This window comes from Notolepis coatsorum, assembly GCF_963971535.1.
Source record: "Notolepis coatsorum genome assembly, chromosome: 11".
Classification (NCBI taxonomy): Eukaryota; Metazoa; Chordata; class Actinopteri; order Aulopiformes; family Paralepididae; genus Notolepis; species Notolepis coatsorum.
In genome coordinates, this window is record NC_140175.1 from 98499786 (window position 1) to 98788143 (window position 288358).

Below are 288358 nucleotides of genomic sequence, written 5' to 3' on the forward strand. Positions count from 1 at the left end.
ACACAAGACTGATGCCCCCCCAGTGTAAACAGTGTGGGAGGGTCTTCAGTCAGGTAGGTCACCTGAAGGTCCACATGCTGACACACACAGGAGAGAAGTCCCACCAGTGTGAGGAGTGTGGGAGGAGCTTCAGTAAGTTATCTAACCTGAAGAAACACAGCCGGACCCATTTTCATATTAGGATCTAAGTATAAGTCTAAGTATAAGTATTATCATCTGAAATGATAAAAAAAAAAAAAAAAAAAATCTAACCCCGACTAACCTTAATGTCATGCACTTGTCCTAATAAACTAACCTACACTGTAACACGCAACACTTTGATGAACATTGTTACTCAGCTGATAGAGTTATACCCTTCTTGCTGTCTTGTCGCACAGAACTTGTAAGTCGCTTTGGATAAAAGAGTCAGCTAAATGACTAAATGTAAATGTATAAGGACCAGAGTATAGTCGGGTTTTCATCGTTGTTTCTTTTATTCGATATTTCCATTCATAAAGACATGCCGGCAGCCTGTGTTATCACTGGGGATGGGTCAGAGAAGAAACCTAGTGCCACCTAGTGCCCTTGAATTGAATTTTTTAACCCTTCTGCCTTGTTAGGTAACTGACAGATTTGGCACACCTCCGCCCCCCCCCCCCCCCCCCCCCCTTTTCTGTGATAATTCGTTTTCGACCCTCAAGAACATCGCCTTAGTATGCTTCATCGACGCAAGGCCAATTTAATTTAGTTGGCATTTGAGAAGGACTTAACAAAAAAGTTCAGGAATGAGTGGAGGGGCAGTGTTTTAAGAAGATTTCACTCTGTCCCCAAACGCCGCTTGCCGCTCTACTAATGATGGTGAGTAGCCTGTGGAGGAATTTTGTTTGCTTTTTTTATGCACCTTATTTTTGTTCAGTTTGTCAGTGAATTCAGAAGTGTTGAATAAATGGAGACTTTTCAAAGATATAGAATAGAATAGAATAGAAATGTATTATCCTGAGGGAAATTTGACACTGCAAATCACTCAACATTAAACATTTAGACAGAACAAGTCACGAATAAGAATAACAAAACAAATAGAGAATAGAATAAAATGAAATAGAATAAAAGATACAGTAAAAATATACTGAAGTCTACAGTAGGTGTAATATTGCACAGTGCTGTTTAAAAAGTAAGAGTCCAGGAAGATGGTAACTGTCACTCTGTGCTCAGTGATGCAGTGAGGCACAGTGATGCATTGTATAGTCTGATGGCTGTCGGAATGAAGGACTTCCTGTGCTGTTCAGTGCTGCATTTAGGTAGTGTGAGCCTATAACATGCTCCTCCTGTCAGCCAAGTCTGTATATAGGGTGGGAGGGGTTTTCCCTGATGGCCTGGAGCTTAGCAAGGCTCCTCCTCTCCGCCACCCTCGCTAGAGTCCAGCTCCACCCCAACCACGCTACTGGCCTTCTTGACCATCTTATCCAGCCTGTTTGTGTCCCCTGCTCTCAGTCCGCTGCCCCAGCAGGTCTGTTATATATATCTGTTCAGTCTGTTTTTGTATAAGTGAATGTTCTTAAGATAGAGAGAAATTAGATTTTTCAATTGCCTCTCTGCTGTTTAGTTCAGCACCGTGGGCAGCGCCAAGCAAGCCACAGCGCCGCTGTCCCAGCTGAAACGTATAAAAGGGAACCTGTGTTGAAAAACCATTGTGCCCCCCCGAGAACATTGTATGCCCCCCCACTAATTTGTTTCTGCAGCCTGGTCTGCTGTAGTGTCTGCTGTCTTCATAACCACACTGTGTGTCTAACTGTGTACTAGTGCTTGTTGTCTTCACTGTAGTGTCTGCTGTCTTCATAACCACACTGTGTGTCTGACTGTGTACTAGTGCTTGTTGTCTTCACTGTAGTGTCTGCGGTCTTCATAACCACACTGTGTGTCTGACTGTACTAGTGCTTGTTGTCTCCACTGTAGTGTCTGCTGTCTTCATAACCACTTCCCTACTCCCACTGCTTTGCAAGAGCTCTGTATAGTGGGTGGGAGGGGTTTTCCCTGATGGCCTGGAGCTTAGCAAGGCTCCTCCTCTCCGCCACCCTCGCTAGAGTCCAGCTCCACCCCAACCACGCTACTGGCCTTCCTGACCATCTTATCCAGCCTGTTTGTGTCCCCTGCTCTCAGTCCGCTGCCCCAGCAGGTCTGTTATATATATCTGTTCAGTCTGTTTTTGTATAAGTGAATGTTTTTAAGATAGAGAGAAATTAGATTTTTCAATTGCCCCTAGTCTTCATAACCACACTGTGTGTCCGACTGTGTACTAGTGCTAGTTGTCTTCACTGTAGTGTCTGCTGTCTTCATAACCACACTGTGTCTGACTGTGTACTAGTGCTTGTTGTCTTCACTGTAGTGTCTGCTGTCTTCATAACCACACTGTGTGTCTGACTGTGTACTAGTGCTTGTTGTCTTCACTGTAGTGTCTGCTGTCTTCATAACCACACTGTCTGACTGTGTACTAGTGCTTGTTGTCTTCACTGTAGTGTCTGCTGTCTTCATAACCACTTCCCTACTCCCACTGCTTTGCAAGAGCTCATAACCAAATGTCTTTGCATGTTTAGTTTTCATTTCAGGTATTGAAAATAAATCTATAGCCTTTTTCTCCCTTGTATTTAATTTCCCCTTGTAGCCATGGAAGTACAGGCCCACCCCCTGCTCCATCGGCCTCCACCCCCTGCCCCAGTGAGCTGAATAAAAGGACCCTATCACAGTGGTAAGATATATTATTGTATATACAGTATGCTGTGGTGTAACATTTTCACATGGTCAAATGTACATAATGTGATTGTCTGCATTATGAGGAGATGAATGCTAACACATGTTTGTGTTTGTGTGACAGGTTCTCTGCATGGCAGAAGCAGGGACTGGGGGTCATGCCTGCTCCGAGCGCCTCCGCCCAGCCTCTGCCTCCACCGATGGCACTGTCCCTCCAGCAGCAGGTGGGACAAGGACAGCCCTTCACCTTCTCCGTGCCGGAGGACCAACAGGCAGGCCCCTCCACCACCTCTTCCTCATGTCCCCCAGACCACGGCCTCAGGACCAACAGGCAGGCCCCTCCACCACCTCTTCCTCATGTCCCCCAGACCACGGCCTCAGGACCAACAGGCAGGCCCCTCCACCACCTCTTCCTCATGTCCCCCAGACCACGGCCTCAGGACCAACAGGCAGGCCCCTCCACCACCTCTTCCTCATGTCCCCCAGACCACGGCCTCAGGACCAACAGGCAGGCCCCTCCACCACCTCTTCCTCATGTCCCCCAGACCACGGCCTCAGGACCAACAGGCAGGCCCCTCCACCACCTCTTCCTCATGTCCCCCAGACCACGGCCTCAGGACCAACAGGCAGGCCCCTCCACCACCTCTTCCTCATGTCCCCCAGACCACGGCCTCAGGACCAACAGGCAGGCCCCTCCACCACCTCTTCCTCATGTCCCCCAGACTGCGCAGTACGTGCATCAAGTGTGGTCAGCCTAAGAGACTGGATACTGGCCACACTCACATCGCAGGCGTGGCCTACTGCGCTCTTGTTGGTTGGAGGATTGACGATGAGTGGCGGGCAATGATGATGAAGGAGGCTCGGCCTGAGGACACGTGAGCCCCTAGCTGGGTGATGAAGGAGGCTCGGCCTGAGGACACGTGAGCCCCTAGCTGGGTGATGAAGGAGGCTCGGCCTGAGGACACGTGAGCCCCTAGCTGGGTGATGAAGGAGGCTCGGCCTGAGGACACGTGAGCCCCTAGCTGGGTGATGAAGGAGGCTCGGCCTGAGGACACGTGAGCCCCTAGCTGGGTGATGAAGGAGGCTCGGCCTGAGGACATGTGAGCCCCTAGCTGGGTGGCCTTGGACGTTTTTGTACATAATCATGAATTCCACTCCAGATGCTTAAATGCCACATGTATTTTTCTCAACATGCATGAAAATTGATTGATTGTGCCATGTATTACACATCTACTTACTAAATAAATATACAGTATTTTCCAAACTGAAGTTATGCCATCTGCCTCGTTTATTTAAAAAAATATTTTCAATGTACATATTGTTATTACACATATATTACTATTCTCCCACATTCCTGGTCAAGAATACTTTCAGCCTTATAGTACAATAAATCAAGTTTTTGCATACCTTGATCAGGCAGGCAGTTCTCATAAAATAACAGTGTGGGATGAGTTTTTCTTTGGAACTGTACATAGCCATTTTGTTATTAAATTTCATAGTAAAATATCTACATCCTGTTCTGCAATGCACACTTTTTCGAACTGTATATAGTAATCTTTATTTTAGTCATCTTATTTTATTATATGCTAAATGTATTGTATTGTACTGCACACTTTTTCGAACTGTATATAGTAATCTTTATTTTAGTCATCTTATTTTATTCTATGCTAAATGTATTGTATTGCACTGGATGGAATCCTACCTGGAGGGGAGAGAACAGATGGTGGAGGTAAATGGTGCCCTATTCCCCCCCCCCTCACAGTGAGCTGTGGTGTTTCACAAGGAAGCATACTAGGACCGCTACTGTTCCTAATTTATGCAAATGACATGTCGTCAGCTTGTGACTGCAACTTGTTCCTGCCCTGCTGGTCTCTGACAAGAACAAGTTACAGGTTGAAAAAACCCTCAGCTCGGAACTAGGCAAAATCTGCACCTGGCTCGCTGACAACAAACTATCATTACACATGGGTAAACAGAGTCCATTCTCTTCGGTTAAAATAACAAACTCAGCAAGGCCGACGGCTTCTCAGTTACAGTGGGTGACAATATTGTCACAAAGAAAGATGAAATTACATACCTAGGTTCCATCCTAGAGGCAAATCTTTCCTGTGACAAAATGGCATCCAATGTAATAAAAAAAATGCAACAGTGACGGACAGACCGATTCTCTCAAACGCTGATAGCATTGATTGATTGATTGAACATTTTATTAACAGATTGCAGAATGGGTACAGTACAGCTCAATACATACAATTGTTAAGGGGATGCAGACCAGAGAAAGACTTTAGTCTTGTTTACATCAGGGTCCCCCATTTTCAATTCATCATAACATATATGACATACATGACATACAGATAGACAGTACTGCTACATCTATACATTTATGACAGCAGACAACTCTAGCATTAACCTGGGATGCCACATTCATTGAACTCGTGGGATTTAGTGATGGGAATAACTGCGTTATAAATAAATAACGGCGTTACTTTTTTCAGTAACGAGTAATCACTCTTCCAATCATAACGCCGTTTCCTGTGACAAAATGGCATCCAATGTAATAAAAAAAAGTCAACCAACAAACTCGATTCTTGTACCGGATCTCCTTTCTGGTAAACAAGAATACCCTGAAGACTCTGGCAGGAGCACTCATTCAAGGGTACTACGACTATGCTTGCAAGTTGCACCTCATGGTACCAAAGCACCTCAAAGGCGCTAAAAACAAGATTACAAACATCTCGAAACAAACTGGTCAGACTACTGCTAGAACCCACCTCACCCCTGCCCACTTTGACAACCTAGGATGGCTTAGAGTAGACGACAGAGTACAGCAACTTGCAATGGGCCTGGTCTACAAGATACACTACACGACTAAGGTACCCATGTACATGTCAAAATACTTCCCAAAGGTCAGTGAATACCACGACCACAACACCAGAGGGAGTTCCACAAATCATGTTAAACCCAGATTCGGCTCAAACAAGGGACTAAACACGTTTCGCAATTATGCCACATCAATGTGGAACGCGCTACCTACAGCTGTAAAGGAATGTGAATCACTACCCACTTTTAAAACCACTCTCAATGAGCACCTACGGGAGACTGCAATTCGAAACTGGCCCTTGTAAATGTCCTAACCCAACCCCCTCCAATGTACAGTAAATGTCCTAACCCAATAATACACAAGACCCTCTTCTTGGGACCAAGTAAGGTTTTGTCGATAATCCAATGTACCCACCCCGCCTACCCACCACCCCCCCCCCCACCCACCCAACCACCTCCTATGTACAGTTACCCACCACCCCACCCACCCAACCACCTCCTATGTACAGTCCCCCCCCCACCCCACCTACCCAACCCCACCTGATCCAATGTACAGTTTCTTCGTCAAATGTATATACTCTCTTTTTTAAACTCTTTTTGTATCACAAACAGTACTGTATTTGTAAATCTGGTATGTCATAAATGTATAGATGTAGCAGTATACTGTCTATCTGTATGTCATGTATGTCATGTTATGATTAATTGAAAATGGGGGACCCTGATGTAAACAAGACGAAAGTCTTTCTCTGGTCTGCATCCCCTTAGCAATTGTGTGTATTGAGCTGTACTGTATTGTACCCATTCTGCAATCTGTTAATAAAGTTTTCAATCAATCAATCAATCACATTTATTTATTTTATTGTATTATTTATTATTTTAGATAGATTTGAGTTCTACTTTTCATTATGAAGTAGCTAACGTTAGTAGTTTGGTAAAAGATTCCCCAACACTGTAGAGTATCCTATCCTAGTGGTACAAACATTAACCGTTTGGTAGTGCGGCACTGAAAGGGTTAACCTCGTTCCCACTTGTATCTCCTCGGTGAGATAAACAACAGCTTATCACCTCTCCTCTGACTCTATTGTCTGACTGGCTCACCCTGCACTACACCTCTCCTCGGTGAGATAAACAACTGCCTCGTCTCCATCTGACTGGTTCATCTGCACACTCCTCGGTTAGATAAACAACTGCCTCCTCTCCTCTGACTGGTTCATCTGCTCACTACAATCTGCATAGTTAATTGATGGCGCCTCCTCACTTCACCTGGACTCGAGTCGAACCCACTGCACAGTTCAGCGGCATCATCATGTGTTTTCAAGTCGCACGCTGCTTTCCCTTTGCTGTAATCATTGGAATGATGGAATATCATAACTTTTACGATGAACAACCCGAAGAAGAAACGTTTTGGTTATCTAGTTAACACGAAGACACCGTGTTGGTAAGTTAAATTCCATTAAAATTCCCTCATACTTGTACTGCGTTTCGCGGAGGACCAGTCCAGAGTTAATTATGGGATTTGTTTTAACCTTAAAGGAACACTCCAACATTTTGGGAAATTAGCTTATTTGCCATCTACCCTGGAGTTAGACAAGAAGATGCATACATTTTCTTCTCTGTGCATGCAGTAGGAGTAGGAAGACGTTGGGAACAAGGCTAATGGAGGAACCTACTTCCAGTGACTGACGCTAAGCTAGGCTAACGGTGCGCGTCTTCCTACAGTGGGTAGTGATTCACATTCCTTTACAGCTTTGGGTAGGGCGTTCCACATTGATGTGGCATAATTGCGAAGCGTGTTTAGTCCCTTGTTTGAGCCGAATCTGGGTTTAACATGATTTGTGGAGCTCCCTCTGGTGTTGTGATCGTGGTATTCACTGACCTTTGGGAAGTATTTTGACATGTACATGGGTACCTTGGTCGTGTAGTGTATCTTGTAGACCAGGTCCATTGCAAGTTGCTGTACTCTGTCGTCTACTCTAAGCCTCTACTCTAAGCGATCATAACATATATCTGACATACAGATAGACAGTACTGCTACATCTATACATTTATGACATCCAGATTTGCAAATACAGTACTGTTTGTGATACAAAAAGAGTCCAGAAAAGAGAGTATATACATTTGACGTAGAAACTGTACATTGGAGGAGGTTGGGTAGGTGGGGTGGGGGGGGGGACTGTACATTGGAGGTGGTTGGGTGGGGGGGGGGGGGACACTGTACAACTGTACAAGCAAAACTGTACATTGGAATATTGACAACCATACTTGGTCATTTACTGTACATTGGAGCGGGTTGGGTTAGGATTTTTTTTTTTTTTTTTTATCCACTTTTTCTCCCATTTTTCTATATTTTCTCCCATCCCAATTTCGTATCATCCAATTCAACCCTCCCCTGTCACGAACGCTGTTTCTTGCCTCCCACAAGCCGGCTGCAATGTGGACTAAGTCATACATAGCACAAGTCCCCTCCGGTACTTGAGGTAACAGCAGTCGCATCCTTTCACCTGCGCAGCTCGATCTCTCAGTGTCGAGGAGTAACGCGTGCGTCTCTACAATTCGTAGCCGCATTTCTGCAGACCCCTCTCTGATTGGTTGAGCGAAGCCCCTCTCTGATTGGCCCCCCGCATGAGCCGAGACAAGCTCCTCTAGCCAGGAGGCGTGTACCTGTTCCGCAACAGTAAGTGACTTCCGGGGTAGGCCTGATTGGCCCCGACAGGCACGTGACGCGGCAAACTCAGGACGCGCAACGAGGCTGCTGAGAGCTGTCGCGCGGAAATAGGCTGTCTATTGCCATTCTCTAACACAAACTCTAACCTTAACCAGCTCCTTAACAGCGCCTAAACTTAACCGTTCTAACCTTAACCAACTCCGAAACAATGCCTAACCTTAACCTTAACCTTAACCATGCCTAACCTTAACCATAGAAAGAATATTGCCATTCTCTAAGACAAACTCTAACCTTAACCAGCTCCTTAACAGCGCCTAAACTTAACCGTTCTAACCTTAACCAACTCCGAAACAATGCCTAACCTTAACCTTAACCTTAACCATGCCTAACCTTAACCGGCGAAAGAATACACGTTAAAAAAAAAATCACGTTAAAAAAAAAAGATTTGATAGGATTCGAACTCACCAACAACGGACCGCAGGATCGCAGGACCGCTGCTCTGCCAGGTGAGCTATAGCGCCGAATGAGAGTCATGGCGTATTTGGACGGTTACGTAATTCCGTAAGCTCTGCCGCTCGGCTCCGCGGAGCGTGCCGCGCGGCAGAGAAAGTTGCGCGTCACGTGCCTGTCGGGGCCAATCAGGCCTACCCCGGAAGTCACTTACTGTTGCGGAACAGTTACACGCAGCCAGGAGTCGAAACTCCGTTAACTCCAGAGAGAGAGGCTGAACGCAATTTATACGCATGGAAGTATTGATTACGCCATAACGAATCATTAAAAAAATATACCGTTAACTGGAATATGTTGTGTGTGCCTTTACACATGTTGGATAGGATTATGTAATTGGTTTGTATATCGTCGCGTATAACGTTATTTCGCGTGACTTCACGGTTTATTCACATTTCACAACACAGCCAGCGGTCAACTTGTTTACACTCCCCACTTACTGTACAATGTAACATTTAGATTAACCCAGTTGTCTATCTGTATGTCATATGTTACGATGAATTGAAAATGGGGGACCCTGATGTAAACAAGACGAAAGTCTTTCTCTGGGGTCTGCATTCCCTTAACAATTGTATGTATTGAGCTGTACTGTGTACTGTATACCCATTCTGCAATCTGTTAATAAAGTTTTCAATCAATTCAATCAATCAATAACTAGACAGTTACAATATAACATTTAGATTAATTAACCCAGTTAATGCCTTAAGAGAGAGAGAGGCTGGTGGTCAAGTCAAGTCAAGAGTTATTTGTCACAAGTTGTTTATTAGCCTAGACATTTTCAATTCATCATCTTGTTTACATCAGGGTCCCCCATGTTCAATTCATGATAACATATATGACATACAGGTAGACAGATGGACAGTACTGCTACATTTAGACATTTATGACATACCAGATTTTGAACTTGTGGTAGGCCTAGACATTTTCAATTCATCGTCTTGTTTACATCAGGGTCCCCCATGTTCAATTCATGATAACATATATGACATACAGGTAGACAGATGGACAGTACTGCTACATCTAGACATTTATGACATACCAGATTTTGAACTTGTGGTAGGCCTAGACATTTTCAATTCATCGTCTTGTTTACATCAGGGTCCCCCATGTTCAATTCATGATAACATATATGACATACAGGTAGACAGATGGACAGTACTGCTACATCTAGACATTTATGACATACCAGATTTTGAACTTGTGGTAGGCCTAGACATTTTCAATTCATCGTCTTGTTTACATCAGGGTCCCCCATGTTCAATTCATGATAACATATATGACATATATGTATGGGCCACTCTCCAGGTGACCTGCATCGACCTTGCCCACACCAGGATCTCCTCCTCAGACTGGTGAGTCATTCGCACAGTGGCCTCAAAAGAGGTATGGTCAACGCAGGTCCAGGATGGGTTCACCGCACGTCTGTACGTGCAGACATGATATGTGTAACCCTTCGGTAAAAGTCCTTCAACACACAAGCAACAAGATGTTATTTTTTTGAAAGCCAGTAAATACTGACAAAAAAAAGCATAGACACTTAGAAGAAGCAATGTATAGTCCCCCCCACCCACCCAACCTCCTCCAATGTACAGTTTCTACGTCAAATGTATAGCCTTTCTTTTCTGGACTCTTTTTGTATCCCAAACAGTACTGTATTTGTAAATCTGGTATGTCATAAATGTCTAGATGTAGCAGTACTGTCTATCTGTCTACCTGTATGTCATATATGTTATCATGAATTGAACATGGGGGACCCTGATGTAAACAAGACGATGAATTGTGAAATGTGAATAAACCGTGAAGTCACGCGAAATAACGTTATACGCGACGCTATACAAACCAATTACATAATCCTATCCAACATGTGTAAAGGCACACACAACATATTCCAGTTAACGGTATATATCTTTTAATGATTCGTTATGGCGTAATCAATACTTCCATGCGTATAAATTGCGTTCAGCCTCTCTCTCTGGAGTTAACGGAGTTTCGACTCCTGGCTAGAGGAGCTTGTCTCGGCTCATGCGGGGGGCCAATCAGAGAGGGGCTTCGCTCAACCAATCAGAGAGGGGTCTGCAGAAATGGGAGGGGTCTGCAAAAATGGAGTTCAACCAATCAGAGAGGGGTCTGCAGAAATGCGGCTACGAATTGTAGAGACGCGTAACGCGTGGGAGGCTCACGCTGCCCCCGACACTTCCTGATTCTACTGCGCAGGCGCACCAACCGACTTGTAGGAGTCGCTTGTTCACAACGTTCGATCCCCACCCTTCAGTTTTCCCTCCCCGTAATACGGCCAATGTGTATTACTGCGGACGACCAGCTAAACTGAAAACAATGTGGAGAGCTGGATTCGAACACGCGAATCCTAGCGTCTCCACACTGGTGGCGAGTGCCTTGCCCACTACACCACCTAGCCGCCCTTGGGTTAGGACATTTGTAGGGGCCAGTTTCGAATTGCAGTCTCCCGTACTGTTCTTTGAGTGTTTTTGAAAGTGGGTAGTGTTCACATTCCTTTACAGCTTTGGGTAGGGCGTTCCACATTGATGTGGCATAATTGCTAAACGTGTTTAGTCCCTTGTTTGAGCCGAATCTGGGTTTAACATGATTTGTGGAGCTCCCTCTGGTGTTGTGGTCGTGGTATTCACTGACCTTTGGGAAGTATTTTGACATGTACATGGGTACCTTAGTGGTGTAGTGTATCTTGTAGACCAGGCCCATTGCAAGTTGCTGTACTCTGTCGTCTACTCTAAGCCATCCTAGGTTGTCAAAGTGGGCAGGGGTGAGGTGGGTTCTAGTAGTTATCAGTTTAATATCTGACATATATTAAATAGATGTTTGGAGCAGGGAGATGGAGAAGGGGCTCCGTCCACTCCACACATCGACCTGGTCTTCAGGACCTCCAGGGACGGTGCCCCCCCCCCCCTAACTCTGTCACAATAAATGTCACCATAATAACAAATCACGGTATGTGTGTGTGATTCCTTTAAGCCCGACGGCCCGGTACATGATGGCCGAGATTCATAATCACGCCATAAATGTATATATAGTACTACCGCCCTGTAGCTCTCACCTCCATAGCCATGAAGTGCTTTGAGAAGCTAGTAAAGGGCTACATCTGCTCCTCCCTCCCCATCAACATGGACCCCCTGCAATTTGCATACCGCCCCAACAGGTCCACGGAGGACGCCATAGCCCATGTGCTGCACACAGCAGCATCACACCTGGACAAGAGGCAGGGGTAGAGCTGCCGCGATTACCGCATTACCGCGGTATCGCTGTTACATCACGGCCACCGCAGAGTAGGCTGAATACCGCATCACCGCTGTTTTTTATAATAATAATAATGAAGTACCCTCCTCTCGTTGGGCTTTCGGCTCTGCAGATATACCCTACTTCTCTATCGAGGTTCCAAGCGACCCTATTGGGTACCAGAAAAGTCACGTGAAACATTGCAGACCACTGATTGGTCAGAAGAGAGACGCGTCACATAGGGGTGGACGGTATAAACGGTATACGGTATAAACGGTATTAATTTGCTCTACGGTATGGATTTTGACTATACCGTTTAACCGGTAGAGCAGCTCTAAAATAGCAATGACGTCATGTAACCACAGCGCGACTATTTCAATCGCATTTGCCCCTAAAAATAGATAGAATTAGTCATAGATAATAGATATGTGCAAACTGGAAAAAGTTATTTAGAAGGCTTCGCGCAGTGGGCGTGTCAACATGCAATTGTCATTTCATAATAAACACATATCACCGCGGCGCACAGCAAGTTTCAATTTCAGTTCCTGGCATTTTTAACCAGTGGAGAAAGGTAAGATATTTCCCTATCGTTTTTCTTATATGAATTATTCTACGTTAATAAAACATACCTGGTGATCAACTACAGTTTGCTGTAAACATTACGATATGTGTGTAGTGTTATGATAACGACGGCAGCAGCGGGAGCCGGGAGGAAGGCGTGCAGCAGTGGATTTGCGAATAGCATGCAGCTGCAGAGCCGCAGAGCCAGTGGCTCTTTCAGGTCTGGTCACAGGCCCGTCAAACAGCGCCCCCCCACCCTTGCGCCGTTCTGACCCCCATCGTCTCTAAGCATTTTGTGTGTCAATTTGTTGACACATGTGTCAATTTGTTGACACATGTGTCAATTTGTTGACACATGTGTCAATTTGTTGACACAATTGTCAATTCTTAAAGCTGAGGATGAGTGGCACCTTTGTCTCAATTCTTATTCAATTCAATTCGCTCTGCGGCTCTGCAGCTACATATGCTTCTAGCGAAATCCAGCCCAGCTGTTTGCAATGGGAGCAGGAGTCTCGACTCGGGACTTATTTTATTTGGAATATAATGACTTTATACGCAAAAGTAGCCTAGTTTTAAGTTAAAATATTATAAATCTACATGCCTTGAGGATGTCATTCTTTATATAGCCTGCCTATCAGGCAAAAAAAATTATTCTAACAGAAACACTGATACCGTGATATATACCGTTACCGTCTATGCTTCAAATTATACCGTGATATAAATTTTAGACCATACCGTCCACCCCTAGTCACACGTTGGGAGCATCCTGCAGTTTTTTACATCCTGAATGCCAGCCATTGATCAGAGCTCATCACAATACGGCTAATAACGTTAGCTTTAGCTCCCCGCCGGAGTGGACTACCATCGCTCATCAGGAGTACTAAACGAGACATAATGATTTTACTGTCTGCAACGAATGTTATAATAAAAGCCCTTCGTTCTATACACTTGTCTGATTGAAAACTTTATTAACAGACCGCAGAATGGGACAACTCAGCACGCTCTGAGCAAAGAAAGGAACTGAGATGGTCCGGTAAATACGCTGATATTGAACGTATAACTATATAATGGTAATGCCACAAAACGAATGCCTTTATTATAAAGTAGTAACTTTATAGTAATAATAATAAGGAAGGGTCGGGGGGGTAACCACCCCTGCCCGCGACACCGAGTGAACGGCGCACGACCAGAGGGGAACTTCGAATCCGTGTTTCACTTTCAATAACTAATGCGTGCTTGCCGAATCCCAAACAATATTCATGCTCAGGGTGTCCGCGGATCCTTAAAAAGTCTTAAAAAGTCTTAAATTTGTTTATCAATAATTAAGGCCTTAGTTTGTCTTAAAATGTCTTAAATCCATTTTCAGAGGTCTTAAAAATGCCATAGACAAAGACATAGATTTAATAATAAATCGCTATCTGACTGAATAGTTTGGTTTGTTTAGACAAAGAAATAAAATAAGTCGGAGCGATTCGATTGAGCCTATTTTGCAATCGCCTTTCACGCAAAATGAAATGTGGCTCGGCTCTACCCGTAGTGTTTTTAGCTGTGCTATCTGAGAACAGCGCGCGTGTGTGTGGTCAAAATGCCGGGAGGCTGCCGTTATAATGAGCTCTGGCTCGAAAATATCAAATATAAGTCATGGTTGAAAAGAGGAGAACATCCTCGAGTAGCCGTCTGCAAAATATGCAGAAAGGACTTGAAGATTTTTACGATGGGGGAGAGTGCACTTTCGAGCCACATGCAAGGTGAGCTAATGGATCATATTATTAACGTGTCTCAGCCTGGCTCGACACTACAAGTGCTCCACACCGGTCTCCGTAAATGTTAGTTTTAAAAATACCACTTCAATAATCGAAATAGTCAAGTAACAGGCAGAATACACTATTGGAATTACAAACTTGTGTTTACCGGACTCTGTTTTCACCGCAGTGTTTTGAAATACGCAGCATGTAGCAAAGCCTTAACGTTAGGCGAATCAACGTTAGCTAATTTCCTTTCATGTATTTCAAAACACGAAAACTTGTTGTGTATTGAAATGGTATTTTATTTTTATAACGGAACATTTACGGAGACTGGCGTGGAACTGGTGTGGAACAGTTGTAGGTTGGAACGCAGTAACGTACTGTATATGTGTATGTCATAAATGTTATGATGAATTTAAAATGGGGGACCCTGATGTAAACAAGACGAAAGTCTTTCTCTGGTCTGCATCCCCTTATTATTGTGTGTATTGAGCTGTACTGTATTGTACCCATTCTGAAATCTGTTAAATAAAGTATTCATTCAACCAAACCACAAAAACAAAACAACTGGATGAATGAAAACTTTATTTAACAGATTGCAGAATGTGTACAGTACATACACACAATAATAAGGGGATGCAGACCAGAGAAAGACGTTTGTCTTGTTTACATCAGGGTCCCCCATTTTCAATTCATATAGACATTCCTGATGAATTGAAAATGGGGGACCCTGATGTAAACAAGACGAAAGTCTTTCTCTGGTCTGCATCCCCTTAACAATTGTGTGTATTGAGCTGTACTGTATTGTACCCATTCTGCAATCTGTTAATAAAGTTTTCAATCAATCAATCAAAAACATACACAACATAGAATAGATAGAATAGAAATACTTTCATTATCCCGTGGGAAATTTGACACTGCAAATCGCTCAACATTTAGACAGGACAGGTCACTAATTAGAATAATAACACAAATCAATCAAGTTGCCTGGGATAAGAGTAGAGTAAAATAGAATAAAAATGAAATAAAATATACAGAAATAAATACAGTAAAAACATACATGACATCATGACATTTATGGCATAGGGACATGCATGACATACAGGTATATACTGTAGTACTGTTACATTTGTGACATATACGATATGCAAATAATATACAGTACTGTTACCCAGAGATCCTAACAGAAAATATTATATATATATGATGGGGATGAGACTGTACATTAGGGGGGGGGGGGTTGGACATTTACGGTGGCCAGTTTCGAATTGCAGCCTCCCGTAGGTGCTCTTAAAGAGCGGTTTTGAATGTGGGCAGGGGTAAAGTGGGTTTTAGGAGTGAGGTTAAGCAGTAGTCTGACCAGTTTGTTTTGTGATGTTTGTAATCTTGTTTTTAGTGCCTTTGAGGTGCTTTGGTACCATGAGGTGTAGCCAGGCATAGTCGTAGTACCCTTGAATGAGTGTACTGAGAGTACCCATGATTTTTGCCATTTTGTTATCGTGAAATTGGTATTAAATTTAATTCTGAGTGGCATTAAAAAGTCTTAAAAAGCCTTAAATCTGACTGGGCTAAACCTGCAGATACCCTGATGCTGCAAAGTCATCCTCTAAAGATCGACATTTAGACTAGAGGCAGGCTATATGCTATAAAAAGTAGACTACTACAAAAAAAAAATGCATTCAAACTTTTTTTTTTTTTTTTTTTGTGTGCGTGCGGTAATACCGCGGCGGTAGGAAATATTTTGCAAATCCGTGCGGTAAGGAAAACATCAGTACCGCGGCAGCTCTAGGCAGGGGAACTATGTGAGAATGCTATTCATCGACTACAGCTCGGCATTCAATACCATAGTCCCCTCCATACTCATAGCCAAGCTCAGGGACCTGGGCTTGAACTATGACCTCTGCCAGTGGGTCTTGGACTTCCTGACTGGCAGACCCCAGGTGGTGAGAGCAGGCAACTGCACCTCCTCATCCATCACCCTCAACATAGGGGCCCCCCAGGGCTGTGTTCTGAGTAGGGGTGGGACAATACATCGATCCAGATCGATATATCGATCTATTATCAATAATCAAATAGGATCGACGCAACGTAAAAAGATCGATTCATATTGCGATACTCTTATTTTGAAAATCCCCGCGAGTCATATCCGCCGGCGCCCAGTATTGTGAAACTCCGTGTACACATTACAGCAGTGTTTGCGTCTGCTGTAAAGCACTACAGAGCGTCTATTTTGCGAGCAGATATAAGTCTGTGCAGTTTTTTCCCCGCAACGGGTCAAATGCATATAACAGGCGTTGCATCGTCGCCATTCCTTTATGCCAACGTCGCGTTAAATATCTAAATGAACGTCGCGTTGGCTGCTTAAAAGCTAAGCAGCTAACCGTGAGAGAGAACAGGAGTGAAGAGGGGACTTGGAAGGAGGAGGGGTGGGGGCTGTGGGGGACTGCGTGTGTGTGTGTGTGTGTGTCTGTGTGTGTCTGTGTGTGTTAAAGCTCAATATATAAAAACAAAAGTGAACAGGAGGTCTATTTGTATTAAAAACAATAGATTGTTTTTCATTTAAATGTCTGGAAGAGCTCAAAAATAAATACATCAATTGATATTTCCGTAGCCTTTTTTTAGTTGATCTAAATGTGACTGATTGTGTTAAATGGGCACATAATATCGCCTCATATCGATCGCAGGCACCTGAATTGAATCGTATCGTATCGTATCGTGGCAGACTTTGTGATATCGGCAAATATCGTATCGTTGTCCAAAGAATCGATATCGTATCGTATCGTGATGAAACTGATGATTCCCACCCCTAGTTCTGAGTCCCCTCCTCTACTCCCTGTACACACACGACTGTGTGGCTCAGCGGAGTAGCAATACAATCATCAAATTTGCTGACGACACAGTGGTGGTGGGCCTGATCTCTGCCAACGACGAGAGGGCCTACCTGGAAGAGGTCAAGGTCCTGGCGGGATGGTGCCAGGAAAACAGCCTCTCCCTGAACGTCAGCAAAACAAAGGAGATGATTGTGGACTTCAGGAGGTCGGGGGTCAAGGACTACAGCCCCCTCAGCATCGACGGGGGAACCGGTTGAGAGAGTCAACAGCTTTAAGTACCTCGGAGCCTACATATCCGAGGACTTGACATGGACCACACACATTGACAGTGTTGTGAAGAAGGCACGACAACGCCTCTACTTCCTCAGGCGCCTAAGGAAGTTCCAAGTCAGTCAGAAGATCCTTAAGAACTTCTACTCATGTACAATAGAGAGCATCTTGACTGGCAACATCACCTCCTGGTTTGGGAATAGCACTGCACAAGACCGAAGCAGACTACAAAGAGTGACACGTTCAGCCGAACGCACAATTGGAGGGGGGCTCCCCACCCTCCAGAACATTTACAACAAGCGTTGCAAGGGCAAGGTTAAGAGAATCATTAAAGACTCCAGTCACCCGAACAACTGCCTCTTTGAACTGCTGCGGTCAGGCAAGCGATACCGGAGTCTCAAGGCGAGCACAGAAAGACTCAGAAGAAGCTTCTATCCCCAGGCCATCAGACTGCTAAACGAACAATGAACACTACACAACAACAACCACCAAACGCACATAGCACACACATCCACACGCACACACTCACTTTAAACAGACACACTGTAGCACCCACTCCACACACTTTATAGCACACACCCACTTTAAACAAACACACTGTAGCACCCACTCCCCACACTTTATATTTATTGATGAAGGATTGCACTACAACTCGTACACCTTACTGTAAATTGTACCTAAACTGTACCTCATCCCATTTCTGCTTTGCACTATATAGTACTGTACATTAGTACACTGCATAGTATTGTATATTATATGGTAACTCAGAACATTGTACATATGTCTATACCGAACACTGTGACCTCATTTTCTTCTTCTAAATTACATGCTATACTATGTTATTTGATACTATCTTGTCTAGCACAGTCTCTGGAGCGTAACAGTAAGAAGCATTTTGTATGAAAGTATTCTGTACTTCTGTATGACAACTATTAAAGAAACTTGAAACTAGTACAGATGAATGAATGAATGAATGATCTTTATTGTCATTGTCACAAGAATGGTACAACGAAATGTAAAATGCAGCCCTAGATGTGTGTACTGTGTATGAAAGAAGACTACAAAAAACAGCAGTGACTGCTCTCAGCTGTTTAACACGTGAAGACCTAGACACCATCACCAGCTGTAGGTTGTCTGAAGTGCAGTGTTACTATGAACGTTCACTAGAATGCAGGATTTAAAAAAGATTTTTTTTTTTTTTTCAAATCCTGCATTCTAGTGAATTTTCACTAGTCCATTGATTGGTCAGTTTTTATTTGCGTTGATTTGACCTTATTCTCCTGCCTCTCTGTTGATGTGACTGTTGTGGATGCTGTGGGACAGGTTTGCACAGTGCAGTAACAATGGAACGACGAGGCTCCCATCTTAATGTATCCTGATTCAATGAAACAAGAACAACTAAAGAACGGCCTTCTGATGAAAATGTTATATGCAATGTTGCTTTGTCCCTCCGTTACCTTTTGACTCAAACACACATTCATCTGTAATCTGCTGTTCCTTTCAGTTGAGGAGGAGACTCCTGAAGAACCAGAACTACAACCAGAAGAACCCCGACTCCTTCCAGAACCCTACGTCTACAACCTGAAGAACCAGAACTACAACCAGAAGAACCCAGACTCCTTCCAGAACCCTACGTCTACAACCTGAAGAACCAGAACTACAACCATAAGAACCCTGACTCCTTCCAGAACCCTACGTCTACAACCAGAAGAACCCAGACTGACAGACTCCTTCCAGAACCCTATGTCTACAACCTGAAGAACCAGAACTACAACCAGAAGAACCCAGACTCCTTCCAGAACCCTACGTCTACAACCAGAAGAACCCAGACTCCTTCCAGAACCCTATGTCTACAACCTGAAGAACCAGAACTACAACCAGAAGAACCCAGACTCCTTCCAGAACCCTATGTCTACAACCTGAAGAACCAGAACTACAACCAGAAGAACCCCGACTCCTTCCAGAACCCTACGTCTACAACCTGAAGAACCCAGACTCCTTCCAGAACCCTACGTCTACAACCTGAAGAACCCAGACTCCTTCCAGAACCCTACGTCTACAACCAGAAGAACCCCGACTCCTTCCAGAACCCTACGTCTACAACCAGAAGCCTCAATCTGCTTCAGAATCATCCTTGGAACCAGTTCGAGAGCCGCCGCTGGTACCGATATCACCACCGGTATCTATATCGCCACCGGTATCTGTATCGCCACCGGTATCTATATCGCCACCGGCAGGGCCGCCTCAGGGGGTGTGCGAGCAGTGCGGTCGCACAGGGCCTCGCGGGAAGGGGGGCCTCGCAAAATAAAATAAAAAAAAAATATTTTTTATTTATTTTTTTTGCGAGGCCCCCCTTCCCGCGAGGCCCTTTTTCATCACAGACCTAAAATCTAGTTTTGCTTATATGCTTATATATTTCACATTAGACACGTTTGTAGAATGTGTCTGACTTGTTCCTGCCTCTGCGGCTCTGCAGACTGCAGTGTTCCGGTTTCTGCGGCTTTGCTGCTCTACAGATTTTAGGATAGTGTTTCCGGGCTCTTCTCGGACACACGAGGTACAGGGATGATCTAATTCAGCGCTATTCAGAGGAGCGAGGCGAGTGGATGTCTTTTCAAAAGCAGCATGGATCAGAAGAAATTACACCGTGGGCCAAGAAAGTCTCCTTCCAACTTTACCATTGGCGCCGCATTGATACTGCGTTATGGTGAGTCAACCTATGATTATATTCCCGCCGTGGACCTATCTCTCTTTCTCTCTCTCTGGAGCCAAACTGGTCGACTAGCTAATATAGTACTACTAGTAGCTAACGGTGTGTGCCTGGTGTCAGCGCCTGTATTGCTTTTCTCATGTTGTAGTTTCAGTGGTAGTGCGTTAGCTAATGGTTAGCGATAGCCGGGTTGAGCTAACTGGCTAACTGATAGCATCAAAGTAACGTGCGCAGCCAGCAGCTAACGTCGTAGCTAGCTGCCGGGTAGCTGCCGGCTGCGCACGTTACTTTGATGCCATCAGTTAGCCTAGGCTAGAGTTAGCCTTTAGCTTGTGCTACGAGTCGACCATTGACATTAGCCGTGAGAATAGCAGGGGGTTCTGGCTTATTTTGTCCCGCCAGCGAGAGGCCTTTCGTCAACGTGGAGACCTGTGTTGCGGCCTTTCGCCCTGCGTTCCTTTTGTGCAGGTAAGATTAATGAAAATGTCATGACATTACCCCACTCTTCCTTCCTTCCCCTCCCGAATGTTTTGTTAATAACGATGTTTTTTTCCAGGCAAAACATATGCTACTTCACAACCAGGGGAGGAAATTAGGCCACTTTACTGGCCAAATGCTAGTATTTTTTACGTTTGGCTGGTAAAAAAAATCAGATACCCGCCAGTTGGCTGGTAAGTCAAAAAGTTAGTTTCCTCCCCTGCTGGCGAGTATACAAAAAAATAAAACATTCTGCAATCACTGCACTGGCAAACGGTGCGCGTCTTCTGAGTGTTCGCTTTAGTTGACAGTGCCACAAGAGCACTGCACAAGACCACCCACGGACATATAATGTTTAATAAACGTTTGCGCAGTACTGGCCAACCAGCGGACATATAATAATAAAAGTCCCGCGGTACTAGGCTAGCCATCAGGAGCACTCGCAAACAGATAACGTTAAACACAGCAGAAGATGGAAAACAGACAGACTGACCAACGGGGAACTGCATCCAACCCTAGTACAACCCTCGAGTATAAGTTACTAAGGACACATTTAAATCACAGAGGTGTAATGTTAGTCTACTGGAACTGTATACAGTGGTTAGCTTCTAGTTAGCGTTTTAGCTATAGCTGCTTGCTAGCTAACGTTAGCCCCGTGTGCTCAAAGCAGCCAGCTAGGTGTATCTGTTATGACTATAATGTTTCCAAAAAAGCACCGGACTACGACGTAAGGTTAGACATTTTATTTCATGCTCAAAAGCCCCTGGCTTGCACATCGCAGTCACGAAAGGGGCTAGCTCAACCAGTGCACTGTGCACAACAGCACACCAACCCAACTGACGTTACCACAACACTTGACGGTACTTCACAGCACTGTCGTAAGACCACCGTGCTGTCTTAAAGGCACAGTGTGCCTACCCAGATGCATACACAACATTGACGCGGCTTGACATACAAAGAAGTAATTATCACAATTAGTGATTTTTTTTGTCTGGTAAAAAATCTGTTTGGCTGGTAAAAAAAATCAGATACTCGCCAGTTGGCTGGTAAGCCAAAAAGTTAGTTTCCTCCCCTGTTCACAACATTTGGTGATACGACATGTGCTGTGTGTGAATGTCTTGGTCGTTTGTGTAGCTTGGGTAGCGTTGGGCCGTTGGCCAAAGCTGTGTGTGGCCTGGTGTCACAGTACCTGGCTAGCCTATTTAGCTGATGTCGGCCATTGGCTCCTTGCTGCTTTGGTTTCTCTGGTATAGACCCTCTTCTTGTTGGATTTAAGTGTTGATCTTTGTCCTTTTGGATCTCTCATACATGCTCTAGTCTCTCTCTAACACACACACACATGACAAACACACATGTTCTCTCTCTCTCTCTCTCTCTTTCTAACACACACAGTCTGCCTATGGCGGCCTTTCTCGATGGCTAGGCTGTGCTCAAGGATCTTCAGTCACAGTGCTCAGGTATTCTGCCACTGTGTACTCTCTGTTTAGGGCCAAATAGCATTTCAATTTCTTTCCAATGTGTCTCTCTCTCTCTCTCTCTCTCTCTCTCTCTCTCTTGGATTTAAGTGTTGATCTTTGTCCTTTTGAATCTCTCATACATGCTCTAGTCTCTCTCTAACACACACACACATGACAAACACACATGTTCTCTCTCTCTCTCTCTCTCTTTCTAACACACACAGTCTGCCTATGGCGGCCTTTCTCGATGGCTAGGCTGTGCTCAAGGATCTTCAGTCACAGTGCTCAGGTATTCTGCCACTGTGTACTCTCTGTTTAGGGCCAAATAGCATTTCAATTTCTTTCCAATGTGTCTCTCTCTCTCTCTCTCTGTACACTGTATATTGACTGTAGAACGGGAGCTCTCTCTCGCTCTCTCTTTTGCTATATGTTGACTGTATCATGCCCCGCCTCGGGCAGCGCTATTATTTAAGAATATGTTGACTGTATTAAAAAAAAAAAAAAAAAAAAAATATATATATATATATACACACCCCCACCTCGCGTTAAATCTCGCACAGGGCCTCGCATTTCTCCCAGGCGGCCCTGGCCACCGGTATCTATATCGCCACCGATATCTATATCGCCACCGGTATCTATATCGCCACGACGCCACCGATATCTATATCACCACCGATATCACCACCGATATCTATATCACCACTGATATCGCCACCGGTATCTATATCACCACCGATATCTATATCACCACCGATATCTGTATCTCCACCGATATCGCCACCGGTATCTATATCTCCACCGATATCACCACCGATATCTATATCGCCACCGGTATCTGTATCTCCACCGGTACTAACACACGTTTGCTTATTAAATAGATTGTTGCATTAAATAATATAATACAAAAGTTTCATTACCTCTCTGTCTGAAGCCTGTCCACAACTCCACAGTCCACACGCATTTCCTTTTGTAAAACGTCAACACATTGACAATACTAACGATAAAAACTAATGGTGAACAGATTAACAATACAAACAAATATAATTTTTAAACTTAATAAAAAAAGAAAAGTGACTATAAAGTTGTTTAATTGACGGGAGGAAAGTTGCTAAAGTCTATGTATTGTGATGGGACCAGAACAAGTCTACACATGGTAGAAGTAACCGGATATGCCGCGCGCACGTTTGTGCAAGTGGAGAATAGTTTTAAATGAAACATGTCAGTCTATGTAAAGATTACATTCATAATTCACTGGTCCTACAGTTTTAAACGGAAACAAGTCAGTCTACCTAAAGATTACATTTTATAATTCACTGGTCCTACAGTTTTAAACAGAAACAAGTCAGTCTACCTAAAGATTACATTTCTAATTCACTGGTCCTACAGTTTTAAACAGAAACAAGTCAGTCTACCTAAAGATTACATTTATAATTCACTGGTCCTACAGTTTTAAACAGAAACAAGTCAGTCTGCCTAAAGATTACATTTATAATTCACTGGTCCTACAGTTTTAAACAGAAACAAGTCAGTCTGCCTAAAGATTACATTTATAATTCACTGGTCCTACAGTTTTAAACGGAAACAAGTCAGTCTGCCTAAAGATTACATTTATAATTCACTGGTCCTACAGTTTTAAACAGAAACAAGTCAGTCTACCTAAAGATTACATTTATAATTCACTGGTCCTACAGTTTTAAACAGAAACAAGTCAGTCTGCCTAAAGATTACATTTATAATTCACTGGTCCTACAGTTTTAAACAGAAACAAGTCGGTCTATGTAAAGATTACATTTATAATTCACTTGGGTCTAAAAAAAATTAAAATAAAAAGCAGTGTCGAATAGATATCCAACACTGAAGCCAGAGCATAGAGTCTGCAGTTACCACAGCTCGCCACTAGAGGGTAGTGTCGAATAGATATTCAACACTAAAGCCAGAACAGAGTCTGCAGTTACCACAGCTCGCCACTAGAGGGTAGTGTCGAATAGATATTCAACACTGAAGCCAGAGCAGTGACTCTGCAGTTACCACAGCTCGCCACTAGAGGGTAGTAAGTAGCATAAGGCCAAATAACATGGGAGTCAGTAAATGATTTCATACTAATATTTCATAAAATACAGTAACAATAAGGAACGCTTCATGAATTTGCGTGTCTATGCTAAATTTATTGTATTGCACTGCACATTTTTTCGAACTGTATAGTAATCTTGTTTTAGTAATCTTATTTTATTCTATGCTAAATTTATTGCATTTATTATTGGAAGCTGCTAGTCGAGGGACCACAATAAATAGATTTTCACTCTTCTTGCTGTAGGACTGGACTGGATTCTGAAACAGAATCCAGTCGTTTTTTTCCACAACTCAATCAGTGTACAGTATGTAAATGGGGATTCGTTTCCATGTCATGGAGAAAATAGTCTACAAACGGGTCGAAAAGTACCTGGTGGAAAAAAATCTAATCTACGAATTCCAATCTGGCTTCAGAACGTCCCACTCCACTGACACATGCCTCCTCTATTTGAACGACCACATCAAACAAGAGGTGGACGCGGGCAAATACTGCAGCATGGTCATGCTGGACCTACAAAAGGCCTTCGACACTGGCAATCACTCCATTCTAATGGACAAGCTAAAAGCAATTGGTTTTGATAGCTTATCAGTGAGCTGGATGCAATCCTACCTGGAGGGGAGAGAACAGATGGTAGAGGTAAACGGTACTCTATCCCCCCCCCTCACAGTGAGCTGTGGTGTTCCACAAGGAAGCATACTAGGACCGCTACTCTTCCTAATTTATGCAAATGACATGTCGTCAGCCTGTGACTGCAACTTGTTCCTGTTTGCGGACGACTCAGGCCTGCTGGTCTCTGACAAGAACAAGTTGCAGGTTGAAAAAAAACCTCAGCTCGGAACTAGGCAAAATCTGCATATGGCTTGCTGATAACAAACTATCATTACACATGGGCAAAACAGAGTCCATTCTCTTCGGTTCAAATAACAAACTCAGCAAGACCGACGGCTTCTCAGTTGCAGTGGGTGACAATATTGTCACAAGGAAAGACGAAATTACCTACCTGGGTTCCATCCTAGAGGCAAATCTTTCCTGTGACAAGATGGCATCCAATGTAATAAAAAAAGTCAACCAACGAACTAGATTCTTGTACCGGATCTCCTCTCTAGTAAACAAGAATACCCTGAAGACTCTGGCAGGAGCACTGATTCAAGGGTACTATGACTATGCATGCACCTCATGGTACCAAAGCACCTCAAAGGCGCTTAAAACAAAATTACAAACATCACAAAACAAACTGGTCAGACTACTACTTGACCTGAACCCCAGAACCCACCTCACCCCTGCCCACTTTGACAACCTAGGATGGCTTAGAGTAGACGACAGAGTACAGCAACTTGCAATGGGCCTGGTCTACAAGATACACTATACGACCGGGGTGCCCATGTACATGTCAAAATACTTCCCAAAGGTCAGTGAATACCACAACCACTACACCAGAGGAAGCTCAACAAATCATGTTAAACCCAGATTCGGCTCAAACAAGGGACTAAACACGTTTCGCAATTATGCCACAACAATGTGGAACGCCCTACCCAAAGCTGTAAAGGAATGTGAATCCCTGCCCACATTCAAAACCGCTCTTAAAGAGCACCTACGGGAGGCTGCAATTCGAAACTGGCCACCGTAAATGCCCAAAACCCCCACCACCTCCTAATAGACAGTCTCCTCTACTCCCAACCGCATGTATATATTCCCTCCCCACCGTATGTATATTTCTCTCCCACCCACCCACCCCCTCCTAATGTACAGTCCCCTCCCATCATATGTATATACTCTGTCAGGATTTAGGGGTAACAGTACTGTATATTTGAATACCGTTTATGTCACAAATGTATCAGTACTAAATACCTATATGTCCCTATGTCATAAATGTCTATATGAATTGAAAATGGGGGACCCTGATGGAAACAAGACAAACGTCTTTCTCAGGTCTGCATCCCCTTAACAATTGTATGTATTGAGCCGTACTGTATTGTACCCATTCTGCAATCTGTTAAATAAAGTTTTCATTCATTCATTCATTCACGTCTGAGGCGGGATTCGGAACAGGCGACTCTCTGTCTGAGGTGAGATTCAAGACGCCATCTTGGCCTCTTTGCCCCCCCGGGCAGCCCCTCCTCCTTGCACCGCCCAACAGAGAGGAGCTACTCTGTGTAAAAGTCTAAATGTCTTATTTCATGATTGACAGTCGGTGGCGGCGGTAGAAAAAAAATAGTAACTGAGTTACAATACAATATAAAGTACAATGCAGAAATGGGACGAGGTACAACCTAGGGTACGGTGCAATGAGGTCTGAGTTGTAGTGCAAATGGAGCCCGGAGCCGGCAGACGAGCGCACAGTGCCGCGGCGTCGGGCGTCCGATGCTTAAACTCTTTAGCCCATGTGGACCGCCGGCGGACCACAAATGACATCACGTCATAAATCAATCTCTCCAGACCATTTTTTTTAAAGATATATTTTAGCATTTTTACAGCTTCATTTTTCATGGTCAGACATGACCGACAGAGGAGTAGAGGGTGAACGGGAGAAGAGGCGGGGAAGACATGCAACAAATTATCCACCGGGAGCGGGAGTGGAACCCGGGACGGCCGCATAGCTGTGCAAAGCACTATGGTATGCGCCACGAGGGCACCCCCATCTCGCCGTTACTATGCTTGAGTAAATTGTAATGAAGCAACAGATAATATAATTTTTTTTTATTTGACTGTGAATAACACCATTGACCAGACGTGAAAGCTCATTCTGCACCTTCTTGAGATCAAGTGTACTAAAAATCTAAGCAAGTGAATAAAGGGCAGATGATTTAGTTTTTTTTTTTGTAGATACAGTACTGAATCTTTCCAGCCGGACACATGCAATTTGAAATATGAATATAGAATATCAGGCCTATAAATTACCTTATTATGGCCAAGTCATACATCTATGGGTTGGGCCAAATCTCCTCTAGGCTCTTTCCAATGGCAGAGTTAAATCTGGATTTAATACCACTAGGTGCCTGTTACAGGGCAGCAAAGACTGTGAATGAAGTCTACTGTAAGTACAGTTACTTTTGTATAATGTCCATATCTCTGCCATTTTTCACCAGATTTCGACATGGTTTTTTTGTAGACGTTGTGGGATATTTGTGGATATCCTGATGAAGAATGTCTCAGTCAACCGAGGCTTGGATAATAACAAGGTTTATTAACCAAACAGATAGAATACATAGAGAGAATGGCTGAGGCTCTCGCCCCAGGTGATCAGCTGAAATTACCCAGGTAAGAAGCCTTGATTGTGGTCGGGAAGAGCCCTTTATAGTTCAACAAAGGGGGTGTGTGGTCCCATTTGATAGGTCAGATGGGGGGGAGGGGGTACAGGTTTGGGGACACAGGGGAGGGGGGTGTCTTATTCCACAGAGAGGGGGGGGGGGCACAGGTAAAGGGAACACAGGGGAGGGGGATATATTTACATGAGGGCATATTATACCACAATACTCACTTTTCTTTCTTATAATGTGGGTGAGATTAATGTATAATATACCAGGATTGTTTGGAACAGGTAAAAGTGGGGATAATAGTTTAAAAATAGAATTATTTACATACATGATTAATAGGATTATTTACATACATGATTCATGACATGATCGACTGGACTGCGGTCTGTGTTATTTTGATATCAGAGATGTGGGAATAGATATCACCCTTTTCTTTTATTAATCGCTCAAAATACCTATATCAATGAGTGGTCCTCATCTCTGATATCAAACAACAATTAACATAATCATTAGAAGCTATCGCTGTGCAAATATCTTGGCATACCTTCAGTCGTTCATGTCGTGACTCTGGGGAGCTAATGTGATCGTTGTGCATACAGGCATCGTAATAACCCAATTAAATACATGCACTGTCTGTGTGGTCAGAGTGCACAGGGTGAAAAAACAAAATTGTGTTCATAATTATTAGGAATCGGATTTACACATAAGGCTAATGTGTACAAAAACATTTTAACAACCGTTAACCTGGTGGTTAATAAAACTAACATGATTGATTATGGGAAACTGTTCACAAATATATATATATATTTTTTGCACATTTTGTGATGATTCTTGATGAAATTACTTAGGATCCAGTTGTATTTAATCTGAGTTTGAGTGTCACTTTCATCTGTGATTGCCTCAGCTTTGTTGGTCTTTACTTAGAATCAGGCAATTTTCTCCATTTCTTCTCTATAAATGAGGAGATAAAACGTCTTATGCATCGCTTCTGTATGTAATTCTAGTGCATATACTATCAATGGTTCACCATACAGGTGCAAAACAACGTTACATGTCCTCTTCTATGAGAGAATAAAACAACTGATCCTTTCTTGTCTGACAATACAATTTTGTAACCTAAGTAATTCTAATGTGATGTAATGTGATCATGTGGTCACTTCTTCCTTCAGCAATACATTTTAGCTCATTATTACTAACCATTGTTAATGCTTTCTCATTGATTTCTTTTCATCACATCCCTAGTTCATCGTTTTGCAGATACATACAATTGTGTGAAAAGTTTCCTGCTTGTGAAGGTATTAATCTGAATGATGTTGCGTCGTTGTTGACAAGGTGTTCTCTGTCGGTCGTGTGGCAGGGCCAAACAGTAACACATAAAAATTAAATAAATACATACAATAGACATTACCTTAGTGGCTAATGTGTCAAAATAAAATTGAAAACCGTTAACCTAGTGGTTAATATAAAAGGTGATTATGATAATCGTTATGCATTGTTCTGTGGTCAAAACAAACTTGGTGTCTTGGAACAATCCAACTGGTTCTGCCCTGTTTAACAATACCATTTTGCAATGTGACTCTGTGATCATTTCTCATTGTCATTATAAAATTACAGTTCTTGTTTGTGAATCTGACAGTTGCTGTGAAGTGTTGATCATCTGTTCTCGGTCGGGGATGTGTCCTTCTGTGTGACCTGCTGTGTGTTGAATGTATCGTACATTCAGTTGATGTTTCTGTGAGCCTGTCGTGTGGCAGTAAGACAGTCTCATTTGCTATGTGTCTCTTCTTGACGATGCAGTCGGGAATATTCACTGGTCGCCGTCCATTCCCTGTCAAGGGTCACTTGTCTGCGCTGCTCTCCATCACCACCACATGTCTGCCACTGTGCTCACGCTTGGCCCCTATTAGGCCCAGAGACATGGTGGTCAGGGCGTTTTTGAATGTGTTGTGCTGGTTTCGCTGTCCTCTCCTCGTCATTGCGGTACCACTTGATGGAGGGCGAGGGCCCGCCGGTGTAGTGGCTAGTCAGTAGGACGCTCTTTCTCACACGGATGACAATCTTGTCATGGGAATCCACCTTGATGGTCGGGGACTTCAGTTCCCGTTTGCAGGTGATGGGTTTGCTTCTTCAGGTGGCGCTTGCGAACGAAACTCTTCCGGCACATGTTGCATTTGTACGGCTTCTCTCCCGAGTGGACCCCCCTCTGGTGCTCCTTCAAGTTAGCCGCGGTTGCAAAGCACTTCGCACACTGTGTGCATCGATGGGGCTTGTTCCCGGCCCCCGCGGCGTGGGTCTTCTGGTGCTGCTTCAGGTTGGAGGATGTGGTGAAGCCTTTACCGCACTGGCCACAGGTGTATGGCTTCTCGCGCGTGTGGAGCTCCTGGTGCTTCTTCAGATGCCTCCTGCGTACAAAGCTCTTCCTACACTGGGTGCACTTGTACGGCTTGTCATCCGAGTGCATCTTCATGTGTTCTCTGAGAGAGATGGCCGCCGCGAAGCTCTTGCTACACTCGGAGCACTGATGGGGCTTCTCCGGCATCTGGTGAGACTTGAGGTTGAAGGCGTCGATGACGCCCTTGCCGACCATCTCGACCCCGGTGGGGGCGTACGCCTTTTCTTTCGTGTGGATTTTCATGTGCTGCTTGAGGCTGGCCTCCACGGCGAAGCTCTCGCCACAGTGGACACAGATGTACGGGTTGATGTCCTTGTGGATCTCAAAGTGCTGGTGGAGGTCGGCGATGCTGCCAAAGATCTCGCCGCACTCGCTGCACTCCAGGCCGTGGGTCTCGTGGATCACCATCCCGCTGTCCGACTCCACGATCAGCTCCCCGCCGTGGTCCGACAGAGCCACGTTAGACTCCGTCTTGATCTCGGTCTGTCGTGGTCTGCAGTGCCGGGTTGGAGGCCGTCAAAAGGTTGATCTCCTCTTCGTCAGTGTCTCCTTGGTCAGTCTCCTTCGTGGTCCCCTGCTCTACTTTCTTGGGGATGTCTGTGGGCTGGGTTGGATGGTTCTCCCACGGTTTTTGTCGTCGCCTCTGGTTGTGTCCGCAGCTCCTTGGTTCAAGTCACGCGTCGTCTCATTCGTCCTGTCCTCTCACCAATTCGTGATCTGAGGGTGATAAACACTGCCTTAGAAAACTCCTCACATAAATGATTCAACGCCTTTCTGCTAAAGTGGAAAATCATTTTGGGATTAATTCAATTAATTGTAAATAAAATCACTTAATTGACAATAGGAAATGCAAACCAATTGCATTAGCAGTGATAAAATCACTTAATTGACAATAGGAAATGCAAGCCAATTGCATTAGCAGTGATTCCTTACGTCAAGAAGGTCACATTCACTACAATTTTATCAGATCTTGTGTCTAACTAGATCTTACAGCATTAGGCTTTAAATAAAATTTGTAAATGAATGGCCAAAGTTTTTGAATCAGATAAAATAGCTCCTTGTCTTCATATTCTGATGGTCTTAAATTGAAGTTGATCTTACCTCAGGCCGCGTACGATGGTGTGCTTCTTCAAGATACTTACCTCGCCATGACTTCTCGGTTGTTCTTCACATCTCAGTGTGGCTCATCATAGCATAGCATGGGGAAAAAACATAAAATCTAGGTAGCCAGTTAATTTTGCATGAAAAACAATCATTTCTTATCATCTAACCCTAACTAACCTTACTGTCATGCATTTGTCCTAATAAACTAATCTACACTGTAGCACTCAACACTTTGATGACCATTGTTACTCAGCTGATAGAGGTGTGCCTTGCCTGATGTCCTGTCGTACAGAACCTGTGAGTCGCTTTGGATAAAAGTGTCAGCTAAATGATCAATGTTGTTGATATCTTGTACATTTAGATAATTGTGCTGCAATTTTGGTGGTTGATAATTTTGCAGTCATGGAAAGTATTAGTTGTTAAAAGAATAGTCTAAGGAATAGTCATGCATGTTATTGGTTATAAACAGAGAATAGAAGGAGGGGATTGTAAGTAGTTGTTTTCATCATTAATCTTTCATCTCGGGCACTTCTCTAATTCATGTGCCTCTTGCAAAGAGATGATGAAAACGACTGGTTAGTTATTGTTAGTATGGGAGTTAGGTAGATTTTCATAACTGCAAATTCATCATCTGTAACTAATTCATGTTAATTAAGTGGTTCTCTGTTGCCATCCATCGCCAGGTGAGTCCACCAAGTCGGTGGTCACGAGTGCAGGCATTTGCATTGCTTTGTCTCCCAAGTGCCCACTCTGAAGAATTTACATGTGGGTATTTGGATGTAGATTTGTTCCAAATGGTCAATCGATTGTCTCTCAGCTCTGCACTGTCTCTCGGTTGACATGCAAATTGTTGGATTTTCTGTCTTTTGTGATACAATTTGGGTGTAGTCATTCACTGTTTTGCATCTCGCCTCAGAGCCAGATCTGTAAATACAAACACATGTTAATTTTCCACTCTTTTCTAAGACCTGGGTGAATCCTCTTTGACTGTCTGTGTGCTCAACAAACATTAGCTAGATCTCATCCATCCCGTTCTTGGATGTAATGATAGTGTTATCATTTATCAATCATATCGCATATGTACACAAGCATCATATGAATGTGGACCCACACATTTTGAATCATGTTTAAAAATGTCTTACAATGGAAAGGGCTAGTTATCTTTCATTGGTTCTTTAGATAAACACATTAACTCAAGTGAATATAACCTAAACATCTTACTTTTAAACATGATCTATGTTGTTTGTGCCCAAGTTTTTTAACATTAAAAGCTTATAAAGTCTAATCTAACGCTGTTTATGTGGACTACAATTCCTGTACTGTCATATACTGGGAACCGGAAGTGTTTGTTTAGCTCCCATGGTCAGTATGACCGGTACGCCCATAGATGTATTATAATTCTGAAACAGACATTGTAATTAGCTTTATGTGACTTATAATGTGTAAATTAAAGCAACATAAACACTCAAGTGATCTGAGATAGTTGTAATTTACTGTAACTGAGATGATAGTTGTGTACCACAAACAGTACTGAATTTGCAAATCTGGTATGTCATAAATGTACAGATGTAGCAGTACTGACTATCTATATGTCATGTATGTCATAATATGTCCTGATAAATAGAAAATGGGGGACCCTGATGTAAACAAGACAAGAGTCTTTCTCTGGTCTGCATCCCCTTAACAATTGTGTGTATTGAGCTGTACTGTATAAGATAAGATAAGATAAGATATTCCTTTATTGATCCCCTTGGGGAAATTCAGGCATCATAGCAGCATGGGGGGGAGGGGTACAGGTAGTAAAACAACACAGTATACAGGTAGTAAAAGACAACACAGGCAGTGTAAACAATTTGATCAATATGGTCAATATAATTTACTATCTGACTAGCTGAGGAATATTCACATTATTCACAGTGTCACATGAGGTGCAGTATGCAAGAGGTAGTGTTATAATAATTTACTATCTACTGAGTATACATTAATCAAAGTACCAGGGTAGTCTACTTTGTCCCCCTTGGGTTCCTATAAGTCCCAGGTCAATGTCTGGTAGCAGTCGCTGTCGCTGCCCCCTGTTGTGGGGCCTGGAGGCTGCTAGTCGCTGCCCACTGTTGTGGAGCCTGATGGCCGCTGGTATGAAGGACTGTCCGAGGCGGTTAGTTGAGTGTCGGGGGGGGATGAGTCTGTGGCTGAACGAGCTTCTCATCTTGACTAGCTCGTCGTAGAGGGGGTGGTAGGGGTTCTCCATGATGGCATCCAGCTTCCTTATCATCCCCCTCTCTACCATCACCTCAAGTCTAGGTAGCTCGACTCCCACCACGGAGCTAGCCTTCCTCACCAGCTTGTTGAGCTTGTTGGTGTCCCTTGAGTTGATGTAGCCTCCCCAGCATGCCACAGCATAGAAGAGGATGCTGGCCACAACAGACTGGTAAAAAGTATTGTACCCATTCTGCAATCTGTTAATAAAGTTTTCAATCAATCAATCAAAGCATCTATATTTATGATTTTCATACTCACCGGGGAAAGCTGCAATGTTCGGTTCGTTTCTCCGGTGGTCTGGGATGGTGCAACCTGCATCTCGCCACTGCAACTCAACATTTTCCAATGGCAGCGCGCACATACATATACAAATAAAACATATACTACACGTGGATTTCACGCACCCTTGGCCTTGGGTACATTACACTTTACGTTCGCTTATGGATAGTTTAATATAAAATAATAACTTCACAGCGCGCATAGCGTCACGTCATTGCTCCATGCGACGTTCGTGTGTTCTCATTCGCCTCGGAAATAACGCTTTGCAATTCATACAGTATTTTTCCCACGAGCTCTCAATAGCCTGGAATTCCTATACCAGCGTTTTGTTACCGAATGAACGCGCCTGTGCATATGTGAAATGTTCCCGAATGAACGCGCCTGTGCATTTGTGAAACGTAAACAAACTGAAACGATAAAACTATACTTCCCCAAATGGCCGTTCCCGTGGGCCGGTGTTCTGCGGAATCCGGAAATTACTATCCTAGTTTGTTCCCGTGAACTGCACTTCAATGTTATTCTTTGTATAACGGTAACTCGTCTCTCAATGCTCGTCGCGCTATCCGCAGCCGGTTCTTGACTCAATAAAGCAACGCGACGGGTCCTATAATACTTGTGCACATACGAACGAGACTTAAACAGACAAACAAACAATAATACATATAAGTTAACGTGTGTGTATATCTGATTGTATTGGATCGCTGTACGTTTAGTCGGCCAACATCTGTTGCGACAAGGCATTCATACCCTTGATATATAACTACACATCGTTATTAAAATCATAACGACCGAACCTGACTTCGAAATTTACCAGCGATATATTAGATTATATATACCTTTTAATCATACTCTCGGCCTCTTAACCCGCGACTAACGTCCTGTTTAATGTACTTTCCGCGACTGATGTCCCGTTTAATGTACATTTACGTACTCCCGGGACATCGCGTAATCATGTACTAACTAGGACATTGCGTGATCATCTTCCCGCTATCTGTATTGATCAATTGGTTAATTTAATCCAAAATACATCGTTTTCAGGAAATGGAAGAGATTGTGAGCTTAGTTTGAGGTTGAAACAATGAATATTATGACGCTACTCTGGTAATTTCTAATTATGATTCCATCAGCTTCTCGGTCCTACTTCCCGCCTCTTTGCAAAGGAATCACAGAACGTTTTTAACAGAGTAGCGTTTTCAAGGATATCACATCTAATAAGCCCACGTTTCTTGCCTTGTTGCCTATTTTTTAGTCTGAATTAGACTTGGGGTAGCAATCCAACAACCTGTATTGTGTGCCTTAGCTTTTTGGTCGGCTCCGACTCGACCAGGAATAGCACTTCAACCTTTGTGCCTAAACTTTTTGGGACTAGCACATATAACCCATCCTTTCAGAACCTCCTGATAAGGACCCAGGTGCACGCGCGCCCTGGTAACGATTCTCAATACAGATCAGATATATTAATGCACATTATTCTACTCAGCCATGATCTCAATATTGGACAACATTCTGTAATATTCACCTGGCACAGAGAAAAGCGGGAAGGTTTCAATTCCTTTCCATACATTTTTGGTCGACCATCCTATTATACTCACTTTTCTCTGTATAGTTGAATGATACAGCACGCCGGGAGGACGCAAAAAGTCCGTCACAAGTTCGTAGACGCCAATTGTGGGATATTTGTGGATATCCTGATGAAGAATGTCTCAGTCAACCGAGGCTTGGATAATAACAAGGTTTATTAACCAAACAGATAGAATACATAGAGAGAATGGCTGAGGCTCTCGCCCCAGGTGATCAGCTGAAATTACCCAGGTAAGAAGCCTTGATTGTGGTCGGGAAGAGCCCTTTATAGTTCAACAAAGGGGGTGTGTGGTCCCATTTGATAGGTCAGATGGGGGGGAGGGGGTACAGGTTTGGGGACACAGGGGAGGGGGGTGTCTTATTCCACAGAGAGGGGGGGGGGCACAGGTAAAGGGAACACAGGGGAGGGGGATATATTTACATGAGGGCATATTATACCACAACGTTCACAGAAGGGTAAAGAAACCATATACGTTGTATTTTATGGCAATAACATTCAGGTTTGTTCGACCCGTGAGATATAATCACAAAAATAACATCAGCATTTTTTGCATAGAATATTTTAGCAGCTTTGACAGGCTAGTGTGAGCGACGTCCATCGAAAGCCCTGGGTCTCTTTCTTAGGACTACAATGATTTCATGACGGCGTCATTTCCTCGTGTCTAATTCATCCTGTTTCCGATGCAATGCGCAGAGAAATGTATAAACTCATATTTCGCTAATAACACTTAAAATCATTGGTAAACAAACATAGTGCTGAAAATATACACGTTGACTGCTGTTTTGACAGGGTTAGGGTCTTTACTATGGCTACATTTGAAAAAGAAATGCAACATTAATTAATATGGATTAATTGATCTATTTATTACGTGAAATGAATATATATATAAGATAGGGGCTTAAGGGGTTAACAATTCAGGACCATTGGTACCTTCATGCAAAGCCTACTGATGTTGCAAACACATCTGTAGACTCCTGTGAGTGCCTATGCAGCACAGTTGTAATGTTTTCTACCTAGTACATTCAAGTCTAATAAATAGTTTATTTTGTGATTGATCTCTAATAATTTTTACAGTCTAGTGTTTAACAGCCTGTCTCCTCTTCTCTCTCCTCTGCTCTCCTCTTCTCTCTCCTCTCTTCTCTCTCCTCCTCTTCTCTCTTCTCTCTCCTCTCCTCTCCTCTCCTCTCCTCCTCTCTCCTCTCTTCTCTCTCCTCCTCTTCTCTCTTCTCTCTCCTCTCCTCTTCTCTCTCCTCTCCTCTCCTCTTCTCTCCTCTCTCTCTCTCCAGCTGAACTATGCAGACATGCTGAAGTGTGTGGAGCCTCTGCGTAACGAGCTGCAGAAGCTGGAGGACGACGCCACAGACGACCAGTCGAAGGCGGAGGAGGTGGAGCAGATGATCCGAGACCTGGAGTCCAGCATTGGCCGCTACAAGGAGGAGTACGCCATCATGTCGGAGGCCCAGGCCATCAAGTCTGACCTGACTGCGCTGCAGGCCAAGGTAGCCATCTGTTGGCCACATCTAGCTGCTAGTCGACATCACCCGCTCTCTTACGGTCATCCATGTGACTTGGCTTCCAAATCCCCTTAAATGTTTATTTCTTTTTGATCTACTTTTTCTCCTCCTTTTTTCTGTGATTTTTCTCCCCATCCCAATTTACCTCTCGTGCCAATTCTCCCTCCCCTGTTCTGATCGTTGCACGCATATGCCCCCGACTGGCTGGTTGTAGGGAGGATAGAAGCCTTGCATCACATGTCCCCTCCGGTACACAAGGAGGCAGCCTGTCACATCTTTTCACCTACCAGCGCGGACTCTCATTTGGCGAGGAGTAACGTGTAGGAGGCTCACACTGCCCCCGCCATTTTCCTGACTTTGCTGTGCAGGCACCCCAACCGACCTGTAGGAGTTGCTGTTCACAACGACCAGATTACCACCCATCGACTTCCCACCCATGACGGCCGGCCCAAGCCGGAGGCAACGCCGACAGCCAGATTAGAACCCGGTGTCTCTTGCGTTGGTGACGAGCGCAATGTCCGCTGCGCCACCCAGCCGCCCCCCTTAAATGTTTATGAAATGGAGGCGGCTACGTGGCGTAGTGGGCAAGGCGCTCGCCACGAATGCGGAGACGCTGGGCTCGCCTGTTCGAGCCCAGCGCTCCACATTGCTTTCAGTTTAGCTGGTCGTTCATACTAATACACATTGGCCGTATTAGGGGGTGGGAAACTGATGGGTGGGGATCGGGCGTTGTGGACAGCGACTCCTACAGGTCGGTTGGTGCGCCTGCGCAGTAGAATCAGGAAGTGTCGGGGGCAGCGTGAGCCTCCCACGCGTTACTCCTCGCCACAGAGATCGAGCTGCGCAGGTGAAAAGATGCGACTGCTGTTACCTCAAGTACCGGAGGGAACTTGTGCTATGTATGACTTAGTCCACATTGCAGCCGGCTTGTGGGAGGCAAGAAACAGCGTTCGTGACAGGGGAGGGTTGAATTGGATGATACGAAATTGGGGTGGGAGAAAATATAGAAAATGGGAGAAAAAGTGGATAAAAAAAAAAAGTTTATGAAATGGATCATAGCGGCAAGAAATATCCAAAGGTAGTGACTAGGGCTGTCCCCGACTAAGGATTTGGATGGTCGACTATGATTGGCCAAAATTTGCCGTTAGTCGAGTCGACTATTGGTCGACAAATCTTTTTAAAAATTCTTTTTAGGTATATTTTTTTTTATCATTCCATTTGGGCTGTGGGGGGTGCTTAATGTCTGAAGGAGTCTACTGAAGGCTTCTTGTCCTCTGCAAAAGCATGCAATTGTTCCACTGATGGATACATCTTGATATTTGTCTAGTCTAGTGTGTTCATTAGATGGGTGAAATCCTCTTTCAGTGCCTCTGTGCCTGTTTTTCGTAGGCAGTTAGCCTCTGGTATGCGTGCCATTAGCGTTAGCCACGCTTCTAGGCCTCTTTTCTTTTGGAAAGAATGATACCTTTTTTTTTTTTTTTTTTTTTTATATATATATTCGACTAAGAGGTTGGCCAGTCGACAACGGCTCCTTTCGACCGATTAGTCGACTAATCGACTAATAGGGGTCAGCCCTAGTAGTGACCATGTCATGCTAGCTCACTGGCAGAGGGGTAGATTCTGTAACACATTTAAGCTGTTTTAAGATAGTTTAAATTTGATGCTGTGGGCTAGCAAGGGTCCCTTGACTTCTCACCTTAAGATATCTGAATGAAGATGGGTTTGTTTAACCGTAAAATATCCTTCCTCCAGTAAATAATTTTGTTCACAACTCTTTTTTTTTATCCACTTTTTCTCCCATTTTTCTATATTTTCTCCCATCCCAATTTCGTATCATCCAATTCAACCCTCCCCTGTCACGAACGCTGTTTCTTGCCTCCCACAAGCCGGCTGCAATGTGGACTAAGTCATACATAGCACAAGTCCCCTCCGGTACTTGAGGTAACAGCAGTCGCATCTTTTCACCTGCGCAGCTCGATCCCTCAGTGGCGAGGAGTAACGCGTGGGAGGCTCACGCTGCCCCCGACACTTCCTGATTCTACTGCGCAGGCGCACCAACCGACCTGTAGGAGTCGCTGTCCACAACGCCCGATCCCCACCCATCAGTTTCCCACCCCCTAATACGGCCAATGTGTATTAGTATGAACGACCAGCTAAACTGAAAGCAATGTGGAGCGCTGGGCTCGAACAGGCGAGCCCAGCGTCTCTGCATTCGTGGCGAGCGCCTTGCCCACTACGCCACGTAGCCGCCCTATTTTGTTCACAACTCTTAACTCATTCAGAGCCACACCCATATGACCGAATTATGGCTTCTATGTCAGCACTTTGCGAACGCTTAAACTATATCTTAAATTATGGCTATGGGTCTAATGCACCCGTCACTTATCAATGACTTGCTTGCAGTCAACATGTATGAAACGGATAGTTTTTTCATTGGTACATTTCCGTTTGATACTGTTTTGTATACGAGTATAGTTTTGGAGATTTCTAGTAATTCCAGAGAAATCCGAGATAATCACCCTTTAGTGGAATACACAACACGTAATTTTTCGGCTGATTTATGAATCGTTTTCAAATAAACGCTAGATTATCGAGAGTATATGTGTCCTTATGCACGATACAAAAGCGGGCTGAAAATCGCTTATTCGTGACTTGCTCAGTGCTAACATCACACACACACACACGCTCCGATGGTGGTGTTAGGAACATCTGATTAACCCAAGATTCGTAACAAATTCCTTACCTCACATCAGATGTTCTGCAAAAAGATTAATCCAATTCCTGATCGCCATTCCAAATATCGCTCGCGTTTATTGATCCAACGTTATAGTCCAAAACACATAATCGACGCTGCTCTGAGTGTCCTAAGTCAGGGGTTCCCAAAGAGCTGCCGCGGGGTCAGGCCACTGAACTTAGAAGCATGCCAGGCCAGTGTTTCTAGTTGCACCAGCGCAATAGTTAGATAACCTAGGTGGGGAACAACCAGGAGATCACTGCAACTCACACAAGTTGGAGAAATCTCTCTCTCTCTCTCTCTCTCTTGCTCTCACACACACACAAAGGGAGCCGCATGTGATTGGTGGAGGCGGGACCAGTGGTGCAGTCGTAATATGGGAACTGGTAACACGCCACGCCACGTGCGCGCGCACAGAACGGATTTTTTTTTTTTTTTTTTTTAAATAGAGAAGCTGAAAAAGGTAGCAGGATGTAGCCTTCAATATATAAAGACATTATATTGTCAACAGATATGGTTGAAAAACAAACAATGTTTTAAATGTAATAGTAGTTACAATTTCTTTAATTGAATCAACTTAAACTAGAAAAGTAAATACAAACTAAATTAACAATATAAGTTACATTGTTAATTTAGTTTGTATTTACTTTTAGTTTAAGTTAATTCAATTAAAGAAATTGTTTTACACACAAACACAAAAGCAAACTTAAAATAATCAGACAACTTGTGTTTACTTGAAGTTTGTGTGTGCATGACTCCTAGTGCACAGCAAGGGAGGTTTGGTGATGAACCTTGTGGTGCGCTCACACCCACTCGCGCGCGCAGTTATACACACACACGCACGCACGCACACACACAAGCGCATATACGCAAGTGCAATCTTTCTATCATACACGCTCTTCTTGCTCTCTATTAATGTGCGCGCGCGAGAGCAATTGGAAAGCTGGCGCGCAGCACAGCAGACGCTTGATTCGATCATAAGCAGGTAGACCCCCATCACGAATTCCGAGCCACATTAGTATTCACCTCCACTGCCGTCACACAGAATGAAGGGGGAGATGCATTCAGATAGCCAACACCCAGACAATAGTCTACCTGCGCTTTTTGTTATGTAAAACGGTGGCCGTCGGGTACTTAGTCACAACGAATGGATACAGCGCATTTTGTGTGCGCGTACACGCGAGTACACATCCGTGCGCGATCGCGCGTACTTAGTTCTGCCTCAGTGATCTAATAACACGGCGTGTAACCGTGTGTGTGCACGACTGCACCCCTGGGCGGGACTGCTAATCATTGACACATGCTAGCCTGTAATAATCCCCTCCCAGAAAAATCTACTTTGCATTTGATATATTGCAAATATATGCCATTACACACACTGGCATTTAAAGGGTTAGAATTATAAAATGAATATGTGGTGTTATGATCAGGGCTGAAGTTGAATAAAATATTGTATTTATCAATTACAAAAAAACTGAAAATCCATAAAAATCTGTGTTGTTGCTAATCATACTATGCTAGCCTGTTTTTTAACAATAATTTGTGATGCCATCACAAACACTGGCATTTATAGGGTACAAATAAAAAAATTCCTGCACCAGAATGCAGGAAATGAAGTCTTTGTAACAAGAAATGTCCTGGTGGGGGACCCCCAGACCCCCTGCTTAAAAAGTGGCCTGGCTGGGGGCGTCTATGCCTTCTACAAAGCTGTTCGGTTTCCGGGTTCCTCTGATTGGCCACTAAGCCCACGTGACCACGCGCTAGCACGCCCCCCTTATCGCCCACTCTCGCGCTGTGAAGCGAAGAGCCAGCGGGGGCGAGGCGGTGGTTTCTCCCCGGCTCCGTGCGCCGCTGACTCGGTCCAGCTCCAGCAGCAGCGGCCGTCTTCTCTCCGAGGCGGCTCGTTCTTATTAATCCCCCATTGTTCAGGTCGACATGGTCGCACAAACACCCGTTGGAGGAGTAGTGGGGGAGAAGAAGAGGAATATTTTTAAATAGCAAGAATTATCGACTGGCAACTCTGTGCTCGTCAGACATGTTAATGTCATGTATGTTGTGTATGTCATAAATGTCTATGAATTGAAAATGGGGGACCCTGATGTAAACAAGACAAACGTCTTTCTCTGGTCTGCATCCCCTTAACACTTTGGTTGCCTTGGGTTAAATTAATGATATACCATAGATTGCCAGTGCTATTTGTCTATGGAGAAAGTCCCCTTCTTTGCAGGGCTATAACTTTTTAAATCCTATTGCTACATTGCCATTATTAGGCCCCATTCAAAGTCCTATATGTATTGTTCATTGTGTAGCAACGTTAAACTTTTTCATTCACATATTCATAGTAAAGTATGGTCTAATGTATAAGTATGTTTTCATCTCTTTCTGCAGCTTTCTCCAGAACGTGATATATAGCCCCAAATGCATTATATTGATGATGAAATACAGTTTGATGGCAATCAGCGCGATATAAAAAATTCCAACTAGACGTACTTCTAGAAGTTACTACACGTCATCTGATGTTGACCGGATGGGCGAGGGGGCGTTTATAATTCCGTGGGCAGCGTTATACCAATCATCTAATGTGGGTCAAATGTTGATAATAGCAGTTAGTATCTAAGACGGTAACGTTACACGCTGAAACTCACCCCAGTCTCCGCGCGCCGTTGGGCGATCATCGTCGAGTAGAAATTTTATCATTATGGGATATATTTTTACCCGGTCCATCTCCAGCTTGTATAATGGTATATACGTCCAAATCATGTTGTTTATCGAGTTATTGCCAATCGATCACCGTGTAGCGTGACGAGCCAGAGTCCCATGAACCATAGCGAGCGCCCGGAAGTACTACGGTCGTCATGACAACCTCTATTCAATATCCTGTGTGGCGATTGCGCCGATCGGCCACCAGATGGCGCTCCTGAACCGCCAGAGAGCTCAGTGGGTCCTGCTGGTGGATCTCAGGCCAGCGGAGGGGGAATATGAATCCGATCGCAGATTTTTGAAATATTGATATAAGGACGCTGTACAGCGTCCCCCGGCAACTTTAGCATGGCCAGCAAAGACGTGAAAAGACGTGTCCCGGCAGTCAAAGTGTTAACAATTATGTGTATTGCGCCGTACTGTATTGTACCCATTCTGCAATCTGTTAAATAAAGTTTTCATTAATTCATTCATTCATTTCTCCCCCACTACTCCTCCAACGGGTGTTTGTGCGACCATGTGGACCTGAACAATGGGGGATTAATAAGAACGAGCCGCCTCGGAGAGAAGGCGGCCGCTGCTGCTGGAGCTGGACCGAGTCAGCGGCACACGGAGCCGGGGAGAAACCACCGCCTCGCTAGGGATGGGTACCTTTCACATTTGAACCGATACCGGTACCTGTGAATCTATACCGGTACCCAACGGTACCTTTTTTCGGTACTTTAGTCTCAAGAAATGTTATTTACCTACCTCAGTCGTAAAAAAAAAATCCAAACTTCAAATAACTACAATTTCGACAGTTTTCGGCTTGTCATTGCTCCGACTGCTTTGTTGTTGAATCAAGTCAAATCCTAGGTAAGCATATATTGTGCGTGTGAACGTTGACATGAAAAGAAAAAAGTAAAAAAAAAAAAAAAAAAAAGTTAAAAAAATTATAATAAAATAATTTTTTTTTTCTTTTTTTTTTTCGGTTTCTCACTTGATTCGATACTCGGTAGTACTGACATGTTTCGGTTCGGTGCCTCAAAAGTACCGAATTCGGTACCCATCCCTACGCCTCGCCCCGCTTCGCTTCACAGCGCGAGTGGCCGATAAGGGGGGCGTGCTAGCGCGCGGTCACGTGGGCTTAGTGGCCAATCAGAGGAACCCGGAAACCGAACGGCGTTGTAGAAGGCATAGACGCTGACTGCGGCTATATTTTGCACTATATTTCCTGGCCTGAATGATTTCCCCAGTCCGGCCCTGGTTAAAAGCCTCTAATGCTTATTAGTGTGTGTGCGTTTCAACGTGTGCATGTTTCAACCATACATTTCCATTTATTAAAAAATTTATTAATTAATAAAAATGTTTATTTATTTATAAAAAAAATTATTACCGCCTATAATAGTGTGGGTCGCGGCTCTCTGACACTGTTATTTTTGGGTCGCGGCCTGAAAAGTTTGGGAACCCCTGCTCTAATACACATTCTCTCCCCCTCTGGACCCCCCCCCCCCCCCCCCCAGCCAGACTGCTGCTCTCTTGATACTCAGGTTGGCTGGTCCTCTTTATCTGACAGACGAGATAAGGATTGGTATTTGTTTATTTATAAAGCCCTACTTTGTAACGTGGCACTCATCTCATCTCTGCTGCTCTGGAACACTGGTCCACGCCCAACACGCTCCAGTGATCGTCTAGTTCTCCAGGTTCCCCGAGCTACAACTAATCTACAACTAATCTACAACTAATCTTGGCAAGACTGCTTTTCTGTTTTTCACTGCAGAGGAATCATGGAATCTATTACAACGTGACCTAGAACTAAGCACTCTTTCTTTTGGACGTTTTTAGATTTGTAATCAATAACCGCCCACCATCAACATGTAGTTGTTTCTGCTAATTGTTCTTGCTTATGAACTGTGTTGTTGTTATTATTATTAATTGTCTGACCTATGTATTTATGATTGATCTATTGTTTTAAATTGATTGTGTCCTGTTATGTTATGCTTTGTACTCTCTGCACCATTGAAAATGAGGGTCTCCCTCAATGACTCCAGAGTTTAAATAAAGAAAAAAAGAATCACTAATAATGATAAACTGTAAAAGATATATATAAACTTTCATCCCCTTCTCTCTTGTCCTAGGTGAACCGCAGCCATGCTCTGCTGAAGAGCCTGTCGGCTGAGGGGGAGCGCTGGGGGCAGACCAGCGAGACCTTCAAGAACCAGATGGCCACCATCGCCGGAGACTGTCTGCTGGCGGCAGCCTTCATCGCCTACTCCGGTTACTTTGACCAGCAGGTGAGACGGAACCTGTTCACCACCTGGTCCCATCACCTACAACAGGCCAACATTCAGGTCCGTCATTATGTCGATAAGACTCTTCACAATCAGTCTTGTATTCGTTTAAACCTGATTAGTTGGTGCTGATATTGGGTCAGTGTTCCATGTCATCGCATTGCATCCTTGCTGCGAAATCTCATAACTCAAAACTAACTTGCACAAATTATTTACGTGTACTTTTGCAGAATCATAACCTAAAGGTTCCCCTTTTAAAATGTGATGCTGGAGCTGGCATCTTACACCCTTCTGCCTGAATTTCTCCCGCAGTTCCGAAACAGATATTGCCAGGACCGAGTACCTCTCCAACGCGGATGAGAGGCTGCGCTGGCAGGACCTCTGTACTGAGAACGCCATCATGCTGAACAGATACAACAGGTCAGTATGGCTGCCATCTGATCATAAGGATACCCTTATAAATACACCTGCATATAACCCTCTATATACCTACTTATACACCTGCATATAACCCTCTATATACCTACTTATACACCTGCATATAACCCTCTATATACCTACTTATACACCTGCATATAACCCTCTATATACCTACTTATACACCTGCATATAACCCTCTATATACCTACTTATACACCTGCATATAACCCTCTATATACCTACTTATACACCTGCATATAACCCTCTATATACCTACTTATACACCTGCATATAACCCTCTATATACCTACTTATACACCTGTATATAACCCTCTATATACCTACTTATACACCTGTATCTAACCTCTATATACCTACTTATACACCTGTATATAACCCTCTATATACCTACTTATACACCTGCATATAACCCTCTATATACCTATTTATACACCTGCATATAACCCTTTATATACCTACTTATACACCTGCATATAACCCTCTATATACCTACTTATACACCTGCATATAACCCTCTATATACCTATTTATACACCTGCATATAACCCTTTATATACCTACTTATACACCTGCATATAACCCTCTATATACCTACTTATACACCTGTATCTAACCTCTATATACCTACTTATACACCTGCATATAACCCTCTATATACCTACTTATACACCTGTATATAACCCTCTATATACATACTTATACACCTGCATATAACCCTCTATATACCTACTTATACACCTGCATATAACCCTCTATATACCTACTTATACACCTGCATATAACCCTCTATATACCTACTTATACACCTGCATATAACCCCTCTATATACATACTTATACACCTGCATATAACCCTCTATATACCTACTTATACACCTGCATATAACCCTCTATATACCTACTTATACACCTGCATATAACCCTCTATATACCTACTTATACACCTGCATATAACCCTCTATATACCTACTTATACACCTGCATATAACCCTCTATATACCTACTTATACACCTGCATATAACCCTCTATATACCTACTTATACACCTGTATCTAACCTCTATATACCTACTTATACACCTGCATATAACCCTCTATATACCTACTTATACACCTGTATATAACCCTCTATATACCTACTTATACACCTGCATATAACCCTCTATATACCTACTTATACACCTGCATATAACCCTCTATATACCTACTTATACACCTGTATCTAACCTCTATATACCTACTTATACACCTGCATATAACCCTCTATATACCTACTTATACACCTGTATCTAACCTCTATATACCTACTTATACACCTGCATATAACCTTTATATACCTACTTATACACCTGCATATAACCCTCTATATACTTACTTATACACCTGCATATAACCCTCTATATACCTACTTATACACCTGCATATAACCCTCTATATACTTACTTATACACCTGCATATAACCCTCTATATACCTACTTATACACCTGCATATAATCTCTATATACCTACTTATACACCTGCATATAACCTTTATATACCTACTTATACACCTGCATATAACCCTCTATATACTTACTTATACACCTGCATATAACCTCTATATACCTACTTATACACCTGCATATAACCCTCTATATACCTACTTATACACCTGCATATAACCCTCTATATACCTACTTATACACCTGCATATAACCCTCTATATACCTACTTATACACCTGCATATAACCCTCTATATACCGACTTATACACCTGCATATAACCCTCTATATACCTACTTATACACCTGCATATAACTCTCTATATACCTACTTATACACCTGTATATAACACTCTATATACCTACTTATACACCTGCATATAACCCTCTATATACCTACTTATACACCTGCATATAACCCTCTATATACCTACTTATACACCTGCATATAACCCTCTATATACCTACTTATACACCTGCATATAACCCTCTATATACCTACTTATACACCTGCATATAACCCTCTATATACCTACTTATACACCTGTATATAACCCTCTATATACCTACTTATACACCTGCATATAACCCTCTATATACCTACTTATACACCTGCATATAACCCTCTATATACCTATTTATACACCTGCATATAACCCTTTATATACCTACTTATACACCTGCATATAACCCTCTATATACCTACTTATACACCTGTATCTAACCTCTATATACCTACTTATACACCTGCATATAACCCTCTATATACCTACTTATACACCTGTATATAACCCTCTATATACATACTTATACACCTGCATATAACCCTCTATATACCTACTTATACACCTGCATATAACCCTCTATATACCTACTTATACACCTGCATATAACCCTCTATATACCTACTTATACACCTGCATATAACCCCTCTATATACATACTTATACACCTGCATATAACCCTCTATATACCTACTTATACACCTGCATATAACCCTCTATATACCTACTTATACACCTGCATATAACCCTCTATATACCTACTTATACACCTGCATATAACCCTCTATATACCTACTTATACACCTGCATATAACCCTCTATATACCTACTTATACACCTGCATATAACCCTCTATATACCTACTTATACACCTGTATCTAACCTCTATATACCTACTTATACACCTGCATATAACCCTCTATATACCTACTTATACACCTGTATATAACCCTCTATATACCTACTTATACACCTGCATATAACCCTCTATATACCTACTTATACACCTGCATATAACCCTCTATATACCTACTTATACACCTGTATCTAACCTCTATATACCTACTTATACACCTGCATATAACCCTCTATATACCTACTTATACACCTGTATCTAACCTCTATATACCTACTTATACACCTGCATATAACCTTTATATACCTACTTATACACCTGCATATAACCCTCTATATACTTACTTATACACCTGCATATAACCCTCTATATACCTACTTATACACCTGCATATAACCCTCTATATACTTACTTATACACCTGCATATAACCCTCTATATACCTACTTATACACCTGCATATAATCTCTATATACCTACTTATACACCTGCATATAACCTTTATATACCTACTTATACACCTGCATATAACCCTCTATATACTTACTTATACACCTGCATATAACCTCTATATACCTACTTATACACCTGCATATAACCCTCTATATACCTACTTATACACCTGCATATAACCCTCTATATACCTACTTATACACCTGCATATAACCCTCTATATACCTACTTATACACCTGCATATAACCCTCTATATACCGACTTATACACCTGCATATAACCCTCTATATACCTACTTATACACCTGCATATAACTCTCTATATACCTACTTATACACCTGTATATAACACTCTATATACCTACTTATACACCTGTATATAACACTCTATATACCTACTTATACACCTGCATATAACCCTCTATATACCTACTTATACACCTGTATATAACCCTCTATATACCTACTTATACACCTGCATATAACCCTCTATATACCTACTTATACACCTGTATATAACCCTCTATATACCTACTTATACACCTGCATATAACCCTCTATATACCTACTTATACACCTGCATATAACCCTCTATATACTTACTTATACACCTGCATATAACCCTCTATATACCTACTTATACACCTGCATATAACCCTCTATATACCTACTTATACACCTGCATATAACCTTTATATACCTACTTATACACCTGCATATAACCCTCTATATACCTACTTATACACCTGCATATAACCCTCTATATACCTATTTATACACCTGCATATAACCCTCTATATACCTACTTATACACCTGCATATAACCCTCTATATACCGACTTATACACCTGCATATAACCCTCTATATACCTACTTATACACCTGCATATAACTCTCTATATACCTACTTATACACCTGTATATAACCCTCTATATACCTACTTATACACCTGCATATAACCCTCTATATACCTACTTATACACCTGCATATAACCCTCTATATACCTATTTATACACCTGTATATACACTCGTATATACCTACTTATACACCTGCATATAACCCTCTATATACCTACTTATACACCTGCATATAACCCTCTATATACCGCTACCTACTTATACACCTGTATATAACACTCTATATACCTACTTATACACCTGTATATAACACTCTATATACCTACTTATACACCTGCATATAACCTTTATATACCTACTTATACACCTGCATATAACCCTCTATATACCTACTTATACACCTGCATATAACCCTCTATATACCTACTTATACACCTGCATATAACCCTCTATATACCTACTTATACACCTGTATATAACCCTCTATATACCTACTTATACACCTGCATATAACCCTCTATATACCTACTTATACACCTGCATATAACCCTCTATATACCTACTTATACACCTGCATATAACCCCTCTATATACCTACTTATACACCTGCATATAACCCTCTATATACCTACTTATACACCTGCATATAACCCTCTATATACCGGTACCTACTTATACACCTGTATCTAACACTCTATATACCTACTTAATACTTATACACCTGTATATAACACTCTATATACCTACTTATACACCTGTATATAACACTCTATATACCTACTTATACACCTGCATATAACCCTCTATATACCTACTTATACACCTGCATATAACCCCTCTATATACCTACTTATACACCTGCATATAACTCTCTATATACCTACTTATACACCTGCATATAACCTTTATATACCTACTTATACACCTGCATATAACCCTCTATATACCGACTTATACACCTGCATATAACCTTTATATACCTACTTATACACCTGCATATAACCCTCTATATACTTACTTATACACCTGCATATAACCCTCTATATACCTACTTATACACCTGCATATAACCCTCTATATACCTACTTATACACCTGTATATAACACTCTATATACCTACTTATACACCTGCATATAACCCTCTATATACCTACTTATACACCTGCATATAACCCTCTATATACCTACTTATACACCTGCATATAACCCTCTATATACCGACTTATACACCTGCATATAACCTTTATATACCTACTTATACACCTGCATATAACCCTCTATATACTTACTTATACACCTGCATATAACCCTCTATATACCTACTTATACACCTGCATATAACCCTCTATATACCTACTTATACACCTGTATATAACACTCTATATACCTACTTATACACCTGCATATAACCCTCTATATACCTACTTATACACCTGCATATAACCCTCTATATACCTACTTATACACCTGCATATAACCCTCTATATACCTACTTATACACCTGCATATAACCCTCTATATACCTACTTATACACCTGCATATAACCCTCTATATACCTACTTATACACCTGCATATAACCCTCTATATACCTACTTATACACCTGCATATAACCCTCTATATACCTACTTATACACCTGCATATAACCCTCTATATACCTACTTATACACCTGCATATAACCCTCTATATACCTACTTATACACCTGCATATAACCCTCTATATACCTACTTATACACCTGCATATAACCCTCTATATACCTACTTATACACCTGCATATAACCCTCTATATACCTACTTATACACCTGCATATAACCCTCTATATACCTACTTATACACCTGTATATAACCCTCTATATACCTACTTATACACCTGTATCTAACCTCTATATACCTACTTATACACCTGTATATAACCCTCTATATACCTACTTATACACCTGCATATAACCCTCTATATACCTATTTATACACCTGCATATAACCCTTTATATACCTACTTATACACCTGCATATAACCCTCTATATACCTACTTATACACCTGCATATAACCCTCTATATACCTATTTATACACCTGCATATAACCCTTTATATACCTACTTATACACCTGCATATAACCCTCTATATACCTACTTATACACCTGTATCTAACCTCTATATACCTACTTATACACCTGCATATAACCCTCTATATACCTACTTATACACCTGTATATAACCCTCTATATACATACTTATACACCTGCATATAACCCTCTATATACCTACTTATACACCTGCATATAACCCTCTATATACCTACTTATACACCTGCATATAACCCTCTATATACCTACTTATACACCTGCATATAACCCCTCTATATACATACTTATACACCTGCATATAACCCTCTATATACCTACTTATACACCTGCATATAACCCTCTATATACCTACTTATACACCTGCATATAACCCTCTATATACCTACTTATACACCTGCATATAACCCTCTATATACCTACTTATACACCTGCATATAACCCTCTATATACCTACTTATACACCTGCATATAACCCTCTATATACCTACTTATACACCTGTATCTAACCTCTATATACCTACTTATACACCTGCATATAACCCTCTATATACCTACTTATACACCTGTATATAACCCTCTATATACCTACTTATACACCTGCATATAACCCTCTATATACCTACTTATACACCTGCATATAACCCTCTATATACCTACTTATACACCTGTATCTAACCTCTATATACCTACTTATACACCTGCATATAACCCTCTATATACCTACTTATACACCTGTATCTAACCTCTATATACCTACTTATACACCTGCATATAACCTTTATATACCTACTTATACACCTGCATATAACCCTCTATATACTTACTTATACACCTGCATATAACCCTCTATATACCTACTTATACACCTGCATATAACCCTCTATATACTTACTTATACACCTGCATATAACCCTCTATATACCTACTTATACACCTGCATATAATCTCTATATACCTACTTATACACCTGCATATAACCTTTATATACCTACTTATACACCTGCATATAACCCTCTATATACTTACTTATACACCTGCATATAACCTCTATATACCTACTTATACACCTGCATATAACCCTCTATATACCTACTTATACACCTGCATATAACCCTCTATATACCTACTTATACACCTGCATATAACCCTCTATATACCTACTTATACACCTGCATATAACCCTCTATATACCGACTTATACACCTGCATATAACCCTCTATATACCTACTTATACACCTGCATATAACTCTCTATATACCTACTTATACACCTGTATATAACACTCTATATACCTACTTATACACCTGCATATAACCCTCTATATACCTACTTATACACCTGCATATAACCCTCTATATACCTACTTATACACCTGCATATAACCCTCTATATACCTACTTATACACCTGCATATAACCCTCTATATACCTACTTATACACCTGCATATAACCCTCTATATACCTACTTATACACCTGTATATAACCCTCTATATACCTACTTATACACCTGCATATAACCCTCTATATACCTACTTATACACCTGCATATAACCCTCTATATACCTATTTATACACCTGCATATAACCCTTTATATACCTACTTATACACCTGCATATAACCCTCTATATACCTACTTATACACCTGTATCTAACCTCTATATACCTACTTATACACCTGCATATAACCCTCTATATACCTACTTATACACCTGTATATAACCCTCTATATACATACTTATACACCTGCATATAACCCTCTATATACCTACTTATACACCTGCATATAACCCTCTATATACCTACTTATACACCTGCATATAACCCTCTATATACCTACTTATACACCTGCATATAACCCCTCTATATACATACTTATACACCTGCATATAACCCTCTATATACCTACTTATACACCTGCATATAACCCTCTATATACCTACTTATACACCTGCATATAACCCTCTATATACCTACTTATACACCTGCATATAACCCTCTATATACCTACTTATACACCTGCATATAACCCTCTATATACCTACTTATACACCTGCATATAACCCTCTATATACCTACTTATACACCTGTATCTAACCTCTATATACCTACTTATACACCTGCATATAACCCTCTATATACCTACTTATACACCTGTATATAACCCTCTATATACCTACTTATACACCTGCATATAACCCTCTATATACCTACTTATACACCTGCATATAACCCTCTATATACCTACTTATACACCTGTATCTAACCTCTATATACCTACTTATACACCTGCATATAACCCTCTATATACCTACTTATACACCTGTATCTAACCTCTATATACCTACTTATACACCTGCATATAACCTTTATATACCTACTTATACACCTGCATATAACCCTCTATATACTTACTTATACACCTGCATATAACCCTCTATATACCTACTTATACACCTGCATATAACCCTCTATATACTTACTTATACACCTGCATATAACCCTCTATATACCTACTTATACACCTGCATATAATCTCTATATACCTACTTATACACCTGCATATAACCTTTATATACCTACTTATACACCTGCATATAACCCTCTATATACTTACTTATACACCTGCATATAACCTCTATATACCTACTTATACACCTGCATATAACCCTCTATATACCTACTTATACACCTGCATATAACCCTCTATATACCTACTTATACACCTGCATATAACCCTCTATATACCTACTTATACACCTGCATATAACCCTCTATATACCGACTTATACACCTGCATATAACCCTCTATATACCTACTTATACACCTGCATATAACTCTCTATATACCTACTTATACACCTGTATATAACACTCTATATACCTACTTATACACCTGTATATAACACTCTATATACCTACTTATACACCTGCATATAACCCTCTATATACCTACTTATACACCTGTATATAACCCTCTATATACCTACTTATACACCTGCATATAACCCTCTATATACCTACTTATACACCTGTATATAACCCTCTATATACCTACTTATACACCTGCATATAACCCTCTATATACCTACTTATACACCTGCATATAACCCTCTATATACTTACTTATACACCTGCATATAACCCTCTATATACCTACTTATACACCTGCATATAACCCTCTATATACCTACTTATACACCTGCATATAACCTTTATATACCTACTTATACACCTGCATATAACCCTCTATATACCTACTTATACACCTGCATATAACCCTCTATATACCTATTTATACACCTGCATATAACCCTCTATATACCTACTTATACACCTGCATATAACCCTCTATATACCGACTTATACACCTGCATATAACCCTCTATATACCTACTTATACACCTGCATATAACTCTCTATATACCTACTTATACACCTGTATATAACCCTCTATATACCTACTTATACACCTGCATATAACCCTCTATATACCTACTTATACACCTGCATATAACCCTCTATATACCTATTTATACACCTGTATATACACTCGTATATACCTACTTATACACCTGCATATAACCCTCTATATACCTACTTATACACCTGCATATAACCCTCTATATACCGGTACCTACTTATACACCTGTATATAACACTCTATATACCTACTTATACACCTGTATATAACACTCTATATACCTACTTATACACCTGCATATAACCTTTATATACCTACTTATACACCTGCATATAACCCTCTATATACCTACTTATACACCTGCATATAACCCTCTATATACCTACTTATACACCTGCATATAACCCTCTATATACCTACTTATACACCTGTATATAACCCTCTATATACCTACTTATACACCTGCATATAACCCTCTATATACCTACTTATACACCTGCATATAACCCTCTATATACCTACTTATACACCTGCATATAACCCCTCTATATACCTACTTATACACCTGCATATAACCCTCTATATACCTACTTATACACCTGCATATAACCCTCTATATACCGGTACCTACTTATACACCTGTATCTAACACTCTATATACCTACTTAATACTTATACACCTGTATATAACACTCTATATACCTACTTATACACCTGTATATAACACTCTATATACCTACTTATACACCTGCATATAACCCTCTATATACCTACTTATACACCTGCATATAACCCCTCTATATACCTACTTATACACCTGCATATAACTCTCTATATACCTACTTATACACCTGCATATAACCTTTATATACCTACTTATACACCTGCATATAACCCTCTATATACCGACTTATACACCTGCATATAACCTTTATATACCTACTTATACACCTGCATATAACCCTCTATATACTTACTTATACACCTGCATATAACCCTCTATATACCTACTTATACACCTGTATATAACACTCTATATACCTACTTATACACCTGCATATAACCCTCTATATACCGACTTATACACCTGCATATAACCTTTATATACCTACTTATACACCTGCATATAACCCTCTATATACCTACTTATACACCTGCATATAACCCTCTATATACCTACTTATACACCTGTATATAACACTCTATATACCTACTTATACACCTGCATATAACCCTCTATATACCTACTTATACACCTGCATATAACCCTCTATATACCTACTTATACACCTGCATATAACCCTCTATATACCGACTTATACACCTGCATATAACCTTTATATACCTACTTATACACCTGCATATAACCCTCTATATACTTACTTATACACCTGCATATAACCCTCTATATACCTACTTATACACCTGCATATAACCCTCTATATACCTACTTATACACCTGTATATAACACTCTATATACCTACTTATACACCTGCATATAACCCTCTATATACCTACTTATACACCTGCATATAACCCTCTATATACCTACTTATACACCTGCATATAACCCTCTATATACCTACTTATACACCTGCATATAACCCTCTATATACCTACTTATACACCTGCATATAACCCTCTATATACCTACTTATACACCTGCATATAACCCTCTATATACCTACTTATACACCTGCATATAACCCTCTATATACCTACTTATACACCTGCATATAACCCTCTATATACCGACTTATACACCTGCATATAACCCTCTATATACCTACTTATACACCTGCATATAACTCTATATACCTACTTATACACCTGCATATAACCCTTTATATACCTACTTAAACACCTGCATATAACCCTCTATATACCTATTTATACACCTGTATATACACTCTATATACCTACTTATACACCTGCATATAACCCTCTATATACCTACTTATACACCTGCATATAACCCTCTATATACCGGTACCTACTTATACACCCGTATATAACACTCTATATACCTACTTATACACCTACATATAACCTCTATATACCTACTTATACACCTGCATATAACCCCTCTATATACCTACTTATACACCTGTATATAACCCTCTATATACCTACTTATACACCTGCATCTAACCTCTATATACTTACTTATACACCTGCATATAACTCTATATACCTACTTATACACCTGCATATAACCCCTCTATATACCTACTTATACCCCTCTATATAACCCTCTATATACCTACTTATACACCTGCATATAACTCTCTATATACCTACTTATACACCTGCATATAACTCTCTATATACCTACTTATACACCTGCATATAACCTTTATATACATACTTATACACCTGCATATAACCCCTCTATATACCTACTTATACACCTGCATATAACCCTCTATATACCTACTTATACACCTGCATATAACCCTCTATATACCTACTTATACACCTGCATATACCCCTCTATATACCTACTTATACACCTGTATAAAACCCTCTATATACCTACTTATATGTGTTAAAAACAAGATGGACAAGTACACAGGGATAAAAATAGCTAAAATAGGACTAGAAGGAGCTAAAAAAGTGGTGAAAAAGAAACAAGTCCAATCATGAATGTGTTGTTAAATAATTAAATTAATTTGTTACAGTCCACAACCCAGCTCCTCCAGTCCACAGCAGTTGGCCCGTCCTGGCCCTGCCTGGTTGTGGAGCCACCGGCACAAAGGACTGCCCAAAGCGCTTTGTGGTATGTCGGGGGGGATGAGTCTGTGGCTAAACGTGGACCGCATTGCGGTCAGCTAATCATAGAGGGGGTGGCAGGGGTTCTCAAGGATAGCATGCAGCTTCCTCCTCTTCCTCCCCTCTGCCACCACCTCCAGACTGTCCAGGTCCGCTCCCACCACAGAGCTTGCTTTTTTTTTACCAGTTTGTTTATTTTGTCTGTGTTGGTGTTGCCCCCCCAGCATACCACAGCGAAAAAGAGGGCACCCGCCTCTACAGACTGGTAGAACATCTGAAAGACCTAAGCCCTCTCAGGAAGAACAGTCTGCTCTGTCCCTTCCTGTAGAGGGCCTTGTGTTGTCCGTCCAGTCCAGTTTGTTGTTCATGAGAACACCCAGGAATTTGTAGTTCTCCACCCTTTCCACCTCCACCCCCTGGATGATGATGGGAGTTGGGGGCTTCCTCTTGCTCCGCCGATGGTCCACCACCATCTCCTTCATCTTGCTGATGTTGAGCTGTAGGTGGTTTTCCTTGCTCCACTCTGTGAAGCTCTCCACCACAGCTCTGTACTCCTCCTCGTTGTCGTTGGTGATGTATCCAACGATTGAGGAGTCATCAGAAAACTTTTGGAGATGGCAGTTCCCGGAGCTGAAGCGGAAGTCTGAGGTGTACAGTAGAGGCTGACATGTGAGTGGATTTTGACTCCCGCTCCTTCTCACTCCCACAGAAATAATCCCATCCCATCCCAATCCCAAGTGAGAGTTTCGAAAAAATCGCACTCCCTCCCACTCCCACAGACAACTGATCCCAATCCCGTCCCAATCCCGAGTCAAACTTTTATAGAATCCCACTGCCGTTTACCAATCCTGCTCCGTTTTTCTTCCTCAGTATAAAATATGCAGTTCATGGGTCACATCATGTCTGTAGGGCTGTATGTTAACTTTTTTTGCACATAGCACTGGTGCTACAGAGGTTGATAGTTTTGTAGCACAGGCCAAAATCTTGTAGCACAAGTATAAAACGTGTTATATTTGTAACGGTCACAAATGTGCCTATTGTTTTGTGTTATTTAGTTGCAGTGCCATGTTTGGCTGTCATTTTCATGCTGACAAGTTGACGTCACACAGCCAGACACGTTACGTGTAAGGAATTATGGGATTTGGTGTTGGATGTATGGACTCTACTAGGGGTGGGAATCACCAGTTTCATCACGATACAATACGATATCGATTATTTGGACAACGATACGATATTTGCTAATATCACAAAGTCTGCCACGATACGATGCAGGTGCTTGCAATCGATATGAGACGATATCATAAGCCCATTCAACACGATCAGTAACATTTAGATCAACTCAAAAAAGGTAACGAAAATATAATTTGAAATAAATAAATTTAGCTCTTCCAGACATTTAAATGAAAAACAATCTATTGTTTTAATACAAATAGACCTGTTCACTGTAAAGTGCCACGTTTTGATATATTGAGCTTTAAACTTGAAATAACTTTTTGGAACTCACAACACACAACCTAAAACCCCTTCCTACCTCCCTCTCCCAAACAGTTCCTAATTTTTTTTTATGTTGCATGATCATGTATACATTTATTATGTATTGTATTTGTTATGTTTAAATATCAACATTATCTGGCCATCCTCAGTAAATACTATCCAACTCCTTTGACCTCACCTACTTAAAATCATTGACGTAGAGAGAGGGACAGAGAGAGGCTGAGGCTCCCCGCCCCCTCCCTTTCCTCACTGTCTTCTCTGCCTCTGACCCGGGTTAGCTTAGTTTAGTTACCGGTAGCAGCTAACTAGTTAGTTTTGGTGAGGATGCAAAGCATGTAAGATGCATTGGAAGCGTTGCAGGGAAAAACAGGGAGGGACTTATTTCCTGGTCGCAAAATGTGCACTCTAACATAACATAGCACGCTGTTGTTGTTGGGCTGGCGGAGCTGCGCTTGGGAGGAAATGCCACAGGATTTTCAAAATAAGAGTATCGATATGAACCGAACGTTGCTAGCTGCCAGAGCCATAGATATTATGGCTGGAGCTGCGCTTGGGCGGAAATGAGACTTGCCACAGGATTTTCAAAATAAGAGTATCGATATGAACCGAATGCCTATCGCACCGGTGCTAGTGCAGTAAATTCATTCATCGCACAGACCGATTTTTTTCATAGCACGCTGTACAGCCCTGATGTCTGCCTTAGTTAAATGTAAAACCACCAAACATTTACATTAGTGATGCACCGATGTATCACTCCCGTCCAAATCCTGTTGATTTTGTTTTCATAGTTCCCACTCCCTTCTGCTCCCGTTGACTTTTACTCCCGGTCCTGCCCAATCACGGGATTCAAAGTGAAATTGACTCCCATCCCGCGGGAATCCCGAAAAGATGTCATCCTCTAGTGTACAGGGTGAATAAAAAGGGTGCCAATCAATGTTCCCTCTAATTTTTTTTCTGTCCGAGCAAACACTCAAACCTCCTGAGCAGACATCAGCAACTACTGAGCAACATACATCACCTGCCGATTAACCGGTTAGTTGATAAGCGGCGGTTTGTAAAAAATCTGAGAATCTTAATTTCCCTCAATGTCTAACATAAAAATATATACATTTTGCTGATACACCGAGAAATAATACAAAAAGGCATATTATATTCCTTAATCAAATATTTATTTGACCATTGATTGACGATACAGAGCAAAGTCCTTACTTTGGCGGCGGCAGTGTGAGTCGTGTAACTAACTTTTGTCTTTTTAGGAGGCTGACTCGTCATTATTTTATTAAGTGAATTATAATGCGACTTCAAGGGTGACCATATTGTGATTTTTTTTTTAAAGAGGACACTGCCTTCAGCCTCAAGATACTTAATGATACTCAAAGTTTACTCAAAGATGCCTTATCATTATAATATATTTAAAGTATGCCTCCTCTGTATGGATATACAATTGTTTATATTATTTTATATAACAAAATAATATCTCTCTATAACCAAAGTTACTCAACATGCTGTATTATGCCTAAAGTAATCTATCTGACAAATCTCAAGAAAATAACTAAATCAACCTATGACAAAATAATATATATTTTCAAGTCTTACTGGACAAAATAAATAACAAGAAAAATATGAAGTAATGTTCTAAATAATACCTCTTCTGTATTAGAAAATCCAGCTTAAAAAAATATCTTTATCTTTTCAATGTAATGTAAATTATAAAACAGTAACCTCACTAAGATTCTAATTTAAAAGTGCACTATGCAGTTTCAGATTTGTTGCAATTAGTGTACTAAACTAATTTATTACACACATTGCCATCAAACTCTCGCCTCGCACTGCTTTGTTTGTAATGTCTTTCTGTGTCCATGTGAGCTTTGAGATCGCCACCACTTTTATTAGACACAGAAACATATGGTCAAGCTTTGCATGCGTTGCACTCCGCTTCCAATTAGTCTTGACCGGGACGATAAATTGGGAATTTTCTCTGCAGTTAATCTGTAATGTACATTTTCGCATTGGCATTGTGAGGAGCCAGCGATGCTGGTCAGATCTGTGCTTCCTGCTCTGTTGTGTGTGTCTGTGAGAGCGCGCAGTAGCGCCGCCCACAAAGCACTGAAAGCGAGGCTTCTCTTGGTAACGTCACACGCAACAGGTTACCGTAGTATTCGGTGCAACGCGCCAGTCAATTTAACTACATGCATATTTTACACAAACGTTTCTGTGCGCGACAGATTTCAGATGTGCGTGGGAGCGTTTTGCCATGTTTGTGTACGGGCGCACCTTAGGGGGAACATTGGTGCCAATACAGTTCCCTGGGGGGCTCCAGTGTTGCAGATCAGCACGTCGGAGTGGCACCCCTGCAGTTTGACAGACTGTGGTCTGCCAGTGAGGTAGTTGAAGATCCAGGCCACCAAGTCGTCCTCCACCCCCATCACTGACAGCTTCTCAGCTAGTAGTGGAGGCTGAATAGTGTTGACGGCACTAGAAAAGTCAAAGAATGTTACCCTCACTGAGCTGCCCGTCTTCTCCAGATGTAGATGGGCCTTGTGGACCATGTAGATTATGGCATCCTCCACACCGATGTTCTGCTGATATGCAAACTGCTGGGGGTCCGTAAAGTCTCTCACCTGTGGCTTTAGGTGCTCCAGAACCAGCCTCTCAAAGACCTTCATGACCTGTGCCGTCAGAGCAACCGGCCTGTAGTCATTGAGAGTGGTGGGGCGTCCCTTCTTGGGCACAGGGACGATGAGGGATGTTTTCCACAGCCGGGGGAACCTTCTTCAGTCTCAGCGAGAGGTTGAAGAGGTGTTGGAATGTGTCCGCCAGCTCCTCAGCTCCTGTGTTCTCTCCTCTCCAGGCCCCCACAGAGCGCGCTCGTCTCTACTTCCTGCTCGCCTGGCTTCACGCCGTGGTCCAGGAGCGCCTGCGCTACGCCCCGCCGGGCTGGTCCAAGAAGTACGAGTTTGGAGAGTCTGACCTGCGCTCGGCCTGCGACACCATCGACACCTGGCTGGACGACACGGCCAAGGTCAGAGGTTGCCTCGCAGTGAACCAGACATAGAAGAGGATAGACTGTATTTTCGTCATACTGGCATACGACAAGATTAGGGACTCAAACTAAAGCTGCTGGTGATGGAAGATAAGCATACAGTCACAATACTGTACAGTGTTTCCCCTGAAAGAAGATTCAACAGCTGTGCTGCGCGCACGTGCCGCCGGAATCCATATTAGCGCACGCTGCCGGAGAAATAACTTAAAAACTGCCTTAGAATTGTTTGAGATTGTTCATGTTCATGGAGTCGTGTGCGTGTGAATTAGCTAGGATGTTTTTGGTGTGTCCGCTGACACTAGAAGTGTTCTGGAGGCCCAGGTAGCTGCATGTTTGTACACTGCAAAAAAATGACATTTTATCAAGTGAAAATATCTTATATTTGGTACAATAAATATTGAGTAGAATTATCTTATTCCACTGGCGGATCATTTTGCTTATTTTTTTCTTGATTTTTGGTCAATTTAATCTTGTTTTAAGAAAAGGTTAATCTTGTTTTCTTAAAACAAGATTACATTGGGGGGGGGGGGGGGGGAATTATCAAAATGATCTGCCAGTGGGATAAGAGAATTCAAGATAATTCTACTCAATATTGTACCAAATACAAGATATTTTCACTTGATAAGATCACATGTTTTTGCAGTGTAGTTGTAATCAGGGTAGATGTCCAGATTAATGACATCATGCCTCACCACTTAAGAACATGTACACTACAGGGCGGCTGGGTGGCGCAGCGGACATTGTGCTCGTCACCAACACAAGAGACTCCGGTCTCGAATCCGGGTGTCAGCGTTGCCTCCGGCTTGGGCCGGCCGTCATACTAACTCGATTGGCAGAGTCAGCGGGGAGGGAAGTCGATGGGTGGTAATCTGGTGTTGTGGACAGCGACTCCTACATTTCGGTTGGGGACGCCTGCACAGCAAAAGACAGGAAATGGCGAGGGCAGTGTGAGCCTCCCGCACGTTACTCCTCGCCAATGAGAGTCCGAGCTGGCAGGTGAAAAGATGTAACAGGCTGCCTCCTTGTGTATCGGAGGGGACATGTGAGGGGCTTCTATCCTCCCTACAACCGAAGTGTGGTACTGACCCTACCTGCTAGGGCTGGGCGATAAAACGATAACGATAATTATCGCGATATATTTTAATAATCGACATCGTTTGATAATAAAAAAAAATATCAATACAATTTTTTTTTCTTTTTGTGTGACCTGCAACAGGACAGTTTTAAAACCAAGAGACGGTGGACAGACTTGTCTTGCTTGTCCAAAATGACAATACTGACCAAATTGAGATTTATTTTTCTCTTGTCCATTTATTTTGTTTGCTTTCTAATTTAAAATACAGTTTGAAACTGTCTGTACACAGTAGGCTATGTGAGCTAGCAGAGCTAGTCTCCAGTCGTGAGTCACGGTGCACATGTGCGGTGGTTTGTCCACCAAAAAAGTGCCAAAAGATAGAAAAGAAACGAGCAGAGCCAGAACTGTTCAACTCCCCTGGAGCCACAGTCCATCTACGGCGGCAGCTTCGACAACGAGTTCGACCACCGGCTGCTCGTCACCTTCCTGGAGCGCCTGTTCCCCCGCGGCAGCTTCCACAGCGAGTTCAAACTGGCCCTCGAGGTGGACGGACACGAGGACACCAAGCTGGCCCTCGAGGTGGACGGACACGAGGACACCAAGCTGGCCCTCGAGGTGGACGGACACGAGGACACCAAGCTGGCCCTCGAGGTGGACGGACACAAGGACACCAAGCTGGCCCTCGAGGTGGACGGACACAAGGACACCAAGCTGGCCCTCGAGGTGGACGGACACGAGGACACCAAGCTGGCCCTCAAGGTGGACGGACACAAGGACACCAAGCTGGCCCTCGAGGTGGACGGACACAAGGACACCAAGCTGGCCCTCGAGGTGGACGGACACAAGGACACCAAGCTGGCCCTCGAGGTGGACAGACACAAGGACACCAAGCTGGCCCTCGAGGTGGACGGACACAAGGACACCAAGCTGGCCCTCAAGGTGGACGGACACAAGGACACCAAGCTGGCCCTCGAGGTGGACGGACACAAGGACACCAAGCTGGCCCTCGAGGTGGACGGACACAAGGACACCAAGCTGCCTGATGGGATCCGGTCAGCGGCTGCTGACCTGCCTCAGAGTTATTACACACGGGGCAACTCCGTGGACATTGGGTGGTGATGGGGCAACATTTCCCCCTGAGTTGCTAATCAAAAGAATAGGGCTGTCAGTTTATCGCGTTAATTAGATTAATTAATTACACAGCAAATGATCGCGTTATGAAAAATTAACTCAACATTTATTTTAAAAGAAAAACATTTTATTTTTATTTTTTTTTTATTTTTTTATCTCATTCATTCCATAAGAACGTAGAATACACATTTACATTTTTTTTTTTTTATATATTGTCTATTTGCATGTTCCCAGTGTCAGAAATACTGTGTCTGTTACTAGGCTTGAGTAAATTGTAATGAACCAAATGAGAATATCAATATTTTTTTTTATCTTTGACTGTGAATAACACCATGCTCAAATTGACCAGACCTGAAAAATCTAAGCAAATTAATAAATGGAAGATGATTAAACGGAAGGTTTTGTAGGGGTTGGTGACGAACGCAATCTCCGTTACGCCACCTGACCGCCCTTATGGTTTCTTTTGTTAATAGAAATATGAGTTTAGAGTTTAGACTCCGCACTCCAAAACACAAGACATTTAATAATTTCCCCTGCTGGATTCATAGATCTGATTTATCATTTAAAATGTATTGAAGGAGGAGGCTACTCTGTATGATTCCATGTTTTTTTTTTTTTTTAATATATTGTATTTTCAGTTTTATATCCAAGACATGAAAACAATATAAGACAAATAGGTGGTGAAATAAATCTTCTGATTTATATTGTATTTTCAGTTTTATATCCAAGACATGAAAACAATATAAGACAAATAGGTGGTGAAATAAATCTTCTGATTTGTCTGGGACTCGAGTCCTCTTCCACCCCTGCTCTCGCAGACTCTAGGGGAATTGTTCCTGTATTTGTCGTAGCTCTTTTTGGGTGCAGCGAAAGTGTTTACCGTCTGCACGCTGTAATGAGGTGCTAACCCACCACTGTAATGGGGCGCTAACCATGCCATCCCCGATGGGGTCTATTCCCTCCTCTCAGCCGTCTTTCCAAGCAGACATTTGTCCTCTTTGGTTCTACAGGTCATGCCGACACTTACAGAACATTGTATTTGATGTCATGTTCTACACCAGACACAGAACACTGTATTTGATGTCATGTTCTACACCAGACACAGAACACTGTATTTGATGTCATGTTCTACACCAGACACAGAACACTGTATTTGATGTCATGTTCTACACCAGACACAGAACACTGTATTTGATGTCATGTTCTACACCAGACACGGAACACTGTATTTGATGTCATGTTCTACACCAGACACAGAACACTGTATTTGATGTCATGTTCTAATCTACACAGAACACTGTATTTGATGTCATGTTCTACACCAGACACAGAACACTGTATTTGATGTCATGTTCTACACCAGACACAGAACACTGTATTTGATGTCATGTTCTACACCAGACACAGAACACTGTATTTGATGTCATGTTCTACACCAGACACAGAACACTGTATTTGATGTCATGTTCTACACCAGACACAGAACACTGTATTTGATGTCATGTTCTACACCAGACACAGAACACTGTATTTGATGTCATGTTCTACACCAGACACAGAACACTGTATTTGATGTCATGTTCTACACCAGACACAGAACACTGTATTTGATGTCATGTTCTACACCAGACACAGAACACTGTATTTGATGTAGGGCTGTCCCCGACTAAGGATTTGGATGATCGACTATGATTGGCCAAAATTTGCCGTTAGTCGACCCAAAAAAAATGTATATATATATATATATATAATGTTGTTTTTTTTGTTGTTTTTTTAATCATTCCATTTGGGCTGTGGGGGGTGCTTAATGTCTGAAGGAGTCGACTGAAGGCTTCTTGTCCTCTGCAAAAGCATGCAATTGGTCCACTGATGGATACATCTTGATATTTGTCTAGTCTAGTGTGTTCATTACACTGGCTCCCCATTGCTGCACGAATCCGCTTCAAGGCCCTCGACCTGGCATACCGCAAAGGGAACCGTTCCCGCCTACCTCCGGTCAATGGTCTCTAACTACACACCCTCAAGACCCCTACGCTCTGCATCTTCTGGCCGCCTCAGACCTACTCCTATCCAAGCTCCGGGAGGGTCATCAAAGAGAAGTCGCCTATTCTCAGTCCTTGCCCCACAATGGTGGAATGAACTACCCACCCCAGTTAGGACAGCCGAATCACGTCCAATCTTTCGCCGTCGACTAAAGACTCACTTCTTCAACCATTATCTGAATTAAAAAAAAAATATCTAACCCTAACTAATCGTACTGTCGTGCACTTGTCCTAATAAACTAACCTACACTGTAGCACTCAACACTTTGATGAACATTGTTGCTCAGCTGATAGAGTTGTACCCTTCTTGCTGTCTTGTCGTACAGAACTTGTAAGTCGCTTTGGATAAAAGCGTCAGCTAAATGACTAAATGTAAATGTAGATGGGTGAAATCCGCTTTCAGTGCCTCTGTGAACGTTCTCTTAGGCAGTTAGCCTCTGGTATGCGTGCCATTAGTGTTAGCCACTTTTCAGGCCTCTTTTCTTTTGGAAAGAATGATTTAAAAAATATATATTATAATTTTTTTTTTTTTTTGTATTTGACTAAGAGGTTGGCAGTCGACTACGGCTCCTTTCGACCGATTAGTCGACTAATCGACTAATAGGGGTCAAACCCTAATTTGATGTCATGTTCTACGCCAGACACAGAACACTGTATTTGATGTCATGTTCTATGCCAGACACAGAACATTATAGTAAGGAGCTGCTGGTACATTTTATATATCTCTTCTCCAAAGCGCTTTACAATTTCTGTTCCTCACATTCACCCATTCAATCACACATTTACACACCGACGGCGGAGGCGACCACGCAAGGTGCCAACCTGCTCATCAGGAGCCGTTAGGGGTTAAGTGTCTTGCTCAGGGACACTTCGACATGCTGCCTGGGAGGAGCGGGAATCAAACCGGTAACCCTTCCGACTACCAGACGACTGCTCTACCTCCTGAGCCACTGTGGCTACTTGGACTAAAGAGCACAAGATCATCTGCTACATTCTATGGTTCACTAGACCCAGTATTACAGGCTTTCAAAGAACTGGGGGCAAAAGTCTCCCTCGTCTGACTTCACTGCTGACTGACACTTTTACTTCCCCAGTTTACCTGCATATTCTGATGGACATGCTAAGATATTCCTTTATTGATCCCCTTGGAGAAATGCAGGCGTCATAGCAGCATGGGGGAGGGGAGGTACAGGTATGGGCAGGGTAATAAAAGGAATAGAATAGAACTCTATATTTACTATATTATAGATGTTGCATTAAGTTTAAGTAGAATTAACTTAACCCCCCCCAAATCTATATTCTTTCTCTAAATATCTCTCAAGAGGCTCTATTGTTATGCCTTATTGCCCAACATTACAAAATGTATTATTCTTATTTATACTAACAATGACTCAATTCACACCATTCAAACGTGTCATTATCGCTGTTTTGTTTAGCTAGCATAATACCTGTACCACAATATAATTGATTAGCCCACTCACCCCCCACAGAGAGGTGTTAAGAGGCATTGAGTTTAAAAAATACAAATTATTCAAGAACATGCTTGTCATATAGGATGCTTTATTAATCCAGAATAGAAACGCGGCGATAACGAGCTTGTTTCTGGGGGGATTTTCATGAACGCCGTGTCGTGATTGGCTGTTCGGATGCCAATTTAAAATGCTTTACGTAAGGGATGACGTCGCGGATGAGATAAAGCTGTGAACGAGGCTAGGGGGATTTTCATGAACGCCGTGTCGTGATTGGCTGTTCGGATGCCAATTTAAAATGCTTTACGTAAGGGATGACGTCAATCATTTAAAATTCATAGGAGGGCATCCGAACAGCCAATGAACAGCCTGTGCGAGGTTACGTCAGGTACGCAGCCATCCTCACGTGATCGAATATGACGGAAATTTAGAGGCGTGGCTTTGCGAAGTGTGAGATATAAAAGTGTCAACGGTTAACTCATCGAGTATTCAGAACCTTCAACGGAACTGAATAACACCAGCTTCTGGCAACAGAACTGAACCACCTGACAACAGATTGGATTATTTCGCAAGCAAGATGTCCTTTATCTGTGGAAACGTGAGTTACATTTATTTTACATTTGGGAGCTAAATATAATATACGTTATAATTTAGGGCTGTCGCGGTATTTTAAACATGTTGGATAATGTTTAATGTTATAGATAGCTAATAACGAGCTAGCCTAAGAGCTAACGTCACTATGCTAACGGCCGTTAACGTTTGCAAACAAAGTTAACGTCATCAGTTCAGTTGACATCTTCTAACCGTTACCACGAGCAGCAAAGACGCCACACACCTGCAGTGTAGTCACGTGACACTGACTGAAGCCCACGCGTGAGCCAGCGATCATCCTTTATTAGCACCAGCTAAGAGATGAATCGTTCACGACAGTTTAATTAACACCCCCACTTGATCTTATTCTGACACAACCTTTGACTACAGCGCGCAGCTACACTGAACGAGAGCTGTAATTCAGCAGAGCATATTAGCTTTAGTATGGCGAGTCAATACTAACTGACAAGCCAGAGCCATGTCATTGTTCAACTTTATTGCGATCACGCATTTGAAACGGCATCACCCGAATGATTCCCTGTTGCATTCAAGAAGCATCTCGCTATTAATGCAGACCGGGCCAACGCAATAACAAACGCCATAGGTGTTTTTATAGCAGCAGATCTGCGACCATACTCCGTTGTCGAGAACACTGGGTTTAAGCACATGTTAAAAGTAATATAGCTTCGCTACCTAGTTCCCTGTCCGTATTTCAGCCAGCAAGTCATACCACCAGCTCTATAAACTAGCTCCTTTCATGACTGTGATGCAAGCCCTGCCCCTGTATTCAAGCATCACAGTCATGAAAGGGGTTATGTATAAACAAGCACACGCTACAGTTGTCCACGACTTATCCTCCAAGGCATCTGTCTGCTATATAATAATCTTCAGATTTACTTAAGTGTTATTAGTAGGTTACAGCAGTAAGCATTAGTTTGCTCAGTCAATTATGGCCAATTCGTTTTATATTGTTTAATACAGTTAAGCCAGGGGAGACACTACAGGTGAATAGGGTAAAAAGATTAACTAATAGATATCACAATGAAACTTCCCCAGTTGATTACTTATATTAAGACAAGACTTTTTTGTATTACAAGTTTTCTGAAATTGTATGTTTAAATATGCAAATGAGGCGTTATCTACTTAAATATGCACTCATTTGCATATAATTCCAGGACAGAAATCTGAACATTGGATAAAGCCATTTTCAAAATTATTGTTTCATTTAGTTGACATATTAGAGCCAAAGGTTATTACAGAGGGGATTTTGGATATCTCTTTTTATCACTCCATAAATCAGAGAATACTCCATTCAGTCAATTTTTATGGTAAAATTCCATATTTCGCCATGTTTTTAGGAATAAAATGTGATATAAATCAGGGTATGAATGCGATATCAACAAACCCTTCTGTAAATACCTTCAGAACATAGATATGAATAGAACTGGAAGGTTTGGTGTATGTGAGTGCTACTGAAGTGGAGATGTCTGGCTCAGAGTATGAGGAAAAACTCTTAAAACTCATTTTTGGGAAAACGCCTTCAAAGTTCTGTATTGTAAAATGCCATACTTTTTTTTGAAACAGCTATTTACAAACACAATACCTAATCAAACCATTAGTAATAGACAACCTAAACACATGCCTGATAACTGAATAATAATAATAATGATGTTATTGAACTGAACAGAACTACACACAGGCTACAAACAGTGTAGTACAGTGTAGTACCCCCTAATAGGCAAAACATATTTAAATAGATATCACTATGAAACTTTCCCAGTTTGTTATGTACATATAAACTAAGAAAAAATATATTGCAAGTTTTCTGAAATTTATGTTTATATATGCAAATGAGGCACTTCCCCATTAAATATGTGCACATTTATGGATGCAATAAGGCAAAAGGAAGTAAAATAAACAACTAAATGTGTGTTATTGACGTTTTATTGTCACTAGTTTCATAGAAGACATGTTTAGGAAGCAAAATATAACAAAATCTCAAAATCAACAAAAAAGGTATATTTGCCTATTCACCTGCAGTGTCTCGCCTTAAATAAATAGATAAGTCCTTGTGTTTGCTGCACATCCAACTTGTTCAGGTGACTTACTGCTGCTGACACACTAAACATCCATCATCTAAAGAGGCCCTCATCAATGCCTGATACACATTAAACAATGATGCTCTGTTTGCTCCCCAATCTCTCCCTGACAGACATTTTAACAGATTATTGACCTTTTTACATTTATTTTTTACTTGATCAATATGCTGTTTCCAGGTCAACTTTTCATCAAATAACACACCAAGGAATCTGACTACTCTAACCTGTTCTAATGTATGAATCTAACTACACTAACCTGTTCTAATGTATGAATCTAACTACACTAACCTGTTGTAATGTATGAATCTAACTATACTAACCTGTTCTAATGTATGTTCATATAGGAGGAGGAGCTGCAGTGGATCCTGGGGGAGAAGGAGGACGACCTGCAGTGGATCCTGGGGGAGAAGGAGGACGACCTGCAGTGGATCCTGGGGGAGGAGAAGGAGGTCGACCTGCAGTGGATCCTGGGGGAGAAGGAGGACGACCTGCAGTGGATCCTGGGGGAGAAGGAGGACGACCTGCAGTGGATCCTGGGGGAGAAGGAGGACGACCTGCAGTGGATCCTGGGGGAGGAGAAGGAGGTCGACCTGCAGTGGATCCTGGGGGAGAAGGAGGACGACCTGCAGTGGATCCTGGGGGAGAAGGAGGACGACCTGCAGTGGATCCTGGGGGAGAAGGAGGACGACCTGCAGTGGATCCTGGGGGAGGAGAAGGAGGATAAGGAGACCCTGCAGTGGCTCCTAGAGGAGGAGGCCATGCAGTGGCTCCTGGGGGAGAAGGAGGAGGAGGAGAAGGAAGGGGAGAAGGAGGAGAAGGGGGAGGAGAAGGAAGGGGAGAAGGAGGAGAAGGGGGAGGAGAAGGAGGAGAAGGGGGAGGAGAAGGAGACCCTGCAGTGGATCCTAGAGGAGGAGACCCTGCAGTGGATCCTGGGGGAGGAGGAGGAGGAGGAGAAGGAAGGGGAGAAGGAGGAGAAGGAAGGGGAGAAGGAGGAGAAGGGGGAGGAGAAGGAGACCCTGCAGTGGATCCTGGAGGAGGCCATGCAGTGGCTCCTGGAGGAGAAGCAGTCTGACCCCTCCTTGTTTTCTGCTCCTATTAATCTGACCCCTCCTTGTTTTCTGTTCCAGCTGACCCACAGTGGAGAGAAGCCCCACCAGTGTGAAGAGTGTGGGAGGGGCTTCAGTAAGTCAGGTGACCTGAAGAAACACCGGAGGACCCACACAGGAGAGAAGCCCCACCAGTGTAAACAGTGTGGGAGGGGCTTCAGTCAGGTAGGTCACCTGAAGGTCCACATGCTGACCCACACAGGAGCGAAGCCCCACCAGTGTGAGCAGTGTGGGAGGGGCTTCAGTCTGTTACCTGACCTGAAGAAACACCGCCGGACCCACACAGGAGAGAAGCCCCACCAGTGTGAGCAGTGTGGGAGGGGCTTCAGTGTGTTGTCTAACCTCAAGGCCCACCACCGGATCCACACAGGAGAGAAGCCCCACCAGTGTCTCCAGTGTGGGAAGAGCTTCAGCCGGTCTAACAATCTGAAGAAACACAAGTGTGAAGGTGAGCTCGCACACCTCTAGGTTCTGTATGTTTATATATATATCAGAATCATATTTAAGACTTTTTAAAATACTTTTTAAGGCCTAACATTCTGTTCAATTTAAGACTTTAAGACCCTGCAGAAACCCTGCATAAAAGCCGTTCCTAAAGGCTGTGTTCCAACCATTTGACTAGTGCCGTCTTGAATGGTGCTGTGGTCATGTGCCCCGGTCTTCCCAGCCAGCAGGCACGGTAGGCAGGGTTTGCACAAGGTCCTTGAAGTGCTTAAAGTGCTTGATACAAAAAAAGTCAAGGCCTGGAATTCCTTGAACAGCCCATTTTTAACGAGGTGCTTAAAAAGTCCTTGAAATTCAAATCAACCATTCGCATTGAACGTTTTGTTCATCCATGATAAAAATGTTCAAGACATTTTATTTACCGACCTGTAGGAGTCGCTGTCCACAACGTCCCATCCCCACCCACCAGCTTCCCACCCACCAGCTTCCCACCCCCTAATAGCGATATGGCCTCTAAATGATATTGCGATATGTTTTTGGCCATATCACGATACACAATATATATATCGCGATATTTTGACATTTCCTCTAAAGCACTTAAAAATGCTTGATTTAACCCTTTGATGCATACAGTCACGCCAATATGATGATTATAATAAGTCCCTGCGAAATATGTTTCCATTATTAAACCATGAAGATGCTTTAAAAAATAATTAAATGAAAATGTACTAAGAGTAGTCTACTGACACACTAATACAAAAAATTATTTACATCTAAGACAATTTATATAAAAACTATTGGGTGCCTAAGACTTTTGCACAGTACTGTGTTTTCTATCCACTTTAGCCAAACACACACACATATATATATATATATATATATATATATATATATATATATACATATACACACACATATATATACACACTACTGTGAGAAAATAATAATCACACACAAAGCCTTACAAAGGGATAATGGCTTATAGCAGACTTAATGATTTTAGAATATTTCAGATAATGAAATGAAATGTTTATATCATCAACTATCCAGTTAGTATCTATACTGTAACGTTTGGCCACTTTAAATCATTGAATAGAGAGAGAGAGACATTTGCGTTTTTGAGCGTATAAGCTGCCGTAGGCAGTGTCGTGGAGTCCGCTTTGAGCTAACGCTAGCAGCTAAGAGCTAATGCTAGTTAGCTTAGCCTATTATGTAGGGGTGGGAATCACCAGTTTCATCATGATACGATACGATATCGATTCTTTGGACAATGATACGATATTTGCCGATATCACAAAGTCTCTCACGATACAATACGATACGATTAGATTCAGGTGCCTGCGATCGATATGAGATGATATCATATGCCCATTTAACACAATCAGTAACATTTAGATCAACAAAAAAAAGGTAATGAAAATATCATTTGACATTTGTATTTTTGAGCTCTTCCAGACATTTAAAGGAAAATCAATCTATTGTTTTTAATACAAATAGACCTCCTGTTCACTGTAAAGTGCCACGTTTTTATATATTGAGCTTTAAACTTTAAGCTACATTTTTTGGAACTCAAAACTCACAACCTCCCTCTCCCAAACCGTTCCTACAACAATTTGTTGATGTTGCATGATCATGTATAGGCCTACATTTATTATGTATTATATTGTTTATGTTTAAATAACATTTAAACATCAAACTCCTCTGACCTCATCTGGTCTTTCCAAAGACGCGCGCACACACACACACACAGAAAGGGAGAATGCTATGCTGTAACGTCTACACACACGGAGCTACTGCTGTTGTTCTTGGGCGGATATGAGACTCGCCACAGGATTTTCAAAATAAGAGTATCGATATGAATCGATTTTATTACATCGCATCGATCCGATTCGATTGTTGATAATTACATCGATGTATCGATCTGGATCGATGTATCGTCCCACCCCTACTATTATGGTTTAACTTAGCAGCTAACGTTAGCCCATTGCATGTCATTGAAGGTCTGCGCTGGTCTGTGTAATGAAATTACAATTGCATGTCATTTAAGGTCCGCGCTGGTCTGTCTATAATGAGAGGAACGCTCTGCACTAAAGCAAGTCTCATATCAGCCGCGACGTGACAACATATACTCGATGTTCACGATATAGTAATTTACTACATCTCACGTAGAACAAGCCGCGATACATCGAGTATACTCGATATATCGCCCAGCCCTAGTATGAACGACCAGCCAAGCTGGTAGCAACGCCGAGAGCTGGGCTCGAACACAGCATCTCCGGCGTTGGTGGCGAGCGCCTTGCCCACTGCGCCACCTAGCCGCCCTTGAATTGATTTAACCCTTCTGCCTTGTTAGGTAACTGACAGAGTTGGCACATCAGTGCATGAAAAGATTGCATCACGTTCAAGGTCAAATGTCATTTGTAATATTTCGTTCCAATAATTTTTTTATGAATACCACTATGAACCTAACTCAACATATCTATCAAAAGATTCCAAAGATTTCAGAATTGTAACCCCTTATATTCCCGTTTGTGTTAGGGATAGGGTAACCCTAACCTTAACCCTAACCCCTAATGCATGAAATAAACCACTGGGGTCGTTTTGTCCTCTAATATTGGTAACTTTTTTTTGTAGACGTTTTCAAAATATAATCTTCTCAAATTCTGTAAATATATACAAAATAAGCAAACAGACCCAATTTCATGACATAATCATCAACACAGCCACCGTTGTACACACACACACACACAACAAAAAGGCTAAATACAGGAAATAGTTGCTAAGGAGGCACAAGGGTTAAAAGCTATCCGGCTGCAAGCTAGCCTAGCTTAGCACAAATGAATAGAAGCAGATACTGACCATTAGCCTAGCATAAAACTCAGTGAGAGGTGTTTTGGCCAACAGCTGGGCTAGTTTGTCCGTATCCGCTTCCATTAATTTGTGCTAAGCTAGGCTAGCTTGCAGCCGGATAGCTTTCTACCGAACGCACAGAGAGGAAATGTATATCTATCTTCTTGTCTGACTCTGGAGAAGACGGTAAGCGCATTTCCTATGATGTTGGCGTGTTCCTTTTAATATGCATGACATGTAGCCTATTAACCATTCAAAGGGCATTTCCTGTTTCATGTCTACTAAAATGGTAAATGGCTGCATTTATATAACAGCTTTTATCCAAAGCGCGTTACGATTTGTTCCTCACATTTTACCCACATTTTACCCATTCACTCACACATTCACACACCGATGGCGGTGTGCAAGGTGCAAGGTGCAAGATGCAAGATGCAAGGTGCCAACCTGCTCATCGGGTTAGGGGTTAAGTGTCTTGCTCAAGGACACTTCGACACACTGCCCGGGAGGTGCAGGAATCGAACCGTGAACCTCCGGATCTACCTCCTGACCCACTGTCGCTCACTCACCTGGCTTCTGTGTGTGTGTTTGTTTGTTTGTGTGCATCCAGGACGTGGACCTGAGGGAAGACGGTGGACCAAGACCACCTGACCACCAGGGGGCCTACAGCCACGACTTCCACCTGACCACCAGGGGGCCTACAGCCACGACTTCCAGGATCTCTTTTTTTTTCTCCCATCCCAATTTCGCTGTTTCCAATTCTCCCCTCCCCTGTCTTGAACGTTGCTCGCATATGCCCCCCACAGGTCGGTCGTAGGCAGGATAGAAGCCTTGCATCACGTGTCCCCTCCGGTACACGAGGAGGCAGCCTGTCACATCTTTTCACCTGCCAGCGCGGACTCATTGGCGAGGTGTAACGTGTGGGAGGCTCACACTACCCCCGCCATTTCCTGTCTCTGCTGTGCAGGCGTCCCCCAACCGACCTGTAGGAGTCGCTGTCCACAACGTCCAGATTACCACCCATCGACTTCCACCCGCTGACTCTGCCAATTGAGCCAGTCATTGAGGTATGATGTCAGCCATGTCAGCGCAGAGCCAGCCACTCCCATTCCTGCGAGGGCCGCAAGGAGGATCTGATGGTTGACTGTGTCGAAGGCTGCAGATAGGTCTAGGAGAATCAGGACAGAGGAGAGGCCTTTCACTCTCGCCACAAACAAAATGGCTATACAGTTGGAATTTATTATTATTCATATCACTCTGTGGTGTCTAGAATGTGTCCGCATTCGGTTAAAACAACATTATTTTCATCTCTCTAGTCGGTTAAGGTTAGGATTAGAGTTTGGTTTCTAAACAACTTGTCTTTTCCACCCCTCTGCCTCCTTTTCCACCTTTCCTCCCCCCCGCCCCTCCCCATCCTTCTCCGCCCCCCCCCCTTTTCTGCCCCTCCTTCTCCGCCCCCCCCCCTTTTCTGCCCCTCCCCCCCCCCCCCGCAGACCCTGATGACGGACGAGGTGCTCTTGCGGGAGATCCAGAGGCGGCTGCAGCTGCTGCAGGTGGTGAACGAGGAGCTGCTGATGGTGTACAGCAGCGTCGGAGGCCCCATCCAGGGGCTGCCCTGCCTGGCCGCGCGCCTCAAGAGGATGACCGGCGCGCTGCTGGAGGGGATGCACAGCCCGTCAGCTCAAACCCTTTATTTAACCCCTTCACTACCACACTACAGAAGGTTCACGGTGATGGTAAAGGGTTAACCTTTTAAACCGATTTCCATTTTTTTTTTTTTTTTTTTTTTTTTTTTTTAATATGTCCTAAATCATTCATTCGAATTAATCGATCAAATCAATTAATGGCCCAGCCCTAACACACTTCAACCCTCCAGACCCTCAGCCCCCGTAGTGTGAAACCTGTGGCTGTTTGAGAGTGGAGACCATGTTGTGAACAGACTGACCGACCGGCCCTATAGAGCTGCTGGTCACAGCTAAAATAATAAACCAGATGAAACGGAAGATAAAAAATAAAGCGAGAATAATTAGTTAAAACGATTAATGTGCTGAAATAGAACGGTTTGTGGTCACAGTTCTTAACTGTCCGACAGTTATCTTGGGTAGCATTTTTACGCACGTGAATAGAAGGCTACAGGTTGGTTGGCGGGTTAAGAACGGAAGACCTCCACCTCTCACACACCCTCTATCTCACCTGCAACTAAAAGATCTGGAAAACAGCTTCATCAGGTTATCTGGAACTGATGAAGGTCCTTGTACCCAACTGTGTTTGAGTACACGGATTACAATATCCATTCAAAGAGAGTGCAGTGCTGGTTTTTAAAGCTGTACTATGTTGTCGAGGGAAGGAAATCCTGAAGAGTGTAGAAGAAAAAAGTATAGTAGATTTTCACAACTGAATAAACTAGCTGCCCTGAGATGAAAATATTCATCTCAAGTTTGATTGTTTACATGTGCTGGGCCTACAACTTTAGTTTCTAATACATATATTTACTATACAAAGAGGTATCTTCTAGGCTTACATGTGTAGTTCACACTGTCTCAAAACGATGTATCTTTTGATTCCCAATGACCTAAGATGATGATTCTAATACTGAGAATGTCCAAATGATTGTTCTATGAATATTCTTTTTTTAATCTTTTAAATTACAGAGGAGCTTTGAGACACACTTAGGCTCATGCATACCCTGTTGTATATGTGCATGCTTCCTCATACGCTAAATGTACACATTCAACAATCGGAACACACCAACACACACAACCTCGTCTTGAAACCAAGAACTCTCCTCTCAATCTGCAGGGACTTTAACCTAGACGAGGCACTAGATGGCGCCAATACCCAGATCTGCTGTGAGCTCAACAAGTCTCTTACCGAGAGGAACTACCCAGCGCTGAGCCCAGCACTGCAGGCCACTCTGAAAGGCCTGGTCTGTGACATCACCAGGAAGGACAACCCCATCCGCACTCTCGTGGGTAAGACACTCGACCTGTCCCTGACACTCACACGCTCGGGCCCAATCCAGTTTGTTTTTGGAATAAGGCTACGGGTATTATGTCTTAACTCATTCTGCGCCAATGACGAAAAAAGTAGGGTTATCTCGCCGGTGGTTGAGCGCCAATCACAAGAAAAGTCGTTAGCAGATAGGGGCCGCGCCCCGGGGACCAATCCAAGTGCTCCTGTCCATCTTCGTCAGGGAAGCGATCTGTTGTTGTGCATGTTTTTCCATTGGGTTTATCTTATCGGGAGGGGAAACCCTTGCGAGCACAGAGGGGGAGAACATGCAAACTCCACACAGAAAGGCCTGGGAGATACCCCACCTGGGTACCTGGCAACCTGGTCCCCAAGCGGGAATCGAACCCTGGACCTTCTAGCTGTGAGGCGACAGTGTTAACCACTACACCACCGTGCCACCTGCCATTCAGCCACTACATGTGGCACTAGCATGTCATGTATCTAATCGGGTGTATTCTACATGGGAACTAGGGAGTGGATACATGCACGCAACATGTAAACAACAACATTTATTTTGGACCCATAAACATTTTTTAAATGCTAAATTCATGAATCAATCATTTTCGCGGGGGGGGGGGGGGGGCAATACTTTTACTTTTACTCCACACATTTCTAAAATCTCTGTGGATGTGTGTATATATATATATATATATATATATATATATATATATATATATATATAGCACCTTTAAGCCTACTTTACAAAAACACAAGAGCTGGAGAAATGTAAGCACTGGTGTGTTCGTGTTCGTGCGCTTTGAGTCCCAAACTACTAAACCTGTCTTCACACAAACAAACCGAGTTGGGAGAAAAACCAACACTGATTCAACTACGAAGGTGTTCTACCAGGACGGAACTGATTGATTGAACATTTTATTAACAGATTGCACAATGGGTACAATACAGTGGCTCAATACACATTGGAAACACAGTTTCGAATTGCGGCCTCCCGTAGGTGCTTTTTTTTTAGCGCGGTTTTGAAGGAGGGTAGGGATTCACACTATTTTTACGGCTGTGGGTAGGGCGTTCCACATCGTTGTGGCATAATTGCGAAACGTGTTTAGTCCCTTGTTTGAGCCGAATCTGGGTTGGGACATGATTTGTGGAACTATCCTGACCTCCTCTTCTGTCTGGTTTCTCCCCCCAGAGGAGCGCGTCCAGCAGTACTTCATGGCCCTCCTCTCCGCACAGAACCACCTGACCGTCCTTCCCCAGGTCCCCGCCGGCCTGAGCGCCATCAAGCCCGAGCTGACCGCTCTGGCCACCGTCTTCACCGGCCTGGTCAACCACAACAAGCAGGTCTACGGACCCTTCTACTCGGGGGTCCTTCACCGTCTTCACCGGCCTGGTCAACCACAACAAGCGGGTCTACGGACCCTTCTACTCGGGGGTCCTTCACCGGCCTGGTCAACCACAACAAGCGGGTCTACGGACCCTTCTACTCGGGGGTCCTCCACCGTCTTCACCGGCCTGGTCAACCACAACAAGCAGGTCTACGGACCCTTCTACTCGGGGGTCCTTCACCGTCTTCACCGGCCTGGTCAACCACAACAAGCGGGTCTACGGACCCTTCTACTCGGGGGTCCTTCACCGGCCTGGTCAACCACAACAAGCGGGTCTACGGACCCTTCTACTCGGGGGTCCTCCACCGTCTTCACCGGCCTGGTCAACCACAACAAGCGGGTCTACGGACCCTTCTACTCGGGGGTCCTCCACCGTCTTCACCGGCCTGGTCAACCACAACAAGCAGGTCTACGGACCCTTCTACTCGGGGGTCCTCCACCGTCTTCACCGGCCTGGTCAACCACAACAAGCGGGTCTACGGACCCTTCTACTCGGGGGTCCTCCACCGTCTTCACCGGCCTGGTCAACCACAACAAGCGGGTCTACGGACCCTTCTACTCGGGGGTCCTCCGGCGAGTCGTGTTCAGCGAGGAGGCGCCCCCCCCCCCCCCCCCCCCCCCACTGAGGACCCCGTGACCTCCACCTGAAAACCCAAATGTCAGCGCTCAGCCAGTTTCTGAAGCCTCGAAGTTTGAGGTGACGTTGTCACAACCGTTACATATATATAATTTCCTCAAAATGCCATCCATCCCACAACTGGTTTATAAAATCGTCAGAAAATGTGTCCAAAATGTCTTCTGGACCTGATGATGCCAGAAGGAACACATTTATATTGTTTGCTGAAAGTTTACTTGAATATGTGTGAAATTGTTCATTCTTCCGCTCCCTGTAATAAAATGTATTGTCAAAACAAGCAATATGTCTCACTTTTACTGAGTAGAATGTTTTCTTATCAAATCGTCATACATCTGTCTTATTGATTGGCTAATAAAGGTGCACTATGTAGTTTAGTGAGTCAGAGAAGGTATGTTTTCATAACTGAATAAACCAACTGTTCTCAGAGGAAAATTGGATCCTCAGTTTGAACTGAAAAGTTACTATTTCATTTACAAAGGCAGGGCCTGCTATTTTGTTAAATATATTCTAGGCTTAGATTTGGTTCACAATGCCTAAATAATATTTTGTTTTAATTTATATATGAATAAAATTAAAAGAACGATATAATAACTAAGGATCACAGTCAATGTCCTCCGAAACGGCATAGTACAAATTTAAAAAATATAATTTGAAGAATTCTAAAATAAAATGTATTTATTTTACATTATTAATGTCCCCCTGACCTTGGCTGGTTGGTAACTGAGCTTGTCCCAGATACTGTCGTGGCCAGATTCGACGCAGGGAGGAATGTGGTGGACCACTCTACACCGGCCGTCTTTCTTAGACCTTTTTAGAATTTTGTATTATTATTATAATTGTATTATTCTCACAAATTGAAATCCCCAAACCTAGGATTAGATTAAACTATATTTTATCAGATATTTAGATACTTGACCAACATGGTGAGTGTGCCCTCTGCTGGTTAAACGGAGAACTTGTAAAAAGTGAATTTTCAATTCATCATGAATTGCCTTGTTCCTTTTGGCCATTATGTTGTGTTAGACTTACTTAGAGCAAGGGTTCTCAAACCTTTTCAACACAAAATTAAAAGATAATAGTCTCACCCCTGAGACCTGAAGATATTTCTACTCGTGTAATTTGGGTAATTTGAGAAGTAGAATGACCCATTTATATAGTTTTTTTTTTGTTACGAAGAGTCCTTCACTCATCAGATCAACACATACCATTCAAGTCTTTAAATGTCTCGCCACTTGGCCTCTCAATCTCCTCTCAAAGGAGCTTACATTTCCTAGTTAAAGTTTAAACCCACCCTAAGTTAGAGCAAAATTCACATTATGTTATTCCTCTGGAACAGTTCAGTCAATATTTGTGAATGTGTAACGTGAACTCAAGTTAGTTAGACTCACAAAGCTCAAATCCAAACAGCCAGGCCCAAGACTCTAATCTGGCATGTCGTTAAAACATCTGATTTTGCCTAAGAGGCTCACTTTGGGGAACCATAAAATGTTTAGCTTTCAGATTGTATTTATAGTAGTAATACCAATATTGTATTTGTTATTATTATTGATTCGTCATGTTAGGGTGTATCTCTTTAACTGAAGAAAAATGCCTTATATTAAATAGGGGATATCAGTGCAGATGGAGCTCGATTTCAGGAGTTAGTTTACCAGAGACAACATGGTGAGTGTGCCCTCTGCTGGTCAAACGGAGAAATTGTAAAAAGTGCCAGTCATCTGATTTGTGATTTGCTACTACAGCAGAATAATGTGTGTCTGAATACGTTTTTCTGCCCCACGATATGTATTGTCACATTTCTGTATCACAATATATAATTTTTTTTTAATATATTGTCCCATCCCAGATTATATATTCGATTCAATACTTTATTTTTTTTTATTAAAATTTGTATTTGTCGTTTTTAAACATACAATACATTTACTGACAAAATTATGTATATAAAAAAAAATTATAATATCAAAAAACAAATAAATAAAAAAGAGACAAAAATAAATACAAAAAGAGTGACATGGGTTCATCGGTCCCTACATTGTTTATTTACATTTCAATTTCTTTTCTTGCTTCCTTTTCATTCTTCTGTGATGTCGTTTCCTTTCTTCCAATTTTTCCTCTTGTAGCCTCAGCATATGTGTGATTCTCTCCATTTCCTGTATCCCCTCTATTATCTCTATCCATTTTTCCTTTGTCTGTGTTTCTACCCTGTACCACAGTTTAGTCAATACTTTCTTGGCTGCTACTAGTATCTTAATCAGATATTTGTCTTCTCCCTGAATTTCTTTCTGTGTCAAGTTCCCTAGGTATAGTACTTGACCTGTCTGGGGTATTTCATATGTCATATCCTACTATTTCATTTATTATCCCTCCTGTGTGTGGTTCGCTACTTCTTGCCCACATTTTCTCCAACATGGCTTTTGTGCTGGCGTGTAATTACCCTGTATTTCTGGTGTTATAAAGATATATGTTTTTCCACCCAAACTCCCTCCATATCCTTGATCCTGTGGTTGATTGTTGTATCTTACATGTGTTATACCATTCCTCCTCTGTTATCTCTATTTCTAATTCTTTCTCCCACTTTTCTTTTATATACAATTTCCTTACTGTCCATTATTGCCTGATATAGTGCTGATATAACCCTCCCCTTCCTTCCTAATGATCCCATTCTGTTCTTTGTCTCAGTCTTGTTTTATTTCTTTTTTATAGTAATCTCTAATCTGTAAATATCTAAAGTGGTCTCTATTCTCTAGTCCAAATCTTTCTTAAAATTTTTGTAGAGTCTGCATCTCCCCTCCTTCTATCATTGTACATATTACTGTTATCCCCCCCCCCCCCTGTGTCATGGGTTATCCATCTCAGTATCTTTGATTATTTTTCTAGCTTGTATTTCTTTACTATTGTGTTCCATACGTTTATAGTGAATTTGGTAATTGGGTCTAGTAGTTGTTCCTGTCTTCTGAACAGCTCCGTCTGCCTCAGGGCAGCTCTGGCTGCAATTGTAGCTTACCACCACCGGTATGACTGTGTATGAACGAATAATGGACTCTGTAAGCGCTCTGGGGTCACTGGGGTGTCATGAAGAGCGCTATATAAATCCAATCCATTATTATTATTATTATTATTATCTCCTATTAGTGCCTGCACTTTGAATACCTCCCTTTTGTTTTCTATATCTTTCCATTTGGCTTCATAATTCACATTGCACCAGCATGCTACTGTCCTAAGCTGTGCTGCATAGTAATAGTCTTCTAAACTGGGTACTGCCATTCCTCCTTTGGTAGTTGTAGAGTCACATATCTGATCCTTGGTCTTTCCCCCCCCAAATTAATCTTGATATCCGTCTATCCCATTCCCTGAATTGTTTTTGTGGTATTAATATAGGTAAAGACTGAAATAGGTATAATAACCTTGGTAATATGTTAATCTTAATGATTTCGATCCTTGAGCTGAAATCTAGGGGCATTACTGTCCATCTTTCTAGGTCTCTCTTGATTTTCTGATTAATCTTTGTATAGTTTGCATTGTATAACCCCTCCACCCCTCTTGTAATGTTCACCCCTAGGTACTTGATCCTGTCCATGTCCCATTTAATTTTGTATTTTTCTTTGATCTCTATCGTTGGAGTGTAGTTCAGTGCTAAAGTCTGTGTCACGTTGAGTCTATACCCTGAGTAATATCCATATTCCGTCAGTAAATCCATCAGTATCGGGAAGCTTGTGTCTGGTTGTCTCATATATACCATCACGTTGTCTGCGAACAGTCCCAATTTATGTTCTGTTCCCCTTATCTCCACCCCTTTGATGTCTTTGGTCTGTCTAATTAGTTGAGCCAGTGGTTCGATGAATACATCGAAGAGCGTCGGCGAAAGACAACAACCCTGTCTGGTAGCTCTCTCTAGTTTAATCCGGTCCGTCAGACTACCATTTACCTTAATCCTAGCTGTCGGTTCTTGATATAATGCCCTAATTGTTTTCATAGCGTTTTTGTCTAATCCAAATTTCTCCAATACTTTATATAAAAATATCCAGCTCACACTGTCGAATGCTTTTTCTGCGTCTAGGGCTGCCGCGGTATAGATTTTTTCCTTAACGCACAAATTAGTGAAGCCATTGAAACCGCCGCGGTAACAGATTTTTTTTTTTTAATGTAATGTTAAAATATTATTTTCCTAAATAAACTTTTCAAATGCATTTATTTCTGTGGTAGTCTATTCTTTATAGCCTCTAGTGGGTTTATAATACTGTAGATACTTTCTTGATTAGTGTCATATCAATTCCATTCTGTCAATGTTTTATTAACACTTGCTAACTATCTCCCCCCTTCTAGTTCAGATTAATTGAGTTGAGATTTCTTGCAATATTCTCCTCAGCATCCCTGCCATCTTGTGTGTGAGACATTGATTCTCTGCCATGGTTGGCCCTATTTTAACAAAGTTGCATCATTCCCATTTAATGTCCCATGGTAGTCAGTAAAATATTGTGTAACTAGTTCAACTATATTCCATATTCATTTAATACCGTTTGCTATTCTAATAATTTGGTATAGTATTTCTTGCTTATCCTCATGTTAGTTTATTTTTGTTGACTGGCAAGGGGTTTGATTAAAATGTTTAAAACCAGTTTCACAATAGCCAAACATGGCACATTTTAATGTACATCTTCAGAGTACTCTGTAGTCCTCTGGATCTTAACTGATTGATGAATACAAATTAAATACTCCCAGGACAAGCAGCACCCTAGCTACCAACCTAAAACCCAGGCCAAGCAACACGCAAAGAGTTAATAAATCTGACATTACAAAAATAAAATCAAAACAGTGTTGTTGCTAATCATTGACATATACTAGCCTGTAATAATTAGAAATGATCCCTTAGAAATATCCACTTTGCATTTGATATTGAAAATTTTTACATTTGTTTTTTTAACAATAATTTGTGATGCCATCACAAACACCGGCATTAAAATTCTAATCATTAGTTATGATTAACTAATGATCAACATTATTTTTATGGCATTTTTGAAGAGGACCATTTAGTCCCCTAATGGTAAGAGTAGTTCAGACAAGGTGAAGGAAGGTGATTGCACAGTAAAATCAGAGCCAGGTGGCAGTACAGAAATTGGTACATTTCCCCTACAAGTTGAAGAGTCTGAAATGTTGGTCAAGACATTTGGCTACACAAAATCCTGTGGTCAAATCATTAAGTCAAAACCAAGAAGTTGGGTAAAAGTTCCATTTAATTTCCATTGACGCCACACAAGATTGAAATTCACCAAGGCTCATCATCTAGTTATAGCATCTGAAAAGAGAAATGCAATGTTTCAGTCAAAACAGCTCAATGGAATCTGCATGCAGAACATTTGAAGCAGTTAGTCAAGTGTCAATTCTGAGTAAAACACACCTTCTACCCTTAGTCCCTGCTGGTGGAGTCATATCCATGCCCTGGCTGGTGAGAATCATTGCCAACTCCTGTAGGCCTTCCATAGCTGTGGAATCAAAGAGGGAATGAGACATAACTCTAGCAACTAAGGCAGTCATTGTACCATTAGTCTTAGCAGTGACCCTAGACATTCCAGAGTGAAGGCCAAGATAAACTCACCCATCTGCATCCTTGTTAATTGCTGCATCTCCAGTCTGGGTAGATATGGGATTAGAACCATAGAAGCTGGAGGAACCTGGATGCTGGTAGCTAGACTGCGTCGGCTCCTTAGCCTGAGAGCTTTGTTGCCGTGTGCCCAGGTAGCTTGGCTGCCGCTTGGCCTGGGAGCTGGGTTGGTAGCTTGCCTGCTGCTCAGTCTGGGAGCTGGGCTGCTGCTCAGCCTGGGAGCCAGATTGAAAGCTTGGCTGGTTGCCCTGGTAGCTTGGCTGCTGCTTGGCTTGGGAGCTTGGTTGCTGCTCGGCCTGGGAGCTGGGCTGCCGCTTTGCCTGGGAGCTTGGTTGCTGCTTGGCCTCGGTTTCAGGCTGGTTGCCCTGTTGCTGCATGCCCTGGTAGCTTGCCTGCTGCTTGGCCTCGGTTTCAGGCTGGTAGCTTGGCTGGTTGCCCCGTTGCAGAGTGCCCTGGTAGCTTGGCTGCTGCTTGGTCTGGGAGCTTGGCTGCTGCTTGGCCTCGGTTTCAGGCTGGTAGCTTGGCTGGTTGCCCCGTTGCAGAGTGCCCTGGTAGCTTGGCTGCTGAGCCTCTGTTTCAGGCTGGTAGCTTGGCTGGTTGCCCCGTTGCAGAGTGCCCTGGTAGCTTGGTTGCTGCTCGGCCTGGGAGCCATGTTGCTGCGTGCCCTGGTAGCTTGGGTGTTGCTTGGCCTGGGATCTGGGCTGGGAGCTTGCCTGCTGCTTGGCCTGGGAGTTGGGCTGGTAGCTTGGGTGCTGCTCGGTCTGGGAGCCCTGTTGCTGCATGCCATGGTAGCTTGGCTGCTGCTTGGCCTGGGAGCTGGGCTGGTAGCTTGCCTGCTGCTTGGCCTGGGAGCTTGGGTGTTGCTTGGCCTGGTAGCTTAGCTGGTAGCCCTGTTGCTGGATGTCATGGTAGCTTGGGTGCTGCTTCGCCTGGGTTTCAGGCTGGTACCTTGGCTGCTGCTCGGCCTGGGAACCAGATTGGAAGCTTGGCTGGTTGCCCTGTTGCCGAGTGCCCTGGTAGCTTGGGTGTTGCTTGGCCTGGTAGCTTGCCTGCCGTTCGGCCTGGGGGCTGGGCTGGTAGCCCTGTTGCTGCTCAGCCTGGGAGCTGGGCTGGTAGCTTGGGTGTTGCTTGGCTTGGGAGCTGGGATGGTAGCTTGGCTGCTGCTTGGCCTGGGGGCTAGGCTGGTAGTCTGGGTGTTGCTTGGTCTGGGAGCTGGGCTGGTATCTTGCCTGCTGCTCGGTCTGGGAGCTTAGCTGCTGCTCGGCCTGGGAGCTGGGCTGGTAGCCCAGCTGCGTGCCCAGGTAGCCCAGCTGCGTGCCCAGGTAGCCCAGCTGCCTGCCATGGTAGCTTGGGTGCTGCTTGGCCTGGGTTTCAGGCTGGTAGCTTAGCTGCTGCTTGGCCTGGGAGCTGGGCTGGAAGCTTGGCTGCTTGCCCTGTTGCCGAATGCCCTGGTAGCTTGGCTGCCGCTTGGCCTGGGAGCCAGATTGGAAGTGTGGCTGGTTGCCCGGTTGCTGCATGCCCTGGTAGCTTGGGTGTTGCTTGGCCTGGTAGCTTGGGTGTTGCTTGGCTGGGGAGCTGGGCTGGTAGGTTGGGTGCTTCTCAGCCTGGGAGCCAGATTGAAAGCTTGGCTGGTTGCCCTGTTGCTGCGTGCCCTGGTAGCTTGGCTGGTAGCTTGGTTGCTGCTTGGCCTGGTAGCTTGGCTGGTAGCTTGCCTGCTGCTTGGCCTGGGAGCCAGATTGAAAGCTTGCCTGGTTGCCCTGTTGCTGTGTGCCCTGGTAGCTTGGCTGCTGCTTGGCCTGGGAGCTGGGCTGGTAGCTTGGTTGCTGCTTAGCCTGGGTTTCAGGCTGGTAGCTTCGGTGCCGCTTGGCCTGGGAGCTGGACTGGTAACCCTGTTGCTGCTTGGCCTGGGAGCCAGGCTGGTAGTAGCCTGGGTGCCGCTTGGCCTGGGGGCTGTGCTGGTAGCTTGGGTGTTGCTTGGCCTGGTAGCTTAGCTGCTGCTCTGTCCGGGAGCTGGGCTGGTAGCTTGGCTGCTGCTCGGTCTGGGAGCTGGGCTGGTAGCTTGCCTGCTGCTTGGCCTGGGAGCTGTGCTGGTAGCTTGGGTGTTGCTTGGCCTGGTAGCGCTGCTGCTCGGTCTGGGAGCCCAGCTGCCTGCCCTGGTAGCTTGGGTGCTGCTTGGCCTGGGAGCTGGGCTGGTAGCCCTGTTGCTGGATGCCATGGTAGCTTGGCTGCTGCTCAGCCTGGGAACCAGATTGGAAGCTTGGCTGGTTGCCCTGTTGCAGAGTGCCCCGGTAGCTTGGCTGCTGCTTGGCCTGGGAGTTGGGCTGGTAACTTGGCTGCTGCTCGGCCTGGGAACCAGATTGGAAGCTTGGCTGGTTGCCCTGTTGCAGAGTGCCCTGGTAGCTTGGCTGCTGCTTGGCATGGGGGCCAGATTGGAAGTGTGGCTGGTTGCCCGGTTGCTGCGTGCCCTGGTAGCTTGGGTGTTGCTTGGCCTGGTAGCTTGCCTGCCATTCGGCCTGCGAGCTGAGCTGGTAGCCCTGTTGCTGCTCAGCCTGGGAGCTGGGCTGGTAGCTTGGGTGTTGCTTGGCTTGGGAGCTGGGATGGTAGCTTGCCTGCTGCTTGGCCTGGGAGCTGGGCTGGTAGCTTGGCTGCTGCTTGGCCTGGGAGCTGGGCTGGTAGCTTGGGTTTTGCTTGGCCTGGGGGTTGGGCTGGTAGCCTGGGTGTTGCTTGGCCTGGTAGTGCTGGTATCCCTGTTGCCCCTTGGCCTGGGAGCTAGGCTGGTAGCTTGCCTGCTGCTCGGCCTGGGAGCTGGGCTGGTAGCCTGGGTGCTGCTCGGTCTGGGAGCTTAGCTGCTGCTCGGCCTGGGAGCTGGGCTGGTAGCCCAGCTGCGTGCCCTGGTAGCCCAGCTGCCTGCCATGGTAGCTTGGGTGCTGCTTGGCCTGGGTTTCAGGCTGGTAGCTTGGCTGCTGCTTGGCCTGGGAGCTGGGCTGGTAGGTTAGATGTTGCTTGGCCTGGTAGCCTGGCTGCTTCTTGGCCTGGGGGCTGGCCTGGTAGCTTGGCTGCTGGTTGGCCTGCGAGCCAGATTGGAAGCTTGTCTGGTTGCCCCGTTTCTGCATGCCCTGGTAGCTTGGGTGGTTCTTGGCCTGGGAGCCAGATTGGAAGCTTGGGTGTTGCTTGGCCTGGGAGCCGGGCTGGTAGCCTGGGTGCTGCTTGGCCTGGGAGCTTGGGGGCTTCTGCTTGGCTTGGGAGCTAGGCTGGTAGCCTATGGGTGCTGCTTGGCCTGGGAGCTGCTGCTTGGCCTGGGGGCTGGGCTGGTAGCCTGGGTGCTGGGCTCATTCGAAGAGTCGCTACGTTGTGGCACCCTCGTCTTCTGTCCCACAGGGTTGTCCCAGTAAATAGATTGCCGTTGTAAGCCAAACTGCCGCAATAGCTGCTGTGGTCGTTTCAGGCCATCAAAGAGGTCATTGCGTAGAGCAGTTCTGGACTTGTAGATTTTGCTTATGCCGGCGTCTAGAGACTTGAAGCTGCTTTGCAACTGGTTGCTGGGCTGGTTTTTACTGTAGCTACTAGACTGCTCAAACAGCTGCTGTGGTTGTATGATACCGGCAACAAAGTCATTGCTGAAGGCATCTAGGGATTTGTGGATATTGCCCAGGTTGGCCTCTACAGACTCAAAGTTGATGTGCAACTGCTTTTGGCTGTCGGCCTGGGCTTGGCCAACAGGGTCGGGCCCAGAGCTACTACTAACTGGTGTCTGGAGAGCGCTTGTCGATTCATCACGGACATTAGAGCTGCTGTCGTAAGGCTGATAGCTTGAAACTGGGCCTTTAGCATCTCCAGGATTTTCAGCCTCAGATGGAGATGTGTAATCTATTGAAGACAAGGTTAATATCAGATCAAAGCTAGACTTACGTTTTATAGAAACCTCATCTCCAGTTGTGCATTTTTTCCACCCCCACACTGAAGGTCTTATAGCATGATGACTAAGAATACACATAAAGCCAAAGACCATAAGACCCAATTAAAGTGCATAGGTTTCTATGGTGAATTAGCTTTCCTCCATTTTAAATGTACACCTCAAGACTTGCAGCTTCAACAAGACAATAAAATATAGTAAACAAACCTTTTGCCTGATGGGAGGGAGGGAGGGAGGGAGGGAGGGAGGGAGGGAGGGAAATACATGTTTTTCTTGCTGCAAAATGAGTGAAGCAATTCAAACGGTTGTGGTAACCGCCATAAATAAGACCCACATACTAGGGATGGGCGTGAGTAATCGATTACTCGCAGCTATGAGAAAAATCGATCTTATATCTTATAGAGAATTTGTTTCACATGTATGTGTAAGATTATAACTGTTTGTTCGTTTCATTAAACATATACATGAATGAACAAAATTAAGTTTAAAATAAAGAAATTCAAAAATATATATATATATTTTTTCTTCTTTACGAGTAATACACGATCACTCGAGTATAGCATGCGATCAATCGATCTGGATTTTTCTTAAAAATGCCCATCCCTACCACATACCTCTTTATCCCTGAAGCATAGCTCAGAATGAAGGCTGTTCACCTCCATTTACAGTAAAACACATGACTAAAACTGACTCCCCAACTCCAACTTGTATTGCAGCTACTGGAGACGTTTTAAATGCTCCACTACTGAGTAGGGGGTATCTGCAGAGCCGCAGAGCCAGGCTGGACGGGTTGGAGGCGGGGCTTCGTGGTCTGGACAAGTATTAGTGGTCTGGACAAGTATTGCGGATGAGGGGGGGGGGGGGCTCTCTCGCTATGTGTTGGAGTGTGCAATGTGTATGCGCATGCGTGTGGACTGGAGCAGTGAGAGTATAAAGAGTCAATTTTTTCCTAACTCTTTCTCACATCACAAGAAGAAGAAGAAGAAGAAGAAGAAGAAGAAGAAGAAGAAGAAGAAGAAGAAGAAGAAGAAGAAGAAGAAGAAGAAGAAGAAGAAGAAGAAGAAGAAGAAGAAGAAGAAGAAGAAGAAGAAGAAGAAGAACTCTTTCACAGTGTGGTGTGCGCGCACTGCGCCGGCAGAACAAGATGTCTTTCAATAAAAACCAGACCAGCTGTGCAATCGAATTTAATTAGCTAACTGGCTCTCTCTTTCTCTCTCTGGTGTAGTAGGACTGCTATCTTTACTAAATATAAACTTGCAAGTACATGGTGTAGTAGTAAGCCATCTCCAAGTGGGCAAGTGATGTGGTGATTAGAGGCACAACCTTTTATTCATATTTTGAAAGTAATTATATTCTCTTTTTTCCAGGACCACATAACGATACGAAGAGGCCAGCCAGAGGCCTCTCTCATTCTACTGTACTTGTCTAATAGATGAACCCTTCAAGAGCAACGGGTACAGGGTCGATATGACCCTGATGTAAACGAGACACTAATCTCTCGACCCCGCGCTCGGTTGCTAACTTGCTATTGTTTTTTGACAGTCTGCCGTGAACATGGGAAATAATTGCGACAGCTCTGCTGTAAACACTGGGAATAACCTTGGTTGCTATGCCCACCACACAAAACCGCAAAACTTCACCCTGGACTCCGGTTTTCAAAGACCAGGTTGCAGTGTAGCAAATCCCCGGTTGTGTGTGGCCGAACAGTGCAACTGCGCACATACAATCATGGTTATATTAAATCCAGCGCTCGTGTGGACTGGGCCTAACTTGCCTGCCATTACGTTGCGTTCTGAAAAGCGAAACTGACTCTGAAAACGAAACGAAAATGACCCTGTGTGTAACTGCAGCCGTCTCTGTGCTAACAGTCACGTTTTCAGTACGAGAAGACAAGACAAAACTTCTTTCTCTGGTCTGCATCCCCTTAACAATTGTGTGTATTGAGCCGTACTGTATTGTACCCATTCTGCAATCTTGTTGAAATAAAGTTTTCATTCACACTCAAAATCTGTGTTCATTTTTTATTTTGCATACTAATGTTCTGTGTCTTGAGTCGTACTTGTATTGAAAAACTGATTTTATGTCTGAGGAGAAGACCGGTACTCATCATCTTTGTCTCCACAAAAAGAAAAATGACATGTGAAGTATGTGTGCCAGGTTCAAACAGTGCTGTATATGTACAGTTTATTCCTACTCCTATCCAAGCTCCGGGAGGGTCATCAAAGAGAAGTCGGGTCATCAAAGAGAAGTCGCCTATTCTTAGTCCTTGCCCCACAATGGTGGAATGAACTACCCACCCCAGTTAGGACAGCCGAAACCCGTCCAATCTTTCGCCGTCGACTAAAGACTCACTACTTCAACCATTATCTAAATAAAACAAATCTAACCCTAACTAACCTTACTGTCATGCACTTGTCCTAATAAACTAACCTACACTGTAGCACTCAACACTTTATGAACATTGTTACTGAGACGAAAGTTAAGTTTACTCTATTATTACTAGATCTGGTATGTCATAAATGTCTAGATGTAACATTACTGTCTATGTACCTATGTAAACGAGACGAAAGTTAAGTTGAAAATGGGGGAAGGTAAGTTGAAAATGGGGGATCTATGTAAACGAGACGAAAGTGAAGTTGAAAATAGTGCGCAGTAGTGCAAATACTTGTCCAGACCACTAATACTTGTCCAGACCACGAAGCCCCGCCTCCAACCCGTCCAGCCTGGCTCTGCGGCTCTGCAGATACCCCCTATTGTGTCCACGCCACGAAGCCACGAAGCCCCGCCCACGCACAGTCAAACCTAGTCCACGCCACGAAGCCCCGCCTCAAACCTAGTCCAAGCCACGAAGCTCCGCCCAGACGTTGGGCTCTGTGGCTCTGCAGATAATGCTATTGAAGCGACGCTCCTCCGGGGACACGGTATCTGTGCAGCTCGTCGTCGGACCAGACGACCCTCTCTCATTGCTGGAAGAAGTAGGACATTGAAAGAGAGATGATGCTATTCATTTGATCCGTATCTCACCATCGCTCGCAGTCATGAAATCGGTCGTTTTCATTTTGATGTTTGAACTGATGATTCTATCTCACAAAATCCCGGTCAACGCAGCGAATGCCGAGCTGCTTTCGGGAGACGCGGATCCCGATCCCGTGGATGATATTGTGTACAGTCTCAATGTGGATGTGTCTCGGGTGCTCAGGAGGGTCAGTGAGCGCTACTTGTCCGTGGCCTTAGATGCTAGTCTTGTGTCGGAGGAGAAGTTCATGTATCTCCTGGGGTGAGTAGTATCTGTTCCAACACCACCACACAGCTTATTGAATATGTCATTTGATAATCTAGTACATTCATTCAAGTTCTGCTTTATTTGTCACATATCACATATAAGATACATGCACATTACAGTGAAATGCCCCCCTGAGATTGTGCTTCATACAGTAAACATTTTAAAAAGCGCTTGAAACCAGAACTCAAAGTGTAACAAGGAAATTAAAATCTCAGTCCAATGTACAGTTTCTACGTCAAATGTATACACACTCTTTTCTGGACACTTTTTGTATCACAAACAGTACTGTATTTGCAAATCTGGTATGTCATCATAAATGTATAGATGTCATGTAGCAGTACTGTCTACTATTATGATTAATTGAAAATGGGGGACCCTGATGTAAACAAGACGAAAGTCTTTCTCTGGTCTGCATCCCCTTAACAATTGTATGTATTGAGCTGTAGTGCTGTACTCTACCCATTCTGCAATCTGTTAATAAAGTTTTCAATCAGTCAAAGCTAAAACATTCTGATAAGCAACGTTCAGCTCCGATTGGAGCCTTCGAGTGACAGAACCTGAACATTGCTGATGATCAGAATGTTTAAACGTTGACATTGAACTGATATTTTGTTTCCTTGCCTTCGTTGAGCCTCCCAACCATATGGAACACACAATATGTGCCATATCCTTGTTCCTGTTTTTTTTTTTTTTTTTTAATCAAGAGTCGGCTCCTTTCATTGGATCGGCTCCAGGATTTGGCTCTCGATCATCAATTAAGTTAAACTTTCAAGTTCCGAGTTTTGTTTTATTTGTCACATATAAAGTACATTACAGTGACATGCTTGGTTCTGTATGAGCCCCCTGAGATTGTGTTTCATACAGTCAAACGAATAAAGACCAAACACTATACAAAATATACAAACTAAAGCACAAAGTGAAGTATAAAATGCAAGCTTTTTAATCAAATAAAAATCAAATCAAATGTATTTGTAAGGCCCGACAACACACGTTAATGTCCCCATGGGCCGTACACGTCTTCTTTAAACAAGTCAAGAAGAAACATAACAATAAGTCAAGAACAGAACAAGAACACCATAAGGTCCAACAAATTTAAAATAAATGCAAATAAATGAAAGAATGCAAGCACTCCCAGACACTCCCCACGCGAAGGTAAGGAAAAACTCACTAAAACCTAACCATAGGGAAAAATGCTCCACAGGCAGTGTGGAGGAGAGAAACCTTAGAAGGGCCATTCAAGGGGGGATCTCCCTTCTTAGATGTCGGTGATAGTAGTGTTGCAGACTAACAGTTGGTAAGCATGCACTCGTGTGTAGTGAAACACAGATGAGTGCATGCAATAGCAACTGAACATTTTGAAAGATTATAGATAGAGCTGATAGCGATAGCAACTGAACATTTTGAAAGATTAAAGATAGAGCTGATAGCGGATCTATTTGAGGCACAGGGGCGGCACGGGACATTCAACACTCCGGTCATTGCTCCGAGACAGCCGGAGACAGGGAGATAGGGGGCGGAGCAGAGAGGGTAGTGCAAAACTTTTTGTTTTGTATTTTATTTTTTTTATTTTTTAAACAAACACATAAACAAACATGACAACACACGATTAGATATACAAGCATTGTTAACAGTGCACATCAAATTAAATCACTGTTTAAATAAATGTCTTATACAAGATATGCCCCTAATACCTGCTATCTATTCCCCTACACACATAGCTCTTGCTCGCACCCCCCACCCTGGACCCCCCAATGGATAATCCACCCATTATCATTCGCTCCTAACCAGACACTACCATTATATGCTAGCTTTTATTCTCTCCACCACTTCTAACCACATTGTCAATTTGGATTCATTGAGACCCAAAATTCTTGCTGTAGATATTTCTAGATAAATCACATCGAGATATGTAAGAATCCAGACCTTTCGGCAATTTTTTTCCGGTTGAATCCATCGTGATGCTATCAGTTTTTTAGCTACTGTAATACCAGATAAAACCAATCTCTTTAGCTGTGGATGTACTGCATACCCAAAAACATCATTCAGCAGTAATACAGAGGGGTGTACAGGTATATTCAGAATTAAGAGATTTGATAATTGCTGGGTCACTTCTTTCCAGAATATCTTAATATAATATGGTAAAGTGTTGAAAGAGAGTCAGTGTTCATATTTGTATAACTCCTGGGAGTCAACGCCGCACTATACCTCAGATTATAGAATGACAGGTCTGTCCTTTGATCGTGTTTTTTTCCCCCACTCTTCATAATTATGAAACGTTCTCTCCTCACAACAAGGTCTCCAAAGCTGAGGACGTTGGCCAAAGCACTGGCACCGGCATTCCTGAGATTTGGAGGGACCCGGCAGGACTTCATGGTCTTCAACCCGGAGAAAGCGTTCATGCGCTCGCACGAGAACTATCAGCAGAACTCTGTTGTTGCAACCAATACAGGTCAGGTTACATGCATTGTCCCCTTTTGCATTGTTTACAGTACACCGTTCTGTACAGGACCGCACCTCTTTCAGCAGGCGTTGCTCCCATAAAGATTTCCCATAAAAGAAACGACTAACCTTTGTACCGTCTTTTACTAGTATGCACTCTGCTACTAAGGAATCTACCAGTCAGTGGTGATTTCATAAGGGGTTGCACTGTGTTTTAAATGGGCAAAGACACGGGCGTCACGCCATTGGGCGCACATGTCGCATGACCAGAAACGTCAGTGGCCAATCAGATCCCACCAGAAACGTCAGTGGCCAATCAGATCGCAGAACGCGGAACTGGAAATGGGTTGGTAAAAAAACTAGATGCCTCGCGGGCGCATACATGTTCCCTCGCGTGCGCACAGGATGTAGCCTTCAATTTCAATTGCCTTATACTTATTAGATTAGATTAAATACAAATGTTTTGTCCGTACAGTGAAAATAAGTTTGTCATCTAACCAGAGTGCAAATGTAACCGTCAAAGTGCAAACAATACAGTACTGAAAGCATGATTATTATTATGTGCATAAATAGTAGGAAACATGTTTTGTATAGGAAATGACTATAGTTTTAGTTTAGTTTTTGTAAATATTGCCTTGAAATAGAGAAGCTGAAAAAGGTAGCGGGGATGAAGCGGCGAGGATAAAGAGAAAGAAAAGAGACAGAGGGGGAAGAAGAGAGAGGAAGAACAAAAAAGATTAGAAGTGAGAGTAGACGAAACAAACGGTAGAAAGACCACAGATAAAGAGGAACAAGGCGTAGCCAGGTGGGTACTTAGCGCACGAGTCGAGGTGAACGCATTCTTGTGTGTGTGTGCGTGCTTCTGCTCAGAAAGGAGGTGGAACGGCGTGCTACCTCGTCCCATGAACACTGCACTACTGCTTGCCTATATTACTACTAGGGGTGTAACGGTATTATACACCGAAGTGACGGTTCGGTACATACCTCGGTTTTGGGGTCACGGTTAGGTACAACAGGGAATTTTTTTTTAATAATAATGATTATATATTTATAATTATTATTATAATGATTAAATATAATGATCTTTTATTAAATTATACTTAGTTCCACCTAGGCTTGCCGTGGTAGTCAGTGATACCGGTGTCATTCTGTGTTCAGGCATACACTGAGTAAATTAATTGCCTACCGCCCCCTACATTTCTTCATGTTGAGCTATAGATTGTGGAAGAATACACACCGAAAGGTACACCAGCAATGTTCATGCTTTATTTGTTTTAAACGAGACGATTTAGAAATGTGTCCATTGGAAATACATTGCGATTTCAAGGGGGGTGGGGAACCATAGATATCTATGTGGGGAACAGCAATGACGTAACCACTACAGACTTGCGGCCCTCTAGTGGTCAGAAACCAGTTATTGCAGCTTTAAATTACATTCCTATTATTGACCGTAAGTTGTATGTGGTTTCTACATGGTCCTCATTTTAAAAGCAGTTAAGAATACCATTACGTTTGATCTCCTTCTTATTAGCAGATGTCTGTGAGAAACTGGAGCTGCCTCCTTTACTGGAGGAGAGGTTGAAAAGCGAATGGATTCAACAGCAAGTAGAACTTTTGAAAGAGGAGCAGCCGAGGAAGTTCAATAGCGTCAAGTTCACAGGTATGATTAGAGGGAATGGACCTATCTCAAACCCGCCCTCTTTTATTGATCCTCCAATCACAACTGTTGCTTCCCTCTGACAAAGTTTGTCCCAAGGGAAGCAACCGTTGTGATTGGAGGATCAAGAGAAGAGGGCAGGGTTTGAGGTGGGCCAATTGCACTTGGTTATATGGACAAATAAATGAATTATCCACAAAATCATTGTATTTTACAATATCTGCATAGGAATGTAAAATAACATGCTTCGATGTAATCAATGTTAATGTTGGATTGCATGATGTGGGATACAGTATCAAACAGAAACAAATGTTCACTTGACATTCTCGGATAATAGAGAGATCTGACTTGATATTTGCCTTTTAACATATATATTTTTAGACGACAAAACAATTGTGTATTATGGTATTTAAAAATATATATATAATTCACACACACATCTAACCCAGCTAGATGACAAATGATAAGTATCGATATATTGCCCAGCCCTAATCAGTAATAATTCCTCATTATTATGAGGAATATTGTGCATAATGTATTGGCAATTTCATAGTGTTTATGCATAATTATAACCTTACTTCATGGCACCCAGAAATGATCGCCCGAAACCTCGTCTATGGCATTTGCTGCACATCTCGATCTATACTTGTGAAATATCTAACTCTATGATGTGTTTATTTAATTTATTTTTTCTCTCGGCAGAGTACGCCGTGGATCTGTTGTACTCGTTTGCAAACTGTTCGGGGATGCATCTCATCTTCGGCCTGAACGCTCTCCTCAGAACAGTTGGCAACGTGTGGAACAGCAGTAACGCCCGGAGCCTGCTGCAGTACTGCGAAGCCAAACAGTACAACATGTCCTGGGAGCTGGGCAACGGTAACTACTACAGGGTTCGCACAAGGTCCTTTAAGTGCTTAAAGTGCTTGATTTTTGACCCAAAAAAAGTCAAGGCCTTGAGTTCCTTGAAAACAGCAAAAATGTTAACAAGGTGCTTAAAATGTCACTGAAATTCAAATCAACCCATTCGCATAGAAAGTTTTGTTCATCCGTGATAAAATTGTTCTGAATCAAGAAATAATTTTCTTTTATTTAAACTAAGTGTAACTAATTGTCGGAAATTGGGTTTAAGCCGTAAATATTTGATCAGATTATTTTCTATGAAAAACAGCATTTTAATAGTCAATTGTATCCTTTTTAAAATAAAAAATAGTGCTTGGGAAAGTACTTGAATTAAATTGTGCTATGTCTGTGGGAACCCTGCTATTAACAAAAACATAAACATCAAATCCGCATCATCAAATTGATAGGTCTACTCTGAATTGATGTTTGCCACCAGAATCGCATTCGGTTTAGCTTACATTTGCAGATTGCGTGATTACTTTTGTCCCTGATAGGATATCGCTCTCACTTTTATCTTTTATCGTGTAGTTTCAGTCATTTGATACGGCAATCTGCTGCGTCTTCAGGAAGTCATAACTTCTCTCTGCGATCTTAATGTCCGGCCAACGATGCGTTGTGTTGTTTATTTGTATCCCCATTAGTTACCAAGGCAACAACTACTCCTGGGGTCCACATAAAAAACATACATATACAGACACACACATTCATATATATCAACATACTGTACATATACAGTATATATAGACACACACATTCATATATACCAACATACTGTACATATACAGTATATATAGACACACACATTCATATACCAACATACTGTACATATACAGTATATATAAACACACACATTCATATATACCAGCATACAGTACATATACAGTATATATAGACACACACATTCATATATACCAACATACTGTACATATACAGTATATATAGACACACACATTCATATATACCAACATACTGTACATATACAGTATATATAGACACACACATTCATATATACCAACATACTGTACATATACAGTATATATAGACACACACATTCATATATACCAACATACTGTACATATACAGACTTCTATCTTATACTTGCTATACTTATTTTATACTTAATCTATTTTTGTCTAGCACAGTCTCTGGAGCGTAACAGAAAGAAGCATTTTGTATACAAGTATTCTGTACTTCTGCATGACAACTAATAAAGAAACTTGAAACTTGAACTTGAAACAGTCACAAGCTGATGACATGTCATTTGCATAAATTAGGAACAGTAAAGGTCCTAGTATGCTTCCTTGTGGAACACCACAACTCACTGGGAGGGGGGGGGGGGGGGGACAGTGTACCGTTCACCTCCACCATCTGTTTTCTCCCCTCCAGGTAGGATTGCATCCAGCTCACTGATGAAGTATCAAAACTAATTGCTTTTAGCTTATCAATCAGAATGGAGTGATTGACAGTGTCGAAAGCCTTTTGGAGGTCCAGCATGACCATGGCGCAGTATTTGCCCACGTCCACCTCGTGTTTGATGTGGTCGTTCAAATAGAGAAGTTATGTGTCAGTGGAATGGGATGTTCTGAAGCCAGATTAGAATTCGTAGATTTCCTTTTTTTCCGCAAGGTACTTTTCGACCTGTTTGTAGAAAATCTTTTCCATAACTTTTGAGATGGAGGTAAGAATAGAAACGGGGTAAGAATAGAAACAGGAAGTTCAGAGCATTTTTTGTCTCTGGTTTTCATAGTGGTCAGTATGTCTGAATGCATCCATGGCTCAGCGCGATATACAGACACATGCATTCATATATACCTACATACATATCTCATTCCGAATCGCATTCCGTTAAGTTTACATTTGCAGATTGTGTGATTACATTTGTCCCTGAGAGGATATCGCTCTCACTTTATCTTTTATCGTGTGGTTTCAGTCATTTGATGCAGCAATCTGCGGTGTCTTCAGGAAGTCATAACTTCTCTCTGCCATCTTAACTCATTCAGCGCCATAAACTGTCCCCATCTCTGCCGCTTCAGGCCAGCTTAAAATGGTCATTTTTGCGGTGTTCCACGATGTTTGCAGAGCTGTGTGTGTGTTCTGTATTATAGCTGTGGAGACAATGGTGTGGCTCATTTGACAGACACTACTTGTAGTCCAACATGGAAAAAAAGAGTTTGTTTCTACACACTGTAGTTTGTAGTTTATTACACGCTAAACATCGCATTTCCAAGATAATCCAGTCTTTTCCCATCGATCGCGAGATAAAACGTGTTATATGCAATAAGCCCAAACCGTTCTGGTTGATCTCCCGAAACCCCAAATATTCCCAAATCAAAGGTATATACCATGTACACATGTACCTTTACAAAATCATCAATGGGTGGGGGTCGTTTTAACTCAACTGTGATCGTGTTTGACGAGCATGTTTTTTACGTCCGGTAAAACACAAATCTGTGATAGTTCGAAAAACATGTTTCAGGTTCGGTAAAATAGGCATAGAATATACCATACCGTAGAACTTCCGGTTTGACAGCAATATGTAGCAGGCGCGTTTGGTTACAGCTCCGCTCCCGTCAACGTTAATTTAGTTTAAAAACCTTATTTGAACAACACTAATGAAATTAAACCACATCGTATATATTAAATAAGACCTTCTACTAACTATATCAAAAGAAATAAAGATTCAACATGGAACCTAAGGACAAGAAAAAGAGTGGAAAGAAACTCGGAATAGACAGTACAACGGCGCAAGTCATGACACGCTCCTCGAAGGATACAGCAGCCGCCAGTACAACAGTACCGTTGTTGACTAGCCCCGTCGGGGAGACAGTAGCGGATAACATACCGGGACCGACGACGACTAGCCCCGAGAGGGTGACAGCAGACGACGATATAACGGTAACGGCGGGGACAAACACTGTGAGAGAGAAAGCAGTGGAATTTGAGAAGAAAATATCCGTTAAATCCACCGTGTCCCCCAATGCTCCTACAACCTCAACTGATACAAGCAGGGAAGTTACACAACCCGATTTCAAGTCTCTGACTAGCCTGATAAAGGATCAGATACAAGCAGGGAAGGATCAGATGGACGCTTTCAAATGACACATCGACGAATTCAAAGTACACATCGATGCTAAATTCGAAGAGGTTATAAAAGCGGCCGCGGAACAGGCCGGGCGAATCACTGCAGTGGAGAACACGGTGCTAGGAATTACACTGAAAGTACAAGAGAACAAGAAGACTCTTAACGATGGATTCACAGAGGTAGTGTAGGAGATAAAACAGGTGGAAGACATCGAAAAGGAAGCAATGGAGAGGCGGCTCAAGACCGAACGCCACTACCGTAGAAATAATATCCGTATTGTGGGATTGGATGAACCAGTCAATTGCACAGACGACTTATTTCCAACTGTGTTAGCAGGAATTCTAGGTACACATATCCTACCCACAGCGCCGTTAGTGGACCAATGTTACAGAGTCGGTACACGAGACCAAAAAGTCAACGGGACGAGGGTTATCATTGCTACTCTGCGCAAGACAGAAATAAGAGATGCGATCATCAGAGGGGCACGCAATCAATGGGGGAAACTGAAATATGGTGACAAACCAGTGTTTTTCTACAAGGATCTATGCAAGGAGGCCATTGCTCTACGTGTCCCCTACAAAGATGTGCTGCAGAGATTATACAAGAGAAATCTTAAGCCAAGCCTTCGGTACCCGGCCCTTCTATCCATCTTGGGGGAAGATGGTAATAGGCTCGGATTACGCTCGCCTAAAGATGCCGATGAATACATGAAGCAACATGAAACTGGTTCCCCGGGGCCGGTCGCAACATAGGCTCGAATCAGAAGATAAGCCTAATCATATCTCTCTTTTTCTCAATTTTTTTACTCTTTGTATTTTATTATTTTTATTAGAATGACTTTACCACGGCTCAACAAAAGCAACAGCTGATATGCATCTTGGCAACACTGAGGCACAAAGTGTTTAATACGGATCGATAGGCATTATATTTATAGACTTCTGGTCTCTGAGGAGGCAATAATCCAATATTGACATTGGGAACACTCTGGAATATTCTGGACTCTTCTCTCGACTACTTGGGACACAATGGAATATGCTGGAAAACACTAGTAGGTCATAACTCCTGGGCAGGAAGATCATTCTGGAACATAACAGCAGTGTTTACGAATTTACAAGGGTATTCTACAACCTTCTAGAATATACTGCACTCATACAATGAAGGCCTGTAACTTTAACATCCGGTATGCATATGATCCAGTGACGGAAGTTCAATAAGGTTTTAAAAACATCAGCCACATCTAAAGGTATAAGCATGACAAGGTTATTCTAATATTTTAAACAATTACTCCACTGCTTTAGGGATTTGCATAATTTAGCTCTAAAAATCTTTTTTTTTTCTTATTTTTTTTTCTCTGTTTAGTTTTATTTTAATTCTCACTTTTTTATGGTGTTAGTATTTTTCTCCACTCTTTTCTTTTTTTCTGATGGTTCCAACATAAGTTAGTAGAAGGTTCAAATGAATATATCAATGAAGGTATATTTTTCATTTTTCACACTATTGTTATTACATTAATGGGAAGGCGCAAGACCAAAAGTGACATTCTATTGAATTAGAATGAAAGTTTTAGATCCTATGGCAATTAGCATAGGAAGATTAGGGTTAGAAAGCTCATTTTGGGCAACCCGGTGGCTTAAGGGAGGGAGTCATACGCGTAGGATGTGTCTATGGAACACAGTCCTGTACGACTCTCGGAGGGAGGGGGAAATAGGGGATTATTATTTGTATATATGTATGTTCTTAAGCTCGGCTCTCAACGGGACCTCAATAGTTGGATGTATATCTATTGTAGCTTCGCACTCCAGAAGCATTACCAACACTGGAACACTGGGGGAATAAATAATCAACACAAACGCAAAAGCGTGCTCACACTGATGAAAAAATAACAGGTTGACATGGCTCTACTAAGCGAAATGCACATTTTAGAGAAAGACATAGATACGTTAGCGGACAACACATATCATAACATTAGTCACTCTTCCTATGGAACGAGAACTCGTGGAGTTGCCATAGTCGTTAAATGGAAGTTGAATATTGAATTGAAGAGAGTATGGTCTGATGCAGATGGTCAGATAACTATAGCTAAGATTGTACACAAGAACAGGAAAATAGCGTTGGTAGCGGTATACGCCCCAAATTTGTACGAAGTTAGTTTCTTCACTACACTTACCAGAGCAATGTTAGACCTTCCCGAATACTCATTTATAATTGGTGCGGATTTTAATGCCATTTGGAATCCAAGGATGGACAAATCTTACCCCTCCTTTTCCAACGAACAAAAAAATTCATCTAATGCATTAAAGGATTAGTCGAAGATTACAGGTGTAAATGACTTATGGCGATCACTCAACCCCACGACCCGGAAGTACTCTTGTCGATCTGCGAGACATAAAACACGATCACATAACCCCTATCCTCCACTCACTACACTGGCTCCCTGTCTCATCCCGGATCAACTACAAAATCCTTACGATCACCCATAACTGCATAAACGCACCCCTCTACCATCAGGAACTCATCACTCCACAATCCTTCACTCGCACCCTCAGATCCGCAGGGAGCCTGCTCCTTCAGGTCCCCAATACCCGGCTCTGCACCATGGGTGACCGAGCCTTCTGCACGGCTGCACCACGCCTGTGGAACAGCCTCCCCATCCAGCTGAGGGCACCACAGAGCCTGGACTCTTTTAAAGCAGGCCTGAAAACCTATCTGTTCAAAAAGGCCTTTGACTGTTAGCTTTTTATTTAAATTTTATTGCGCTTTGTTTTTAAATTGTCTGTTTATACTATGTTTTTAATTAACTATGTTCTATTTTTATTCTGTATTTTATTTTATTTGTTTTACTAATAACTTTTATTCTATTTTTTTAACTGTTTTAACCATGTAGTGTAGCACTTTGGGATCCCAGCGAACAAAAAGTGCATTACAAATCCAATCTATTATTATTATTATAACACATTATCCAGAATAGATTATGTTTTTGCATCCCCGAGACTATTTGATAACTATGATGTGGAAATGATACCCAATGCATTATCAGATCACTGTTATTTACTCCTAAAAGGAACATTTGGTATACTATCATCCCGAGCCCCAAGATGGCGATTTAACTCGATGCTGCTTAATAACAAGGAATTCATTACACAAATCAAAGAAGCTCTTACAGTATTCCTACGGATGAACGCGAACTCGGTGCAGGACCCCAGAATATTATGGATGTCGGTAAAAGGAATGATCAAGGATTTCACTGATAGCTTTTCCTCAAATACGCAAGAATCGATGCTCAAAACTGGCTGAACTGGAAACGCTTTATTCAACGTTATTTAATTCTTTACAATACAACAACTCGGTTCGACTGGAAACTCAAGTTAATGTACTAAAAAAAGAGATTAACGCCATATACAGACAACAATCTGAAATACAAATACGTAGCGCAAGACAACAGCAGTACTCTCAAGGTTCCAAATTAGCTATGCGATTAAGAGTTAACGCAACATTTGCAGATATAACTACCATTAAAGCACAACAAGGACTTGTTACAGACCCTAAAAAATAAACGCAACATTCAAATAATTCTACTCCAACTTGTATAAATCAGAAACGACCTTCGATCAAAACAAAATGGACACATATCTTAATCAAATTAACCTCCCTAAACTTTCAGAGGATGACGCTAAACAGTTAGAAACACCGATCACACTAGAGGAACTCAAGAAGGCCATATCCGAAATGCAAAGTGGTAAGGCTCCTGGAAGAGACGGTATCCCACCAGAAATGTACCTCTCTTGTTGGGACATAATTGGACCCTTATTACTAAATATGATTTTATACTCAGTCAAGGAGGGGAACTTCCATAAGAACGACAATATTGCACTCATAACAGTCCTCCTTAAAAAAGACAAAGACCCCACCGAGTGCGGTAGTTATAGACCCTTAAGCCTCCTCGGAACCGATATCAAACTGTACTCTAAGGTATTAGCCATCAGACTACAAAAGCATATGACGTCTTTAGTTCATCCGGACCAAACTGGCTTCATAAGAGGCCGCTTGATCACTGATAACATAAGACGATTACTGCACGTACTAGATGCTAACAAGGACGACACCACACCTAAGGCGATGCTGTCCCTGGATGCAATGAAAGCTTTTGACAGGTTGGAATGGTCGTATCTATGGGCAGTATTAGAAAGGATGGGGTTAGGAAAAGGTTTCATTGATATGATTAAAGTATTATACAAAGACCCATCGGCCATGATTACAACAGGTATAATCACCTCTGGAATCTTTCCGGTATCATGCTCATCTAGACAGGGTTGCCCTCTTAGTCCTGGACTATTCGATCTATCATTAGAGCCTTTAGCACAATATATAAGACAATCCCAATCCATAGAACCAATCGTAATCAAGGGCACACAACATAAAATTTGTTTATATGCGGACAACGTAATACTGTTCATGCAAAACCCCAACACCACATTGCCTCATCTGCTCAAGTTGATTGAGGACTTTGGAGATTTATCGGGATTTAAGATAAATTGGCCGAAGTCGGCTTTCCTTCCACTTAAACCTCTCTATAAGACAGGGGCACGTCCCCAAGGACTTCAAAATTGCGAGAGTGACCCCTCTACACAAAAAGGGCAGCAAATTAGACCCAGGCAACTACCGCCCTGTTTCTATTCTTACCTCCATCTCGAAAGTCATGGAGAAAATAGTCTACGAACAGGTCGAAAAGTACCTGGCGGAAAAAAACCTAATCTACGAATTCCAATCTGGCTTCAGAACGTCCCACTCCACTGACGCATGCCTCCTCTATTTGAACGACCACATCAAACAAGAGGTGGACGCTGGCAAATACTGCGGCATGGTCATGCTGGACCTACAAAAGGCCTTCGACACTGTCAATCACTCCATTCTAATGGACAAGCTAAAAGCAATTGGTTTTGATAGCCTATCAGTGAGCTGGATGCAATCCTACCTGGAGGGGAGAGAACAGATGGTAGAGGTAAACGGTACTCTATCCCCCCCCCTCACAGTGAGCTGTGGTGTTCCACAAGGAAGCATACTAGGACCGCTACTCTTCCTAATTTATGCAAATGACATGTCGTCAGCCTGTGACTGCAACTTGTTCCTGTTTGCGGACGACTCAGCCCTGCTGGTCTCTGACAAGAACAAATTGCAGGTTGAAAAAACCCTCAGCACGGAACTAGGCAAAATCTGCATATGGCTCGCTGATAACAAACTATCATTACACATGGGCAAAACAGAGTCCATTCTCTTCGGTTCAAATAACAAACTCAGCAAGACCGACGGATTCTCAGTTACAGTGGGTGACAATATTGTCACAAGGAAAGACGAAATTACCTACCTGGGTTCCATCCTAGAGGCAAATCTTTCCTGTGACAAAATGGCATCCAATGTAATAAAAAAAGTCAACCAACGAACTAGATTCTTGTACCGGATCTCCTCTCTGGTAAACAAGAATACCCTGAAGACTCTGGCAGGAGCACTCATTCAAGGGTACTATGACTATGCGTGCACCTCATGGTACCAAAGCACCTCAAAGGCGCTTAAAACAAAATTACAAACATCACAAAACAAACTGGTCAGACTACTACTTGACCTGAACCCCAGAACCCACCTCACCCCTGCCCACTTTGCCAACCTAGGATGGCTTAGAGTAGACGACAGAGTACAGCAACTTGCAATGGGCCTGGTCTACAAGATACACTATACGACCGGGGTGCCCATGTACATGTCAAAATACTTCCCAAAGGTCAGTGAATACCACAACCACTACACCAGAGGAAGCTCAACAAATCATGTTAAACCCAGATTCGGCTCAAACAAGGGACTAAACACGTTTCGCAATTATGCCACAACAATGTGGAACGCCCTACCCAAAGCTGTAAAGGAATGTGAATCCCTGCCCACATTCAAAACCGCCCTTAAAGAGCACCTACGGGAGGCTGCAATTCGAAACTGGCCACCGTAAATGCCCAAAACCCCCACCACCTCCTAATAGACAGTCTCCTCCCCACCGCATGTATATATTCCCTCCCCGCCGTATGTATATTTCCCTCCCACCCACCCACCCCCTCCTAATGTACAGTCCCCTCCCCATCATATGTATATACTCTGTCAGGATCTAGGGGTAACAGTACTGTATATTTGAATACCGCCTATGTCACAAATATATCAGTACTAAATACCTATATGTCCCCATGCCATAAATGTCATGTATGTTGTGTATGTCATAAATGTCTATATGAATTGAAAATGGGGGACCCTGATGGAAACAAGACAAACGTCTTTCTCAGGTCTGCATCCCCTTAACAATTGTATGTATTGAGCCGTACTGTATTGTACCCATTCTGCAATCTGTTAAATAAAGTTTTCATTCATTCATTCATTCAACGCCCCTGCAAAAAAAATATAACCCTCCCAGAAGAGATACCTATGGTAAAACACTTTAGATGTTTGGGAGCTGAAATATTCCCTACCATAAGCCAAACGGTGAAGCACAATTACATAAAAATCCAAAACTAAATCAAAGACGACCTTGACAGGTGGTCAAAACTTAAAAACTCTGTACAGGCACGGGTATCAATAGTTAAGATGGACGTCCTACCTAGAATCAACTTCTTCAGCTCAATGCTACCGTTACCCCCTCCAGAGGGTTACTGGAAAAATTACACTCCTCCGCATACAAATTTATTTGGAATAACAAACCACCACGTATAAAAAGATCCACCGCACAGAGAAACAAAGCAGACGGTGGTATGGCATTTCCAGATTTTTTCCACTATTTTAAGGCGTACACTTTAAGACCATTGACAACATGGTTCGATCCCCAAGCACTAGTATCCTGGAGAAATTTAGAAGAAAATATAGTAGCTCCACATAGACTGAAGGACATAGCATACACCAAATTATCAATTAAGCAATGCGAATGGAAATTTGGCCCCATAATTACTCATGCGATCCGGATATGGCGTGAAACACAAAAAAAATATTCTAACCCACATAAATGGCATAATCATACTCCCTTATTCAATAACAATGCACTCTTGATTGGAAAACGACCTATAAGATTCCATTATGGGAAAAGCAAGGCATACACTCATTAGGAGATGTTTTCAACAAACGGGGTTTTTGTAGTTATGATGAAATACGCAAAAAATGTAATCTCACCGATTCCACATATTATTTTTACGCACAGTTATTGTTATGTTTGAAGGCTCACAGTGTTCCATTAAGGATACCAATTGTACACCACAGATACCACAAATTCTTCTATGAAAGAGAGACATCGAGAGGTTTTGTTTCAGATTTTTATCATCAATTACTAAGGTCCTCGTATGAAACCCTCCACCTAGACTCAGTCTGGAGGAGGGATATACCAGACCTGGAAAAAGATTTTGATTGGCAAGAAGCCTGGGCAAATGTTCGATTTACATCAAGGAACCCGGACCATCAACAAATCAATCTTAACTATATTCACAGGACATACTTGACTCCTATAAGACTGAACAGAATGGGTCTTAAACAAGACTCCAAATGCTCCTTATGTACAAATGGGGACGAGGGGACATTTATGCACATGTACTGGGACTGCCCACCAGTTAAGATTTTCTGGAAAGAAGTGACTCAGCAATTATCAAATCTCTTAACTCTGAATATACCTGTACACCCCTCTGTATTACTGCTGAATGATGTTTTTGAGTGTGCAGTACATCCACAGCTAAAGAGATTGGTTTTATCGGTTATCACAGTGGCTAAAAAGCTGATAGCATCACGATGGTTTCAACCGGAAAAAATGTGCCGGAAGGTCTGGATTCTTACATATCTCGATGTGATTTATCAAGAAATATCTACAGCAAGAATTTTGGGTCTCAATGAATCCAAAATGACAATGTGGATTCATTGTGGAGAGAATAAAAGCTAGCATATAATGGTAGTGTCTGGTTAGGAGCGAGGGATAATGGATGGATTATCCAAATGGGGGGTCCGGGAGGGGGGGGTATGAGCTAGAGCATATGTGTGTAGGGTATTAGATAGCAGGTATTAGGGGTATATCCTGTATAAGACATTTAACTAATTGGTGATTTCATTGGATGTGCACTGTTAATTAATGCTTGTATATCTTATTGTGTGTTGTCATGTTTGTTTATATGTTTGTTTAAAAAATAATAAAAAAATAAAATACAAAAGAATATACCATACCTAGGTGGTGTAGTGGGCAAGGCGCTCGCCACCAATGCAGGAGACGCTGGGTTCGAGCCCAGCTCTCCGCATTGCTATCAGCTTGGCTGGTCGTTCATACTAACACAATTGGCAGTGTTAGGGGTAGGAAAGCTGATGGGTGGGGATCGGACGTTGTGGACAGCGACTCCTACAGGTCGGTTGGTGCGCCTGCGCAGCAGAATCAGGAAGCGACGGGGGCGGCGTGTCCCTCCCACGCAGACCCCCGCCGCTGAGAGATCGCGCTGTGCAGGTGAAAAGATGCAACGGCTGCTTCCTCGAGTACCGGAGGGGACACGTGATGTAAGGCTTCGTCCACATTGCAGCCAGCTTGTGGGAGGCATGGCCAGCTTGTGGGAGGCATGGCCTAACAGCGTTCGAGACAGGGGAGGGTAGAATTGGACGATACGAAATTGGGATGGGAGAAAAATAGAAAAATGGGAGAAAAAAGTAGATAAAAAAGAAAAGAATATACCATACCTTAGCCAGAAGGTATTCCAAAAAGAATAATTCCAAGTGATCGCATCGCCATCGTGATTACCAGTGTATATGTCTATACACGTTTCGATGGGAAATACATTTCAGCAACGGAATTTCGAGGCGATCGCTGTTCAAGCAGGAGGAGGAGCCCTTACAAAAACGAGCCAGGGACGGCTCGAATGAGCCGGATGATGATTTAGAACGGGGATCAGAGGAAAAAGATCAAAGGATCTAAAAACGTATTATTGTTTGGCGGTGACGACTCCACATGTATCGGAGGAGGCATAGTAGTCTATACCCTCCCGCAGACCGACAGAGGATAGTGCAACGACCAGGACCGTGACAAACACAGGGAATTGGCATAACAACCAAAATTGGGGAGAAATGTGAGAACATGCTAAAAAGTTGTATTGTTTTGTAGGAAGTTGAATGAAAGATTTTTATTTTCAAACAAGTATAAAAACAAAAATATATCTGTTCATTTGACATAATACAAAAGATGAATCAATAAGAGAAACGGATAAACAAATCATTTACCCTGTTCGAAAAAGGAGTAGGAAGAAGTATACAATTTTTTTTTTTTATTCCTACCCCTATTTAACTATCACAAATTATAATTGAATCTATTAATAATTATATATATAAACGCTGTATCTCTATACAATCCAATACATTTATATATAAATACATTTATATAATTATACCTATAAACATGTAATATATATATATTATACTAAATAAATCAAATAAGTTCATATCACAATGATACGTGATATTTAAGGTTGGGATCACATGATTGATTGATTGATTGAAAACTTTATTAACAGATTGCAGAATGGGTACAATACAGTACGGCTCAATACACAATTGTTAAGGGGATGCAGACCAGAGAAAGACTTTCGGCTTGTTTACATCAGGGTCCCCCATTTTCAATTCATAATGACATCGCCTCTCTTCCACCACCAGAGCCCAACAGCTATGAGAAGAAGGCCGGGATCCGTGTGAGCGGGTACCAGCTGGGCCAGGACTTCATTAAACTGAAGGAGATCCTACGAGAGTCCAAACTGTACCAGAACGCTGGACTGTACGGGCCAGACGTCAGCCAGCCAAGTGACCACCGGAGAGACCTGTTGGAGGGGTGAGGGACGGTGCTTTCAATTTGGAATAAAATCGCTTTTGATGGGGAACTTGAGCCACGTACCATGTTACTAGGGAACTTGAGTCATGTACCATATTACTAGGGAACTTGAGTCATGTACCATGTTACTAGGGAACTTGAGTCATGTACCATATTACTAGGGAACTTGAGTCATGTACCATATTACTAGGGAACTTGAGCCACTGCACAAGACCGAAGCAGACTACAAAGAGTGACACGTTCAGCCGAACGCACAATTGGAGGGGGGCTCCCCACCCTCCAGAACACTTACAACAAGCGGTGCAGGGGTAAGGCTAAGAGAATCATCAAGGACTCCAGCCACCCGAACAACTGCCTCTTTGAACTGCTGCGGTCAGGCAAGCGATACCGGAGTCTCAAGGCGAGCACAGAAAGACTCAGAAGAAGCTTCTATCCCCAGGCCATCAGGCTGCTCAACGAACAATGAACACTGTGCAACAACCATCAAATGCACACAGCACACACATCCACATGCACACACTCACTTTAAACAAACAACACACTGCAGCATCCACTCTCCACACTTTAGATCACCTAAACACACTTTATATTTATTGATAAAGGATTTGCACTACAACTCGTACACCTTACTGTAAATTGTACCTAAATTGTACCTCATCCCATTTCTGCTTTGCACTATATAATATTGTATATTAGTACACTGCATAGTATATTGTATATTATATGGTAACTCAGTTACGTCTATTCTGCATCGAACATTGTACATATGTCTATACTGAACACTGTGACCTCATTTTTACTTCTAATTTTTGCTTCTAATTTACATGCTATACTATGTTATTTCATACTTATCTTGTCTTGCACAGTCTCTGGAGCGTAACAGTAAGAAGCATTTTGTATAAAAGTATTCTGTACTTCTATATGACAACTATTAAAGAAACTTGAAACTTGAACAAACCATATTACTAGGGAACTTGAGCTATGTACTATATTACTAGGGAACTTGAGCTATGTACCATTATTACTAGGGAATTTAACTGAATTAAGTGATGATTCTACAATTGAATTATGTCATGTGACCTGCATACCATAGTTGAACAAGTCAATAGTGTCCCTTGATTTACTATCAAGGATTATGGATGCAATCCTTATGTAATTTTTCTGCTGTATAGCCCAAGTCCCTATGTTTATTAATGGATTAAATCGGTTAAATCTGCATATATTATATATACATATATACTTTAGAGGCGGTGTCTTCACCAACACATACTGAAATAACAACGCAGATCTTTACTCCATATTATAGGTTTTTGCAGAGCGGAGCCGAGGAGGTCATTGACGCATGTACCTGGCATCAGTAAGTCGACCTATCCTGTCACCTCAACCTATCATGCTATCCTGTCACCTCAACCTATCATGCTATCCTGTCACCTCAACCTATCATGCTATCCTGTCACCTCAACCTATCATGCTATCCTGTTACCTCAACCTATCATGCTATCCTGTAGGGCTGTACCGAATGCTTCGAAGCTTCGATCATAATGTTGACATTCGAATTCATTTTTTTTTTTTTTTTTATCTTTTTTTTTTGTCTATTCAATCTGTTTAAACCAATGGGGGTTTTCTTCACAGTTGCAGTTAAAGATTAGGCTACACTTATATTATAATATTATACTATAAGTCGTCACCATCACTTTCATACCAACGTGCCCTTATTGGATTATTTATGGTGATGAAACTGATTAGTTATATTCATTAAAGAAAGTTGATTTAATAAAAGAAAAAGACTAATTTAATCAGATTAATCACTATTAAAATTGAGGATTTAGTTTAAAATATTTTCTTTAAACATTATTTTTTAAATAGACATTTGAAGCTTCGTTCGAATATGTTAAAAAATGACATTCGGTACAGCCCTACTATCCTGTGACCTAAAGCTATCATGCTATCCTGTCACCTCAACCTATCATGCTATCCTGTCACCTGTGACCTCAACCTATCATGCTATCCTGTCACCTCAACCTATCATGCTATCCTGTGACCTAAAGCTATCATGCTATCCCGTGACCTAAAGCTATCATAGACCACCGTAACACTTCCGGGATTCTGAAATCAGGGAGGAGATTGCGGGGGGGTCAAATGAATGAATGTGGACGAGAGCCGTGATGTAAGTGGTTGCCGATACGGCTGTGGGGGTGCTAGAGACATGATCGAATAGACGTTTATGCGCCTCGCTCTCCTGAACACGGCGTGACCCATAACTAATCGATCAGAACTAAATCGGCAGAGAAAAAGCCCATTTTAAAGCACCTATTCCACATGGACATGCGCAGAGTGCCCATGGAGTCTGGACGACGCGAGATGACGCTCGAATGAATGTGGACTGTTCCATCAGAGGGGGGAGCTGAGGGGAGCTGAGGGGAGGTGACGGGCGCATAAACGTCTATTCGATCATGTCTCTAGCACCCCCACAGCCGTATCGGCAACCACTTACATCACGGCTCTCGTCCACATTCATTCATATGCTCCCCCCGCAATCTCCTCCCCGATTTCAATGTAGTGGTCTATACTATCCTGTGACCTCAACCTATCATGCTATTATAAATAGGGGTGTAACGGTACACAAAAACCACGGTACAGTATGTACCTCGTTTTGAAGTCAAGGTTCGGTACAGTGGGGGAAAGTTTGGCTTTCCATGTTCCACTCAGGGGTGATGTAGTGTGCAGTAATTAATTGTACTTGTAGGGCTGTCAACGAATATTCTATATTGAAATTAATAATCGACTTGTACATTTTTTTTTAAATAATAATTATTATATTAGATTGTGAAAAAAAACAGGCCCCGGTGGGCGTCGTTAGTGGTTAACATACCGTTGTATTCGTTCGGTACACTACACAGCCGTTCGGTACGGTACGGTACACACTGAAGCGGTTCGGTTCGGTACGGTTACGTGTACCTTTACACCCTTAATTATAACGGATGTCATGTGTTGCTGGACGACCGCTCCCAATGCAAACACCAGATTAGTTCACCTGGCTTCCGGTGAGGTTTCCTCACGTGGCCTTTTTCAAAGGAAAAGGGAACTTAACCCTTTCACTACCACACTACAGAAGGTTAACCCTTTCACTACCACACTACAGACGGTTAACCGTCTGTAGTGTGGTAGTGAAAGGGTTAACCTTCTGTAGTGTGGTAGTGAAAGGGTTAACCCTTTGTCGTGTGGTAGTGAAAGGGTTAACCTGCTGTATTGTCACAGTTAAAGGGTTAACAAATTTTGGTAGTGAAAGGGTTAACTGAAGTAGCACACACACTTTTATTACATACCTGGTGTGTATTATTATGTAGCCTACAGTACATGTTATTCATCAGCGGTGTGTGTGGTAGTCTGTGTGCTTAATGTGTACTTTAACTTGATTACCGTGTCCCTCTTGTAGTTATTATGTGAACGGAAGGGACACGTCTTTGGAGGCTTTCCTCGACCCAGAGGTTCTCGATACTCTGGCGTTAAAGACCCATGAAGTCCTGGAGGTAATATAACGTACCAGCAGTGGGGCTACAACAACATTTAGAAGAAACTATATCACAATTTTGATATGTATGGTTTTTCAGGGTTCGCACAAGGTCCTTGAAGTGCTTAAAGTGCTTGATTTTTTACCAAAAAAAAAGTATTGAGGCCTGGAATTCTTTTAAAACAGCCCATTTTTTTAACAAGGTGCTTAAAAAGTCATTGAAATTCAAATAAACCATTTGCATTGAAAGTTTTGTTCATCCATGATAAAATTGTTGTGAATCAAGAAATACATTTTTTTGTATTTAAAGTGTAACTAATTGTCGGAAATTGGATCCATAAATATTGGATCAGATTTTTTTTCTATAAAAAAAACATTTAAAAGTTAATTGTATCCTTTTAAATGCCCTTTTAAAATGAAAGATAGTGCTTGGAAAAGTCCTTGAATTTAATGTTGCAATGTCTGTGGGAACCCTGTCCCCCCCCCCCCCCCCCCTCTCTTATACATAAGACAATTCGTCTGGAGTCTCCTGGAAAGAAGGTGTGGCTTGGTGAGACGGCCTCGGCCTATGGCGGTGGGGCGTTGGGACTGTCTGACACGTTTGTCGCAGGGTTCATGTGAGTGTACCATTTGTGTTTTTTTTTAGTATTTCATTTTTGAATGCATGCTAACCAAATCGGAATACCACCTGTGATGAAGGGTTGGCTTGAAGCAGCCACAGGGATGGTTGTGCATTTGAAGGAACACACCGACATTATGGGAAATGCGCTTACCATTTATGTATGCTTAGCATTTATGTCACAACAGTACTGTATATCTGTGTCATGTATGTCATAAATGTCATTATGAATTGAAAATGGGGGACCCATGATGTAAACAAGACGAAAGTCTTTTTCTGGTCTGCATCCCCTTAACAATTGTGTCTATTGAGCCGTCCTGTATTGTACCCATTCTACAATCTGTTAATAAAGTTTTCAATCAATCAATCAACCATCTTGTCCCGGGTCAAGACGAGAAGATGGATACCAATTTCCTCTCTGTAGAAAGTTATCCGGCTGCAAGCTAGCCTAGGTTAGCACAAATGAATGGAAGCGGAAAAGGACTACTAGCCTAGCTTAGAACTCCAGGAGAGGCGTCACTCTAGGCTAGCTGGTCCGTATTTGCTTCCATTCATTTGTGCTAAGCTAGGCTAGCTCGCAGTCGGATAACTTTCCACTGAACGGAGAGGAAAATGGTATTTTACATTTTACAATTTAATTTACGTATTTGTAAAATGATAGACAAACATGATATCTGTCTTATTGTGGGAATCAAATCATACTATTCCCATTCTGCCTGGGTGTCTGGCCCTTAACATGTGTTCATCGATTACGTCACTGCAACAGGTGAGCCTGCTCATGGGTGTAATTAGCAAGACCCAAGACTGGTGTGGCTGCTCACGTCAAGCCAGCCTCACACTATTCATCGGTTTCTGATATGGTGCTCATTTAGGCCAGCGATTCTCAACTCCGTTCCGGGGACCCTGAGTGTTGGTTTTACTACCAGGTGTCTGCTAGAAACTAAAGGAGGACATTGAGCAGCCACGTCTTCGGACTAGGGTTTGGTACCGTTCACATTTGAACTGATATCGGTACCTGTACCAGTTCCTGGAATTCGGTATCTGTACCCAACGGTACCTTTCTTCGGTACTTAACTCTCTCTGTAATAACAGCATTTTTATTTCAGTTCAAAAAAAGTCCAAACTTCTCAATTTCAACATTGTCATTTATTTAGAACAACATTTTTGTTATTTATTGAAACACACCACACAAAATAAATCGCATAATCGTGTATTATGTTTTTAAACGTTTTAAATATCAACATTATCTGGCCATCCTCAGTCAATATTATCAAAACTCCTCTGACCTCGTCTGGCCTTTCCAAAGACCCAAGAGATGGGACTGTATTATATATATTTGTGGAAAAGGCTCCCTCTTGTCTAGTATATTACACTCTTACACTAAACATGTAAAGGTACCAATATTTGGTACAGATTGATCTAGCGTGAATCGGTGCTCTGTAGTACCGATGTAATTCGATCGGTACTCTTAAAAGTACAGACTTCGGTACCCAACCGGCGGCTGGGTGGCGCAGCGGTCTAAGCGCTCGTCACCAACGCGTGAGACACCGGTATCGAATCCGTCTGTCATCGTTGCCTCCGGCTTGGGCCGGCCGTCATACTGACTCAATTGGCAGAGTCAGCGGGAGGGGAGTCGATGGGTGGTAATCTGGACGTTGTAAACAGCGACTCCTACAGGTCGGTCAGGGCGCCTGCACAGCAAGGACAGGAGATGGCGAGGGTAGTGTGAGCCTCCCACACGTTACACCTCGCCAATGAGAGTCCGCGCTGGCAGGTGAAAAGAAGTGGCTGGCTGACTCTGCATGTATCGGAGGGGACATGCGATAGATTCTTCAACCCTCCCTACGACCGACCAGTGGGGGGCACATGCGAGCAACGATCAAGACAGGGGAGGGGGGAATTGGCATGACTAAATTGGGATGGGAGAAAAACAGAAGGAGAAAAAGTGGATAAAAAAAAAAGACTTCGGTACCCAACCCTACTTCAGACCTTTCTGAACTCTCCATGAATCCCAAGGCACCGCTCTTGAATGTCCACATTGTGTGTGTGTGTCATTTGCATTGTATTAATTACCATTGACCTCTATTTCCCTAATGATCTCTCTCTCTGCACCATATTATCATAGCGATATCCCACCCGTTTTTATTGTCTTTCAGATTCAACTTCTAAAACAGCTGCAATTCAACCCCAATGAAAGAGATTTCATGAAAATAGATTTTAACAAACAAAAAGAATGTGCAAAATTATTAATCACCAGCTTTACAGCACAAAAGATAAACGTTTTTTTTTTATCTCTGGAGCCTGACGTGTCAGATCCATGGAACTTAATTTACGATTTTGGCTTTCCACGATCAAGAAAACGAGATGTAAACACAGTGCACCCTTCCTTCACAGCTTCCCTGTGTCTCTTAGTAGTGGTGGAGCTATAACATGTTCAGTTCTTATGACACCCAAATTCATTCATTCAATCTTTATTTATACTCTATAAATACACTGAGTAGTTAACGAGTTACATTGCAAGTTTAATAAAAGCAGAAACATCAGACAATTGGAACAATTAAGACCACTATTACGTTACCATTGACTGAAGGAGTGCTCGTTGTCTTGTCAATGTGACATAATGAGGAGACGATAGCCAAAGTAACCAACAAAAGATATTTAATTTATATTTACCATGGTTTGTAAAAAAGGAATAACATAAAGTAACAACAAACAAAACACAGAACTGTACAAACAGGATCAGCATCTCACACAGGGGAGAACAGAACAGTTATACACGAGGGGATGACGAGACAAGACACACCTGGGTTGATTGCAAATAGTACACCTGGGAGGGAAACGATAAGGACTACAAGACCAGGACAGGGAACTACAACTAGACATAACACATCACACACTGGGAACACCGGATCAGGGTACAAACACACCCCACACGTAACAAGCACATTTATTAATTAGGTTTATAGTCTAGAATTGCTCACCGGTCTGAGGGCTTTCTCCCTGATTTATTGATTGAACTGTCCAGCAATAACGTGGTGAAATCATGTAGAAATGGGTGGCATTCCTCCTTTTATTAAAGGGCCACCTCCTACACTACATGGGTATATATCCCATTACTCACGCCTGACATCAAGTCTGGTCTCACAGCCCCACAACGGGGCACCAGTTGATTGTGTTTTTAGCCTCCTCTTAGAGGAGCTCTGCTGCGAGGGAATGTGGTTTGTTGATTGAATTAACTGATTACCTGGCAGCTGTGGTCTCATGACGTTAGGACATGTTCCTCATTACAGTTACAACAAGGTGCACGTGTGGAAAATAAGAGTTCTACTCCCAAGGCATTCATCCCATGTTATACGTTTTATCCAGTGTTCACTAAGATCATGCAAACTGAACCAGAATAGTCTGGTAATACTGTGGTAACCATCCGTAAGTAAGTACCCTTTAGTAGCCATGAACTGAATGACCATAATAATGACAGTAATTTTGTGATTTACTTGCACTTAGCATAGTTTAGTTTAGTTTACTAGGATCCCCAATTAGCTACAGCATTGCAATAGCTATTCTTCCTGGGGTCCAGAAAATATTTACATTGTGACCGTGCAACATAATACTTCATACATCATAACATATAACAGTATAAGTAAACGGGACAAAGGACTAGTACACACACAGAGACATAATACTTACATCATAACATATACGTTACAAGTAAACAGGACAAAGGACTAGTACACACACAGAGACATAATACTTACATCATAACATATACGTTACAAGTAGGGATGATCGATATTGGCTTTTTTACCTATACCGATATACCGATATTGTCCAACTCTTAATTTCTGATACCGATATCAACCGATATCAACCGATACCGATATATGCAGGGTTTCCCCCCCCCAAAAAATGGAATAATTTCAGGTAATGAACATTACATATCTCTTGTTATGGAATTAACACAACATTATGCATACTTTTGACAATAAATAAAATCAGAATTTGTTCTTACTTGCTTGCCTGGGTAAATAAAGGTTATAGAAATGTAAAAAAAAATAAAAATAAAAAAAGATTTTAAAACCGATACCGATATTTTCCGATATCACATTTTAATGCCGATATCGGTCGATAATATCGGTAGGCCGATAATATCGGACATCCCTAATTACAAGTAAACGGGACAAAGGTTTAGAGAGACTTGGACTAGTACACACTACACTACACACACACACACACACACACACACACACACACACACACACACACACACACACACACACACACACACAGACAAGCTCCAATATGCAATAATCAAAGTATGTGAAATAGCTAAGAATACTTAACTGTATGAATGAATTCATCTTTATTTCGAACATGATAAAAAAAATTAACTAAGAATAAAAAAGACGAACAATGTAAAAATATACATATCACTGTTCGAAAAGGAGTAGGAAGAAGCCTAAGCTTATCATGCCCTACCCCTTTCCGCCATGTACAACGATGTGCCCACACATGTACTGTAGCTAAAAGGTTGACCGTTCTTTGTTCAAACACAAGACAAGTAAGATGCTGTTCTTATTGACCACCAACCAGCCCTGAGAGGAACTCCCAAAAAGGACCATTGCACTATTTGCAGCTCGCCATCACTGTTGCTTCCAAATTATTCGTAACAACTCACTGTTTTTAAATGTTCCGACGATTGACTTCTTCTTAACGACAATGCAGGTGGCTGGATAAACTGGGACTCGGTGCCAGGCTGGGATTGGAGGTTGTCATCAGGCAGGTTCTGATTGGTTCGGGGAGTTACCATCTGGTGGATGACAATCTGGATCCTCTTCCTGTAAGCATGCAGTTCTAAACCAGCCTCCCTCTTGTTCCTGTCTCTTATTGAATGACAACCATATCAACAGGGCCGTTTCTTGCCATATGCGGACTATGCGGTTGCATAGGGCCCCCGAAGCTTCCGGCTTCCATTTTTTTTAATTTTATAAATTTTTTATTAAAATGACCAGTCTCTCTTGGTAGCCAAGCATTCTCGTGCGTTGAGTGAAAGCACCTATATGCTGAAGGAAAAAAATATATATATATATTATAATATATATATTTATGGTGCAGCTGGGTGGCGCAGTGGACATTGCGCTCGTCACCAACGCAAGAGACACCAGGTTCAAATCCGGCTGTCGGCATTGCCTCCGGCTTGGGCCGGCCGTCATACTGGCTCAATTGGCAGAGTCAGCGGGTGGAAGTCGATGGGTGGTAATCTGGACATCGTGGACAGCGACTCCTACAGGTCGGTTGGGGGACGCCTGCACAGCAGAGACCGGAAATAGCGGGGGTAGTGTGAGCCTCCCACACGTTACACCTCGCCAATGAGAGTCCACGCTGGCAGGTGAAAAGATGTGACAGGCTGCCTCCTCGTGTATCGGAGGGGACACGTGATGCAAGGCTTCTATCCTCCCTACGACCGACCTGTGGGGGGCATATGCAAGCAACGTTCAAGACAGGGGAGGGGAGAATCGGACACAGCGAAATTGGGATGGGAGAAAAATAGAAAATAAGGAGAAAAAGTGGATAAAGAAATATATATATATATTTATATCCTCTTAACATTTGGGGGGCCCCCAAACAACATTTTGCATAGGGCCCCCAAAAAGCTAGAAACGGCCCTGCGTATCAATATCAACCGTGTGAAGGTGGCTCGTTTCCTGATTCAAAACGATGTCCTCTCTTTGCTGCCTGCCACACAATCCGTCTTTCTTCATTTGAATGTTGGCTAGTTCACTGTGACTTATGACCGTCTTCCTGATTGTGTTATGCGTCTCTTTGGCAGGACTATTGGTTGTCTGTTCTGTACAAGAGACTTGTTGGACCAGAGGTTCTGAGCATCGATGTGCCGCCTATCTGGGGTCTGAAGAAAAGGGTGCGGATCTATCTCCATTGCACTAACAGGAAAAGGTATTTCTTTCCCTTTAACCCTTTCACTGCCACACTATCCAAAGGGTTAGCCCTTTCACTGCGACAATACAGAAGGTTAACCCTTTCACTGCTACACGACAAGGGGTTAAAGCCCCATCCTAATATTTTTTTAAAGCCCCATCCAATACCTTTTTGACTTTGTAAATGTGGGGTATATTCACAACGTTCTGGAAAAGTTTGATTTATAGCTGGAACTGAGCTGATTTATAGTTTGTAAGAACTGTGTTAATAGATTAGATTAGATTAAAATGTATTGTCATTATACAGCACAAGTACAGTAGAACAAAAAGAAGTTTGGCATCTAACCAGAGTACAAATGTAACAGTAAAGTGCAATAGTAATATACAATCTACAGGTGATTAAACGGGGTACAAAATATACAAATTAGTACTGATTGATTGATTGAAAACTTTATTAACAGATTGCATAATGGGTACAATACAGTACGGCTCAACTATTTTGGCAGTTACCATTTGCTTACACTTGGATCACAGATTGGTCCTTTTAATTGAATATAATATATATATATATATATATATATATATATATATATATATATATATATATATATATATATATATAATTAAACATGTTTTTTTTTCTTGTAGCACAAGCTACAAACGTGGAGCAGTGACGTTGATGGCCCTGAACATGAGCAAGAGCCCGGCCAGGGTCTCCCTGCCTGTCCTCGCTGCCAACGGCACCGCCGAGGCCTTCATCCTCCAGCCAGACCCGCCCAGCGCCGAGGGACTCTACTCCAGGTACCAAGCGGGCAGGGGTGTAAAAAGTACCCAGAAATTATACTTAAATGAAAGTATGGGTACCGTCTCAAAATCTTACTCAAGTAAAAGAGTATCTGGCTAAAAACACACTTGAGTAAAAGTTAAAAAAGGTTTCTACTTTTAAAAGTACTAAAAAGTCAAAGTAAAAACTTGGATTAATAACGTTAACGTTAGTTTGGCCAGAGAAACAAATATACTAATTAAACTGGTTGGACCTGTGAGATTTATACTTCGTAGGTCTGCATTTTAAATGTGTGTTTTTTTCTCTGAAATGTAATTGAGTAAAAGTACAAGTATACAAACAAACCTAACGATACTCGAGTAAAGTACAAATCCCCACAATACTTAAGTGCTTTACACCCCTACAAGCGAGCAACTCCTTCTGTTGAGCTCTTTAAACTGCTGCATGTGTCACAAAATCTTAAAAGATAACACTGGGATCGCTTTACCTTTTGGCTTGTTGCCAGCATCAAACCACGCTCGTCTTAAGTGTCTCTATCTCCTCGCCTTGTCTCTTGTTTCTCATCCGTTGCACAAGTTGTCACAAGTTGCACATACTTCTTGCTTCAGAAGCAAAAGAAAAACGGGAAACGGGATGAACTAATGAATGTTCTCAGAACACTGGTATTTTTCTTGTTAAAATGGGGGTTCTTTTTTTGCGGTTTTAGCTGTTTGTATCCAGCCCTCACCTTAACCCCCCCCCTACTTCTTGTAATACTGTTAAAAGTAAATGGCGAATGATTAACTGTACTGGGATATCAATGCAGGTCTGTGACACTCAACGGGGAACTGCTACAGATGGTGGATGACAGAACCCTCCCTGAGCTCCGAGGAACCTCTGTACCATCTGGGGAACGTCTGCATCTCCCTGGATACTCCTTAGCCTTCTTTGTGATCCCAGAGGCTCGGGCGCCAGCCTGCTAGTGACCCGACGACCACCACACATCTGCAACCACCGACTATTGCACTGAGGTCTGGGCCTGCTGGCTTTATCAAACATCTGGAAGTAGAAGTGCTGATCAGAGACCAGTCATAGTGAAGATGTGTATGGTCATGAGACCCGAGCAATCTGATCCTAGGTCAGTACTCCCTCCTTTTTAGAAGTTTGATAAATACGGTCCCTAGTCCTCTTAAATGATTAAAGATTAAATTAATCCCTCCGATGAAGGATGATAGAAGTCCATTTAATTTCAGTCCATAGTTTTCAAACCTAATTAATCTCAAGATGGTAAGATGGGAGTTTTGATTACATTCATAGTTAAGAACAGTAGGGGTTGAGTATTTTCTCGTGATGGATGATGGGAAAAAAAGGTTAAAATGGGCTTATATGGTTCCTTGTCGTAAGGGTTTGACTGTAAATAGAATGGGTGCTATGCATTTCTTTACACTCTGAATTTCTTTTCATGTGACACTGGAGGTTTGTGCATTTTGTATATGTAAATAAGTGCAATTTTCTAATGTAAAACACTTGATAATTATTTGGGGGGGGTGGGGCATGTTGTGAACAAAATACCAACAAATCATGGTTCCTGTCATCTCTTTTTTTAGTTTTTGTTTATTTCAAGCCAGAGAAGGACAGAATTGAGGCTTTATATTTCATTATTGGAGACGGCACTATTAACATCTACATTGCATGGACAGGAGAAAGCAACGATCACAAAGCTAAGAGGTCTATAATGGCTTCCGTTATTCCTCTTGCTCCTCCCCGTGTGTGATGATGTAACAAAGAGACTTGTAGTCCAAGTTGCCTGCCGTGTCGATGTTCGAAGACTGGAACATCTGCTTCACCTGGAAATTGATCAGGTGAACATCTATCAAGATTCACTAAAGGATGAATCGGCTAACATGTAAGACATCAATCGATACATGGGAAAATATATACAATGTATTTATATATACTGTATATATATGTATATGTTTTACCTCTTCGGGTGTAAACGTGTCCGCTTGTGTCATCAGCAGGTTCTGTAATCTGGGGACATTGTTGGGTTCGTTAAATCACACGTCTCACTGTGTGATTTATCATTTATTATTTCACATTATTTCGATCAACGAATCAACGCTGACCGTAACTTAACCGAGAATGAACGAATGCACGTCAACAACTTCACTTACTCCTCTTTGTGTATGAAGCCTTTGGCATCAGGATCAAACATTTTGAAAGCATTTACAATGGTGTCCTCGGGGTCCGTGCCTGCACACACACGCACGCACACACACACACACACACACACACACACACACACACACAGGGAGGCATGATAATGGCACATCAAATGGCACCCTTTTTCTGTTCATAATAGGTCACATTTAAGATGAGATAAGATATTCCTTTATTTATCCCCTTGGGGAAATTTGGGGCGTCATAGCAGCGTGGGGGAGGGGAGGTACAGGTATGGGCAGGGTAATAGTAGAAAGACATAAATAAATATAGGCAATAGAATGTCAGCCGCATATAAAAATATGAGAAAGATAAAACGGTGTAAACAATATAATTAACTCTGAATATAAAAATACGAGAAAGATTCAACTAAACAAAGGTGCAGATGAGGGTCTGTACCCTATCGGTCATTTATGTTACAATAAATATAGGCAAATAATTTGAATCTGAATATATTTATATATATATATACTATGAGTAAAAGTAAATGGTATACACAAGGTACCATAACTGGCTTGATATACGTCATACGTTGTAGTCCATGCAGGTTTTGGGGGTCAGGGGTTAGGGGGTCACTATTTCTACTTGGACCTCACCGTGTAACTTTTCTCCAAACAGCGTCAGGAACATAGTGAAGTTGATGGGACCAGTGGCCTCTTTCAACATGTCCTCCAGCTCCTTGTCCTTCACATCCAGCTTACCTGAGAAGACACGTTGGGGGGTGACCTTCATATAAGGCGTATTCATTCATTAAAGGTGCACTATGCAGTTTCTTTTTTTAAACTTTGACCAGTCAGCTGGTTCTTTTCGCGTTTATCGCTTTTTCTGGTCAAGTATGACCGACAGAAACAGGTTGAATGGGGGTATAGATGGGGGGAAAGACACTCTGAGAAAGTACGGCTTGTCCGGGAGTCGAACTCGCTACCCCAGATCCGTGACGCGCACGGTTGTCCCCGACGCCGAAATAGCGTTCGAGGTATGCGGTGAGCTACTGGAGCTCCCCTCACTATGCAGTTTTAGGGGGAGGGGGATTTGTTTACATTTGCATAAGCTGCAAGAAGTGTACAAAACATATTTACTATGCATGTAATCCTTAGAATTACTGTATCTTACGTCTTCATCAATCAAAACAAACGAGTTTTGAGGCACCATGAACCAAACGTACGCCGCCTTTGAACGTCGGTAAAGAAAATTGCGGACCCTGCCGTTGTAAGCAACCGCAGGGAAGTGGCAACTTTTCAGGCAGATTTCTAGCTTCAAACAGTGTCCCAGATACCCAGTTTATTCATTCAGATTCAGTTATGAAAATATACCATATAATTCATATATACTTTAATATAGGGAATAGACTCTCGAGACATTGACGTTGTGATGTGTCCATTCTTGATTATAAACAAAACAAACCCAAAGATGCATAGGTGTCCTTGAGGTCTTCTTTATCGATGAATCCATCCCTGTTCTGGTCAATAAGTGTGAATGCCTATGACCAGAAAGTAAGTACAATAGAAATGCAGCTTGTTAAAAAAACAAACCAAATCAAAAAGCCATACAATTGATCTGTAATGAAAGGAGCTAACCTCTTTGAACTCCTGGATCTGGGTTTGCTCAAACATGGAGAAGACGTTGGAAGAGGCTCTCTGGGCTCTTTTGGCCCCCCCTTCCTTCTTCTTGGTCTTCCTGCTAGCCTGGACAAGGTAGTAGTAGTCGTTTTATTCAGTCATCACACACAATACAATATGCACAATCATTCCAGACTGTCAACGGCCTTTGATTCTGGCAGTGACTGAAGTGCTACAGGCTGAAGCATAATGCTTATATATGCCTGCCCTGTATTCTTATCACATTGAGCCTCCAAAACGATAACAAAATAAAAACGATTCACTTTTGTAACCTTCAGCTATACAAATATATGTATTTTTATTTTATTTTTTAAACCAAAAGCAAACTACTCATAGAAATACATCTCCTTGTAATCCCTTCCTTAGCCTTTTGAACAGTAAACTTACAAATGTCTCTCAAATCACATTTTCTTTCCTGTATTGGAAAAAAAAGGTTTGTACAATCTGGGAGTGACTTTGCTTTAGCTCTACATTATTTGCACTATTTTATAATAAACCAAATCGTTACATTTCATAACATGAGACTTTATAAACAGTGGTTTTGTGTGGTCATAATAATAATAATCAGCCTTATAAATGCTCAGAATTGTTGTTTTCATAAAAATGTATGCTTATTATTGATCAGTAACACCACACATAGTAATACGCTGTCAATTTCTTTAGCCACACACATTCTCCATACAGAGTCAATAACATCTTTCAAAAACAACTCAAAACTCATCTGTTCACTCTCTGACTGTTACCTGACACAGATTTTTAAGTCTGTATGTTTGTTAGTCTATGTAAATAATTTTAACTATGGATATTTTGTATTCTGTTTCTATCATGCATATTTTATATTTTGCTCTATAGGTGACCTTGAATGTGCAGAAAGGCACCATTTCAAATAAAAATGTTTAAAAAAAATATATATATATTATTAATTTAAGTCGGCACAATTTCATCATACCTTATGGAACGAAGACAAACAAAATAGTTTTAAAAGTCACTCCGAAGGAAATTAAATCTTGACAAAAACACATACCATGTTCCTGTGAGATGCTGCTCCTGTGAAATGCGCCTAATGATTTGGGAGGAGAGACTCCTTAAATACAACAGCTGTCTGGGATGGAGAGAGGGCCCGTGATGACGGCTGGCATGGAGCACGTCTCCGGGGGTAGCCGTCCTGATCCGATGGGGACCCCCAAGCCTTTCAGAAGTTCTCCATACATGGGCAAGTTGAGAGAGAGACCCTGGTCCTCAGGAGGCCCAGCAACTGATGCTGATTAATCAAAACCTTTTGAAAGTGTTTCTATTTATTTCACTTTGGATAGCAGGGTGAGGGAGCTAAGTCCAAGTGTTAGTACATCAAGCTAAAACGAGTACCATTACCGTGGTACACTTCAGGAATCATGCGTTTCCTCTTTGCTGTTGGTTAAACATGTTAAGTCCCTGTCTGGGTGTAAAAGCTACATTGTATTGTTTATTTCTACATTCATCCCTCCAGACCCACCATGAGGAAATAAAGCTTGACTTAGTTTTGTACAGGTGGTGAGAACGGCTTAAAGGAACACGGCAACTTTTGGGGAAATTAGCTTATTTGCCCTGTTGTTTTTTTTAAAAACAGGGCTTTTGAGGTGATTAAATCACTGTGGCCAGGCAGCAGTGGTTCGGGCAAAAAATTGTTCCGAGTATCTGCTTAGAAAACGAAAATGTCAAATTATTATATATTTTTTCTCCACATGGTAAATACACAGGTCACTCACAACATGTTTACAGGAAAGCTTTGGAGTGTATTTCGTGACTGTTGGGAACTAGGCTACACTGGCACACCTACTTCCAGTGAATGACGCTAAGCTAGGCTAACGGCGCGGCTGTTCCCTAAGCCTAATGCATGCACAGAGAAGAAATGTATCTCCTTGTCTAACTGCTGGGTAGATGGCAAATAAGCTAATTTCCCCAAAAGTTGGCGTGTTCCTTTAAGGACAAGAGTCTTTGCAGTTCACCGTGGTTTACATTAGAACTCATTCTTCAATAACCAGTTGGTTAGTCCTATAGCATTTGAGGGGTCATCCTACACATTTGGTGGAATGTATGTCCATTTGTGTCTTTGCTACCTGGAAGAATACTTTTAATATAATTATGTGCAAATGGTTGAAGCACATATTTTTGATTGATAAAAATATTTGATTGGCAAAGAAAAAAGATTTATATATATATATATTCTCCCATTCCATATCCAGTGAATATCAATCAAGTATTATTCATTATTTAAGGGAAATGGTTGTACCATTTTGTGTAACTGGTAGATCTGTAAAAGTATACTGTATAAAAGCCATAAGTAAAAGATACAAATAAAATGAAATAATTGGCCACTTACTGCCTCCAGGGTCAAAGGGTCATTTTGAAAGACTGTTCGTAAAATGATCGTATACCATTTTTGAAATGCCTTCTCGTGTCATGTTTCATTAACTGGATGGTGCTGCCCCACTGGGTGGTGCTGTCTGTAATGTTATCGAGACGTTTGACATGAACAATCAAGTAAATTATCTTAAAATAAAAACATGTTGTTTTAAGTCATTGATTAGACATTGATAGTGAATTGAATCACTAGTGTTACAGTCATTGGTGTCACTGTTTCTCAATGATTCTGAACCAAAGGGTCTAATAAACAAACAGTTAATAGTTTGTTTATTAGTGCCTCTAGTGTTTTTTTTTGGTGAGGAAGCATTTTAGGGTTGACAGTTAATATATATATATTTGTTTGCATGCATTTCTTAAATCAAAGCAAAGCCCATGATGGACATTAATAAATTAGATATAGCCTGCATGAATAAATGAATAATCCAAAATGTTTTCTTTATTATGTAATATTCTGACTGTGGTTATCTGTGCAAATGAAAATGGAGAGATACACAAAGTCACATAAAAAAAATCGAATAAAGTAGTATTTTCTCCTGAATTAAGAGGTCTCGGGTGCAGTTCAGGCTATGACCACATAGCAGTGCTCCAGTCATTCTGTTCGGCCTATCGTGTCACGTGTCACGAGCAGAGATCGATATTTGGGGTTTTTCGCTGCGTTTCACACAGTCCAGTGTAGATCTTCGACTTCTCTTGGTCATTTGTTGAATTTGTCTCGCGATCAAATGTTACATACAGGAAGCAACACTCAAAAAGGAGAATATTCACTATGAAACTCAGAAGATAAACAAACTTGATTAGTTGGCTTATCAAACATGAGATATTTACTCACTCTCCCCCTGTCACGCTAGAATAGAATAATAATAATAATAATAATAATGATAGTAATTAACAACAACTGTATTTATATAGCACCATAGATGTCAGCTCAACGTGCTTTACACAACAAAAAAAGGATAAAAAAGTTGATAATAATTATAAACACTCATAATGTAAGGATGGAAATGATAAGACATAAAAATGCTAATAAAACAATTAGATAAGATAGTAAAAATAGCGAAATAAGACAAACAGTAAGACAATAACACAAGACATGTGTTATGACAAATACAATCATAAAGACTGAAAAATAATATTAAACAGCTAAATAAGATATATATATATTTTTTTAATAAAATTATAAAATTCCACTGGTTATACATACACACACACACACAAGTCATTGGCATTTGAGTGTTGTCAACAAGCGTGGAAGGTATTTAGACCACACTAGGTAATAAGGTTGCATCGCTTTTCAACAAGCTCAAATCTTTCCTGTGACAAAATGGCATCCAATGTAATAAAAAAAGTCAACCAACGAACTCGATTCTTGTACCGGATCTCCTCACTGGTAAACAAGAATACCCTGAAGACTCTGGCAGGAGCACTCATTCAAGGGTACTACGACTATGCTTGCACCTCATGGTACTAAAGCACCTCAAAGGCGCTAAAAACAAAATTACAAACATCTCAAAACAAACTGATCAGACTACTGCTTGACCTTACTCCTAGAACCCACCTCACCCCTGCCCACTTTGACAACCTAGGATGGCTTAGAGCAGACGACAGAGTACAGCAACTTGCAATGGGCCTGGTCTACAAGATACACTACACGACCAAGGTACCCATGTACATGTCAAAATACTTCCCAAAGGTCAGTGAATACCACGATCACAACACCAGAGGGAGCTCCACAAATCATGTTAAACCCAGATTCGGCTCAAACAAGGAACTAAACACGTTTAGCAATTATGCCACATCAATGTGGAACGCCCTACCCAAAGCTGTAAAGGAATGTGAATCACTACCCACTTTCAAAACCACTCTCAAAGAACACCTACAGGAGACTGCAATTCGAAACTGGCCCCTGTAAATGTCCTAACCCAACCCCCTCCAATGTACAGTAAATTACCAAGTATGGTTTTGTCAATATTCCAATGTACAGTTTTGCTTGTACAGTTGTACAGTGTCCCCCACTCACCCACCCCTCCTACCCAACCCACCCACCCAACCACCTCCAATGTACAGTCCCCCCCCCCAACCCCACCCCACCCCACCTACCCAACCTCCTCCAATGTACAGTTTCTACGTCAAATGTATACTCTCTTTTCTGGACTCTTTTTGTATCACAAACAGTACTGTATTTGCAAATCTGGTATGTCATAAATGTATAGATGTAGCAGTACTGTATCTGTATGTCATGTATGTCATATATGTTATGATGAATTGAAAATGGGGGACCCTGATGTAAACAAGACGACAGTCTTTCTCTGGTCTGCATCCCCTTAACAATTGTGTGTATTGGGGCGGCTACGTGGTGCAGTGGGCAAGGCGCTCACCACGAATACTGGAGAAGCTGGGTTCGCCTGTTCGAGCCCAGCGCTCCACATTGCTTTCAGTTTAGCTGGTCGTCCGTACTAATACACATTGGCAGTATTAGGGGGTGGGAAACTGATGGGTGGGGATCGGGCGTTGTGGACAGCGACTCCTACAGGTCGGTTGGTGCGCCTGCGCAGTAGAATCAGGAAGTGATGGGGGCGGCGCCCCTCCAAAGCGCAGACCCCTGACGCTGAAAGATCGCGACTGCTGTTACCTCGAGTATCGGAGGGGACTCATGCTATGTATGACTTAGTCCCCATTGCAGCCGGCTTGTGGGAGGCAAGAAACAGCGTTCGAGACAGGGGAGGGTTGAATTGGATGATACGAAGTTGGGATGGGAGAAAAATAGAAAAATGGGAGAAAATGTGGATAAAAAAAAACAATTGTGTGTATTGAGCTGTACTGTACTGTACCCATTCTGTAATCTGTTAATAAAGTTTTCAATCAATCAAAACTCAGTGGCTCTTTCTCATTAAAACTACACTACCCATAACGCCGCGCGGTGGAGGACTGATACACAGCCATGTTGTAGGAAATCCGCTTGGTGGTGGAGAGATTATTGTAATAATAATCCGACAGAGAGTCTGGACGACACATCGGATCACGACCAGAAAAAAAAAAAAAAAAGCCCAGAGGCCTGGAGGAGGAGGAACACAGATGCTATACTAACTAACTCGTCCAAGAATAAAGAGATATATAAATTAAGACATGATCTGATGATCAATATCCGAAGTCACTGAACGCTTGAAGATCCGTTTCCTGGGACTGGTGGTCGATTCATCATCTGACAGCACAACTGGGCAGAGAGAGAGAGAGAGAGAGAGAGACAGAGAGAGAGGGAGAGGGCGAGACAAGCTTTCACTTGCTGGTTAAATAGATCTCCCCCTGTTCCACTCTAGTGTCTCTTGATCAGCAGCTCTGTCGTCCCGGTCCGCCCGTCCCGAGCCGAGGTGCTAACAACACACAGAAGAAGCGACAGCTAGCACGGCTAGCTGCTGGAGGAGTGTAGCTAGCTCGCTGCTAGGGAGGTAGTTAGCTGAACCTCCCCGCGAGAAGGAGAAGGATGTCGGTCATAAAACCAGAGCAAAACAAACTCTCCACCGTGGAGCGACCCATCAAAGGTATGTGTGTTTTATTATTTGGGTTGTTATCCTCCGGTGGCAGGAAGTTAATAATAATGTGATGTGAATAATAATAATGGCACCTCTATAGCTATAGCGTGCTACTATAACGAGCTAGTTGTGACGTTAGCTTAGCGTAGTTGGTTTGTAGCTGACGAGCTAGCAGCAAGCAAGCCGCTGGTTCGAGTCCCACAGCCCAGCCCCCCCCTCAGCTGGCTGGAGGTGACACGGTCTCCATCTATCTATCTATGATTAATTGAAAATGGGGGACCCTGATGTAAAGACTAAAGTCTTTCTCTGGTCTGTACCCCATTACCAATTGTATGTATTGAACTGTACTGTACCCATTCTGCAATCTGTTAATAAAGTTTTCAATCAATCAATCAATCTCTTCTTCACCAACTCCAGGAGGTAACAGATGCCGATAATCAATCAAGTGTAATCAATCAAGCCTGCAGCTAATGACGCTATAACGTCCAGCCGTGCAGTGAGCTAGAGGCTACTAACGTTAGATGTCAACAATTAAATTAGTCGTCAACGGTTTCTCCTCCAGCTCAGGTTCTTCTCGCTACAGAAGTTTTCACACAACAACACCTGGACAACACCACTGCCGCCCCTCCTGACGAACAAAGACCTCATTGCTTCACAGCTAGAACCGTGGCTGGTGTTTAGGGTGGCCATGGCCCAGTGGTGTGTGTGGATAATAAGAGAACCTTTGTGAACTTGATTGAATGCTCTCTCTCTCTCTCTCTCTCTCTCTCTCTCTCTCTCTCTCTCTCTCTCTAAAAGGTCCCACTGGGGTGTGTCTACTATGATTTATTGAAATGTAAACAAGACAAAAGTCTTTCTCTGGTCTGCATCCCCTTAACAATTGTATGTATTGAGCCGTACTGTATTGTACCCATTCTGCAATCTGTTAACGTTTTCAATCAATCAAAGTGTGTGGTGCCTCTTGTCTCTTTCGTTGGTGCAAAGAACGAGGCGTGTTGTTGTTGTGCCAGTCAGTAGTAGTTGGCTCGCAACTCAGGTGTGTGATGAGTGAGAGTGTGTGTGTGTGTGTGTGTGCGGACACGTATGATAGGCTCAGTGGGTTAGGGGAGGCTTAGGGGGTGTAAATCTGTTGAAAGAGCATGAGATCGTTAAACCTGCCATGTCCAGCTACTCCGGCTCTAAGGCTTCATTAGCTCACTCGACAAGCTTGGCTCCCAGATTAAAACGAGTCTATAGAATACTAGAACCTACTAGCTAGCTACCACCACGGCTATAGTCACTAGTTTGTATCTGCCGAAAATTGAATACATTTGGGGTCCGTCCCGTCATCATCATGTGCCCGTGTCCGTCTTTGTGCGTTAATAGAAATCCGATGTTATTCATTAGAAGAGAAGGGACGCTGGTGTGGTTTGTGACATGCGATGACTTGAGTCTTGTGTCGTGTCGCCAGTGTTGCCCATATGATGTGAGTGATGCAAATGAGGGGTTGACATGATGAATCTAGCGTTTTCTGTAGGCTCACAGCCGGTGCTCGTGAAACAGCCAGGATTCATCAGTGCTGACTGCAGGCGGCGAGCCGGCACTAAGTGGACAAATACGATATGTAGTCGCCTGTATTCTCCGTTAGAGAGATTATATAATGTGCCAAAAATGCAGAACATTGGAGGTTGCTTTGATTGCTGACATCTTTACATTTAAAATACAAGGGAACTCTCCTGATACAGATACCCCGTTTCAAGTGTCGGCGGCTAGATATCCCAATAAATACCAGTGTCTGTCTGTACATCCCTTATCCAGAGGTATTCAGTGCCAAGTGCTGACTTTACCTGACCAGCACTGCAGTGGCCAGGAGCACTTTGTGTGTTGTTGCACTGGTGGTCTCACTGAAGCCACAGAATATTCAGCTCCTGCAGTGCAGGGGGCAGAGAGGGGGCTTTGTGTTGCTGCCCTCTCAAGTCATCAGAGACCGATGGAGAGAGCAGATCTCTGGTCTTGGTGTTTTGACCTTTTGGCTTAGTTACTGATGGTAACGCGATCCGTCCAGCCGTTTGCATTGGCCTGCCATGTGTAATGATTCTGTCCTCATTCATGATTGATGGACTCTCTGTGTGGCCTTGTGATGGAGCTCCGCTGTGTGGCACCAGTGTTACTGTCCTGGCCTGGGTCCCGTGATGGAGCTCCGCTGTGGCACCAGTGTTACTGTCCTGGCCTGGGTCCCGTGATGGAGCTCGGCTGTGTGGCACCAGTGTTACTGTCCTGGCCTGGGTCCCGTGATGGAGCTCGGCTGTGTGGCACCAGTGTTACTGTCCTGGCCTGGGTCCCGTGATGGAGCTCGGCTGTGTGGCACACCAGTGTTACTGTCCTGGCCTGGGTCCCGTGATGGAGCTCGGCTGTGTGGCACCAGTGTTACTGTCCTGGCCTGGGTCCCGTGATGGAGCTTGGCTGTGTGGCACACCAGTGTTACTGTCCTGGCCTGGGTCCCGTGATGGAGCTCGGCTGTGTGGCACCAGTGTTACTGTCCTGGCCTGGGTCCCGTGATGGAGCTCGGCTGTGTGGCACCAGTGTTACTGTCCTGGCCTGGGTCCCGTGATGGAGCTCGGCTGTGTGGCACCAGTGTTACTGTCCTGGCCTGGGTCCCGTGATGGAGCTCGGCTGTGTGGCACCAGTGTTACTGTCCTGGCCTGGGTCCCGTGATGGAGCTCGGCTGTGTGGCACCAGTGTTACTGTCCTGGCCTGGGTCCCGTGATGGAGCTCGGCTGTGTGGCACCAGTGTTACTGTCCTGGCCTGGGTCCCGTGATGGAGCTCCGCTGTGTGGCACCAGTGTTACTGTCCTGGCCTGGGTCCCGTGATGGAGCTCCGCTGTGTGGCACCAGTGTTACTGTCCTGGCCTGGGTCCCGTGATGGAGCTCCGCTGTGGGCCCCATGATCTCGCCCAGGGCTGGAGTTGTGATTGAGCTCTGTGCCTTGGGTTCCAAGCTGTCTGGCAGCTGGCTAAAGGTGACACTTTCGATTTCTATTACACGTAAAGCTGTCATGACACCAGTGGACAAGGCGACATCAAAATTTACAGATTTTGCCAAGATGTGTCTGCGTCTACTGGCTGTTAGTTATGGATGGCAGGCAGACCCCCCTCCCCCAAACAGAGAAGGGTAACTTGTTACAGCTCAGAACTTCCTCTAATAGGGAGGTGTAGTTACGTCATTGCCGTTTCCCGCGCGGTCCACCCCACTTGAAATCGCAATGTATTTCCAATGGACACATTTCTAAATCGTCTCGTTTAAAACAAATAAAGCATGAACATTGGCATTGGTGTACCTTTCTGTGTGTATTAAACCACAATCTATAGCTCAACATGAGAAAAAAAATCGCTATTAATCGTAAAAGTAGCGAAATAACTGTTTATGTTTTCGTTCACTGAGAAATGACACAATGGCCGTGGCGTGTATTAGGCGACGGCACTGAACTGGTAAGTGTAGTTCTTTTTTTAATGACGAGTTAAACAACCTTTTAACTATAACTTTATTTCAACCAAAAATTCTTAAGCAATAATGTTGGTGATAGAAGGGAAAACATTTTGTGCAAAAATGGAAAGCTTGCCAATGTTCATGCGGCAGAATTATTACAATAGCCGATAATACATTTTCCCAGTGATAAATCCCTATACGTCAGTCAGACTACACCTCCCTATTGAACACTAATGTCTTCTATACAGGGAATTGGATACAATGGTGATATTGGCTTTGATGGAGTAGATATTAGGTCCAGAATAGTCAGTCACTGGCTGCCATTGATAATTAGTCTCTTTGATATTATTGCCTAATACACGGCATTGTGCTGCTGACACAGAGGATCATACTGACTGGAGTGGAGCCTGTTGTGCTGCTGACACAGAGGATCATACTGACTGGAGTGGAGCCTGTTGTGCTGCTGACACAGAGGATCATACTGACTGGAGTGGAGCCTGTTGTGCTGCTGACACAGATGATCATACTGACTGGAGTGGAGCCTGTTGTGCTGCTGACACAGAGGATCATACTGACTGGAGTGGAGCCTGTTGTGCTGCTGACACAGATGATCATACTGACTGGAGTGGAGCCTGTTGTGCTGCTGACACAGAGGATCATACTGACTGGAGTGGAGCCTGTTGTGCTGCTGACACAGAGGATCATACTGACTGGAGTGGAGTCTGTTGTGCTGCTGACACAGAGGATCATACTGACTGGAGTGGAGCCTGTTGTGCTGCTGACACAGAGGATCATACTGACTGGAGTGGAGCCTGTTGTGCTGCTGACACAGAGGATCATACTGACTGGAGTGGAGCCTGTTGTGCTGCTGACACAGAGGATCATACTGACTGGAGTGGAGCCTATTGGCGGACCTTCTCTTTGCTAATGAGTCACTGGCTATAGATGGTCCGCTGGTTTCCATTGTCCCATCTGGCTCCTGGTCATATCAGTGTTCTGGTCTGGTTGTGTCAGTGTTCTGGTCGTGTCAGTGTTCTGGTTGTGTCAGTGTTCTGGTTGTGTCAGTGTTCTGGTCTGGTTGTGTCAGTGTTCTGGTTGTGTCAGTGTTCTGGTCTGGTTGTGTCAGTGTTCTGGTTGTGTCAGTGTTCTGGTTGTGTCAGTGTTCTGGTTGTGTCAGTGTTCTGGTCTGGTCTTGTTCTGACCTGGTTCTGTCAGTGTTCTGGTCTGGTCGTGTTCTGGTCTGCTTGTGTCAGTTTTCTGGTCTCTGGTTGTGTCAGTGTTCTGACCTGGTTCTGTCAGTGTTCTGGTCTGGTTGTGTCAGTGTTCTGGTCTGGTCTGGTCGTGTTCTGTTCTGGTCTGGTCGTGTTCTGGTCTGGTTGTGTCAGTGTTCTGGTCTCTGGTTGTGTCAGTGTTCTGGTCTCTGGTTGTGTCAGTGTTCTGGTCTCTGGTTGTGTCAGTGTTCTGACCTGGTTCTGTCAGTGTTCTGGTCTGGTTCTGTCAGTGTTCTGATCTGATGTCTTTTTGTACAATAACCTAGTTGATGACAACCCAGCTGTAGATGAACCAGTTCAGGAGCTCTCTCTCTCTGTGACCTGGTTTGGTTTCCCAAGTTCTACACTAACTGGATCACTGGGACAGGAGAGTGTGTACATAGACACACACACACGTCACACACACGCACGACAGATACACACATGTGCAGTCTTTGAACAGTTTCTGTCACAACCTTTTGTGTTTTGTACTCCCTGGAGGTCTTGGTGACCGTCACTGAGGTGCTTGGAGAGGTTTGAAGTGTTTCCTCTTTAGCACGACACGGTTTTATTATAGTACCTTTTGCATACAGACAAGGGGGTTCTTTATCAGCGTGTACTCTGTAGGCAAAGTAGTCCCACAGTAGACTTCAGCAGCCCCTTTTGTTAACTAGCACAGGGAGCGGAGGTATTATTTCGGAAGTACAGAATGTTGTGAAATTCTAATACCGTTTTAACAAAGTATCGAAAAGGTACCTAGGTTTCAGTAATATACCATGCAACACAAGTGTGTGTGTGTGTGTGTGTGTAACAGCTGTTTCATTTGTCAGTCTAATCAGACCTTCCGCGTCTCTCTACAGGTCCTCATGCAAATTGTATTTTTTTCTCTCTCTCTCTGCCATCTTTCTTTGTGTCTCTCTCTCTCTGCAGCAACACAACCCTTATCTACCGCTAATCATTATCTACCGCTCGCACTACGATTCATAAGTCAACACTTTTCTTTATTTTCTTTAGCGATAGATGGCAAGTGTGGTCACACACAGCCGTAGCACAGAAATGCGTAGAACACCCACTTTTGTTTTTAGAGAGAGAGAGAGCCACCACATCCTGGGGTGAGAGGCTGGTGTGGCCATTGGGCTGGGCGCTGCTTCCTCCTCCAGGCTGTCTTTGTCTGCGATGCTAGCCCTGACATGCCTTCAGTATTTGAGCGGGAGTTTTCTTCCACAGAACCTGATTGCGTCATTATGGAAAAGACTGTGAAGCAATAGTGGGTTAGAGAGCCAAGCCCAGTGACTGTTATCACCTACACCGTTCCTTCCATACGGTTTCTTGTCAGACAGCTGTAATAAATCCGGCGTTCACTTTAGTGCGGACGTTCTCAAGCTGTCGTACCAAGGACCTCCCAATGGATCAGTATTTGACTAGGAAGGGACCTTGTCTGAGCAAGGTCTTTCTATGATTTTTGGTTACGATTTCTATTGTAACCGTCTTTAGTTACAGTTAGGGTTGGGTACCGTTCACGGTTGAACCGATACCAGTACCTGGAATTTGGTATCGGTACCCAACACACGGTACTTAATTCTATCTGTAATAACAAATGTTTTTATTTCAGTTAAATACAAAAAATAAGTCCAAACTTGGGGGCGGCTGATTGGCGCAGTGGGCAAGGCGCTCGCCACTAACGCAGGAGACGCTGTGTTCGAGCCCAGCTCTCGGCGTTGCTACCGGCTGGCCGGTCGTTCATACTAACACAATTGGCAAGTGTAGAGGGTGGGAAAGCCGGAGGGTGGCGATTGGACGTTGTGGACAGCGACTCCTACAGGTCGGTTTGGTGACGGCGGAAGCAGGAAGTAGCGGGGGCAGCGTGAGTCTCCCACGCATTACTCGCCACTGAGAGTTCGAGCTGCTGCGGTGAAAAGATGCGACAGGCTGCCTCCTCGTGTACCAGAGGGGACACGTGATGCAAGGCTTCTGTCCTCACTACAGCCGACCAGTGGGAGGCATAGTCTAGCAACGTTCAAGACGGGGGAGGGGAGAATTGGATACTACGAAATTGGGATGGGAGAAAAATAGAAAATGGAGAGAAAGTGGATAAAAAAATAAATAAAAATAAGTCAACTTCTCAATTTCAACATTGTTATTTATTTAGAACATTTAGTTATTTATTGTTGTAACACACCACACAAAATAAATCGCATTATCATGTATTATGTTTTACATTATCTGGCCATCCTCAGTAAATACTATCAAACTCCTCTGACCTCGTCTGGTCTTTCTAAAGACCCAAGAGATGGGACAGTAATATATATATATATGTGGAAAAGGCTCCCTCTTGTCTATTATATTACACTCTTGTACTTTATACTAAACATGTAAAGCTACCGAAATGTGCTACAGATTGATCTAGTGTGAATCGCTACTCTGTAGTACCTAGTAGGGAACTAGGGATGCACCGATCCCACTTTTTCAGTCCCAATACCGATACCTGGGCTTTGTCTCGGCCTATACAGAGTACCGATCCGATACCCATTGTTCAATTAATAAACTGTCTCACTGTGTGGAAGAGACTGGGATCATTCTTTTGTGCAAGGCAACATCAGGCTTGACTAAAAACATGACTTTCCTAACTTAGTGAAACTAAATGTAACAAATTAACACATAGATATAAATGTACTGAATTTTGTAATACAATTGATTGAATAAAGCATACATTTCTTTTTATCATCTCCTATACCCGATCTAGCTATTTTAGTCATATCGGGGGCCGATATCCGATATCAATATCGCGTCGGTGCATCCCTAGTAGTGCCGATGTGATTCAGTCGGTACCCTTCAGAGTACCGAGTTCGGTACCCAACCCTATTTATAGTAGACGGGAAAAAGGATATGGTTGTGCTCATGTTATTTATTACCAATTACATTTATAAACAAGGTATTCAAATGAATCTTTAGGCGTACCTTTTAAGCCCACCAAAATCCATATTTCAATAGACCCTTTTCACATATTATACCACAGGCCAGTGTTGTAGTCGAGTCACTAAATATCGAGTCAGAGTCACCAAAGAAGACCCAGAGTCGAGTCCCCATTACTCTAGTCCGAGTCCAAGTCATCAAGGTTGAGTCCACTCCACAGATGTCTTTTGAAGTTTGAGGTTGTCCCGGTCTTCTCTTCAATAGTTCATTAATTTACATATCGAACCTCTAGCAGTGCTCTTGCTGGAATTTGATGTAAAATCTGTGTAAGCAAAGCGCATGATTTGAGGCGTCTCTTTAGGCATCTTAAGTACATGAGGGTATCGACGTGAATCTGCATGTAGGTGGAACACACCTGTCTGCCCTTGCATGGAATATTATTAAATAACTATCAATTAACAAGTCCAAGTCCTCGTCTGCACCTTACAAGTCCGAATTGCAGTCAATGCTTGAGTCCGAGTCATCAGTGCTCAAGTCCAAGTTGAGTCACAAGTCCTGAAAATCAGTCGACTCAGACTCCTGTGCTACAACACTGCCACAGGCAGTCAACAAAAGTGTAGATGAAATGAAAGATTCATCTCTCAGGTCTTCATTCACACACCACATTTGAATCTGGAATAAAAAAAATATAAAGTAAAATATGTAGGGCTGTCTTAAATACTTCGAAGCTTCCTTCGATGGGCATGGGATTCGAATATGAAAATTTAATTTGAATCTATTAATAAAAAAAAATATATATATATATATATATTTTTTGGCCAAAATCAACTCTGCCTCTCTTTGTTAACTACAACAACCAATGCTCTTTGTTATTTAAGGTGAGGTCGGACTCGGCACTGACAGATTTGTGTTCATTGTGCTGCTTTTATAAAGCCTCAAATGACGGCTTACAATATTTCATGAAAGCAAAGTGTTTTGTTTGTCTAAGATTTAAAAAGGTTTAAACTTTACAGCACTGACAAAGTTGAACAAAGTGCTGTACAAGTCCCACAACATAAAAAAAAATTAAAATAATAATATATTTTTTTTAATCTCGAAGATTCGAATTAAAATCGAATCTCGTCCCCGAAGCTTCGAATTCAAAAACAAAAATTCTGCCCTAAAAATGTCAAAAGTCATGACTCAACGTACCCCATAAGCGCCCCATGTGTGAACCCTATAATAAGCCTACTTTACGATTTTTAATGGCTAAAACCTTTGTTGTGTTTCCAAACAAACATTCTACTCAAATATGCAAGTCGTGGGCTTTCATTACCTCTTGTCATTTTGTCTGAACATGCATCCTATCCCAGTGTGTAGCAGTGGAAGCAGGTCTGTCCCTCCTTCGTGCCGTTAGCATGTATCGTGCGCAGCAGTGTTAATTTAGTCAACAAAAATTATGACTAATTAAATATGGTCGTCGTCAACGAAGCTTTTTCCCCCTGACGAAAACGAGACGAGACGTCATGTGACACTAACGTGACGAAATTATTCATGCAATGTCGTTGACTTAAAAACGACGATACAAAATGTAGTTTTGTAAATAAAATCTTGCTAAACGTTTATTCAACATCAACTTCAACACTGTTTACTTGCTAGCTAACATAAACTTGTTTGCCGACAGGAAAGTAACAAACATAATGGTCCGTGCGGAACCTTTATCCCCAACACATCGTTCCGTGGGTGAATTATTGTAATGTTCTGGGGTTTTGTGTGTCGCTCTAGTTGTATGGTCTTTGGGGCACCACTGTTATGCTGGGGGTGTTGTTCCCCCCCGGGAGATATGGGAGGATGGACCGGATGTTATGTTGTTGTTGTGAAGCTAGCGTATTAGCAGGTAGCTGTGTTGTGTATGAGAAGGGAAGTATCAAGTAAAACCCCATATTGAGCTGGAAATAAAGCACCGTACAGAAAAAGAAACTCCTCTCACACAAAAATACTAAATCGAAATGAAACAAAAAGACTAAAATGAAAATGCTCAGACCTGTAGTTGACAAAAACTTGACTAAACGGAAAAATAGATAAAGGTGACTAAATATGATAAATGAAAAAAGAGCATGCGAGACATGACTAAGACGAAAACTAAAATTAACAATAGCTGATGAAATTAACAGTGGTGCGCATTGTTTCAACACGTCTTCATCAGACTGCCGCAAATACCCATTTATTTCTATAAAGCAGGAATCCAGTGAACAGTCCTTTTGAATATGTTCTCATTTGAATATGTTCTCATTTGGCTTCAACCCTCGCGTCTAGATGTGGACCAAAGAGCAGACCAGTCACCCCACTGACCCCCATTGTGTTATGGGCTTTTAATGAGGACATCTTGGGCCTAAATTAAAAGGAACATTCTTTGGTGGAAATAATGTCATTATTCTATTAACAAACAATATATTTACAATCTCATTGTCTAGACGAGGCGTAACGAAAGTAACCAGAACTCCACGGCCCTGCAGAAGCTAACCGCAGTGACCACGCACACAGTGAAACTGTTTAAAGTTCTATGACTCTCCAGTGATTTTGTAGTCACTGCAATTCTTTATACCCCCTTTCTCTAAAACAGAGCAAGATTGAACTCTGAAACTTTGTCACAAGATAAAACTTTTTATAACTCCAATTTAAAGAGAATTCTTTTTTTAGTTACTGTGGTTAGCTTCTGCATGGCAGTATACTCTGTGACACTGATTACATTGATTAATCATCAGTTCTATTCCACATTAAGTTTAGTGTTTTTAATGGTACTGTGCCCTTTAAGCCCAGTGGAGTAAATTTTTTATTTGACCCCAAAACAATCAAACAAAAATGCACAACCATAAAAGGTAAATTTGTTACTTATGAAATTATAGATACAAGATTATTTGAAATGTATTTAAAAAAAAAAAAAAAATGCAATAAAACAAGATTCTTGAAGTGCTTGATAAAAAAAAAGTTGAGGCCAAGGTGCTTAAAAAGTCCTTGAAATTCAAATCAACCATTTGCATTGAAAGTTTTGTTCATCTATGATAAAATGTTTCAGAATCAAGAAATATAAAAAAAATAGATTTAAGTAACTAATTGTCGGAAATTGGTTTTAAGCCATAAATATTGGACTGGATTTTTTTTTTCTATAAAAAACTGCATTTAAAAGTGAATTGTATCCTTTAAATTGCCATTTTAAAACGAGAAATAGTGCTTAGGAAAGTACTTGAAAGTCCTTGAATTTCATTTTGCAATGTCTGTGGGAACCCTGATAAAATGATGCTTGATCTATTTTATGTCGACATAGAAGGCTTTCTGAGAGAAGCAACAGCTATGCACCCCCCCCTCACAGACGTCTAAACAAAATGATGTTGAGATGTCAACTGCTCATCAAAAAGAGCTGAAAATAAATACAGAAATGTCTAAAAATAGACATTTTCTTGATCCTCCACATTCTCCTATGCAGAGAGTTGGACAACGCCAATCTCTCCTGCTCAGGAAGTAAACTAACTAACTAACCAGTGCTATACTCATAATATTTTCCCTTAACATATCGAATCAATAATATTACCATGTTTTTAGTCTCTTTTTATAAATAAGAACTGAAAATTATTTGAAAAAAGTTAAATAATATAATTTCACGGCATCTGTGTAGCCATGTTTATTCACTGTCCATGGAAACGACGATGAACGCAGCCATAAAGGTGTGGTTTCCTTAGGCAGAAAAAAAACAAAGAACTGTTGTCTGTTTACATTTCTGATAACTACATCACTACATAACTCATACGTGTTCAGACGACCTTCATTTTTGGTTATTATTTGTAATACTCCGTAATACACCCAATTCAAAGTTTTAGCTGCATTTTCTTTCTAAATGAATTTGGCCGCGGATGTCCGGATTTGGTCGAACGGTTTTGCTCTCTTGCCAGAGGTGTTTCCCAGGCTGTGACCTACAGGCACAGAGGAGGCTCTGCACAGGAATGTGGATCCTCCCATCACAACTGTTGCTTTGGAGGATCAAGCAAAGAAGAAGTCTTTATTTGTCATGCAGCAACACACACGCACACACACGCACACACGCACACACACACACACACACACGAGGGTGTGTTTGAGATAAGTAAATTCCAAGATACAAGATACTTTTAACTATTAGGAATGTCTGACCACTAAGTGTGTCTGACTCTTACCAAACCTGCACGGACTACAACGTATGACGTATATCATGCCAGTTAGGGTACCTTGTGTATATTGCACCGTGAGTATACGGTTTACTTTTACTCTTCCTCATAGTATATATTCAAATTCAATTTTTTTTATTGCCTATATTTATTGTAGTGTATTAATGATATAACCGATGGGTTATATACCGATATACAGACAGACCCTCATCTACACCTTTTGTTTATCTTTTCTCATATTTTTATATTCGGATACAATTTTATTGCCTATTTATGTCCTTCTACTATTACCCTGCCCATATCTGTACCTCCTCTCCCCCTCCCCCATGCTGCTATGATGCACACATTTCCCCAAGGGGATCGATAAAAGGAATATCTTATCTTAATTACTACGCCTGAGTATCTAGATGTAGCTACAGCAAATGTGGTTGAAAGTGGACCGGAGTAACGTCACACTGAAGCACGACTGTCCTAAAGCTACAGAGGTGACCTTAATTTAAACCACAAGGTAATGAAAATATTGATTATTGTCTACAAATCACAATACTGCTGATCACGCCAGAGAGAACAAGACGAGACTGGAGTGGGGGACGTCCCATGATGATGGAGCGGGAGGATGCGATCCTCTCTACGCCGCCCCCGTATACCTCAAATGGATCCGTCATCGGCTCTATTTTCAATCTTTCAAAATGTTCTTAATGTACCCCAGTTGCTATTGCATGTACTTATTTGTGTTTCATTACACGTATATAAACTGTTTCGCCTGTTTTATAGCAACACTACTATCACCGACATCTATGAAGGGAGACCCCCCCCCCTTGAACGGCCCTTCTAAGGTTTCTCCCCTCCACATTTTCCCCTATTGCTAGGTTTTTAGTGAGTTCCTTACCTTTGCGTGGGGTATGTCTGGGAGTGTTGCATTCATTTATTCATTTTACATTTTATTTTGGACTTCATGGTGTTTTTGTTTTGTTCTTGATTTATTGTGACGTTTCTTCTTTTTTATTTTTATTTTTGTATTGATCTTTTTCCCCCTCCTTTTTCCTCCGATTTTCTCCCATCCCAATGTTAGTCGTTATGCCAATTCCCAATCCCCTTCCTGGTCGCTGCGCACTTAGGTCGCTTTCACACAGGGGCTGTTTGGTCCGGATTATCGGACCAGAATTCGATAGTCCGGTTTTTCGGGTTTGTGTGAATGCGCGTCAAACTCGGTTCGCGGACCAAACACACGAACTCTGGTCCGCCTGAAAACATAGGTCTCGGTTCGGCTTCATCGAACCAAACGCGAACCAAATATAGGAAGTGCTTATTATTACCTTACCACTGCTCACAGCATTCATTCACTGCAAAACAAGCACACTGCATCTATCTCTCTATCTATCTATATATCTGCATCTTGGGAAGAAGGAAGAAAAAACGCAGCTTATTATATTATTAATAAAACAGCTACTTGTGGGCACTCATAAAAACACTGTGGTCTACAAGTTGTTTAGCGAGAGGATGGTGGTAATGTGCTTCAATAGAACAATGGATCAATGCCATGTCAAAACTCGCCTCCGCTGATCTGGAGGGCTCGCAGTCCACACACAGACACACACACACGCACGCGCGCACACACAGGCTCGCAGCCACACACACATTTCCACTGTCCAATAGACGAGCGCCCTTTTCGACCGCGTGACATTGTTCAGAAGGTTCGGTGCGCCTGACGGATTTCTATGTGAACGCAGGCGACCCAAATGAAGAATGCAACAATGTTGCAACTTCACCACCAGAACCGCACCGAGTCCACCAAAACTATATGTGAAAGCGACCTTACCCCCCACAGTCGGTCTGGGAGAGTGGAGGCTATCACGTGCTTCCTCCGACACACGTCTAGCCAATCAACCGCTTCTTTTCACCTGGCAGCGCGGACTCTCACTGAGAGGGTGTAACGTGTGGAAGGATCACACTACCCCCCTTAGATCCTATCCGCACTGAGCAGGCGCCCCGACCGAACTGTAGGAGTCGCTGTTTACAACGACCCGGACCCACCCCGCCAGCTTTCCCACCCTCTAATACAGCCAATTGTATTAGTGTGAATGGCCAGCCAAGCTGGTGACAACGCCGGAGCTGTGAGCTGGATTCGAACAGGCGAATCCAGCGTCTCCGGTGTTGGTGACGAACGCAATCTCCGCTACGCCACCTGACCGCCTGTGACGTTTCTTCTTGACTTGTTTAAAGAAGACGTGTCCAGCACATTGATTGATTGAAAACTTTAATTAACAGATTGCAGAATGGGTACAGTATAACTCGATACACACAATTGTTAAGGGGATGCAGACCAGAGAAAGGCTTTCGTCTTGTTTACATCAGGGTCCCCCATTTTCAATTCATAATTACATTTATGACATACACAACATACAGACATTTACGGGGGCCAGTTTCGAATTGCAGCCTCCCGTAGGTGCTCTTTGAGAGTGGTTTTGAAGGTGGGTAGGGATTCAAATTCCTTTACGGCTGTGGATAGGGCGTTCCACATTGATGTGGCATAATTGCGAAACGTGTTTAGTCTCTTGTTTGTTCCGAATCTGGGTTGCACATGATTTGTGGAACTCCCTCTGGTGTTGTGGTTGTGGTATTCACTGATCTTTGGGAAGTACCTCGACATGTACATGGGTACCTTAGTGGTGTAGTGCAGTGTTTCTCAACTGGTCGGCCGCGACCCAAAAGTGGGTCGCGGGGCCATTTTGAGTGGGTGGATGTGTGTATAAACATTTTTAATAAAAAAAGTAAATAGAGAAGTCGTTTGTCTTGCTGAGTTTATTTGGTCAGAAGAGAATGGACTCTGTTTTACCCAGGTGTAATGATAGTTTACTATCTGCGAGCCAGGTGAAGATGCTGAGTTCCGAGCTGAGGGCTTTTTCAACCTGCACCTTGTTCTTGTCAGAGACCAGCAGGGCTGAGTCATCCGCGAACAGGAACAAGTTGCAGTCACAAGCTGACGACATGTCATTTGCATAAATTAGGAACAGTAACGGTCCTAGTATGCTTCCTTGTGGAACACCACAGCTCACTGGGAGGGCGGTGGGATAGAGTACCGTTTACCTCCACCACCATCTGTTCTCTCCCCTCCCTTGCTTTTAGCTTGTCAATCAGAATGGAGTGATTGACGGTGTCAAATGCCTTTTGTAGGTCCAGCATGACCATGCCGCAGTATTTGCCCGCGTCCACCTCTTGTTTGATGTGGTCGTTCAAATAGAGAAGGCATGTGTCAGTGGAGTGGGAAGTTCTGAAGCCAGATGTTCTGAAGCCCATGGGGACATTAACGTGTGTTGTCGGGCCTTACAAATAAATTTGATTTGATTTGATTTGTCAAGAGCAATTACAAGAGAGTTTGACGGGATGTGATGGTAGGGTAGGTGAGGTTCACTGCAGCCACCATGTGTTGGTCTTCATGCACAACATTAGCTGCTGCTATGTAAACAAAGAGTAGCTACTGAGAATGAAGATGTTAATCTTGTTCGCCAAAAAAAACGCCTCTACAAACCACCGCATTGTCCAGGAATCGAAGGAGACGAGGACAAGCGTGGCCATCAGTCATTTATCTCAACTCCTTGTCCTTGCAGCGGGACAGATTGGATTGGCCTGGTGCAAACCTCCAGAAGAAATATTTAATTAGCTAGTAGTCTGAGTTAACTAACCACCTTCTCATCCCTTGAGCTACACATCAAATTTGTAAATATCATATATATGATACCATAAACATGAAAATATGGTTATACATCAACTGTAATATACACAGGGTTCGCACAAGGTCCTTGAAGTGCTTGATTATAAAAATTTAATGTAAATCGAGGCCTGGAATTCCTTGAAAACAGCCCATTAGTTAACAAGTTGCTTAAAAAGTCCTTGAAATTCAAATCAACCATTCGCATTGAATGTTTTGTTCATCCATGATCAAATTGTTCTGAATCAAGAAATAGTTATTTTTTGTTCTGTTTTAATAAAATCTGACGAGTCGCTGTCTCACGCACTCCAACTGATTTTCCTTGCATTTAACAGTGAATTGTGTTTGTATCCTTCGAGTGACATCCTTGAAAATGAAAAATGGTGCTCGAAAAGTACTTAAAAGTCCTTGAATTTCATTTTGTAATGTCTGTGGGAACCCTGTATGCACATCTCCTATACTGTTTGCCTTCAAACCAGTCATTAGTCATCAGTCATTTAGTCTAATTGACCTATCCCCAGCTCTGTCCTCTTTCCCTCTGTAGCTCTCTTCAGACAACATACACTGTAAGCTCTATATCTAACCCTGCTTTGAATACCCAAATAATACATTTCATTTATGTTTTCCTTTTTATTTAAATCACTATTATACCGACTCCGTTGTGTGAACAAAACACCCATCTTCTTTTGAATGAGCTGAAAACGACAGCAAAAGTTAGCCTGCTTTGTATTTTTCTTGCTAGAAATAATGCAAAAATGGAGCTGGGGAACGAACAGCTGCATAACTGGAGAACTATTGGGAATGTCTGACCACTAAGTGTGTCTGACTCTTAAACCACCAAACCTGCACGGACTACATGGTGTATACATCTGAGAGCACCACAGTCCGTTGAGGTTTTTAAAAGGGGCCTAAAAACATTTCTTTTTAACAAGGCATTTCCCTGAATTATTATTTTATTATTATACTCCCCCCCCCCACCCCCCTTTTTTTTTACCGTATGTTTCTTCCATTTCATTGGTTGTTTTATTCATTTGAATTGTTTTTATTCATTAAATGTGTCTTTATTTCCTGTAGCACTTTGAGATTGTCACAATTATAAAGTGCGTTACAAATTGAATTTATTATTATTGTATATCATGCCAGTTAGGGTACCTCATGTATACCGCTCCTTGTGTATACTGTTTACTTTTACTCTTACTCATAGTATACATTCATATTCAAATTCTTTATTGCCTATATTTATTGTAACGTATAATATAACCGATTCTTCTCATATTTTTATATTCAGACTTAATTATATTGTTTACACTGTTTATTTTCTCATATTCTTATATGCAGATTTTATTGCCTATATTTATGTCTTTTCTACTATTACCCTGCAGTGCCCATACCAGTACTTTCCCTCCCCCATGCTGCTATGATGCCTGAATTTCCCCAAGGGGATCAATAAAGGAATATCTTATCTTAAAATGTGAAAGATTGCGAGAAATTTAAATCTTTTAAAGGTTGCAATGTTTTTTGTAAAGTTTGAAGAGCTATAGTCAAACAAGTTGATCCAAGACCATGTCTTAATACATTTTTCCTTTTGATTTCTTTAGAATGAAAACTTGAAAACTTGAACTTCATGAATTGTACAAGACATCAAAGAACAAAATATACCAGCAGTCACATCTTTTATCAAGTCCCAAACGGTCCTCTTCTACTCTCCATGCGGTGTCCTAGTGCGTCACCATGTTTGATCTCTCTTTTTTCTTTTTTTTTTACTTTATTTTTTAGCGTTTATCGCTTTTTCTGGTCAAGCATGACCGACAGAAACAGGTTGAAATGGGATGTAGAGCAGGGGAAGACATTCTGAGAAATGACGGCGGGTCCGGGAATCGAATTTGTGTCCCCCAGATCCGTGACGAGCACGGTTTTCCCCGACGCAGAAATAGCGCCGAGATATGCGGTGAGCTACGGGAGCTCCCCATTTGATCTCTCTTTTTAAATTAAAAGAAGTGCTGTCACTTGCCCTATAATTGTCACGTAAAAATGCTGCCAAACAGGCAAAGATTCGATTTTCCTCATGGTAGGAGGGAGGGGCTGTGCTCACGCTGCGACCGCTGTATTCTGTCTCATTTGCATCTTATGCCCACAGCCCCATCAATACCTACCTTGGCTCTCAAGGGGGGGGGGGTGCTCCGCCCCCTGCTGACTACCCTGGAAAGGCTCCTTTGATCTTCGTCAGAAGGTCTTTTGATTTTTGTCGGCGAGTCCCGGATAACGAGGTCATTCTACCCTACGCCCAGCGTGTTCTGCCGTGCATCCCACATACTAGGGCACGGTTACGACACAATGCTAGTTTCCTTAGTCTCTTGATTTAGAGCAGGGGTTCTCAAACTTTTTTAAACATTGCGCATTTCCATGATAGTCCAGTCTTTTTTTCATAGATCGCGAGATAAAACGCGTTATGTGCAATAAGCCCGAATCGTTCTGGTTGATTCCCTGAACCCCCAAATACTCTCAAATCAAAGGTATATAACATGTACATATGTACCTTCACAAAATCATCAGGGGGGGGGGGGGGGGGGGGGGTAGTTCTACCCCGAAAATCCGATTGTTAGAAAAAGCCTTGTTTACATAAACATGTTTCACGTTCGGTAAAAAAGTCCAATGATCCTATCGGCGATCGCGATTACTCGTTTATATGTAATTACACATGTTTACGGGACACTATAGGTTTTGAGCCGATCAGATCTGCTAGCGATTGATTTGGAAGAGCTCCTCCCCCACAGAGTGAGCCTCGATAGTCCGGTGCATTCATTGACTATCCTGTTGCCTTTCTATCAGAGTTCAAAAGGTAGGTGATACTGCCACCTAGTGATATTCGAACGGCATTGCAATTCCAACGTATACAAACGACGCAGGGATGGCTAGAATGACCCGGATGATGATTTAGAACGGGGATCAGAGGAAAAAGGATCAAAAAGGATCAAAGGATCTAAAAACATAATATTACGTGTTTGCTCACCAGCGGTTTTATGTGGATGGCGCAGAATGAGTTAATGTATCTCGTAATTTCAACGTGGAATTAAGGAATATCAAAATAAAAGCACACATTGAACTTGATCATGCATATTTATTAGAACATTTAATTACAGCACTGTTATCAATACACATTTATAAAACAAGGCATATTTAGCCAAAATCTGTTCCCAGAACATCCTCTTAACATTCATTCAATCAATCACCGTGCAGATTGATTGATTGATTGAAAACTTTATTAACAGATTGCAGAATGGGTACAATACAGTACGGCTCAATACACACAATTGTTAAGGGGATGCAGACCAGAGAGACTTTCGTCTTGTTTACATCAGGGTCCCCCATTTTCAATTCATAATGAATTGTAAGTAAGGGTGCAACTTGCTCCGTGCAATCCATTCTTTGTGGATCTAGCCCCAAGTGTCTTGCTCAAGGACACTTTGACATGTTCCGGGGCGGAATCTAAACGGGAACCTTCCCATTACCAGACGACCGCTCTACCACCTGAGCCACTGCCCCCCCCCCTTTCCCCCTCCTACAATCCAAGCTTCAAACGACTCAGTATGACGATGAGAGAGAATACGACAAGTAGAAAATGTAAAAATCTGCAATTGAAATCTTAATAAACGTCTTCTTTTTTTTATCCACTTTTTCTCGTGTTTTTCTCCCATCCACATTTTTTTTTGTCGTTGTGCCAATTCCCCCCTCCCCTTCCTGGTCGTTGCTCGCATGTGCCCCCCACTGGCCAGTCTAGGGAGCCCTGAAGTCTATCGGATGCTTCCTCCGAGACATAGGAGACAGCCAGCAGCATCTTTTCACCTGCCAGCGCGGACTCTCATTGGTGAGGTGTAACGTGTGGGAGGTCACACTACCCTCACCATCTCCCTCCCTCGCTGTGCAGGCGCCCTGACCGACCTGTAGGAGTCGCTGTTTACAACGACCAGAATACCACCCCACAGGCTTCCCTCCCGCTGACTCTGCCAATTGAGTCTAGTATGACGGCCGGCCAAGCCGGAGGCAACGCTGACAGCCGGATTCGATACCAGTGTCTCTCGCGTTGGTGACGAGCGCTTAGTCCGCCGCGCCACCCAGCCGCCTTAATAAACGCCTTCTTGTAGTGAAGTTCAACCATTCTAACATGTTGGTCGGAACACAGACCACTCAAGGTCATTGCCGCAGAATCCGCCAGGTTGAGAAAATAAATGTTAATTCCAATATTGTCTCGACACCGGGTTCTAAAATCTCAAGTCAGTTTTGTTCCTTTTTGTTTAATAATAATAAGAGGGAAGTATGAATACCAAACAAGGTGTTCTGCCACTGGGCAGATTCCCAGGACTATTCTATAAAAGTAAGAATGAATCTTAAGCATCACCATCTCATTCCCCACCTGAAGTTTAATTGCTTTTTTCTTTTCTTTTTCTTTTTTTACATTTTTCTCCGCTATCCCCTTTGGGGCCCAATTTTAAGAAGTGCTGCGTTTGTTCATCTTATCGTTATGTACGTGTGGAATTTCCAAATTGGCTCACATTGTATATTGAGGCTGTTTGGTGAAGTGATGCCCCCGTCTCTGCTGAAGGATGTCTGCGAGTTGATTTAGTAGGCCTGTGTGGATGCGTTCATTTGAACTCATTCTCTGTCTCTCTCTCTGTCTCTCTCTCTCTCTGTCTTGTCCCGTCTGGTGCGTGTGCTAGCGGTGCCATACCCTCCCGGGACGCGCCTGACGGTCAGAGACCTGTATGTGGAGGGAAAGCCCAGCTTGGAGGTGCTGAAGGGGCACCTGGTGAAGGAGGGCCGTCTGGAGGAGGAAGCGGCTCTGCGCATCATCAATGAGGGAGCCAGCATCCTGCGCCAGGAGAAATGCATGCTGGAGGTGGAAGCTCCCATCACAGGTGACCCCCCCCCCCCCCCACATCTAATCCTCTTCCCAGGTTGCCTCCTCTTGGCTGATATCGAGGCTGATTTAAAAATAAGCTGAGCGCGGTGTGCCTGTAAGTGGAATTAATTAGCCGTGGTAAGAAAGCCGCCAGTAATCTAGTTGTTTTCAGTCACAGATTTTGTTCACTTACTGGAAATTACTTGATTTTTTTTTTGCAGAATGCTTTGTCGACGCGTTGCGTCCTTGGTATGCGCCGGGCAAACCGGGCGAGTGAGATTAGTCGTCATGACGCCGACGCCCACACAGATGGTCTTTAGCAATGACACCGCTTTAGTGGCTTATTTGGCGGATCGTCTAGATCTGTGTTTCTCAACCTCTTTCGGGTTCAAGGACCCACAGGTCGCAGATCCCCGTTTGATAAGAGTTTGTCCCCAGGGAGCCCCAACTGAGAGGATCTTTGTTGTTCTATACGAGACCAGAATTCCATAGCTTCTAGTGTCTATTGTAGGGAACCCTGTGAGCAAAATAGTCATTCTTACATTGTTCTCATTGGGCTAACCTATAGCTAGGGAATCAAATAGTGAGATGGAACCTTTTCATATTTTCTACCCCATATTTCAGGGGACCCTAAAAGGACCCCTGGGGCCCTCCGGACCCCTGGTTTGAGAACCACTGATCTTGACGAAAGGAAAACCACGGTGTCCCCCCCCCCCCCCCCAGGACTTTGTGACAATGTGAGGCTTGGGTGCCGTTTGATGATCATAATGAAACGATTACTTGAATTTTGATTTGTGAGATAAAACTGGTAATTATTTCACAAGGCGCTGCAGTGCCGCTGTTTGAGCAGCACCCTGTGATCTTTGTGCTGACAGGCTTTTAAGTTGGGAAACCCTGCGAAGACCCCCTACACACACACACACACACACACACACACACACACACTCTCAACCCTGTCTCAGCTGTAACAATCTATTTCAATAGCTGACCCCCCTGCCATGCAGGCCGCCCTCTCTTACCCCCCACTCTACCCCCCTAGCTCCTATTTCTGTCTCTTTCTACAGTATCCCACAGTCTTATTGTGTTTCCCCCACACCTCCATCAATGCCCTTTCTCCTCTTTCTCCTCCTGCTCTCTTTCCCGTTTCCTAAGGGAAACCTTCCCCAACTTCTTTCTCTCTTGTCCTTGTTTTTAACTAATCAAACTTGTGAGTAAATGGCCCGACAATATCTTTGTGTGTGTGTGTGTTCGTCTTCAGTGTGCGGAGACGTGCACGGGCAGTTCTTTGACCTGATGAAGTTGTTCGAGGTGGGCGGGTCCCCCAGCACCACCCGCTACCTATTCCTCGGGGACTATGTAGACCGAGGTTACTTCAGCATTGAGGTGGGTGTGTATGTCCATGTCTCTGTCTCTCTCTCTCTCTGTGTGTGTGTGTGTGTGTGTGTGTGTGTGTGTGTGTAATTCAAGATAGTGTATTGCCATACAACTTAGTTGTTAGGAATTCGTGTGTGTGTTTGTGTTTTCGCATCTGTGGTTTTGCTTCTGACATTTGGAGCCATGGCCCCCACGCCTTGAGTCGCGAGGCTTAGGAGCGCTCCTTTAAATAGATGGGGAGTGGGGAATGAAGTCACACGCGCACACATACACATCTCCTTCTCTCCCCCCCCCCCCCCCCCCCCCCCGGCTTAATGCACCCACTCCCCCCATCTGTCTGCACCCGTTCACGCGACACGCACGGCATGCACATCCCGAGTCTGGGACGCCGCCTCAAGGCTCCGCTCCGCGTTCCACGTTTCAAAAAAACAATCTTCGGGAAGCACCGCCGGCTGGCCGCCAGTGTTTTCTTTTTTTCTTCTCTTCTGGAAGGGAGAGTCTAACTTGGTCCAGCTATGGTTGGCATGACATGTTTACCGGCTGCTGTCATGCTTTCTGCGTAACCTCGGCAGGATGTTCTTACCGGCCTCCCTGCCGAGCCGTGACCGTGCTGCTGCTGTGGGGGACCTCTTGTAGGAGGAGAACCCCCCGTCCAGGAACCTTCAGCCCACGTTCGGGCCGCGTCAGAGAGCCTGCATTAAAACCCCATTCACGACCACACTACCAAACGGTTAACACTTTCACTGCGACAATACAGAAGGTTAACCCTTTCACTGCCACACGACAAAGGGTTAGCCCTTTCACTACCACACTACGGAAGGTTAACCCTTTCACTACCACAGAACCAAATGGTTAACCCTTTCACTGCGACGATACAGAAGGTTAACCCTTTCACTGCCACGCGACAAAGGGTTAGCCCTTTCACTACCACACTACGGAAGGTTAACCCTTTCACTACCACAGAACCAAATGGTTAACCCTTTCACTGCGACGATACAGAAGGTTGACCCTTTCACTGCCACACGACAAAGGGTTAGCCCTTTCACTACCACACTACGGAAGGTTAACCCTTTCACTACCACAGAACCAAATGGTTAACCCTTTCACTGCGACGATACAGAAGGTTGACCCTTTTCACTGCCACACGACAAAGGGTTAGCCCTTTCACTACCATACTACAGAAGGTTAACCCTTTCACTACCAAATGGTTAACCCTTTCACTGTGACAATACAGAACGGTTAACCCTTTCACGGGCACACGACAAAGGGTTAACCCTTTCACAACCACACTACAGACTGTTAAACGACGTCCTCTCGGCCAACCGCATTTATCCATTTATGCGAGTAACTCGCTGTGTTTGCCGGTGTGGAGTGTTTGATGGAGCTGCCGGGGCCTCTCCAGAGCTCCCCTAAAGAGCTGCGTCAGCGAGTTCATGTTCAACTCCACAATCCAGGTGGGAATTACAAGAGGCAATCGGTGCACTTTTTTAACTCGCCGTTTCGAAAGAGGCCCTCCTTGAGCGTGGGTGTTTCAGTTTAGTTTATTAGGATCCCCAATTAGCTACAACATTTTGCAGTAGCTATTCTTCCTGGCGTCCACCAAAAGAATTTACATTGTGAGTGACCGTGCATGATAATACTTCATAATACATCATAACATTATAAGTAAACATGACAAAGGACTAGAGACTTGGACTAATACACACACACACACACACACACACACGACAAGCTCCAATATACAATAATCCAATATACAATAAACGACTATGTGAAATAGCTAAGCATATTAAATGTTAAATGGACTGCATTTACAGTATATAGCGCTTTTCATCCAAAGCGCTTTACAGCGTATGCCTCATATTCACTCGCACACCGACGGCGGAGGCGACCATGCAAGGTGCCGACCTGCTCATCGGGGGTTAAGTGTCTTGCTCAAGGACACTTCGACACGCCACCGGGAGGAACTGGAATCGAACCGACCACTCTACCTCCTGATCCGCCGGCGCCCCCTTTTTCACGCCCCTTAACCCTTTCACTACCACACTACCAAAGGGGTTAACCCTTTCACTCCAACAATACAGAAGGTTAAACCCTTTCACACTACCAAATGGTTAACCCTTTCACTGCCACACAGCAAAGGGTTAACCCGTTCACAACCACACTACAGAAGGTTAACCCTTTCACTACCACACTACAGACGGTTAACCGCCTGTAGTGTGGTAGTGAAAGGTTAACCTTCTGTAGTGTGGTAGTGAAAGGGTTAACTGTACACACGACTATATGCCCACACATGTTTTCATACACCAACTAAATTGATGCATGATGATGATGTTGTTGCACGGTCCCAATACAGAGTATTTGACCTCATAATTGTAACTCACCTTTACAATCTCATTTGATTTGAAGCGTTAAAAATAAGGGTGTGTTCGCTCTTGGGTTTGTCGGGAGCGATTCATTGCGTTGCTATGAATGTTTGCCTGTGTGTCTCCCCGCAGTGCGTGCTGTACCTGTGGACTCTAAAGATCAACCACCCCAACACCCTCTTCCTCCTCAGAGGCAACCACGAGTGCCGGCACCTTACAGAGTATTTCACCTTCAAACAGGAGTGTGAGTCGGCTCGCCCTCGAATCCACCTTTCCTTCCTTGTATCAGGGTTCGCACAAGGTCCTTGGAAGTGCTTAAAGTGCTTGATTTTTTTACAAAAAAAAGTCTAGGCCTGGAATTCCTTAAACAGCCAATAGATTTTTTTTTACAATGTGCTTAAAAAGTCCTTGAAATTCAAGTCAACCATTCACATTGAAAGTGTTGTTCATCCATGATAAAATTGTTCTGAATCAAGAAATATATTTTTCACCTTATCTAAAGTTTAATTGTCGGAAATTGGTTTTAAGCCATAAATATTGGATCCGATTTTAAAAAGTTAATTGTATCCTTACATTTTAAAACTGAAAATAGTGCTTAGAAAAGTACTTGAAAGTCCTTGAATTTCATTGTGCAATGTCTGGGAACCCTGTATCATACCAGTGTCTTATCTCATTGCACTCGGGAGAAGCAGGCGAATTAGCAGAGTGTATTTGAAGTGTTTCTCTTGGCACCAAGACGTGATTAATTTGCCTGTCCGTGCATGGTGTCTTTTCAGGTAAAATAAAGTACTCGGAGCGTGTGTATGATGCTTGTATGGAGGCGTTTGACTGCTTGCCCCTGGCCGCGCTTCTCAACCAGCAGTTCCTGTGTGTGCATGGAGGCCTGAGCCCAGAAATCACCTGCCTGGACGACATACGCAAGGTTACCTAACCATTCCTAACCTCTTCTTGTCTCGCTCCGGCAGAACCGGAGTTATACGCAGGGGTGTAAAGTACTTGAGTAATTGTACTTCGTTACAATACTTAAGTACTGTTTTTGGGGGATTTGTACTTTACTTGAGTATTATTAGGTTTGTATACTTGTACTTTTACTCAATTACATTTTAGAGAAAAAAACATTTTTACTCCTTACATTTAAAATGCAGACCTACAAAGTACAAATCTCGCAGGTCAAACAATTTTAATTAGTATATTTGTTTCTCTGGCCGAACTAACGTTAACGTTATTAATCCTGCGGCCGCACTTCATTTAAAAACAGCCAATCAAATCCCCATCAATGGAAAATGAACCCGCCCATACCCATGCTGATTGGTCCCTGTGCAAGACTAGAAGGCGGGGATCTTTGATTAAACACCTGCTATCAGAAGAATAGACAGTCAGAGTGACGAGCTACAGATGATGGCCACAAACGATAGTACGAGTGATGAAGAGGACGAAACGGAACATTTCATTGCCCCGGAATAAAAAAAAGTTTTTACTTCTACTTTTTAGCACTTAAGTACATTTAAAAGTAGAAACTTTTTGACTTTTACTCAAGTGTGTTTTTAGCCAGATACTCTGACTTTTACTCAAGTAAGATTTTGAGACTGTACCCATACTTTCACTTAAGTATAATTTCTGGGTACTTTTTAGTTACACCCCTGGTTATATGTGATATAAAGTCTCCTTTAGTTACAGGGCTTCTAAGCAGCTGTGGAAAAACTACAGACAGTATGGAAAATTTTATTTTGATCGTTTCCAGATCTTGGGAGAAAAATGCTGGGGGGGGGGGGGGTGTTCAGTCCTGACGTGACTGAAACGACTAACTATACTTTATGTTGTTATGGATCCACTGTCGTTTAACATTGTGACCGCTGTGATGAAGTCTGATCTTCAGCTGTAGTCAAGGTGATGTGGCGTAGTTGGATTAGATTAGATTCAAATGTATTGTCATCATACAGCACAAGTACAATACAACGAAAAGAGGTTTGGCATCCAACCAGAGTGCAAATGTAACAGTAAAATGCAATAGTAACAATGTACAGGTGATTAAACTGGCGTATAAAATATATAAATCAGTACTACTGAGTGTAGTGCTAATGAGATGTATGTACAGAGTTGTAATGTAATATGTACAGTGATACAGGTATAATGACTATGGTAGTACTGTCTTCATACCTGTATTAGTTGATGGTTATATTGCCCAGCCACTATCCAGCATATATCATAACCAACTCTGACCAAAAGTCCTCAAACCCTGGTCAAGAAATCCCAAGGTCTGGAAAAGTTATAGATCTCTGAAATGGAAAATGTGTAGGAACCTTGTAACTTAAGCCCCCTTCATGCATATTTCCAGGTAAATTACTGGGGTAACCTTGCTGGTACCTCTACGTGATTTTCACTATTGACGGCGCGTGCAGCAAAATGTCCGTTTTGCGCTTATTATATATAATATAAACTGGACTTTTTGAAGAAGTCTATATTCATCATGTAGTGACACACGCATGCGGTGGGCGGCACACACAGGAACACACATGCAATTTTTGGGTCGCTGATGAAATTGAGTCTCTGCGCTTCACCCAAGGGCAGCCGGGAGCAGATAGGGGCTGCGGCGTGGGGCCGCGTTGTGCATGTTTTTCCATTGGGTTTATCTTATCGGGAGGGGAAACCCTTGCGAGCACGGGGAGAACATGCAAACTCCACACAGAAAGGCCTGGGAGATACCCCACCTGGGAGATACCCCACCTGGGAGATACCCCACCTGGGTAGCTGGCAACGCCTTCACCCTACCTCTGCCTAGAACCAATGCTCTAAAGAAAACTGCAATATATAGAGCCATAACATATTGGAATAGGATCCCATTACATATCATACGGATGGAAAACAAGGACAGTTTAAAAAAGAAACTTAAATGAGCCATAATCCGGGAGGAAATCAATATATGCCATGCATGAGTGTAGCTGCAGCCATGTTATCCAAACTTGTTCTGTTTACTTTGTGTTTTTTTTTTAAAGGTATGGTGAAATGGATTCACCTATGACCTTTTTGTTTTATTTTCTATTGATTATGTATGTGATATATGACTGATTTACACTGAATGTTTCATATTTGTATGTGTATATCTGTGAGGACCCCAGGAAGAATAGTCAACACGTTGTTGATGATGACTAATGGGGATCCTAATAAACATAAACACACACCATGACGATGCTGGTGCTGTGACATCAGATGGTCAAAAATAAAATAAAAACTTTTTTAGACCATTCCACATTTTCAATTGATGCAGCCTCTTCCAGCTACGTACAGGACTACAACCTGGTGGGCTTTTGTCATAAAAACGAAAGGTGTTGGTTTTGTGAATGTCATGAGCCGCGTTCTAAATGATGATTGATGATGATTGATGATGGTCGTAGTGTTGCCACGAGAGGCGCAAGCTGCTTCCGTGTCCAGACATGCATACAGATTTATTCATGAATACAGAGAATACAGAACGTCAAGCCCCCTAAAAAAGCATCAATCATGCGTCAAAGTTCATTAGTAAACACAAGTAGGATGGTTCACTTACAATCAATGAAGCCCCTCCTAGGCAAGCCGGCGGCAAACTGGTTCTTCCTCACAATCCCATGCCGTCGAATGTCATCATTTTGCGGGCAAAACATAAACCATGCTCTATTTTGCTCCCAAAGCAACCTAGTTGTTTAAAAGTACTGGTATGCAAGTTATCCAAGTATGTTTACTGGTCACATCTCCAGCTGTCAAAACAGCTCTTGTGAGTCTCTCTTGCGATTGGTCGACTCGCTCCAATTACGCGTCTCTGCATGCTCGTCGCTGCAATGTTACTGCTTTCATTCACAACAGCAACCTTGTGCCAACATTCTCCTGCAATGTTACTAGGTCTTTGAGGTGGGAAATTGGCGGTAGTACAGGCTTCCTGGAATATCAATCCCCTCCACTTGCAACGTGACCCCCGTACCAGGAAACACTCCTGAAGATTTTACCGCATGTGTGAAGGGGGTTTAAGTGGCATAAGTCAGGCGTTATTGCCATTCTGACTCTGGATCTGGGCTACATTCTGGTTTTGTAATTTAGCACTTGTTGAAGTGAACTGGAGTGTATCCCAGGTTTATGTAGGTTCCTCTCTAATTGTGTGTGTGTGTGTGTGTGTGTGTGTGCGTGCACAGCTGGACCGGTTCAAGGAGCCCCCAGCGTTCGGGCCCATGTGTGACTTGCTGTGGTCAGACCCGGGGGAGGACTACGGCTCGGAGAAGACCCAGGAACACTTCTGCCACAACAGTGTCAGGGGCTGCTCCTACTTCTACAGGTACCAGAAAATTGAAAAGTTGTAAAAAATAAAAATAAAAGTTAAAAACTGAAAGTGTTAGCTAGGGTTGCACGATACACAGATACTAGAAAAGTATTGCGATACCCAGCTGTTAAAAACTGTCCAATACTCAATTTTTATTAGTATCGATACTTTTAGAATAATAGTCTGATGCTGTATTTTCTATAAGTTGAGTGGATGCGTGACCAGAGCGCTGGCACTGTCCATGTTCTGTCTTCTAATATTATATTCCATTACTTTTCCTGATATTTTAGGTTTTTTTCCATGGTATCGTTTTAGAATTGGTATCGTGTTACTTTAGGAAGCTGTGGCTAATGGGGATCCAAATAAATTTAAACTTACTTTGTATCTGTATCAAAGTCCAAATGTTGGTATCGTAACAACACTAGGTCAGCTCAGAAACCATAAGTCCCAGACCAGCCACGTTCAACAGGCAAAGTCAATCGCCCATGTCAGCCAGATGGTGGCGCTATAACAAGGGTGTCACATTTAAAAAGTCTCCCACAACACAAGTCCAAGTCTCACTCTGGTGGAACATGCGTTATATATGTGATCTAAAATGTCTTAGTTACAGGGTTTCTAAGCAAATGGAAGAGAATATACGTAGCTGGCGGTAAGAGTCCAAGCATTGGGCGCATGGGGCCATCGAAGCACTGAGCGCATGGGGCCATCGAAGCACTGAGCGCATGGGGCCATCGAAGCACTGAGCGCATGGGGCCATCGAAGCACTGAGCGCATGGGGCCATCGAAGCACTGAGCGCATGGGGCCATCGAAGCACTGAGCGCATGGGGCCATCGAAGCACTGAGCGCATGGGGCCATCGAAGCACTGAGCGCATGGGGCCATCGAAGCACTGAGCGCATGGGGCCAGCGAAGCACTGAGTGATGGCTGTTGATATGCACTCGGCTTCGCTCCTCTTATATTGATTGATTGATATTTTTTACTTTTGTGTCTTACATACAGATGTATGCCCAGCCCATAATGGGCTTACAAGACACATAAACAATAAGTATATAGTATACTTAACAATAAGTATATACCGTAGACCAAGATGGCCACAAAAAAAGAAAACAAAATAAAACATAAGCTGTAAACGATGTACTTCAAAGAAACAAGAGCAATTCATATAAAATTATGTAGGATATAATGTGTTTTGTCTCAAGTGCCATGCTTTCTCCAAAAATCCTGCAAAACTGAAAATCTCCACAAAAAACCAACTCGACATACAACTCTCAGACTGCCCAAACAAATCCGGATTTACAATTTGAATTTTCTCAAATAAAACCCTCCTCGTCGGTGTACAAGGGGGCAGTGAAAAACAAAATTAAATTCATCCTCCACCACTCCCAGATCACAGAGAACACACAACCGCTCCTCCTCAGGTGTACCTTGGAATCTACCCACTTCCACAGCCAATGGCAGGGTGCCAGACCTCAACTGGGCACACGGAGACCTCCGTCCTCTCTTTAAGTTTAACATTACATAAGGTTCAGTAAAAAAATCATCTTTAATTTCAACATATTTTCTAAGTTTAGGTTTCTTACATATCTCCACCTTCTACTTATCCTGATGGATTTTTGATAATTTTGGTTTAATTATATTAACCTTACACTGCAGATTATTCATAAAATCACACTTAAATCAGCAGAAGAAAAAATCATGGACATCTCTCTTGACCAGGGATGACCGTGTGCTCTGTCCCAGTTAGATATCTTTTTAGTCACCCTGTCATCTGGCAGCTGTACCTAGATATTATAACTGACAACAAGGATTTCCTCTGGTTGGTGAGCTAGTATGACTTTGCTGATATCTACAGATTTATCTAGTTTCATGTGATGCCGCTACTGTCACACTCGCTTAAAAATGGAACCCACTAGATCCTGTGAAATCTCGGTTAATCAATTGGGCTTGGAAGGGTTATATGACTTAAGAATTCAACATTTTCTCTGAAATTCTTGAGATTAAATTCTGAAGTCATACAGGCACAATTGAAATATTGTCAAACGATTTTTGGTTTAGTTTTCCATGAAGATTGATTGCTCCATAGGTAAAACAGAAGATGTTTTATTCTGCATTGAGTGCAATGTATTAAATGTCCTGTGAATAAAAACAAATATATATAGAGATAAAATGAGATAAAACTATAACATTTTAGGTTCTGCAATTAGTCATTTCTCTATTGTGTCATTTATTTTATGAAGATTTAACATAGTAACATCTCTTGCAGTAAATGTGGACTTTCCCCCTCCTTTTTCCGTTTTTTCTCCCATCCCAATGTTAGTTGTTATGCCAATTCCCAATCCCCTTCCTGGTCGTTGCGCACTCTACCCCCTACCGTCGGTCTGGGAGGGCGGAGTCTATCACATGCTTCCTCCGACACATGTGTAGCCAGCCCACCGCTTCTTTTCACCTGGCAGCGCGGACTCTCACTGGGGAAGTGTAACGTGTGGAAGATTCACACTACCTCCCCCAGATCCTTCCCTCGCTGTGCAGACGCCCCGACCGACCTGTACTAGTCGCTGTTTACAACGACCAGGACCCACCCCACCGGCTTTCCCACCCGCTGACACTGCCAATTGTGTCAGTATGGACGGTCGACCAAGCCGGAGGTACCGCAGCTGGATTCAATCCCACTGTCTCTGCGGTGGTAGACAGACGCTTAGTCCGCTGCGCTACCCGGCCGCCCGGACTTGTTTGTTTGTCCAAATGAAAATCCCTTTTCAAGTAATCATTGGGAAGGTCTGGTGATGTTTGTCTCATTTGGACAAAATCTCTAGAGTAGTTTTTTGCAGATTTTGAAAAAACTAAACTGGGTGATCATCTTGTCTCATTTGGGCTGATATTACAGACTTATAGCACATGAACCTCCATTTTTAATACATTTTCAAAGATTGAAACTTTAGATCACTATTTATGTGGCCATGGTTTGGCATGGGACTGGACCTGCTTGCAGAGTTTGTAGATCTTCAAGTATAGGAAGGTAGGGTTGGTTACCGTTCAGATTTGAATCGCTACCGGTACTTGTTTTTTCCCCCTCTGTACTTTAGTCAAATGATTCATTATCATTATTATTTATTTAGAACAATATATATATACACACACATGACTACTGGTACAGTGCTGGTTTCAGAGTCAGACAGAGAACATGACTACTGGTTTCAGACAGAGAACATGACTATACTGGTACAGAGCTGGTTTCAGACAGAACATGACTATACTGGTACAGAGCTGGTTTCAGAGTCGGAGAACATGACTATACTGGTACAGAGCTGGTTTCAGACAGAACATGACTATACTGGTACAGTGCTGGTTTCAGAGTCAGAGAACATGACTATACTGGTACAGTGCTGGTTTCAGAGTCACAGAGAACATGACTATACTGGTACAGAGCTGGTTTCAGAGTCGGAGAACATGACTATACTGGTACAGAGCTGGTTTCAGAGTCACAGAGAACATGACTATACTGGTACAGAGCTGGTTTCAGAGTCAGAGAACATGACTATACTGGTACAGTGCTGGTTTCAGAGTCGGAGAACATGACTATACTGGTACAGAGCTGGTTTCAGAGTCGGAGAACATGACTATACTGGTACAGAGCTGGTTTCAGACAGAACATGACTATACTGGTACAGTGCTGGTTTCAGAGTCAGAGAACATGACTATACTGGTACAGTGCTGGTTTCAGAGTCAGAGAACATGACTATACTGGTACAGTGCTGGTTTCAGAGTCAGAGAACATGACTATACTGGTACAGAGCTGGTTTCAGAGTCAGAGAACATGACTATACTGGTACAGAGCTGGTTTCAGAGTCAGAGAACATGACTATACTGGTACAGAGCTGGTTTCAGAGTCGGAGAACATGACTATACTGGTACAGTGCTGGTTTCAGAGTCAGAGAACATGACTACTGGTACAGTGCTGACAAGTGCATGACAGTAAGGTTAGTTTGTTTTCTTAATTTTTTTGGTATTGATTGAAAAAGTGCGTCTTTAGTCTACGGCGAAAGATTGTTCGGCTGTGGTTGGAAGTTTGTTCCACCATTGTGGGGCAAGGACAGAGAATAGGCGGCTTCTCTTTGATGACCTTCCCGGAACTCTGATAGGGGTGGGTCTGAGGCGGCCAGAAGATGCTTGAGGGTGTGTAGTTAGAGACCATTGACCGGAGGTAGGCGGGAGCCGTTCCCTTTGCCGAACACTATATGCCAGGTCGAGGGCCTTGAAGCAGATTCGTGCGGCAATGGGGAGCCAGTGCAGGTCTCTAAGAAGTGGGGTGACATGGGCTGACTTGGGTAGGTTTGAGATCAGGCGGGCGGCTGCATTCTTAATGAGTTGAAGAGGCTTGGTGGCAGTGGTCGGAAGGCCAGCAAGCAGTGCATTGCAGTAGGGCTGGGCGATATGGCCTAAAAATTAAATCTCCGATTTCTTCACACCACATCCGATTTACTATTTTAATATATTTTCTCTCTTAAAAACTAGAAACTAGAAATAAGCTTTGTTTTTATTTGACACAAAAATTATCAAACAAAGATGCATTTCCCTATTGGGATTGAAGTGCAAACCTAACTTTCACCAATCTTCAGTTTTTGTAAAATAAAAGGTATTTTTTTTCTTCTTTGAAAATCATCCTAAATCATTCATTCGAATTAATCGATAAAATCGATTAATCGGCCAGCCCTACATTGCAGTAGTCGAGGCGGGAGATGACTGTTGATTGGACGAGGAGTTGGGGGTGGCTTCTTTTGTCAGGAAGGGGCGGATCCTCGTTGCTCAGGAGGAATCTGCAGGTTCTGGTTGTTGCGATGTGAGTGGAGAAGTTCAGCTGGTCATCAAGGACAACACCAAGGTTCTTGGCGGTCGAGGATGCGGCCACAGCTACATTCTCTACTGTGATGGAAAGGTCGGTCAGGGGGAAGGATTTGGCCGGTAGGTGAAGCAATTCTGTTTTGCTTAGGTTCAGTTTGAGGTGGTTGGATGTCATCCAGGCGGAGATGTTGGACAGACAGGCCGAGATCCGCTCAGAGACGTGGATATCCGAGGGAGGAAAGGAGAGGAAGAGTTGGGTATCATCGGCATAGCAATGATACGAGAAGCCATGAGACGTGATAAGGTTACCCAGAGATTTGGTGTAGAGGGAGAAGAGGAGGAGTCCAAGGACTGAGCCCTGAGGGACACCCATCCGCAGGGCGCGGGCGGCCGACAGGGTCCCTCTCCATGACACTTGGTAGGAGCGGTCATTGAGGTATGATGTCAGCCATGTCAGCGCAGAGCCAACCACTCCCATTCCTGCGAGGGCCGCGAGGAGGATCTGATGGTTGACTGTGTCGAAGGCTGCAGACGGGTCCAGGAGAATCAGGACGGAGGAGAGGCCTTTCGCTTTTGCTAAGTGAAGTGCCTCTGTGACCGCAATGAGGGCCGTCTCTGTGGAGTGACCAGTCCTGAAGCCTGACTGGTTAGGGTCTAGGTGGTCATTCTGTAAGAGATGATCAGTAAGTTGTTTGGATGAGGAGGGAGGACATGGTAGCATGCAGTTTGCGAAGGTTCTTGGCAGAGGCCTCGAGCCTATGGTGAAAGAAAGAAGGTTTCTGAGCTGCAGACCCTTTTAGAGGAGAAATATAATAATAAACTGATTTGTAGCACATTCAAGGCCATACATTGATATTCTAATACTTTTATTCAGGGTCCATGCTGCTAGAACCCTGAATACAAGTATTAGAATATCAATGTATGGCCTTGAATGTGCTATGAATTTGTAGCAATGCATTGTGCTCACATCCTATTAGGGATGTACTATAAATATGCATACGGTGAATATTATAAAAATGTGGCTATCGAATAACATCAATTATGAATAATTAATTTCATCAGACTTATACGGCACTAGTTGAACTCACTGCAGAGTCGGACAGAGAACACGACTGCTGGCTCACACACAGGCACCACTGTCTGAGACGGACAAGCAGGCGCTCAGCCTACCTTGGCCAGTTTGAGCCACTTGGGAATAATTTTCTCCAGACATTATGATCCTGCGGTGTAGTTTACTTTAGCTTGTAAAAAGCTTCCTCCCTCCACCACACAGTCTGGCCCTTTCACCGTCTTGAAGTTCAAGTCGTACTTTTTTCTCTGTGCTGCCATGGCGATCAGCAAATGTGACTGACATCTGAATGCAAGTATAAAAATGTAAATGGCTTTGCAGCATCAATGGCGACCAGATAAACGATGAATGTAGACTGAATGTAGACCTGGCTTCTAATGGAGACCTGCCTTTTATTTGTCAAAACGTATAATAATAATTATTATTATTATTATTATTATTATAGTTATAATAATAACAATAATTTTATTTGTACAGCACCTTTCATACAAAAACTGCATCTCAAAGTGCTTCACAACAGAAAAAAGACAGGCATAAAATGAGCACACAAAATCACAGTTTTTCACATTAGGATCTAACATCCGACCTTGTTTATCGTTTGATTCAGTTTAAAAAAATAAAATAGACAATAATAGAAAGAGTAAGATAGAATAAATAACTATTTCTTTATTTTTAATAAAGTAAAATAGTGCAATAGTGCAGTGCAATAAGTAGTACTAGTAGTAGTAGTAGTAGCGGCCCAGATGTAGCCACCTGGATATGGGAATGACGTGTCGATTGGACTTGTGTTGTGGGAGTTATTGCCTTTTAAATGTGGCACCCTTGTTACAGCGCCACCTACTGGCTGACTGGCGATTGGCTTGGCCTGAGTCGTGGGCTGCCATAGTATCACAGCTGTTGAATGTGGTTGGTCTGGGAATGACGGTTTCTGACCTGCAGACTCTTTTAGTGGAGAAAGATAATGGATACACTAGGGTTCTAGTAGCTTGAAGAAAGAGAATGGATACACTAGGGTTCTAGCAGCTTGGAGAAAGAGAATGGATACACTAGGGTTCTAGCAGCTTGGAGAAAGAGAATGGATACACTAGGGTTCCAGCAGCTTGGAGAAAGATAATGGATACACTAGGGTTCTAGCAGTTTGGAGAAAGATAATGGCTACACTAGGGTTCTAGCTGTTTGGAGAAAGATAATGGATACACTAGGGTTCTACTAGCAGTTTGGAGAAAGATAATGGATACACTAGGGTTCTAGTAGCTTGAAGAAAGATAATGGATACTATGGTTCTAGCAGTTTGGAGAAAGATAATGGCTACACTAGGGTTCTAGCAGCTTGGAGAAAGATAATGGATACACTAGGGTTCTACTAGCAGTTTGGAGAAAGATAATGGATACACTAGGGTTCTAGTAGCTTGAAGAAAGATAATGGATACTATGGTTCTAGTAGCTTGAAGAAAGATAATGGACACACTATGGTTCTAGCAGCTTGGATCCTGAATTAGATTATCAATGTATGGCCTTGAATCTGTAGCAAAGTATTGTGCTTCATAACATGGTGACATGGAAACCTCCAGATTGTAGGAAACTGTTTCTAGTAGGGATGCACCATATATCAGTCACCATATCGTTATCGGCTGGTGATTTGTTTTTTTATCTGTATTATTAGTATGAGTAAAACTTGCATAAACATATCTGCTGATGATAGTGAGTTTTCTTTATTGATTGCCTCAGTTTGATCAGCAAAGCTGGGCTGATGTGAACAACTGATGGTAGTTTCTCTGTCTAGCTGCCATTGTGTTTTTCTTTTTTTGGCCACACTGTTTGGGTAACGTTACTTGCAGAAATGTTAATATTGTTTATCGTATTGGCCAAAATTTTGCAGCATCCCTAGTTTCTACATATGAAAAATGCTTCTTCCTCCAGATACTTTTCCTCATCTTCCTCCTTCCTGAATCAGCGGCATATAAATGTTCTAACTACATTACTAATATTAAATTGGCATGATTTGATTTGACTCCGTCCACTCAATAAGACTCACATTCCACATGACCGATGATGATTTACTGGTGATCAATGCCACACCCACTTCCTGAAACCAGCCAATTACCTTCCTTCAATTTGCCTGGGAAGACCATACGAAGGTCACGAGAGGTCCTTCAATTTGACGCTCCTCTTTATCAATATGTTCTCCCAGAGCAGCACAGTCTCTCACTATCTGTAGTAACTAACGGTAGTGTGAGCCTCCCACACGTTACTCCTCGCCAATGAGAGTCCGCGCTGGCAGGTGAAAAGATGTGACAGGCTGCCTCCTCGTGTACCGGAGGGGACACGTGATGCAAGGCTTCTATCCTCGCTACAACCGGCCAGTGGGGGGCATATGCGAGCAACGTTCAAGACAGGGGAGGGGAGAATTGGCACAGCCAAATTGGGATGGGAGAAAAATAGAAAAGGTGGAGAAAAAAAACTAATTGTCCGAAATTGGTTTTAAGCCATACATATTGGATCAGATTTTTTTTATTATAAAAACAGCATTTAAAAGTGAATTGTATCCTTTTAAATGCCATTTTTTTTTTAAATGAAAAATAGTGCGTAGGAAAGTACTTGAAAGTCCTTGAATTTCATTTTGCAATGTCTGTGGGAACCCTGTTTTCACGACTGTGAAGTTGCAAGATGACTAAATGCCCGTCTTAACTCTTGATGTCTCCTCGTCTGGGATACTTTACATTCTTGTCATCTTTTCTCTTTTCAGTTACCCGGCAGTATGTGACTTCCTGATGAACAATAACCTGTTGTCGGTAATACGAGCTCATGAAGCCCAGGATGCTGGGTGAGTAGGAGCCTGGTGATCACACCAAGCAGCACCACGTGGAAGAACAACACTAGAATACACTACTCTGTCTATTCTATTTTATTATTTTTTATTACTGAATGAAACCGTAAACAGAGAGGCCTATTGGGATGTTGGATCCTAATGTGAAAAACTGTGATTACCTAATCTGGCTACCTCTCTATCTTTTTTATGCTCGCTTATGCCTGTATATATTTTTTTTACTGCTGTGAAGCACTTTGAACTGCAATTTCTGTATGAAAAGTGCTATACAAATAAAGTTTATTATTATTATAGAAGGAAAACATAGTTTTACTGTGGTGGATGTGTTTATATTTATAGTTGTATTGTGGTGGATGTGTTTATATTTATAGTTGTATTGTGGTGGATGTGTTTATATTTATAGTTGTATTGTGGTGGATGTGTTTATATTTATGGTTTATAGTTGTACTGTGGTGGATGTGTTTATATTTATGGTTTATAGTTGTACTGTGGTGGATGTGTTTATATTTATGGTTTATAGTTGTACTGTGGTGGATGTGTTTATATTTATGGTTTATAGTTGTACTGTGGTGGATGTGTTTATATTTATGGTTTGGTAAGGACGTAGCAGGGAGAGGTACATCTGAACGGCTCGTCTAAAGGCACAGTCCCAAAATAATTAACCGCAAAATCCGTCTGCGTCGTCTTATGTCACAGTTTGAGTGTTGTAGACCCACCAGAGACCCACACGTATAATAATAATATGTGACCTTTAATGTAAACGCCTGGGTCTTACATAAGCTGCCTCTCGACATCGGTCGATGAGCTGGTTTTATGCAATTGCCGGTCGTCATCATCATCATCATTACACGTCTTGTGTCCGTCTCCCTCCCAGGTATCGAATGTACAGGAAAAGTCAGACGACAGGCTTCCCCTCCTTAATCACAATCTTCTCCGCTCCCAACTACCTGGACGTATACAATAACAAAGGTAAGAGTGGTGCACTGCGTAGGGCAGAAACCATGGCAACAGTGGATGGAAACCGTGGCAACGCCAACACAGGAACGATGTCAACACTGGGGCTTATGAATTATAAGGGTTAATGTGTGTGTGTGTGTGCGTCCTTCCCCAGCCGCGGTGCTGAAGTACGAGAACAATGTGATGAACATCCGTCAGTTCAACTGCTCCCCCCACCCCTACTGGCTGCCCAACTTCATGGACGTCTTCACCTGGTCTCTGCCCTTCGTCGGAGAGAAAGGTGAGGAGGAGGAGGAGGAGGAGGAGGAGGAGGAGGAGTGGATCTCCTCTGTAGCAGCAGACTGTAACGTCTCTTCTCTGCCCCGAGACGAGGGAGGGTTCCCTCCCGTCTACACCACGGCTTGGGGGGGGGGGGGGGGGGGGCTGAATGGGTTTTTAAACTAGCTTTGGTTCAGTGTTCACACAGACTCTTCACCTTGAATGAGGTCTTATATAATATGGATCCCTCCCTCTCTCTCTCTCTCGCTCTCCCTCTCCCTCTCCCGCTCTCCCTCTCCCTCTCCCTCTCCCTCTCCCTCTCTCGCTCTTGCTCTCTCTCCCTCTCCCTCTCCCGCTCTCCCTCCCTCTCCCTCTCCCTCTCTCTCCCTCTCTCTCTCTCTCTCTCTCTCTCTCTCGTAGGGCAGGGGAAAAGGGGGGTGATAGGTTGGAGGAGGGTGTTTATGGGTAGGGAAGGTTGAATGCTAGGGAGAACAGGTAGGTTTGAGTCTGAAGGTGGAGAGTGTGAGGGTGGCTGTGGCGTAGCGCTCTTCCTGCGGTGGTCCGTCACAGCTGAGCGAGCACGGAGGGAACACCTCAGAGGACGCTCGGCCACACACGGCCACGCCCACGGGCCTCACAGCGGTTGATAATAAAACTGTGCTTGTGTGTGTTTATATATATATATATATATATGGTGGCAGCACATGCTAATGGTCAGCGTGTCGTGTGTTTCCATAGTGACGGAGATGCTGGTGAATGTATTGAACATCTGCTCCGACGATGAGCTCATGTCGGAGGGAGACGACACGTGTGAAGGTAAAGACACACGCACACATGCACATACACACGGATACATTACACACACACGCACACAGATATACATACACACACACCCACACAGATAAATACATACGCACACACGCACACAGATACATACATGCACACGCATACAGATACATATACATACGCACACAGATAAATACACACATGCACAGATGCATAGACACACACGCACATACACGCATACACACGCACACAGATACACACACACTGGGTGTTATAATCATTGACAATCATTACCAGATCACACATGGCTTGTTAATTTTTGCCTATACCTTAACCCTTTCACTACCTCACTACAGAAGGTTAACCTTTCACTACCACACTACAGACGGTTAACAGTCTGTAGTGTGGTAGTGAAAGGGTTAATCTTCTGTAGTGTGGTAGTGAAAGGGTTAACCTGTAGTGTGGTAGTGAAAGGGTTAACCCTTTGTCATGTGTCAGTGAAAGGGTTAACAGTCTGTAGTGTGGTAGTGAAATGATTAACCTTATGTAGTGTGGTAGTGAAAGGGTTAACCTTCTGTAGTGTGGTAGTGAAAGGGTTAACCATTTGTCATGTGTCAGTGAAAGGGTTAACGGTCTGTAGTGTGTCAGTGAAAGGGTTAACCGTCTGTAGTGTGATAGTGAAAGGGATAACCTTCAGTAGTGTGGTTGTGAAAGGGTTAACCCTTTGTCTTGTGTGTCGGTGAAAGGGTTAACCTTCTGGATTGTCGCAGTGAAAAGGTTAACCCTTTGTCACGTGTCAGTGAAAGGGTTAACCGTCTGTAGTGTGGTTGTGAAAGGGTTAACCTTCTGTAGTGTGGTTGTGAAACGGTTAACCCTTTCACTGACACACGACAAAGGGTTAACCCTTTCACAACCAGTCAGTGAAAGGGTTAACCGTTTGGCTGTGTGGTAGTGAAAGGGTTAAAAAGACGGAAAGCGAATCAAATGACCAGTGATTTGTTTTGCACCCCATGCTGCACAGCAACCAAGTCTCTGTTGTTGTCTGTAATTGGCTGAGTATCAGATGGAGACCTGTAGAGAAGCTGAATGAATGACCCCCCCCCCCCCCCCCCCCCACACACACACACACATACACACACACTCGCACACATACACACTGCGCTGTTGCACAACCACACTGCCTGGAGTCTTCTGTGTGTATTTCTTCCCCCATTCATTAATTCGTCCCTTCATTCACACTCTGTCTCTTTTTATAGGTGGAACCCCTGCTGTCAGGAAGGAGGTGATCAGGAACAAGATCAGAGCCATTGGGAAGATGGCCCGCGTCTTCTCTGTGCTCAGGTGTGTGTGTGTGTGTGTGTGTGTGTGTGTGTGTGGGGCATGGCTGGGAGTCTTTATTGGGTGGTGTCGTTACTACTCCTGTAGGTGTGTTGCACCTGTACGGATGGGGTGTGAGTACTTGTATACCAATATGAGATTTCTGCCTTCGATTTCCAATAACCACTGTATAGGGAGGGGGGGGGGGGGGGGGGGGGATTTCCGTAAAGAAATCCAAAGCATATTTGTATGCAACAAAATTGTTTTGCTTTAACTTCAAACTATTTTTGTTAGCCTTGTGCGAAATAGGCATCTATTCTCTAACTCGCTGATCTGTTTGGATGGTTTTTAAATAACTTGTTGCACAAATAGAAGTTATTATTAGACTGATTCTTGATGTCTATCACTCTTTTGTCTAAACCGTTCTTGCTCCAATTTTGTACAAATCCAGTATCTTTCTACTACATGTGCATTTGTTCCCTATTAGTATTGTACATGTTCCCTATTAGTATTGTACAGCATGTTCCCTATTAGTATTGTACATGTTCCCTATTAGTATTGTACATGTTCCCTATTAGTATTGTACATGTTCCCTATTAGTATTGTACATGTTCCCTATTAGTATTGTACATGTTCCCTATTATGTTCCCTATTAGTATTGTGCATGTTCCCTATTAGTATTGTACATGTTCCCTATTAGTATTGTACAGTATGTTCCCTATTAGTATTGTACAGTATGTTCCCTATTAGTATTGTACATGTTACCTATTAGTATTGTACAGTATGTTCCCTATTAGTATTGTACAGTATGCTCCCTATTAGTATTGTACATGTTACCTATTAGTATTGTACATGTTCCCTATTAGTATTGTACATGTTTCCTATTAGTATTGTACATGTTCCCTATTAGTATTGTACATGTTCCTTATTAGTATTGTACATGTTCCCTATTAGTATTGTACATGTTTCCTATTAGTATTGTACATGTTCCCTATTAGTATTGTACATGTTCCCTATTAGTATTGTACATGTTACCTATTAGTATTGTACATGTTCCCTATTAGTATTGTACATGTTACCTATTAGTATTGTACATGTTCCCTATTAGTATTGTACATGTTCCCTATTAGTATTGTACAGTATGTTCCCTATTAGTATTGTACAGTATGTTACCTATTAGTATTGTACAGTATGTTCCCTATTAGTATTGTACAGTATGTTCCCTATTAGTATTGTACAGTATGTTCCCTATTAGTATTGTACATGTTCCCTATTAGTATTGTACATGTTCCCTATTAGTATTGTACATGTTTCCTATTAGTATTGTACATGTTCCCTATTAGTATTGTACATGTTCCCTATTAGTATTGTACATGTTCCCTATTAGTATTGTACATGTTCCCTATTAGTATTGTACATGTTTCCTATTAGTATTGCACATGTTCCCTATTAGTATTGTACATGTTCCTTATTAGTATTGTACATGTTCCCTATTAGTATTATACATGTTCCCTATTAGTATTGTACATGTTCCCTATTAGTATTGTACATGTTCCCTATTAGTATTGTACATGTTCCCTATTAGTATTGTACATGTTCCCTATTAGTATTGTACATGTTTCCTATTAGTATTGTACATGTTCCCTATTAGTATTGTACATGTTCCCTATTAGTATTGTACATGTTCCCTATTAGTATTGTACATGTTTCCTATTAGTATTGTACATGTTCCCTATTAGTATTGTACATGTTCCCTATTAGTATTGTACATGTTACCTATTAGTATTGTACAGTATGTTACCTATTAGTATTGTACAGTATGTTCCCTATTAGTATTGTACAGTATGTTCCCTATTAGTATTGTACAGTATGTTCCCTATTAGTATTGTACAGTATGTTCCCTATTAGTATTGTACATGTTACCTATTAGTATTGTACATGTTCCCTATTAGTATTGTACATGTTCCTTATTAGTATTGTACATGTTTCCTATTAGTATTGTACATATTCCCTATTAGTATTGTACAGTATGTTCCCTATTAGTATTGTACAGTATGTTCCCTATTAGTATTGTACAGTATGTTCCCTATTAGTATTGTACAGTATGTTCCCTATTAGTATTGTACAGTATGTTCCCTATTAGTATTGTACAGTATGTTCCCTATTAGTATTGTACATGTTCCCTATTAGTATTGCACATGTTACCTATTAGTATTGTACATGTTCCCTATTCGTATTGTACATGTTCCCTATTAGTATTGTACATGTTCCCTATTAGTATTGTACATGTTTCCTATTAGTATTGTACATGTTCCCTATTAGTATTGTACATGTTACCTATTAGTATTGTACAGTATGTTCCCTATTAGTATTGTACAGTATGTTTCCTATTAGTATTGTACAGTATGTTCCCTATTAGTATTGTACAGTATGTTCCCTATTAGTATTGTACAGTATGTTCCCTATTAGTATTGTACAGTATGTTCCCTATTAGTATTGTACATGTTACCTATTAGTATTGTACATGTTCCTTATTAGTATTGTACATGTTCCCTATTAGTATTGTACATGTTCCCTATTAGTATTGTACATGTTCCCTATTAGTATTGTACATGTTTCCTATTAGTATTGTACATGTTTCCTATTAGTATTGTACATGTTCCCTATTAGTATTGTACATGTTCCTTATTAGTATTGTACATGTTCCCTATTAGTATTGTACATGTTCCTTATTAGTATTGTACATGTTTCCTATTAGTATTGTACATATTCCCTATTAGTATTGTACATGTTTCCTATTAGTATTGTACATGTTCCCTATTAGTATTGTACATGTTCCCTATTAGTATTGTACAGTATGTTCCCTATTAGTATTGTACATGTTCCCTATTAGTATTGTACATGTTCCCTATTAGTATTGTACATGTTCCCTATTAGTATTGCACATGTTACCTATTAGTATTGTACATGTTCCCTATTCGTATTGTACATGTTCCCTATTCGTATTGTACATGTTCCCTATTAGTATTGTACATGTTTCCTATTAGTATTGTACAGTATGTTCCCTATTAGTATTGTACAGTATGTTCCCTATTAGTATTGTACAGTATGTTCCCTATTAGTATTGTACATGTTTCCTATTAGTATTGTACAGTATGTTCCCTATTAGTATTGTACAGTATGTTCCCTATTAGTATTGTACAGTATGTTCCCTATTAGTATTGTACAGTATGTTCCCTATTAGTATTGTACATGTTCCCTATTAGTATTGTACATGTTCCCTATTAGTATTGCACATGTTCCCTATTAGTATTGTACATGTTCCCTATTAGTATTGCACATGTTCCCTATTAGTATTGTACATGTTCCCTATTAGTATTGCACATGTTCCCTATTAGTATTGCACATGTTCCCTATTAGTATTGTACATGTTCCCTATTAGTATTGCACATGTTCCCTATTAGTATTGTACATGTTCCCTATTAGTATTGTACATGTTCCCTATTAGTATTGTACATGTTCCCTATTAGTATTGCACATGTTCCCTATTAGTATTGCACATGTTCCCTATTAGTATTGTACATGTTCCCTATTAGTATTGCACATGTTCCCTATTAGTATTGCACATGTTCCCTATTAGTATTGTACATGTTCCCTATTAGTATTGCACATGTTCCCTATTAGTATTGTACATGTTCCCTATTAGTATTGCACATGTTATTAGTATTGCACATGTTCCCTATTAGTATTGTACATGTTCCCTATTAGTATTGCACATGTTCCCTATTAGTATTGTACATGTGCATCAAAGTGATTACGCACACGGTAGCAAAGCGCAGCGTGTAGCCGCTGCGTCCTGATGACCCGTTGCCCCGGCGACAAAAGACTGCTTGAGTTGCCCGTTGCTACTCGCCTACAAACCTATTCCTGCCTATGACTATATTTGGGGGGTTTGATGAAAGTGATATTCCCCGGTCGCCGCGTGATCAGGGTTAACTCCTGCCCTCTGTCGGCTTGGCGTTCGCACCCAGCGCCAGCTTGTGTTTCCCCCACACAGCCGCTGGCAAACAGCGCGGCGCTCACGCTCCTCAATGCCAAGAGAACCATGGTGTGCCTTACCGCATGCGAAGTGGCGTTCTAAAGATAGCGCGCAGATGGATTAAGTCATTTCTCTATCAATTAAATTATTTAATCACGGTAATCGACCTTGAATGAACTGCAATTGCACCATATTTTGGTAGATGGATGGATATAGATGGAGAGATGGATATTGTGTGTTCACTCTTGTGTGTGTGTGTTTGTGTTCGCAGGGAGGAGAACGAGAGCGTGCTGCAGCTGAAGGGACTGACCCCCACTGGGACGCTACCTCTGGGCGTGCTGTCTGGAGGACGACAAACCCTGCAGAGCGGTGGGTAACCACCCCGCCCCCACCCCACCCACCCACCCACACACACACACACACACACACACACTAACCCCAACTAACACTAACCTCCTTTGCCTGCACTCACACACTCTCAGACTAACCACACAGAGAAAAAAACCAGCCCGTGCCCCTCCCCTCCCCTACACACACACACACGCACGCACACGCCTGAACCTAACAACTTCCGTGTGAAATCATACTTGTCTCCACCGCCGTGTGTTTTTAATTGACCCCGTCAGTGTGTTCTACATCTCCTGTAATAGAGCACTCCCTTGATAGAGCACCTCCCAGGACACACTCCCCATTCCGGGACGTTCCCATGGCTGTGTAGAGAAACCCATCGCCTGACACTGTGTTCCATATAGCGCCGCCTCCTTCCCACCATGTCTCTGTACAGAGCCCTAATGTTGTTGTTGTTGTATTTGTTGTTGTTGTTGTTTTTGTGTTGTCCCTCTAGATGAGACCTGTAGCCCCCCCACAGTGCTCTAATCTTTGTCAGATTCATATTACTGCCATCAGGGTTCGCACAAGGTCCTTGAAGTGCTTAAAGTGATTGATCTTTTTACCCAAAAAAAAGTAGAGGCCTGAAATTCCTTAAACAGCCAATTTTTTTAACAAGGTGCTTAAAAAGTCCTTGAAATTCAAATCAACCGTTCGCATTGAAAGTGTTGTTCATCCATGATCAAATTGTTCTGAATGAAGAAATATATATATTTTTATTTAAAGTGTAACTAGTCGGAAATTGGTTTTAAGCCATAAATATTGGATCAGATTTTTCTTTTCTATAAAAAAAAATAACAGCATTTAAAAGTGAATTGTATCCTTTTTAAATGCCCTTGTAAAATGAAAAAAATGGTGCTTAGGAAAATACTTGAAAGTCCTTGAATTTAATTTTGCAATGTCTGTGGGAACCCTGTGCCATGTTGGAATGGGGGGGGGGGGGGGTTGTTGAGGGAGGTGTGGGTGGGTGGGGATGATCTTTTGACTAAATGATAACTGACTGACTGACTGCATTGATAACGTTACCACTCTCTCTCCGTTGGTTTTGGGCATGGCTCTTCTTCTACTCACGCTTACACTACAGCCACCGTAGAGGCAGAGGAAGCACGAGGTACGCAAGTCATCTACCATCTCTCTTTTGTTGTTTTCTTGTTGTGTGTGTGTGTGTGTCCCCTCCCAAAGTTCAAAATGGTTGTCTAGCTGAATGATGTAGATGAATGGCACAGTTCCGTCTGCTTCTGATGTCTTAGGAGAATGCCAATTTTTTTTTGTGTCTATCGTGTCTTTTGTAAAAAAATAAATTACGTGTCGACTAACTTGATAAGAGTTCACTAATACAATAAAAAAAAAACGTAGTGTGCAGAGGAGCCTCTTCCTCTTCTTTATGTCACTCTATCTCTCTCTCCTCCTTCTCTCTACGCTGCCTTGGTCTTCTTGGAAAGTAAGAGCTCTCCCTCCTCCCGCTTCAAGCTAAAAACGCTCCCAGTCACTTCAGAGTGTTCCTGACTGTGTACTTAGTAAACACACTAATACCTTGTGTAGCTGCCCCCCCCCCCATTAGCTGAGGGGCCGCCGCTACCCTCCAACCTCGCTCTGATCACCTCTCTCTCTCTCTCTCTCTCTCCTCGCAGCCATCCAAGGGTTCGACCCGCAGCACAAGATCCAGAGTTTCGAGGAGGCGCGGGGTCTGGACCGCATCAACGAGCGGATGCCCCCGCGCCGGGACAGCAGCAAGCAGCCGGAGGCCGGCCCCCCGTCCCCAAACAACCTGCCCCCCAGCAGCCCTGGGGGGCCGCCCGACAAGAACGGCACCAACGCCACCGCCTAGGAGCTCCTCTCCATCCCCTCCCTCTATCCCTCCTCCTCCTCCTCCTCCCTCGCCTCTCCTGGCTCTGCTTGACCCTCTCTGCTGCCCCCTGTCGGCCATCGGCAGCTTCTTGCCTCCTTTCCTTTCCTCCTTCCTTCTCTCCTTCCTTCCTTCCTTCCTTCACATTGCCCCCCCCCCTCCTCTCTCTCTCTCCCAGCGAGAGCAGGAGATGTATGCGGAGGGGGGGTCGTTCAGTGTAACTTTCAGTCCAACCAACACTCATCGATGCTTATTTATTTCATCATCTATAAATATCTAATAATAATTCATTAAAAAAACAAAACAAAAAAATCTCAAATGTACATTTCTATGTTGGACTTGCTAAAGGTTAATCACTGCCCCAATTGAGGCAAAAATCCATTTTTATAATTTTCTTTTTTTTCTTTTTTTTGGTTGGTACTTGGAATGATATAAAAGAAGAAGAAAAAAAAAAGTCCAACCTTTTTCTCAACTCGTTGGGTTGTAGTTTCTGTGTGCTTTGGCAAAAGGAAGAACTGATGCTGTGTAACTCATTCTAAAGCGCCTGCGCTGCCCGGCGTGTTTCGTGCCCGGCGGCGAGGGGACAACGAAAGCTGAAATGGGGGGAAATAAAAGCGGAAGTGTGGAATAGAAATGAATCGGGGGGGGGGGGGGGGGACAAACTCCATCGCATTAAAAGTCCATCCTTTCTTATGCCAACGATAGTGTGAAACGGTGCTCCTGACCAAGAGCAAGTATTGACATTTATATTATATATGTACATTTTAAATGTTCCCTCTTTTCAATGTGATGTTGAATTATTCTTTTCTGTTAATTTTTTTTTCTTCTGTTTTTTTATTTTTACAATTCATAGAATTAGGTATAATACCCAGAGTGGGGAGGGTACAGGGAGGGGGAGGGTACAGGAAGGGGGTGGGTACAGAGAGGGGTAGGGGAGGGTACAGAGAGGGGGAGGGGGTGGAACGAAGTGCAATGTGAAAAGGGAGGGGTGGGTCAGGCACAGGGAGGTCTTCAGGGAGAGAGCAGAAATGGTAAATTTTTCTTTTTTTCAGGATATTCAAACGGTTCTTTTGGAATGGAGAGTAGTCCTGTTAAGAACTGGAACAAGAATTTTGGTTCTCCGGGAGTCGCCAACACGGACATCGGCTTTACATTTACGGTTCAAAACGAACGGCAGTCTTGAGGGGGCGGGCGACTGTGAAAGTCTGTGTGAAGGAACATTTTTGATATTTGTTTCTAAAACGCATTATACGTGCTGAAAACATGAAAAGACTGAACTATGTAGAACTGAATTGTGGAGTTTGACCATTGAACAGTTTTTCCACCACTTTTGAAATCGTGACTCACTGGAGCTCGTCTCTAGCAGTTTCACTGAGCTAAATTACTTATGTAAATTGAGACGGAGAGAGAGAAGTGTTTCAGAGCATTGAATACTGCTTATTTTCTCGCCACGATGTTGAAACCTAACTTTATACCCTCTGCGACCCTTTTAATCATTCAGATTTGTCCCGGGTGGTTAATGGCACGTCTTTCTGATGGTGTGACAAAACTCGGAACACATTTATTGTCTCTCTCTCTACACAGCAGCACCTTGTTTTACGCTAAATAAGGACATTTTAATGCGAACGCGTCCCTCTTTGCCCTCATGACTCCCATTCGTTTAGCATTCAGCAGTGGCTACGTTTCGCTGGTATTTGTGTGCCGATCGCCGGAGAACCAAATAGTTTCTAGTTTCACCTGGTTCTTGAATAGCATGAATACTCTCAAGGAAAAAAACTAAAAAAGAAGAAAAAAAACTACAAAACATTAAAAAAAATATATATACAAAAAAAAACTTGGAAGATGACAAACAGGAGTTGGCCTTTTCAGAGGGTAGTGGTGGATGACGGAAGAGGTCTGCTGAGAACGTGAGGAGGGTCAGTGGAATGAAAAGGGGTGGGGGTCAGTTGATGTGTTGGGAGGGGGGGTGAGATGTGTATGGTGATGCTGATCTAGTCGCGGGCCTGGGCGGGCGGCTCAGGGTTGGGTGGGGGTGAGGTGTGTATGATCTGGTGGCGGGCCTGGGTGGGGGGGGGGGGTTGAGGTGTGTATGATTGATCTGGGGGGGGGGGGGGGGTGAGGTGTGTATGATTGATCTGGTGGCGGGCCTGGGTGGGTTGGGGGGGGTGAGGTGTGTATGATTGATCTGGTGGCGGGCCTGGGCGGGTGGCTCAGGGTTGAGAGCGAGGCCTCGTTTTCTGACTTCTGTTACGGTGTCGGAACATATCTCAACACACAATGTACAGAAATGGTTTAATCAAGATTTTTTTTCTTTCTTTATAGCTAAAAATTTAAAACGAAAAAAGAGGAACTTTTTTGTCAAGTACTTGTATCGCGAGGCCTCTCTCAGTTATGTAGATGTTTCACTCCATTCAATAAAAAAAAACGGAAAAGAAACTGGTCTCTCTGCTTTGTTGAACCGGGGTGACTGCTGCCACTACTCGAGGACGGGAGTGTTCTCTCGCACCGTGTGGCATGGTTCGCACAAGGTCCTTGGATCGGGCCAAATCTCCTCTTTCAAATGGCAGAGTTCAATTTGGATTTAGTATCTCCAGGCGTGCCTGGAAGAACCGTGAATGAAATCTACTGTATGTATAGTTCCATTCTTATAATGGATATGGCTCCGCCATTTTGGATCGGATTAGAACGGGGATTGCTGCTAAATGTTCACAGAAGGTAGACACACTCAATATATGCCAATAACGTTCAGTTTTGTGATGGAGAATCCAGAGAAATAAAAAAAAAATCATACAGAAGTCATTTGCTTCTGAATGAGCTGGGAAAGGTAGTTTTGGATGCCCTCTCCTCATATGACTACAACTGGCGATGCGCCGCTAATTCAAAATGGCGGATATTCGCAAAATGATTAAGACATTCCATAAACTCAAGTCTCACTAATAACACTTTAACCTATTGGTAAACAAACGTATTGCTGAAAATATACACTGACTGCTGTTGTGACATGGTTAGGGTCTTTACTCTTGGATACATTTGGAAAGAAAACGCTACTTAATGTCATACAGTCTGGAGAGATTGATGTATGACATGTCATTTTAGGACCGGTACCGGACCCGTCGGGCTTAAGAGAAAGTGTAACTAATTGTCCGAAATTGGTTTTAAGCTGCAACGTCCCACATATGGGAAATTTTTTGACTTTTTGCAACCGGCACTTTGGCGACCCCTAGTGGCTCGGGTGTGCATATTTTGTAATACAATATATGAATTGAATGCTTATTTGTTGCCTGTCGATAGCGACAAAATCCATTCAGCGGTTCTCGAGTTACATGCCGGTATTTGAGGCTTATGCAAAGTACACGGTATTGCGCAAAATACCACTCCCGACTCAGGCTGCAGTAGTTCCGTCAATCTAGATCTGATCTCGAAAATGATTGTGGATCGTTGTAGCCAATGAGTGTGGCTTCCAATGATACCCCATGTGGGGATGTGTAAATCAGGGATCTAGGTGAACAACTAAATTCTTTAACAGGAAGCCAAATTAATTGAAGTCTATGAGAAAAGAGTTTTTCTTTGTACATAGTTTACCAAAATCACTCCTAATCACTCATTTCTGAATGGATCTTTATGAAATTTGGACATGTACTACATAAGGCGACAGGCTATGGCTCAGTCTGGATTTGTAAGCCATACCACCTTCTGGGGAAATACTACCTCTGGACTACTAACTACTACAGAAAAACTTGAGTAACACGTTTTTCTACAACTCAAGTTCAGACCTATGTAACTATTATGTTAGCACTAAAAGTGCATTTTTTTTCTGTAATCAGAAACTTCATGTCATCTTTCAAAAGAGACCAGGCTCATGCATGTGCTATAAGTATAAAGTATGTTGTTTTGGTTTGCAAAAAAAGTATGCAGTCCTCAAGTTAAAGTTAAAAAATTGCCACTTTTCTGCCCGCTTGATACCCTAAATATTGGATTTCCTTGAATTTCACTTTGCAATGTCTGTGGGAACCCTGGTGGTGTGGGTTAAGGACCGGAGTGTTCTCTCACACCGTGTCGTGTGGGAGGCATTCCATTGTGCCTCTCACTCAGTGGGAGGGAGAGAGACACGCACTCGCCAAGCTCATCTCTTTTATGTGTAACCCATAGGTTGCTAAGCAACACGTATTACCTAGACTTCAAGGCTAAACTGGGAATGAAGTGTTCTCACTCGCCTCTAATCGGGCCCACACACTGTAGACACTAGAAACCTAGTTTCTCATTACTTTGAAAGGTTTCACAAACAATCAATACAAGCATTAATTGCATTAATTATTTGCAGCCTTCTTCGTTGGTTGTCGGCGATTTGAATGTCAAGCTGCAGTTGATGAATTTGATAGAATGTCGGTGTAACTGTCGGTGTGACGACAAGGACATTTTGCACATCACTCAATAGGTGTTTTTATTTTTTTACTGATTTATTTGATTCACTTTCCAAGTACATCATACGACAGAAACAATGGACTCAAGGGTATGACTAAGCAAACGAGTTGAAACAAAGCATGATGGGTTAGGTACTATATGAGTGGTGAGCGTGGGTGTGACACCAATAGTTGTACTGTAAATCTGAGTGTGGGTAGTTGCTTTTAGCTTTTTAAAAGGATATGCGCTCCCTCTTAAGAGATGAGCTCCAGAGTAGGTGCCCTCATACAGCTTAGTACTAGATGCCCACTGGCAGAAACATCAATTTAGAGACGGATATATATCAGAGGTGTTGAGAGTTGGTTGACGCTAGCGACGAATGGGTATGTATGACACTGTAATGCTGTAAAAAAAAAGAAAAAAAAAAACGTATCTGTACAGCAAAAAACTGTTCATGATATGCAAACAATATCGATACACCGTAGCAAACATGGTATTTCTGCATTTCGGAGTACGAAATACAATCGTCAAATAAATAACTCATTCAGTCGAGTGGAAAATCATCCTGAAATGCTCCACATAATAAATTAATTGGACATGATTCAACTCTGCCTTTTACGAGTCAATAATATAAGTGGTTACCAGGATTAAATAAGCCGTCATTCAAGTTTAAAACCAGTCACAGAAATGTGAACTAAAGACGACGATGAGCATGACTGCAGATGGACACGCGAATGAGTTGACAATGAGCAGAGATGAGACCTGGGTGTCTTTACCAGCAGTGGTGATTATAAGTGCAGCACAGACAATGTGTTTGCGCGCCGCGTGTGTCTTTTTCACATGATAAAACGGTGAGCTCTCAGTGCATCAGTTAAGGTTAGTAAGGGTCAGGGTCAAAGGTTAGCTGGAGCCAGCCTCCATATAAAGTGTGTCTTGTTCCATAGGACCGTGTGAAGCAGGTATAGTTAGTTAGTTAGGCTGATGACGATATGCTGGGCTGGCCTAGTACAGAATTATAGCAGATACTATGTTGTTTGGTCGTCTTCCGGTGTGTTTTTTTGTGTTTGTTACTGGGACTGTTATGTTTTGTTGTTCAGGAGTAGTAGTCCTCTTCAGGCAGCGCAGTGGTTTTTCTGGAGTGTTTGGCGAACGAGGACACTTCCTGTTAGAAAAGTGAAACTTTCTTCTTCAATTCATTTCGTTTCCATAGCGACAGACGGTCGAACTCGCCGATGAGCATCCCGAACAGCCGGTCAAAGTCGTCGGGAGCCAGGTGTCTCTGAGAGAAGACAAAATGACCACGTTTAATAATATATAATATAGTAAAGTTCTCATAACACGGACACGCAGCATCGATGGCTCTGTTAAAAAAAAAAAAAAATCTAAAATCAAAACATACCTCCAGTCGGGTACGGTCGACTCCTGGTGGCAGCTTACAGCGCCCTCTGCGGGTCACAATGAGTGATTCATATGGATGGATCTGAGGAGAAAGCACACAGTTAAGGCATTGCGGTGTTGAGTCATAATAACGCCACCCATTGTGTTATAATGTACTAAGGTTATTTATGAGAGAGCGAATAAAGCTGAAGCTTTACAGACATGACCGGAGAGTGCTTTACCATGCAGTAAGTAAGTAACCACTTCCATTACTGGTAGCTGATGCATGCTCACAGAGATATATAAAATTATGGATATTAGCCTCTTCTCCCTCACTTTCAATACATTAATTCCAACTGGTTTTAATAATTATCTGTTCTAGGAAGGCAACCAAAAACCAACATCTAATCTAGTAGGACCTTGGGTGAAAATACAAGTGTCAGTATTTAATGAAATATTAAGTATTGGCAAAATTAGGGAATTTGTGGACCCTTAACGGTCTTGCAGCTGAAAGAGAGCCGGTGAGTTATTTTTGCTTAGTTAGTTGTGTTAGTGATTAGTTAGTTGTGTTAGTGATTAGTTGTGTAAAGGCTGTGAACCAAGGGGTTATACTATCTGACACACCGTAGTATAGCTAGAGTGAGTCCCCCATTGGCTGACCGACCAGTAGATGTTAGTTTTAACCAATCAGTCCAGAGGTGCTCTGACCAGGATGCGCTTTACCCCAGCAAAGTAGTCCTGCCTGAAGCCTAGTAAAGTCTAATATCACTCTTGCACAGGGAGAAACGTCCCCCCCGTTTGGCCCTCCTGATCTCAAACCTACCGAAGTCAGCCCATGTCACCCCACTTCTTAGAGACCTGCACTGGCTCCCCATTGCTGCACGAATCCTCTTCAAGGCCCTCAACCTGGCATACTGTGCGGCCAAGGGAACGGCTCCCACCTACCTCCGGTCAATGGTCTCTAATTACACACCCTCAAGACCCCTACGCTCTGCATCTTCTGGCCGTCTCAGACCCACTCCTATCCGAGCTGCGTGAGGGTCATCAAGGAGAAGCCGCCTATTCTCAGTCCTTGCCCCACAATGGTGGAATGAACTGCCCACCACAGTTAGGACAGCCGAATCCCGTCCAATCTTTCGCCGTCAACTAAAGACGCACTTCTTCAATAATTATCTGAACAAATATATATATATATTCTAACCTTAACTAACCTTACTGTCATGCACTTGTCCTAATATACTAACCTACACTGTAGCACTCAACACTTTGATGAACATTGTTACTGAGACCCTTCCTGATGACTTGTCGTACAGAACTTGTAAGTCCCTTTGGATAAAAGCGTCAGCTAAATGACTAAATGTAAATGTAAACATGTTTGGCTTCCCATGCAGGAGAACCAGGTCTTGAGTCCACATGTGCGTGTGAATACAGATGGAATGGTTTCAATGGAGAGACAACAGCCATGAGCAGTGCTGCTCTCACCTTCTGCTCCAAGATACTGGGCAGGGAGTTTCCTCTGTCCATTCTCTCCCTCCGTGCCTCTCCATTCTACACACACACACACACACACACACAGAGCCGAGCACAGACATACATACTGTATGTAAATATATTTGTGTACATCCTGGTGCATGCGGTTATGCTCACAAACATAAATGCCCAGTGCAGCGCACCAGCACAGTAGTACATCTGCCATTTAGACGGATGCAGGACAACTCAACTCATACAGTACACAGAGTACACACACATTCTCAAATGACTACTTGTGATGGCTAAGACTATTCTGCCCTGCAGAAGCTAACCGCAGTAACTACGCAAAAGAAAGAGAAAAATGGCTTAGTTTAAAGTTCTTTGACTATCTAGTGATTGTGTAGTTACTGCTATTCTTTATACCATTTTTCTCTAAAACGGAGCAAGCTTGAACTCTGAAACTTCGTCACAAGTTAAAACATATTGAGAAGTTCAATTTCACTTATAACTCAATTTAGAAAAATAATTACTGCGGTTAGCTTCTGCAGGGCAGCATTGTAGTCGTTAAGTGTCCTCACTTCCCCCATATGTCCTTATTGTGTAAAGTACTTGAGTGATTGTACTTCGTTACAATACTTAAGTACTGTTTTGGGGGATTTGTACTTTACTCGAGTGTTATTAGGTTTGTATACTTGTACTTTTACTCAATTACATTTCAGAGAAAAAATACATAGTTTTTACTCCTTACATTTAAAATGCTGACCTACAAAGTACAAATCTCGCATGTCCAACTATTTTAATTAGTATATTTGTTTCTCTGGCCGAACTAACGTTAAAGGAAAACTCTAACATTTTGGGAAATTAGCTTATTTAACATCTTCCCTGGAGTTAGACAAGAAGATACATACCTTTTTTGTCTCTCTGCATGCATTAGGCTTAGGGAACGCCTGCACAGTTAGCATAGCTTAGCTTCATCACTGGAAGTGGGTCAGACCTTTACCCTGAAGTTTCCTACAGTCACGAAATACACTCCAAATACAACTCCAAAACGTTCCTGTAAACATGTTGTGACCTGTGTATTTACCACGTGGAGAAATAAAAAATAATTGAATTCGATATTTCCTTTTTCTAAGCAAATATACTCGAATTTTTTTTTGCCGAACCACTCCTCTCGGCTCAGTGATTTCACGTCACCAGTGCTACTTTCTAACGTGAGGCCAGTGTTTGTTTACATTTTCATTTCATTCAAAGGATCCGAACCGATTTTGAGGGCGGCTAGGTGACACAGTGGGCAAGGCGCTCGCCACCAACGCAGGAGACGCTGGGTTCGAGCCCAACTCTCAGCGTTGCTACCAGCTTGGCTGGTCATTCATACTAATACAATTGGCAGTATTAGGGGGTGGGAAGCCGGTGGGTGGGGATCGGACGTTGTGGACAGCGACTCCTACAGGTCGGTTGGTGTGCCTACTGCCTATGCAGTAGAATCAGGAAGCGACGGGGGCGGCGTGTCCCTCCCACGCAGCACCTCGCCGCTGAGAGATCGCGCTGTGCAGGTGAAAAGATGCAACGGCTGCCTCCTCGAGTACCGGAGGGGACGTGTCTAGTTTTTTACCAACAAACTTGCATTTTTCCGCGATCTGCTTGGCCACTGACGTTTCTGGTCATGTGACATCTGCGCCAATCGTGTGACGCCTGTTTCTGCGCCTATTTCTGCCTCTAACAGCCTGCAAACTACCTAACGCCTAGTTCTATCACTGGTTAAGCTTAGGCGACTCTTTCGAAGTTGTTTAAGGTTAGAGTTTGGAATCGGGGCTGGTGTTCTATCGCCCTGCTCTAAGACAAACTCTAACCTTAACCAACTTCGAAAGAGTGCCTAAGCTTAACCAGTGATAGAAACAGGCGTCACACGATTGGCGCAGATGTCACATGACCAGAAACGTCAGTGGCCAATCAGATCGCGGAAAAATGCAAGTTTGTTGGTAAAAGACTACACGCGGAGGGGACACGTGATGCAAGGCTTCGTCCACATTGCAGCCGGCTTGTGGGAGGCATGGCCTAACAACGTTCGAGACAGGGGAGGGGAGAATTGGACAATACGAAATTGGGGAAGGGAGAAAAATAGAAAATGGAGAGAAAAAGTAGACCAAAAAAAAAAAGGATCCGAACCGATTGAAGTTTATGGATACCATGACTGTGGTATGTTTTCATTTATGTTTTTAGATGGAAGGCTGTATTCCATCTGTCTAACGTTAGTGAATATTGTGAGATTGATGAATAGGATAGTCACAACGTTGCTGGACTATCGACCTAGTTAGCCCCTTTCATGACTGCGATGCACGGCTACAGGGTTTGGGCGAGTGAATCCACACTTGTGGTATTATTATAACTCTTTTATTGTGTAACGCTAGCCCCTTAAAACTTACCACAGTCATGGTATCCATAAACTTCAATCGGTTCGGATCCTTTGAATGAAATGAAAATGTAAACAAACACTGGCCTCACGTTAGAAAGTAGCACTGGTGACGTGAAATCACTGAGCCCAGAGAGGAGTGGTTCGGCAAAAAAGAAATCAGTATATTTGCTTAGAAAACGTAAATGTCGAATTCAATATTTTTTTTATTTCTCCACGTGGTAAATACACAGGTCACAACATGTTTACAGGAATGTTTTGGAGTGTATTTCTTGACTGTAGGGGACTGTAGGGAACTTCAGGGTAAAAGTCTGACCCACTTCCAGTGATGAAGCTAAGCTACGCTAACGGTGCGGGCGTTCCCTAAGCCTAATGCATGCAGAGAGACAAAAAAGGTATGTATCTTCTTGTCTAACTCCAGGGAAGATGTTAAATAAGCTAATTTCCAAAACATTTGGAGTTTTCCTTTAACGTTATTAATCCTGCGGTCGCACTTTATTTAAAAACAGCCAATCAAATCCCCATCAATGGAAAATGAACCCGCCCATACCCATGCTGATTGGTCCTTGTGCAAGACTAGAAAGCGGGGATCTTTGATTAAACACCTGCTATCAGAACAATAGACAGTCAGAGTGACGAGCCACAGAAGATGGCCACAAACGATAGTACGAGTGATGAAGAGGACGAAACGGAACATTTCATTGCCCCGGAATAAAAACAAGTTTTTACTTTTACTTTTTAGTACTTAAGTACAATTAAAAGTAGAAACTTTTTTCCTTTTACTCAAGTGTGTTTTTGGACAGATACTCTGACTTTTACTTGAGTAATATTTTGAGACGGTACCCATACTTTCACTTAAGTATAATTTCTGGGTACTTTTTACACCCCAAGTACACACACACACACACACACACAGACGTACAATCACGGGTTCACAGTGGAGACGCACTGGACAGAAATGTCCAGATGGAACAGACGTTTGACGTGAGGGGCAGAAAAATGAAAGTGAAAGCCAATGGAAACATGCTGGACATAATTAGTCAACAATAAGGAGACGTCAGAATGTAAGTAGTGGAGTTAAGCTAAAGCATGTTAACTGTGGACGACACAACGGCCATGCAGACGCAGACGATCTAACCGGCCATGCAGACGATCTAACCGGCCATGCAGACGATCTAACCGGCCACGCAGACGCAGACGATCTGAGCGGAGAACATGCTGCTTACCTGAGCTCCTGCAAAGACGACATGACGACAAGAAGACAAAGAGGATGAGGTCTGGACCGTGGTAGCGCAATCGTCCCATTCTAACACTGTCTGAATAAAATGTCCCCCTAGAATTTCCCTATCTCAAACCCCACCCTCTTTTCTTGATCCTTGATCACAACTGATTATTTCCTCGTGGGGGAGGGGGGGGGGGTGGTGGGAAGCAACCGTTGATTGGAAGATCAAGAAAAGAGGGTTGGATTTGAGATAGGTTAATTCACCATTAAGTAGGAAGAAACAACCTTTATCTGCATCTTAGGTCACTCTGGGTCATGCACATATTCTTTATCCCAAGGTTCAAATCCTTCATTTGAGCTATAGTCTATAGTGAGAAATATATTAAAATATGAGACACCATTTTGGTATAATGTCTTAAGCTGCTTATGATCCTCATTAGCTCGTTATACATATTTGACATCATTAGAAGCCTTGGAACCCCTCCTTTTTTGGTGAAAACGGTTTATTGACAAGACACGAGGCCGTTATAAACGTTAGACCCAGTACAGAGTTCCATACTGGACAATCTGTCTGGAGTTAACGGATAGTGGCGGGTGTAGAACGTCTCATAATGTCATAATAATAAACATACAGTTACGTTATAATAAGATATACTAGAGACATTGTTCCACCATATTGTTTATTACATAGGGTACAAGGGGTCAGCCATAGACTTACCCCCCCCCCCCCCCCCCCCCCCCCCACAAACCACCTCGGCCAGTCTTTCGTGCCAGTAGCCATCATGCTCCACAACCGTGGACAAGGACTGCTGCCAATTGCTGGAGAGCTAACAGCTTGTGAACTTGCAATCTATTAGGACTATCTGACTCTTACTATATAAACACTGCACTGACTCTGGTCTGTCTGGTGTTACTACGCTTTGGACCGTGTATATACCATCCTCACTATTACTACTGTCTGATTGAATCCTGCCACTCACTACTGTTCACTACTACTACTGTTATCACTATTATCATTTTACTACTTGCACTTTGTTCTATTATTATTACCACTTATCCAAGGGGATTAATAAAGGAACACTTAACTTGAAGTCTGAGGGAACCTACCCTTATCTCCATCTGTAGAGAACTCTGCCGACTGCATCTGCACACACACAACAGGATGTTTAGGACACATACTGTACATACACGCATATGAGAAGATAACACCCCACAAAAACACACACACACACGCGCGCACACACACTCACTCACACATGCACATATATATACACACGCACACACTCACTCACTCACTCACACACACGCACATTTATACACATAATACACATGCGCACACACACACTCACACACACACACACACACACTCACACACACACACACACACACACTGACTCACTCACACACAAGTTACTATATAGCTATATACATTATATCATAGCTATACATATATTATTATAGCTACCGTATTATAGCTCACACACTCACTCACTCACTCACTCACTCGCTCACTCGCTCACTCGCTCACTCGCTCACTCACTCGCTCACTCTTACCCTCGTTAGGCCTGTCCTGGAGGACTTGGACACGGTCGTAGAAATACCTGCCAACGCAAGAGTCCAGTCAGACCAAGAGGCACAGTTACACAGAGAGACTAAATAAAAACCCACACGATGGGGACACACGACCCGGTCCGACTCACTGGTGTGCATGTGTGTTCTGTCTGGCAGCGACTGTGTCTTCCTGCGGAAGTGGACCTCCTTCTCCTTCTCCTCCTTCAGGATCAGCCGGCCCATGTTGGACTTGATCTGGACACACGGACACAGACGAGGGACATGAACCCTTCCACTACCACACTACTGCCAAAGGGGTAACCCTTTAACTGCGACAATACAGAAGGTGAACCCTTTCACTGCCACACACGACAAAGGGTTAACCCTTTCACTGCCACACTACAGATGGTTAACCCTTTCACTACCACACTACAGACAGTTAACCTTCCGTAGTGTGGCAGTGAAAGGGTTAAAAACATCCGCCGCACACACGCTCGGTAGGGACGCGGCGAGGCCACTTCCTCATCACTGCTGATTCGCTGGTAGTCTGCCGCTGATCTGATGATGTCTGTGACCTTTTCCCTCTATTTTACTGAATATTTACACTTCGATTATAGACAGAAATTATTGAGAAAGTGATCAAGTTGCTTTTGCTTTGATTTCTGACACATTACAACTGGCTTTTGGTATTGGAGTTATTGTGAGTGGCCACATGCACGCGCGTGCACACACACACACACACACAGATACACACACACACACAGAGTGATGCACACACACAGGGTGTTACACACACCTTCTCCCGCTCTTGCTCCTGCAGGGTCTTGGCCTCCTCCGTCAGGTCCTCGAACTCATCCTCATCTTGCTCTTCCAGCTTCTTCTTCCTCCACTCGATCTCTACGGCAACAGCAGAGAAAGTACAACACCAGGTTACCGCCTTCAGTACTTCCAACACACACGTCCTTTTTACGATGTGTGGACACTCCGGTGTGCATTTGTATGTCTATGAGCGAGTGTGTGTGTGTGTTTGTGTGTGCACTCTTGTACTTCTGTCTTTGTGAGGACCACACGTCCCCACAAAGATAACAAGATGAGCTAAATATGTTAAAGTGAGGATATTTCTTTCTGGTCTTCACTTTACAATAGGCCATTTTAGGGGTTTAGACCAGCGGTTCTCAAACTACGAGTTGCGACCCAAAGTGGGGTTGTGGGTAGGTGTAAGTAAAAAGAAAAAATACAATAATAATATCTATTTAAATTTGTTTATGTTCTGGCAACATATTTTGGCTAAATATGCATATTTTTTTTTTTTTTTATCCTCTTTTTCTCCCATTTTCTATATTTTCTCCCATCCCAATTTCGTATCATCCAATTCAACCCTCCCCTGTCACGGACGCTGTTTCTTGCCTCCCACAAGCCGGCTGCAATGTGGACTAAGTCATACATAGCACAAGTCCCCTCCTGTACTTGAGGTAACAGCAGTCGCATCTTTTCACCTGCGCAGCTCGATCTCTCAGTGGCGAGGAGTAACGCGTGGGAGGCTCACGCTGCCCCCGACACTTCCTGATTCTACTGCGCAGGCGCACCAACCGACCTGTAGGAGTCGCTGTCCACAACGCCCGATCCCCACCCATCAGTTTCCCACCCCCTAATACGGCCAATGTGTATTAGTACGGACGACCAGCTAAACTGAAAGCAAATGTGGAGCGCTGGGCTCGAACTGACGAGCCCAGCGTCTCCAGCATTTCGTGGCGAGCGCCTTGCCCACTACGCCACGTAGCCGCCCTAAATATGCCTAGTTTTATAAATGTGTAATGATAACAGTGCTGTAATTAACATTTCTAATAAATATGCATGATCAAGTTCAACAACGTGTGCTTTTATTTTGATATTCCTTAATTCCATGTTGAAATTACGCAATACATTAAGTCCTAAATAAATCCTAAATAAAATGGGGTCATCATGGTATAAAAAAGTTTGAGAACCACTGGTTTAGACATAGGATAAGGTTAGGTTAGGGTAGGACCAAAATTAGGCAAGAAATGGTTTAGGGTAATGTTAAAGGTAGAATCTGTAATGCCATCAAATAGCAACCTCCAGGAAGAGTTGCCCCTCTTGGTACTGCATTTTGTTTACATTTTATGTTTTGGTCTGATGTGTGGGGAGGAGTTGAGTGGGGATAGGGGGAGGAGTTGAGTGGGGATAGTGGGAGAAGTTGAGTGGGGATAGGGGGAGGAGTTGACTGGGGATAGGGGGAGGGGTTGAGTGGGGATAGGGGGAGGAGTTGAGTGGGGATAGGGGCAGGGGTTGAGTGGGGATAGGGGGAGGAGTTGAGTGGGGATAGGGGGAGGAGTTGAGTGGGGATAGGGGGAGGGGTTGAGTAGGGATAGGGGAGGAGTTGAGTGGGGATAGGGGGAGGGGTTGAGTGGGGATAGGGGGAGGAGTTGAGTGGGGATAGTGGGAGGAGTTGAGTGGGGATAGGGGGAGGGGTTGAGTGGGGATAGGGGGAGGGGTTGAGTGGGGATAGGGGGAGGGGTTGAGTGGGGATAGGGGGAGGGGTTGAGTGGGGATAGGGGGAGGAGTTGAGTGGGGATAGGGGGAGGGGTTGAGTGGGGATAGGGGGAGGAGTTGAGTGGGGATAGTGGGAGGAGTTGAGTGGGGATAGGGGGAGGAGTTGAGTGGGGATAGGGGGAGGGGTTGAGTGGGGATAGTGGGAGGAGTTGAGTGGGGAGAGGGGGAGGAGTTGAGTGGGGATAGGGGGAGGAGTTGAGTGGGGATAGGGGGGGGGAGTTGAGTGGGGATAGTGGGAGGAGTTGAGTGGGGATAGGGGGAGGAGTTGAGTGGGGATATGGGGAGGAGTTGAGTGGGGATAGGGGGAGGAGTTGAGTGGGGATAGGGGAAGGAGTGTGTTTGTTACCCATAGCAGCCAGGGAGGGGGGACAGGGCCAGTATTCTGTCTCTATCTTGGAGGGCAGGTTGGGGTCTGGCCGTTGGGCTGCAGGGAACTGGGAAGACTGAATGATGCTCCCTTCCCCGTGTTTACTGGGATCTGGAGGCAGAGCGACACACACAACCTGTCTCAGAGGGGAAACGGATGGACTTGACCTGAACATGTGATTAACATGTGACCAACACGGAGCTTAGAGAGCCCACCTACCTTGTTTGTAGATGGGAGGTTTCCTATATAGGTTGCTACCGTTACCTGAAATAGAAGACAAATAATATGCAACAAGAATCAGGTTCCGTGATTACAGTCTGTTTGCGTGCGTAAATGGTAGATGGACTGCATTTATATATCTCTTTTATCCAAAGCGCTTTACAACATATGCCTCACATTCATCCATTCACTCACACATTCACACACCGACGGCGAAGGCAACCATGCTAGGTGGCAACCTGCTCATCGGGAGCAGTTAGGGGTTAGGTGTCTTGCTCAAGGACACTCCGACAATTACCAGACGACCGCTGTGCCTCCTGAGCCACTGTGCATCACGTTTGTGTGTGTACTGTGTACACGTGTTTATGTGTGTACATGTGTTTATGTGTGTACATGTTTGTGTGTGTACATGTGTTTGTGTGTACACATGTTTATATGTGTACACTTGTTTTTGTGTGTACACGTGTTTATGTGTGTACATGTGTGTATGTGTGTACACGTGTTTATGTGTGTACACTTGTTTGTGTGAACATGCGTTTATGTGTGTACATGTGTTTGTGTGTACACGTGTTTATATGTGTACTTGTTTATGTGTGTACATGTGTTTATGTGTGTACACGTGTTTATGTGTGTACACGTGTTTATGTGTGTACACTTGTTTATGTGTGTACATGTGTGTGTGTGTGTACAGGTGTTTATGTGTGTACACGTGTTTATGTGTGTACATGTGTTTATGTGTGTACATGTGTTATGTGTGTACACTTGTTTGTGTGTACATGTGTCTGTGTGTGTACAGGTGTTTATGTGTGTACACGTGTTTATGTGTGTACATGTGTTTATGTGTGTACATGTGTTATGTGTGTACATGTGTCTGTGTGTGTACAGGTGTTTATGTGTGTACACGTGTCTATGTGTGTACACGTGTTTATGTGTGTATGTGTTTATATGCGTACACGTGTCTATGTGTGTACACGTGTTTATATGTGTACACTTGTTTATGTGTGTACATGTGTTTGTGTGTACACGTGTTTATGTGTGTACACGTGTTTATGTGTGTACACTTGTTTATGTGTGTACATGTGTATGTGTGTGTACAAGTGTTTGTGTGTACACATGTTTATGTGTGTACATGTGTTATATGTGTACACGTGTTTATGTGTGTACACTTGTTTATGTGTGTACATGTGTTTATGTGTGTACATGTGTTATGTGTGTACACGTGTTTATATGTGTACACGTGTTTATGTGTGTACACTTGTTTATGTGTGTACAAGTGTTTATGTGTGCACACGTGTTTATGTGTGTACATGTGTTTGTGTGTGTGTTTGTGTACCAAGGCCTGGTCTGTGGAAGTGCTGTAAGCTGCCACTAATCTTGCGGCCGGCATTCAGCTGCAGCATGGAGCCTCCAGGAGAACCGCTCTCACTCTCCGCCTTGCGCTGCTTGACCTGGGGAGGAGAGACGGAGAGGGGAGGAGAAACAAACAGGACTTTTAAAGGAGGATGCTGGTATTCTATTTCCTGTTTAGACCAAGGAAACTATAAAAGGAAGGAAGGGTCATCACGTCACTGTGTAGCGTCTGTGAACGCACATTGGTGCCAATTGTGGAAAAACGTTCAGTTCAGGCCAACGTTGAGTTGAATGGGATCAGCCATCTCCTCGTTTATGACCCGTGATTTAAACAGGTTATTACCTCGAATCATAGGCAATTTGTTGCATTGTTAACTAGCTTGACATTTGATATATTAGTTGATGTATATGTCCTCAGATAGCTTATATATTTAAAATTGGAATGAAAGTCTGGCACCAAGCAAAGCATAGAACGCTGACGACCCTTCCTTCTTTTATAGTTTCCTTGTTTAGATATGGAACGGGCCACTGACTTTGAGAGATCAGATGTCCGTGTGAACTCTTTAGTAAAATAAATAATAAGGTAGAATTCACATTTCATTCTATGTAGCCATTAAGAGCAGAAAATGTAAGCTACCGGGGTAAAAGCAGCCCACCATGGTGCAAACAGCCCCTTGGTATCGCTCCACGTGATGACACACTGCTTACCCAAGTTGAAAGCTCTCATCTATTTCTAGAAATGTCACTCCTTTACATGTTTGACCTCAGACTACAGGTTAGCTACTGTATAGCTTGCAAGGCCTATGGTTTTCTGACTAAGTGGATTATTTCTCCTAAAACCTTTGTAATAACATCGAAAATGACTAATTGAAAATGACTAATTGAAAATGACTAAATATTAGACCAATTTGTCTGTGCAGTTAACCTTTCACTGCCGCACTACCAAAACGGTGAACCCTTTCACTGCGACAACACACATCAAGATGGTTAACCCTTTCACTGCCACACGACGACAGCCGGTTAACCCTTTACTATCACACAACAACCGACGGCGACCGTCTGTCGTGTGGCAGTGAAAGGGTTAAGACAGCAGTGAATGGGCCTCCATGTTTGCCATCTCAGCTATACATGCGTCCTAATCTGGGTGATGGAGCCGCTGGTAGTTTGGTGTTTTGCACCAATTTTCTGATGACCAGTAAAGGTATTAATAGAGGCATTTATAAAGGCTTCCTGGTAGCTACTAGCGAGAGACAGGGAGATACAGGGAGGAAGAGAGAGAGAGAGAGAGAGAGAGAGAGAGAGAGAGAGAGAGAGAGAGAGAGAGAGAGAGAGAGAGAGAGAGAGAGAGAGAGAGATGAAGAGACAGGGATGAAGAGACAGGGATGAAGAGAGAAAGGGGGAGAGCGAGAGGGGAAGAGACAGGGAACAAGAGAGAGAGGAAGAGAGGAAGAGAGAAGGAGAGACTGGGAAGACAAGATATAGAGAGAAAGAGAAAGGAAGAGAGAGGGGGGAGAGATGATGAGAGAGAGGGAGAGACAGGGAGCAAGAGAGAGAAAGAGAGAGGGGGGAGGGACGAGAGAGAGAGAAACATGGAGGAAGAGAGAGAGAGAGAGAGGCAGTGGCTACAGAGCTCTTACAGGGCAGACAGAAATATCTAGGTTTCAGGAAGGCACAGGTTTCTGGTGGAATAAAGTCACAATTTATCAAAATGACTGATTCCTTTATTCATGTCGTGCTGGATAGTTTGTGGTCATGCAGCCAGTGACTGCTGCTCTGAACTCTGACCTCCATCACAGTGACTGCTGCTCTGAACTCTGACCTCCATCACAGTGACTGCCTCCTCTGAACTCTGACCTCCATCACAGTGACTGCCTCCTCTGAACTCTGACCTCCATCACAGTGACTGCTGCTCTGAACTCTGACCTCCAACAGTGACTGCCTCCTCTGAACTCTGACCTCCATCACAGTGACTGTCTGCTCTGAACTCTGACCTCCAACACAGTGACTGTCTGCTCTGAACTCTGACCTCCAACACAGTGACTGCTGCTCTGAACTCTGACCTCCAACACAGTGACTGCTGCTCTGAACTCTGACCTCCATCACAGTGACTGTCTGCTCTGAACTCTGACCTCCAACACAGTGACTGCTGCTCTGAACTCTGACCTCCAACAGTGACTGCTGCTCTGAACTCTGACCTCCATCACAGTGACTGCTGCTCTGAACTCTGACCTCCATCACAGTGACTGCTGCTCTGAACTCTGACCTCCCAACACTGTGAGCCTGAATAGGTTCCTGAAATGACGAAAAGGCAAACATTTCTGGCAAGATTTCTGGCAAAATTATTGATCATTTTGTTCATTAACAAGCAGCGCTGCTTAAACTGCTGCAATGATGACAGAAATGCCAGTAATGACAAAAATCAAAGGAAGAAAGAGATTAGAGAGACAACATTGGCAACATTTAATGATCCTAAACTCACTCACTCACCATTGACAAATAAAATGTAGACCTATAGACTTAACAGGCTACTCCAATGTGATGTGTTTTTATTATTGGCCAAGGTGAATATTGACTGAAGGCTGTGGATGACATGAATGGCCAAAAGCTGAACTGCAGGCAGGTGTATGTGGGCCGTGCTCAAAAGAGAGGAGAGAGAGCGCCAGAACCCACTGAAGCGCACGTTTGAGCAGATGAATCTGGAGCGCGTGAGCCGATACCCATGGTGTGAACTCGTACGCGAAGAACCTGGATGATGGCTTGGACGGGCGCACAAGGTCCTTGAAGTGCTTAAAGTGCTTGATTAAAAAAATATAATAAAACAGCCAAATTCTTTAATACAAGGTGCTTAGAAAGTCCTTGAAATTCAAATCAACCATTCGCATTCAAAGTTTTGTTCATCCATGATAAAATTGTTCTGAATCAAGAAATATCATTTGTGTGTAACTAATTGTCGGAAATTGGTTTTAAAGCCATAAATATTGGATCCGATTTTCTTTTCAATAAAAAACAGCATTTAAAAGTGAATTGTATCCTTTTAAATGCCCTTTTAAAATGGAAAATAGTGCTTAGAAAAGTACTTGAAAGTCCTTGAATTTCATTTTGCAATGTCTGTGGGAACCCTGCTTGGATGACCAGCGCCTGTGCAAAGAGTTCTCTCCCCTTGGGGACCATCACAAGCGCTACGGAGACGATGCAGGGCCTGAGGAAGCCCCCCGGGCTGTGACAGAGATGGATGGGTGTATCGTTGTTGCCACCATGCTGCTGTGTGCGTGTCCTGAGTGACCCAGCCCTGCCAAGCCCACTGGACCAACCAAGGACATGTAGGCCACCGTCTGTGCTGTGACCAGCCCCGTCATCAAGGCCTACACCAGCGCCCATGCCGCCCTCTGGCTGCTTCATGTGTGGGGGGGGGGGGGGGGGGGGGGGGGGTCACATGCCTTCAAGCGACATTGTACTATTGTACTTATTTTATGCCTATTCTTAAGTCTGCACATTTACATTGCACTACTTTTATTGTCATTTATACCTATTCTTATGTCTGCAATTTATGCATGTTTTTTTTATTCTGTCAATTTGTGTGCTGATTTTATGCCTATGTTCATTTGATACGAATTGCTGTGGTGCACTCTGGACTGCGGTCCATGTGTGAAAAGTACTATATAGATAGTTATTCATATTTATTATTGTTATATTGTAGAAATGTGTGCATTGAAATGTCTGTAAAGTCTCGACGACATTGAAAATGAGGGTGACCTCAATTGTCTTTTCGAGAATAAATAAAGGTTGATGATGTCTCCCCAGACTCAGAGCTGTGCTGCATCACTACTCAGCCAACCAGCTGGCCAAGCTCCGCCCCCTCACCGGGCCAAGCTCCACCCTCTCACCGGGCCAAGCTCCGCCCCCTCACCGGGCCAAGCTCTGTCCTCTCACCGGGCCAAGCTCCACCCCCTCATCGGGCCAAGCTCCGCCCCTCACCGAGCCACTCACGGTGTGACTCCACAACACTTCCAGAACATGCCTGACAAGGACATTTACCAGCACTCTCTCTCTTTCTTTCACACATTACACACACATTTACCTTTTCACCCAGTTCTATATCCATGTCATTACACCATACTGTATCTCTCATACACTCTGTCTCTAACTCATATCTCTAATATACTCTTGACTCTTAAATCATATCTCTCATACACTGTTTCTAACTCATATCTCTCATACACTGTCTCTAACTCATATCTCTAATATACTCTGACTCTTAAATCATATCTCTAATACACTCTGTCTCTAACTCATATCTCTAATATACTCAGTCTATAACTCATATCTCTCATACACTGTCTCTAACTCATATCTCTAATATACCCTCTCTCTAACTCATCTTACTTTGTCTCTAACTCATATCTCTAATACTCTGTCTCTAACTCATATCTCTAATACACTCTCTGTCTCTAACTCATATCTCTCATACACTCTTTGTCTCTAACTCATATCTCTAATACACTCTCTGTCTCTAACTCATATCTCTCATACACTCTCTGTCTCTAACTCATATCTCTCATACACTCTGTCTCTAACTCATATCTCTAATACACTCTCTGTCTCTAACTCATATCTCTAATACTCTGTCTCTAACTCATATCTCTAATACACTCTCTGTCTCTAACTCATATCTCTCATACACTCTGTCTCTAACTCATCTCTCATATACCCTCTCTCTCTAACTCATATCTGTCTCTAACTCATCTCTCTCTGTCTCTAACTCATATCTCTCATATCTCTCTCTGTCTCTAACTCATATCTCTCTCTGTCTCTAACTCATCTCTCTCTGTCTCTAACTCATATCTCTCATATCTCTCTCTGTCTCTAACTCATATCTCTCTCTGTCTCTAACTCATCTCTCTCTGTCTCTAACTCATATCGCTCATACTGTCTCTAACTCATATCTCTCTGTCTCCAACTCATATCTCTCTCTGTCTCTAACTCATATCTCTCTCTGTCTCTAACTCATCTCTCTCTCTGTCTCTAACTCATATCTCTCTCTGTCTCTAACTCATATCTCTCTCTGTCTCTAACTCATATCTCTCTCTGTCTTTAACTCATCTCTCTCTGTCTCTAACTCATATCTCTCTCTGTCTCTAACTCATATCTCTCTGTCTCTAACTCATATCTTTCATACACTCTGTACATCATATATATAACTCATATTCTGTAAGTCAATGCTTTTATCTACCGTCCTGTATAAATACTTCGTTATCATTCTATTCGGTCCAGGGATAGGGCACTCTCTGATGTACTCTGTATCTCTCTATGCTGCAACATGAATCATGATGCTTCATTAAATTCCATCAACCAAAGACTCCTGTCTCACCTACCACTGCAGAGACGCAGGTTCAATTCCCAGCAACGGTACCACCGGCCTGGTCAGTCGTTCCTACGAACGCAATTGACAGTGTTTGCGGGCGGGAAGCCGGTGGGGGTTATGGGTCCTGGTTGTTGCAACGATGACTCCTACTACAGGTTGGTTGGGACGCCTGTTCAGCAGGGAGGGTATCTCAGGGCGAGATAGCATGAACCTCTGCGTGCGTTACGCTCTCCCAGTGAAAGGAAGCGTATTTAACGGGGGAGGCATGTGGTCGAGTCTACACCCTCCCCAGACCAACAGTAGGGCAGCGCAACAACCAGGAGGGAAGTGGCATAACAATACAATTGGGGGATGGGAGAAAAGATGAAAGGCAATTTTTTGAATGAATATTAAAATATTAATATTATTCTGCCTCCGTGAATAATCGGTTTAGATTATTCCTCGTCAATATGCCCGACACCATGCGTCCATCAGCCCCCAGACCTTCAACACCATGAGGGCCCACCACCTCCCAGGTCCCATCATGCACGATGAGCTCCCAGCATGCCCTCCCAGGCCCTCGCCCTCGCCCTGCCAGTGCTGCGCCAGTGGGTGCCATCATGCGCCGGTACAGATATGCTGCCGGTGTGCACAACCCCCTTTGTGAAAGGATACAGATGATTCACAACAGTCTGCCATCGAGAGAAAGGGAAGAACCATATGAAAAACAACAATGCAAATTCCACATTTGAACACGTGCTACATAGACATATACTACATAATATATGCTAATAACTCTTATTCCTTAAAACTAGACACTAGAAACAACAACCTCATAACCATTATTTATTATTTACCTAAACAACCTAAATCATTTGAAATGTATGTCACATAGGCTATATTTTAACAGATCTGGATCTTTATTTTAACAGATCTCTTCTGGACCAAACCCCATTAGAAGATGTTCATGTTGTATTCTATTCAGTTCTATTCAAAGGGAGGTCTAGGCACCCGCAGTGGTCCTTGAGGGGGTTGCAAGGGGACGTCCCCCAGCTAAATGAATAATGATTTAATACCACTATTTACTAGAAGTTCGAGACTAAGAGAGATTATTTATAAAAACGGACTATTTTGATTTTGGTATATTTCTCCCAACTCTCCAGTATAGACTAGGGATGACCTTGATTAGTCGAATAATCGATCGAAAGGAGCCGTAGTCGACTGCCAACCTCTTAGTCAAGTGCAAAATAAAATAAAAAAGATTATCATTTTCAATTTTTTTATAAATTCTTTCCAAAAGCATAGAGGCCTAGAAGCGTGGCTAACGCTAATGGTGCACATACCAGAGAGGCTAACTGCCTAAGAAAACGGGCACAGAGGCACTGAAAGATGATTGAATGAACACTAATGAACACACTAGAAATATCAAGATGTATCCATCAGTGGACATTTCGCAGAGGACAAGAAGCCTTCAGTCGACTCCTTCAGACATTAAGCACCCCCCCCCCCCCCCCCCCCCACAGCCCAAATGGAATGATCCCACAATTTTTTTCCCCCCGCCAATCAAAGTCGACTATACAAATCCTTAGTCGGGACAAGCCTAGTATAGACAATATGCAATTCTGTACTAAATCGTATCTCATAACAGAAATCTTGTCAGATGATGGAGCCCTGGGACAAAATGTCACAATGGGGTCTGTGGCCTAATGCACTATGCGTCTATTTGGGGGTCTCTGAAACGATTTTGAGAACCCCTGCTTTATACTACTGGTTCAAATCGGTTCTCATCAAAGTTTTGTAGAAGTGCTTTTGTCCCTTTGAGCCACATGGGGGCAGCACTGAGCTGTAGACTGGTAGACCACCCTCTGATCACTGTGGATCAGGACACTACATGATAAGTAAGATGCCAGAAATAAAAAGAGAAAAGAAAGTGCACATTTGCAATAGCTACAACCTTTTTGCGATAGGCCACTCCCATTACCACGACCCCTTTCAGCCAATTAGCGTGAACACAAACACACACACACACACCCACAAACCTTCTCACACTCACACACTTCACCTCCATGCCAGATGTCAGCCTCCTAGGGCGAAACCTGTGGCTGTTAGAGGGTGGAGAAATTTGCTGTGGACCAACTGATCAACCGACTGACTGACAGAGTGACCTATTAGAGCTGCTGGTCGCAGCTAAAAAGCTTTACAATGGTCAGACTACCATTGTGTTCCATCAAATGTATCTCAAGTCCCTCATTGCTCACTGCACTTGTGACACTGGTGTAGTTTTTAGTCATAGTGGGGAATATGCTTGCTATGGTGTTTGTTTGTTTGTTTGCCTGTATGTCTCGGTTGCATCGATTTGACAGAATGGAACAATGCATCTGGAGGGGAATTAAGAATTCAAATGTTATTTCCAAGGCCCAGGAAAGTTCAATCAATATTTGTGAACATGAGCAACTCTCTTTCCCAAAGTCAGACGCCAGAGAAGTGAGACTCAAACTTGCAATGTCATCAGGTATAAAGTCTGGAGCTGCTCCATTGACAATGAATGGGAAACTGATTTTGTGGAGCACGTGGTAAATACACAGGTCACAACATGTTTACAGGAACGTTTTGGAGTTGTATTTGGAGTGTATTTCATGACTCTTGGGAACTAGGCTACACTGGCACACCTACTTCCAGTGAATGACGCTAAGCTAGGCTAACGGTGTGGCTGTTCCCTAAGCCTAATGCATGCACAGAGAAGAAAAGGGTCTGTATCTGCTTGTCAAACTCCAGGGTAGATGGCAAATAAGCGAATTTCCCAAAAAGTTGGCGTGTTCCTTTAAGATATATTGGATCGTAGACAGGGATGCGTTCTTCATGGGAAGATCAAAGATTTGAGCAGAAGCACGTGCACACAGGAATGCGCTGCACTCGCCAACTCGCTATAAGTACCCACCTGCCGCCGGTCGTCAGGTGTGTTAAATACGTTCTCAGATACATTCACACCTAACTTGTGAATGATATGTGTTACATTCCATTCGTAGAGGCAATTAGGCACTGTCTTTAGTCTGTGCTCAAGCGAGGGGACATTTATGCGCATGCGCGGGAGCGCGCGCACGCGGCGGGAGCGCGCGTGCACGTGGCGTCATTAGCGTGCGTGCAATCAGAGTTGATATCAGGAACGCACCGCTGATGGTAGAAGGTGGATCGACCACACAGGGCAGCAGACTGGGACTCTCTCCTGCGTAAGAGAGGGACATTCTGGAGTTATCAACTCAAAACATTTCAGCCCTTTGGCATGGATTTTGAGTTTAATATTAAACTTATTTTTGAGGCCCAGAGGGCGGGCCTACAATAGTGAATGTCCTGAACTGACTGACTCTCTATTGTTGAAATACACACGTTAGCATAACGTTTAAGCCTCATTTTCATTGTTTTTACGACTTTCAGATCAAATGTGTATTCGTCTGAGTCACACCAAGCTGTGTAGTGTATATATATACACAGTGTAATTTATAGTTAGAGCTCTGTACTATGAATACATTTGAACGCATAAAGCATAAAAGATCGAATAAAGATCGTGACCTCTAAATTTGTATTGAAATCTGAAAGTGTGTATCATCACAACCCCTGTCTCATTGTACGCCGATGACGGCCTGATGCTGAAACGATCCTCTGCTGCCGTCTGCCTCTGTGCAGCACAAAGGTAAAGATGCACCAGTGCTGGTGGCTCCATAGATATATATATAACTAGATGGTGCAAGGCGGAGTCTCCAGCGTAGTTCACCGGCGGCCATCTTGCCACAGGCAGCACGCCCACTCATAACATTAATGTCTATGGTGCAGCATGTACTATTGAAATAACCATAGCTTGCTAAATTTGCAACCAATTTACAAACGGTTTGGTTTATTACAAACGTTATTAGCGTGGCTATGATTCAGGATGCTTGGACATGTTAAAATTATTTTCATATGAAAGTCCATTATAAGCAGTGATGCCACAGATTACTTAATCTGATTACTGATTACTCCTTTAAAAAGTAGTCTAGTTACTTTACTGATTACTTGATTATCAAAGTAACTTAGTTACTTTGAAAGTAACTAGGTTATAGGCGGCTAGGTGGCGCAGTGGGCAAGGCGCTCGCCACCAACGCAGGAGATGCTGGGTTTGAGCTCAGCTCTCTGCGTTGCTATCAGCTTGGCTGGTCGTTCATACTAATACAATTGGCAGTGTTAGGGAGTGGGAAGCTGGTGGGTGGGGATCGGACGTTGTGGACAGCGACTCCTACAGGTCGGTTGGTGCGCCTGCGCAGTAGAATCAGGAAGCGACGGGGGCGGTGTGTCCCTCCCACGCAGACCCCCGCTGCTGAGAGATCGGGCTGTGCAGGTGAAAATATGCGACGGCTGCCTCCTCGAGTACCGGAGGGGACACGTGATGCAAGGCTTCGTCCACATTGCAGCCGGCTTGTGGGAGGCATGGCCTAACAACGTTCGAGACAGGGGAGGGTAGAATTGGACGATACGAAATTGGGGACGGGAGAAAAATAGAAAAATGGGGAGAAAAAGTAGATAAAAAAAAAAAAAAAAAGTAACTAGGTTATGAAGTCGTCGTCGTCCCCCCTGCTGCTGCCACAACATAAGAATGACAACAGTTTTTCTCTCTCTCTCTCTCTCTCTCTCTCTCTCTCTCTCTCTCTCTCTCTCTCTACCTAATCCATTCTGAGACAACGGACTCAGTGCGTACTCCGCAAGTCGCACGTAACATGAATCTCTCTCTCTCACTCTCACTCTCTCTCAAGTAGCCAAATTACACTATAAAACGAACTGGATAGTTGATTTAACTTCATGCTGAAGCCATTCTAAAATCAGCTATAAACGTAAACATGTGTGTGTGGCTGTGTGCGTGCGTGTGTGCGTGAGCGCACGTCCCATCTCCGGTCTAGCTGACTGTACCCCTGGCTCTCTTATCATCAGCATTATGAGATAGTAACTAAATAGTAACTCACAGCCACTTGGAAAAGTAACTGTAATCAGATTACTGGCTTGTAAAAAGTAAGTAAGTTAGATTACTATTTACTGAAAAAGTTATCAGATTAGAGTAACTAGTTACTTAGTAACTGGTTACTGGCATCACTGATTATAAGTATGCAGTATGATAACTACATCTCTGAAGTTTATAACAAACCAAACCGTTTGAGAATCGGTTGAAAATTTAGCAAGCTGTGGTTATTTCTTTTTTTTTTATCCACTTTTTCTCCCATTTTCTATTTTTCTCCCGTCCCCAATTTCGTATCGTCCAATTCTACCCTCCCCTGTCTCGAACGTTGTTAGGCCATGCCTCCCACAGGCCGGCTGCAATGTGGACGAAGCCTTGCATCACGTGTCCCCTCCGGTACTCGAGGAGGCAGCCGTCGCATCTTTTCACCTGCACAGCGCAATCTCTCAGTGGCGAGGAGTAACGCGTGGGAGGGACACGTTGCCCCCGATACTTCCTGATTCTGCTGCGCAGGCGCACCAACCAACCTGTAGGAGTCGCTGTCCACAACGTCCGATCCCCACCCACCAGCTTCCCACCCCCTAATACTGCCAATTGTATTATATGAACGACCAGCCAAGCTGGTAGCAATGCCGAGAGCTGAGCTCGAACCCAGCGTACTTGCATTAGTGGCGAGCGCCTTGCCCACTGCGCCACTTAGCCGCCCTAGCTATGGTTATTTCAATAGCACATGCACCATAGACATTCATGTTATGAGTGGGCGTGCTGCCTGTGGCAAGATGGCCGCCATGTGGCAACGTCGGTCTCCCATTGGCCAGCAGTGCGGGTGAGTCATCTAGCCTTTATATATAATATACGGTTGGCTCGTCCTTTTCCAGTACGAGAGCCCTGTTAGTTTGATAATGGATTAATCTGAACCTGACGGGGCCAGAGATGTAAAGTCATCACTGCCTGCTGGAGAGGAACAAAATCAATGACTGGGTATTAAGCTTTAATGTGAATGATTAATAATACATGACAACATTAACGAGCGTAGAGGAGGCTCTTACCTCAGGCGACTGTGGAGGAGAGGTGGGAGGAGGAGATAGAGATCTCTGTGGAGAGAGCACAACACAGAGGATCCCATTAGCAGGGTTCCCACAGACATTGCAAAATGGAATTCAAGGACTTTCAACAAGTACTTTCATAAGCACTATTTTCTTTTAAAATGGCATTTAAAAGGATACAATTCACTTTTAAATGCAATTTATCCAATATTTATGGCTTAAAACCGATTTCCGACAATTAGTTACACTTTAAATTAAAAGAAAATTAATTTCTTAATTCAGAATTTTTTTATCATGGATGAACAAAACTTTCAATGTGAATGGTTGATTTGAATTTTTTTCTTTTTTTTTTTACTTTTTTTTTTAGCGTTTATCGCTTTTTCCTGGTCAAGCATGACCGACAGTTGCAGGGTGAAACGGGAGAGAGAGCAGGGGAAGACATTTGGTAAATGACGGCGGGTCCGGGAATCGAACTCGGGGTCAGCCTGATCCGCGACGCAGCGCGGTACATGGTGTGCTACTGGAGCGCCCCGGTTGATTTGAATTTCAAGGTCTTTTTAAGCACCTTGTTAAAAAATGGGCTGTTTTCAAGGAATTCTAGGCCTTGACTTTTTATTTTATTTTTTATCAAGCACTTTAACCTTTTCACTGCCACACTACAGAAGGTTAACCCTATACTATCACACTACCGACGGGTAACCCGTTTTGACGGACAGAACGGTATTGTCCAACTCTTAATTTCCGATACCGATATCAACCGATACCGATATTATGCAGGGTTTCCCCCCCCAAAAAAAACTGAATAATTTCAGGTAATTACTCTTGTCGTGGAATTAACACAACATTATGCATACTTTTGACAATAAATAAAATCAGAATTAGTTCTTACTTGCTTGCCTGGGTAAATAAAGGTTAAATAAATGTAAAAACATTTTAATGAATCTTTTTTGAAAACCGATACCGATAATTTCCGATATCACATTTGAATGCCAATATCGGCCGATAATATCGGTAGGACTATAATATCGGACATCCCTATATTTAAACTCGAAAGGCAACCGAGGTTTCCCTCATTTACACTCATGTCGAGTGTACGTACAGAGGTAAGCCAAAAAAAAAGGCATATAAAATCACACAGAATATAAAATTATAACAATAAGACAATAGATAACAATCTATTTAAAACACTGTACAACTTGATTGACAAAGGTTGGAGATCAAGGTTTTAAACTCTGCAACAGAGGGGAGAATCTCAAGCTTTAAGGACTGTTGGAGTTCATTCCATGAGCTAGAGGGGCATCATAACTAAAAGCAGATGTACCCTGTTCTGAGCAAACTCAGGGGACCTTAACTCATTGACCGCCGGGGACTAGCCTCATCCTGTTCTAGCCAGGCCACGCTTTAAAGATGGGAGTGCGTCACCTTGTTTGTAGAGCTATATCTATATTCTATATTATAGCTATGGATACAATACTAAGGTCATTTGACAGTCACTATCTTCTGTCCAAGATGCAAAAAACTAAAAGAAATGTCATGCATACGTTCGTGCGCTATCCCGTGGTGAATATAAGTATCGTTTCGGAATGATCCGGGCTAATTCCTGGGAAACTGAGTTAAAGCGTGCTACGTGAATTCTACTAAAAGCGTTGGCGTTTCATCCCTGGACACGCTACTATTTCCAAATCAACTGTATATAATAGGTATTATGTTTCATGATGAATGCATGAAAGGGACGGGGGTTGTTTCTGATGCTTTGATTGCCAGTAACGGCATTCGTTATGAACACCACACACGCCGATCAGCCGGATCGGTACGAAATCCTTGCAGGATCAAGCTGGAATTGACGTCAGATAGTCCTTACCTGTGGTCGATGGTATTCCAAAAATAATATTCCAATTGTTTGATCGCCATCTGGTCCATCTGATGTCCATCTGATCCACGACATAATTAGGGCTGTCTTAAATACTTCGAAGCTTCGAAGCTTCGTTCGATGGCACAAGCTTCGAACATAAAAAAAAAACGAAAAAAAAAATAAGATTTGCCTCAAATCTTGCGCCTCCATTCCAATGAAACGAAAGTAAGTGGCGCCTCGACTCCACCTCTCTACAACAAGCACGTGGAGATTATCTGTGTTGAAAACACAACAAGGACATGTGCAGCAGACATGTCGACGAAGAAGTCATCAGACGTGTGGTTACACTTTAAAATATGCAAAGACAATGCCCAAAAAGCAGAGTGCCAGATATGCCAGAAGAAAATGGCATATCACAACTCTACAACAACTTTGTCAAATCACCTAAAAAACGTAAGTATCGTTGTACACGACGGCGACGCCACACAAAACATTAATAAGGCTATGCCTATGCTGCTATGACTAATGTGTCATAATGTGCTAATTTAATTGTAATCATCTGCTTTTGTAGGTGCATTGTCTGGTATAATTATAAATTATAAATTAAATATAATATAATTGTTTGCTTGATAGACGAAGGTTGCAACATAATTATGTAATGTCATGTCGTTGGCTGTGAGAGCAGCCCCACTGCACCCAGGCAGGGCAGCCGAGTGAAACCTTGTTGGCTGCGTCACAGTCACGAAAGGGGCTACTTAATTAATTAATCCAATCCACTTTATTTATAGAGCACATTTAAAAACAACAACGTTTACCAAAGTGCTGTACAAGTCCCACAACATAAGATAAAAAAATAAAAATAAAAATTAAATAAGAATTATAATTATAATTAATAAGTATTTATTTTTTTATTTTTTTTAAGCTTTGAATTAAAACCGTAGCTTGGCCCCGAAGGTTCGATTGCCAAAAAAAGCTTCGAAGGTCAGCCCTAGACATAATACGGCACAACACATGCATGCGTTTCAATGCGACCGAGTGAATCTCTAGGCTTCCCTGTACTAAAAAACTGTGCCCGGAGCGGTTTAAACGTAACACCCGGTCTGGAACAGACCACCTGGCAGGATCTGGCCGGTACTGCACCCTCGGGATCCCTGTATGCCTTTTTTTTTTTTTTTTTATCCCAATGTTAGTCGTATGCCAATTCCCAGTCCCTTCCTGGTCGCTGCGCACTTACCCCCCACAGTCAGATCATCTGGGAGAGTGGAGGCTACCACGTGCTTCCTCCGACACACGTCCAGCCAATCACCGCTTCTTTTCACCTGGCAGCGCGGATTCTCATTGAGAGGGCGTAGCGTGTGGAAGGATCACACTATCCCCCTCAGGTCCTATCCGCGCTTAGCAGGCGCCCCGACCGAACTGTAGGAGTCGCTGTTTACAACGACCCGGACCCACCCCGCCAGCTTCTCCCACCCTCTAATACAGCCAATTGTATTAGTGTGAACGGCCAGCCAAGCTGGTGACAGCCCCGGAGCTGTGAGCTGGATTCGAACAGGCGAATCCAGCTCACAGCTCCGGGGTTGGTGACGAACGCAATCTCCGCTCGGCCACCTAACCGCCCGCCTGTATGCCTTTTAACGGCAACATACAGGTCCGTGACATTGAATAGAATATTAAAATCGAAAAAAAGGATAACTCGTTGTTGGCGTTCAAAGGATGCCGCCCAATAACGTTGTTGGCGGGGAATGAGTTAAGGACCAGCCAGTCATTAGAATGGGTTCGGAGAGGATGAACCTTTTCGAGTCCATTGAAAAGCTGTCGTCTCTGCAAAACGCACAATTATATTTGCTAGGTTCTAATTAAAGACAAACCAATGGACAGCGACACCTTCCGTGCGTTTTATCTCCATGTTGTGATGGATCGTGTGGCCCGCTCCCTCAGTCTGTAGTTTCCCACATCGTTACATAACATAGCGTAAATGTTTGTATGTGTGTACTCGCTGGAAATGAAAACCTGCCACCCACAAAATGAGGGCACAAACGGCAAGTAAATCATCTTTTGACGCTGCTTTCAATTAAGAAAGTTTGTACTTTTTAATTTCCTTTCAGGTAAAGCTACATGGCTTTCCCTGTGAATAATCCAAATTATAAACGGTCTCTGCTTTTAATCTGCAAACTCTGTCTGTGGGCTACAGGAGACTCAGTGTAGCCAGCGAATGTTCTATTACGTGGTCACGTGCTTGTTGTATTACTATACCAGAGTTTTGCAACTTTAAGGTGAGAGTTTGGGGAAGTTCTCATGTTACAAAAGGACTGTTAAGAGTTGTTTACCAATAAGCAGGATGTGAACCCATGATATCTTGTCTCATACACAAGGGTGTGAGTGGAAACATAATGCTGTAAAAACTAAATAAAATCACAATTTGTTTCAACTTCTATTTTTCCACACAAGCTTTTTGTATTGGCCTTTTTGTTGTGTTTTTCAAGTGTTGCTTGAAAAAATAAGTTGAGACAACGTATGATATTGTTTTTAAAGTGTAGATGATAAAGGTGGGTCACTGGGGTTATGAACTGGGAACTTCCTGTCACAGATATTTCATTGAATTACGCCCACAGTGGTGTAACAGTGGCTCAACGGTGGATCATGGTGTCACAGAGCCCCGCGCAGCAGAGGTGATGGGCTTTGTGTTATTAAAGGAACACGTCAACATGATGGGAAATGCACTTATCGTCTTCTCCAGAGTCAGACGAGAAGATAAGATACCAATTTCCTCTCTGTGCGTTCAGTAGAAAGCTATCCCGGCTGCAAGCTAGCCTAGCTTAGCACCTAAATGAATGGAAGCGGATACGGACCACTAGCCTAGCTTAAAACTCCAGGAGAGGTGTGTTGGGCCAACAACACCTAGGCTAAGCTGGTTCCTATTCACTTGCATTAATTTGTGGTAAGGTAGGCGAGCTAAATCTAGCGAGGATAGATTTTCTGTGTGTGTGTGTCTGCGTACCTGTCTGCGCGGTGGGTCAAGTGATGAGAAGCTGAGGTGAGGCTGGTAGGTCATCAGGTCAGGCCTCTCCACCTCAAGAATGGCTTTGTCTCTGGGAATAGCCGCCAGGTCTCTGTAGCCCACCACCTGGTCGTTCACACGAGCCTGGACACACAGAGGAGAGTTTGGCGTTTGTGTGCGTGTGTGTATGAATATATGAGTGAGTATGTTTGAAAAATGGGGCTTTTGAGGTGATGAAATCACTGTGCCCAGGCAGCAGTGGTTCGGCAAAAAAAATTCAGAGTATATATCTGCTTAGTCTAATGTCTAATTTTTTTTTTTTTTTCTCCACATGGTAAATACACAGGTCACAGCATGTTTACAGGAACGTTTTGGAGTTGTATTTGGAGTGTATTTCGTGACTGTTGGAAACTAGGCTACACTGGCACACCTACTTCCAGTGAATGACGCTAAGCTAGGCTAACAGTGCGGCTGTTCCCTAAGCCTAATGCATGCACAGAGAAGAAAATGGTCTGTATCTGCTTGTCAAACTCCAGGGTAGATGGAAAATAAGCTAATTCCCCAAAAAGTTGGTGTGTTCCTTTAAAGCTGCAATATGTCATGAGGAATGAAGGCCATGTAGACTATATACGATGACGTGGAATAAGAATGTTATTTACTGGCTGAATCAAAACAGCGTTCATTAATTTGGCAAAATGTGTCATAATGGGGGGTTAGTTAGCTAGTCAAAATGAGCAGGGATTTAGCATTTTTAGCAATCGCAACGACTGTTTAATAAATAAATCAATAAATCAAAAGATAAGGTTTAGATATGATACTCTGAAGTAAAGAATAATTGGTTAGAATTTGACACTTTTACAAAGGTCATTGCTCTAGTTGTTTTCTATGAGAGCGATCCAGAGGATGACGTCTGTGCACGCTCCCGAGAGCCTTGCCTCTCTCTCGCCCCTCCCTGAAGCAGCAGCAGAAACTACAATAGGATATGTAATGGCTGGATCTACTTGCATAGTTTGTATATTGTATATTTTGTATAGTGTTTGGACTTTATTCTTTTTTTTACTGTATGAAGCACAAGCTCAGGGGGCTCATACAGAACCAAGCATTTCACTGTAATGTACTTTATATGTGACAAATAAAACAAAAGTTGAAACTTGAACTTGAAACTTGGACCTTAATTCATATTTGATCTGCAATGCCTACTTTGACGGTTTGATCTGGATTTTATTTCGGCAGGCTTGAACCACAGTTCTAGAGTGCGCACAACATGGCCGGCTTGCTCATAACTTTATCTTTTCCCCCACCTAAACGGTTCACTAAAAATATGTTTCCGACAACATTTTAGGCAAGAGATAGGATATGCAATTGCTGGATCTCAATTCATATTTGATCTGCAATGTCTAGTTTGACAGTTTGATCTGAATTTTTGCAATAGTCTGATTCTGCTGCTCACTTGCGCTGACACGTGTACAAGTGTAACAGGATGCTGACTGCAGTTCACTTACACCAGTGTCATTGATGAGAAGGCATTTCTGATATATATATTTCCATATAGCACATTTAACCCTTTCACTACCACACAACAGAAGGTTAACCCGTTCACTACCACACTACAGACGGTTAACCACATTGTCGTGTGACAGTGAAAGGGTTACAATTCTGTATTGTCTCAGTGAAAGGGTTAACCCTTTGGTAGTGTGGTAGTGAAAGGGTTCAAGTACAGCAGAATGAAAGAAGAAGGCTTTGTTTGGGTGTATATAACATTTACCGTGATGCCAGTGGCGGGCGATCCAGGGGCACTAGGACCCCGGGAAGAAGCCAGGCTGGTGGCAGCCACCCCTCCCTCCACCTGTGCAAGCAGCAACCAAAAAAAACATCAAAGAGTATAATATGCACATTCTAATGTGTTCATATCAGTTTGTATGGAAGTATTGTCACTGTGCATGAGAGTCAGTAGGTGTTTGTGTCACAGACGATTACCTTCTGCATGACTGGAGAGAGAACCTTCCCGTCGTTTAGGCCAGATGGCTCTGAGAGGAAGAGGGAGAGAGGGAGAAAGAAAGAAAGATGGAAAGAAAGAAAGAAAGATGGAAAGAAAGAAAGATGGAAACAAACAAACAAAGAAACAAAGAGAGAAACAAAGAAAGAAAGAAAGAAAGAAAGAAAGAAAGAAAGAAAGAAAGAAAGAAAGAAAGAAAGAAAAAAGAAAGAGATGGAAAGAAAGATGGAAAGAAAGAAAGATGGAATGAAAAAAGGGAGAGAGAGAGCGAGAAAATCAAAAATAGAAACAATTTTCAACCAAATACAATTATGATCATATCAGATGGTTCTAGTGGCAATCTGGTAACTTTCTTCAAACATTATGTTGTTGTGTTTTAGCACAAAGTGCTATATATCTTCAGCTCTGATGAATATCCTTCATGTTAATGATGTTGTGGAGTATCTGCTGAACTGAGAGCTGTGCCACTCCAGTCCTTTGGCAGCGGCATAATGACATTATAATAACATTAGCACATGGCCCAGTGTGTCCTTCTCGTTCTGCCAAATGGGTCGGCGGCAGCTCACAGAGTGTCCTGTGTTATCGTCCAGTCCCAAACTAGTTACATCTCACGGAGTGTCCCATGTTATCGTCCAGTCCCAAACTAGTTACATCTCACGGAGTGTCCCGTGTTATCGTCCAGTCCCAAACTAGTTACATCTCACAGAGTGTCCCGTGTTATCGTCCAGTCCCAAACCAGTTACATCTCACGGAGTGTCCCGTGTTATCATCCAGTCCCAAACTAGTTACATCTCACGGAGTGTCCCGTGTTATCGTCCAGTCCCAAACCAGTTACATCTCACGGAGTGTCCTGTGTTATCGTCCAGTCCCAAACTAGTTACATCTCACAGAGTGTCCCGTGTTATCGTCCAGTCCCAAACTAGTTACATCTCACGGAGTGTCCCGTGTTATCGTCCAGTCCCAAACTAGTTACATCTCACAGAGTGTCCCGTGTTATCGTCCAGTCCCAAACTAGTTACATCTCACGGAGTGTCCCGTGTTATCGTCCAGTCCCAAACTAGTTACATCTCACGGAGTGTCCCGTGTTATCGTCCAGTCCCAAACTAGTTACATCTCACGGAGTGTCCCGTGTTATCGTCCAGTCCCAAACTAGTTACATCTCACGGAGTGTCCCGTGTTATCGTCCAGTCCCAAACTAGTTACATCCACATTCCCTCTGCTGTTCGCTTAGCTCTTTTAACCATTTCACTACCACACTACAGAAGGGGGTTAAACTCACTAAAACCTAACAATAGGGAAAAATGCTCCACAGGCAGTGTGGAGGAGAGAAACCTTAGAAGGGCCATTCAAGGGGGGATCTCCCTTCTTAGATGTCTAGTAGTGTTGCAGACTAACAGTTGGTAATCATGCACTCAAGTGTGTAGTGAAACACAGATGAGTGCATGCAATAGCAACTGAACATTTGACAGATTAAAGATAGAGCTGATAGCGAATCTATTTGAGGCACAGGGGCGGTGCAAAGAGGGTCGCGTCCTCCCCGTCTTAATCACGGGACATGCAACACTCCGGTCATCGCTCCGAGACAGCCGGAGACAGGGAGATAGGGGGCGGCGCAGAGAGGGTCGCAACCTCCCCGACATCATCGCGGGACGTCCAGCACTCCGGTCACCACTACGAGACCGCCGGAGACAGGGAGACAGGAGGGCACGCAGAGAGGGTCGCATCCTCCCGGCCTTCAAAGCGCATATGTGTGTATAATAACACCCGTATAGTTCTATGACATCATCACAGTGAAGCAGACTGCTGTGCTGTCAAGACCTCTCGACTATCATCACAGACCTTCTCATCACAGACCTTCTCATCACAGACCTTCTCATCACAGACCTTCTCATCACAGACCTTCTCATCACAGACCTTCTCATCACCTTCTCATCACAGACCTTCTCATCACAGACCTTCTCATCACCTTCTCATCACAGACCTTCTCATCACAGACCTTCTCATCACAGACCTTCTCATCACCTTCTCATCACAGAATGAATGAATGAATGAATGAATGAATGAATGAATGAATGAATGAATGAATGAATGAATGAATGAATGAATGAATGAATGAATGAATGAAAACTTTATTTAACAGATTGCAGAATGGGTACAATACAGTACGGCTCAATACATACAATTGTTAAGGGGATGCAGACCAGAGAAAGACGTTTGTCTTGTTTCCATCAGGGTCCCCCATTTTCATTTCATACAGACCTTCTCATCACAGACCTTCTCATCACAGACCTTCTCATCACACAGACCTTCTCATCAAAGACCTTCTCATCACAGACCTTCTCATCACAGACCTTCTTATCACAGACCTTCTCATCACACAGACCTTCTTATCACAGACCTTCTCATCACACAGACCTTCTCATCACAGACCTTCTCATCACACAGACCTTCTCATCAAAGACCTTCTCAGGGGTTTCACAACCCTCCCAGGAGGGGTGGGGTGGGGGGGTAACCTTCACGCCCCGCTCCCGCCTCCTCTTCCTCCTCTCTGGGTGAACTGAAACTACTCGGAGGAAAGGAACCTTGTATCAAAAACAGATCCCGCTGTTTTGGGAGGAAATCCTATTCTTGGATGAACCCCACTTCCTCTGAACCCCCTCTATGTCCCGCCTTTTCCTCTCCTTCGTCCTCATCTGCGGCAGCCTCCCTCTTCCTCTCCGTCATGCCTGCAGCAGTCTTCCACTTCCTCTAAAACCTCTCTCTCTCTCTCTCTCTCCCTCCTCCTTTCTCTCTAGCTGTTTATCAGCTCGCCCAGTCAGGCCGACGCCCCGCCAGGCCTCAACAGCCATCGCTACGGTTACACCCCCCGTCGCCCCCCCCCCCCCCCCATCCCACGGAGAGAAACACCACCAAGGGGAATATAGCCTTTCTCCTCCCCTCCCCTCCCTCTCTCAACCCTGATGACCACCTATGTGTAATGCTCATGTTATGTACCCTGCAAAAAAGAATAAGCAAATAGGGTGTGTGCAATGCATGTAGACAAACACACACACATACATACACACATACGCACACACACACGCACACACACACACATACAGACAGAAATGGTTATAGTTTGATTTATCCTCCCCAAGAGGCCTATACTGATTCCAAATGCAATACCAGTTCTGAAATAAAGCACATTTCATCATGCAATCGTGTTTTTGTGTGACATCTGCCTTTCTAACGGGTATTAGGCCATTCTTAATTCATTCCTTAGATACAAATGCCTATCAAATAGAGGATAGCCTCACCAATATTCAGTGTTAGACATTATGATGACACACTTCAGTAGCTTCCAATACCTTTCAAAGCCTAAACATTTATCAAATCAATACCAAAGACGATATTAATATGCACACACAAACACACACGTTACATGTGTATAGTAAGTCTAGTCGTGTGTGCCTCTGTGCTTTGTCTGCAGCACTGGTAGACTGACAGCGATCCACTGGGACTCTGGGATCCACAGCGCGCCCTGGGACTGGATCTTCCTCGACTAAAAGCAATCTATACAGGAAGACGGCTGAACAGAGAATCTATACACACACAGGAACTGTAATCTCCAAGTGTAAATACTGTGGGCCTCGTGCTTTACTGTACACTGTGTACAGGGTGTACAGGAGGACAGATGATGTTCTTTTGTGGACAGGATAGATTACAGTCTGACTATACCCTCCCTCCCTCACTCCCCTGCATGGATTTAAAGCATGCCGTTGGGATACATGATGGCTTGTTATATTCCGACAGTGATCCACGCCACGGCTCTGAGGTTGGCTGGTGCCTCAGCCAGTGTGTGTGTGTGAGGGGGGGGGGGGGGGGGTTCAGTGGGGGATGGAGTGGTCTGACCATGTGAGGACGTCCCTTTTATCTCTAAGAGCCTTTCAACTGTCAATAAACCATCAATGAAGCCTGAGCATAGGTCATTATTAGGCCACACACACGCTCTCTCTCTCTCTCTCTCTCTCTCTCTCTCTCTCTCTCTCTCTCTCTCTCTCTCTCTCTCTCTCTCTCTCTCTCTCTCTCTCTCACACACACACACAGACAAATCATTCAAAGATCATTTGGCACTGATTTCATCGTTTAAGATAGCTTGGAAACAAATCAGAGTATTTTGAGTGGTTGCATTGAGTGGTGGTATTGTATTCTGAGTGGTCTGTGAAGGGCGGCCCCGATCCAATTATGTTCTTGCCGTGTATCCGGCGGTGTGAAGACTTGCTAATGGGGAAAGATCTCTTATAGCGATGTATTTTGCTCCATTGTTTATGAACAATAAATAACCTCGGGGACACCGTGTCAGATTCTAAAGAGTGAGATGGGAGATAGGCGCACCTCACCTGCTCCAGGTAAAGTAAGCCTGCCCAGATAAAAACAACAACTCGAGGAGTGCAAGAGCTCAGTTAATTTTGAAACTATAATCTTTAATAAAACTTTGAAATAAATAGGCACGTACAAGTCCAGCAATTGGCCCCACTCCCCACAGGTGGCGCTATATGCTCGACTCCGGATAGGGCCCATGGCGTTACAGAATACAGACGCACGCGTGGATCATTTTTGGCACCTTATGTTAAATTGACGACCCGTGGGCTACATCAAGAAGAACTGTTTACATAACGACCGAAAAAGCATTTGACAATAAGCTGTGATGGTCTCAAATATATAGAATATAAATGTGGTCAAATAAAAACACATTTGGCGATAGAGAACCCCAGCAGTTGTTTATTTTCGTCCACTGCATCATATGAAATAGTATATATTTATCCATCATCTAGGCCTGCAACTAGGAGGTCTATAGAGAAGGTCGCAGGCCTGGATGCTACATCATGTTCTATCTCTGGAGCTTCTGGGCTGATGATGAAGGAGACAAGTGCGCCCGCAGCAGCAGAAGCAAAACAAACATGTAGCCTGTACTGATGTATGTCCTGGGCTTAAATAAAACGCCCTGCTGGCCTGGAAGAAAATGATTCATAAAATAATAAACAATCACCTACCTCCACACACAACGCAGAATAATTAAAGTGTTTTTTTTTTTGTTTTTTTTTTTTATCTCAGCTCCTCTGCGCCCACCACCACCACACACACTGAGACGCATCCAAATAATAAATCCAACATCAGTCGCGTCTGTTATGATGAAGCAGGGAGACGGTCGGTGGGTGGGTGACGCTCCTTCTTGCGCACCACAGTCTGGGTGGGGGGGGGGGGGGTGCAGGGGGGGGGGGGGGGGGGGCGGTGAGGTAGAGGGGCGTCTGGTAGGAGATCTGGTGCTGGGGGGGGGGGGGGCTGGTCACCCCAATAACAGCAGGCGGAGGAAAGGCTTTCCTGTTGCTTCACAGTGTGGACCATTCCATTCTCCGGGAAGGGGGAACAATCAAAAGTGTTATGACATTGCATAATCATAGATGGCTTCAAGAATCACATTCAAGTGTCCCATTATTATTATTACCAGAAGCAATGACAGCAGGGCCAACACCGAACGGGGCTGTGTGATGATACTACAGGCAATATCATATGCAAGCCCTTCAACACTAATACAATCCACATTATTGGGTCTTCCTCCTATTGTGGCGTATTGCTTTAAATTCAAAAAGGGAATTTAAGAAATCAACGAATTTAGCTATATAGGGAAGGAGGGGGATGGTTACTTGGGGGGTTTGTATCCTTGTTGTTATGCCACGGTCTGGCCACGGCGAGGCAGCAGAAACCAGCGCGTCTTCCAGAACCTATGGCAGCATCATCCCTGGGGCTGCGTTCATCCAATAGGGTATATCTGCAGAGCCGCAAGCCCAACGTCTGGGCGGGGCGTCGGGGCTTGTACTCTGTGTGAGGTGGGAATGAATGAATGAATGAAAACTTTATTAACAGATTGCAGAATGGGTACAGTACAGTACGGCTCAATACATACAATTGTTAAAGGGATGCAGACCAGAGAAAGACTTTCGTCTTGTTTACATCAGGGTCCCCCATTTGCAGATTTGCAATTACAGTACTGTTTGTGATACAAAAAGAGTCCAGAAAGAAAAGAGTATATACATTAGGCGTAGAAACTGTACATTGGATTGGGTAGGTGGGGGTGGGGGGGGACTGTACATTGGAGGTGGTTGGGTGGGTGGGGGGGGGGGGTGGGTAGGAGTGGGGGAGGGGGGGTTGGGTAGGAGTGGGGGGGGGGGGGGGTTGGGTAGGAGGGGTGGGTGGGGGACACTGTACAACTGTACAAACAACACTGTACATTGGATTATTGTCAAGACCATACTTGGTAATTTACTGTACATTGGAGGGGGTTGTGTTCGGACATTTACAGGGGCCAGTTTCGAGTTGCAGTCTCCCTTAGGTGTTTTTTGAGAGTGTTTTTGAAAGTGGGTAGTGATTCACATTCCTTTACAGCTTTGGGTAGGGCGTTCCACATTGATGTGGCATAATTGCGAAACGTGTTTAGTCCCTTGTTTGAGCCGAATCTGGGTTTAACATGATTTGTGGAGCTCCCTCTGGTGTTGTGATCACTGACCTTTGGGAAGTATTTTGTCATGTACATGGGTACCTTGGTCGTGTAGTGTATCTTGTAGACCAGGCCCATTGCAAGTTGCTGTACTCTGTCGTCTACTCTAAGCCATCCTAGGTTGTCAAAGTGGGCAGGGGTGAGGTGGGTTCTAGGAGTAAGGTCAAGCAGTAGTCTGACCAGTTTGTTTTGAGATGTTTGTAATTTTGTTTTTAGCGCCTTTGAGGTGCTTTGGTACCATGAGGTGCAAGCATAGTCGTAGTACCCTTGAATGAGTGCTCCTGCTAGAGTCTTCAGGGTATTCTTGTTTACCAGTGAGGAGATCCGGTACAAGAATCGTGTTCGTTGGTTGACTTTTTTTATTACATTGGATGCCATTTTGTCACAGGAAAGATTTGCCTCTAGGATGGAACCCAGGTAGGTAATATCTTCTTTCCTTGTGACAATATTGTCACCCACTGTAACTGAGAAGCCGTCGGTCTTGCTGAGTTTGTTATTTGAACCGAAGAGAATGGACTCTGTTTTGCCCATGTGTAATGATAGTTTGTTATCAGCGAGCCATATGCAGATTTTGCCTAGTTCTGAGCTGAGGGTTTTTTCAACCTGCTGAGTCGTCCGCAAACAGGAACAAGTTGCAGTCACAAGCTGACGACATGTCATTTGCATAAATTAGGAACAGTAGCGGACCTAGTATGCTTCCTTGTGGAACACCACAGTTTACTGTGAGGGGGGGGGATAGGGTACCGTTTACCTCCACCATCTGCTCTCTCCTCTCCAGGTAGGATTGCATCCAGCTCACTGATAGACTATCAAAACCAATTGCTTTTAGCTTGTCAATCAGAATGGTGTGATTGACAGTGTCGAAGGCCTTTTGTAGGTCCAGCATGACCATGCCGCAGTATTTGCCCGCGTCCACCTCTTGTTTGATGTGGTCGTTTAAATAGAGAAGGCATGTGTCAGTGGAGTGGGATGTTCTGAAGCCAGATTGGAATTCGTAGATTAGATTTTTTTCCGCAAGGTATTTTTCGACCTGTTCGTATACAATTTTTTCCATGACTTTCGAGATGGAGGTAAGGATAGAAACAGGGCGGTAGTTGCCTGGGTCTAATTTACTGCCTTTTTTGTGCAGAGGGGTCACTCTCGCAATTTTGAAGTCCTTGGGGACGTGTCCCTGTTTTATGGAGAGGTTTATTATGTGTGTGATGACTGGGGTGATGGCGGCTGCTGAGTCTCTGAGGAATTTGGAGGGGATGTTGTCATGGCCAGTGGCCTTGTTGGGTTGGAGGGCGCTCAGTTTTTTGAGTACCTCAAGTTCTTTAATAGTTGTCATACAGAAGTACAGAATACTTTCATACAAAATGCTCAACAACCTCATCTGTTGTTACCATTTCCAGTTTGAAGTCGTCTTTGTGGACCCCTAGGTTCTTGTAGTATGCTACTATGTGTTCTACCCCATAATGCCCTGAGTGGGAGGGTAGTTTGTTTACCAGTGTTGTGGCTATGTTTGTGAAGAAACTATTTAAGTAATTGGCTACATCCAGCTTTTCTGTGATGAGCGTGTTGTCCGTCTTTATGTTTATGTTTGAGAATCTGGTTTTAAGTTTTTTACTGCAGCCTAGTTGGTTATTGAGTAATTTCCAAAGTTCACACGGTTTGTTTTTGTTTTCCTCGGTTTTGTCATTGATGAATTTTTTCTTTGCTGTTTTGATCATGGAGTTTACATCATTTCTTAGTCTGTTTCTTTCCAGTTTGAGTTCAGTCACGTGGGCTTGGAGTTCACTGCTCGTGCTTATGTTAAGCTTTGACTGACTTTTACGAAACTCAGAGCATTTTTTGTCTCTGGTTTTCATAGCGGTCAGTATTTCAGCGTGCATCCACGGCTCAGCGCGATTTTTTACCCTGGTGGTTCTTAGGGGGGCCATGTTGTTTAGTATCGTTGAAAATTTGGTTTTGAAGCCAAGCCATGTTTCTTCAACCAGTGTACCATTGAGCTCGTCTGACCAGTCCAGACTTTCCAGTTCAAGGTTAAAGGCCTCGCTAGAGTAGGTTTTTAGGTCTCTAGATGTGACTGTTTTGTGACAGCCAGCCTTTTGTTTTAGCTTTTTGCGCGTACAGAATATCATATAATGATCACTTAACCCGCATGCTATAACCCCTTTATTGGCGATCTTGGACTTGTCAGAGGTCAGGATGAGGTCAATGGTAGTCTGAGTTGACTCACACACACGTGTGGGTTGTGTGATTAGTTGGGACTCCGGGGCGCGTCTATTCTTATCCTAACGGATTTACAGTTCCGCGTTCGCGTTCTGCGCTCTGATTGGCCACTGACGTTTTTTTGGTCGCGCCAATCGTGTGACGGCAAGTTCTTTCGCCGGTTAAGCTTAGGCACTCTTTCAAAGTTGGTTAAGGTTAGAGTTTGTCTTAGAGCATGGCGATAGAACACCAACCCTGATTCCAAACTCTAACCTTAACCAACATCGAAAGAGTCGCCTAAGCTTAACCAGTGATAAACTAGGCGTTAGGTAGTTTGCTGCTGTTCGAGGCGGAAATGGGCGTGTCACGCGATTGGGCGCACATGTCACATGACCAGAAACGTCAGTGGCCAATCAGATCGCACCAGAAACGTCAGTGGCCAATCAGATCGCAGAACGCGAACGCGGAACTGTAAATCCGTTAGGATAAGAATAGACGCCTCCGGGGCACGTCTAGTTTTTTACCAACCCATTTCCAGTTCCGCGTTTGCGTTCTGCGATCTGATTGGCCACTGATGTTTCTGGTGCACTCTGATTGGCCACTGACGTTTCTGGTCATGTGACATGTGTGCCCAATCGCGTGACGCCTGTCTTTGCCCATTTCTGCCTCTAACAGCCTGCAAACTACCTAACGCCTAGTTTATCACTGGTTAAGCTTAGGCGACTCTTTCGAAGTTGGTTAAGGTTAGAGTTTGGAATCAGGGCTAGTGTTCTATCGGCCTGCTCTAAGACAAACTCTAACCTTAACCAACTTCGAAAGAGTGCCTAAGCTTAACCGGTGAAAGAAACAGGCGTCACGCGATTGGCCGCACATGTCACACGACCAGAAACGTCAGTGGCCAATCAGATTGCAGAACGCGGAACTGGAAATGGTTGGTAAAAAACTAGACGCCTCCGGTGCTTGTACTCTGTTTGAATGTGCGTGTGCGGGGCGTCGGGGCTTGTACTCTGTGTGAGGTGGGTCTCCGGGGCGCGTGAATACTTTACCCAAGGCAGTTGTCCTTCCGCGTTCGGTTTGCGCGCCCTGATTGGCCTCTCAGCGCCCAATCGCGTTAGCCCTACTACTCGCTCAATATACTACTATCACTTCAGTTCCACAGCCCCATTTCCTCGTATTGTTTTCGCCTCCGCCGTGCATCATATACTAAAACTAACTATCACTCAACTTCCTCGTATTGTTTTCGCCTCCGCCGTGCATCATATACTAAAACTAACTATCACTCAACTCGCTACCGCCGTGCATCATATACTAAAACTAACTATCACTCAACTAACTATCGCCTAACTCGCTACCGCCGAAGAGTCTCACAATATACTAACTCAATAGCTAAGGGGATGCAGACCAGAGAAAGACTTTCGTCTTGTTTACATCAGGGTCCCCCATTTTCAATTCATCATAACATATATGACATACAGATAGACAGTACTGCTACATCTATACATTTATGACATACCAGATTTGCAAATACAGTACTGTTTGTGATACAAAAAGTGTCCAGAAAAGAGTGTATATACATTTGACGTAGAAACTGTACATTGGAGGAGGCTGGGTTGATGTGATGTCGATTGATATGAATAGCGTGTTACGTTAATAGAGAGATGAAAACAATACGTTATTTATATTGATGTGAGAGATGAAAACAATACGTTATTTATATTGATGTGAGAGATGAAAACAATACGTTATTTATATTGATGTGATGTCGATTGATATGAATAGCGCGTTACGTTAATAGAGAGGCGAAAACAATACGACGTTAACTGAAAGCTGCTGCACGGCGCTTGAGTGATAGTAGTATATTGAGCGAGTAGTTAGGCGATAGTAGGGCTAATGTGATTGGGCGCTGAGAAGCCAATCAGGGTGCGCAAACCGAACGCGGAAGGACAACTGCCTTGGGTAAAGTATTCACGCCTCCGGCGTTTGTACTCTGTTTGACTGTGCGTGTATAACGGATATGTACCGGCTACAGTGGTGCCGTGACACGGATGCCTGAGTGGTGTGAGTTTAGGGGGGGTGAATGTAACGGATATGTACCGCGATAGTGTGACTACGGTACATAGAAGTAAAACTCACTCCCCTGAGGCATCCAGACTGAGCGCTAAGAAGGGAATTCCTTCCTAGCGCAAAGGTCTGTGGTGTCGCCCGCGGTGCGGGAGACCGGGGTTCGAATCCCACTCAAGGCATCGAAGTGCTTCTTGGGTGGAGTGGAGTGAGCTTAGGGGGGGTGAATGTAACGGATATGTACTGGCTACACGTGGGCGGGGCGTCGGTGCTTGTACCTTGTCTTGTTTCCAGTAAACCCGTAAGTAGTCCGTTTGTCCTGTTTATTTTTACAAGCAGTGAGGACTCGACAGCATTTGCATTTCTGTGTTCCGTGTTGCAGGTTAGGGTTAGGGTTACGGTTAGGGTTACAAATAAACAGCACAAACTGACTACTTCCGGGTTTTACAGGAAACAACACAGAGTACAAGCCCCGAAGCCCCGCCCAGACGTTGGGCTTGCGGCACTGCAGATATACCCTATTCATCAGAATCTCAGCATCAGGGAGGTCTTTCTCGAAAAAGAGATCATTGATCTCAAGTGACTACCTGGTAAAAATAAAGGTTAAATAAACATACAAGGGATTTTATTAACGGACAGACAATTACTGTAGTCTGTAGAATAAAATAAAAATGTGGAATAAAATAAAATGGAATATAAACTAAATTAAAAATAGAAGCACAATAGAATAGAATATAATTATACAATTAAAAATAAAATAGGCCAGGGCTGTACAACTGTGCACGATGTGGTGGTCAAGTATATAGTATAAGTATATTTATCTTCTGATCCACGCCCACTCATAAGTCATAAGGCATTTTTATTTAACATAACATTTTTTAAAGGATGTAATTAAAGCTCATTGGTGTGTATAAATCTGATTTGTTTTTCTTGTTCTTGTAAATAAGAACCAAAGACTAAAACACCTAAAATCTATTATTATTATTAAACCTGGCCCTTTAAAAATAAATAATGACGTCATCGCTGTGTTCAAGTTGACAGCAATGGCGTCGGATAATGGACTTGCTTCTCTGGTAAGAAGGGCTCCTAACATCACAGCTGTACTCTAGCTATGCATGCACGCTGACTGTACTATTTATGTTTGTTAATATGAGCATTAATAAAAGACTGCAATAAACAAATCGTAATATAATAACGCTCGCTAAGGAATAGCACGCAAATAGCCTAGCCAGCTAGCTGTTAGCTTGTTGTTAGCCGTCAGTGCAAGGAAGGGTTGATAAACACGTGCAGGAACACCGCTGTGTTTCAGTGGCATTAGCTGTTCAAGTTTCTTTTCAGCATCACATTCACATCTAGATATACCATTAATCATACGATCAGTTTCCTGCTAGCCACGATAACACTGACTTTATATTCCAAACCATATTCCATCTATCATAAATGTATAGATGTAGCAGTACTGTCTATCTGTATGTCATCTGATGGAAACAAGACAAACGTCTTTCTCAGGTCTGCATCCCCTTAACAATTGTATGTATTGAGCCGTACTGTATTGTACCCATTCTGCAATCTGTTAAATAAAGTTTTCATTCATGTGTGTCATATATGTTATGATGAATTGAAAATGGGGGACCCTGATGTAAACAAGACGAAAGTCTTTCTCTGGTCTGCATCCCCTTAAACAATTGTGTGTATTGAGCTGTACTGTATTGTACCCATTCTGCAATCTGTTAATACAATTTTCAATCAATCAAACCATAGTAAAATCACGTGTCTGTTATGTACATTCACACTTTGTTGATGTGTTGGCGTCACTCAGGGTGTGGAGGGAGCCTCGGCAGCTGCGCACGCACTGTCGCTTCCAGCTGATTCATATGGAAACGATGTAAGTATGTATGTTAGTGTGACAACAACTACAATTTGTCTCCTCCATAACTAACTGGTGACAAGAGGCATGTCGTGAAGAAAACCATATCCTGATGCTGGGTGGGTTGTGTGTCTCTTGGCTGTGGTTGTGAGTGAGTGCCTCAATTTGTGACTTGTTCCCTTCTTGCAGCCTCAGCTGGAGGTGATGTGGGCGATGAAGGCCTACAACCATGCAGAAGTCTACTTCAATGTAAGGTCCTCCTCACAGAGCAGTGCAGAGTCACTCTGTAAAGGCCCATGGTAGGCTTGGGCGGTATGACGATTATTGTAGCGAGCGTGGTCTGACTTGAAGAAGACGAGGCAGAGACGGCTTCACCCTTTCAGTAGCTTTTTTATTCAACAGAGTTGGGGTCATCGGCCAGCACCTCATCCTGGGTTATGGTGACCCACAACAGTTAGAAAGATTAGAACAAACTACATTTACCAACCCATACAAATAAAACCCAGACACTTGTATTTATTAACATTAACAGAACAACAAGAAAACTGAACAGTAACGGTCAACTGAACAAAACACACATAAAGGCTCATGGGATACAGGTCTCTCCACGAACGCCTGGAACCCCAGGACACTATAATATTATCGTGCACATGGCCACGACAATGGCCCTCGCATGTTCCCGATAACGGAACGATATTCAATTATGCAACACCGGTTATGGATCTTGTGCTGTAGTCTGTGTCTCTCTTTCCCCCTTCTCTCTTGCTTCATCATTGTTGTAGCAAAAAAGGTAACATTGCGTGAGGCTACTAGTGATGGGAATTCCGCCTCTTTAGAGCCGGTTCTTTTGGCTCGGCTCACTACAAGATTTTTTGTTGCTTAAAATACATTTATTACCAAATATTATGTCAAATTAATTACTAATGTAAAAAACATAAATTATATAAAATGTTTCATTTATATAGCTTTATTGACATACTCAACATGAAGCAGAGTGCTACAAAAATAGTGTCATAGCTAGTGTCTAGGTGGTTGTGGTGGTGTACTGGATGATGCTGTAGAAAAGATTGCAGCAACAGTTGCAGTAGACACACTGGCACCTTCATTAATAGCAGGTTCCCTTGCTTGTCTTTATTTTCCAATTGCTAATTGTACTGCTTTTCCCGCTGTCACTAATTTCCTCACCTTTCCAGCGTGTTGTCTCCGTCTGTCACGCTAGTGCATGTTCTCTCTCGTCTCCCTCCCGCCTCCTGTCCATGTGCTCACTGCGCTGTGTCTGTAACCCCTCCCCCTTCTGCTCAGCGTGGACACACAGACGCCACCACACATTGACCAATCACGTGCAGCTTTAAAAACAAAACAAAAAAAATAGGGACGCCCCGATCACGTTTTTTGCCACCAATACCCATCACTGATCGTCTATGAGCCATATCGGCCGATAAACTGCAGATACCGATCGTTTTTGGTTTTGTTATAGCAGCTGGCAGTATTATACTGTAGGTCTAACACAGGCATTCTCAAAGTCCGGACTCCGGTCGCGGTCCAGATCCGGACCAAACCACAACTGTCTCTGGACTCTGAGCAAATTATACTTTTCATATGTATTATCTGCGAGACAGCGCCAACACGCAACGAGTCAAAATTCTCCGCTATCTTAACTGCAAGCAGCGTCTGTCTGCTCCACTGTCATTCCCCCACCCACAGTCTGCGAATCAGAGGCAGAGTAGGGCGGGTCTTCACGGAATGCTTGTTGTTGTCTCTCAGTGACCTGGGGCAGTGTGTAGCGTATGGGTTAGCGAGACTCAATGTGCGAGAATAGTCAGTCGTCTCGACCATAGATATACATCTATGGTCTCGACTACAATTACTCCCTCTCATGCTCGCTCTCTCTCACACACACACGCTCGCACACACACACACACACGCTCTCTCATGCTCTCATTACAACTCCACTGAGAATTGGATCATGTTTTTCGCGCGCGTCATCGATCGGTTTTCGCAATCGGCGACTAGAAAGCATTATCCTAATTCCCCAATCGCATATTTATACTCGGCATTAAAGTGTTCCGTCTTGAGACGGATATCCATCCATTTGATTTGGAGTTCCGTCATTTGATTCGGAGTCGTGACGGATTTGAACCTGAGCCATCAGAGGCGTCATATGAAAAAGGGCATTTCTTTCCCTGCCGCGCCAAGCAGTCATAGCCTGTGTGAAAAAAAGATTTGCGTGTGAAGTGAATCTGGGCCACGCTATTCAACTTGGTAGTTGTAGTCTATCGTGCGATTAAATACCATGTCCCCGTCTGCGTAGAGTCCATACACCAAATCCCATAATTCCTAGCGAACAATCGAATCGAAACTGGATGTGGCATCGCCGAACTTCCTTTCAATAAGTTTAAGCCGCTAATTTTGCTCTGCAAGAAGAACGGAGCGGATATCAGTCCATCTTATGACAACCACGTCCGATGTGGACAGATGATAAGAGACCATAGCCGATTAAATTAAGTCTGATCTGGCAGTGATGATTACAATGACGGGGACACGGACACTTCTAACGTTCAGCCATGTATTAGGTGAGTAGCCCACTATTAGGAAGTTTTTCAATACTTAAAATACTGTCTACTTAAATTTCCCTCCGGGGATCAATAAAGTATCAACCTATCTAATAATGAGACAATATGCAAATAAGATAATACTAATAATTGTCACGGTTCCCCGTATGAAAGTGGCTTGCAACTTACTGCTGGTAAAATCACTGTTTATTTCTCGTTTTGCATAGTATTACATTCCTCTTCTATAAAGTCCCACCGTAAGAGCTATGGCCTCATACAGGTCCATTAAAACTTTTTGATTAGTCTTTCCTTCGAACTAAGTTGAACTGAACATTTCACTGTCAAAAGCGCAAACTTAAACAAGGTTGCGTCGCAACACGGTTTTCAAAATAAAGGTCACATATACACATACCGTAGTAGGCCTCTCAATTCTTATAAAAAAAGTCCCGGATATACATAAACATTAATTGGCATAGATCTCTATAAACGGCCCAACACATTGATCACTTTAGGCACACCCTGAAACCAGTAACATCACAAATATGAAGCGGGTAATTACCCATACAAATAATAAACCTTTCATGGGGTTATTTACAATAATAATTCATTTTATTTATAAAGCACTTTTCATTGTGAAACAAAGGTATGCAGAGTTTCTTGTCCTCCTGATTAATGCAATGGTGTGTGTGTGTTGTGGTCTCATTCAAGGAGCACTACAAGCGCGCGCACACACACAGTTTGTTGTTTTTGTTCCATTAGTGATTTACACACTCAGTTGGTTCATTATAAAAGATACAAACCTGAAAACAAACGCACTTAAATGTTAAATAAAAGGACCACAGTAATGAGGCAGGAGGAACATATTTCTTTGCACTATAATGGTAAAATTGTTATTAAAAAACGGGCCCCTAAAAAATATTCTGTGTGCCCTAGTGAAAAAGCTTAGCGTACAGCCCTGCCTAATAAAAGAAATGTGCGAGAGGAAGTTTGAAGAGACTGGCTAGGGCCTAGGCTACTGGGGGCTGTCTGTAGTGGTGAGTTGTTAACTTGTTCCGTGTGCCGCAACTATGTCAAAAAGAAAAACAAACATTTGTCATTGTCGTGTTACTTCACAGTACCCCCTCCTAATGTACAGTCTCCCCATATGTATATAATCTCTGTTAGGATCTATGGGTAACAGTACTGTATATTTGCATATCGTATATGTCACAAATGTAACATTACTATATACCTGTAGTATGTCATGAATGAATTGAAAATGGGGGACCCTGATGTAAACAAGACGAACGTCTTTCTCTGGTCTGCATCCCCTTAACAATTGTGTGTATTGAGCCGTACTGTATTGTACCCATTATCTGTTAAATATTGATTGATTGATTGTTATTAACAGATTCCAGAATGGGTACAATACAGTACAGCTCAATACACACAATTGTTAAGGGGATGCAGACCAGAGACTTTCGTCTTGTTTACATCAGGGTCCCCCATTTTCAATTCATCAGGACATATATGACATACATGACATACAGATAGACAATACTGCTACATCTATACATTTATGACATACCAGATTTACAAATCCAGTATTGTTTGATACAAGAGTCTAATAAAGAGTATATACATTTGACGAAGAAACTGTACATTGGAGGAGGTTGGGTAGGTTGGGGGGGGGGGGCTGTACATTGGAGGTAGGTGGGGGGGGGTGTAACTGTACGAAACTGAAACAAGTAGGCTCCCTTGAAACGCTAACGCTATTAAAAAAACGACAGACTCATCACTAGAGCCTACGTCCTGACCCTGCATATAACGTTACCCCATGTAGCCTAACTTAATGGAGAACACTTTGGAAAGGTGTCGGCTCTCATTAGCAAAATAATGCAAATGCACCAAACGTGATGGTCAACTCTTACGTTCACTTTTACACTGAACTCTCAAGTCCCTCCTACGGTGGCCTCCTAGCTTTTCAAACTGCGCAGCGGGAGATTATGGTAACCCATAAGGCACAAACGACTCCATAAGGCACAAATGACTTGAGTCTATACTGTATTCTAACGAAACAATTGCCAACTGAGAAGGTTTAGTCAAGGTTTTAACTAGGCAAACGCAACACATCGGACTCGCAATATGACCAAGCTGCAGATGACGTTAGGTCGTTTCCGATGTGAAAAAGGCAGCCGGGGATAGTTCCATGTACTGACCTCAGACATGTGGGATAGTTCTATGTACTGACCTCAGACATGTAGGATAGTTCTACTATGTACTGACCTCAGACATGTGGGATAGTTCTATGTACTGACCTCAGACATGTAGGATAGTTCCATGTACTGACCTCAGACATGTGGGATAGTTCTATGTACTGACCTCAGACATGTGGGATAGTTCTATGTACTGACCTCAGACATGTAGGATAGTTCTATGTACTGACCTCAGACATGTAGGATAGTTCTATGTACTGACCACAGATCAGTGGTTGAGTGTTCATTTACGTCCATCACCGCTCACTTTATCAATTCTGATTAGAAGGTGGAATCAAAATGCTTGAATCTTTCCAGAGATTGTAATGTTAACTTTATAGCGAAGGTCTGTGTCAAGCTAGCGACAACAACAATAAGACTTCTGGTCAGACTTACAATACCTGCGTTGCAATATTCAGTTGATGGCTTGTAAAGTGCAATGCTTATCCCAGCACTGTTTGCACGTGGCTACGTAATCTGACGTGACTGCATTTGCAGGTGACTTGCATAAGGCATAAATAAGTGGCCTGGCAGGTAACTTCAATTAGAGAAACGCTTATATTGACACAGCAAGCCACCTGCAAATGCAGTCACGTCAGATTACATAGCTCCGTTTGAGGAAAAGCCACATGCAAACAGTGCCGGGAATATAAACGATACAAGCCATCGACTGAATATTGCAACTAGTCAACAAAGCAATGTCACGTCTTCATTTACTATACTTCATACAGGGGCGACAGTGGCTCAGGAGGTAGAGTGGTTGTCTGATAATCGTAAGGTTCCCGGTTAGATTCCCGCTCCTCCCCGGGCAGCATGTCGAAGTGTCCTTGAGCAAGATGCTTAACCCCTAATTGCTCCGATGATTAGCAGGTTGGCACCTTGCATGGTCGCCATCGGTGTGTGAATGAATAAAGACCTCTGCAACAGGTCCTGCATTATTAAAAAATTATTATTAAATGTGAGGAACAGAATTGTAAAGCGCTATATAGGTAAATGCACCATTTATTTTTTTCATACTAGGTGGTTGAGCATAGCAGAGGTTTGGTATACCAGCCAGGCGAGGGAAGGGTAGACGGCAGTCAGAACTGTAGGTGACGCAACCAATTGCTCCCTTGAAGGAAGAGTATAAGGAAAGTCATCATACATTCTCAAACCAATATAAACCTGCTTTCCCTTCAGCTCATCTCATCAGTGGACCCCAAGTTCTTGAAGCTCACCAAGGTCGACGACAAAATCTACTCGACCTTCCGGGAAACCTTCGCTGACCTTGACATCAAAATGCTGAACCCGGACGACGTCAAGTGTGATGAAGCCAAAGAGGTTTGTATTAAATGTTTTGAGGCTGGGGGGGGGGGGGGCGCAGACAGACATAATATAAAGGCTAGATGACTCACCCGCGCTGCTGGCCAATGGAGACCGACGTTGCCACATGGTGGCCATCTTGCTACAGGCAGCACAGCACGCCAACTCATAACATGAGTGCATGTACTATTGAAATAACCATAGCTTGCAAAATTTTACAGATTTTCAAACGGTTTGGTTTGTTTTGAACGTCAAGTTATCATACTGCATACTTATAATGGACTGTCGTATGAAAATAATTTCAACGTGTCCAAGCATCCTGAATCATAGCCACGTTAACGTTTGTAATAAACCAAACCGCTTGTAAATCGGTTGAACATTTTGCAGACTATGGTTATTTCAATAGTACATGCTGCACCATAGACATTAATGTTATGAGTGGGCGTGCTGCCTGTGGCAAGATGGCCACCGGTGAACTACGCTGGAGACTCCGCCTTGCACCATGTAGTTATATATCTATGGGCGCAGAGGCATGGTGGGGGACGCGAGTGACCAGGGGAAAGGTCTGTTTACATGGAACCAATGCACAGAACCATTGTTTTGACGTCGACGTGTTTCTCGCGACGCACGACAATAAACAAACCGATGTGACGGTAACGTCCGTAAACCAAAAAAATCGCCACCACCTCAGTCACTATAATTTATACATGTATTTGCAATACGTGTGGGGGACATGGACGATGTTAGGACATGTGCAATAATGTCACTAAGGTGCAATATTTTCTCTACTGTATGTTTTGCAATGCTTTAACCCTTTCACTACGACAATACAGAAGGTTAACCTTTCACCCACACTAGACTGTTGTGGTAGTGAATGGGTTAACCTTAACAGTCTAGTGTGGGTGAAAGGTTAACCTTCTGTAGTGAAAGGGTTATAAACCTTTTTTGTTGTTGTTGTGAATAAGTGCATGTGTAAGAACATGTGGGTGTGGGTACATGAATGTGTGATAGTGAGTATGGGTACACGTGTGTATGGTAGTGTGTGTAATTGTATGGGTGCATGGAATGTAGTGTGTGTATGTAGCTATCGGTTTTTGTTTTTAGGTGCTGCACCAACAAATTTCGTTGTATTGCGCAATGACAAAGCTTTCCACTTCTACAAAAACCAAATCAAGAAAATACAACAAAGCTTATCTCGCTCTTGGCGAGATGTTTTATTTTATTTTTTAACAACGATCTGTATTGAACTGTATTGTTATTCATGTTATTGTTCTGCACACTTCATTATACTGGGAGCATGTCTATGTTCCCCGGGTCCTATGTTCCCCGCTTTGATTGATTGATTGAACATTTTAGACCACCAGCCCTGATTCCAAACTCTAACCTTAACCAGTTCGAAAGAGGGCCTAAGCTTAACCGTTCAAAACAAGGCGGACATTAATAATTAATAAAATAATAAAAATGTATAAAATGTTCAATCTATTAATCAATCAAAGCGGGGAACATAGAACCCGGGGAACATAGGGATGATCCCATTATCCTTAGTTTTCTGGTTATTGTTAAGTGGTTGCACAATTTGAAAGCTCATGATATTGATGTTATTTCAATACATTTTAACTAGGGATGCTCGATATTGGCTTTTTTACCTATACCGATATTGTCCAACTCTTAATTTCCGATACCGATAGCAACCGATACCGATATATGCAGGGTTTCCCCCGCCAAAAAACTGAATAATTTCAGGTAATTAACATTACATATGTCTTGTTGTGGAATTAATAGCATTATGCATACTTTTGACAAATAAAATCAGAATTTGTTCTTACTTGCTTGCCTGGGTAGATAAAAGTTATAGAAATGTAAAAAAAATTCAATTTTCCGATATCACATTTTAATGCCAATATCGGCCGATAATATCGGTAGGCCGATAATATCGGACATCCCTAATTTTAACCCACCATCTGTAGTGTGGTTGTGAAAGGGTTAACCCTTTGTCGTGTGGCAGTGAAAGGGTTAAGTCTGTATTGTCGCAGTGAAAGGGTTAACCATTTGGCAGTGTGGTAGTGAAAGGGTTAACTTGGCCCATTTCATGACTATTTTGTTGGGCCGAAGGGCAAAAAGGTTTGGTCCGTCAAAGGGGGGACTGACTAAAGGTCAAAGGGGGGCCTGACTAAAGGGTTGAGACGCACGGGTCTAGCAGCACAACGTGCTCAATACAGTCCATGGAGAAGCAAAGACGTTCTTAACAGGATCAAAGCAGATTTGCCTGAATCTTTCAGCAGCGATGCATTAACTTCAACTGTTTCTATATAGAAATGGCGTCCGTACTGTAACCAGTTTGATGGGGTCATCGACGACTTCAACTACGGAACTCTACTCCGACTGGACTGCGGGAGAGACTACACGGAGGAGAACACCATATTTGGTAGGATGCTATTATAGAAGAAAATATATTTTGTCATCCATCTTTAATTTTTTTTGTAATATTAACAAGTTGAGACTAACGCAATTCTTTTATCTTCTCTCCCAGCCACCAGGATCCAGTTCTTCGCTATAGAGATCGCCCGGAACAGAGAGGGCTTTAACAGTCCAGTGTACGAGGCCAAGCATCCCAAGAGCTAGCCTTCATGTCAGGCCCATAAACTAGCCCTTTCACTTTCCCCAGAGAGCAGTCTACAACTAGACCCATGTACGCCCCCCCCCCCCCCCCCCCCCCACGCAACCAAGGACTTCAATATCCAAGCTGTAACATCCTTGCAAAAGAAAACATAAGATTGTCCTATTTTTTTCCCCCTCCAAGGGTGTGTATCTTACTATCTTTTTGTATGAATTTTAAGAAGGAAATAACGTTTAAGAATTCCGGAATGCCCACGCAATGCTTGTACCTGTTTAACGTGTTTAATTTATGAGCTGCCATGTTCCTGCACTTGGGATAAGTGTGATGCATCCTTGTGGAAATCATGTGCCCGGTCCCCCCCAAAAAAAGAATCCCAATTTTGTGTTCTGTATGAGCTGTACATTCTTCTTGCCAATCCTAAGTTTGTTTTATCCCAAGTTTGTTTTATAACCTTTGACTTGTAATAGTGCAGTTTATGGAAATCTGTGATTCAGGAAATGGAATAAATACATAATTTAAACCATCGTTGTTACCGATTACAGCGTTTTCTCTCTATGTGCAGAGAGGGCATGTGAAGATGACGGGCTGCGCAAGAGGAAAGACACGTATTACAAACCATTGACGTTTATTTGCAGTCACAATGCTTACACTATATGTAGCAGACATCCAAACAACTCAACCAGCTATTCACTCCATGGACCAAACACACACACATTCACATCAGGGAACCAAAAACAAGAAAAATTCAGGAACTCAAAATGAACATCCATGAGCGCTGACATTGGTTGGAGATGAGCTAGTCGTCACAAACAAAGTTAGCAGCAACATCGTAGAGTAGCACAAGTTGCTAATATACTCCATTCCTGTATCTCTTTTTACACTGTTCTGTATTCTACCAAAGTTGATGCATTACTTCTTCAGATATAAAAAGAAAAAAATAAAAGGATTCCTTCAGGGAGCGCTCTGAGGACGACAACGACGTGCGATCCAATCCGCCATATTGACACGGTGGCCATTTTGTTCTGATGTCACGCTCTCGGGGGCCGGAGGGGAAACCCCAAAACCCAGAGAGTATGACGAGAGAGCAAAATGGCTGAAGTGTGAACATGGAGAATGCCGATGCTCCGGAGTCAGGAAGTAGTTCTCGGGATGGGCTAGAAGAACCTCAGCTGTTCATACGAGCCTCCACTTCCGTTTAGAGGTTCAAGCGATCGCAGCACCATGGGACACGTGCACACACACACACACCAGGCAATAGAGAGCCGTAATCACTTCACCACACGCATATCCACTCGCACGCACACACACACACACACACACACACACGCACGCACACGATAGCACAATCTTGCACGCACACGCAGAGAGGAGACTCCACTGCAGGGCCTACTCCTAAGAATGGGGCGGTCCCAAACCTGGCTGCAAGGGTTCCAGAGAGGAGTGTAAACAAAATGGTGGAAACTGCACGCAGCCTACCAGAGGGTAAAATGTAGCTATTACCATCTTGCTTACACTTGATCAATCGTTGCAGACTGTTAAGCGGGAACAAGCAAGTGTATGCACGGAGGGCTTAGGGGTCTAGTGTGTAGTGATTGCTTTGGGGGGTGGGGCGGGTGATAGAGCAGAGCAGTGACGAGACTGGTGAGGGCATTCTTTCACCCTGCCAAGCCTGCTGTCAGAGAGGGGAAGGGGCTATTTACAACACGCCAACCAGAGACTAAGAAGAAATATACAACATGGATGCTCTCCGACTCCTCAGTCTCTTTTAGTGTATTGTACCTCTTTCTTTTTCTGACCAGATTTGCAGCCTTACAGCAGAGACACACCAGACGCCAAAAGGGGGGGGGGGGGGGGGGGGGGGCTTCGGTTCCGGCGCCCATGTTAACCGATCGTAGCTCCGCGGGGCGGCCCGCCGTCTCCAGCGACCGGTCTAGTTTTCCCTGCGAGCGGCTTTCTACATGCGATCGGAGCTGAACAGCCATGGCTTCCTGCTCTTCTGGTGTGAATGAACAGACATGACTTCCTGCTCTTCTGGTTTGAATGAACAGCCATGACTTCCTGCTCTTCTGGTGTGAATGAACAGCCATGACTTCCTGCTCTTCTGGTGTGAATGAACAGACATGACTTCCTGCTCTTCTGGTGTGAATGAACAGACATGACTTCCTGCTCTTCTGGTTTGAATGAACAGCCATGACTTCCTGCTCTTCTGGTGTGAATGAACAGCCATGGCTTCCTGCTCTTCTGGCTTGAATGAACAGCCATGACTTCCTGCTCTTCTGGTGTGAATGAACAGCCATGACTTCCTGCTTGCTCCAGAACTTACACTTCACAGCACCTGGGCGTCCTGTGTCGTGGCCTTAGTGCTCTCTCTCTTCTCAACAGTTGCTGTTTTCTCCCGTCCCTCATCTCTCTCTCTCTCTCTCTCTCTGCTCCTGTAGAAAGCTTGCTCCCCACACACAGACAGACAGGTGCACTAACTCACTAGACTGTAAAAAGTTCAATCACACATTTTATGTATTTTTTTTTTAAATTCGATCATTATAAACATTGTTCAAAATGTTATGAAAAAAAAAATGTACACTTGTTTTTTGTGTGTTTTTCTATACAAGGCAGGCAGAAGCAGAGTACTACGTTCACCAACTCCTCCCTTCCCCTCTTCCACCCAGAGTCCTCTCTCCTTCCCCCTCCATGATTTACTCCCTCCGGAGCCCTCACAACCCCCCTTCCCGATAGCCAGCCCGCCCGCCCCCACCCACCCACCCACCCACCCACCCTCCCTCCCTCCCTCCCTCCCTCCCTCCCTCGGACAGCCAGAGGAGTGATCCCTTGGGACCCCTACAAACCGGCTTTAAAATAGATCTGTATATATTTATATATGCTTATATAAAAAAAGGAGGGAGGAACAAAACCAGGGAACATGGAGGAGAGGCGCAACGTAGGATGGGCGCAGGCCGGTCACGACGGCGGGGCCCCCTCCGGGCATCCTGGCCCGAGAGGGCGAGGAGGAGGAGGAGGTGGCGATGAGGAAGAGGAGGCGGGGTGCAGAGGGGGGAGTGCTGGGGGGGGAGGAGGAGGAGAGACTCTGGGCGCGGCGTCAGGCTAAGACTCTGCCGTGTGGAATGTCAGCTCATCATGTCGTTGCTGTTGACTCCGTAGGTGGAGTTCTTCATGCTGTCGTTGACTTCCCTCCTGAATACTGACAGGTTCTGGGTAAACCTGCACGGAAGAGAGAGAGAGCGTTTTCAACATCAGGGAGAGCTGCTACGCATAATTTACAACCAAAAAATTAATAAATATATATATATATACACGTATACAGTGGCGGCTGGTCCATAGAGGGCGCTAGAGCGCCGACCCCCCTGGTGGAAAGTGGTTTTGGATTTTTCTATAATAGTAGATTTCGACCGCTGAAAATATAATACTTTTTATTTTTATAAATAATAATTACTCATTTTAACACTTTAAGTGCCAAAAACGTGTTTAGGCGTCTTTCCTAGCCATGCTAAAGTTGCAGAGGACGCCCTAACTCGTCTTTAATATCAATATTTCAAAAATCTGTGATCGGAATCATATTTCCCCTCTGCAGCCTTCACACACAGTTCTGAGCTCCTCTCAATCCTCTAGCGGTTCAAGAGCGCCATCTGGTGGCCGATCGGCAGAAGCGCCAAACAGGAAGTCATGTGGATGAAGTGGTCACCCATATTACTTCCGGGCACTCGTTATAGGTCCCGGGACTCGAGCTCAACACAATACATAGCGATCCGTTGCCAATAACTCGATAAACAACATGATTTGGACGTATATACTATTATACAACCTGGAAATGGACCGGGTATTTCGACATCCCATAATGGAAAACTGTCTACCCCACGCTGATCGCCCAACGGCCCGCGGAGACTGGGGTGAGTTTTAGCGTGTAGTATTACCGTGTTCGACATTAACTGCTATGATGAACATTTGACCCACATTAGATGAATGGTATAACGTTGCCCACGGAATTATAAACGATCCCCCGCCCATCCGGTCATCATCAGATGATACGTAGAAACTTCTAGAAGCACGTCCATTTGAAATTTTTCATCTGGCACCGATCGCTACCAAACTGTATTTGATCATCAATATAATGCATTTGGGGCTATAAATCACGTTCTGGAGAAAGCTGCAGAAAGAGATGAAAACATACTTAACGTTCATACACCCTGAACAATACATATAGGACATTGAATGGGCCCTAATAATGGCAATCTAGCAATAGAATTTAAAAAGTTATAGCCCTGCAAAGAAGGGGAACTTCTCCATAGACAAATAGAGCTGGCAACGGATGGTATATCATGAATTTAACCTTAGGCAATCAAAGTGTTAAGTATGTTTGTGTTTAAATGCACAATAACGTGTAATATATAAAATACAAATCATTGTTTGTGCGTCAGTGTGGGGGCGTCAGTGCGCAACGCAGCCAATTGAAAAATGCACAGGGCAACATAAATGCACCTAGCAACAACATTTTGCCAATCAGCGTCTTCAAATATGATGCCTAAAGTGCGATTTATTTAGCGCCCCCAAACAGAGTCATTGGTGTGTTAGGGGGTGCACGGATTGATGACGACAACAATGATTGACGCAGGGACTCAAGAGACAGATTGATAATAATCACAAGATACATTCAGACAGTGTTGGATCTAACAAAATGTATTTATGGACACATTTATGTTAAGTTCAAGCCCGGACCACAAAGCTTCTCGAAGGGTTAGTGCGACACGCGACTGCTCTTCCAATTCGTACGTGATATTCTATTGGAGTTTGCGTTATGATATGAAAATGTAATTGTACCGCCACACCTAGAATAATTTTCACCAGCCGCCACTTAGGGCTGGGCGATATGACGATATTATATAAATATCGGGTACAGTTCATTAACGATACACTTTTTAAACGTATCGTGGATATCGTGATGTTTTGCCCAAGAGGATTGTGTCGCGTCAATCTGGTCCACACGTTCAAACTTTTGAACAGCGCCGCCCCACACACACACTACTGCATCAAAGTTACTACTTATGATAACAAAGGCATTCGTTTTGTGGCATTAACGATATATAGTTACACGTTCAATAACATCAGTGTATTTACATAGCAACGTCCGAGGTCGACCTAGATACCGTAATTCCTCTAATAGTAACCGGGTCTCAAATACAAGCCGGGTCTCTATTAATGGCCGGGTGCGCTCTTGAGCTAAGCAATTATAAGCCGGCCTCCTAATACAAGCCGGGTTACTAATATACTGAGCTGCATACTGAGCTAGTTACTTGATTTCACTTTGAAAACGTTGAAATGACCAGTGACCACCTGTAATTGCACTGTTTACTATTTCATACAGTACTTGGTTTCAATAAATGAACCCAGTACATTTTACTGGGTTCAAACTGACACAAAATGTTGATTTATTCATTATGATCCGTTTGAAAATTTTAAATATAGGCCTCCCTCTTATACAGGCCTCCTCCTAATACAAGCCTGGTACCCGCTACAGTTGAAACAAATACAAGCCGGGGTTACTATTAGAGGAATTACGGTAGATAGCAAGCATTAGTCGTTCATATCTCAGCCCGTGCTGACTCAGTTGTGCCCATTCTGCAGTCTGTTAATAAAGTTTTCAATCAGACAGATGTATGGAAAGTAGGGATGTCCGATATTATCGGCCGACCGATATTATCGGCCGATATCGGCAGTAAAATGTGATATCGGAAAATATCTGTATCGGTTTAAAAACAAAAAAAACAATAACAATATTTGTTATATATATATCCAGTGAAATTATTAGTTATTCAGTTTTTTGGACGGGGAAACCCTGCATATATCGGTATCGGTTGATATCGGAAATTAAGAGAGATGTGACAGGAAATTAAGAGTTGGACAATATCGGAATATCGGTATCGGTAAAAAAGCCAATATCGAGCATCCCTAATGGAAAGGCTTTTATTATAACATTCGTTGCCTCATTTAGTCATCCTGCGGAGCTAAAAGCTAAACGTCGGCCGCGGGGAGCTACCGCTACCGTTGTTGTTGTCATTGAGCTCTCGTCAAAATCAATGGCGTATATAGCGGAAGTTAAAAATTAATACGCGCTTGCCGATTGGTGCTAAGAACAGCAGGGCGGGTGCAAGCGGTGTGACGTAATTGGCAGACTCGACTGTCAATCAAAATGATTCTGTTTGCCGTCTGAATGAATTAAAACGTTATTAACAAATTGCAGAATGGGTACAATACAGTACAGCTCAATACAACAACAGTGGACTGGAGGATGCAGACCAGAGAAAGACTTTCATCTTGTTTACATCAGGGTCCCCCATTTTCAATTCATCATATTTCATATCTAAATCATATAATATCTCATTGCTAAATATATGCAATATATAATCTAATAATCCAATAATCTAAATCTAATATATAATATAAAAATGCTAAATGCATGGGTATTTTATTTTGTCTTTAATGTTAGCTTGCAAACTCAAATACTGTCTTGGTAAGCCTCATAATGAATTGTTTGGGGGAAAAAGAAAAACATTGTGATGCGTATCGTGTATCGCCGAAAGGTCAGAAAATATCGTGATATCATATTTAGGCCATATCGCCGAGCCCTACCGCCACTGCATGTATACTCCCGAACTACGCACGCGCAGATTGATGAACCCAGACTCGGTGGGCAATCTGCGCATGCAGAGTTCGGGAGTAGGTGCGGAAAAGTGACTATAGCTCAGCCGACAAAGTGCCGATCGACTTGGGATTGGTCGCGCTGTGTTCAGGAGACTCGGGCGTATAAGAGTCTATTGGATCATGTCTCCAGCACCCCCACAGCCGTAGCTACAACCACTTAATGTCAAGGCTCTCATCCACATTCATTCATTTTCTCCCCCCGCTCTCTCCTCCATGATTTCAGAATACCGGAAGTGTTGCGGCGGTCTATAAGGGGGTAGGACCTGATAAGCATATTGCTTCTTCCTATTCCATTCCGACTCTTTATTATTTGATCTTACTTTATTATAATATTTTCTTGTTTATATTTATTGTTTGAAATAAAATATTCACTCATAATTTCATGTTTATCATGCGATCAAGAAAATGTTTATTAATTGACAGCCCTAAACAAGTAAAAGTGTGTGTGTGTGCGTTTGTACATAACGTCAGTCAGATGCTCCATCTTCTGTTCAAATTTACAAACACATTTGCAAGTACTATGTTCAAACTGTGTTAATAATACAGAGTAGGATTAATGTGGTGGTTGTTGACGAGAGCAGAGTCACCGTTTAAGTACCAACTGCTCAGGGATGCCGTTACACTGCTTGGGTACAAATGTAAAGAGCTGGCGTTTATATTTGGAAGCCTGGGTAATATCTGTCCACCGACTAGTGGCGAGAGGGCCGCAGATGGCAGGAGTGTTCAAACCAAAAGCGTTGGCAAAGTTCTGCTCTATATCTGCGATAACTGGCAGTCGCCACATTTGGAGGAGATGCTACTTCCTGTCTCCATAGACTCAGACTAGACACTGCTTCCTGTTTCCATAGACTCGGACTAGACACTGCTTGTATGATGAATTGAAAATGGGGGACCCTGATGTAAACAAGACGAAAGTCTTTCTCTGGTCTGCATCCCCTTAACAATTGTATGTATTGAGCTGTACTGTACCCATTCTGCAATCTGTTAATAAACTTTTCAATCAATCAATCAATTCCTGTATCCATAGACTCAGACTAGATGCTGCTTCCTGTTTCCATAGACTCAGACTAGACGCTGCTTCCTGTTTCCATAGACTCGGGCTAGACGCTGCTTCCTGTTTCCATAGACTCGGGCTAGACGCTGCTTCCTGTTTCCATAGACTCAGACTAGACGCTGCTTCCCATCTCCATAGACTCAGGCTAGAGGCTGCTTCCTGTTTCCATAGACTCAGGCTAGACGCTGCTTCCTGTTTCCATAGACTCAGGCTAGACGCTGCTTCCTGTTTCCATAGACTCAGACTAGACGCTGCTTCCTGTTTCCATAGACTCAGGCTAGACGCTGCTTCCTGTTTCCATAGACTCAGACTAGACGCTGCTTTCCGTTTCCATAGACTCAGGCTAGACGCTGCTTCCTGTTTCCATAGACCCGGACTAGATACATGTGTTGAGATTCCAAAGGCTCGAGCATCTATCATCTTCAGGGTATCTGCAGGTTTCAACCTTTTAATAGCACTTAAGAGCAAAATTCTATACCAATTTCACGAACAAAAGAAAACTAAAACATAGCGACACTGAACTAGCGGCTGCACTTGCAGAGCAATCAAAATTATCACGCGTTCCATACAAGCTCTCAATTAAAATGATCACGCGTTCCATACAAGCTCTCAATTTTAATGATCACGCGTTCCATACAAGCTCTCAATTTTAATTATCACGCGTTCCATACAAGCGCTCAATTTTAATTCTCACGCGTTCCATATATACAGAGCTCCAAGTAACCCCGCAAAAGAAAAAAACTTGAATTTCATACATTTTATATTATTTCATCTCCCGACAGCCAGACTGCCCCCCCCCCATAAATGTAATACCTGTGCAAATACCTTTTACAGTTTTAGTGAGAATAATGAATTTAAGACTTTTTAATACCCCGCAGATACCCAGTTATTGTTTGTGTTCCACAGGTCTTTGTCTAAATGTTGAACAAATAAAATAAAGACATTAACCCTTTCACTGCCACACGACAGAAGGTAATGATGCTAATGATGATAGTAAAGGGCTAACCTTCTGTATTGTCACAGTGAAAGGGTTAACCGGCTGTCGTGTGGCAGTGAAAGGGTTAAAATGCGTGCGAGTGTGCAACGGCGGTCTACGGGTGTGACTCTGACCTGTCCCGGTTCTTGGTGAGCAGGTTCCGTTCAATTCCTTCCATCAGGTTCTCAAAGCATAAGTGCATGGCCTGCTGCTTCTCCGGAGGCTGGCTGTTCACAATGCTGTTCCTCAGGTCAGCGAAGTACTGCATGACACACAACCGTAGAATACAATGGAGATGTGACAGTTTAGAATACAGTAGACGGTACGGTTTAGAATACAGTAGAGACGTTACAGTTTAGAATACAGTAGACGTTACAGTTTAGAATACAGTAGACGTGTTAGTTTAGAATACAGTGGAGACGTTAGTTTAGAATACAGTAGAGACGTTACAGTTTAGAATACAGTAGACGTGTTAGTTTAGAATACAGTAGACGTTACAGTTTAGAATACAGTAGACGTGTTAGTTTAGAATACAGTGGAGACGTTAGTTTAGAATACAGTAGAGACGTTACAGTTTAGAATACAGTAGACGTTACAGTTTAGAATACAGTAGAGACGTTACAGTTTAGAATACAGTAGACGTTACAGTTTAGAATACAGTAGAGACGTTACAGTTTAGAATACAGTAGATGTTACAGTTTAGAATACAGTAGACGTTACAGTTTAGAATACAGTAGACGTTACAGTTTAGAATACAGTAGAGACGTTACAGTTTAGAATACAGTAGACGTTACAGTTTAGAATACAGTAGACGTTACAGTTTAGAATACAGTAGATACGTTGGTTTAGAATACAGTAGATACGTTACAGTTTAGAATACAGTAGAGACGTTACAGTTTAGAATACAGTAGACGTTACAGTTTAGAATACAGTAGATACGTTGGTTTAGAATACAGTGGAGGTGTTCGTTTAGAATACAGTGGACAATTAAAAGTTCAAAAGAACAATTTAAAAAGATGAACACATTTCTATGATATATCCAAAACCTTTCAGACATGTTTGCTAAAACAAATGCCTGGTCTTTGCAGGGTTTCCCATGACTACAGGGCCACTAATATACTCTCTCATCTCTGCATTCGCTTTCCACTCTTCTGATGGAGAAGGATGAAGCCGAGAGTATATTTGAGTCATTTAGCGAACGTTTTTATCCAAAGAGACTTACAAAATTGTGAGAGCTGTGGTGGGAAGTTCATTATATATTATGTGCGTGTGTTTTACCTGAAGGATAAAGCTCTCAGCGTGTCTGTGTGCGTGTTCTACCTTCTCGTTGAGCAGTATGAGGCCCAGTAGGGGCCGCGACATGGACCACTGGTTCCTGCAGTCCTCGAAGATGATGATGTTCAGTACCGTGGACAGCATCTACAACACAACACCCATCAGGGGTGTTAATTAGTGCTGGCAGGCCATTACAAAAATGTATCTACCGGTAATTAATTACAGGATTTGTAATTAATTAATCTAATTAATCGCATTTTAATAGCATAACCATTTTAGGCCTGATATTCTATAATCATATTTCAAATTGCATGTGTCCGGATGGCAGAATTCAGTACTGTATCTACAAAACCTTCCGTTTAATCATCTTCCCTTTCTTTATTCATTTGCTTAGATTTTTCAGGTCTGGTAAATTTTAGCATAGTGTTAAAATATATATATATATTCATTGATATTCTCATTTGGTTCATTACAATTTACTCAAGCCTAGTAACAGACACAGTATTTCTGACACAGGGAATATGTATATTCCCTGAGATCCATAGATGTCCCTAGAATCAGATACCAAGAACATGCAAATGGACCATTTAAAAAAAAAGTTTGTAAATGTTTATTCTACGTTCTTATGGAATTAATGAGATAAAAAAAAATGATATTATTTTTTTGATTGTACCGTAATACAAAAAAAGTTTTAATACATTTTTAGTAAATTTTCATAACGCGATAATTTGCTGTGTAATTAATTCATCTAATTAACGCAATAAACTGACAGCCCATATAAAAGCTCAGTGGTAGGAAGGCGCTCTTTGGTCGTGTGCTTATCTGTAGCATCCAAAGAGAATCTCGCCTTTGAAATTACCTTCAATCCTGGTTCTATTTAACAGACGTCTGATGTGCTTTAGCCACACGCCATAGGGAGGTGTAGTGGTTATGTCATTGGCGTTTCCCGCGCTGTCCACCCTCCTTGAAATAATACATTTTCCCAATGATAAATCCCTATACGGGTGGACCGCACGGGAAACTAAAGTGACGTTCAGACTACACCTCCCTATTGTCCAGGAAACTATAAAATAAGGAAGGGTCATCACCTCAGAATACCAGCGTTCTGTGCTCTGCTTGGTGCCAGACTTTTGGTGTTTTGAAAGGAGATATAAAAATGTTAAATATATATCTAAGGAAATCAACCAATACATCAAACGTTAACTAGTTAACAATCCGAGGTAATAAACCCGTTTAAATGACAAGGTCCAAAACGTGGAGATGGCTGATTCCATTCAACTCGACGTCGGCCGAACTGCAAGTTTCCACACTTGTCGGGCACCAATGTGCGTTACGACGCGCTACACGGTGACGCGATGACCCTTCCTGCTTTTATAGTTCCCTTGGCCCAATAGTCAGGAAGTACTCTTTTTGTTTCGCTTCATCCCAGAGAGACGACACACCGACCTGTTGAATCATCTCCGGATGCTGCTGCATGATGTGCAGGAAGCGGTCGTCCGTCGCCATGGCAGCGGGCCGCTTCTTGGTGGAGCGCGACAGCTGCTTGAACAGGTAGGTCACTATGTGGTCCAGACTGGAGCAGCATCCTGTGCACACCATCGTATCTGGGTGAGGAGGACACAATACACGCACATGGAACCCCGTTACATTAACTAACCGCCGGATCCCTTCATTTAACCAACTGAAAACCCGCGAAGCGAGATCCAAATATACCGCCTGTTTCACGCGGAAAAACAAGTCTTTCGGACATTAAAAAAACGACGGGATGATTTTCTGTCTGGTTTTAATTGAATTGACCCTCGTATCAAACCCTGGCCCTCTTTTCTTGGTCCTCCAATCGGTTTGTTTGTCTGAGGGAAGCAACAGTTGTTGATTGGGGGATCACGAAAAGAGGGTGGGGCTCGAGATAGGAAAGATATTCCTTTATTGAGCCCCTTGGAGAAATGCGGGCATCATGGCAGCACAGGAGAGGGGGGAGGGAAGGTACAGGTATGGGCAGGGTAATAGTATTAACCTCTTAAGCCCGATCGGCCCGGTACAAGATTTATTTCAAAGTGTATATTTTCAGCACTATTTTAAGTGTTATTAGCGAAATATGAGCGTATAAAAAATATCTGCGCATTTAGACGCGAGAAGAAGAAGCACTCATGAAATTGTTGTAGTCCTAAAACTACACTACCCAGCTCACACCAGCCGCCGACAACGGAAGTCCAACCATTTTTCAGACGTGATTTCCGTGATTATATCTCACAACAACCCTGAACGTTATTGCCATAAAAGACGTATATCGTTTCTTTACCTTTCTGTGAACGTCTAGAAAAGACACGTCACAATCCGGTCAAAATTGGCGGAGCTATGGACATTATACAAAAGTAACTGTACTTACAGTAGATTTCATTCACAGTCTTTGCTGCCCTGTAACGGGCGCCTGATGGTACTAAATCCAGATTGAACTCTGCCATTGGAAAGAGGCGATTTGGCCCAATCTATAGATGTATGACTTGGTCATAATAAGGTCATTTATAGGCCTGCTATTCTATATTCATATTTCAAATTGCATGTGTCTGGATGGCTAAAAAGTTAAAGTAAAAACTTTTTTTCTGACCGTCTATTCTTCTGATAGCAGATGTTTAATCAAAAGATCCCCGCTTTCTAGTCTTGCACAAGGACCAATCAGCATGGGTATGGGCGGGTTAATCTTCCATTGATGGGGATTTGATTGGCTGTTTTTAAATAAAGTGTGGCAGCACTTTATTGGCAGCAGTTAGTTCGGCCAGAGAAACAAATATACTACCGTAATTAAAATAGTTGGACCTGCGAGATTTGTGCTTTGTACTTTGTAGGTCTGCATTTTAAATGTAAGGAGTAAAAAGTATGTTTCTTTTCCTCTGAAATGTAATTGAGTAAAAGTACAAGTATACAAACCTAATAATACTTGAGTAAAGTACAAATCCCCCCAAAACAGTACTTAAGTATTGTAACAAAGTACAATTACTCAAGTACTTTACACCCCTGATAAATGGTAAATATAAGTGCAGTAATACACAAGGTATAAATGGTGAATATAAGTATACACCATTGATGTAATATATTTACAAGTATAAATACATTGACGAGTTCCCTGCGAGCGCCACGATCTACATCACGCGTGCCGTCAGAGGGAGCATCAGTAGAACAGAACTGTTACCCAGCGCGGTGAGCCCTTCTGATATGGAGGACAGGATGTACATGACGACGTGTGGCTCCAGACTGGCGATGAAGTTCATGTGGTCCTGGGTCAGAACCTCCAGGAGCGAGTAGAACGACTGGCTGAGCTTAGGGTAGTCCTGCACACAGACAGACACACAGACAGACAGACAGACAGACAGACAGACAGACAGACAGACAGACAGACGAAAAGTTAGTTGTTCACTCATTTAGAACAATATACATACCATCTGGTATGTACGGTAAAGACGACTTTGAACTGTACAGTAACAGTAATCCAGAACTATTTTATTGCACTGTAAAGAAACCGTGATTTTATAGTATGTCTGCACTTTCATCATTCATGTCTTTTATATTCTACTAAAACTGAATCAAAACAAGGTTGGCCATGTTAGATCCTAATGTGAAAAACTGATTTTACATGTCTTCTCATTTTACCCTTGCTATTATTTTACTATTTATTATTATTTTATTTTTTATCTTTACGCCCCTGTTTTATAACAGATTACAGAAATTCAAGAAGCCTATTGGAACGTGAGGTTCTGATGTGATTTGATTAATATATCTGCATCGTTTTATCCCACTTTATGCTTTGCTCTTGCTGCTTGTTTTACCCCGATTTTATGTCTTATTTCTTACTGATGTAAAGCACTTTGAACTGCAATCCCCTGTATGCAAGGTGCTATACAAATAAAGTTATTATTATTATTATCTTGGTAAGCATTGTTAATGCATGCAACCCGAAAACAAAAACTAAATAGTATTTGCAGGGATTAAAACAAAAAACAAAATCTCCCGACTGAACTTTTTTTCAGGCCAAGTCATATTCTTATTTTAACCTCCACTATATATATTTATTTAATAGCGTTAGCGTTTTAAGAGAACTAGATCATTTTGAACATCTTTTCTATTGCCAGTTTGCTTTTACGTAATATCAATGCTGTTTTCAATTCATTAAATGAAACTGATTGCAAGGGTTGACCGACTTTGTCATACAAATAAACAAATCTACATACTGTAACTTTTCAGTATAGTGTATAGTTCAAATTATGTATAGTCTATAGCTCAAATTCAGTATTGTGTATAGTTCAAATTATGTATGGTCTATAGTTCAAATTATGTATAGTTCAAATTATGTATTGTGTATAGGGCAAATACAGTAAAACGATAGCATTTTAAAACTCTGTCCTGTAACATTTTATACGTTTAAAGAGAATGTAGCGTATATCAGCCTATGATTTATGGTAAAGTCGATTCCCTTCTTCAGATGACTTTGGTGTCTCTCATAAGAAGACAGGCACATGCTCATGCTCCTCAGTGCAGGGCTGATTTCCATTTTGGAGGCGTTTTTCTCTGTTGCCTTCATGTGGGACTTGATAATGGCTAAGCCTTCATACTTATGTCTCAATGTTCAGCCTGGCCCTATCTTTTTCAATGATGTCATCCATGATGTTAAATGATCCTTCGACAAGAGGGCCAGTGAACAATGACAGAAGGGCCTTTACCAACTTCCCTATGATGGGGAATATCATCCCTCCTTCTGGCGTCTTCATGGCCAAGATCTTACTCCACCAGTCAACATCGATCCGTTCAGTATTCTCCTCAAAGTGTTTGGCCTGTGCTCCTAAATCTGGTAGGCTCGCACCTCTTCATTCAGTTGACCAAGCTCCTCAGATTTCACTGCATTTGGCAAGGACTTGGCTAAGGTGTTGAATGCAAATTATGTATTGTGTATAGTTCAAATGTAGCAGGTGTAGTGGCTCTGACTCGAGGGCCCTCATTTATCAACAATGCTTAGAAAGTGTTCTATTTTCGTTCTTAAGCACATAATTTAGAATGTCTCTACGCACAGAAAAATCGGGATTTATCAACTGCGCATACACGGGTCCTACGCACACTCCGTGTTGATAAATACCATTTGTTCTTACCGTCTATGCTCGTGCATGATTATCCATATATGGTAATGAAACACCCCCATGGGATGTGAAATAATGGACTAACCCGAGCGAACTCTGAGAAACTTCACTGAGAGCGAGATTGATCACAGAGGTCTAACCAACTAATTCAACGTATACAGCATTTCCCGTTGTGAACAATCTTATTTGGAAACATGACACAGAATAATAGTATTTAGCGTTTTATTTTAAACAATATTTAATCGTATGATTATAGATATTTTTAGAGAATAAATAAATCCAATGAAGTTGTCAAGTCCACAGACAACTCCGCTGAGGAGGAGGGAGCGTGTAGACTATCTTCGGTGCGCCGGGAGCCAAGGATGTTGACTGACCCAGTCCTGCTACAGAACCAGCACATTGACAGAAATAAATGACAAGCTGACCCGACATTAAGCACTGTAATGACTGAAATTAAATCAATTTCAGCAGGCCAACTCTGCGCTCTACAATGCCTATTGTGCGCTCCGTGGTCCGTGGTTTTGGTCAGAGTCATTATGGCTTCAGTGGATAACCCTGATCTGCATTTAAGTGATGTTTTAATTATAGATACCCCAGTAATAACATTACAATTGAATTAAATACAATTAGGCCTGAATGAGTCGTGTTCCTCCCAGCCATCGACATTAACCGAGTGGAATCCCGTTCACATTACTGGATTTGTTTATTGATGGAGCTTTGAAAGCTACATGGGTACAGCAGGGTTAGAAATTAAATTTTTTTTTCAAGGGCTTTTTTTGCCCCCCTTAATTGATTTTCGGGGGCTTTTTTTTTTATTTCGGGGGCACTGAATTTTTATGATAAACGGTAGGGGTGGGACGGTTCACAAAATGGAAGGTTTGGTTCATATCACGAATTTGGGGTCACGGTTTTCAGTTCGATATACGTTAATTTTTATTAAAAAAAATTTAACACTCAAATCTAAAAGTCAAGATAGACTGCGCTCACAAATTATAACACTGGGTGCTGAAATCCCGTCGAGTATAATAGAAAAAGAAAGCAATACGCTTGGACCAGCACTCACAGATTTTGGTATATTTAATGGCAGCCTGAAACAAACATGTTTCGGAACATAATCGTTCCGAAACATGTTTGTTTCAGGCTGCCATTAAATATACCAAAATCTGTGAGTGCTGGTCCAAGCGTATTGCTTTCTTTTTCTATAACACTCAAATCTAAACATGTTTCTCATTTATTAAAAATAAAATAAAAGGTTTACAGTGTTTACAGCCTTAAATAATGTTTGGCACACAAAGACCGAACTGACTGAAAAATATAGGCTACATTTGTCAAAGTATTAATTTAGTGCAAACAAACAATATGCTCAGCCAGCACTAGACTTTCCTTTCTTTAATTAATATAAACACACAAAAACAATGTCAACCATGTTTAAATTCCCTGCTTGTCAGTTCTTAATGGAAAGATTCGTTTTCTGCTTGAAATTATTATGTTTCTGTCTACATATATTTAGACTAACATTATTTAAATATTGAGTGCAACTGTGGTGGATTACGTAATTCGGTGAGTTGGAACTATCTATGGGTTGGCGCCGGGTCCCCACGGACATTTTAGCGTGTGGCACCGCCACCTTCAGCTCCGGTCACGTTAGGAGCAGTTCATAACGTCAACAAGCAGCGCGAAAGCGGCAATAGTCCCGGTTGGAGTTAGTAAAACACAGTTGTATGTTAGCCTTCTTGGATGTTGAATAAACGCCTATCATTGTCTTTAAACACCCCGCCTCTCAGACTCCCATTTCCTCCTCTGCTACAGTAGCTAGTAGCTACGGTGTTAGCTGTTGTTGTGAAGGGCTAGCTAGCTAACAGCTACAAACATTGTACAAACTGCTAACGCTATGGCAAGATGTGTGTAGGCCTATGTAATGTTAATGGCTATGTTTTTAAAGTCGTAATGAAGATTGATTTATATTGTGCGTGCCATTTTTACACAAACTGACTAGCACCTGGCTGCTGCTGCAGCCAGTGCAGAACACCGGCTCCGCCAAATGATTTTTTTTATTTGCGCGTCATCTGAACCGTATACGATACACAGACGCTCCATTACCGGATAAATATATATATATAATTAGTAAACTGTCGGGGGCATTAAGTGCCCCCCTTAACTGATTTTCGAGGGCATTTTATCCATTTTCAAGGGCATTATGCCCCAAGCCCCCGTTAATTTCGAACCCTGGGGTACAGTCTATTGCTCCGATGATGTTGTATAACCTGGCGGAAAATCCTCGTTTGGCCTCCTGTTATTGATATATGGATATTGTATGTACCGTACTTTTCGGACTATAAGCCGCGGCTTTTCCCCCCATTTTTCGACCCTGCGGCTTATATAACGGTGCGGCTTATATGTGACTCGACGTAATCAACCCCGAAAATGTAAAAATCTAAATATTGCTTTTTTGACTGCATTGAAATGTTATTTATATGTTCCCTTATTTGCTAAACTTAATACAACTTGTAAATGAGTTAATTCTTGTTATTTGTCCGACAGTATTGTGTCCCAATGCTAATTACATATGGTAATTAAACATTAAAACACCTGCGGCTTATAGTCCAGTGCGGCTTATATATGTACACATCATTCAATTTAGCTGCTGCGGCTTATAGTCAGGTGCGGCTTATAGTACGAAAAGTACGGTAGTTGGGGGTTGGGGAAATTACGACATCCAACACGGCGTTTTGCTCCACGCTCCAAGTTGGGTCTCAAATTGCGGTACAAATCAAGGAGAATGTGTCTCGGGTAGCGGACTCTACTTAATATTATTATGTTCTCTCTCTCTGCAAATAGACTGCCCTATATCTCTGAAAACATCTGAGCGCACAGTATTCCTATAATAACGCTATGAACCAGGCTGAATTCATTCGGAAATACCTATGGTTTGACAATAATTACACCAATGTCGCTATTTTACAATAAACTATAGTGAATTACGGGTCATACAGAACACGTCATTGTTGAAACTAATGCATGAAACTGATGAAAGCATATGCCGCCTGGCGCCAGGTACGCACGGTCTGAGCTGTGCGTAGATATACGCACAATGTCAAGCACAAGTTCAAATTGATAAGTCCCACACTTTGCTTAGAAACGATCGTACGCACGGGTTACGCACATATCTGTGCGTACGCACCATTGATAAATGAGGGCCCAGGAGTGGAGAAGAAGGATTTTGAGGCTGTAGCAGGTGTAGTGGCTCTGACTCCAGGAGTGGAGGATTTTGAGGCTGTAGCAGGTGTAGTGGCTCTGACTCCAGGTCCAGGAGTGGAGGATGTTGAGGCTGTAGCAGGTGTAGTGGCTCTGACTCCAGGTCCAGGAGTGGAGGATGTTGAGGCTGTAGCAGGTGTAGTGGCTCTGCCTCCAGAGTGGAGGATGTTGAGGCTGTAGCACTGCAGGTGTAGTGGCTCTGACTCCAGAGTGGAGGATGTTGAGGCTGTAGCAGGTGTAGTGGCTCTGACTCCAGGAGTGGAGGATTTTGAGGCTGTAGCAGGTGTAGTGGCTCTGACTCCAGGTCCAGGAGTGGAGGATGTTGAGGCTGTAGCAGGTGTAGTGTCTCTGCCTCCAGGAGTGGAGGAGGCATAATGCAGGATATGTGTTTTCTGACATGCGTTTTCGGTAGTTCAAATTCAGTATTGTATATACTGTAGTTCAAATTATGTATTATTGTGTATAGTTCAAATTATGTATAGTTCAAATTATGTATTGTGTATAGTAGGGCTGACCCCTATTAGTCGAATAGTCGACTAATCGATCTAAAGGAGCCGTAGTCGACTGCCAACCTCTAAGTAAAAAAAATAATAATAATAATTAAACTTTAAATTTTATTTAATTTTTATCATTCTTTCCAAAAGAAAAGAGGCCTAGAAGCGTGGCTAACGCTAATGGCACGCATACCAGAGGCTAACTGCCTAAGAAAACAGGCACAGAGGCACTGAAAGAGGATTTCACCCATCTAATGAACACACTAGACTAGACAAATATCAAGATGTATCCATCAGTGGACCAATTGCATGCTTTTGCAGAGGACAAGAAGCCTTCCGTTGACTCCTTCAGACATTAAGAACCCCCCACAGCCCAAATGGAATGATTAAAAAAAATATATATATATATGGTATATATATATACTTTATTTTTTTTATTTTTTATTTTCATCACTAATAGTCTACTATCGGCAAATTTCGGCCAATCATAGTCGACTATCCAAATCCTTAGTCAGGGACAGCCCTAGTGTATAGTTGAAATTATGTATCGTCTATAGTTGAAATGATGTATTGTGTATAGTTGAAATTATGTATTGTGTATAGTTGAAATTATGTATTGTTAGCTAACGTTACTGTTTAAACAAAACTACACAGTCAACTATTCACTTTAGTTTAATACATGATGCATTGTCTAACTGGCTAGCTACTGGTAGCTCCTGATATCAACAAATGCGCATTTCAGTTTAAGAATGATAGGGATGCCCGTGCCGATCGATCGGCCAGCATGAGACCTCCGTTAGCTAGGTAGCTAACGTTAGCTCACTGTTTTAACTACCGTACTTTTCGGACTATAAGCCGCGGCTTTTTTCCCCATTTTTCGACCCTGCGGCTTATATAACGGTGCGGCTTATATGTGGACCAAACCCGAAAATGTAAAAATCTTGCTTTTTTTACTGCATTGAAATGTTATTTATCTGTTCCCTTATTTGCTCAACTTAATACAACTTGTAAATGAGTTAATTCTTGTTATTTGTCTGACAGTATTGTGTCCCAATGCTGGTGGAAAGACTACAAACGAGAAGCTGGGTGTGGTCTGTGCGGGTGCATTTAGCGAGGTGTTAACACACAAGAATAGCGTATAACATATTACCAATAACATATGGAAATTAAACATTAAAACACCTGCGGCTTATAGTCCAGTGCGGCTTATATATGTACACATCATTCAATTTAGCTGCTGCGGCTTATAGTCAGGTGCGGCTTATAGTGCGAAAAGTACGGTAAATGACCCAGTAAACGAAATAGTTCACTTTATTTTAACACATGATGCATTGTCTAACATCATCTAGCCGGCTAGCAGTAGCTACAGATAGCTCCCGATATCAATGTCTTATAACATGATTGACATTATTCGTTTTTTGCAGCTGAACATTGGCTAATTAGCCATCATGCTTCATAACAACACTGCGAAGATGGCAATGCTGAATGTGATTTGACCAAAGCAGAGTATACACACAGACAGTGGAGCTGTTTGCAGATAGCGAGCATTTTGACTTGTTGCGTGGTGGCGATGTCTCGCAGATAATACAACTACAAGTATAATTATATATTATATATATTTTATAAAAAATAAAAATAAGTTATATATATACCGTACTTTTCGGACTATAAGCCGCGGCTTTTCCCCCCATTTTTCGACCCTGCGGCTTATATAACGGTGCGGCTTATATGTGGACAAAACCCGAAAATCTAAATATTGCTTTTTTTACTGCATTGAAATGTTATTTATCTGTTCCCTTATTTGCTAAACTTAATACAACTTGTAAATGAGTTAATGTTATTTGTCCGACAGTATTGTGTCCCAATGGGAGTCATTCTCTGTAGAGGTGGGAACTTAAAGCTCAATATAAGAACGGCCATGCACCACCACTCACAGAATCGAGAAAGAGCAATCAATCTGTCAATCCTTTCCGTGTCCGGGCCGGGTGAGGTTTCCCGTGTTGAGTCAAATTAAGCCGCAGGCTCCACTCCTTACATATGGTAATTAAACATTAAAACACATGCGGCTTATAGTCCAGTGCGGCTTATATATGTACACATCATTCAATTTAGCTGCTGCGGCTTATAGTCAGGTGCGGCTTATAGTGCGAAAAGTACGGTATATATTTTTTTTATAAAACCAAAACCGATCGGCCGATATGGCTCATAGACGATCGGTGATCGGTATCTGTGGCAAAAAACGTGATTGGGGCATCCCTAATGGTAAAGTCTATTCCCGCTGGGATGCGCCATCTCCGTCAAAACATCTCCTGACTGAACTTTTTTTTCAGGCAAAGCCATTCTTATTTTAACCTCCACTGTATATCTTTATTCAATAGCGTTAGCTAAAAGGAAAAGACAGCCCGTATCAGGGTCTGACGGCACTACAATTACATCTTCATATCATAACAACAGGCTGAGACTCACCGGTAGAGCCGCCGCGCCGCCGCTAACCCTTCGATACGCTTTGTGGTCCGGGCATAAATGTGTCCATAAATCCATTTAGTTAGATCTCATCCAACACCGTCTGAATGTATCTTGCGATTATTATACATTTCCGACGACGAACTATTAGCGCAATCCGGTCTCTCAAGTCGCTGCGTCCTGCCGATTGCTCGCCAATGACTATGCTTGGCGCGGCAGGAAAACAAATTCCCCTTTTCATGATATTTGACGCCTCCGATTGGCGATACCAGGTTAAAATCCGTGACGACTACGAATCAAATGACGGAACTCCGAATCAAATTGACGGAACGCTTTAATGCCTGTATTTGGCATGCATGTTTCATGTCTCTTCTTCGCCCCCCCCCCCCCCCCCCCCCATGCCCGTTTTATTTATTTTCGGTGTCTTGGCCCAGTTTCCAGCGCCTGTACGCTCTCTCCGAACATGAAATATTGATGAAGAGGAAGGCAGAGTGGTGTGTGTGTGTGTGTGTGTGCTGTATACGGAACGTACCAGCAAGTCACTGTGAGGGATGGACAGCAGCAGTTTGATGAAGGTCTGCAAGGCGTTGTCCAGGGCGTCGTCGCCGTAGAGACGGAACACTCCGAAGTTGACGTAGTTGCCGCTGAGCACGGCCTTGAGCATGGAGAAGCACACGCTCACGCCCTTCAGCTTCACGCCGTACACCTGGTCCTTGGGAACCTCCCCCAGTGTCAGGATACGGTTCCCTGGAGAGAGAGAGAGAGAGAGATACGGTTACACTCTTCACCTGGGCAGGGTGGTGGTGACGAGACATTAACCCTCGTTGAGCAGGCAAACCTGAGACTTGACTATTAGGGGGCCGTTGGGGCGATTTGAAGTTGCACAATACATAATGGATTCATCACAATTAAAAGCCAATGGAAAAACACAGAGCAAAATGCATGTGTGTGAGGCTGTGGTCATGAAGCCGGACAAAATGGGTACAATTCATTCAGCAGACACTTTTATCCAAAGTGACTTACAGATTGTGAACCAGTCAGCAGTAGGGATTGCCGCGATCCGATATTGGTATCGGCTGCCGATATCAGTAAAATAGCTGGATCGGGTATCGATAAAAAAAAATATATATATATCGGATTTAATTTGTATCCCAGTCTCTTCCACACAGTGAGGCATACAGTTTATTAATTGAATGAAGTTTATTTTCTGTCTTTGTTTACAACAAATCAAAAACACACTTGTGATCCTTTACAATTGTTAAAAACAAAATATATTTTAATATAAAAATAAAAATAAACGTGGATTAATTTTTTTTTTAAATACTTTTTTGGAAAAAGAAATTGGACAATGGGTATCGGATCGGTATCAGTATTGGCCGATACCCAACCCCAGGTATCGGGACTGAAAAACATCTCTGGCAGCTAAGGGTCAGTGGCGTTGTTCGTCACATAGGATTGAGCTTGCATAGTAGGGGTGGGAATCACCAGTTTCATCACAATAAGATACAGATTCTTTGGACAACGATACGATATTTGCCGATATCACAAAGTCTGCCACGATACGATTCGGGTGCCTGCGATTGATATGACACGATATCATAATAAGCCCATTTAACACATATCAGTAACATTTAGATCAACTCAAAAAAAGGCAACGAAAATACCATTTTACATCTTTATGTTTGAGCTCTTCCAGACATTTAAAAGAAAAAGAAAAACAATCTATTGTTTTTAATACAAATAGACCTAAGTGCCACGTTTTGATATATTGAGCTTTAAAGTTCAATTTTTTAGAACTCACAACACACAACCTAAAACCCCTCCCACCTCCCTCTCCCAAACCGTTTTTTTTTTATGTTGCATGATCATGTATACGTGTTATATTTGTTATGTTTAAATATCAACATTATCTGTCCGTCCTCAGTAAATACTATCAAACTCCTCTGACCTCATGTGGTCTTTCCAAAGAGATGGGACGCGAACACACAATGTGTTTTATGTCTAGGCCTCTACATTTCTATGTTTCATATGCCATGCAATGTTGTGAGAATGCAATATATCGCTGCTGTGGAAATAAACCTTTTAATTGAGGAAACAAATACATGTTTGGTAAATTGGGTATTTTTTGTTAGAATGAACCGTTTAATTGATTGTTAACGTCATCAATGATCGAGTAAGGAACGTTCTTACAATTTGCAACCATAATACGAATAGTAGCATAGTAGTGGGGTTACATAATAGTAAAAAGTAAGTACGTTTTAATTATTATTTCAGATATTGTTTGATCAGATACTGGGTAGAGGAAGTAGTCATGAGGACTTAGTTATAGGTGACATGAGTCTTCAAAAAATGGTACATTTTGTTCTCACAGCTTTTAGGGGTGTAAAGGTATCCGTACCGAACCGTTTCAGTACTGGACCTAAGGTGCAGTATGGCTGTGTACCGAACGAATACAACAGTATGTTAACCACTAACAACCGCCCACCGGGGGCTGTTCTTTTCCCACAGTCTAATAGAATTATTATTCTTTTTTTAAGTCGATTAATAATTTCAATATAGAATATTTGTTGACAGCCCTACAAGTACAATTAGTTACTGCACACTACATCACCCCGTGAGTGGAACATGGAAAGCCAAACTTCCCCCCACTGTACCGAAAACCCATACCGAACCGTGACTTCAAAACCCAGGTACATACCGAACCGTGGTTTTTGTGTACCGTTACACCCCTACTAGCTTTGTTGACGGACGAAGAGTTTCGAACTGAACTCGTCGCTGTGGAGGAGAGCCGGCTCATCGCTGTAAGAACTCTGTTCGACCCCGCAGATCCGCTTCACAAACTTTTCATAATTAAATCTGCCGTCCAGCAGACCAGGGGATGTCTCGTCACTCATCCTTCTGACAGTTTGCACATCAGAGAGATTATTTAGGAAGGTAAATACACTTCCTACCGCTGCCTGCTTTTTCAAGTTATGGGAGGTAGTTGAGCAAAATAAAAAAAAAATAAAAAAAAGTGATTAAATTATTTCCGCCCCTTTTCCCCCCTCCCTACGCGTTAAGGGTTTCAAACGTGCACTTGTTCTTTGCACGTTATCTATACAAGGCAGGCAGAGTATTGTGTTTACCGGCTTACAGCCCCCCCCCCCCCACCTTCCTCCCAGAGTCCTCTCCTTCCCCTCTACAGTGTTAGTCGAGAATATTGAATTTACAGCAACAGCCTGCAGGGGGCGGCAACGTTATATGCATACAAACACACGCACTCACACCTGGGAGGTTTCCAGTACAACCAGGTCTGTACCGTGAGTGGATGACTGACCAGTAGCAGTGGAGCAGTAGGGATGGGTACCGTTCACATTTGAACCGATACGGTACCGGTACCTGTGAATCGATACCGGAAAGTTATGGTGACGTCTTATAGTATAATATTATAATATTAGTGTAGCCTAATCTTTAACTGCAACTGTGAAGAAAACCCCCATTGGTACTTTAAACAGATTGAATAGAATTTTTTTGTTTTTTTTATAAAAAATAAAAAATTCAAATGTTGATTTAGAATTCCAATTCTTAGCGGAGTTCTCACTCGCTGTCTCAAGCACACAGACATGCAGCGCACTGCTCCTCCCCTCCTCCTGCCCCTCCCAAACCTGTGTAAACACAGAGGCTATTGCCTGGCAGTCTGCTGACTGCTCTAGTCTAGTGGGACCTCAGTGAGCTAACGTTAGCTACCGTTACAAAATGACCCAGTCAACTATTCACTTTTAGTTTCATACATGAGGCATTGTCTAACGTTATCTAGCCGGCTAGCTACTGATAGCTCCTGATATCAACAAATGCTCCCACAAGTCTAGTAGTGCATAATACCTCCGTTGGCTAGGTAGCTCACGTTAGCTCACTACGAAATGACCAAGTAAACTAAATACCGGTAGTTCACTGAGGCGTTGTCTTAACGTTATCTAGCCGGCTAGCAGTAGCTACAGATAGCTCCTGATATCAATGTCTTATAACATTGATTCAATGCGTATTTGAGCCCCTGGCTTCCATCGCATGAGGGCATGCTGAATGTAGAGTATAGGGCCCAGCTGCAGCGCCGGAGAATCCTTGCTGGAGCTGGAGGCTACTCGAGTATAGGTCCAGCTGCAGCGCCGGAGAATCCTTGCTGGAGCTGGAGGCTACTCGAGTATACACACAGACAGTGGAGCTGTTTGCAGATAGTGAGCATTTAGACTTGTTGCGTGGTGGCGATGTCTTGCAGATAATACAACTACAAGTATGATTATATAATATATATATTTTATAAAAAAAAAAAAAAAAAAAAATCTACCATCTACCCGCCACTGGCCGGTGAGTCAAAAAGTTAATTTCGTGCCCTGCTACTACAGCTACTACTATTACTGCTTCAGCTACTACTACTACAACTGCTGCTACAGCTAGTACTACTACTATACTACTACTGCTGCTACAGCTACTACTATTACTGCTACAGCTACTACTGCTACTACTACAACTGCTGCTACAGCTACTACTACTACTATTACTGCTACAGCTACTACTGCTACTACTATTACTGCTACAGCTACTACTATTACTGCTACAGCTACTACTGCTACTACTACAACTGCTGCTACAGCTACTACTACTACTATTACTGCTACAGCTACTACTGCTACTACTATTACTGCTACAGCTACAGCTACTACTACTACAGCTACTACCTGCTACTGCTAGTAGTACTACTACATCATCTAGTACAACTACTACTACTTCCGCCAGGCAAACAGACTACTGACGGAAAGACTCTGAATTATCACAAAAGCACTTACACACCACACAAGCACACACACTGCTGCTTACACTGTTTTTATATTTTACCCACTGCTTTTTACCTTGTATTGTATAGAATATATACAATATATATATAGATTGTTGTGTATCGTCATTTACAAATCTACTACGGTTGAGGAGCCGGGAAGAACAGGTTACTCTTTACTGTTATTCTGAATGTATGTACGGTACATTTAGGAAAGCTGTGACAATAAAATAATCTGAATCGGATTGGAGGATCAAGAAAAGAGGGCGGGGTTTGAGAAAGGCCAAACCTATGGGAGAGCAACACTTGTTCACTTCCCCCACCAGTATTCCCCCAGCGGCCAGTGCGGGAATTAGAACTTGTGACCTTTCTCTTGCTGCTCTGCTTCTCTTCTCCCGAATATATTTTTATATTCAGATAAAATTGTATTGCCTATATTTATGTCTTTGTACTATTCCCTGCCCATACCTGTACCTCCCCCATGCTGCTAGCTATGACGCCCGAACTTCCAAGGGGATCAATAAAGGAATATCTTATCTTATATCTTAACAGAGTGCATTCAAAAGATAAAAAAAATAAAACATCCCTTCATCTGTCCTCCATCCTTTATTCTTCCTCGACCCGGAAACTGAAAAATTACTGCCATCTTTATGGTTCTGAAGGTTTCTTCGACATGTCCTCTGGCGGACGACACGTAATGCGTTTCCTGGTGCGGAAATGTTTCTGCAGATCTCCGGTGTTGGCCGTTAAAACATATGGTGGTGTTCGGGGGACTGGCTGTTCCCGGGGGCTTTCGATGGCTTTCGAGCTACGCTGTACTTATTGTATTTATTTTATGCCTATTGTTATGTCTGCACGGTCTACGTTGCACTACTTTTATACCTATTCTTATGACTTCTCCTCTCATCTCTCCTAACAGTCTATATTTCCTCCTCTCATCTCTCCTAACAGCCTATATTTCCTCCTCTCCTCTCATCTCTCCTAACAGTCTATATTTCCTCCTCTCATCTCTCCTCACAGTCTATATTTCCTCCTCTCCTCTCATCTCTCCTCACAGTCTATATTTCCTCCTCTCCTCTCATCTCTCCTCACAGCCTATATTTCCTCCTCTCCTCTCATCTCTCCTAACAGTCTATATTTCCTCCTCTCCTCTCATCTCTCCTCACAGTCTATATTTCCTCCTCTTCTCTCATCTCTCCTCACAGTCTATATTTCCTCCTCTTCTCTCATCTCTCCTCACAGTCTATATTTCCTCCTCTCCTCTCATCTCTCCTAACAGTCTATATTTCCTCCTCTCCTCTCATCTCTCCTCACAGTCTATATTTCCTCCTCTTCTCTCATCTCTCCTCACAGTCTATATTTCCTCCTCTCCTCTCATCTCTCCTCACAGTCTATATTTCCTCCTCTTCTCTCATCTCTCCTCACAGTCTATATTTCCTCCTCTCCTCTCATCTCTCCCACAGTCTATATTTCCTCCTCTCCTCTCTCCTAACAGTCTATATTTCCTCCTCTTCTCTCATCTCTCCTAACCGCCTATATTTCAATATTATAGTATTATAGTACCGTACTTTTCGCACTATAAGCCGCACCTGACTATAAGCCGCAGCAGCTAAATTGAATGATGTGTACATATATAAGCCGCACTGGACTATAAGCCGCAGGTGTTTTAATGTTTAATTACCATATGTAATTAGCATTGGGACACAATACTGTAAGACAAATAACAAGAATTAACTCATTTACAAGTTGTATTAAGTTTAGCAAATAAGGGAACAGATAAATAACATTTCAATGCAGTCAAAAAAGCAATATTTAGATTTGTACATTTTCGGGTTTGGTCACATCGAGTCACATATAAGCCGCACCGTTATATAAGCCGCAGGGTCAAAAAATGGGGGGAAAAGCCGCGGCTTATAGTCCGAAAAGTACGGTATATGACTCGTCATAAAAATGTAAATAAAACATTTATCATTCGGCGCTCGATCCGTCACCATCACTTTCGTACCAACCGTGCCCTTATTGGATTATTTATGTTGACAAAACTGATGCGTTTTATTCATTAACATTTTGGTTGCCGAAAACATAGAACTACGTTTCTGTCGCCCGATCGTCGAGTGCCGGACACGTAGATCTACGTTTTTCTCACGGTATTTCTTTTATTCGCTATTGCCATTCATAATTCAGCAGGGCACCTTGTGCATGCTGTACTGAATGTGTCTGAGCTGGCAGACGGTCTTATACCGCCCTCTAACGCCTTCTGCCATTATTGCACCCAGTTAGAAACGAGTTACCGTAGTTTCTTTTCTCTACCGAGCTGCGGCGTGGGGGCGGGTCCTAAACACTCTGTGCCCAACAACGTCGGAGACAGGATCGCTGTGGATAACTGGAATGGTGATCAGATATTTGGATTCTTTTTTTTGCATTACATCAGAGACCAGGTAAGGATATTATATATGAAAGCTTGCGTTGATCTGATATTTATTTCTACCCCGATCGACGCCGTCTCTGTGTCTGTATGTGTGGCGCGCTGGTCTAAACAACATTGCATGCGTGCACGAGGAAGGATAATAATTATGATCTAGCGTTGATTTCAACGTGTTTATTGAATTACACAAAAACGCAGTTTTCGCGTCTTTTCCCTGGAATGACTCAGAAGCACCCAAACTATATTCATATTCAAAACGGTATAAAACGGAAATGTACGGATGAAAAAATGATCTGTTTTTTGCACGTTGACCAGAAGCAGGTCACTGAGACTCGACGCCGTTATTAGACCCATAGCTATACTATAAAATATAGGTTTAGCTCTACAAACTACAACTACGTTTACATGGGGTTAATGGACGGCAAGGAAGGTGTCACTTCCCGGAAGGGGCGTGGCACTCAATGTGTTAAAGAAAGTTGATTTAATAATAAAAGAAAATACTAATTTAATCAGATTAATCACTTTATTCAAATTGGGGATTTAGTTTGAGGATATTTTATATAAAAATAATTATATTTTTCTTTGTAATTAAAAACGAAGGTTCGAATGTCCGTTCGAAAAACCCTAACCAAGTTCGAAGCCCAAAAACAGGCTTCGGGGACAGCTCTAGTTCAGGGGTTAAAGGGGGTTCAGGGGTTAAAGGTTACCGTAGGTGGTGATCATCTTGCTGGTCTCTCTGAACAGCAGTATGCCGTTGGGCGACGACACGTCAAACTGTAACCTCTGGGACCTGGAGACGGAAACACACAGCGGAGGGGTCAGAGGTCAGGCTGGGGTCGGAAACACACAGCGGAGGGGTCAGAGGTCAGGCTGGGGTCGCACAACAAAAGGATGAATTTCAAAAAGCCCCCACTGAACTCCCCACAACCACCATTACTTGCCTCGTCAAATAATTGGTTAAAAAAAAGAAAAAAAACAGTACAATAGTGAGGTGAGAGAACTAAAGAAAAAATATATTTTTAAACCAATTACTTTGCGCCTGAGGTAGCTTCTGTTTGTAGATTTGTATTAGCGATCATCTGTACCTGTTGTGGACGAGCTCGGCCATGAGTTTGAGGACGGGTGTGGTGCATGCTGGGACATGGTACCAGAGCTCTATGGCTCTCTGCAGGATGGGCATGTAGGCAGGGTATCTTCAGAGGCTCGGTGAAGGACAACACTCAATAGACTCAGAATGGATCAATTAAAAAAACAAATACAAATCCTTAGCGTTTTGACAAAGAGCTGTGTTTCAATGTAAGAGGGAGGGATTCTCTTACTAGGCTCACCACTTGTGCTGTGGCCTTGAGCGATGGGCAAAACACGCCTGTATAGTTGGGAAGCGACTGGGTTGAATTATTTTACTAACAAATTGCTGATATTTTTTTTATCCACTTTTTCTCCCATTTTTCTATTTTTCACCCATCCCAATTTTCATATCGTCCAATTCAACCCTCCCCTGTCTTCGAACGTTGTTTCTTGCCTCTCACAAGCCGGCTGTAATGTGGACTAAGTCATACATAGCACGAGTCCCCTCCGATACTCGAGGTAACAGCCGTCGCATCTTTTCACCTGCGCGGCTCGATCTTTCAGCGTCGGGGGTCTGGGCTTTGGAGGGGCCCCGCCCCCGTCGCTTCTTGATTCTACTGCGCAGGCGCACCAACCGACCTGTAGGAGTTGCTGTCCACAACGCCCGATCCCCACCCTTCAGTTTCCCTCCCCGTAATACGGCCAATGTGTATTACTGTGGACGACCAGCTAAACTGAAAGCAATGTGGAGAGCGGGGCTCGAACAGGAGGCATCCTGTTCGAGCCCAGTCTCCAGCATTCGTTGCGAGCGCCTTGCCCACTGCGCCACGTAGCCGCTTAAAAAATAGCTGATCTTTATTATTACCGTTTATATTAGGGACCTTACATTGCAGTTTTATACTGGAGTTTATTAAGAGTTTGATTGTTTGAAAATGTTGTACCAAAGCGCTGACGGGTCTATGAGGTGGTGAGCAGTGAGACAGGTGGCCCCTTGACATTAACCCTTTCACTACCACACTACAGACGGGTAACCTTTCACTACCACACTACAGACGGGTAACCTTCTGTAGTGTGGTAGTGAAAGGGTTAACGTTCTGTAGTGTGGTAGTGAAAGGTTAACAGTCTGTAGTGTGGTAGTGAAAGGGTTAACGTTCTGTAGTGTGGTTGTGAAAGGGTTAACCCTTTGTTGTGTGGTAGTGAATTCTGTATTGTAGCAGGGAAAGGGTTAACCCTTTGGTAGTGTGGTAGGGACTTGAGTTGTCCACTTAATTTGCTCCGTTTCCGGTCAGTTTTCGAGGTGAAACTGTTGAACTTGTAGAAAAGTGCCCTCAATAGCAATTTAGCACTTGGAAATTAGGAGCAATTTAGGACTTTAGATATAAACCGTAATTCCTCTAATAGTAACCCCGGCTTGTATTTGTTTCAACTGTAGCGGGTACCAGGCTTGTATTAGGAGGAGGCCTGTATAAGAGGGAGGCCTATATTTCAAATTTTCAAACGGATCATAATGAATAAATCAACATTTTGTGTCAGTTTGAACCCAGTAAAATGTACTGGGTTCATTTATTGAAACCAAGTACTGTATGAAATAGTAAACAGTGCAATTACAGGTGGTCACTGGTCATTTCAACGTTTTCAAAGTGAAATCAAGTAACTAGCTCAGTATGCAGCTCAGTATATTAGTAACCCGGCTTGTATTAGGAGGCCGGCTTATAATTGCTTAGCTCAAGAGAGCACCCGGCCATTAATAGAGACCCGGCTTGTATTTGAGACCCGGTTACTATTAGAGGAATTACGGTACGGTATTTGGCTCAAATGTGGCTCTGCAGAGCGGGTCAGGGGGCGAGAGGCTGGTCAGGTAAGGATACATCCAGTCAAACAGCATCATGAAGCTGGTCTTGGCGTTGAAGGCAAAGGCAATCCCTCGCAGGTCTCTCACCAGACCTACCAATGTCCTCTACAAGAGACAACACAGACAATACTGTTAGAGACAGAGAGAGAGAGAGACAGAGAAAAAGAGAGACAGACAGAGAGAGAGAGAGACAGAGAAAGAGAGAGACGGAGACAGAGAGAGGTCTCTTAAGTGAAAGACTATACTGGCTATGAGTAAAAAGACTAGAAATGTCTTTATACTATATCATACAGGGAGCGAATTCCAATATTCAAATTTGAAATAAATCTATCAATTTGACTACCAAACGTGCCAGTCAAATGTAAATACATAAAGAAACACGATTGATGTGAGGTGAGCTGAAAACGCATCACTGGTTCTTGCAGTCAGTGTCCTATTGGTACTAACCCATGATAGCAAATACAACACACTACAAACTTGTTCATTGAAAGCATGTCATGCCTGACCTGAAGTTGTAACTATGTGTAAATTGCATCGTTAATATTTAAATGACCTCCCTCCCTCTTTTTCGTTAATTTTCCTATGTCGTTTAAAAAAAGATTTATTAATTTTTCCTCCCCTGGGTTGTTTATGAGGCGTACTCGGTTTATACTGCTTATTTTGTTTATGCTGAATATTTTGAAAACAAATTGAATAAGTTGGAAGAGCTTGAGTGGCAAATGTCATTGACTATGTGAATCAAGTATATACTGTATGATCAATGCAACGTGATGTTCACTATGACAAAAAGAAAAGAAAAAAAGAAGACAAATATTTAAATGTGCCTAATTTCAGCCTATCCATGGTCGAATGACAGCCTTGTGTGTGTGTAAGTATGTATGCGTTTGTGTGTATGCATGCGTGTGTGTATGTACATGTGTGTATGCATGTATGTATGTATGTATGTATGTATGTATGTATGTATGTATGTATGTATGTATGTATGTATGTATGTATGTATGTATGTATGTATGTATGTGTGTATATGTATGTATGTATGTATGTATGTATGTATGTATGTATGTATGTATGTATGTATGTATGTATGTATGTATGTATGTATGTATGTATGTATGTATGTATGTGTGTGTATGTATGTGTGTGTGTATGTATGCATGTGTGTGTGTGTATATGTACATTATGTGTGTATGTATGTGTATATGTGTGTATGTCATGCCAAATATTGCTCTGTCTCAGCTATTATTGGCAGCTTAGCCGCATGGAGAAGGAGGTGCTATGTGTACCATTAAGTGTTCAGTGCTGCTTGGCCCGCGATATATTTGATTCCCCCATTTATGTAATATAATTTGTGGAACCAAATAAAGTATTAATATGTCTACTAGGCTCCAGGTCTCACCTTGGCCTCCTGCTCGTTGAAGGTGTTGGTGCTGAACATCTGAGCCACGGCTTCGAAGGCGGCCGTCAGAGGAAGCATGAACTGTTCAAACTGGTCCTCGTCCTCCCCTGCAACAACACAGTCATCCACTCAGTTAAAGGATGAGGTATTACATAGTATAGTTTAGATACATTATATAGTATAATAATGACAGAGTTAAAATTGTATATTGTATAGTAGTGTACATAGGAACCAGTTTCTCAGGAACTTAGCATGTCTATTTTTATCATGCACATCTTGTCTTACCTGTTTTTTTCTATGTCTATTTTATTATTGTATTATTGCACAATCGATGCAGGCATGACCACCCGCATTTCACTGTATGCCCTGGTATGTATGCGACAAATAAACCTCTTGATTCTTGATTCTCAGTTACTGGTTCAACTCATTCTGATTCACTGGATGATAAGATAAGATATTCCTTTATTGATCCCCTTGGGGGAAATTCAGGCATCATAGCAGCATGGGGGAGGGGGGGTACAGGTAGTATATAAGACATGGTACAGGTGACATAATTATAGTACAGTGGAGAAGTAAAAATAAAATAGAATAAAAAGCAGTGTAAACAAATCAATATAATTAACTCTGGACATGCGCATATGGGCAACAAGGTGCGAGATGAGGGTATATATGCCCTCTGTTGTATTTGCCCTACAATAAATAGTTACAATATATAATCTAATAATTAGGGATGCTCGATATTGGCTTTTTTACCGATACCGATATACCGATATTGTCCAACTCTTAATTTCCGATACCGATATCAACCGATACCAATATATGCAGGGTTCGCCCCCCCCCAAAAAATGGAATAATTTCAGGTAATTAACATTACATATCTCTTGTTGTGGAATTAACACAACATTATGCATACTTTTGACAAATAATTTTTGAAAACAGATACCGATATTTTCCGATATCACATTTTAATGCCGATATCGGCCGATAATATCGGTAGGCCGATAATATCGGACATTCCTACTAATAATCCAATAATCTAAATCTAATATATAATCAAAAAAAGAACAAAATGCTAAATAATGCAATATATAATCTAATAATCCAATATATAATCTAAAAATGCTAAAATGCTAAATATATGATCTGATGAAGATGATGTGTGTGTGTGTGTGTGTGTGTGTGTGTGTGTGTGTGTGTGTGTGTGCGTGTGCGTGTGTGTACCTAAATCGACCATGAGCAGCCTCCCCAGCGCGGTGTAGAAGGTGGTCCGACAGCGCATGTCGCTGAGGTTCGACTGGTTGTTTACCCCCAGGAAGGAGAAATGTTCACTCTAAACAGGACAGAGAATAACATTCTCATGAAGTAACACTTCAGAACAGAAGGGATCAGAGATATTCTCTCTGGGGGGGGGTTGGACTGTTGCCACCATGAAGTGGTGGTTGGAAGAGGATGTACAAAAGGCAAATAAGAACGGTAGCAAGGACACATGTATAGATGTCATAGATGCCAAGCACTGTTGCATGGATTGAACTGCTCTCACACAAGGTGTCATGCCTTTGAGCTGCCAATAGGGGCAGTGTGACTAACTGAGTGAATTACTGACTGGCTGCGTGAGTTTGTGAAGTTGTCAGTCTATGAGGTGCTTCGCATATAAATATGAATAAATACATAAATAAAAATATGGATAACAAAATAATGAAATAAAGAGATAAAAGAGTTAGAAACACAGGTTTAGATTCCCGTTTCCAGTATCAACAATCTGAATCAACATATTGTATCTATTTAGTTCATACGGTTAACAATAATTATTTGTGCATGTGCAATTTTTTTTTTTTTTTGAAGGGGTTGTATCCACAAAGGTTGGATGATTAGGTGTCTATATGATATGGGTATTATAATTTGGTTCTCACTGTGGGGTTATGATCAGGTATTATAATTTGGTTCTCACCGTGTGGTTATGATCAGGTATTATAATTTGGTTCTTACCGCGTGGTTATGATCAGGTATTATAATTTGGTCCGTGTTATGTCACTGGTTCTTACCGCGTGGTTATGATCAGGTATTATAATTTGGTCCGTGTTATGTCACTGGTTCTTACCGCGTGGTTATGATCAGGTATTATAATTTGGTCCGTGTTATGTCACTGGTTCTTACCGCATGGTTATGATCAGGTATTATAATTTGGTCCGTGTTATGTCACTGGTTCTTACCGCGTGGTTATGATCAGGTATTATAATTTGGTCCGTGTTATGTCACTGGTTCTTACCGCGTGGTTATGATCAGGTATTATAATTTGGTCCGTGTTATGTCACTGGTTCTCACCGCGTGGTTATGATCAGGTATTATAATTTGGTCCGTGTTATGTCACTGGTTCTTACCGTGTGGTTATGATCAGGTATTATAATTTGGTCCGTGTTATGTCACTGGTTCTTACCGCGTGGTTATGATCAGGTATTATAATTTGGTCCGTGTTATGTCACTGGTTCTTACCGTGTGGTTATGATCAGGTATTATAATTTGGTCCGTGTTATGTCACTGGTTCTTACCGTGTGGTTATGATCAGGTATTATAATTTGGTCCGTGTTATGTCACTGGTTCTTAGCGCGTGGTTATGATCAGGTATTATAATTTGGTCCGTGTTATGTCACTGGTTCTTACCGTGTGGTTATGATCAGGTATTATAATTTGGTCCGTGTTATGTCACTGGTTCTTACCGTGTGGTTATGATCAGGTATTATAATTTGGTCCGTGTTATGTCACTGGTTCTTACCGTGTGGTTGTTCAACATGAACTGAACAGCACTGAGCTTCACCAGCTTCCGTACGCTGCTGTATGTGCAGGGAGACAGTGTCAAGGAGCCGACACACACATCTGGAACGATGAGGAATCAATACAATACACACACCCGTACTTCCTAAACTCAAAAGGTGGGTCATTTTAACTGGGCAATATGAAATAAATCAATATCACTATAAATCATAAAGCCTTTTTCAATATCATCGTCTGCTCTCCTATGCAAAAAGCACATGTTAATAAATGACCTCAATGCCCTCTTTTCTTGACCCTCCAATCACAACCGTTGCTCCCCTCAGAGTGACAGCTGTGAGGTGGGAGATAAGTCTCTGGTTCTCCTCCCTGGGTCTCTATAGTCTTTCCCATTGGTTGTCTAAACTAAACTAGGCATCTGCCTGCATACCATCAGTGTAGAGTGGGCAGGGAAGGGCATGTATAACATGCACACATGTATAATATTTAATTAGACCTCTGTAGTATGAATATATTTTAACACATGAAGAATCTAATACATTTATCGAATCGTGACCTAAAGAAAATAAAGATTTATTGAATCTGAAAGTGTGTGTATTGTTACTAGGGATGGGTACCGAATTCGGTACTTTTGAGGTACCGAACCGAAACACGTCGGTACTACCGAGTATCGATTCAAGTGAGATACCAAAAAAAAAGAAAAAAAAAATCTTTTCATGTCAACGTTCACACGCACAATATATGTTTACCTAGGATTTGACTTGAGCCAACAACAAAGCAGTCGGAGCAATGGCAAGCCGAAAACTGTCGAAATTGTAGTTATTTGAAGTTTGGATTTTCTTTTTCATGACTGAGGTAGGTCAATTACATTTCTTGAGACTAAAGTACCGAAAAAAGGTACCGGTATCGATTCACAGGTACCGGTTCAAATGTGAAAGGTACCCATCCCTAATTGTTACACCCATTAAATGTTATTCATAATATTGAACTGTGTGGTTTGTAAAGTAACATCAAACCGAATGAATGCGTGTGTTGTAATTAAATAGATTAGACAGCAGGATTGTGCACCATAATGATATAATATCATAATGATATGATCCCATTGAAAGATGATGAACATTGGCCCTGAGGCTAATTTGAATAATGATAAACGCTTAGGAACTCCTGTTGTAGACACTCCGCGATTTAGGATTTGTATAGTCGACTTTGATTGGCCAAAATTTGCCAATAGTCGACTGGTAGTCGAAAACCGAATGCAAATATATATATCTTTTATACAAATATATATATATTTTTTTATCATTCCATTTGGGCTGTGGGGGGTGCTTAATGTCTGAAGGAGTCGACTGAAGGCTTCTTGTCCTTTGCAAAAGCATGCAATTGGTCCACTGATGGATACATCTTGATATTTGTCTAAGTCAAAGCTCGTCTGAGCTTCCTGTACCGCAACAAAGCTTCCTTCACCCGCTCGGCCAAACACACTCTTGTCAAGATGACCATCCTCCCTATATTCGACTATGGCGACACCATCTATAGAATGGCATCCCAGTGTCAAGTCATCTACAAAACCATACTTGGTAAAACACCTCTCTACCTCTCCTCCCTTCTGCACGTCTCCACTTCTAACTACAACCTAAGGTCCAACAACTTCATCAAACTCACCGTCCCCAAAGCCAGCACGGTTTCTGGACGCAACGCCTTTCCGATTGGCTGCTGCATCTGACTGGAAGACATTACAAAACACCCTTAAACTCACTGCCCTCACATCGCTCACTACTTTTAAACAAAATCTGCAACAGATCTTAACCGACTGTTAAGCGGTTAGCCCTCAGACTATTCTCTCCTCCCCCTAAGCCTCCTCACCTACCTCCCTCTCCCCCTTTCTTCTCCCTCTGGTTCTCACTCTTCCTTTCTCCCTTTCTTTTTCCCCCTCTCCCTTTCCTTCTCTCTCCCTTATTTATTGTTGTCCTGTCATTTTGTATTTTATTTACTTGTATGCATGTACATAACCTTGTTTTTGTTACAGCCTCCCACCCCCCTTCCCACAAAAGGCCTTTGCTTTTTCGACAGGCTGCTTTTGTATATAAGAATTTGTTCTTAATTGCTTGCCTGGATAAATAAAGGTTAAAAAAAGATTAAGTGTTCATTAGACGGGTGAAATCCTCTTTCAGTGCCTCGCTCTGTGCCCGTTTTCTTAGGCAGTTAGCCTCTGGTATGCGCGCCATTAGCCACGCTTCTAGGCCTCTTTGCTTTTGGAAAGAATGATAAAACAATATATATATATTTTTTTAAATATTACATTATAATTTTTTTGCATTCGACTAAGAGGTTGGCAGTCGACTACGGCTCCTTTCGATCGATTAGTCGACTAACCGAGGTCAGCCCTAGTAGACACACACACGCTCACAAAAGGATATCCTATCGAGAGGTCGTTGAGCAGCTGCAGCGTCTTGGAGGTGATCGGCTCACACTGGCCCCAGTACTTCAGGTTGGTGATGCTGCAATAAAAGACCAGAGAGATGACATCACAGCCACACTGATCACTTCCATTGATTACTTGAAAACGTCTTGTGTTTACACAAACCTCTTGGACAGTTAGTGACACCGGTTCAGAAAACTCACATTTTGCCGATGAAAACACTGAGAACCATCGTCTCATCATTCAGCCCCAAAACCTCCGATAGCCGGCGATAGAGCTGAAAGACAAACACACACACAGACACACACACAGAGACAAAGACACACACATGCACACAAAAAATTGCCTGTAACCTGAAGAAGAGCTCTGTTTACATGTTAAAACAGCTCTATGAATAATGGATAAACACTCACACCCACCTACTCAAAGAACACAACAGGAAAGCTCACTTCTCCTACTGCAAACACATCTTCCAACACGTCTGAATGCCCACAGGCTTTATATGCAAGGTTCCTTTTAGCCAAGCAAAGTTTTTATTCAAATTTGACTGAGAATCTTTTTTGTGTGATTGAAACCACCAAGGCTAACAATAAACACTTCTGGTGAATTCTGTGGTAATTCATGGAATAGCTGGCTTGAAGGAAATTACTTTGAATCCATTTTCATTTAGGCCGGTGTATGTAATAATAATACTTTATTTGTAATAATAATAATAATAATGTATTCCTGCAGACGTGGGCTCCGTTAGCTGCCATCAACCCATGAGAGGGAAGAAAGCATGGATGTCAGCGTGTTTTCTTTAAGGTAGCGTCCGTGCCCAGTTGTTTTCTTTAAGCTAGTGTCCGCGCCCAGTTGTTTTCTTTAAGCTAGCGTCCGACCCATACCCACTTGTTTTCTTTAAGCTAGCGTCCGTGGCGTACCCACTTGTTTTCTTTAAGCTAGCGTCCGGGCCCACTTGTTTTCTTTAAGCTAGCGTCCGGGCCCACTTGTTTTCTTTAAGCTAGACTGCAGGGCCCACTTGTTTTCTTTAAGATAGCGTCCGTGCCCACTTGTTTTCTTTAAGCTAGCGTCCATGCCCACTTGTTTTCTTTAAACTAGCATCCGCGCCCACTTGTTTTCTTTAAGCTAGCGTCCGAACCGTACCCACTTGTTTTCTTTAAGCTAGCGTCCGTACCCACTTGTTTACTTTAAGCTAGCGTCCGTGCCCACTTGTTTTCTTTAAACTAGCATCCATGCCCACTTGTTTTCTTTAAGCTAGCGTCCGACCCGTACCCACTTGTTTTCTTTAAGCTAGCGTCTGTACCCACTTGTTTACTTTAAGCTAGCGTCCGTGCCCACTTGTTTTCTTTAAGCTAGCGTCCGTACCCACTTGTTTTCTTTAAGCTAGCGTCCATGCCCACTTGTTTTCTTTAAGCTAGCGTCCGCGCCCACTTGTTTTCTTTAAGCTAGCGTTCGTGCCCAGTTGTTTTCTTTAAGCTAGCGTCCGCGCCCACTTGTTTTCTTTAAGCTAGCGTTCGTGCCCAGTTGTTTTCTTTAAGCTAGCGTCCGTGCCCAGTTGTTTTCTTTAAACTAGCGTCCGCGCCCAGTTGTTTTCTTTAAGGTAGCGTCCGCGCCCAGTTGTTTTCTTTAATCTAGCGTCTGACCTGTACCCACTTGTTTTCTTTAACCTCTTAACCTGCGCCCCCAAAAGTGGCCATTTTAGTTTTCGTTTTTGAGGACTGCATACTTTTTTTTGCAAACCAAAACAACATACTTTATACTTATAGCACATACATGAGCCTGGTCCGTGACCACTTGTTTTCTTTAAGCAAGCTTCCGTGCCCACTTGCCCTAGCATTTGTACAAGTCCGAGTTGTATTTGATTAGAGTGGTAATTCCTCTCCCAGCATTAAAAATTATAAGGCCGGTCTAACTTATTGTCAACTTAAGCCTCAACTCAAAAAGATATCTCGTTTTTGAAAGCCAGCGGTTGATTCGTTTTTTTTGATTATTATTATTCTAAACAGTCACGCGGACCTTAGTGTGTGTTCTAGGGACCTCTGAGTATGTTAGAATTTAAATGACGATCGAATCCCGACGGGTGGCAGTATCGCCTACCTTTTGAACTGGGCTAGTTTAGTGTGGGGCCTCCCCACGCCGCAGCCGAGAGCACTCAAAGCACTAGAGAGCGAGCAGCAGTGAGTAGAGCTATGGAGACAATAGTATGGCTATGGCGATCGCGACTTGTGGAGACTATTATGAAGAGGACAAAGCGATCACATGGATGATAACGTGCGTTTTCACCAGACTACACCGGACTCAGCACCGTAAATCATAAAATACTATAGTCAACCCGCCGAGGAGGCAACATCATCTGTCGCAGAGTTGCGAGCACCCCAGGCTACAGCCAGCTAACGTTCGGCAATGGCGATCGCCTAGAGCGAACTATTGGAGATCATTATGAAGAGGACAAACGGTGACGATCCGTCCATCGTCATTTTTGGTGGACCTGCTGACAAAGGTAACGTCTAATTACCATTTATTTTTTTGGTGGCCCCGTGAACAGAAACATTCCATATATGGTCGTGTTTACCTTTGACCTGGAAATAATATAGGTTTCAGGCGAGCAACCCACACGAATATGTGCATGCTGCACAAAACACGTCATATCTTGCGTTTCTGAAAACGAGACCGCCTTATTTTGAAACGGGACGATTTTTAGCATGGGATAGCGCACAAACAAAGGCATGTAGAAATAAACGTTTTTTTCCATGTTGGAGTATAAATATAGAGCCTGTCAAATGAGCCATACTATTGTGTCCATAGCTATAATATAGGATGGGTCTGCAAACATCGTGAAAATGGTCAAAAAAGCTGGCTCCAGGGAGTAAAGATGGAAAAACAGCGTGGAGTTAACGAAAATACCAAAACATGTGCAATGCCTTTCCTCTCCTTCCAAGTACGAGTCCACCCAGCCGATGCCAGATTATAGCTCATAATCCAGAAGTCACAGTACAAGAGCCGTATTGTTTGTGTAATTCATCACTGCAATGAAGACTGGCATTGTGCTGGAACGACTTCATGAAGCGACAGCGATTGGCTTCCTATGAGCTCTGGTTACGTCAGACTCCAAGCTCTCACCGCCACTTCATGTAGTTCCAGGATGAAGTACAATGTCTGTGTTCGGTGTAGGCTGTCCCCGACTAAGGACTTGTATAGTCGACGAGATTAGCCAATAGTCGACTATTAAAAAAAATTTAAAAGTATAATATATATATATATATTTTGTATCATTCCATTTGGGCTGTGGGGTGCTTAATGTCTGAAAGGAGTCAACTGAAGGCTTCTTGTCCTCTGCGAAAGCATGCAATTGGTCCACTGATGGATACATCTTGATATTTGTCTAGTCTAGTGTGTTCATTAGATGGGTGAAATCCTCTTTCAGAACTAGTTTCAACTTTAGGCGCTGGGAGCGCTCCGCCCAAAAACGCTGGCTGCCGAGAGCGCTAAAACGCGAGGCGCGGCGCTGGGAAAAGGAGCGCGCCTGTAGCATAGAAATGAATGACAGAAAGGAGCATACAACTCATAAAACGTCCCCGGTCGACACGGGCCCTTAGGCAGTGCCATTAGCGTTAGCCACGCTTCTAGGCTTATTTTCTTTTGGAAAGAATGATAATTTTTTTTTACTAAAAAAATAAAATAATAATATTTCTAAAAATGTATTATTATATATATTTTTTGCATTAGACTAAGAGGTTGGCAGTCGACTTCGGCTCCTTTCAATCGATTAGTCGACTATTTGACTAATAGGGGTCAGCCCTAGTTCGTTGCAATGATGAATTATACTGACCAGAGCAAACAGTGCGTCTCTGTGAAGCGTTTTAATGTTTTCTTTTTAACAAACAACAATGGAGTTGTATGATTTGTGGATACAAACTATAATCTGGTGTTGGCTGGATGGACCACTCCAGACTTGTAAAGTAGAAGGAAATGCGTTGTAGGTATTGTTCTTTTGTAGGCTATGTTGACAAAAAGAAAAACATTCAACTACATCCTTTAACACTACATAAGCTAAATTGTGAGGAATGGCAGTGGTTACCAGGGGCGTTCAATTGACTCATAAGAATATCATTCGACTACGAATAGACCGATATGAGCCACATTTGAATGAAATTTGAATATTAAATGTCAAATGTACATATTATTACCACATCAAAGCAGGCGTAAAATCTTGTATTTGTCATTATGGGTAGTAGTAGCGTTAGGAATCAATCATTAGGCACTGGGCCATGCTTTGTAACAGACATTTATAGGACGTGGGAATGTGATGGTCTTGAAATAACAGCTGGTTTTGGAAGTCATGTTCTGTGAAAAGCTGCCACAACCATCATGTCCCTCCTGCCCTTCCGTTTCTCCAGCCCTACCTCCGTATTAGTGATTTCTCAGTACAAATAAATACATGTAATTAACCCACCAAAGATGGCAATTCTTTTCATCTACATTCACCTAGCGGTTTGGTAGTCAAATTCATATATATATTTTTTGTTTTGTTTTTATTAAAATGAAATTCAAATATTAAATTCCGACGACAAGCCCTAGTTGGTACCCAAAATAAACTTGTGTCATAATGCATAAAGAGCCAAGTATTTTACACCCATCAAGGGTCTACTTCACTGCTCGTCAAAAGGCACTAAATAGTTGGTCAATATGCTGGAAGCAGTGGGGGGCAGAGGGTTAGGTTGTGGCAGGGATCGGGGGGGGGGGGGGGGGGGAGGCCCCCGTAATGTGATCATTTGTAAATCACTCTAACTTTACTACTAACTACCCCCCCCCCCACACACACACACTCTAGCTCGGTTGAACTCCCGCCATTTCATTGAGGATGAAACTTCCACTCAAAGTTGTGTGTTGAGAGTCCATCATCCCAGGGAGGGGTAGGGGGAGCTAAGAGACCATCCTCCCAGAGAGGGTTAGGGGGAGCTAAGAGACCATCCTCCCAGAGGGTTAGGGGGAGCTAAGAGTCCATCATCCCAGAGAGGGTTAGGGGGAGCTAAGAGTCCATCATCCCAGAGAGGGTTAGGGGGAGCTAAGAGACCATCATCCCAGAGAGGGGTAGGGGGAGCTAAGAGACCATCCTCCCAGAGAGGGTTAGGGGGAGCTAAGAGACCATCCTCCCAGAGAGGGTTAGGGGGAGCTAAGAGTCCATCATCCCAGAGAGGGTTAGGGGGAGCTAAGAGACCATCATCCCAGAGAGGGGTAGGGGGAGCTAAGAGTCCATCCTCCCAGAGAGGGTTAGGGGGAGCTAAGAGACCATCCTCCCAGAGGGTTAGGGGGAGCTAAGAGTCCATCCTCCCAGAGAGGGTTAGGGGGAGCTAAGAGATCATCCTCCCAGAGGGGTAGGGGGAGCTAAGAGACCATCCTCCCAGAGGTTAGGGGGAGCTAAGAGACCATCATCCCAGGGAGGGTTAGGGGGAGCTAAGAGACCATCCTCCCAGAGGGGTAGGGGGAGCTAAGAGACCATCATCCCAGAGAGGGGTAGGGGGAGCTAAGAGACCATCCTCCCAGAGGGGGTTAGGGGGAGCTAAGAGACCATCCTCCCAGAGAGGGTTAGGGGGAGCTAAGAGACCATCATCCCAGAGAGGGTTAGGGGGAGCTAAGAGACCATCCTCCCAGAGGGGGGTAGGGGGAGCTAAGAGACCATCATCCCAGGGAGGGTTAGGGGGAGCTAAGAGACCATCATCCCAGAGAGGGGTAGGGGGAGCTAAGAGTCCATCCTCCCAGAGGGGTAGGGGAGCTAAGAGATCCTCCCAGAGGGTTAGGGGGAGCTAAGAGACCATCATCCCAGAGAGGGGTAGGGGGAGCTAAGAGATCCTCCCAGAGGGGGTTAGGGGGAGCTAAGAGATCATCCTCCCAGAGAGGGGTAGGGGGAGCTAAGAGTCTATCATCCCAGAGGGTTAGGGGGAGCTAAGAGTCTATCATCCCAGAGAGGGTAGGGGGGAGGTAAGAACCACACCAGACACACACACGTGGCGAGGGAGAGGGAGGGGGCTACTCTTTCTACATTCCACCACTTATCTGGGGCCGTTCACACTTTGCAGTTTCTGACCGGGGACAAAGAGAAAACAGACGCAGTCAGTCAGTCGCTGTGTCCCTGGTGAACAGCGTCACACGTCAAGCTAAACAAACAGTAAAACAACATCCACACAACATCAATAGTAGCTTACTATAGAGACCTTATATTGGCGTGTTAAGAAAAAGAGCTGTGCTCAGCACTATCACACACACAATAGAGCTCAGGACAAAAGCCCTGTGCTCAGTCCCCATCAACTTGGTCCCCCCTGGCGCTAATTGTTAGTACAGGCTTAGTCAGGAGGGGGGGGGGGGAAGAGAGCGAGGGAGGAAGAGAAGAGTAGCCACTGGGACTATTTATTGCCATGTCTCCACTAGCCAGGGCCTAGCCATGCTGTGGCCTGTCTGGCACACAGTGAGCGTGTGCGTCTCCATTGTCTTTAGAACCTGGCTGGACCAACGGCTGAGACGGACACCTTGTGTCACTAACCTGGCTGAGACTGTTTTGCATCATCATGGTCTAGCTTGTGTATCACAGTTGGTGGTGTGAATTTTTAAAGGTTGCCTAGCAACCGGAGAGTTGCAATGGAGACACAAACCCAACCATAGACCACTGCACTTCCACGTTACATTGAGCTCATGGAGGAGAGAGCGGGGGGGGGGGGGGGGGGTCTCCTGAACGCCTGAATACTTTCCACAACAAATTCGTGTTTCCCCGTCTCTGATTGGCCACGCGTGTTTCTGGTCATGTGACATGTGCGCCAATCGTGGGGCCGCAAGTTTTTGGATGGTTAAGCTTAGGCACTCTTTCGAAGTTGGTTAAGGTTAGAGTTTGTCTTAGAGCAGGGCGATAGAACACCTGCCCTGATTCCAAACTCTAACCATAACCAACTGCGAAAGAGTCGCCTAAGCTTAACCAGTGATAAACTAGGCGTTAGGTAGTTTGCAGGCTGTTAGACCCGGAAATGGGCGCAGAACTTGCTGTCCCACGATTGGCGCACATGTCACATGACCAGAAACGCGCGTGGCCAATCAGAGCGCAAAACTCGAACGCGGAAACACAAGTTTGTTGTGCTTCGCGTAGACGCCTCCTGAACACGACGCGACCAATCACAAATCGATGGCACTTTCTCGGCCGAGCTATAGTCGCTTTTTCGCACCCACTCGCGAACTACGCACGCGCAGATTGATTAACGTAGACTCTGTGGGAAATCTGCACATGCGTAGTTGGGGAGTAGGTGCGGAAAAGTGACTATAGCTCGGCCAAGATAGTGCCGAATGCCGATCGACTTGGAATATTCTCGCCGTGTTCAGGAGACTCGGGCGTATAAAAGTCTATTGGATCATGTCTCCAGCACCCCCACAGCCGTAGCTACAACCACTTAATGTCAAGGCTCTCATCCACATTCATTCATTTTCTCCCACCGCTCTCTCCCCCATGATTTCAGAATCCCGGAAGTGTTGCGGTGGTCTATACCATGCTAGACCGTGGCTAGCCCCGGGCCAGGCTCAACATATAGCTAATGGACACGAGGTATGTTATGTCAACCAATGCTCCTGCAAAAGGGGGGGGGGGTACATACTACAGACAACCCTACATGCACTGTGTTGCAGAGAGGCTGTGAGGAGTGATGGTGGTGGTGGTGGAATTTACCTTGGAAGATTTCTGCACCTGGTCACCGATGTATATCTTTCTGAACTGCTCGAAGAAGCTCAGCATGGCCAGCTCCAGTCTCTCGTTGCCAGCCTGGGCCAACCTGGAGTCCGTCAGGTTCATCAGCTGGAGCACCCTGAGACATGGACAGACCCGTGTCAGCCCCATAGACCACTGCACTTCTGCGTTACATTGAGCTCATGGAGGAGAGAGCGGGGGGAGAAAATTAATGAATGTGGAAGAGAGCCTTGACACTAAGTGGTTGTAGCTACGGCTGTGGGGTGCTGGAGACATGATCCAATAGACTTTTATACTCCTGAGTCTCCTGAATACAGAGAGACCAATCTCAAGTCGATCGGCACTTTCTCGGCCGAGCTATAGTCACTTGATGAACCTAGACGGCAATCTACGCATGTGTAGTTCGGGAGTAGGTGCGGAAAAGTGACTATAGCTCAGCCGAGAAAGTGCAGATCGACTTGGGATTGGTCGCCCCGTGTTCAGGAGACTCAGGCGTATAAAAGTCTATTGGACCATGTCTCCAGCACCCCCACAGCCGTAGCTACTAGGGGTGTAACGATGCATCGATTAATCGAAATGCATAGATTCTAATGCGTTTGAAAACGTTAGAAATCGATTAATAAATTTTTTTTGTGTAGTTTTTATTGACCTATATAGTGAATCAGTTCCCCCAGCCACATTTGTGTATTCAACATTTTTTGGGGAATTAACTGATAGAAAATTAATAGAAAATCGAATCGTGGTCAAATGAAGAGATTTCATGATGCATCGAATCGTTGCCTGAATAATCGTAATCGAAATTAATCGTTGTGAGGTTGAATCGTTACACCCAGGGGAGGAAATTAGGCCATTTTACTCGCCAAATGAGTATTTTTTATGTTTGGCGAGTGATTCATGAAGACCACTCGCCACACTGGCAAGTAAAGAAAACAAAACAAAAAAATCATGAACTTCGGAAAATGCCTGTCAGAAATCTCAACTGGAATGCTGGAACAGCTGGGAGTTACCATGGCTAGCTAGTTAGCTGTAATGGATCATACATGACGTGGTGTGCTGTTAGTTATCTGAAAATAATGCTCTATACACAGGGGGTAATTAACGTGAGCTAACGTTAGCCCTTCGACGAGTGGTTTGCATGGACAGTAACGTTAGCTACAGCTTCGTTAGCCTAGCTAACGTTAGCTACATATCTAGCAAGCTACAGACAAAGAACGTTTAATGTGACTGATCTAGAATCAGAATATTCCACCCATAAATAGCTAATGTCAAATATAAATAACGCAATGGCCATACCAACCCGTTCGTTTTGACGGGAGCTAGTTAACGTTAGCTAGTTAGCCAGCTAGCGAGTAGTACCGTTGGTAGCAATGTTTTGTACGTCGTTTGCCATGTTGTTTCACTAAGCTCACGCATTTCAAGTGATGTCAGTGATGTAACCTTGTGTAACCTGCTTTACCTTCTCCTGCTCCGCGAGCTGCTCCAGTTAACTCGCTTGTTGGATTATCTCACATTTGCCATTAAGTCAAAACAGAACCATAATGTTAACGTGGAAGCTCAGACATTTCAAGCATCAACAAAGTCACTTTAAGAATGATAATATAATAATAGCCTGTTTTGACTCCTAAATATCAAGCTGTTGGCAACAACAGCGGCCAGCTAGCGCTTGTTTGATTAACTCACGTTCATTATTAAGTAAAAACAAAATCTTAAGTAAATGTGTGGGGGGTTGATTAGTATTCAAATAGTTCCCAGTGACTATCGACACTCTGTGAGTTTTGCCCATCCCTACATTAGTCCATGGAACTGTTTATACTGTAGCGGAGGAGATTCCAGTGGATGCATTTACACCTATGACCAGAACAGTCACTTTTTACACTTTTCTCGCTCACTTCTAGATCATGAAATAGTGAAATTAAACGATTCCCTATATTTCTGGGGACCACCAGGAACCCCCTCAAGGGCCCCCACCTTCAGAACCACTGTACTACAGCATGACACCCCCTCGAGGGCCCCCACCTTCAGAACCACTGTACTACAGCATGACACCCCCTCGAGGGCCCCCACCTTCAGAACCACTGTACTACAGCATGACACCCCCTCGAGGGCCCCCACCTTCAGAACCACTGTACTACAGCATGACACCCCCTCGAGGGCCCCCACCTTCAGAACCACTGTACTACAGCATGTCACCCCCTCAAGGGCCCCCACCTTCAGAACCACTGTACTACAGCATGTCACCAGGAACCCCCTCGAGGGCCCCCACCTTCAGAACCACTGTACTACAGCATGACACCCCCTCGAGGGCCCCCACCTTCAGAACCACTGTACTACAGCATGACACCCCCTCGAGGGCCCCCACCTTCAGAACCACTGTACTACAGCATGTCACCCCCTCAAGGGCCCCCACCTTCAGAACCACTGTACTACAGCATGTCACCAGGAACCCCCTCGAGGGCCCCCACCTTCAGAACCACTGTACTACAGCATGACACCCCCTCGAGGGCCCCCACCTTCAGAACCACTGGACTACAGCATGAGACCCCCTCGAGGGCCCCCACCTTCAGAACCACTGGACTACAGCATGACACCCCCTCGAGGGCCCCCACCTTCAGAACCACTGTACTACAGCATGACACCCCCTCGAGGGCCCCCACCTTCAGAACCACTGTACTACAGCATGACACCCCCTCGAGGGCCCCCACCTTCAGAACCACTGTACTACAGCATGTCACCAGGAACCCCCTCGAGGGCCCCCACCTTCAGAACCACTGTACTACAGCATGACACCCCCTCGAGGGCCCCCACCTTCAGAACCACTGTACTACAGCATGACACCCCCTCGAGGGCCCCCACCTTCAGAACCACTGTACTACAGCATGACACCCCCTCGAGGGCCCCCACCTTCAGAACCACTGTACTACAGCATGACACCCCCTCGAGGGCCCCCACCTTCAGAACCACTGTACTACAGCATGTGATCTGGGATTCTTACCGACACACTAATTCTCCGTCCATGGCGTCCTGCTCGTCTGTACTGGCGAAAGACACCCTCCCTCCGATCACGGCTCCGATGATGTAGACCAGCCATGTCAACCGGCCTGCAGGAGGGGGGAGGGGGGGGGGGGGGGGTGTCGGGATTAACTAGAATCACACTTAAAAAACGTCACGGTTACCAAACGCTGTAAGAATTGTAGAAGCTACGATATCTAGCCATGGGATATAGGCAGGTGTAGTGGTTGGTCACGTCATTGTTGTTTCCGGCCGGTCCACCTCGCTTGAAATCGCCATGTATTTCCAATGGACACATTTCTAAATGGTCTCGTTTAAAACAAATAAAGCATGAACATTGGCATGGTGTACCTTTCTGCGTGTATTCATCCACAATCTATAGCTCAACGTGAAACAATTCGCAATTAATCGTAAATTAGATAGAAGGGAATTTTTTTTGTGCAAAAATGGAAAGCTTGCCAATGTTCACATGAGGCAGAATTATTACAATTAGGGATGCTCGATATTGGCTTTTTTACCGATACCGATATTCCGATATTGTCCAACTCTTAATTTCCGATACCGATATCAACCGATACCGATATATGCAGGGTTTCCCCGTCCAAAAAACTGAATAATTTCAGGTAACTAATAATTTCACTGGATATATATATAACAAATATTGTTTTTTTTTTTTTTTTTTTTTTTTTTTTTTAACCGATACCGATATTTTCCGATATCACATTTTACTGCCGATATCGGCCGATAATATCGGACATCCCTAATTACAATAGATAATACATTTTCCCAATGATAAATCCCTATCCCTATGGCCCTTGCGTTGGAAATGACCCTGTGGAAACTCCTCTCACAAGTGGCGAGCAAACAGTTAGAAATATTATAGTTGCGAGTTGAGTCACATTGTTTGTGAGTGTGTGTGCGCCTGGATGCCTGAATTCTTTAACCAACGGATTTCCAGTTCCGCGTTCGCGTTCTGCGCTCTGATTGGCCACTGACGTTTCTGGTCGCGCCAATCGTGTGACGGCAAGTTCTGCCACCGGTTAAGCTTAGGCACTCTTTCGAAGTTGGTTAAGGTTAGAGTTCGTCTTAGAGCAGGGTGATAGAACACCAGCCCTGATTCCAAACTCTAACCTTAACCAACTTCGAAAGAGTCGCCTAAGCTTAACCAGTGATAAACTAGGCGTTAGGTAGTTTGCCGCTGTTCGAGGCGGAAATGGGCGCGTCACACGATTGGGCGCACATGTCACATGACCAGAAACGTCAGTGGCCAATCAGATCGCACCAGAAACGTCAGTGGCCAATCAGATCGCAGAACTCGAACACGGAACTGGAAATCCGTTAGTTAAAGAATAGACGCCGCCTGGATGGCTAGTGGGTTGTTTATGTGTGTGCGTGTGTGTGTGTGTGCGTGTGCCACTCACCCTCCTGTACAGTGATGTCTATGGTGCTGGAGTTGGTGGACTGCAGCAGCTCCTGGTAGCTCTGGGCCGCCTGGTCGAACAGCTGCACCAGCAGAGCGCACGTCTTCTCGTACTCACACCTCCCAATGGTCGACAGCTGGTCCAGCTGCTGCTGCACGAGGCCGGCGTCGTCCAGAGGGTCCTCTAAGCCATCTCTGTTCAACACACACACAGTTCAGCCATGTTTTATTAAAATAATTTTTTTTATTATTATATAAAAAGTTTCTAATTATAATAAAAAATTATTTAAAAAATATATATATATAATATATTATTATAATAAATAATAATATTATATCAATATAATAGTATTATATTATAATAATAATAATAAAACTTAATCTGTGTTTTATTTTGTCACATATAAGGTGCATGCATGTACATTACAGTGAATTGGTTCTGTATGACCCTCCTGAGATTCATACAGTACAAAAAGAGTAAAAAGAATAAAGGCCAAACACTATACAAAATATACAATATACAAGAACAAAATGCAAAAATGTGGTAGAGATGTAGTGCAAATATTTTTGTAATAAATAAAATAAAATATGGTGTAGTGTTAAAAAGTGTTTAAAGTGAATGTTAAAAGGTGAATGTTTAAAGTGAGTGTGTGCAATAGGGCTGTCCCCGACTAAGGATTTGGATGGTCGACTATGATTGGCCAAAAATTTGCAGTTCAAAAAATTAAATAGAAAATAATAATAAAAAAAGGAAAAGTACCGGTATAATATTTTGTAATTTTTTGTAATTTTTTTGTATCATTCCATTTGGGCTGTGGGGGTGCTTAATGTCTGAAGGAGTCGACTGAAGGCTTCTTGTCCTCTGCAAAAGCATGCAATTGGTCCACTGATGGATACATCTTGATATTTGTCTAGTCTAGTGTGTTCATTAGATGGGTGAAATACTCTTTCAGTGCCTCGGTGCCTGTTTTCGTAGGCAGTTAGCCTCTGGTATGCGTGCCATTAGCGTTAGCCACGCTTCTAGGCCTCTTTTATTTTGGAAAGAATGATAAAAAAAATATATATATTATAATAATTCCTTTTTTTTGTATTCGACTAAGAGGTTGGCTAGTCGACTACGGCTCCTTTCGACCGATTAGTAGACTAATCGACTAATAGGGGTCAGCCCTAGTGTGCAATGAATGTAGAATGGACTCTGCTCTCTCCGCTCTCTCACTCTCAGCTGACCATCCCTTTTTGAGAATACTCAACGTCCTACCGAGCCGCACTTGAAGAGTGGAGGAACAGGAGAGCATTAACCCATTCAGTGCCGACCACGAGATTAGTCGGGTTAACTCGGGTTAATTAACGGGTTAATTCGAAGCTTCGAATTAAAAAAAAATATATATATATTTTTTTTTATCTTATGTTGTGGGACTTGTACAGCACTTTGGTAAACTTTGTTGTTTTTAAATGTGCTCTATAAATAAAGTGGATTGGATTAATGAATTAAGTAGCCCCTTTCGTGACTGTGACGCAGCCAACACAGTGTGATTTAATTCAAGGTGGATCGCTGTTGTCGTTTGAACAACTTCAGATTTCATGGGAACTACCAATCCCCCAAATCAAGAATGTTTAAGATGAATGAAGTAAGATTTTGATTATTTGAAATATGGCCTGTGTAGACTAAACTATGCACAGAATTATGTCAGTCTACAAGGTCCAGATTCTACATGGTCCGGCAATGTAGACCTTGTAGACTCCACTACAGACCAATTATCAGTGAATGTTCATGCATTTTTAAGAAGGGCTACTTCCACAAAAAAACAAAGAACTCACCAAAACATCTCAGTAGCACCTTATCTAAATGTTCTATTTCATATATGGAGATTCATATTTATTTATGTATTGCATGCATTTCTACATTTTATTTCCTATTTTGTTTATTCATCCCAGTATCTTTCTTTCTTATGTGTGGAATTCTACAAGGCATTTACATTCACATTTACATTTAGTCATTTAGCTGACGCTTTTATCCAAAGCGACTTACAAGTTCTGTACGACAGGTCATCAGGAAGGATACAACTCTATCAGCTGAGTAACAATATTCATCAAAGTGTTGCGTGTTACAGTGTAGGTTAGTTTATTAGGACAAGTGCATGACAGTAAGGTTAGTTAGGGTTAGATTTTTTTAATTTAATTTTTTTAATTTAATTTCAGATAATGGTTGAAGAAGTGCGTCTTTAGTCGACGGCGAAAGATTGGATGGGATTCGGCTGTCCTAACTGGGGTGGGTAGTTCATTCCACCATTGTGGGGCAAGGACTGAGAATAGGCGTGTAGGTGGTGTATATGTGTTTGAGGATGATATCCTTCAAACAGGCAATAGTGATGATATAATTTGGGCAGTGCTGAGCTGGGTTACTTTCCTCCAGTGTATTTGTCCCCCGGCCCCACCCAATGGCCCCATGCACACACACACACACACACACACACACAGAAGTAAAAATAAAATAAAAAATGTTTGAAAAAGATTTTTTGAAAAAAAAATTATATTTTTTTTATTTAAACTTCGATTTTTTTTTTTAATGTTCGAAGCTTGTGCCATCGAACGAAGCTTCGAAGCTTCGAAGTATTTAAGACAGCCCTAGTTACCACATTCACTTGGGAGGCTCGGAGCAGCTTTCGATTATGTGTTTTGGTGCTATAACGTTGGATCAATGAACGCGATCAATATTTGGAATGGCGATCAAGAATTGGATTAATCTTTTTGCAGAACATCTGATGTGAGGTAAGGACTCTATGTTACCAGTCTTGGGTTAATCAGATGTTCCTATCACCGCCATCGCAGCGTGTGTGTGTGTGTGTGTGCATAACGTTAGCCGTATCCACGGCATGGATAATCTTGGATAACTTCTCTAGCGTGCATAAGTACACATATACTATCGATAATCTAGCGTTTATTTGAAAACGATTCATAAATCAGCCGAAAAATGACAACGTGTTTTGTGTATTCCAGTAAAGGGCTATTATCGCGGATTTCTCTGGAATTCTCCAAAATCTTCAAAACTATACTCGTATTCAAAACGGTATAAAACGGAAATGTACCAATGAAAAAACAATACGTTTCGTACATATTGACTGCAAGCAAGTCATTGATAAGCGAGGAGTGTTTTAGACCCATAATTTAAGATATAGTTTAGGCGTTCGCAAATTTCCCCGACCTCCCATTGACCTCCTTACTGGCACGCTAGCCCTACTATGGTCAAAGGGGCGTGGCTCTGAATGAGTTAATGAAGAGTTTGAAGGGCGAGTGGAGGAACAGGAGAGCATTAATGAAGAGTTTGAGTGGAGGAACAGGAGAGCATTAATGAAGAGTTTGAGTGGAGGAACAGGAGAGCATTAATGAAGAGTTTGAGGGGAGGAACAGGAGAGCATTAATGAAGAGTTTGAGTGGAGGAACAGGAGATCATTAATGAAGAGTTTGAGGGGAGGAACAGGAGAGCATTAATGAAGAGTTTGAGTGGAGGAACAGGAGAGCATTAATGAAGAGTTTGAGTGGAGGAACAGGAGATCATTAATGAAGAGTTTGAGGGGAGGAACAGGAGAGCATTAATGAAGAGTTTGAGTGGAGGAACAGGAGAGCATTAATGAAGAGTTTGAGGGGAGGAACAGGAGAGCATTAATGAAGAGTTTGAGTGGAGGAACAGGAGAGCATTAATGAAGAGTTTGAGTGGAGGAACAGGAGATCATTAATGAAGAGTTTGAGTGGAGGAACAGGAGAGCATTAATGAAGAGTTTGAGGGGAGGAACAGGAGAGCATTAATGAAGAGTTTGAGGGGAGGAACAGGAGAGCATTAATGAAGAGTTTGAGGGGAGGAACAGGAGAGCATTAATGAAGAGTTTGAGGGGAGGAACAGGAGAGCATTAATGAAGAGTTTGAGTGGAGGAACAGGAGAGCATTAATGAAGAGTTTGAGTGGAGGAACAGGAGATCATTAATGAAGAGTTTGAGTGGAGGAACAGGAGAGCATTAATGAAGAGTTTGAGTGGAGGAACAGGAGAGCATTAATGAAGAGTTTGAGTGGAGGAACAGGAGAGCATTAATGAAGAGTTTGAGGGGAGGAACAGGAGAGCATTAATGAAGAGTTTGAGGGGAGGAACAGGAGAGCATTAATGAAGAGTTTGAGTGGAGGAACAGGAGAGCATTAATGAAGAGTTTGAGGGGAGGAACAGGAGATCATTAATGAAGAGTTTGAGTGGAGGAACAGGAGAGCATTAATGAAGAGTTTGAGGGGAGGAACAGGAGAGCATTAATGAAGAGTTTGAGGGGAGGAACAGGAGAGCATTAATGAAGAGTTTGAGGGGAGGAACAGGAGAGCATT

At 42.9% G+C, this 288358-nt stretch overlaps 6 protein-coding genes across 8 annotated transcripts in view; 3 read left to right on the forward strand and 3 right to left on the reverse strand.

The window, feature by feature from the left end:
• The first annotated feature begins 91594 nt into the window (after nt 1-91594).
• Nucleotides 91595-122158, forward strand: LOC311236973 (heparanase-like). Of its 2 annotated transcripts, none has more exons than XM_084324776.1 (12): nt 91595-91956; nt 94257-94411; nt 95933-96061; nt 96761-96934; nt 109725-109896; nt 111203-111253; nt 113333-113426; nt 113918-114024; nt 118749-118863; nt 119854-119978; nt 120608-120760; nt 121549-122158. In XM_084324776.1, exons 1-12 carry the CDS (start codon nt 91718-91720, stop codon nt 121703-121705), a joined length of 1671 nt encoding a protein of 556 aa, XP_084180902.1. In that variant the 5' UTR covers nt 91595-91717; the 3' UTR covers nt 121706-122158. The 2 variants fall into 2 exon arrangements, with proteins under 2 accessions (XP_084180902.1, XP_084180903.1); XM_084324777.1 differs by having other exon boundaries at nt 95936-96061.
• A 127-nt stretch (nt 122159-122285) lies between these two features.
• LOC311237211 (myosin light chain 5-like) lies at nt 122286-124749 on the reverse strand (the record flags this gene model as incomplete). The annotated part of the gene is made up of 7 exons (XM_084325020.1): nt 122286-122569; nt 122705-122753; nt 122897-122975; nt 123539-123643; nt 124347-124422; nt 124520-124627; nt 124738-124749. The coding sequence occupies 7 exons, from the start codon at nt 124747-124749 to the stop codon at nt 122468-122470; spliced, it is 531 nt and encodes a 176-aa protein (XP_084181146.1). The 3' UTR covers nt 122286-122467.
• Nucleotides 124750-129931: 5182 nt separating this feature from the next.
• On the forward strand, nt 129932-177875 carry ppp3ccb (protein phosphatase 3, catalytic subunit, gamma isozyme, b). 2 transcript variants are annotated; one of them, XM_084325233.1, is made up of 14 exons: nt 129933-130500; nt 150722-150919; nt 152162-152286; nt 154776-154887; nt 155420-155565; nt 158804-158943; nt 167583-167660; nt 168538-168632; nt 168775-168900; nt 169617-169694; nt 170921-171005; nt 175292-175389; nt 176492-176518; nt 177039-177875. In XM_084325233.1, exons 1-14 carry the CDS (start codon nt 130443-130445, stop codon nt 177233-177235), a joined length of 1563 nt encoding a protein of 520 aa, XP_084181359.1. In that variant the 5' UTR covers nt 129933-130442; the 3' UTR covers nt 177236-177875. The 2 variants fall into 2 exon arrangements, with proteins under 2 accessions (XP_084181360.1, XP_084181359.1); XM_084325234.1 differs by lacking the exon at nt 176492-176518 and having other exon boundaries at nt 129932-130500.
• Nucleotides 177876-181759: 3884 nt separating this feature from the next.
• Nucleotides 181760-215081, reverse strand: dmtn (dematin actin binding protein). Its single transcript, XM_084325021.1, has 17 exons — nt 214850-215081; nt 212384-212433; nt 212172-212252; nt 210407-210550; nt 205560-205604; nt 202702-202755; nt 194175-194289; nt 192842-192886; nt 192602-192733; nt 190481-190581; nt 189834-189939; nt 189688-189734; nt 189241-189277; nt 188138-188145; nt 184514-184579; nt 183054-183134; nt 181760-182933 (listed from the first exon to the last, which is right to left on the reverse strand). The coding sequence occupies exons 2-17, from the start codon at nt 212390-212392 to the stop codon at nt 182820-182822; spliced, it is 1185 nt and encodes a 394-aa protein (XP_084181147.1). The 5' UTR covers nt 212393-212433; nt 214850-215081; the 3' UTR covers nt 181760-182819.
• A 9138-nt stretch (nt 215082-224219) lies between these two features.
• On the forward strand, nt 224220-234278 carry pbdc1 (polysaccharide biosynthesis domain containing 1). Its single transcript, XM_084324049.1, has 6 exons — nt 224220-224264; nt 225011-225076; nt 225248-225307; nt 231024-231164; nt 233460-233571; nt 233677-234278. The coding sequence occupies exons 1-6, from the start codon at nt 224235-224237 to the stop codon at nt 233766-233768; spliced, it is 501 nt and encodes a 166-aa protein (XP_084180175.1). The 5' UTR covers nt 224220-224234; the 3' UTR covers nt 233769-234278.
• Nucleotides 234279-236569: 2291 nt separating this feature from the next.
• xpo7 (exportin 7) overlaps nt 236570-288358 on the reverse strand; it is a 95792-nt gene continuing 44003 nt past the window's right edge. Inside the window, exons 12-28 of the mRNA XM_084324423.1 lie at nt 283998-284191; nt 282560-282665; nt 279550-279685; nt 272051-272124; nt 271843-271926; nt 269433-269493; nt 267884-267992; nt 266663-266769; nt 265283-265371; nt 263432-263539; nt 263054-263136; nt 255647-255861; nt 246967-247105; nt 245226-245383; nt 243825-243923; nt 242639-242766; nt 236570-236979 (exon numbers count right to left, since the gene is read on the reverse strand). Of these exons, the coding sequence (XP_084180549.1) occupies nt 236886-236979; nt 242639-242766; nt 243825-243923; nt 245226-245383; nt 246967-247105; nt 255647-255861; nt 263054-263136; nt 263432-263539; nt 265283-265371; nt 266663-266769; nt 267884-267992; nt 269433-269493; nt 271843-271926; nt 272051-272124; nt 279550-279685; nt 282560-282665; nt 283998-284191 (1984 nt within the window). The 3' untranslated portion in view covers nt 236570-236885. The remainder of the gene's footprint in view (nt 236980-242638; nt 242767-243824; nt 243924-245225; nt 245384-246966; nt 247106-255646; nt 255862-263053; nt 263137-263431; nt 263540-265282; nt 265372-266662; nt 266770-267883; nt 267993-269432; nt 269494-271842; nt 271927-272050; nt 272125-279549; nt 279686-282559; nt 282666-283997; nt 284192-288358) is intronic.

Coding starts and splice junctions, on each gene's coding strand:
- pbdc1 (XM_084324049.1), top strand. CDS start 224,235: ATGGCGTCGGATAATGGACTTGCTTCTCTG. Junction 224,265..225,010: donor ATAATGGACTTGCTTCTCTG/GTAAGAAGGGCT, acceptor GGCGTCACTCAG/GGTGTGGAGGGAGCCTCGGC. Junction 233,572..233,676: donor GGAGGAGAACACCATATTTG/GTAGGATGCTAT, acceptor CTTCTCTCCCAG/CCACCAGGATCCAGTTCTTC.
- ppp3ccb (XM_084325233.1), top strand. CDS start 130,443: ATGTCGGTCATAAAACCAGAGCAAAACAAACTCTCCACCGTGGAGCGA. Junction 130,501..150,721: donor CGTGGAGCGACCCATCAAAG/GTATGTGTGTTT, acceptor TGCGTGTGCTAG/CGGTGCCATACCCTCCCGGG. Junction 171,006..175,291: donor CGCGTCTTCTCTGTGCTCAG/GTGTGTGTGTGT, acceptor TTGTGTTCGCAG/GGAGGAGAACGAGAGCGTGC.
- LOC311236973 (XM_084324776.1), top strand. CDS start 91,718: ATGAAATCGGTCGTTTTCATTTTGATGTTTGAACTGATGATTCTATCT. Junction 114,025..118,748: donor ACGTTTGTCGCAGGGTTCAT/GTGAGTGTACCA, acceptor ACGACAATGCAG/GTGGCTGGATAAACTGGGAC. Junction 120,761..121,548: donor GCCGAGGGACTCTACTCCAG/GTACCAAGCGGG, acceptor ATATCAATGCAG/GTCTGTGACACTCAACGGGG.
- dmtn (XM_084325021.1), bottom strand. Junction 192,887..194,174: donor CTTCCACAGACCAGGCCTTG/GTACACAAACAC, acceptor CTTCTATTTCAG/GTAACGGTAGCAACCTATAT. Junction 189,735..189,833: donor CAGAACACACATGCACACCA/GTGAGTCGGACC, acceptor TTGCGTTGGCAG/GTATTTCTACGACCGTGTCC.